This window comes from Rattus rattus, chromosome 12 (genome assembly GCF_011064425.1).
Source record: "Rattus rattus isolate New Zealand chromosome 12, Rrattus_CSIRO_v1, whole genome shotgun sequence".
Taxonomy (NCBI): domain Eukaryota; kingdom Metazoa; phylum Chordata; class Mammalia; order Rodentia; family Muridae; genus Rattus; species Rattus rattus.
The window spans coordinates 2,478,964-2,728,055 of NC_046165.1; the positions used below are offsets into that span (position 1 = coordinate 2,478,964).

Here is a 249,092-nt window from a genome sequence, read left to right on the forward strand (position 1 = left end):
TCCTGCCTGTTTTTTGAATGACATCTGTTTGAAATGAGATGGGCTCAGACAGACATCTTTACTGAATGTTGGACGGACTCTGTGACAGAGAAGGAAGCCTCCACTCTTGTGTGTATTGTTTCTGGGAGATGAGATGTTTAGCGAGAAATTTTGAGTCTGAGTTGGGAGTGTGTGATTTTTCAGGCGATTTGCAGACTTGTCCTAGGTATGGTTCTCCCCGTAGTACGGCCTTGAGCAAATCAACAAATACACAAGTGTCCCTGGTATCCTATATCTCTCTGTGAATGGTGGCCTCCTTTCAGCTAGGACTGGTACCTAAGACCCTTAGGGCTTCAGTTTCTCTCTATGGGCTTGGACAAACTGATGGGATTTTTAAGTTTATAGTCAAACATCTGACATTGAGAGAGATCTCTGTAGTCTACCAACAGATCTAGGAGATTGCCAGCAGTGCCACAAGGCTCTTTCGAAACGCACTTGGAAGTTGCCAGTTGAATGTATTTTCCTGCCAGAACGTATCTTTTCGTCAACGGATAGAGAAGCAAAGGAGAAAACCAGGTTCATTAGTAGAAATTAAAGCACCCCTGTAAACCCGTTGGGGAGGCAGAAGTAGGAAGATCACTCACTGAGCGTTTAAGACCAGCCTGTGGGGTTGGGGATTTAGCTCAGTGGTAGAGCGCTTTGCCTAGGAAGCGCAAGGCCTGGTTCGGTCCCCAGCTCCAAAAAAAAAAAAAAAAAAAAAAAAAAAAAAAAAAAAAAGACCAGCCTGTTCCACATAGTGAATTGTGAGCCAGTTGGCTACATAGTGAGACCCCTTTTCGAAGTAACAACAAAGACCTTCTGCAGAGGAAGAAGAGTGGAGGATGCTTGCCCTAACACAGCTCATACACATGCAAATGTAAGATTCCTTCCTTCCTTCTTCCTTCCTCCCTTCTTCCTTCCTCCCTTCCTTCCTTCCTTCCTTCCTTCCTTCCTTTAAGGCTCCTTCCTTATGGGTGGGATGGTGAGGCCTTGGGCCATACAGCTCGGTGCTGGTAGCTGAAGGCCATGTCTCCTCAGCTGGTTAAATGGGGGAATCTTCAAAAGGGCCACTTTCATGGTGCATATCTCCATGGCAACACTTGGTTGGGACCAGGTGCGGATTTTTGCTGTTATTTGTTTTTGCGTAGTTGAAGAAACTGAGACTTGGAGGATAAATATCCAGTGTGAGTGTAACTTAATTGACTAGAGAGAAAGCCAGGACCAGAGTGCTAACTGATGGGGGAGAGATCCGAGTCCTAGTTTTAGCAAATACACTGCCTATGGAGCTCATAACTAGGGGTGAGGAACGGAGGCAGAAAGTGTCCCAAGGGGCATGGCAATGTCCAATGGGTGAGGACATGTGCACCTAAGTAAGTCTTCTAGTAACAGTCCAGTACAACGTACTGGGAGAGGGGCAGACCTGAGGGGCTGAGGAGACCTCATAGACAGGCATGTCTGGGAGGCTTAGGAGTCTTTGAGGGTGATTGAGAAGGACTTCAAAAGAAGTCCCTGCAGTTAGAGAGGCCAGTGCTGCACACACAGTGCAGCCAACGGTGTCTCAGGCAAGCCTGGGAGAGGTACCATAGCATTCTTAACCTACAGGCACACCAGGCATTCCCGGTAACTCTGTGATGGAGTTTAAACTGTTAATGGCACCTCTCTCTCACTGTGTGTGTGTGTGTGTGTGTGTGTGTGTGTGTGTGTGCGTGCGCACGCTCATCCGTGGAGGTCTGAGGATTACTTCAGGCTCTTGCCTGTAACCTTACTGAGGCAGTCTTTCTGGTTCCTGCCCCTGTACCACTTTCACTTTCTACTCCAGCTTCCCCATTTCTCTGGTTTGCACCTCAAGCTTAGCCAAAGAAGTTCTAAGATTACAGATGCCTATCACTGTATCTGGGTTTAGTGGCGGCGCGGGGGGGGGTTGTTTGTTTATTTTCATTAGGTTCCAGGAATCTAACTCTGGTTATCTGGGTTGCTTAGCAAGCGCTTTTATAAGATGAGCCATCCATACCCCCTCCTCTACAGAAAAATCACTCACACCGGCTTGCCCCTTCCGTCCTCTGATGCTTAGGGGATACAAAGCTGGATGCCCAGAGTATTCCTCTGAAGACACCACAAGGAGCCTCCAGAAGGCAGCAGAACATTCCTTGTCTTTGTGATGCTAGTTATGTATCTAAATAACAAAGGCAAATTAGTTCATTGTTTAAGACGAAAAAAAAAAAAAAAAAAAAGCAAAAAGCAAAAACAAAACTGGGTTAAACCAGTTAGACATCCTTAAGAAAAAAGAAAAGAAAAAAAATCCAGCTAGTCTTCACTGCTTCCCACCCTCATCAGATAGATTGGCTGGCCCACAGAATTTGTCTCCTCTCGCATTTCTTTCTTTAAACATTATTTTCTTTTGCTCTTATTCCTTGTGTGTGTCAGAGGACAGCTTGCAGGAGTTGGTTCTCTCCTCCCACCAGGTAGGTCCCAGATCAGGCGGGGAGGTAAGGGTTTTTATGAGCCAAACCATCTTTTGCCTCTTTGTTGTTATTCGAATAATGAAGTTTTCCCCCCTAGAGCTCCTCCCATACCCCAAGATCCTAACCTAGGAAACATGTCCCTTTTCTGTTTTTGTTTGGTATGCCTATGAGGAACCTACAAGAATATAAGAATTGTTGGGGGAGGGGGGAAGGCGGGCACGGCAGAGCATCTAACCCCAGCGGTGGCAGGTGGATCTCAATCTTTAAGCCTGATCTACAGAGGAAGTTCCAAGCCACACGGGGCTTCAGACAGACCCTGTCTCCACACCTCCCCTTCCAAAATTGGCTGAGATTGACAGAGACTCCTCTGTGGTTACTGAGTTCCATGTGGTGTCGTAAGAGGTTGCCAGCTTTCATTTAACTTGGTGTACCATGGTTCCGGTCTAGAAGTCTGATTCTGTTTCCAACTAAGAGTTCACCTATGAGAAAGTCACCTCACCTTGGCCAATCTCTAGCTGTGGCTGGACACAGCTCTGCAGTTACCTGTGCATAGCCTGGTCTTCAGATCAGCAACTGGCAGGGCCTCTGGGCAAGTCTGTGGGACCATGTGCATACTACAGAAGGGCTGACCTCAGACCTCAGGGTTCCCACACTGCAGAGCCTGTCCTCCAAGGGAAGAGTATGGATTGCTGGATTCCCAAACATTTTAAATAATTCTGGGTTTTGTTGGTTGGTTGGTTTTGTTGTTGTGGATGGTGGTGGGTTTCGAGACAGGGTTTATCTGCGTAGCCCTGGCTATCCTAGACCTTGCTCTGTAGACCAGGTTGGCCTTGAACCCAACTGATGGGCCTGCCTCTGCCTTCTGAGTGCATGTGCCACCACCGGCTGGCAACGATTTAAATTCTTTTTTTTTCTTTCATTAATTTATTCACTTTACATCCCAAAGATCCCCCTCCTTCTCTCCTCCCAGTCCCACCCTCAAAATCCCTCCTTCATTCCCCCTTCCCCTTCTCAGAGAGGGAGGAGGCCCCCTTTGGATAACAGCCTGTCAGGGAGCAGTTTAAATTCTTATTTCTGTTCTTATAACTAATGTGAGTGTTCTAGTATATAACATTATATATACCAAAGGGTTTGTCCCTTTCTGAGCATCCAACAACCTTATTTTATTATTATTATTTTTTTAAATAAGGCCTTACTATGTAGACTTAGCTAATGCGGAACTCACTATGTAGACCAGGTTGGCCTCGAGCTAACAGGTCCACCTGCCTCTGCTTCCCAAGTCCTAGGCCTATAGGCGTACGCCACGGGTATTCCAATTTAAAGAGACGTCATCTGTGGATAGCTCTGTGACTTTTGGACAGTTATCTGCCACCCAGTGAACTCAACAGGTGTTGGCCGAGTATGAATTTAAATATTCGTGAGGAGGATATAGTTACTCAGTTCTGCTACTTTCTTACCCTGGCGATTAGAATTTGTGGTTTTCTCTCACAGATGTGCAAAGACATCCACAAAGTTGCTTGCAGCATCTGGGGGAATGTTAACCAGGAAGCTGGCTAGGCATTAGATCCGGATCTTCCTCTGGCCTACAGATCGGTCGGTCATCTTTAGGGAGTGGAACTCAGATCCAGGACATCAGGACTCGCCGGACTTGCCTGGCATTTGGAGGCTTCCCCAGAATTCGTCTTTAGGCATGGCCCAGGAGCCAACTTCGATGTTACTGACACACCCGGGCGACGGGTCCCCAGGACCGGCTATGGGCCCCCGCGCAGGTGTCCGGCCTGTGCACGGGGTGCGCGGGGGCCCAGGAGCCCCGAGAAAGACGTTATTGTTACACTGTAACGAGTCTGATTAACACGCTCCTGACACTTTCTCTTAGTTTCTTCGGCTCCTAGCAACCGGGCACAAAGGCGAAGGATTGTCCCGGGCTCCGCGGGGACACGGGCAGCCTTTGATCTCGCACCATTACAGCCTGGCTGCGCGACAGGCTCGCGGGGTCCGGGAGGCCCGCAGTCCTGGCCACTGGGCCACAGGGATTCCCCCAACTGTGGCCCAGGCCTGGCTTGGCCAGCCGCTGTGCCCCACTGCTCGACCGGTGTAAGTCGTCGCGCAGGGAAGGGCAGCAGCCTCCGAAACGTGCCCAAGGCCTGGTCTCTGCTCCAGGGGGACGCCCGCACGCTGTTACTTGAGGTGGGTGGCACGGGACAGAACATCCACATGCGTTTCCTGACTGTTTGGGCACGTCTCCTTCCTAAGAGGAACACGGGTTCCATGCTTGTCTTGCTCTTCCCGTCGGAAGGAGCGAAGGAAAACCCAGCTGGTCAGTCACAATGAAAAAAGAAAGGAAATTTGTGTGTGTGTGTGTGTGTGTGTGTGTGTGTGTGTGTGTGTGTGTGTGTGTGTGTGTGTAAAAAGGACACAGTTACATAGTCCCCGAAAAACATAAATAACCTGCTTAGACGAAACTGAGTAGATCGCCACAAACTGCGTGTCCAGAAGGACTTTGGTGCCTTCCCAGCGCTTGCTTTGTTTCTGGCTTATCTTTACGGATTCTGAAGGAGGTGGGGGTGTCAAATAATTACTAGAATCTAAACAAACCGTGGCCACCAACGACAAAAGTCACCCACCACAGAACCAGGACAAACTGCCGGGTCCCACTGCGCAAGTTTTACAGGTACTAAAAAGTAATTTCCGTCCCATTTCGGTCGCTGACTTAGCCACCCTCCCCTGGCCCCAGTTGAAAACAGAGGCTGGGAAGAAAGAAGAGTTAGGCTTTTGCATTTCAATGTTAGGGTCAGGTAATTACTTCCCCTAAATTGCAAAGTGGAGGCCTTGCAGGGGGCCCTCCCGAGAGAGGGCAGTGTTCCCAAGTCCTGCTTTTACAGACCCGTCCGGTGACCAACGCTAGTATTAATATTCGTGAGGGGGAAAAAAAAATCTTATGACTGGTTTTGTTCCTCCCATCGCTTTCCTAGCACTAGAGGGGAAAACATAAAACTAAAAACACAGAGGATTCAGATCGCAAAATAAATGCAAGCTCTAAAAGTAGACTATCCTGAAAAAGAAAGAAAAGAGAAAGAAAGAAAACAAGAGGGGCGGATGGGGGGAGCCCATATTCTCTCCTCTCCCAGTGGCAACTAAGAAAATTCCATAGTCCCTAAAGAAAGTCAGTTTCCTCAACTCCCACAAAACTATTGAGTGCAAAGGTGTTCCTGGAGATAATGACTTCTATTTTAGACAGCGGAACACCGCATGGTTGGTTCTATTTATCCAGCAAAATATGCCAGGCAATCAAAGACTTTCAAATTCAAACTACAGGCGCTGAAGTCTTCATCCCCAGGACGCTGTTTCCCGACCTGTCCCTAGAGCAGTGGGGGCCAGTGCAGCCTGGTGGATAACTGGAGACAAGGGAAGAAAGTCCCTAACTTGCAGTCCCAGCGGTGCCCCACCAGCCGGAATTCTCCTTACCCTTTCAATAAAACACGACTGTACCGATACAATCCCCTATACATTAAAATGAGTTTGTCACAGATTGTCATTAAGACCTCAGTAAAACAATGAAGACATTATTGGGCACCCCCCCTCGGGCAAGGTATTAAAAGCATAAAGCAATCCACACCACACGGGTCCTATTGAGATTAATGAAAAAATTATGCAAAAAAAATCGCAATTTCATTTTCCCGTGACTGGGCTTTGCCGTCCGTCCAGTCAGTCTTGTGTCGTACCTGATGATTTATTAAACTAATCTGCGGAGATCAACTGCTGATGTTCTCAGCTCAATCTTGTCTTGGCTCATTTTCTAAGTAATTGTTTCTCATTAGTTCTGATAATGTTTTAATAGTGTTATCCATAATTTAGCCCCCCTAGAATTAATAACAAGGGGCTGATACTGGCATAGTGGCTGCCATGAGCTACACAAAAATATAAACAGGTATGTTTTTTAATTAATCTGATGAGCATCCAAGTCCCCTTCCTGTGTCCCCTTCCCACCTCATCACCCACGTCTGTGTCCCTACAGCAGACTCGGCCTTGGTGGTATTTCTCTTTGTCTGCTCCTTACTAGGGGTGTGGGTCAGAGAGGTGAATCCCTGCCTCCTAGCTCCTCCATGTTTTAGAATTCTGTCTCCCCGGGGGAATGAGGGCCACAGGACTCTGGCAGTCACCCACCTCTCTTCTGAGGGCCCTTGTATCTGCTCAGACGATGGGCAATTTAATTAGCCAGCATCTTTGTCTCCTGTGGGCCCCAGCCTTGTGACCCTACCTAAAGTGATATTTCTTGGTGATGAGGATGATCAAGCTGAAGTCTGAGAAGGCTTAGCCAATGAAGTGGTTTTGAGCTGGGTACAGCGAGCTTTAATCTCAGTACTTGGGAGGAGGAGGAGGATTCGGGAGGGAGGGCTCTCATGAGTTTGATGCTAGCCTGTGATACATATCAAGATGTTTCAAAAGCAAAATCAGAACCAAACAGGGTGTTTTTATGTGAACAAGGAAGTTGAGGAACAATGACTTGGAGAGAGTCTAACATGATGAGGACTGAGGAGTCCCTGGCACTGCTGCTGTGGCTTGGGAGAGGCCTATCTAGGCCCTTTTCTCAATGCCACTTTTAAGGGTTACTTTACTTGAGGTCTCTATGGCTTCCACCTCGAAGGTGGGGCTTCCTCAGAGGGAGGCCCTGGTTTGAGGCCCAAACTCTACGGGCTTGGGGTCTACCTGAACAACTGGGGTGGAGGCAAGAACATGTGCCCCCCTGATCTTTTTTACATGTAGCCTGGGACCTGAATATTTCTTACCCAGAATGCCCCTGCCCGCTGTCCTGAAGCATCAATGGCCTCATGCTAGTCAGAGTGTGGTTTTTCTCCATCCTACCCCACACTGGGATGCATAGTGGCCGTGGTAACCGTGGTTTCTGACCTGGCATTGGCGCGATGAGGTGGCATCTACCTCCTAGGGCTTTCTGTAGGAACTGAACTGATCAGGGTGAGAAGTAGAGCCCAGGATGGGGCACGCGCCAGGGGCCATGAAGAGAACCCACCAAAAGGGCCTAGGAGGAGGAGAAAAAAAAATGAAACTAGAAAACAACTGTTTTCTATTTACAAACTTAAATAAACAGAACAGCCTTCCCCTGCGGTGTCTGTCTAAGAGGAGCGGCCACGCTGCTGAGTAGGTCATGAAAAGGTTGGTGTGGAGTTTTTAACTTCCCATTCTGCTAATTTCTTAAAGAACAGTGGTTCAGATTCTCCGCACAAAAGCTCATGATTTAATGAGGAAGAGAAACAAAATCTCTGCTTGTTGGTGTTTCAAACTTCATTGGCGTCCTCTGGCACGCACAAGTTGATCCTCGGAGGCTTCAATACCCTTTCGCCTTCAGTATGAGAGTAGAGGCTGAATAGGGAACAATGGCTGTTTGTTATGTTTGTTTATCCTTCCTACAAGCTGGGTTAACCTCTTCAAAACAGCTTCACTAAGCCCGTTAACCACACCACCCATATGACCCACAGCCTCATCTCTAATGGGATGCAAATCTTGCAGGGGGCCATATGCACCAGCCCCGTGGCTTTGTGTCCTCCGGACGATACAAGTTTATGGCTGAGAGTCCCATCCTAGCCCTACGTTTACAGGGGGGGAGGGGGGGGAAATGGCCTCGGTGGTGAACAGTTAAGCAAGAAGACAAAGGGGGAGAATGGACGGTCTTGTTTCGCCTGCATTGATTTTTTTTTAATTGTCAGTAACTGTTGACCCCGGGTATTCACCCAAGATGAGAGCTTTCGGGATCACCATATGGATGAAGCCTTTGGGGGACAATGGCTTCTCCAGAAATCAGTTCTGAAAGTTGATTCTTTAGAAGCTTTTACAAGCCAATATAATACCTAAAACGACCTTTTTAATGTCATTCTGTTGTTTTATCTGATAATTCATAAAACTGCTAAAACCTCCATTTTGATATTATTTAAAAAAAAAAAAAAAGCCCAGCCTTAAATTTATCTGTGGTATCCTCTGTGCAAATGAACAGTATCGGAAATATTTCCTAATAAAGGAAGAATGAGGAACATTCCAGAACACATCAGAATATGTTTCGCCAAGGACTTAACTTCTTCCCACCTATATTTCCTCCCATGTCTATCTCCCTGTGAAATAATAAACCGGTATTTATAACACATTAATAGACAATAGTAAAACCATGAGCTTAGATTCCAAGGGAAGAACGTTTATTTTTAGAATATCGGGTCAGTAAGATGCAAGGGGAGGGGGGCGTTGTGACTAACGTGAAATGAGGTCCCGATCCGGCGTGCTAGCAAGCTGCCCTGGGTACTGTGGTTTGTCTTTAAGAAGCCCACGGTATCCATTCAGCCCGCCTGAGGAGGGCTTCATTTAACAGATCATTTTTCCTTGATGGATGTGGCAAGCGTAACAATGTTCTGGGCCTGCTTCAGTAATGGCATGTCGATCATACTTCCTTGGAAAGTAAAGGCTCCCTGGAAAACAGAATACAAACTTCCTGAAAGAATGCTCGCAAATTATAGGCTTCCTTTCTTGTGCACACTCTCATGCCACGGGAACATTTTAGATCCCACCTGAGTTATGCTGACTTTCCTGCCCAACTTTTGAGAAAAATCAGAGCAAATTGCAGGGGAAAGATTTCTTTTTATCCTCCTACAGAGGTGGGGAGGGGGAAAAATCCTTCAGCGTTTTAACAGAAGAGAGAGAGGAAGGAGAGAGAGAGAGACCATAGCAAACACAAAACATGGTAAACTGTTCATTTCACCCTTGAAAAATCAAATGGAAAACAAGTGTGGAAGAAAAACTTAAATACTTCCTTACTTCATTTAAGATATTGTGTGGGATTCTGAGGCAGTAATATGCTGTGAAAAGTGCATTATCAGGTTAGTAACAAATGCTTCCTTCTTGCCAGACATAGTGAAGGTGTTACTCCAGGGTAATGAGAAAATAGGAGCAGAGAGAACATGCTGCTGGGACATCCAAGCCAAGGACAAAGAAGACATTCTTTGTTGACCAAACTGGGAGGCGTCTCTGCCTCCCCAACCCTTCTTTGCCCCATTTTACAGATTCTCTATTTCTTAAGCCTTCCTCAAACACTCGTTTAGACTGGCATGTGATGTGGATCCCATTCTGGGTTAGGACACTGGGGTCCATGGTAATGATCTTTTAAAGTAACATGACTGGGAAGGGTTAGAGTTATGGGTAACACTGAGTCTCCCAGCTTCGAGCCTTCCCTGGAATTGAGAGGGGAAATTCGACTGACAGAAGGTAACAGGCCCCCATCCCAAATTAATGCCGAGTTATTTGTGGATTTTTTGTTTTTGTTATTTTTGTTTGTTTTTTTGTTTTTTTTTTCTTTTTCTTTTTTTCGGAGCTGGGGACCGAACCCAGGGCCTTGCGCTTGCTAGGCAAGCACTCTACCACTGAGCTAAATCCCCAACCCCGTTATTTGTGTTCTTGTTTTTGTTTCTGTTCCTCTATAACGTAGGCTACTCTTCAAGGCAATCCTCCGGCTTCAGTCTTCCAAGTGCTGGAGTTACAGGTGTGAGCCACCATATCTAGTCCCATGCACCTCCAATCTCCTTATTGTTTTCGAGACAGAGTCTCATGTCAGTCCACCCTGGAACTTGCTATGTAGACCAGGCTGGCTTTGAAGTCGTAGAACTCTGCCTGCCTCTGCCTCCTGAGAGCTGGGATTAAAGGCTTGTGCCATCATCCCCCGGTTTTCCAATAGGTTTTTAAAATATATTTTATTTTTGAAGGGCTGGAGATGAAACTTGGACCTTTCTAGGCCATGGCTCTATCACTGAGCCACACCTCAGGCCACGGCTAATCACTTCTTGCTCCTTCATTTTACCTGGATGTGGCCCTGAGAGAAAGAACAGGTAGGTAGGTGCTTCTTGGAGATCTGGAGGAGGCTGAGACACCCTAGCCCTTGATGGTTCATTTATATAGAGCACAGCTCATTTCCCATCACATAGATAAAGGACAGCTTGTTGATGGTCACTACTGTACTTGCTGGCCTTACATAGGACTTGAGATGGGTGTTCTGGGAGCTACCATGAGTGCTATGGAATAGGCATAGATAGCACACTCACAGGAAGAAATCAACAAAATGCCATGGCGGAGAATCCTTGATGAATGTGCTCAGATTTTATTTCTAGATAAGGTAGATTTAAAAGCATATATAGCCAGAGTTTTTCCTAGGAACACCTGATCCTTTTCGAATGATGAATCCAACCCCTAGGCACACCTGTGTGACCTAAAGTCCTGTATTTGGGTCACTTCCTCTGGTCCCCTCTCTTTTCATATCCTTCAATTGGCCCATTCCATATAGCCTACAGCTAATTTGGGCCATCTAGGATCATGATGAATTTTAAGATCTGGGTGGGGAGGTTCCCCAAGTTAGCATTCCGTGTAGATCAGGGGGTGAATCCCATGCTGTTTTACAAGGCAATCTTCTAGTTTTCCCTCTGGAATGAGTGAGGAGTTGCAAAGGCCTCTTGGTTACCAGCCTACATCCATGGAATATAGCCCCTGTAAAACAGGGCATCTGTCCTTCCAAGGTTTAAGCAATAGGCTATCGAGAGAAAGTCAGCGTAGATGCACCATGAGGTTTTAAAAAACAAAACCAACAACAACAAAAACCCACAAAGAACAAACACCACCCCTTCCCCCCAAAAACCACCACCCACAAAGTTGATAAGCCCTGGGTGATCTGTCTGGGTTCAGGCTTTGTCTCCTGAAGCTGTGTGGACTTCCACAAGCAAATCAGAGATGAGAACTACTCCCAGCTGCTTTTTAAGACCTGGACAGAACATTTCTTTGTGTGTGTTTAGGGGCAGATAGAGCTTGATTTTCTTAAATGTGGAAAACAAGATTTATCGTTGCTGTTCTGTTTCCTCCCCCCCCAAGATTTATTTATTTATTATATACACTGTAGCTGTCTTCAGACACACCAGAAAAGGGCATTGGATCACATTACGGATGGTCGTGAGCCACCATGTGGTAGCTGGGATTTGAACTCAGGACCTCTGGAAGAGCAGCCAGTGCTCTTAACCACTGAGCCATCTCTCCAGCCTGCTGTTCTGTTTCCTTATCTCTGTAAATTGAGACCTCAGCGTTCAGAATTAGAGGATCTGGCATAAATATCCACGTCTTCATACATCAACTCATACATGCCTTCTGTTTCTCTTACTGTATAGATTTATCTGGAAATGCAAACAGTCTGGTGGTTAAGACTAGTTCTTAAGAACGTAACTTGTCGAGAAGCTGCCTGGAGTTTGGAGGATAGTTTGCAGATGCTGGAGGAGTTTTCGTTTTACTGGCTGATGCTTTTTTTTTTTTTTTTTTTTTTTTTTTTTTGGAAAACTGACATTCCATCTCAAAAAATGCAAGGAACTGCCTGAAGATTTGGGTTATACTTTTAAGATGCCTTTAAGGAGCTGGAGAGTCTGTGCAATGGTTAAGAGCTGCTCCTGCTAAGGACAGTTCGATTTCCAGTACCCACATCAGGGTTCATAACTGTTTGTCACCCTAGTTCCAGGGGATCTAGAGACTCTGTATGTGCCAGGATGCACATATATACACGGAGGCAAACGTTCAGACACATAAAAGCAATCCTTTTAGAATTCCTTTAAACAGTACCGCCCTTGTAACCAAATACTTGGAGAACCACGTTGACAGTAACAGCTACAATGTTTTGAACGGTTACTAACCTCGGAGTGCATGGCTGGAACTTTATATACATTGTTTCATGTATATTGCCCACAACCACACATAGGTATAGATGCTATCATTCACCCCATGAAAAATCTGTCTAGGAGGCTGAGAAAGAGGCTGTCAATAAAGCGTTTGTTTCATAAGCAGGAGGTAAGGTCTTGAGCACAATCTCCAAGACTCGGTTCAAAGGCTAACACATGTACTTTTGCAATCCAGTGATGGGGAAGCAGAGATGGAAGGGTCCTTGGGCAGGCTGGCCAGCGAGGCTAGCTGAATTGGTTCACTGTATTCCAGGATCAGGGAGGTACTCTGTCTCAAAAACAAAGGTGGTCAGCAAGCGAGGAAACCTGTCAGTGATCTCTGGCCTTCATGTGCAGCTGCACAAACGCACAAAAGTCTTTTTCATTTCAGTAGAAAACATGGACTCTAAAAATGGGTGTCTGGGGCTGGAGAGATGGCTCAGTGGTTAAGAGCACTGACTGCACTTCTTAGAGGTCCTAAGTTCAATTCCCAGCAACTACATGGTGGCTCACAACCATCTAAAATGAAATCTGATGCCTTCTTCTGGTGTGGCTGAAGACGCTATAGTATACTCATATATGTAGCCATTACCAACACCCACTGTACTGTGCAATAAAGCTCCAGACTGTTCTATGTTGCAAAACCTACACTGTATCAAGCAAGCAACTCCCCTTTGTTCCTGCTACCCTGCTTCTGCCACACCGCCATTTTCCCTTCTGTTCCTATGACCTTATCCATTCTCATCCTATAACTTACAAACCTGGAGCAAGTCCATTCCTCAGCTCATCAGGGTATAATGGGAAAAAAACGCTTGTGTTTCTCTGTCTCTGTCTCTGTCTCTGTCTCTGTCTCTCTCTGTCTCTCTCTCTCTCTCTCTCTGTGTGTGTGTGTGTGTGTGTGTGTGTGTGTGTGTGTGTGTGTGTATGTGTGTATTTGAAGACAGGGTTTCTCTATGTAGCCATAGCTATCCTAGAACTCGCTCTGTAGACCAGGCTGGCCTCAAACTCAGAGATCCACCTGTTTCTGCCTTGTGAGTGCTGGGTGTAAAGGCATGTGCTACCACCACCTAGCTCCATGTTTGTTTTCTAAAGATTTATCTTATTTATATTACATATATATGTGTGCATCTGTGTGTGGGTATGTGCATGGGACTACTGGTGCCTATGGAGTCCAGAAGACAGTGTTGGATCCTTTGAAGCTAGAGTTATAGCTGAACTGCATGATGTGGGTGCTGGGAACCAGAACTCAGGTTTTCTAGAACAGCAGTAGTACATACGCTTAACCGCTAAGCCACCTCTCTATTCTCAAACATGTTCATCTGATTCAAATCCTGTGTGTTCTCAAAAGCTTTTGGATTAAAAATGTGCTGAGCATGTCTTGTGGTTAGCTGAATCAGACTCCAATACAAATAACTAGTCTCATTCAGCTGTGTTATTTGTGTTGGAAGGGAGTGTGTTAAATCGCAGATTACAAGTTCAGTCCAACAGAGTTAGAGGCAAGAAAGCCTGGAGGCTGGCCAGAAATCGCCTCACGATTCCACCGCACACTTAAGTCTATGACCTTGTGCTTTCGCTGCTCTGAGTAGAAGTTGAAGGCCAAGTTACAAGTATATACTTACAACTCGTAAGACCACTGGGGCCTCTGCGATCTTTTGCAGAGTGTCCCCACAGTGCTTAGTAATGGACATTTCTTAGGCTAGTCGTCATTCACTGGTCATCATCCACTGAATAGAGCAGACTGTGCCAGGCCTTTGGGAACCACTTAAGAGAGGAGGGGAAGACTCCACCCCTGGACTTTTAAGATCTTCCAGTTGTGAGAGCAGCAAGGAAGAAGAGTGGCAGCTGCCTCAGGACAGAGGAGATCTGTGACTGTATTGGCTTTTCCCAGTCAGCATCTTCCTTACCACATGCTAACTTCCATAGATATGAGGCTGTGCACTCAGCACACACTACATACACTCCATGACAGTTGCCCCAGGGCTCAAGCCCTATAAGTTTTCATTCTACAGCGACCAATTGTGTCATTTGTCATTGAAGATCCCTGGTCAGTGCATGGGCACTGCTTGTTGTCTATAGGTCTGAGACTCAGACTCCTGGAAGTGAGGAACAACATATTGGAGCTCCTGTCATCTGTATGGGGGAAGAGGGAGACACTGACGCAGGCTTTAGATTTTGGGACACTAAACTCATTCCTGGTGATGATAGGCACATAGGGTCACGGTTTCCGGCATTTAGAACCTGAAGTCGTTTGTTTTTCCTCCTCTAGAGCACCAAAAGGCCAGTTTGCCAGGAGCTGACACTACTACAAATTCTTCTTCATCTCATTACCAGGGTGGAACTCAGGTCTCCCACATTCAAGGCGAGTCCTCTGATAGGGAGCTGCACACCCAGCTCAAGTGGATACTATCCCTTGTTTGAGGGTGTTCTCTGGAACCTGCAGATGGGGGTGGTGCCGTGTGCAGAGAGCTCTCCCTCAGTACCTGCTTCTTAAGGTCACACAGACTCCCAACATGACACTGGGCCTTTTGCTCAGACAATTGTTTCCAGTGAATTCCTAGTACTTTTCTTTAAAAATATTTTTACATTCGGGGGTTTACGTGGCACACGCATGGCAGTCAGAGGACGCCTTGGAACCAGTGTTCTCTTTGACCCGTGTGGGTCCCAAGGCTCACACTCAGGCCATCAGGCTCGGAAGGGATGCATTTACTCACTGGGTATCTTGCTGCCTATGCCTTGTCAATGTTGGTCACTGAGTGTCAGGTGTCCAGGTCAGATATTGGCTTTGAGTAGGCCTGAGGTCAACCTTGGGAGTCTCCCTAAACTGCTTTCCACCTGAGTTTTTGAGACGGCCTGGAGTGTGGTGAATCAGCCTGGCGATCCGTACCGCCTCAGCCCTAGCAATAAAGGTGTGCCACATACCCAGCTTTTGGTAACTGCCTACCCAACACTCCCTCCCCTTTCTTTCCCATCTTTCAGCCATTTCACTGGCAGAATTCTTGGACAATTTGATTGTGATGTTCACTTTAGCATAGGAGTTTGGGTGCTGTGGTTCTTTTGCTGCTAAGTAGGGAATCTCATTAAGAGGGGGTCCCCCGCCGCGGTCTGACTACTGCATTTGAAGTAGGTGAGTTCACGTGCTTAAGTCTTTGACTGCCCTGGGACTCACTGAGCCAAGCATCACCTCCCTAGTAGGGACTCTACAACCTGGCCCCCACCTCAGCACCTCTGTTCTCATTCCGAGGTGATTTCCTGTACCCGACAAACTCCTGATGCTTCAAAGTGTCTAAAGATGACGTCCCAGTGGAGTTATTTATTCAACTTCCTTGGTCATCACCTGTCCTTCCGTGTAGAACTGCTGCAGTGGGTCTTGTCTGCCCTCCTTATCTGTCATCACTGGCTTCTGGCTGTCCTTTTCACTAGGTTGGGAGCCTCTTGAGGGTTAGGTCACTTACCTAGGACCTGGGACTTCTCAAACCATGCACCTAAACGATGCCCCCTGCAGACAATGACAAGAGACACTGAAGAATGTCTGAAGGTTATGAGTCCATGTTAGAATATTGGCCTAGCTTGTAAACGCTAGAACATTGAGGCATAGAAATGAAGGAGGGGAGGGAGGGAAGAGGGCAGATGTGGGGAGCAATAAGGGTTTAATGGAATAAGGAGAAACTACAGTTTTCCTGGTTGTGACTGGGCCTTCATTTTTTTCTTTCTTTTTGGACCTCAAATGTGATTTTCTGAGTAAGTTTTGCTACTGTACATGATTGGTGGGTCCATAAGTCACTCTGACATATGCAGTAAGGGTCCATACCAATTGGTCCCAGGGACCTGGAATCTTGTCATCCACCCTATCAAATTGTGTGGGACCCTGGCTCACAACTCTTTAGATTCTTTACCATTTAATGTTGTTGAAGCCTATAACATGCTTGTATATGTGGGTGTAGTTAGGTGGGAACACAGTGATATGTCCCTGACCCCATGAAGTATTCACCTAGTGCAGGAAAATGCATTAAACAATCATCTCTAGTAATGATAAAATACAGTGCAAGGCAGGTACAACATTGGAAGAGCATTCAGCAGGGGGGCTCAGTAAAAGCCAGGTGAGGGCAGGAAAAGAGTGACCAGGGCTCAGGGCAGTTAGTTCCCAGTGGAACTCAGAGCTGGGTGATAATTAGACATTTAACTGCAAGAATCTTTTCATACCCTTGATCCTTTCCAGGTTTGGTAACATTTACTGGTGAGTTGACCAATACCCAAGTCTCCAGCAAGATACAATGGCTGACCTCAAAACTGTAATGTGAGCTGAGTTCATGGTAACTAGTGAGAGTGACTTAACCATTCAAGGGAAATCAAGTTAGTCATATTTGTGGTGTGAGAAGGCATGTTGTGCAGAGAGAAGACAGGGTCAGAAAAGGGCAGTTCAAGCAGGTGAGAGATTGGAGGAACAGGTAGTCTTAGTTTTGTCTTTTTAATTTGTTTCTGTTTTGTCAAGACAGGGTTTCTTTGTGTAGCCCTGGCTGTCCTAGAACTCACTATGTAGGTCAGACTGGCCTTAAAGTCAGAGAGATCTATCTGCCTCTGCCTCCTGAGCGCTGGGATTGAAGGTGTGTACCACCACACCAAGTTGATTGTATTTTTAAACCTTTACAAAATAGTTTCTGTATTTGAGACAAGGTCTTTCTATATAGATCAGGTTAGCCTGGAGTTTACTATATAGCCCAGGCTGGCCTCAGACTTGGGACAAACCTCTGCTTCAACCTCCTCATCCCTATTTTCAAAGATAAGTTATCATTGATAGTGTGATGGAGGCATCAGTGTATGCACACATGCATAAAAAACCTGTGTGGAGGTTAGAGACAACTCCTGCAGTTGCTTCTTTCCATAACAGGTCCTGGAGGTCGCTGGGGTCACCAGCTTCCACGGCAAGTGCATCTCTCCATTGAGGCCTCATTTTAGCTTTAGAGATCAAAACGAAACCTAAGCTTCTAGGTCAGTTCACCATCTTAAGAAACATGTGACAAGGAGAAAAGAATAGGGCTAGAATCTAAGCCTTTCCTCCAACTCTCAACTGCTCCTAGTTGGTGAACCCAATGTGTGACTAAGGAGGATAGCACCTGCCTGAGGCCTTCAGAAAAAGTTGAACATTTAATGTATATTTATTTTACACACTATATATTTACATTTTAATTTTAAAGACTAGTTTACCTGTACTGTTATTTCAGAGATAGTATTAAGAGAAAGCTGAAAATAATAAAAATAAATGCCAAGTGGAAGCTATGTCAAAACACAAATTTAACAACAAAATTGGGAAAATGTGAACTGTGCCATGTTGGGATTGAGTTTTTCACTCATAATCCTTAAGTACTGTAGCAGAAAACCAAAAGGTAACAATACTGGAGCAGAAAACCAAAATGTAACAATACTGTAGCAGAAACACCAAAATGTAACAATACTGTAGCAGAAACACCAAAATGTAACAATGCAATACCCCAGTGATATCTTAAGTTTTTAAAAGAACCACAATAGTTTGCTAAAAGGAATATAAGAGGGGGACATTTGATACTCAAGTACCCCTTTGTTTTGTGACATATGTTTTAAAAATCATCATGTAGCCAGGTGTGGTGTGTGACTTAAATTCTAGTACTGGAGAGGCAGAGGCATTCAGATTTCTGTGAGTTTGAGGTTAGCATGGTCTACAAAGAAGAGAGAGTTCCAGGATAGCCTTGGTTACACAGGGAAACCCTGTTTCAAAACAACATTAAAAAAAAAAAAAAAAGTAAAATGGTATTTACTGGAGGCATAGGAAGTAAGAGAGCATGACCTGTTTTTTGTTTTAACATTTCAATTTATAGTGATAATTTGATGGATATTTAAGAGTATTTTAAATTTTAATCCAGCAATCATTTACTTCCATCGTCAGGTAATTTTCAGATACTAATATATCTCCAAAGGACCCACATGGACCACAAAGCACATTCCACCTGGCCTTTGACAAGCAAGCCATTACATGATTATAAGCATGTAACAGATCTGAAGAGAGTGACCTGTACACCTGACTGGAAATGGAGGGGAACCTGGGTGGTGGCAACCTGTTAGGTCTTCAGCTCCTGCTCAAAGCCAAGCTCAGAGAGGATGTGAGAGTTCAGTTCCCACAATTTTTCTAAGTTAAAGTTTAGAGAAAGCCCTTCTAGCCTTCCACTCCTTCCTTATACCTTCCTAAGCTCCAGGGCTTTTAGAACCCATACACAGAGCCATTGGTGTGGAACAGAACACAAGCTTTTTTGTGGTTGCTATTCAGCTCTAGTCAGGCCTGGCCTGAGAGGTTACTGGGAACCATGTGTGCTAGAGTCCCGCTAGGGCAGTAGTTCTCAATCTGTGGGTTGAGACCCCTTTGGTGGTTCACATAGCAGGTACCCTGCGTATCAGATATTTACATTATGATTCATGATAGCAGCAAAATTACAGTTATGAAGTAGCTACGAAATAATTGTATGGTTGGGGGTCCCCACAACATGAAGAACTGTGTTAAAGGGTCACAGCATCAGGACAGGGAAGAGACACTGTCCTAGGGGTTGTCCTCCACAAGTGCAGGTACCTTTCCAGACTCCATTCCTCATCTCTAAGACGATCAAACCTGCCCACAAGGTTTTAAAGATTAAAGAAAGCATGTAATGGCCCTACAGGCTCTCTGTCAATGAGAACTGTTACTGGTATCACCACTGCCCCTGAATCACCTCTGCAGTGACAGGTCTACCACCACCAAAATACAAGTATCGATACTCCAATTGTTATTGTACCACGAGGGTCACGGTCACCAAGATTATGGCCATCCCATAGCTAGTCATGCTGCTACTGATATTGTTAGCCGAATACATCTTTACAAAAACATTTTACAATTTATTTGGGGGTGCGGGGCATGAGACTACCACAGTGCACACGGGGAGATAGGGTACAATTTTCAGAGATCAGTTCTCTCCATCTTCTGTGTGTATCGTAGGGAACTGAACTCAGCTTGTCAAGCTTGGAGGCAAGGACCTTTACACCCTGAGCTGTCTGTCTCCCTGGCATGGCCAACGAGAGTATGGCAATGGAGAACACAAATCTAACTGGGTTAGATTTCAGAGTGGCTTTAACCTTTTGAGAGGCATTAGCATTGACAATAGCAGTAAAGTTAGATACATACTGAACTCCCTTTCCTCCCTAAACCCCCACAGGTTGTAAACACAATTGTCTCTTTAAGAAACTAGATTCAAGGGCTCAGTGGTTAAGAGTACTGGCTGCTTTTCCAGAGGTCATGGGTTCAACTCACAGCACCCACAGGGCAGCTCACAACTGTCTATAACTGTCCCTTCTTCTGGTGTGCAGACATAATGCAGACAAAATAACCATACACATAAAACAAATAAGAATTTAAAAAAAGAAAAGAAACTAGATTCGGGAGTGCTATCTGACAAAGACAAATAGGTTTTCAATAATTTAGAAAGGTAGAGAAAATGCTCACTAAATGTCCAGAATCAGAACAAATGGTCAGAAGTGTCTACAAAAACTGGGTGAATTTGCAGAATGTGAAAAGGGAGAAGTCAGAGGATAAGGAAGGGATAGTGCTCACAATCAATTTTGTAAAGAGGAAGCATAAAATTGCTTAGCTCTCACTCTATCCAACAAATGAAAGACACGTACGTGTCATTCTCAGTAAGATTAACTCACAGCTTTCGAGGATACCAGGCTGGAAAGGTTGACTCAAATGAACAGGAGAGCTGAGGTGAACCTCTGAGATCCTCTTGATCTGTGACCAGTCTGTGCAGATAGAGGTCTCAGTGGACCAGAGCCATCTTTACAAAGTGTAAGGGAGACTCAATTTCTGTTTAAAAAGCTGTCCTCCGAGCCTCTGCTAGGCAGGTAACGAGAGTTACCTCAAAAATACTCAGGAGAATGACCCAACAGGAGATAGGCCTTTGTTCCAAATACTTTGGATCAGGAAAATCAGGCAACACAAAAAGCTATTTACTAAGGATTTCTCTGAGTTTCTAAATTTGCTGGGGAATTCAATCTTGTGGTTATAGTTCCTTAGTTGTTGTTTTTTTTTCCTCAAAGTGGCTTTACTAAATGATTTGCACACCACAAAATTCACCCATTGTCGGGGCATAATTTGCTAGTGTTTCAGCAACTCCATAGTGGCTATTCCATTTCTGCCTGATTCTCCTTCCCCCTTCTGTGTTTTTCTGGTGCAGGGATAGAGTACAGGGTCTCTCACACTATGTCCTCAGCATATGTGATTAAATGCATTAATATTTTTATTTAGTTTAGTACTTCATGGTGAGCTGGAGAGATAACTCATTTGGCAGAAAGCCTGTCTAGCAAACAGGAAACCTGGATTCAGTCCTTAGTACCACATAAAACTAGGGCTGCTGGTAAACTCCTGAAATCCCAGCCTGGAGCTGGAGGCGAGGACCAGAAGTCATCCTGGGTACTGACTGAGTAGCCATCTAATCAACCGAACAGTATTCCCTGTCAAACATAAGCTGCAGTTGCTGATGGAAAGCCCAACAGTAAATGCCATATTACCCCAATGTCTAGTCAATCAAGAGGCCTTCCGGGGCAGGGTGGATGGACAAGGTCAGGACAGGACTAGGAATGAAGGGGTTGAAGCACGTGGGATCCGATGGCAGGGAAGTGGGGGGTGAACACCCAGAGGCTGTCCCTTCTTTCCTTGTTACTTTTTTGTTCAAGATCAGATGTGTGCCTGTGTAATACATCTGATCTACCCCTATTTAGATTTGATTATAATGGAAATGCTTTAAAAAAAAGTTCTTATCTGGGGGCTGAGGAGATGGCTCAGTGGGTGAAGTCTTTCTGCACTCCCATAAAGAACTGAATTCCATGCATGTAAAAAGCTGGGTGCCATAGGCAGTGGTACATGTCTGCACCACAAGTGCTGGGAAAATGGAGCTGGGAGGACCCAGGGTTCTGCTGGTCAGCTAGTCTAGCTCCAGGCTCCAGTGAAAGAACATGTCTCAAAAGTGAGGTAGACGGGGAGAGAGGCAGACGTCCCATACTGATCCTTCACTTCACCTGCGTACACGACAGCATGCACACCAGCACAAGGCCCAAACACAGACGCACGTCACACTCACAAACACAAAGTTTTCCTAAACTGTCTGTTATTTGTGTTTTTACTGTTATCCAGAAGAAACCGTACTTGTACTATTTTGTTTAAGAATGGCAGTCACGGTTTTGTAACGACCCTGCATGTGAGTGATTTCTACACCCTTTCTGGGGTTTTAGGTCTGACAACGAGACTTCTGGGATTTACCCAGCAACAATAATAATATTTTTTTTTAATTTTTTTTAGATGTAGGAGAAATGTAAAGCTATTTCATTATACTATCTTTAAAAGTAGGTTTTGAAGCTTCATAGTAAAGATGAAGCCAGTAATTTAAAAAGTTACCAAACCTATGACTTATTTTTAAAAAAATGAAAATATAAACAAAAACAAACCAAACAAAAAATTCTCTTCTCCCTTAATACTAGACTCACCATTTGCCTCTAAAAACAACACAGTTAGGTATGAGCAGTAGGGAAAACTCACAAACCATGCTTTAAATGCGTTTCTCTCTCATTCCTTTTTTTAAATTGCAATTTGGTGTGTATCTCAAATCTGTCACAAAGTCTTCCTTGGAGCCCTCGGATTTCCTAACGGCTGGGCTTTTCTCGGAGCTGATATAGCATACAGCAATGAAAACTCTGAACGAACAGGGACACAAAGGGGAAAAAGCAATTACCCGGAATCTCAGAAGTAGATCTCTGCCCAATCTTTCATTTTCACCCGGATTCACCGGGTGCTACTGGGTTGCTGCTGTTCAGAAATAGATGGGAAAGGCTGTGTGGGTGGTGGGATGGGTGGCTGGGCGTGAACGGGGACACACCGTCATCGCTTAGTGGCCCAACTCTTTCCGTTGACAAAGACAACAACCAAATCTTTAGATGGTTTGTTTGATCTCTGTGAAAGCGTGGCAGTGGGCTTTCTGGCGCTTGAGCGAGTGGGAAAAATATTTTTGGCTGCGAAGATTTTTATCCAGAGTTCTCTCGGGGAGCCTTCGAGAGAGCCATCTGGATCCAGCAGTGTTTCTTTTTGTAAAGCTCCTCCGCACTTGGAAGCGTAAGGGAAATGGCACTTGGAAGCATAGGGGAAAGGTGCGGAGCTGGGAGCACACCTAAGAGAACAAGCTTGCCTCCTGTATTTGGAAGGGGCGACTTAGTACAGCTGGCAGTACGAGAGGAAAAGGAACCAACTCCTTTACGCGTTAATAAGAGATCGCTTGTAATTGATGTTCCCCGCATAGGAAGTGTTTATTAATGTCAGCTCATTAGTCCACACTATTGCCCCTTCATGAGTGAAATAGGAATGTTCCGGTTACGTGATACTTATCGCGGTAACGTCACTACTGACCTTGTCTTGACCTTTATCACTGTTAATGGGACCTAGATCTTGAACGAACACCCCCACCCCTCAGAGTTCAGTCAGCTTGCGGCTGTAATGAATGAAAACTACTAAAAATGTTCAAACAAAATCCTTCCAAATCCACATGAAGCACTCAGGGCAATGATGGGACTAAAAAGAGATTGCCTGGAAAACGAAATCAAACTCAGGTTTGTAGCCAGATACAGCAGAAACCTCATCATAAATGATATGTACATATCTGCTATTCCGTCATACCCTTCACACTGGAACAAAGTGGTAACTCTTTGGTTAAGATTTCCTGTGACTGTGCTTCCTTGAGCAGCACGTATGCTGACATTGGAAAGATACGGAGAAGATTAACTTTGCCCTTCTGCAAAGATGGCATGCAAGTTCAGGAAGAATTCCGTGTTTAGACATGTTGGGGGGAAAAAGACTTTCTTCGATTAGTGATCATTTCTAGAAAGCAACAAGCTGTTTCTCGAGCTGTTACCGTCTAACAAGGGATGAAGGGGGGGAAAACCTTAGCAGCAACGTCATAATTCAGACGTGAAAAGTACACAGGGTCAAATATGCTTTTATATAATATATTAATAAAAAAAAAAAAAAAGGAAAGGAAAGGAAAGGAAAGGAAAACAAGAAAGCTATATTCCTTCACTAAGGAAACACTAAATCCAGTTCTGATATGGAAAGTTTCTAGATATTATAAACTCTCCATGATGAACAGAAAAAGATATATAAATGATAAATGGGTTAATTTAAAAAAATAATTTATACTTTTAAAGAAGATCATGTGAAAATGATTTATCCCAGCTAACGTATTTTACCAAGTGCAGTGGAAGAATTAGTGATTTGCAGATTGTATCTCAGAATACAGTTTTGCCAGGAGGAGGAAAGGATCTGTCTGGTTAGTAATGTTGGTTAAAATTATAAATATTTTGCTTCCTGGGAATTAAAACAGGAATAGGACTCATGCTGAATAACCTTTTGGTAACAGACTTTAATAAGAGAAACCAAGCTAAATTTCCAAACCTCAGCCTGTCGCTTTCGTTCTTATTAAAAGGGGATGGTGTGCCAGGTAAAACTGGTTATCTCTGGTACTTTTGAGTACCACTACCTGTCAGATGGTCATTGACTAGGTGAGTTATATCATTGTTATTCTAGGGCAAATTGTTTTTCACATGTACTCATCCTAAGCGCATCAGACTTAATTTCCATGGAACTGCTAAGAGAAAAGACCACTGAATGATCAAAGTCTGAGCCCCTACAACTCACCTGCTCCTGATATAAGCCTTCCCGAGGCTGTCATTTAGAGAGATGGGAAGAAAAGGTAGGACCTTTCCCTATTGCCACTATCAGAAAACGTAAATGACCCGGTGTTAAATGCCAGCTCTGGCCACACTTCGGTCTCCAAGCAGAAAGGGTATAATTGAAGACGGGGGTGGGAGAAAAGCAAGACAACAACATAGTGCCTTCTTGGACTGTTTCTACTTAAAGGAATTAATTAAATGAAATTTTCATCAGAGGAGAGGGACAGGGCCTCGGGGAAACTCATGAGCACCTCACCAGGATGCTAGCCACCCATTGCCCATCCTTGGGAGTCATCTGTGCTTTGGACAAAATATCCGGGAGTTCGTATTTTTCATAAATGGTACTCAATTGAACTAAGGCAGATGAAATGTTTATTGGAAGTATGTTATACTTCCTACCACCGAGAGCTTATTTATAGGAGATCTCTGCCAAAATAACCCACACACTATTTAAGCCACACGAGCCCCTCAAGACCCAAGGCACCTACCTGCAGTCCCAATGTTTGAGGCCAGGCAGTTTATAGGCACAGTGAAAGAATCATGCTAACTGGATAAAATAACCATATGTCCCCACCGGAGGCTCCATTACTTGAGTCATTTAAGCCTCGCTGGACAAAAAGCACCAGGGCCATTTGCTGTTGGAATCAAACCTCCACAAAGTGGACAGGAAAGAAATGACCTAATAGGTAATGCCGTCTTCTGTGTCAGGAAAAGCTGGCCCGCCACACTGTTGTGAAAGCTTACGCCCCAATTATACCCCAACAACAAGAGGGGCACTTCTTATTCGGAGAATGAAAAGGAGAAAAAGCCCAGATTTAACATTTACATCACCATTATCAAAGGCCTGGGCAGTTTTCCCTAGGAATAATATTTTCAAGATACAATGGAAAAAAATGTGTGGGGGTAGAGGGTAGAGGGGCTTGTAGTCTTTATTCAGAAACTTAAGAGGAAGGAAGGGAGTGTTTCTGGTCTGATTTTTGTTTGGGAGGTGTTGAAATTGGGGGTAACCTCTTCCATCTGCTCACAAGGCCAGGTATCTACCTTCGGTATGTTTCAGTGTGAAGCCTTGTGCTTCTTTCCACACTGGATCTGTCTGCCATCTCGGGGGAGCACACATCGCCTCAGTTTACTGCCTTGATGTGTTCATTGCTTGCACAGTCAGCTGGTATAAGGCAGAATTGAGGGAAAGGATACATTTTGTGTGTGTGTATGTGTGTGTGTGTGTGTGTATGTGTGTCTGTGTGTGTATGTGTGTATATGTGTGTGTATATGTGTGTGTATGTGTGTGTATGATGTGGTGTGTGTGTGGTGTGTGTGTGTATGTGTGTATATGTATAAGTGTGTATATGTGTAAGTGTGTGTATGTGTGTGTATGTGTAAGTGTGTGTATGTGTGTGTATGCGGATGTATGTGTGTATATGTGTAACTGTGTGTGTGTGGTATGTTGTGTGTGTATGTGTGTGTGTTTCAGAATACATACAGGTGTGTGGGAAGGAGATGATGACATTCGCGTGTGTCAGTTAAAGAGGGCACAGCTTTTCTTTCTAGGTAAATGTGTTCATTTACTGGCAAAACTTCATTTGGGATTGAAGTACAGAAACAAACGTGAAATACAATTACAATTTAAAATTATGTTTCTGTGAAATGCATAGTTTTCTGATGGCCAGCATTGAAATGAAATTGGAAAAAAAACATATTTTCATAAATTTGTTATAGTCTAAATGGGATCTCTCCCGTGTAGATATTTTGCCTTCGGACATTAAATGTGTATTCGTACAAAGGTCAGTCTGTGGGGGGGGGGGGAGGGAGAGGGAAAGGGAGGTGGGTATGCCTGGTCAGGGTTGAGGACATGCATCTATAGGGAATGACCTACTTAATGTTGTTACTCATTTGTACAAGTCTTGGGATTTCCAGGTGTCCTTGCTGCCAGGGATCATGTAAAGGGCACTTCTCACATGGGTGTCACAGGTCCACCACTGAAAACCCAGCCTCGCTTCTTCTCCGCTGTGTTTTTATTTATTTATTTTCACAAGGGTGAGTAATCAACATTCAGGACCTCACTACTGATCTTTTAGCATCCTTCCTCTCCTAAGTAATTCCGAGTGGAAGGCGTGACAACTCCGGGACAGATTTATAAAAGCAACTTCCCCCCATCCCTCTGAAAAAGAGGCAAACGGTATTATTGCAAATAACCTTTAAGATAATTAACTAACAATGCTGCAACTAGCATCAAATCTTCCTTCAGGCGACACCTAATTTAAGTGTTACTGGCACGAAGTGGAGACAGATTGTGCATTACCACCGCAATATTTACATAGCAGAAACCCACAGAGCGGGAAACGCCAGGCTCAATGAAGCACTAAATTAGAACAACCGTACTCAGTGTTAATTTGCCTTCCATTCTTTTCCAAATCTCAGGTCCAGAAATCAGAACAAATCCATCTACAGCCTCCCACTCCTAAATGACTAAACCAGAGGAGATGTTAGTACTTTTTCTTTTACAACCCCCCCACACCACCCCCCAATTAAAATAACTTGAGATTTATTTCTTCTCTCCACGAGAACCATGTGGTCAAACTGTGATTATTTCGTTACAACGCGCTCCCACTTTGATCTGAAATTATTCTCGGGCAAGCGCTGCATCGAAGACGACACAGCAGAGCCTAAAAAGGCTTTTGCTTTTTCTAAGACTGCCAATACAGCTTATGAAAAAAGATAAATAAAACGAGACAGGGGAACCAATTAGTGAGATATTTAGGGAAAGGGATAGTCGTCTACCTTCAGCGATTTTCTCATTGATAAATTTTGTTTCCGTTCCACATTTCCCAACTCTCCCGCCAAACGCGATGAGTTTTCCTTAAGCCATTCTTATCCGTACTATTTTTTAAACTCCAGCACCACTCGAGGTATTAACAAAACATTTACCTTTCCCAACTGCTGGTGTTCTTTGAAGGCAGCAATCAGCTCTTCAGCCCACCGAATTTTTTCCGGGGTTGGAGTAAACTGTTCCTGTACCACTGCAATCTGGTTAGGGTGGATCACCTGTTTACCTGCAAAGAGGGAAACCACACGGGAGGCTCGGGGACAGACCAGATGCGCCCAGCTGGGGACATCCCTGGATGCTTCATAGAGTGGGTGCTGAGGAACTAAACCGTACAAAGCAAAACCTACAATCAGACACGCTTTTCCAGAAAACCACACAAGAACAAACACAAGTATGGGAGTTACTGCACTTCCGCTCAGCTCGGAAAAGCGCCCATCTTTAGTTACAGGTGGCTGGATGAGGCAGCTCGTTAAAACAACTACTTTGCTTGGATTTTAACTGGAGAATGTCTGCAAGTTATCTGTTACTTTGAGTTAAAGATAGAGTGAAATTGAATGAGAGTTCTCTCAAATTGTGTAAGCTGTCTAGTGCTTGTTTGGGGGAGAGCTGTGTGGCTTCCTATATCCCCTATACCAGTGACAGTCGAAGTTCAGCTCACAGCAGATGTTATGACCACATCAATACCAAACACTGCCTTACAGTGATATATTTCATTTTCTTTTTGAGTATGTTATTGTAAACATGTCAATTTTAATGAAAATACATACAGAGTTGTAAACTAAAAGGCAGACTTAAATACTGTGGCATCCAGATTACTCTATTTCACAGTTTTTAAATAAAAAGATTACAGGAAAATGTATCCATTCTAAAATATATCTGCATCTTCCCTTTCTTCCTATAGTATGAGAGTTATTTGTCTTCAAATGATAAGAAATTGTATCTTTGTAGAAATACCTTCAAAAATCTTTGATTTTTTTTTTTTGAAGTTAAAGGGTTTTAAATAAAGGCACCATCCATATACAAGCCTCAAAGGATTCTATGTAATTATAATACTCTAATAATAATAATGATAATAAACCAATTTAACAGTTGGGAAGTATGGTATCTAATCAGGTCATTAATAAAATGCAATATAATTTAATGTCATAACGATGAGATTAAATTGCGTTACATGATAAAGTTATGAACATAAATGGACTCTTTAAAACTGATGTACACTTAATGGCTGCTAACTATATTTGTTGTCCCTTCAATTTGCTTTGCTTTTTTAAACAGTTGCTTCAAATTTTAACACTGTATGTTATAGCCCACATGTTTTTTTTTATAAACTACAGTAGTTTTGTTTTGTTTTTTATAAACTACTGTCTGTTGAACAGATAAAGGACCAATGTAAAAATAGTAAAACAGGGATTTTCTTTTTCTAGTGTTTCAAGAAAAGAAGTTTAGGTAAATAGATAATATTTTCTTTAAACCTTAGCATAAGTAAAAATTCTGTGTTATCATTTTAGTCTTGCCTGTTAGCACGGTAGAAAAATGTTACGAATCTATATACATAAAGGCATTTCGAACTATTTGAAGACTGATTTTTAGAGTCAACTAACAGAGCTACAAACGTGAACTCCTTCCAAATAATAGGTATTGATTCCGCATTTAATTATTTTAATAGTTGTAATAATATTATTTAAGAAGCTCGTCCGTCCGTGCCCAGCAGTCATTTCCTAAATTGTTAGCCCTGGATTTCATAATTTATGTACATAATTTACGTCACTGTGCAAAAAGGCGGATTTCACGGGAACTTCTGGATACAGGCTCTGTAATGTGAGTAGCAAATGTAAGTACTTAGCTGGGTTCTTGGGAAACCTCCCGAGTGCTCGTAAGCACCCACATTTCAGTAAGAGGCCTTGAAATCTATGCGCACTTTCATGCCAAGGAGTCTTTTTGACATTCTGTGTACATTCCAGTGACTGTATAATGGGCTTTAATGCCATGTGGGACACACGCAAATATTTTATCCACAAGAGTTCTTATTGACAAGTTACCAAGAGGGTGCAAAATTGGACGGCATTAAAATTTATGACCGTGAGATCCTTTTTTTTTTTTACAGGACCACTTGATATATCTTGCTTTTAAATCAATACCTGTCAAGCTTTCTAGGCAACTGTATGAGGGCATCATTTTTGTCTTGTACAGAAGACTGCAAAGACACACGAAGACCAATATTGCTCTATATTCATAATCTCGTCTCACAGTCTGTAGTGCTGTAGAAACCGTAACGGCTAAGGTGGTGGGAAAAGCTTTCTCCCACATTTTAGTTCCAGTCTCTTTTTATTATTTACAAAAATCCTAAAGTTAACGTATACAGGCATTGGGGTTGATGTTAAATCTATCAATGTGAGTGGAGACCCCACGCAACAAAGACAGCAAAAACAAAACTACAGCCCACTGTTTGGTGTGATGGTAGATTTTTTTTTTTTTGAGGAAAAAAGGGGGAGAAATTATATGGTTTTATTATAATCTCATAAAGTAAGGCTTTATAAATATGTGTACATTTAAATTTCCATGCTGAAGTACTGACAGCCCTTGCCCTGATCCAGGCTTTAGCTATGAATAACGGGACACTTTTGCTGATTTTAAGCCCTCCGACCACCTGCTCCAGGCAGGTATCATACAGTTGGTGATGATATTCTGCCTTCTCCCCCAGCAACCCTGCCCCACCCCCCACCATGTTCTACTGCTTCTTGCCCTCTCTCGTGCAAGGCTTAAGGTGTCACAATTAAGTTCCAAACGTTAGTACCGTAGGATCATGAGAGGCATAAAATACTCAGTGAGAGCAGGCGTTAAAACACAGGATACAAAGTCTCACATCTTTTGATCACTTTTGTGTGTGTGTGTGTGTGTGGTGTGTGTGTGTGTAGAAATATAGTTGGGGAAACAAAGACTTCTCAAAATCAGTACGTATGTATGGAGTGTGACCCCCGCCAGCTTACAGCTTCTGCCACATGGAGGCACAATGGATGCTGTGCCCTCAGTGCCTCCCTGTACCCCGGCTTCCATCTTCCTGTGATTTAATACTCCCCGTTGGGCAGAAACAATACAATAGTGCCAGGTCTGTGGGTTCTTCGTGCTGGGTTGGGCACAGTCTAGACATTTAAACCGGATTTGAAATAGCTTGTCTTCTGAGACTGAATTGAGGACAAATTCAATTCAATCCTGTATCTTGAGAAAACTTTGAGCCCCAGAGGAATCTGGGGCGGGGGCAGGGGGGACACCAAACCAAGAACATGAAGGGCTGGTGACTAAGCCTGGCAGCCAGTGCCACATAGTGTAGGCCAACAACATCAGTCTTTATTAGATAGATTTCATGGGGCTTTTGCTCCCAACTTTTCCATTCGGGCCACAGCCTAACTGGCCACAGGAAGGAGGCAAAGACAGGCAATACCACCCCACCCCCCTACTGACTAGCAGGAGGCTTCCTTTCTCTCTTAGTCCCTAGTAAATATAAAGAGAAAATACGAAGATCATTAAAACACATTTCTGTGTGTGGAAATCATATGTCTCTAAGTTTAAAAATTAAGAGGTTCAGGTTCATGTCAGTGCTCTGTTGTATATGAAAGACAACATCAGGTTTATTCAATTCTAAGGTAACTGTGTTATGGCTTAAGTCTTTCCGTTTTGGTTCAGGATAAGACATTCTCGTTTTTCATTTTAAGGTAATTTGGGAGACTTTTAGTTAAAACCTGACTAGGTATAGTATCAAAATACTTTATAAAAGAGATAGCAGCTCCTTCCTTCCCTCCTTCCCTTCATCCCTCCCTCCCTCCCTCCCTCCCTCCCTCCCTCTTCCTGCTTGATACATTTATAGTTAGCAATCTTAGCACTTTTATCATATCATAAGAATCAATGTGAGTGTGTGTGTGGGGGAGGGAGAGGGAGAGAATGAGAATACAGGAATACAGGAGCATGTATACACAACCACACAGGACCATTTATGCATAAGATTCTATTAAGGTTTTCAAAAGACAGAATTCCATTGCAAAAAAACTTGATTTTCAGTTTCCTTGAACTCATGGGGACAGAGTGATGAGCAGTGGTGACTGTCAGCTGCCTGCCTCTACCTACCCCATACAAACCTGTGAGGGACCCACTGTCTCCGGTGCCAGCCGGTACCCACAGGTGCCAGCAGGTACATAGACCCCTGGGAGACACAGGAGGAAAGAGGGACTTACTGTGGCCAAATGATTTTTAAAAATATTCACGAGGAAAAAAAATCACAGGCAATAATGATTAAAAAACTGATTAATACTTTATCTATTTTAGGAACATTTTCTTATATTCCACCAATCTAAATTCTGATCATTTTTCACTCTCAAACCCTGCCATACTTGATCTCATTCTTCCCCTGGGACCAGATCGAATTATACCAATGTACTTAAAAAGACAGAAAAAGAAGTGTAAAGAAAGAAATTCAATCAAATATTTTGTTTGATGATTTGCAGAGACCACCACCACCGCCAAAAACAACAAGAAAATACCGCAAAACAAAAAAACAAACAAAAAAAGAAAAAAGGAGTAAGAAGAAAAGAAGGAGAGAGAAAACCGGCCCCCACAAAACCCAGGTAACAATCATCAGGTGCCCTCTGCTCTGTGCAGCCTTCTCATGTAACAGGGCATGGGGTGCATAGACATCTTTATTTTCTGGAACACCTGCTAATGTACACACTGCTCTTTAAGACAGCACCAGGAGTCATACCAGTGAAGCCCATGGCGGCTGCTTCTCTAGACTGTCTGAGAAGTCCATCTTCATCCCGGAAGTTGATGTATACAAGATCTATGGCTTGTAGGCCAAAGGCCTTTGCCGTGACGACAATCTTCTGTCGGGCATAGAGGATGTCTTGGGTGTCCTTGTTGTTTGTTGCACCTAATAGTGAGTTGCACATAGAAAAGTGAGGCTTTAAGGTTGGAAACCAAACCCAGACATCTACTATAGAAACCAGGTTCTAAAGATATGTATATCTCCCTGGAAACGGTTTCCCAGGAAAGCAATTATTCCAATACAGAGGAAAAAGTGTTGAATGGCATATATGTCTAGTGGTCTGGTACAGTTTTCAATGCAATCACTTGTACTTGGGTTCGGGAGACGGAAGTGGGTCACAGGGCCCCTAACAGATTTTCCTCCATTGTGTAAGCACTTGGAGAGTGTCAGCCCAAAGGCAATGCTACAAGTGTCCAGGAAGCTGCATGTAGGGGGTGAGGGGAATAGCTCACTTCTTAGGAATGGCATTGTGACATCTGTCCTCAAAGACGTCCTGATCCAGTGCTTTGAGGTTTGTTGGTTGGAGCATGGGGGAAATAAGGAAGACCCTCATTTTGGGAGAGGCAAAAAGTGCCTGAATGCCTTCTGTAATACACTTAGCTGTGGGACACACGACTGTCTCCTGGGAAGACTTAAATTGTATTAAAAGAAAATTTTCTTTTTCACCCTGAGGGGAGGGAGTGTGTCAGTGTTTAAATTTGGGCTTCGATACCCATTGCTCAGGAAAAGTGTCCCTAGCCCACTGGGATGTGGTTCTGAAAACACTTTCTGTAACCTTGGCCTTTAGTCTCCAACCCCAGAAACAACCAGATGAGGACTCAAGGAATATCAGCAGGACCAGTAGATATTTAACAATAAACACTCTGAAATATATACTAAGGTGAATTTATAATCTATCTTAAAAATGTTTCTACATTTAATGTAGAAAACACGGTATTAAGGCCAATGCAGACGCACTTTGAACGTTCTATTTAGAGGCTCAGGTCTTGTACTTAAAGTGACGATGACATATTTAAGCCAGCATCAGTAGTGGTAGTAGCCAGTTAGACCCCCGTACATTCTTGAACATGCCTGAGGTTGTAGAGGCTTTTATTAGTTATTTTATAAATGAGTAGAAGTAATAAGGCAGGATTCTGGAAGCAGGAGATGGAGCCCTAAATTATCAGGAAGTGGTGGTCAGTTAGTTGTCATAAAAAGGCACTGACAGGGCTAGCAAATACATATTATTATGTAAATGTCCCTTTGTGAAGGGGCAAAGAAGAAAAATCGTGCGTGCGTGAGTACACACGTACACACACACACACACACACACACACACACACACACACACAAAACGGAAGGCAAGAGGCAGGGAGAGTTGGGAGAGAACTTTGACACCTATGCTGGCTCGAAAATCTTCTCCTCCAAAAACGACTGCATCTAGGAAAAGACCCACTTGAGGTCCGATCTTTAGTGTTTCTTCACACACTGCCTGGAAAAGAACAGAGCAGGGTCTCAGAGGCCAGGAGCCAATGCATCAGCCGGAGAAAAGATTCAGACCCTAACCTACTCTGGCTAAAACAAACTGAGACCTTCCCTAAAGCATTTAATAGTCCTCAGATAAACGCCTCATACGTATCTGCTTTGCCTGGTGATTTGCCGTACAGCCATCACTGCTTAATAAATAGAATACTCCAATTACATGATGTCCAATTTTCTAGATAACTTTTGGCCACGCCTGTCAGCTTCTACTGCAAGCAATTCACAACTCTGGAATCTGTTTTTGAGAGGACTCTTAAATAACAAATGTGAAACCACGGGAGAGGAGGGAAAAAAAGAAATTTTTTTTTTAAATCAAACTAATTGGATTATTTGCATTAGGATCAAGTAAAGTGGTTTCAGGCTCACGGTCAGGTAATGCAAAACCTACAACTTATGAGAGAAAATAAAAAATGCTACCCGTCACCCAGGGCGTGTGAATAGAGCCACTCTGGCACGTCCAGCTGAACGTAAGGACGAATCACGTTTGCTGTAGATGTAACTGTGAATCTTGGGACATGTGGCTGTAATGTACTAACAGCTGTGTGGATGGGAAGGAGGCTGTGCAGGCACTGCTGATTAATTTCAGGCATCGTGAGAGTTCCTGAGCGCATTACTGAAGAAAATGGCAAAATAGCGCTTTAAAATTAAACCACTGCCATGTATCTGATTCCAGCTCAGGGATGTGCTTTTGATTGTATTTGAGGGTGCTAGGGTGGGCTGAGGGCCTTGTGGTTGTTTGTCTGAAGGAGTTGGTCACAAGATAACCTGAGGCAGCCCCCAAACGTTTGCACTGGGCCTTTCCTTCACACATCTCCAAAGCTTCCTCTGAACGGTGGCTTGTACACTCTCCATTCGGTCAGCTACTTCTGTTTTCAGTGATTGGTTTTGTTTTGTTTTGTTTTGTTTTGTTTTTCTTCCTACTCTCTGGAGTGGGAAAAGAATTAAAACGAAATGCAAAGCCAAAACAAACCCAAGGAGGGCTAGAAACTTCGGGAAGAGGTACAGGGAGGAGCGTTAGACAGCCATTCAACGGTCAGGTGATAGGAGAGACTTTTTTGGGGGGGAAGATGATACAAAGGCCTGGGGATGGAGAGAGATGAGCTGGCCATGAGTCTGGTAAGGCAGGTAGTGTGGTGCAGCCAGGCGGGGGCTGGGAACTGGCTCTGCTAGTTGTTTCTGAGTGTGTATTAGGAAACACTTTCTGTTTGAAACGTGGCAAATCGAAACAAGAGACTACGAGTTATATATATACCATGAACAACAGTCATATCTGCCAGGGATTACAGGTACTGGAGAGGCAGGGTATTTGCAGATGGAAAGACAGCTGGTAGGAAGGATGATTTAAACTCAGCGTATAAAGGTGAAAAATAAAATTTCCACGTACGCTTAATCTATGCATGTACTAATTCAAGGCACATATTTATTCTGTGATTTTATTTTTCTGCAAACTCCAGGAACATATAAATGTTTGGAGACTGAGAAGACCTCTTCCTTTTTTGAACTAGTTTCTTTGTCTTCCAAGATATTGGCAACCTTGTTATTGGAGTAAAACAGATTTTTGTTTTGTTTTTTTTTTTAAATGGCTTAAATATCTTACTTGGTTTATAAATTTTTCTTTAAAAAATTTTTTTAAGTAGATGTCCAAATTTAAAAAAAAGAAAAAAAAAAAAAAAAAACAAACCAAAGTTCTTTTTAGGAAATCAAAGTAAAACACTGACTCACATGACCACGCCATGGATGGCTTCCTTACCTTAAAATTGAGCAAACCCATTGCAGTCTCCACAAAGGGGATTAAATTCATTGGTTGTTCAAGCTTTCGGCCTTTTAAGTGGAGTGAAAATTTGTCTGAAAACTAAAATCAGAGATGTCATAGGTGATTAGACAGGGCAGAAGCTCAGCCCCTGAAATGCGACGGAGCAAGGCTGAAAAGCCCCTGACCTGAGGAAGTACCCGACCCCAGCCTCCAGCATCCACACAAAGGAACGGGGAGGGGGCAGGAAGGAAGCAAAACAGCAAGGAAAACTAAAGGTAACAACGTTCCCCCAAATCACAGTGAAATCTCAAACACCACAATCCCTTTCCCTCCGAAGGGAATAATTTGAGGCCTAGGAGCGAGAGGGAAGGAGAGATTCCCAGTCTGGATGCTTCCCTGGAAAACGTATTTACTCTGGACGTGTCACCCTCTCTCCTCCACTAAATGCAAATGGCAGGCGCTCAGAACAAAGCAGACCTCTCTACCTGCCCCTTCTGGTTTTTTTTTTTTTTTTTTGTTTCGGACCCAACACCAACACATGTGCAACTGTTGGCTGCCTTTTGCATCTGTGCGATCCAAGTCATCCGTTATAGCGCCACTGTCCTTTGTTCCGGAGGGTTTTCTTCATATATATATATATATATATATATATATATAATTTTTTTTAAGCTTACCTAGGAAGACCTTAAAAAGGAAGTTTAATTCTTTGAAGACCAAAGCTTGCCAATTTTTTCCATGAGACCAGTTCACAGCTAGCTCTGCACTGCCAGTGGGGTAGCCCAAATTCCAAAATCTATCATCTGGAAACATACAAAAGCTCTCGCAGATCCCCCACACCCCCGTTTCAAAAAAAGGGGGAGGGAGCCCCACAATCTAAATTGTAAATCTATTATGTCTATCTAGATCTAATAAGATGTGGGAAGATTAAGAAGAGAAAAAAAAAAAGAAAGAAAAAAACACAGGTATAATAAAGATATTTTTGTAAATAAAGTTGAAAACATATATATCCATTTAAATTTGAGGAATATTCAGCCATTAATGGATATCAAAGGAAGAGGGAATTTTAATCATCTCTCCATTCAGTCTCAGTTGGGTAAATCATATCTAAGAGATTTGCATAAATATAAACCATCAAAGACTTTTCATCTTCAAAGGGGGTTTCAAGACCCTATAAGCTTTGTACTGTAATCATGCTAGGTCATCACCCTGCAGGAATAAGGCTGCTATGGCAACATAAAAAAACTAATGCTTAAGGCTTAGCATAATATTCTCACTAATAGAAAGGAAACTCATTTTAAAAGCTGGCAGCCTATTTACCAGAAGCAGGATTAGAGGTGTTATTTCCCTTTTTTACCTGCCCCCTCCTTGCCTGCATGCCCCCCCTAAAAAAATACCTAATCACTGGGATCTTTAAAAAGCTTTTGAGCGATTTGCAGTAACTTTACAATTAGGCTAAAATAAATCACAGCTTTCAGTAATGAAGAATGATTCCCGTTGCTCTCTGCCCCTCCCTCTCAGACGGCGTCACCGTCACCTCTTAGTAACTTCCAGGGAACAGAATAACCCACCATAACAGCCAGAGTGAGGAGAGGGCTGAAAGCTCAGGGGTAACCTGTATGGTATCAGACGCGGTGAAAAAATAAAATGTAATTTATGTTACAATTAAACCTGAAAATGAGTAGTGAAATATTGGTGGCTTGGGTGTTGAATACTTAGCTACTGATTTTCTTTTCTCGTTAAAAAAAAAAAAAAAAAAAAAAAAAAAAAAAAAAAGAAGGGAAAAAAAGAAAGAAAGGAAGGAAGAAAAAAAAAGAAAAGAAAACTTGCAAGGCTACTTGAACTATTCTCTGGGATAGTCGTTACAACTGCAAAAATCGTAAAGTTTACAACTAGGTAAATCTTTTACAAGATATCCCCTGTTCTTAATGAACAAAAATCTCCAATGCCTTTTGCTTTATAGTCAATAGGGGCATTTAAAAATTAAATATGCCGGCCCCTCCCCCCTCCCCATCCCCTTCTTTCTTAAAAAATTGCATTAAGTGCTAACACAAAAGGTAACTAGTGGAGAAGTTTCAATTAATTTTTTCAAAAGGAGACGATTAAATGTTTCCGGCCTGGTAAAGTGTTCATTTCATCGAGGTGGAGGGGACTGGGGAGGGGGGCGTGTGGAAAAGAAGGGGGGAGAATTACAAAGAGACTGGGGAGGAGGGGAAGTAGCAGGGCTCAGCAATTCTTTCAATTCCAGTGCACACCCAATAGCGTGTTGGAAGAATACGCACTGTTGGGATTTGTGGGAGAATTGTCCCGCGACAAAAGAGGCAGAGTTACGCTTGTTACAGCCCAATAAGCCGCGCCAGTCAGACAAGAGCCCACACTAACGACAAAAGGCGAGCGGGCGATTCTCACACAAAAGAAAACAAGTAAGCCCATCTTTCAGTTGTGCGTCAGGCTTGAGGTTTTACGCTTCGCATAAATACAAACGGAGAGGAAAAATAAACAGCCCCCAAAGACTTCTGCTAACTAGAAGTCCTATTTCAATTTCAGCGTCTCCCTCGCACCGAGGATTCGAAACAGCGAGGATTTGAAACATATGTAGCTAGGATTGGGGAGATCACCCCGTCCTAAGTGAGTGCGATGCTGGTGTTAAAAGGCATGAAGGAGGAAGCCAAGGAAAGGGGGACTTCAGGGTCCTCCATCAGCTTAATACGTATCTGAGTGGGGCAGGAGCCTTCGGGACAGTTACGCGCTCTAAACGGTACCTCTAAGCATCTATGGCTAACCTTGGTGAGAGCTCCAGTTTAATAAGTAAACGCAAGCCCTTGATGACAGGTGTTTAAGAGGATCCCAATGCAGAGCTGTCAACGCAAACACCTCACTATTTACAGGTACGATCATTCTCAACCTTCTAGTAGCTACATTTGAAGAGTCAAGTGGAATAGACAGAGAGGCCTCTCATATCTTATGTTCAAATAACAGAGTACAAATATTATTACTGCCATGTGGAGTCAATATTAAAAATTTTGGGATACTCTCCATTTTTCTTTCTTCCCTTGGGAAGAATATCAAGTCTCTAAATGAATGTGTACATCTTTCTCATTCCAAGCACAACTCAACTTGCATGGGCCACACATTTCCAAAGGTGCTGAGTGGCCATAGATGTCGGGTGAGCCATATATTGCACAGAAAAGATCCAGCATATCCAGGTGGACTTAAAAAGTGAACAGCTGGGGGTTGGAGAGATGGCTTAGCGGTTAGGAGTAGTTGCTGCTCTTCAAGAGGACCTAGGTTCGATTCCCAGCACCCACATGGCCGCTCACAACTGTCTATAAGTTCAGGGGGTCCCACACCCTCATACGGACACACATGCAGGCAGAACACCAATGCACATGAAATAGAAGTAGATTAATCATCTTTCTTTTTTAAGTTAGCAGTTTACCAGGTATGGCAACTACTTAGCCTACTGCTTTGGCTAGATCCACAGCCTTTAAGATAATATGAAATGTTGCTTTGAACCACCTCTCCCCACCCCTCCGCCCCCTTCATAATCCATTCAGTCCAGTCACTCCCAGAGGTTCTGCCCCAAGTGTCATAATGAAATGGCATTTCATTCAAGGGACTTGCAGAATAATAATAATAGTAAGTCGCTATTCCGCCCCTCCCTATCTCACAATTAAAACAATCATAGAATAATTGGGCCCATTTCAAAGTTTTCTCAAGTAATTTGACATGCCATCCACTTTACATTTCAGGCTTTTATTGGCTGGAAAGTCTGTCATGAAATGCAAACACACCTGACAGTAATTTAAAAAAAGGGCGCACCAGAGAGCTGTGCAGGAAATAATATCTGAGCTAATTAAAACCACGAGTTAAAAGCTTCCTGTTTCTTCCTCCAGCTGCCCTGAGGAGTGACCTTTTCCTCCCTTCCCTGGACTCTCGGCTTCATATGCAGCTAGAGTCCCTCACTGCTTATGATGGCTTCAGCCAGAACCATCTATGTCATGGTTCTTACAACTAGAAGCCCTGGCATCCCAGTGGCAAGGTGGAGGCTCAGAAAGTTAGTGTCCAGGGACTGATTTGTGAGGGCTGCTAAGGAGACTGTTCTGACCAAACCACAAACCCAACCAGAAAGCAAAAGCAATGTTTCCACACGAGAGCTGTTCCGGGAAACATATTGGTGACACCTGGATTCTACGGGGGAGGAAATGGGCGATTTTCCCACTCGCGTTTCATATTCCCTTCTTCTCTCCTTTCTTTTTGAGTCAGGGTCTCAAGGAGCTCAGACCGACCTCAAACTCGCTATGTAATTGAGGATGATCTTGAACTTCTGATCTTCCCGCCTCTATCTCCTGAACGCTGGCACTATATGCTTTTGCTACCACATCCAGTTTATTTGATGCTAGGAAATCAAACCAGGGCCCTGTGCACACTAGGCAAACTACAAATCGAGCTACAACCAGCCACATTTTCTTCTCTTCGCTGTCTCTCTTTTTACTCATGGTACCGACTGAATCCAGGACCTGACAACTGCTTTGTCCATGAGCTCTCTCCGCAACCCTGTGTGTGTATTTCTAAACTGATATTGTCCACACTCTCTGGGTGGCTCCTGAGCTGGCCTGCGTTGCACAGAGCACTATTACTTACCCACTGGATTTCTTCAGGACCTTCTACCTTTGGTAGCATCAGACTAGAAGGAAGAACTCTGGCCTGTAGAAATGTCTCCAGGTCGGCTTCAGCCAGACCACTAGACACCGAGTTGATTCTCACACACTTTTCCGTTGTGCCCAGGTCAAAGTCTTCAAGAGTTTTTGCTATTCTCAATCGAGCTTCGTTCTGTGAATATTGAGAACATGAATCTCCTAAATGTATTCTTACCATCAAAGGAAACCCAACCAACAGTTTATAGAGTTCTGATGGACACTCATGGACACTGTGACTACAGTAACCCATTTTCTGCCCACAAACAGATACTGAAAATGAATGATTTCTGCACACTGTTTAAGATGGCTGGAACGCAACGGGGATGTTCCATCGTGCATATTGGCATACTTGTGAATGGCGGAGTAATTCGCTCATTAGTGTACTTTCCAACTGAAGAGGTAAAATAACTAATTAACCGATTGGGCATTAACTGTGGACTAAACATGGTTCCAGGGTCTTTTACCCACATTGCTTTATTTAATAAGAAGCCTTAGAAACTGGATGCCACTGGGACTGTGACAATGTCACCTGTCAGCATATTCACATTAGGGGAAAGTTCAGCGTTTGCTTTTTCTGCTCCCCAGGCTTCACACTTAAAAAGAAAAAAAATCATCTTTTTTATTTTATTTGTTTTGTGACCAAGTTGTGTCTTGACATTCAATTAAGAAGGTGCCCCCAGGAGCCTGACACTCAGTATCATGTGAGAGACTCCCACTAATTCGGGTGGAAACAGTAACATCACCAAGAAGTCCCCTCCACAGAGTGCTTGACAAATAGACTGTTTCCTTTGATTTGACAGTCTTTGCTGCCGTTATGCAAAGCCACATTTGAATTATCCCAAAGAAAAAAAAATGTATGAGCCCAGATATGTTATGTATTAGCTTTGAGTCTGAGGTAAAGACTGTGGATGGCTGGGTGAGGAGGAGCACACTAAGGAGTGGGGGTTGGTGTTGAGAGAAAGGAAGCTCTTGGGGCCATTATTTCCTGCCAATTCCAGTTTCAAAAAAATAAAGTCTTCCATCTTGCCAACAGCCCTCAACAAATTCTCACTGCCAGAATGAACGCTTATCAAAGGTAGTTTAATTTGGGAGGAATTTTTATTACACCAATAAAACTTTAAAGCATCTCACTACTGATGAATGTATTTAAAAAAAAAATAGTCTTGGAGATAGAAGCATGGCTCTGTGGTTAAGAGCGCTCACTACTCTTGCAGAGGACCCACATTTAGGTCCTTGAATCCACATGGTGCCTTACTACTATCTATAATTCCAGTTCTGGTGGGGGGGGGTGATACATTCTGCTGGCTTCCATACGCACTAGTCATATATGTGTGTATGTATATATGTGTGTGTGCATCTTGTGTGTATGTACATGTGTATATATAAATCTTTATAGATTTTCTAACAAAATACAGCCACTAGAATAGAAGCATGTATCTAGGAAAACCGCTCCCAAAGCACAGATAAGCACCAGTCATTTGCTGCACGTGGTGGAGCCCTAGCACTCAAGAGGCACGGACATGTAGAACACAGGCTTAGGCAAACCTGGTCAACATAGTGAATTCCATACTAGCAGAGTTACATGGTAAGAGCCTATCTAAAACAAACAAACAAAAACCCCAAATTATTTAAGCCAACACGAATCTACATCTAGTCAAAGAGACAACCCAAGACAGTTGATTTAAACCAGACATAAGTAAGTCTACCTCCAAATAGAAACCAGGAAGGCTTCTAGTTGGGGGTCTGAGCTACATACGCAGTGTGATGAAAGGATAGCTTAGAGTTATTAGGTCACATGGGAATGACACCCAGAAGGACTTTTGGATGTCTCTGTGCAGACTTGATTTGCAGTGTGTTGGCTGTGAATAATTATGCCCACATTAGGCCAAAGCAAAAGAAAGCTCACGAACTTAACAGTGGCTTGAGTCCCCACGACACCATTCTTTCTGCTTTTAAATTCTTAGAATCTGATTTCATAGTGCGTATGGATGCCAAAAGGGGTCAGAGGCATCAGACTCCCCTGAAGCTGGAGTCACAGATGGTTGTGAGCCGCGTCTGATGAGGTATGGGGAACCAAACACAAGCCCTCTGCAAACGAAGTATATAAGTCATCTCGCCAACACCTACCATTACTCAACTTGGTTATTCCACAGTGCAGAGTCCACTTAGGTACCCTGCTCTGTACTGTTGCTGCAGAAGCTAAGGGGAACACACTGATAACCAATCGCAGGAGTAAGCAGGGTTTGAAGGCCATCTACAGTAGCAGGAGGAATTCCTCTGTTTTTACTAGTACCTGTTTTCAGAGCCACAGCCTCGGAGAACCTAAAAGCCAGGTCGTGTGTTGCACAGCCTGGACAGCTACGAACTCTGGCCAGTTTGGGTTTATAAACATTTCAACTTGTGGGTTCTCATCGGACAGCCTTGCAGACTTGGAGAATTGACACACCGAATGGGAACAAGTCAAATAGTCCTAAGGTTGGGCTGAATATGACACACTCAGGAGAGTGAGGGAGGAGGATGTCCAGTTTCAGGCCAGCCTGGTCTACGTTGCAAGACCCTTGTTGAAGGAAAGACAAACAGAATGTCCGCCGAACACGTGTGCTTGATGCGTGCAGAATTCTTGGCAACTTCTTAAATTGTGTCTCGGGCGTCAAACAGCATCTGCGCCCTAAGCTGTCTGGTTATTTCTTTTGGATTTGAAGGGAACTGTGTGTACAGAGCTCGTGGTATAAACCGGCTTGTGATTTCCATCTGAGGTCAGATTGCCATGGTTCCCACACATTCCTGTTCACTGAGTAAAACTCAATCCTTTGAAACTGGCTGCAAAATGAAGCACCTAATTCCAATTTCTACACATAATCTGATTAGTCACTAACCAGTTATAATAACAAGCAGTCAGTAGTCAGCATTTTATTCTTCCTTTTCCTGGCTTTTTGTCTTTGTTTAATTTTGATTTTTGTTTTGTTTTTTTTTGTTTGTTTGTTTGGCTCAGGATAAACAGGGAGCTCTCTCCTGGCATTACCCTATACCTTTCCAAAAATGGAGGACTGTGTCTGAGGTATATTGACATCCAAAACTCATGTTAACAGACTGTTGCTTGCTACAATTTACATCAATGAAGAACGGATCCCTCTGGTACGTATCCCAAAATATCCAACAGCCTTACTAAATTTACACCAGCCAACAAGTGTGTGGATTTTTTTTTTTTTAAATGGTGAAATATGTCACTGTGCTAGTAAACACACCCATGCCATCTGTTGGGTTGAAAGAAAGGCAGCTTCTAAGAACAATTAGGGCTGTGTATTCTGTTAGTTTGGTCCACCCAGTTGTGAGGAGAAAGACGTTCTGCATTTGCTTGGCTTCTCCCTACCATCCCTCCCACATCCCTCAACCCTTTCCTCATACTTCCTCTTCTTCTCTGGCAATACTCCTACTCTGGTCTCTGTCTTTAGGTGGGTCAAGAAGAGATCTGCAGGTGCCTGGCAGACTCTCTCTGTGGGCTCTTTAGAGTAACTTGCAGAAATTAAAAGAGGATGAGCTTTGTAGAGAAAGAGAGAATGTTCTGGAGGAAGGTGGGTCTCGTTAGGCTGAGGGAAGATGGGATCGCTAACAAAACAAGCCTTGTTGAAGGGTCCTCTCAGTGAGATCAACTCAGCCCTTTCAGATCTGACAAGCTGGATAGCTGAATGCTAGTTATCAAGGCCTTTTATGAAAAGTTTTGTTATGTCTTGGAAGAGTTCACTCACTAGCACCAAGTGCTCTGTGTCGTGTCTGATTTCAGATTCCACATGGATTTCAAACAAGGTTGGAATGGATCAGAATCTTCCAAGCCTTCCCAAAGTTCCTACAACCGATCGATATGCCGTGCCACAGGCTGCTTGGTGCAGTGGACCAGAGGCTAATAAAACTGTCCTTATCCATAAGCCGCAGTATTATGTGACCGTGTCTGGGCCAGGAACCAAGGCGTGCTATGATTTCAGAGCCTGGATTCCGGTTACCTGGGGAGGAGACACGCTCCGGTGACGTAGGAAAGCAGATAAATCAACCATCCCCAAGACCTGCGGCCTCCGAAATTAAGGGAGAAAATCTGCGTGCGGTTGGTTCAATTGGCACCCATTAAAGCTAATAACTAATCATCCTCGCGAGTTTCTAGCTCAGAACGATGAGATCTGAGAAGAAAACAACATCCGTCCACTTTTACACTCCAGTGGAAGGGGTGGTCCCTCGCGGCGGGGCGGCACAGTCTCGCCATCTGGAGAATAAATCGAGTGTGAAGTACAGTATAGTTTGGGACCAAGCTCCGTGGCGGCCGCTCAGCAGTCAGTTCATTAGCCCCAAACTTCCAGGGATTAGAGGGGCATCAATTCTACTGTCGAATAGGATGAGACAGACAGGGCACAGGATTCAAGAAGCATAGAGACAACCAGGAGCCCCCCTCTGGCTTATTTATAGAACCACAAAGTATAAACACACTCAAATAAGTGCCTTGAATAACAGCATCATCACAGTTCCCCAACATCTGAATTAACACCGCCTCCCCAACCCCTGTACCCCCACCTCTCCCCTTCCCAAACAGTGATCGTTAAAGTACACACTTTACTGGGACGGGGGAAAGCACGCCTCCATCAGAGGCTGAGATCTGGTAATTAAGAAACAGGAAAGACCTCCTAGACTCGGGGGAGATGGGCAGCCTTTGTAATTAAAAACATATATAAAATCAATATTTTCATTCCATAAAGACAAATGCCATGCTTCACGTTCCAAACCACTACTGAACTCTTCCTTTCTAGACTGGCCCATCCTAACCCATCTCGTTGTTCAAGTGATGTCACAGGTAAGGTCTTTTCCAGATTTGACACATAAGGTCCTGATATCAGCATCTTTAAGCTGTAATTGTCCAAGTTAGGTTAAGTCAAAACAAGACAAAACAAAACAAACAAAATCCTTGGAGTGAACTGCTCCATTTAAAGACCTCGTTTCTCATCTGCTTTTTAGATATTTAAAGACACAAAAGAGGTCATCACAAGGAGGACCACATTGCACTTCTTCATCAGTGCACAGAATTTACCATTACAGGGCCACTAAAAGGGATGTAGTAACTGAGTTGCAAAACATGTTCCCTGATTCTTGCAAACTGGCAGTGTGTTTCATTAGGCAAGAGACGGTGTTGACTTTTAAAAGGTCATTAACTGTACAAAATAATGAGTTTTGTTCTGACCTTTCCAAATACGCACAGGGTGTACTTTGATCATATGAATCTCTAGTTCACTGTTTTTTGTTGTTGTGGGTAAAGAAGTCTTGGTTTGTTTCCTGAAAGAAAAAGGAAGGATAGAAGGACAGTTCTACGACACTGTCAGTTAATGAACTGGTTTAAAGTCCCAGGCCTTGATTCATCCTGCAAGATTCTCCATGTCATTCCTATTTACTCTGAAACCACAGATTTAGATACAGGGGAGTTTTCTTTTCTTTTCTTTCTTTTAATGTGTTTATCATGAATGATACATTAAAACAAGGGCTTATAGCAAAAAATTACAAACCATGTTTCATTTCGTTCCAAGGAGTGAGGAGGCTCGGGAAGCTTACAGTACACGCTTGGAATTTCTCGTGACAGATATTGAATCGACTCTACAGGCAGCAAACACAACGTATAAAACGCAACGATGACATCCAAACTCTATGACAGCGATCTTCTTTACAGGCTCTGAGCAATTAAAAACATTTCTAAGACACCCACCAAGAGAGGCTCTGAGGGGAAAGGTCCTTGGGGGCCAAGCTTGAGGACCTGTGTCTGATCCCAAACCTCACAGAGAACTGTCAAGTTGTCCTTTGACCTCCACACAAGCCAGCACGCACTCCATCACAAATAAGTGTAAAGGAAGTTTTAAATATTTCTGAAGGGAAAATGGCTCTGAGCCACATGAGTGCTACGTTTGTCTCCTATGAAGGAGTAAAGGCTTGGCATCTGTGCATTTCTCTGAACTATAAATAAATAAATACCTAATATCCACCTCAATAACAAGCACACAGTAGGACCGAGGGAAGAGTGGGGTTATCTGTAACTTACATTGAATTTTAGAGAATGAGTGGATGGTGAACAAGAGGACAGATGAGGGAAGGCAGAATCAACATGTCAGTGGGAAAAAACAGCAGGAAGCAATGGCATTCATTTTACAATCTTCCAAATTTCCTGATGTTCAGAATTCTGCTTATAAGATTGAGAGGAAAAAAAATCCTGAAAAGATTTCTCATATGTTCATATTTTGGAGAGCTGGTCAATGACTATGTATTTAAATAAAACAATTCTCTTTGACATATATGTAGATATATATGGTATATATAATGGGTGTTTTCACAATAAAAGAAGTTTAAAAATAACAACTTTCACTTTGTTGTTTGTAGACAACTATTTGAGTTTTGGGTGGGTGTGTTTGTCTTGGCAGTGGTGGCGTTTTGTTTTTTTTGTTTTTGTTTTTGTTTTTTCACATGTAGCACATGCAAGTCTGGTCCTCTCAGAGGGCAGAAGGCAGCATTGGAGTATGGGTGGTCATGGGCCAGATGTGGGTGCTGGGAACCAAATTCAAGTCCTTTGCAAAAGCAACAATTGTTCTTCACCACTGAGCCATGGCTTCAGCCCCTTTGTAATGGTTTAATGAGATGAAACTTACACAACATATAATCCGCCCATGTGTACTTCTGCACATTTGCTTTGTTTTGAAACTCAGAGACATAGCATAGAACCTTCCGTAAATTGTTTTCGCCGTTCGTGGTTAGGTGTCAGGGTTCATGCACGTCCTGCTACCCATCAGCCCCTTCTCCTCTACTGCCAGACAATATCCTATCGTACAGTACATTATACTTCATCCGCTAAGGGACACCTAGGCTGCTTTCTACTTTGGGGCTGTGATGGAACATGCTCTAGCATTTATGAGCCCCGCCTTTGTATACGATTCCCATACATTTCCACCTCTCTTGACTTTGTCCTGAAAAGAAAGTGGGACGCCTAGGTCCCATAGTCGCTTGTATGCTCTCAATGTGGCTACGCCAATTTAATATTCCCATCAGTATGTGATGAGTAATAAGAGACTCCTAGGACTGGGAGTGAGGTAACAATTTGGTCAGTAACACAGAACCTACTGCCCATAGGCAGGAGGGGCAAGGGAGGCCTGGGCTGGGGCAAGCGCCTCTGAAAACTAAGGATTTTTGTAGCAGCAGACAGCCCCCAGAGAAGAGCCCAAAGGGACAGATGGGACAGCTGTGCGAATGCAGGCACTGGCCATGGACAAGCCTGATGATCTAAGTTCCATCCCTGGAATCCACGGTGGAAGGAGAAAACTGTCTCCTGAAAGGTGTTCCACGTGGGGTAATGTGTGTTGTGCACAAGTGCATGCTCTCTCTCTCTCCCTTTCTTCCTCCCTCTCCCCCTCCTTCTCCCCCTCCTCCTACACACGCCTCCTCTCTCTCTCTCTCTCTCTCTCTCTCTCTCTCTCTCTCTCTCTCTCTCTCTCTCTCTCACACACACACACACACACACACACACACAAAATGTGGATGGCTAGTATATATGAAGCCAGAGGTGGGAGCCCTGTTTAATGCCATTGGGACTGACAGAAAAACAAGAGTCTCTGAGAGCAGTGTCTTAGCAGTGAGGGAATTAAGGCAGCGCTCCACTGGAGAGAAGGCTGAAGAGGTGACAGTACATGAATTCACAGGTACACCCTAAAGTCCCTCTGGACCACGTGCCCTGTGCCCACGATTGCATTTGGAGCTGACCTTGGTCCTTGTTCAGTCCCATCCACATTGAGGCATCTTCTTTTGGGAGGGCCTCTAGGCTCAGAGGGGACTCACTTCCTTTTTCTTCAGAACGTGAGTTTGTGCGCGCGGGGGGGTTCCATTTTAGGGGACTCCTGGTCCAGCCCACTGACACTGCAGAGTGGGTGGCCAGCCACCTCGCTGAGCACGCCCTCTAATTGGTCTCTCTCCACCCTGCCCCCGGAGGACTGAGAAGGTGTCTCTCTTCCCCAACTGGTACAAAGTACAGCTGGAGCCAAGCTGCCCTCTCCCTCTCTCTCCGTATTTATATTTCACGACTTCTCTGGGTTAGAGGAGGTAATTAACTGTTTTGGTTTAAAAGCCCTCCTGCTGGGTCGCAGTCTGCGTGGGAGAATCAAAGTAAACAAGCAAAAGGGAGCACTATCATCAAAGGACTCCGCACCTACCTTTCTTCATTATGAGAAGGGAAACGCACCATTTGCCGCAGGTGCCGCGGATCACCGTTTGGGGCAGGGTCCTGGTGCTTTCATTCTTTTGAATGGTAAATCAAGAGTGATCGGTTCATAATTTAATGAGGCAGGCTTACTGAGGGTCCAAACATGCTGGAGATAACAGGCGCGTCACCTGTGCCCTGCCTGAACAGTTGTAAATGATGCTGGCAACATATTCTGTCAGGTAACTTCCTCTAGCTACATTGTAGAAAAGGGATCAAAAGTTTCCTCTTCATCTGAACATCAAGAACCAGTTGTTGGGGCTGGGCACCTAGCTCATTTGGTAGAAGTGTTTGCCTAGCATGCTTGAGGACCTGGATTTGATCCTGACCCGCAAAATCTGGGTGTCTTGGGGGCTCACTGGTAATAGCAGCAGTCAGGAGGCAGAGACAAGAAGGATCAAGAAGTTCAAGGCCATTCTCAGCTACACAGAAAGTTTCTTGCCAATTCGAGTTACTTTTTATTTTAGTTTTTTGAGGTTTTATTTTGCTTTTTTTATTTTTGATTTTTTTTAAAAGATTTATTTACATGAGTACACTGTAGCTGTCTTCAGACACACTAGAAGGGGGCATTGGGTCCCCCCTCAGATGGTTGTGAGCCACCATGTGGTTGCTGGGACTTGAACTCAGGACCTCTGGAAGAGCAGCCAGTGCTCTTAGCCACTGAGCTATCTCTCAGCCTGTTGTTGTATTTTTATGTGGGGGAAAAGGAACAAAACTGAGCAGTGGTGGTACAAGACTTTAGTCTCAGCACTTGGGAGGCAGAGGCAGGTGGATCTCTGAGTTCAAGGTCAGCCTGATTTACAGAGTGTGTTCCAGCACAGCCAGAGCCATACCGAGAAACTCTGTCTCAGAAAAACAAACAAACCAATTTTTGAAAATATATTTATTGTATTGTGTGAATGCGCGTGATGGGCTGACACAGATACGACACATCATAAATATAGGAGTTTTTCTGCCCTCCTTTAGGTAGACTCTGGGGGTTGAACTGAGGTCACTGGTTTATTCAAGTATCTTTACCTACTGAGCCATCTTGCCAGGCCAAGAACAAATTTTTATATTAAACTCTGGCTCACTTCTATGTAGAAAGACATGTTTCTCTATCCATCACCAAGACTTGGAGACCCGCTGGGCGACATCTCTCCATGGTGAGTTGTGAACAGACAATGACACTGGAGTCAGAAATTCCTGTCTCTCTGCTGCTTCAGCCACATTTAAGGTATCAGCACTGTGGCGTCCACAGTGGAACTATAGCAATGTACTGGAAGACCAGGCTAAGCCTCATCTCAGAGAGTTGCCAGAGCAAGCCCTCGACTCCCTGTCTTTCCAAAGCAGAATACCAAAGGTAGATAATTAAAATCTGTTAGGGTATTCATTTGTCTTCCTCACAGCCAGGGAGGAAGAGAAGTTAGGTAAGGCAGTAATGTGTGTATTAGCAGAAACAAAATGAAAAGGAGCTATTTTAGCAATGTATAAACTGGATCATGCCTCTCCTGAACTACTTCCCATATCACCAAGGCCTGAAAGCTACAAAAAAATTAATTCAAAAGACAGAAAGACAGACAGGCAGACAGACAGGAAAAGAAAAGGAGAGGAAAGAAAAGAGAGCAACAACAAAAAGCCCCCTAAACCCTTCCAGACAAGAGCTTCTCTTAGACAGGGTCTCATGTATCCCAGGCTGGTCTCAAACCTCCTGTGTAATGGGGAGTAATTTTTTTTTAAAGATTTATTCTATGAATATGAGCATACTGTAGCTGTCTTCAGACACACCAGAAGGGGGCATCAGATCTCATTACAGATGGTTGTGAGCCACCATGTGGTTGCTGGGAATTGAACTCAAGACTCCCTAGAAGAGCAGTCAGTGCTTTTATCTGCTGAGCCATCTCTCCAGCCCCAGAGTAATTTTCAACTCTTCTCCTTCGGCTTCCACCTGCCAAGTGCAGGGATATCACAGGCTTAGTGTTTTCTGCGTGTTAGACAAGCATTCACTCAATTAATGGAGCTACATCCCTAACTCAGGGACACCCCCGCCCCCTTCAGAGACATGGTCTTGCTAGATAGCCTTGGATAGCCTGGAACTCACTACGTAGACCACACTCCAAATTATGGCGCTCCTTTGTTTCTGCCTCTGGAAATTTGGGTTTGCAAGCATATGCCACCACTCCTAGCCTATTCTGTCCCTGCCAGGTGGTGAATCCATAGGTACTTAAACACATTTTTACAAGTGTCTGCTTGTGAGCAAGAGTGGCACAAACATGGAGGTCCTTCTCATACAGAGTTTGACGGTTTGATTTCATTTTGGTTTGGTTTTGGCTTCTTGAGACAGGGTTTCTCTTGTATGTAGCCCTGGCTGTGGTGAAATTCATTCTGTAGACCAGGCCAACCTGGCCGTCATACAGATTTTGAGGAGCCAACTCAGGTCATCAGGCTTGGCGGCAAGCGAACTTATTTGCTAAGTCACCTCACGGACCCCATTATTTTAAAGGATCATGCATTTCCAGAACAAATTCATGGGTATTTTAAGGGGTTGTATTTTTCTACCTCATTCATAGTTGTTGTTTTTTTTTTCTTAAAATCAACAATGAAAAGAAAAAGATGGCCCGGTGGCCTTGCAGGGTGGTGGTGGCAGTAGTGGTGGTGGTGGAGGAGGAGGAGGTGGTGGAGGAGGAGGTGGTGGAGGAGGAGGTGGTGGTAGAGGTGGTGGTGGTGGAGGTGGAGGTGGTGGTGGTGGAGGAGGAGGTGGTGGTGGTGGTGGTGGTGGAGGTGGTGGAGGTGGTGGTGGTGGAGGAGGAGGTGGTGGTGGTGGTAGAGGTGGTGGTGGTGGTGGTGGTGGAGGCGGTGGTGGTGGTGGAGGTGGTGGTGGTGGTGGTGGTGGTGGTGGTGGTGGTGGTGGTGGAGGTGGTGGTGGTAGGGTGGTGGTGGTGGGATGGTAGTAGTGGTGGTGGTGGTGGTGATGGTGGTGGTGGTGGTGGTGGTGGTGGTGGTGGTGGTGGGGTGGTGGGGTGGTGGTGGTGGTGGTGGTGGGGGAGGTGGTGGTGGTGGTGGTGGTGGAGGGGGTGGTGGTGGTGGTGATGGTGGTGGTGGTGGAGGAGGTGGTGGTAAAGGTGGAGGAGGTGGAGGTGAAGGAGGTGGAGGTGGAGTTGGAGGTGGTGGAGGTGGAGGAGGTGGAGGCGGAGGTGGTGGTGGAGGTGGAGGTGGTGGAGGTGAGGGGAGGAGGAGGAGGTGGTGGTGGTGGTGGTGGTGGTGGGAGTGGTGATGGTGGAGGTGGAGGTGGTGGTGGTGGTGGTGGTGGTGGTGGTGGTGGTGGTGGTGGTGGTGGTGGTGATGAAGTGACAGTCCACACTTTTAATCCCAGTACTCTCAAGGCAGAGGCAGAGGAAGGTGGATCTCTGAGTTCGAGGCCAGCCTGGTCTACAGAGTGAGTTCTAGGGAAAGCCAGGGTTACACAGAGAAGCCCTGTCTCTAAAAACTTAAAAGAAGAAGGAAGAGGGGAAGGGGAAGGGAGGGAGGGAATGGGAAGGAGGGGGAGGGGGGAAGAAGATGAGGAGGATGGGGAATGGCAATGGCATGGCATCTCCCCCCCCCCTTTTTTTTTAAGATAAACATTTCAGAAGTCCAATCTAGTCTCCAACTTCCTATGAAGGGTTATGCAGTCAAGGATGGCCTTGAACTCCTGATCCTCTTAGTCCACCTCTAGAGTCCTGGAAGAACTTAACTGGTTTAGCAGTGCTGGGTATCCAGTCCACACACCCTAAGGTAAGCAGGGTACTAGTTGGGCTACACCCCAGCTCTCCGAAAAATACTTATTTTTAAAAAATTACATTTATCTATTTTGTGTATGGAAGTGGGCGAGTTCCAGTGTGCTACAAGCCACATGTGGGTCCTCTGGGACCACCCAAACAGGCGGTGACTTCTCTTCCAAGTATAGCATGCCACAGTCCCCTGCAAATGAGTGTTGTAGAATGCAGTGTCCCATCACAGGATGCACTAACTCCCATGTACAGGATCGTGTCTAATTAAATGCCCCCTCCCCCGAAATGCTAACAAAACAATGTCGGGCAGGCTGCACGCTTGGTTCCCCCCACCCCGCCCCCGCTCCCGCCCCGCGTTTTCCACCTTTCCGGTGCCAGGCCTTCTCACCCGCTCCTCGGAAGCTTTGTTCCCTCACTGGTGCCAGCCAGGCAGGCGTACTGAGCGACCACTTGGGTTTTCGTTCCTCTTTCTGAGCCCAGTAAATTTTCATAAAGCGTTTAACGTGAGAACAAGTAGGTTAATTTCCCGAGTGGCGAACTCAGAGCCCAGCACCACTGCCGCGATTTGGCTTCTGAGGCAGGGGCCTTGGCCCCTGCAGCCAGAAACCTTGCCAGATCCTTCTCTGAACAGCCCCAGGTGCGATTTAGCAGAACAGATTGTGTGGACGCTGGATGGCCTGTGCCACAACAAAATGATGTCCTTTCTTCCTGAGAGATGAAGACGGAAGCCTCCTGGGCTGGCAGTTCTGCCGGCAGAGGCCTCTGGATATGCAGGACAGGGGAAAGGCATCCCATCTGGCCACACACACCTGTCCTCAAGAACATTAAAGTTCTAACGACATCACACTCCCACCCGGAAGCGCCCACCCCCAGCCCCTGCTGCAGCATATATCTGTTTCCTCCTAACTGTAAGTAGAACGGGAAATCCAAGGATTGTTTTAATATGCAAAAAAGATAGACTTGTAAGGAAAATTGAAAACTGTGTCCGGCGTTTAATACACACCTAGCTGGGCTCTGCATGGAAGCTTGGTGGACAGTGACCTGTGAAGCAGATGGCGACCAGGTGTTGGCTCACCCAGCAATGGCCAGGATGCTTGGGGAAGATGCTATGGAGAAAAGCCAGGCTTCACAGCTACAAGTGTAAAGCTCGGAGATGAGAACAGCTTGTTTCCCTGAAGTTAGTGGGATTAGTGAGTCTTAGAAAAGACCAGGCTTGAAAACCTAGCTACAAGTCCTCGCTTCCAGCAGCAATTTTACCCTTACTGATAATAAAGCAGTGGGGTCCCCTTGCCAGTGGCTTTGGGATAAATTAAGCAGATGCTTTTTAACTAAGACGGTCCAATCCCTAAACAGACCATAAATTAAAGGGTCAGATACTTGAAAGCTAAGGCAAGAGGGATGTCATGAGTTCAAGGCCAGCCTGGGTTATAAAGTAAGACTCAACATATAAGTAAGTCGTAAGTCAAAAATGCATTTCCTAACTCTAACCTTCAGACCATTCCATCCAGGAACATGGTGTATTGTAAAGAGCTGGCTGCTTGTTCTTATAGTCACAGGGCTGACTAGAAGCTGTTCTCACAACAGTGCCAGTGTATTGAATTACCCAAAGCTATTTCAAAAACAGGGAGGTTCTGGGAATTGAAATCATATCACCAGACTTGCTCCGAGCCACTCACCGAGCCATTTTGAAAGTAGGATACATTATGTTGAGGAGAACACGGTGGTAGGAGCTCAAAGTTGCCCGTTCACAACTAGGCAGACCAGAGAGCAGAGAAAGGGGAAGGTCAGTGTTCAACTGGCCTCGTCCTTTCAAAGTTTAGCCTTGGACCCCAGCCCATGGGATGTTATCAGCCATGCTCAAGGGGAAGGGGGGGCGGGGGCGGGCACTCTTTCCTCCTCAGCTAAACTGCTTTGGAAATGTCCTTGATAACGCACCCCCAGGTGTGTCTCTTAGGTGATGGTAAATCCAGTCAAGTTGACTCCATGGAAGCCATGGAGGCTGGAGTGGGAGGCTATGGTGGCTGGTGAGGAAGGGTTTGGTGGCTGGTGGTGTTGGGGGGTGAGGGAGGGATTGGTGGCTGGAAGAACTTGTAGCAGTGGTGGCTTCTTATTGAATAGGAGATATTGACAAGACTGCAGGTATAGGGACAGTGTATAACCCAATACCCATCAGCTAAGCATCATGTACCAAAGGTGCTTCAATCTCTCCAAACAGTGCTCCCTGCTAGAGACCAGAAGCCCGTGGTGGACATTTCACATTCAAAGCGTAACAAACCCTTTGTCATTAGGACTTAACTGTTTCCTGGCTTTTGCTTTTGATTCATTCACTTGCTTTATTGAAGAGCTTTCCTGAAAACAGTCTGTAGGAGGCTCTGTTTCAGGTAGGGAGAAAACAGCTCCCTGTGAACAGAGTTTCCCTGAGCGAGGGCCCGCACACGCAAGTGCGTACACTGGTGCGCACACACACACACATACACACCCCGCACCACACACCCCCGATCTGTAGTCAGGACAACAGCTAGCCAACAAGTTAAATGGAGAACAACCTCAGAGCTAAGTGCCATGAGTAGAACAGAATTAAGTGTTGGGGCTGAAGGGACATAGGGGATGGCAGAAGAGCTTCTCAGAGGATGTGCCAATTGGTCTGACACCTGAACAGTTATACATGAAGCTGTAACACGTTTCTCAGAACATTCGGCATAGAGCACGCGTACAAACAGCTGCTGAGGGCACACAGCCTCCGGTGTACGAACACCGGGTTCAATTAAGTGCCCACTCAGCCCTAAAGGGACGTCCATGCACCTCCAACTCTCCCAATCTTCCTCTAGTCCAGCAGTGGAGCCTGCAATTCCAGAGTCCATGGTGTCTGGGGACTGGATGGTCTCATCACCTCATGGTGCCTCTGTTTCTTCATTTCAAGGAGGGGTTAGGGATGCGGATCAATTGGTCTGTCAGACATGAACAAAGTTCAGCGTTCCATCCCCTGTACCACAGAAAACCACGACATGGTGGTTGTAGCGGCTAGTGTTCTGTCAACTTGACACAACTCATCATCGATGGGGGAGCCTTCGTTGAGAACGGGCATCCACAAGTTCAGGCTGTCGTCAAGCCTGTGGGGCATTTTCTTAAATAGGGATTGATGTGGGAGGGCCCAGCCCCTTGTAGGCTGGAGGTCCTGGTTCTGTAAGAGAGCAGGCTGAGCAAGCCAAGGGGAGCAAACCAGTAAGCATCACTTCGCCATGGCCTCTGCATCAGCTCCTGCCTCCAGGTTCCTGTCTTGGTTGAGTTCCTGTCCTGACTTCCTTTCATGATAACAGTGATCTGGAAGTGTGAGCCAATCGATCCTTTCTTCCCCAAATTGCTTTGGCCATGGTGATTCACCACAGCACTAACCAGGATGATGATGATGTATGCCTGTCATCGTCCCCCCAGCACTGTGGAAGGGAAGCAGAAGGAGCAGAGAAGCTCGAGGTCATAGTAAGCTTGGAACCCAGACAAGAAAAGGTTGGGGGTAGGGACAACAACAATGTCTGATGCAGGTAGCAGTGAGGTTTGGGGTAAGGACTTAATATTTGTTAGCTTTTTAAAAATGTGTTTATATTTCCCAAATGTTGAGATTTAGGGCGGTCCACCTCATCATGCTCCTCCTCCTTTCTCAGTAACAGATCTGATATGATATAACTCAAATCTAGTGTCTCCCCAGGGACGCATACGGACCCACATTCTTCTCTCACTCAATTACTACCAGAAATGAACGGCTATGGCAACAACATCCTAATTCTGGTGTGACAAGAGGCAATGGTTAGCCTCCTTGTTCAAGAACGAATTGGGAGGGTCACTTGGAAGGGACGTTCGGAACCTTGTCTGACCATTGCATTGTTCCTCTCAAGGTCATTTCCAGGTTATAGTGAATTCTGAACACATTCGTCCAAATCTACACCCTGTATAAGTGAATATACTCTCTAGGCGTCTATTCCATCCGTCCCAACCATCTACGGACACATCCTGGGAACATGTTGGTTTCTTCTACCTGACAAGCAATTGGTAAGCATTTTTAGAATGTTTGCTTAAGCAAGTGGATACTAAGAAAAAGAAGTGTGGACTGAAATAAGTTCTTTATTGGAGATTATGCAAGGACATGGAAGGCTGCACCCGATGAGCTAACAAGTGTAATCCTAGCACTCAGGAGACAGGGCCAGGAGGATCTTCGACAGGTTCAAGGTGAGGATGGTCTATATAGTGAGTTCCAGGCCAATCAGGACAAGACCTTTATCTCAGGACAAAAATTTGGGGAAGGAGAAATAATACTGGGTGTGGTAGCACGTCCCTTTAATCTCAGAAATCAGGAGGCTGAAGAGTTCAAGGATTCTAGACTAACTGGATCTACAAAGTGAGACTCAGTCTTAATAACAAAGTAAACGTTACAGACGGCAGTGCAGCTCTAAGATGCAGGGAGATGGGAGAGAGAGAGAGAGAGAGAGAGAGAGAGAGAGAGAGAGAGAGAGAGAGAGAGAGAGCGCTCTGTTCAGAAGCATGGAGCCCATCCAGCTTGGAGCACATCACACAGCAGCAGAAACAATGACAGATCCTGCCTTAGCAAAGTGGAGGGCAAGGACCAGCTCCTTAAAGTTGCCCTTGAACTTCCACACTCAGACTGTAGAAATAGGTTGCTACACTCTAAATACACAGAGAGACAGAGAAAGACAGACAGACCTAGATAGATACACACAGACAGACAGACAATGGACAGACAGGAGAGGATAACTATGAAGCAAAGACTTCCACAGCTTTCCTGATAGAAATCAACCATTGAAGAAAGTTGTTTGTATGCTGAAATTGGATTGGGGGAGACAAGAACGTGATTTGCTGTTATTCAAAAACCACTCATTTGGAAAGAAATAGATTAGGTATTGTCATAAACACTGTAACAATAAGCTGCTTGGCCTCAACTGTGAGTTAAACTGATGTACATTGGTTCTAAAACCAAAACATAGCCTGAAGAGATGGTGTGGCGGTTAAGAGCTCTTGCAGCTCCTAGAGATGACCCGGGTTTGGTTCCTAGCATCCATGTTTGGAAGTCCACAACTGCCTGTAACTCCATTTTCAGGGGATCTGACACCTTCTGTTCTTTACAAGTACCTAGAGTCATGAGTACACACACACACAAAAATATATATATATAAACAAAATATTTAAAATTGAAATGAGGGACATGTTAAAAAGGTACTCTTCCAAACATGTACTGAGAGTGAGAGTTCTGGCAACAGACCAACCCATTCTAAATATGTCACACAATCCGGAATTTTATTAACACCATTGCTCAATGAAATAGAAATACTTGAAAGGATAAGGTTGATTAAAAATGAAGATCTTGGGGTTGGAGTGATTGCTGGGTGTCTTAGGGTTTTACTGCTGTGAACAGACAACTATGACTAAGGCAACTCTTATAAGGACAACATTTAATTGGGGATGGCTTACAGGTTCAGAGTTTCAGTCCATTATCATCAAGGTGGGAGCATGGCAGCGTCCAGGTGGACATGGTAACCACATCCCTCAAGCTTCAGACCTTGACGGTTTCTTGCATTTCTTATAAGGGTCACTAGGTGCAGGTGTCCCTTAGACAATCTCATCAGTAGATCTTTAACTACACTCTGTTCATATGCTTCTTACAGAGAAGATTTCATTTACAGGAGGTCTAGGTATTAAAAGATATATCTTTGGGGGGGGTCACATTCAATCCCCCCCAGAAATCACATTTTGTGTATACTGGAATAAACGGTTCCTTAAAAGAGCTGTTGGGAACTGGTAAGATAGGAGAGCTAAGTTCTTCCTATTAAAATCCCTTCCCTCAGGGCTGGGCATGGAGACAGCTGCCTTCAATCCCAGCACTTAGGAGATCTAGGCAGGTGAATCTATGATTTCAAGGCCAACCTTATCTACATATCTAGATCCCAGGACAACCAGAGAGACGGAACACAGAGATCACGTCTCACTTTCCTGCCCTCTCCTGAAAATACACTCCTCACTATCTCTATTTAGATAATGGCACCTAGACTATTTGAGGTCTTTGGTAGATTTCTACAGATGTCACTGTGTCTCCAGAGACAGGTCTTATGGTTGTCACCGTTTCATTGACCTTAGAGGTAGGTGCCTTGGGATAACCATAAGCTCACACATGACCTCTCTGAAGCATTCATGGCCCCACTGGCAACTGTAACTGTTCAGATGCTTCCAAACCCATGCCTTTGCTCTTGGCTGTTTCAAATACTGCCTGTCTCGGTAGACACGGCAAACAGGTTGCTCCCCACGCTTTCTGCATCTATTTTTTTTTCCCACTTTGCTGTTCATCCACACTAGCGAGGCACCTGAAAATGAAGAGGGGACTGTACAATGTACGCTCAGAGCAATTCTACTCACTAAAGAGCTCTGTCTCTTCTTCAAAGTCCCACAAGCTCCTTCATCACTAAGTCAATGTGATTCTAGGTGACTAAGATCCAGAATCGCAAAATCAAGTAACATCAGGGTTGACAACGGGGTCCACAGTTACATAGCTGTTTGTCTTATTTTATTATGTGGGTTTATGGTTTGTTTGTTTTCTGGTGTATTTTTGTGTCTTTTGATTTTGAGATAAGGTTTCATGTAGCCCAGGCTGGACTCAAACTCCCTGTGTAGAGAAAGATGACCATGAACTCACCAGTTGGCTAGATTGGCTACTCGCTAACCCTAAGAGCCTGCCTGATGGCATTATAGACCTAAGCCTCCACAGCCTGCTTTGGACCCAAACTTAGACCCTCCTGCTAATTCAGCAAGCATTTAACCAACTCTGCCATCTCCTAAGACCCCCTGGTCTCATCACCTGATCTTCCTGCCTCTGTCTGCCAAGTTCTGGGATTACAAACAAGCATCACCATGCTCAATAGATTAGGTCATTTTTGAAACAAGAAGATAAAAGTCCTACGGAGATCACTAAAGAACTTGAGGCCATGCTCAAGACACAGACAGGGCAGCCCAGGTCAACCGAAACTCAACCAAGTGATTGTTCCACACCATGCTGTATGTGGTACCAAGAGAGACACACAACTTGATCTTGCTATGCTTGCCGTGACCCCAGGGCGGCATCCAAGGAGATTGGTAACTCAATGAATAGCGTTGGTGACTGTGATGGTTTGCCTATGCTTGGCCCAGGGAGTGGCACTATTAGGAGGTGTGGCCTTGTTGGAGGAAGTGTGTCACTGTGGGGTGGGCCTGGAGACCCTCCTCCTAGCTGCCTAGGGATGATCAGGCTGTTCCTGGCTTCCTTCAGGTGAAGATATAGAACTCAGCTGCTCCTGCACCATGACTGCCTGGATGCTGCCATGCTCCTGCCTTGATGATAATGGACTGAACCTCTGAACCTGTAAGCCAACCCCAGTTAAATGTTGGCCCTTATAAAACTTATGTTGGTCATGGTGCCTGTTCACAGTGATAAGACCCTAACGAAGACAGTGACATCAGAGTGTTTATTGCTGTGACAAAGCATCGTGACCAAAAGCAACCTGGGGAGGAAAGGGCTCATTCACCTTATAGCTCACATCTTGTAAGTCCATCACTGAGGGAAGCCAGGGCGGGATTTCTGGGATGAACTTGGAGGCACTGACGCAGAAGCGTTTAGGAGTACTACTTTCATATCTATCCCAGGACTGCTGGTCTAGGGGTGGCACCGCCCACAGTGAGCTGGTCCTTCCTAAACGCTTCAGGCTTGCTCATTGGCCAGTCCGGTGGGGGCATTTTCTCAACCAAGTTTCCATCTTCCAAAATGACCTTAGCTTCTGTCAGGCTGACATGAAACTGGCCAGCACAGTGATGTTGAGAGTGTGGGTTTCCTGCTCGCGACTCTCGGAACTCACGGAGCCTGGGCACACAGATTAAATAGTATCTGTAAAACTGCATGGCTTTGAGGTCACCTTGTTCAACTCTTGATTCTTCAACACATCTTTTATAGGAAAGGATAAGGACTGAAAGATACGGGCTCAAAAAAAAAAAAAAAAAAAAAAAAAGCCTGGCTATCGCCATTTGAGGCCAGAATTCCACCTAGAATGGAAAGCAGGTCTCCTAATTTTCCAGGGCTTAACTCTAAAATTAAGCAGGTATCCAAAATCAGTAATGACAACCTTGGGAACAAACTTGCTTTTGCTCAGAACTCATCACTTCTAGAAAATGAAGTGTTATCTCTTAGGAAAAGTAAAGCCATCAGCTGCTTCCCAGTAAATGAGAAAGGCATTTTCTGGTTGATGCAGAGAGAGAAAAAGACCCAGATGGTTGGATCCTTTTGGCATAGACTTCTCTGCCCTGGCTGTCTAATACACTTCCTCACTGAGTTAATTCTGCTTGTATCAAACCACCACGGAAGTTTGCTTGGTTTTTTTTTTTTTGGGGGGGGGTGGAGAAAAACAGAAGGACTTTCATCTAAAGCACCCCCACCTTCCTCCTTTGGCACCAGGATGCCCTGTTGATTAAAAGAAGTAACCAAAATGACCTGGGTCCTTTTGGTGGAAAAAGTCTCAAAGCTAGGTCCTCTGAAGGGATCAAGAGAATCCCTTCCTTGAGAACAGGATAGGAATGTAGTAGATTCGGGTGGGCCGATTACCTGGGCCAGAAGTGATGCCTAATGAAGGTTCGGAATTTATTTTAAAGTCAGGTTTTGGCACGTAGGAGGGAGCATGTTGCATTACTGCCGGCTGCAGAGTGAGTCCCCCGGGCTCGCCGCCCTGCCTTCTTTCATGAGGAATCCCTGCCAATCTAAGATCTGTGAACTGCTTCTGCCAGCCAATCTCTAATTTAGCATATGTACAAAGCCAATTTTTGGACACCACGATGGAGCCTGGCACCTCTGCAACTCTCTGTATTCGCAACATTTCCAGTGAAATACGAACAACTAGCAGGGTAGAAACAAACCACAACATGAAAAAGGCCTAAATTCACAGATAAATGGTGGGTGCATGTGTGCGTAAGCATGTGTGTATGCATGTGTGCCTGCTTGTGTGAGAGTATATGCATGTATGTGTGCATATGTGTCTGTGTGTGTATGTATGTGTTTGCATCTGTATGTTCTGTGTGACTGTATGCATGTATGTGAGCATATATGTCTGTGTATGTGTGTATGCATGTGTGCCTGCTTGTGTGAGAGTGCATGCATGTATGTGTGCATATGTGTCTGTGTGTGTATGTGTTTGCATCTGTATGCTGTGTGTGACTGTATGCATGTATGTGAGCATATATGTCTGTGTATGTGTGTGTGCATTTGTGCCTGCTTGTGTGAGAGTGCATGCATGTATGTGTGCATATGTGTCTGTGTGTGTATGTATGTGTTTGCATCTGTATGCTGTGTGTGACTGTATGCATGTATGTGAGCATATATGTCTGTGTATGTGTGTGTGCATTTGTGTGTGCATATGTGCCCATGTGCAAGAGTGCAGGCGTGTGGGATGTGTGTGTGTGTGTGTGTGTGTGTGTGTGTGTGTGTCCCCTGCTTTCCAACATAAACATCCCCCATGCCGTCCCTTGTGGCTGTTTCATTTAGATTTTTCAATCTGGGATGTACTTAGCAAAAGCCAGCACTGACAAAGATAAACCCTGCTCCCCACTGAGAACATCTGATTTTTAAAATGTAAAAATGCTGCTCTTTACAGAATAGGACATTTCCCTTTTAATGAGTTTCAAGATACACCCAAGTAATTTGCAACTAGCAAATGACACCATTTCAGAGTACTTACCAATAATTCCCACGCACGCACATAAAACCAATTTGATGAGAGGCCCAAGCTAGCGGAACCTGCAGTTTGGGGACAAAATGGGGGCTGCTTCTGAGGGGACAGCTGTCACAGTCGTGGGAAAACTTGCCTACTCTTAGGCTTTTACTATGTCTTCCCCAGAAAACCTGCTTCTGCAGCGTGTTTGTTTGATGGACGATGAGAACATCTTGACTTTTTCTTATGTATGAAGTAGAATCTGAGTTAAGGGGAGGTAGAATCACATCACTTCCTCAAGCTGGTTTCTTCCCAGGTATGCATTTGGGACAAAGGCCAAATTCTGGCTGTTTTGCTGTGATCTCCACCCTGCTTCCCAACTGAGCCACCAGAGTGAGCAGAACCAAGCAGTACAACACCCTGACGTGTAGGGCTTCTGTCGGGACAGTGTGAATCTGAGTCCTGCATGGATCACCATAAATATTTCAGCATTGTGGCTGTTGCAGAAGCAGGACTTGATGGCCCTGCCCTGGCGTGGCCTCCCCAGGTGGCAGGGCTGAGAGGGGAGAGGGCAGTGCGGTTGGCAGGGGGTGAAAGTACCTGCTGCCAGTCACTCTGAGTAGCCCCCAGGCTGAGTAGTGACAAGAGCTGACAGGCTCCTAAGGGGAGGGCCTGTCCGGCTCCTTTCGGCAGCAGGTAGGATGAACATGCATGGAGTCCTGAGGCGGAGACATTTCGTGTTCGTGGCTACACACTTCATCTGCAAGACCACCTGCCTAGTCTCACTGGAGGATTGCCATTAAGGGATGTCTGATGGCACCAGGTTCTCCCACCCCTCAGGGGCTCCACCCAAGCCAGACAGAAAGGCTGGGCAGCGGTGCTGGGGATTAGAGAGGATCGATATGTGTATATGGAATACGGTCACGGACAATTGAAAAGGCTCACACATCACCCCGCGGGGAACTGCTATGAACTGAAGTCTGTGGTCAATGACTCTCACGGAACCCAGGTCCTGGCCAGTCTGCCTGGGTGTGGCCAGAGAGAATGTCTGTGATGTCACATCTGTGACCATTAGTGCTGCGGTGACTAGAATGTGGTGACTGGTCTCCAAAGTGAAAAATAACTGCTGAAATGGGGTGGGGGGGAGTTTGTCATACCTCAGAGAGCCTTGAACCTAAAATTGCAAGATAATCACTTTCAAAATAGCACAGACAGACAGACGGCCAAGTTCATTACAACCCAAAGCCTATCCATGTTGTATCCCATTGCCTCTGCCCTGAGCCAATCCCCAGGCTCATGAGTTTACCAAGATTCCCTACTGATGGATTTGTGTTCACGCAGGGATAATCAGAGAATTTAGGTACGAAGGACAATTATAATACAGAACCATTTTTTGTGTTTGTTTATTTTTGTTGTTTTTTTTTTCTTTTGGTTTTGGTTTTTCTCTTCCTTCTCCTATTCCTTCTCCTCTTCCTCCTCCTCCTCCTCCTCCTTTCCTTCTCTTCCTCCTACTTCTTTTTGTCGTCTTACTCCTTCAGATAATGTCTTGTTATGCAATCCAGGCCACCCTTGAACTTACAACCTCCTGCTTTGGCCTCCTGAGTATTAAGATTACAAGTGTGCACCACCACATCGCAACAAACATAACACACACACACACACACACACACACACACACACACACATACACACGCACCATGAGGTGACACAGTAATAAAAACACTTGTTTGCCTAGCATGACCTGAGTTAGATCCCTGGAGCCCACGTAGCAGGAGGCACTCGTTGTAGATGCCTGCAAGTTGTTCTTTGACCTCCTGCTTTGGTTCGTTTTCTGTCAAGTTGATACAAGCTAGAGTTATTTGGGAAGAAGGATTCTCAAGCTTGTTGAGCATTTCCTTGATTAGTGTTTGATATGGGAGGGCCCAGCTCACCATGGGTGGTACCAGCCCTGGATACGTGACCCTGAGTTGTTTAAGGAAGCAGCACTGAGGAGCAAGCCAGTCAGGTTATTTTTGTCGTGTTTTATCACAGTAATAGAAACTCTGATAAAACATCTCCACATGAGCTCCCTGGCATGTTCATACCTCCCCCAACTCAATAAATGTCATTTTTTTTTTTAAAAAAGCACTTCAGTCTTATCAAGCTAAGTAGATTTCTAAAAGACAGAAGCTAGAGTGGAAGTGGAAGTCCCTTGCAAGGTTTATCGTTCCGATAATACAGGTCAATTTTCCCAGTGAAAAGAAAAAAAAAAATTCAACCCCAGAATTACTATGTGTTGGGTTAAAACCGAGTCAAAAGAAAAGGAACTCTGGGCAGAGGACAGCATGTTGATGAATGCCACCCAAGACGGTGGCCATCAGAAGGAACATAGCAGACAAGTATATTTTAAGACAGCGGCCCAGGCCATGGCGGACACACTTGTCTGAAATGTTCAGGGGAGGCTGGAAGACTGGGTTAAGCTCTTCTCCATAATCAACTGGGCTTGACCCCACCTGCAAAATAACTTCTTGGCAACATCAAAATTCTGTGTTTGATTACTGAAGAGAAGGGCCAAGCCAAACTGGCACCTGGCATTGGCTGGTCACCCCAAGGAGCTTCCTTCCACACCACACCAAGAAAAAGAGGAAATAAGTCAGTCTGGGCTCTAGCCTTCTCCCTTTGGGGGTTGGGCTGTCCTACACATCCCTGCTCCCAACATCAGCTGTGGATCTACCATGCTTCAGGCTTCTTTACCAGAAAGCCATCGGCACAGAATCTAGATGCTGAGCCCCATGTGGATGGTGAGCAGAAAGGGGGTGAGACTGCGGGGGTGGGGTGGGGATAAGACCCCTCCCCCTCCTCAGCAGTCCTGCCAAGGTGCCCTAGACACAATTTCAACTACAAGCAACACGCACGGTGGGCAACCTGGGCTACCCCTGACTTCCTGTCATGACTGTTCATTTCCTGCCACTCCCTCCACATCGTTACTTTTTTTAAACATTCAATTAGTGTGCCTATGGGGCTGCCATGTTCTCAACAAGGGTTTGAGCCTTGTGAACCGGTGTGATGACATTCTGTGCTGACACAGCAAAGTTATTCATATTCCGGAGACACAGCCATCCCCATCACTAAACGCCTGACAGATCTTTCTTGCCATAATTTTTACATTTATAGAATTATCTCAACAACAAGTTATCCCCATGTAAAAGAAGACTAAGGGCTGAGAATGCTGTTCAGTGGTATAGAGTTTGTCTATCACACCCGAGGCCTTCGGTTCCCTCCACAGCACTAACCCCGGGTCAGGGAAGACATTTGGAATAAAATAAAATGGTATTGCTTTTTTCTTTTCTCTGTAGAGCCAGCTAATAATGGATAATGCCTATATAGTCCCTTATTGACAGACTGCCTTAATGTACCCTTACCTTCATCCCTGCAGCAGCCTTGAAGGCTGGTGCTGTGGTCCTCATCTACAGATGAGGGCTCTTGGCTGTCAGACTGCCAAGAAAGTTCTGTCTGACTTTGTCCTCAGCTCCCATTTGGGCAGCCCAAACTCCTCTGGATACATTGCTGGTAGCCAGCCCCCCCTGCCACGCCTTACTTTATGGTGTTATGCAAATGGCGTTGCATAAAGGTATCCATCCAATAAGCCACTAAAACACCTCTGTTTGTGGGAAACCTTGTCAAAAGCAGTGTTCCTGCACGTGGCCAGTGGCCCTTTCTCCTTTCTCTGCTTGTCTTTCTTGAGTGCAGAGAGCTCTGTCTGAGCCAGTTGGAGCCACCACCGCCTGGGAGGATGGGAGATTGTGAATACATCCCATAACACAAAGGCTCCCATTCCGATAAATAATTAGGAGGAAGTTCAAGGCTGCTTCCTCAGCTGATCCTCACCAGTTTAATCTGAGCCAATTCTGGATTAAACACTTCTGCTCAGTGGTTTTGACAGTCTCAGCCAGGCACATCCTGATGAAGTTGGAGATGCAGAAAATAGTTTTTGATGGGAGGGAGGGGATGAAACAGAACGCAAGTCAACCAAGTGCATCAACTTATGCAGACAGAGAGGAATAGGAACCAAGAGCGAGACAGGTGCACGCTTGAGGGCCAGAGCATGCACGTGTGGGAGAGAGTGTGTGCGCGTATAGAAGTGATGTAAGTGGAAAGGCGGGTGGGGGTGATTCTAATTAATTAGACATGAAGATCTTGGCAGCGAGAGGTGTGTTTATAAACAGTCTTCACTGAAACATACCTTTCCAACTTTGATGATCTTACTTGCCAGAAATCATCTCTGAGATAATTATTCTGTGCTTGCTTCAGTCCAAAAAGTGTATGTGTGCTGATGGTGGTGGCGGTGGTGGTGGTGGTGGTGGTGGTGGTGGTGGTGGTGGTGGTGGTGGTGGTAGTGATGGTGGTGGGGAATACTAGTGAGTGAATATAACCGTCCCCCTCTCTAACGTATAGCTCGGCACAGAGACGAGCATTCCCAGTGCTCAGCTAAAGAAGCAAGCCAACACAAGCAGTTTGCACACTGGTCGGATGGCGGGATCTGAGTCAGAGGCTTTGGTCTACTACCTCAGAAAAATTAGAAGGGAGAGAGAAGAAACAACAGAATCCTAGTCACATAGAAATCGATGAAAGTAGAACAAATACTTTCACACAGACATGACAAATCTTTTGGGAAAAGTATCTTTCATAGACCCTTTCCGAGGAAGTGACTAGAGGATGCACTCCATTAAAACGAGAGAATGAACTGAGCAAGGAAAAGCCATGAGATCCAGGAAACAAAAGCTCCCACTCAGATCAGACTTAAGGACTTCCCTAGGCGAAGAGAAGGGACAGCATTGGATAACAATCCAGTGAGCAGATAAGAACTGGGGGATTTATTGGTTACTTAATATATTTTAAGACATGTTACAATTCCCAACTCCCAAATGGAGCGGTATCACTAATAGATACAATGAAGCAAATCCAAAAGACAATATGCAATCGGGATACATATAGACAAAGAACTATTATTCATCAGGGAAAAGACATGAGCTACGAAGCCAGGAGGTGGGGGAGGCACAGAGGAACCTGAAATACATATTGTTTAAATCAAAGAAAGCGTCTGAAAATGCCTCATACCATCTGATTGGAACTTGACGACGTTTTAGAAAAGGCAAAATTATAGCCCCTCGATGGTTGCCAAGGTTGTGAGATTGTTTACACAATTGTTATGCGGTGACTATTTGATACGACTATACATTAATATGTTCATATATGGGGCAGATTGTGATAGGGGAAGGGGAGAGTTCCTTCCTCTTTCTACAGAGATGGAATCCATGGTAACCTTTAAAAGGGAAAGAAGAAACTGGGGATGAACAGCAGCGGGGACGTGCAAGTATCATCTTTACAGGCACAGAGCTCTCGTGGCTAATTCTGCGTGATGAGTAGACTGGGCTAGTGGCCCAGATAGCTGGTAAAACATTATTTCTAGGTGTGTCTCTGGGGGTGGTGTTGGAGGAGATTAGCATTTCTCTCAACAGCGTGGGTGGGCATCACCCAATCTGCTAAATGCTGAGAGCAAGGAAAACGGTGAGTTTTTCTCTCCTTCAGTTGGATGTCCATTCCTTTCTGCCTCTGGCCACTGAAGCGCTGGTTCTCTGGCCTTTAGGCTCTGATTGAACGTGCAGTGCCTTGTGTAGGCTTCTTTAGCTTACAGATGCCAGATCACAGATTTTTCTCAGCCTCTGTGATTCTCTGAAGCCATTTCCCGAAAACCCTTCCTTACATAACCTCACACCCCAATGTCTGTCTGTCATCTGTCTATCTCTCTCTCTCTCTCTCTCTCTCTCTCTCTCTCTCTCTCTCTCTCTCTCTCTTTCTCTCTCCAGCCCTGGCTCTACCATCTTTAATCTGCAATCTTCTCTTTCTCTGTCTATTAGCAATGAGCCCAATGAGGTAGCAAGGACACAGGAGTGACTAAGGTCGAACCTTAGAAGTTACATATGTAGTTTCTATCCACATTCTGCTAGACCAAACTTAACTCCAAAGCAATATATAACTGCAGGAGAATCTGAGGAATAAAACTGTATGCCAAAAGGAAGAGGGACTGGGTCATGTAAATTCTTATAGATGACCATACTGTAGGACAAGAATTAGAATCCAGGTGTTTCCATTTTAACTCAGTGATGACATTTTCAATATTTTCTGAGCCATAGCCTCTCAACCACGCCCCTTCAAAGTACATTAAAGATAAATAGACATTAGACAGACAATTTCTTCCTCCAAGGATAGCCAATACAATCTGATTCCTTTTTTTAGGAGTCATATAGTCACAATGAAAATAACCCATGGGAGGAAAGAGTTATCAAAGATAAATAAATCCAGGTTCCAAAAGAATAGATTTTGGCTAAAAACTGACTTGGCCAAGAATGAGCAGCTGCCTACCTATTACCTGACCCTTATTAGCATCCCCAGGGTTATGCATATCTTTGCTTAAGCACTATCCTTATCCAGTTATCAGTAGGTGAGGAAAAAGAAAATCCTACCATAGCATGCAGTCAGATCCCCTCCCAATTCCTGAGAAATCTCAGCCAGCAGGAATTAGGAAGGATTGGGCCTTTGATCTTCCTTGATAACTGACTAGTCAGACCACTGTAACAAAACACCAAGGGTCTAGATGGCTTAGTAATGAAAACCACTGAATCTTATAGCTCCTGTAGGCTGGGAAATCCAAGACCAAAGTGCCAGCAGGTTTAATGTCTGGTGAAGACCCACTCCCTGATTCATGATGGTGCCTCCCCACTGTGTCCTAATAGGGTAGAGGGGGCAACAAACTCTTTTTTTTTTTTTCGGAGCTGGCGACTGAACCCAGGGCCTTGAGATAAATCCCCACCCCAACAAACTCGTTAGAATCCCTTTTATCAGGACACTAAGTTCATTCACAGATATTACTTCTCAACCCAAAGATTTCTGGACGGACACAAATGTTTTAAATCGTAGCAGAGCTACAGACTCCCTGCCTAAGGACTACCAGCAAAAACAGAGGCCACTCTGTTTTGGGGCCACTCACAAGCAAAAGCAGCCTGAAGATGGGGTGCATAGCTTAATCTCAAGGAGGCAGAGGCAGGCGGATCTCTGTAACTTTATAGCTAGCTTAGTCTATACAGGAAGTTCCAGGCCAGTCAATGCTACAAAGTGAGCTCCCGGTTTGTTTTGTTTTGAAGGAGAGGGGGGGGGGAGGAAGAGGAGGAGGAGGAAGAAGAGGAGGAGGAGGAAGAAGAGGAGGAGGAAGAAGAGGAGGAGGAGGAGAAGGAAAAAGAAAAAAAGAAATCAAGCATCTTCAAAATCATATTTTCAGCCTGCCCTGCCCCCCCACTTTCATTTTTAGAAACTGGGTCTCGCATAGCCCAGAACAGACTCAACCTTATTAAGTATCTCGGGCTGGCTTCAAGCTCTCGATCTTCCTGCCTCTGCATCCCAAGTGCTGTGGGTCACTGCTAATAGAATGAAATCTTGGGGCAGACTGAGACAGACTAAAAGATGGCGGGGCACCGCCTCTACTGTAGTTCTGCTGTGGGTTGGCTGTTGCTACCCTTCTCTAATCCATGAGCTGAATCGTAATATCCAGAGTGATAGCATCTGGAGGTGCACGGCTTTGGAGAGGTCACATGGGCGGAGAGCCCTTGCGAGTGACGTTATAAGAGAGACTCCAAAGACTTCTTAGAGGAAGACAAAAAAAACAAAAAACAAAAAAAACAACAACAACAAAAAACAAACAAGCAAACAAAAAACAAAACTATTCTCTGAAAACTATTTAGAATGGACAGTTGTGGCAGTCAAGGATGGAAGGTAAGGGGAGGGGAGGTGTGAGAGAGGCCTGGAATGTGGGGTCATGGTGACAACCTAAGTGTCTATTTCTAGCAGTTCATAGTGCTACCACGGTATTTCCAAAGATTGGGTGGCAAAGGGGCAGCCCTGTGGCCCAGTGAACTTACATTGAGCTATACTATGTGCTTCCTACATGGCAGGCGCCATGTTGGAGCTGTATGGACACCTGCTGGCTGAATCCTCATACCTTCTGTATATTAGAAGTCAGCAGCAGACAAAGACAGAATCTGAGTTCCTTTGGCGGACTCCTCACCCATCCCATTAGTCCCTAGTACGTATGTGTATGACGGTGAGCACTGACTGAAGCGCCAACTACTGAGTGGCCCCAGGTGGTTTGCGGTCCCTTGATAAAGGGCAATACCAGGTGTCCCAGAAGTGCAAAGAACTCTGCAATTTGGCCTGGCCCCACTAAGGTCAGCATCTTTAGCAAATCTGGAAGAAAAGACAGCCATATTATTTATTTATTTATTTATTTATTTATTTATTTATTTATTTATCTTTCTTTTCTTTCTCTTTCTTTCTTTCTTCTTTTCTTTCTTTTGAGACAATATGACAAAAATATTTTGATGCAGAATTTTAAGGCAGGAACTATCCTGCCTCTATTGCTCCTAAGTGAAAAAGAAGAGACCACAGCATTTCCTCCTGGCAGGATAAAACTAGTATGGAGCCAGAGAAGCAAAGAGACACACAGATGGCCCCGTGCGTAGGAAATGCCCCGGTTCACAGTCTGGTCCGTCTGCTAGGTGTTCAGGAAACAGAGCTGAAGTGATTTTCAGGATTCAGTGTTACAGCCTTAGCATTCACCAGGGCCTTCCTCCTCATCTCTCTGACCCCCAGGGCTCCCATCACCCTCGGATGTACCACCCAAACCAAGTGACTTATTTACCTTTTCACCGTTCACGGCGGTTGTGCTGAGGACTGGGGGTGGGGGCTGTCTGCGCCCTGCCTAGTCCCCATCCCTCCTTGTAAGTAGTTCATGGTACGTGGCATCTGAACACCGTGTGTGCAGCACTCACTCATCTAAGACTGACACAAGACTTGCCACAAATACTAAGCAACTTTAATCCCAACGCTTGGGAGGCAGAGGCAGGTAGATCTAAGATTGAGACTAGCCTGGTCTACAGACCAAACTCCAAGGCAGCCAAAGCTACACTGAGGAACATTCTATCACTGGGCTTTATGCAAGGCCACAAGCCTGCCTTTTTTCTTTTCTTAAAACATAGCATCTCCACTGAAATCTGTACTTAAAACCACCAGAAAAGTGAATTTCATTGTCAGCTGCTAAACCTACTGTATGGGTTTCGGTTTTCACAGTGTTTCGACTGAGGGGCAGAAGCTGGAGTACCGTGGACTCACAGCACTCTCTCTATCCGAGAGGTTTAAAAGACCCATCGGCCAGTGAGACAACACCACCTTGTTACAAAGGTGACTCTCCTCTAGAGTCATCTCGTGGCACTTCCGTTCCTCTGTAGGCTTCAGTGAGGCCTGTGGCCTCTCAGATATATCCCAGATAACAAAATGTAACAGCCCCTTGGAAACCTGGGTCTGGAGCTGAGGGCCTGTCTGTTCCATGGATGTTAAAAAACAGCTTCAACTGGACCCCAGGGGGCAGCCTGCTTCAAAGGGCAGCTGGGAGGCCATGTGGGGATGGAGCATGGCACCTGTGCCCAGGGCTAGCAGGCCTATCTTGAAAACAGAGTGGAGAGCTCGTGCCCTGGGTTCCCAACAGGCAGCTAATTTCGCCTGCCATTTCTACTCTTCCTCTGGCTCCAATTGCTTCTCGGCTTCCTCTTTTGCCTCAGATGGGCAGGTTTCCAGAGCTGTCAGATTTTCTTCTGCCCAAGTTAACAGGGACATTGATTTTGGAGGAAGGCAGGCCCTTCCTCCCACCCTCGTCCTTGCCCGGCTCCTGGCTGAGTCTCGCCAACGCTGTGGCATTGTCTGGTTTTATTAGTACTGCCTGGCTGAGGCCTCCCTTCCCAGGTGGCCCCGGTGGCTCTGGCTTCCTCTACTTGGCATGTTGACATGCATTTTTGGTCTCCCAGGGAGAGACTGCTTACCTGGATAATGGGCACTTGACCCTCCGGTTCCCAAAGTGGACTAGTGTACCACAGCAGGGCTTGCATCTGTTTTCACGACGATCGCCAGGAGGGAGTCATGGCGATGTGACCTTGCTCGGATGGCTCTGAGATTGATGGAAATCGGGTCACTTTAGGGGTTCTAATGGCTCTCAAAATGGGGGATCCTAGAGGCTCTACTGTATCTATGGAGGGCACTGTGTTCCTCTCAGAGTTGAAGCGCGGCTCTTCCAGACTTTTTCATTGGGCATAGAATTGTGGGTGTCTGAAGAATTTGCCCATGAAGACAGGAAGTAGAAATTTACAGAGGAAACTATAACGCCCTTCAAAGGTGGGGGTGGGGAGCATTGTTGCTGATGGTAGAGGTAGAGAAGCAGGTTTGGAGGAAAGAAAGGAAGTACATCACCGTCTCCTCCTCTTCCCTCTCTGACCATACTGTCAGCCTACACGTGGCCCACCTGTCTACGATAACCTGCCTTTACTATGGCTTTTTTTGGGGGGTGGGGGGGACAGATTTTCTATGTAGCAAAGACTGATCTGAAACTCCCAGTCAGTCCCTCTTGTTCCCAAATGCAAGAATTACAAGTATTACACCTGGTTCAGAATGGTATTCCTATGGTATGTTTGTCTGTCTGCTGCTTGATTTTAGCTGCTCTCCACCAGCTTAGAATACATCCAAAATCCCTTATTATGTGTCTGGCTCATGGCTCTACCTCTCTCAGCTCTTAGCTTCTTCCTGAGTCTCCTATGTCCCTGAGAACTGGGTTCTCCAGCACATACCTTTATCACAGTGCCTTCAAAACATCAAGTTCTTCTCTGCCCCTGGGCTTGTGAACCTCCCTCCCATCCCTCCAGAACCCAGCCCCCCTGCCCACCCCCATGCTCCCAGACCCATGCTCAAATGTCACGTGTGCAGAATGATTCTCTAGCAGGGGTCCTGCTTTCTGTCTTTCGCATTTTGCATTGTGTGTTCTCATCACTATTACAAACTGACTACTGCCTGTGCATCTGGGTGCACACTGGCCCAGTGTCTATTGCACCAGTCATGAGATCCTCAAGAGGAGGTCCAACACTTAGGTTTCTTACACCACAGGTAACTGCGGTGACAGCCGCCTGTTGCCGCATGGCGGCTGCTCTCTCCTTATTTGATGACTCTCAGAGTGGCTGTCTGCCTTTCCTAACAGTGCTACCTCTGTGCAATGAAGCCCTGTGACTCCAGCATAGAACAGACTTCTTACTTGCCAGGAAGATCTGGAATGTTCTTGAGAATCCTGAACTCACATGTCTGGATGACTAGGACAAGGTCCCCCAACTCCCTGAAGCCGAGTTGGCTTGGTGGCTTCATCTGGCCTCGCATTTCTCCCCAAAGCTCCTGTGTGATGGCAGACTGGCAAGTCTTCCCTGACTTCTCATGTTGGCCAAGATGAATGTGCCACATTGGTGATAATGTCAGTAAACTCTGAGGCTGCCAAGGAGTGCAGCAAGTGAGGGCCAAGAGGAAACCGGGACGCAAACACTCAAGCCCTGGAAATTGTCTCATTAAGAGAGGTGCCAGCCGCCACACCCTGGATGGAAGGGGCATAATTGCTGGAAACAGCTAATCACTAACAGCCCAGGCCTACAGTCCTTTTCTTCCTCAGGAGCTGTGCCCCGCCCCTTTCCTCCAGAGGGGAAAAGGTGCCAAGAAAGGAAGCCAGGCACGATGACACGGCTTCTGCCTCCCACACAGCAAATTCCTTCCCTCAGGCTTTCCCAAGATGCGTCAGGGAGCATCTCTTTACTGATAAGCATTTGGGGAGCACCTCTTTATCGCTAAGCTTGAGACACCAATGCATCTATCCAAAGTTCTCTGAACCCCAGAGAAGTGATCTGAACCCAGCCTGGCAGACAACGGTTTTCTGAGTGACACCAGCCTTTCCCAAGAGGGTGCCTCATGAAAGTAGCCCTTGGCTTTCCAGGGAGTTATATGTGAGGAGACAAACCAAACATCTCCTGGGAAGACCCTACCAAGTAAGTGACCCACAAAATAAACATAAAGGCCCTCATAGACTTGTTGGTCTTGGGTTTTTGTTTGTTTGTTCATTTTCTTTTTTGTTTTTGTTTTTATTTTTTTTCCCCTGGGCTAGGGCTTCCTCCATGTTAGAAAAGTTGTTCTACCACTGAGACACTTTCTCAGCCATTTCATTGTTAAATTACATTTATTGCAGGCGTTATTTTGATAATTCGCTAAGATAAGTGACTAGATCCATCTAGTAAATGCCTAAATATCAAAACAGAAAATGCCACAGTTCTGCAGGAGAATACACCGGTTCAACGTTACAAGCACACAGACAGATAGGAGACAGCTCAGTGGTATGGCGATTACCACGAAACAGTGAGCCCAAACTGGAGCGCATAACCCCAGAACCCACACGAAATGCCAACTGGGCACGGTGGCCACCTTTAACTCCAGATTTTGGAAGATGAAAACAGGGATCCCTGGAACAAACCAGCGAGCTAGACTAGCTTTATTGTGGTGGTCGGAGTTCCTGACCTTCAAAGTCAAAAGTGCTAAGTCATGTGGAGACATCAATATGCCCCAGTCTCTATCTCTGCACCTTTCATGACTCCCTATTTTGTATGGGGTTTGCATACATGTGTGTGCCTCTCTTTGTATAAGTGTATATACCTATGTATGTGCAAACAGAGGCCTCTTTCATTGAACATCCACTTAGAGTAGACTAGCTGGACAGCCAGCTCCCAGAATCCATCTGTCTCTATCCCTAGTACTGACTGAGGTTATAGGCATGAGAGGTCATGCCTAGGTTTTACTTTTTTTTTTTTTAACTATATATTCAAGTCAAGTCCTCATGCTTATGGAGCGAACACTATTACCCACTGAGCCATCTCCCAAGCTCTATAAACTCCTTTTGTAAAATACTTTAGTAATACATAACAAAAGCCACTAATGGGGGTCGAAAGATGGCTCAGTGGTTAAGAGTACTTACTGCTCTTTCAGAAAACCCAAATTCACTTCTCAGCACCCATATCTGGTAGTTTCGGGGAATCCTACACCCTCTGCTGGCTTCCACAGGCACACACGCATGCACGCACGCACGCACGCACACACACACACACAGTGGCATACATTCACACATTTATATACATGAATAAAAATAAGAAAGAATTTAAAAGTCATAAAAATGTTTCTACTTATTGATATGGTAGTCCCAGTTTAACAAATATGTTCTAAGAGAAGTGGTCAGGCACACTCGTCTACACTAGGATTCTAGCACTAGGAAAGTGGAAACAGGAAGACAAGGAAGATAAGGTCATTTTAGCTACAAGGTGAGAGGCAGGCTAGCCAGGGCTCAAATTAGATATACAAAGCTCCCTATTGTGCAATGTATCAAAATTTGTTATATTATAAATTATAGTAAAAACTAGATACAATTTATATATCCTCAACAATTGGAGAATGGTAACCATGGTTAAAATGAAGACATTTGATATTTATTATTCATCTATTAAGATAATAAGGATTCTTGTAGCAATTTTAAAAGCAACCATAGCTGGCAAGATGGCTCGGTGGGTAAAGGCACTTGCCACTAAGCCCGATAAACTGAGTTCAATCCCAAGTGGGGGAAGGAGAGAGGGATTCCCACAGTTTTCTGACTGCCACATATGTGCCATGGCACATGCATACACACATATATTAATTAAATGTAACAATTTTTTTAAAAGATACACTGTAACCAAACATGTAACCTCTACGGCTACAAGAAGATTAAGATAGCACAACAGGAATATATTACAGTGAATTTCGTGAGAAATTGGTGGAATCAGAATCATTTCCTTCCTTTAAAAGATCTAAATTATGTATGTGTGTGTGTTTGTGTGTGTGTGCCCGTGGGTGCGCGTCTATGACATGATGAGGGAACACGTGACACAGCGTGTGTGTGAAGGTCAAAGATCATAAAATTGTTTACTTTCTCCTACTTGTGGATCCAGTTCAGATTGTCAAGCTTGTATAGATAGCATCTGTGTGTCAACAAGAGTGCGGAGCCATCTTGCAAGCCCTCCTTTTATATCAACAAGAGAGCAGAGCCATCTTGAACACCTTCCTTTTATTTTTTTTAATTTAAATTTTATTTTTATGTGTGAGTGTTTTGCCTGTGTGTCTGTGTACCCTGGATGCCCAAGGAGGTCAGAAGAAGGAAGGTCTCAGATCTTCTGAAACTGGAGTCATCAACTGGGGAGCCATTTCTTCTCATTCACCCCCAGTTCTCCTTTGAAAAAAATATTCTTTACGGCTGTTAAAAGCAATGAAAATTATAAACTTTAAGTATCTGACAAGACTTGTGTAGGAAAAATAAGGGCACCTGCTGTGTTGTTTTGATGATTAAATCAGTTAATGGGTGCAAATGTACCTAGGTGTGACCCTGAAGTGCTACAAGGTTTCCCTCCTGTCCCTCCCTGAGTCCCTCAGCCCAGCATCAGTATCCCGAGGGGGCAGGATCAACACTGGGTCTGTTGCTGGGCTGGGAGACCAACTTCTTGTCTGGCTCTCTCTTTCTCAGCAAGTGTGCTCACCTCCCTGTTCATTGTTTTTAACTTGTAACTCAGGAGCTCCACAGGCTCTGGCCACTTGTACTTCCCAACTGTCTTCAAAATGAACTTGTTCTTTTCTCCTGAGTTAAAACACTTTTTAAAAGCAGTATTAACAGCAGAGCAGTTCTCCGAGATAAAAAAAAACAGAATCGCCAGCAATTAAAAGGAAAAGGAGTTAAATACAGTGGCCAGGGAGACACCTGCATCGGTAAAGTGCTTCGTGCAATTACAAGGACCTCAACTTGGATCCCCAGCTCCCAGGTAAAAAGTCAGCAGTGGTGGCAGAGATCTCTGGGACTTGGTAGCCAGCGAGTCTAGCTGAATCCCTGAGGTCCCGGTTTGGTAAAAGAACTGATCTCAAAAAGTATGGTTGGGGGGTTGGGGATTTAGCTCAGTGGTAGAGTGCTTGCCTAGGAAGCACAAGGCCCTGGGTTGGTCTTCAGCTCCAAAAAAAGAACCAAAAAAAAAAAAAAAAAAAAAACTATGGTTGGCCGTGATGAGGAAGACACTAGGCATCAAGTACTGTCACACATGTGTACACATCTGCACATAAGAACACATACATGCATGATCACAGGCACCACACACCACACACACACACACACACACACACACACACACACACACACACAAATAAGGCAGTGACTCAGATACTATGTATCCACAATGATATTCTTCACAGTAACCAAAGATACAAATTACCAAAGTTACATCACCACAGCCCAACAGTTCCTAGAAGCAACTTTTCTAAGAGGAAAGACTCACGGTTGTGGAAACTGCAATCCATGACTGGCAGGCACTGGTGCTTTGGACCTGTGTTAGTGTAGTTGCTGATGATGAAGGATTGGTGAAGTAAAATCTCTGACATTATTGTCAGGAACCAAAAGAGAGGATGGGGAGTGGTCGGGAGTCCCACGCTTCCCCACAATTCCAACTGTCTAGCCTCCTCACTATGCACAGCACCAAGTATCCAAGGCCCATCTGGAATACAGAGTGAGTTCAAGGACAGCTTTCGATGGCGTAGTGAGACGCAGAATCAAAGTAAAGAGATTCCGGGAGGATATAGCTGGGCGGCAAACTGCTTGCTAAGCATGTGAGGCTCTAGGTTCAATCCCCAGAACCACATACACATGTACACAAATACAAACACCACGAAAACATGAACTGTTATGCTTTACACACCTTAACAACACTTCTTTAAAGCATACAGTGTCAACAATGGCAACTTCCCTCCAGGTTAATACCTTAACACAACTTGTCAAGTACTATGCTGACACCTTAGCAAGTCCTTTCTGGAGGAGATACCTTAAGTAAAGGATGAAGACAGTGTAGAAGACAGTTTGGTAGCTGGCCAAAGAGAAAGCCTGTGGGACTTTCAGTTCCCTACCGCTATAAAGGAGACAAAAGCAGATGAAAGGCAAGGTGAGAGGGAGGGGGTGAGGGGTTGGGGTCCCAGACACAGCAGGGGAGTACAGAAGGACTCAGAAGCCAGCCAGCAACCTGTTGAGCAGTTCAATGTCAAATCCCAGTCTGCAAAGTCCTTGGGAGCCCTTGAGAGTCACGTGGCCCAGCCTCTTGCTGCGGGTGATTCCTGCTGTGTGACTGTGGGGTGGGAAGCTGTGTTTTGTTGATAGGGTTTACACTTGCTTCCCATCATGCCTTGCTCCCTCTTGGATAGTTTTTTCCTACTGTTACGTTAACTTTTCCTGGGGAGGCGTGAACAAATGTCTGCTTACCCCAGGTAGGGCTCCAAGGACAGAACAAACAAGTCTAGCTTGTGATCCCGGAAGCTGAACTGGAGTTACCGCTAAGGGCACGGGTGAAGGGTTGCTTAGAGGAGCCTGCAGAACTTGCAGGCAGCTAAGCTCACGCCCAACACCCCCAGCAGCAAGTCATGCCCCTTAGGACAATGAGCGGGCACGGGGATGTTAGTCTCATGGCTGTCACCAGTACATAATCACAGCTGCTTTGTTCCAAGACAGCTACTGCTATGTCATGTGCAGAGGACAGAGGTCCACGACATCCACTGTGACAGTTTATATTAACTGTCCACTTAACAGGATCGAGGAGACAAATCTCCGGCATGTCTGTGAGGGGCGTTCCTAGATTGGGTTGGGATGAGAGCCCCTCTAAATATAGGTGGTGCCATTGGTGAACACCACATCCCCAACTGGATGAAAAAAACTGCCTGAGCACCAGCATTTATGACTCTGTTTCCTGACTACAGAGGCCCCCACCTCAAGCTTCTCAAGTACCATAAGGGACTGTACTCTCTAAATGAGAGCCAAAATAAAGCCCGCCTTCCCTAAATAAAGCCTTGCTTCTATCAGATTATTTTTCCCCAACAACATAAAATTGAAATTTACCTCTGCTGACAGAGCTGTTTCTCCTCTGCCTCTGAGGCATCCTGGGGTCATCTCAATCTCCCTTCTCTATGCTGCCCTCGAGGCTTTTCTTGAGATTAGAAGCTTGTTCTGTATCTCAGCTGTTTCTTGGCCTCATATCCAACCTTCAGATGTGAACTGACCAGCCCCTTGGGTTTCTTTAATCTCATATTGTTCTTTCTATGACGAATGCTACCATGAAACCCACTAAGCAGTGTCTGTGGACATCCCTGTGACATGCTAGATGGCAAACCATTTGATAATTCATACACACGTGACCTGAAAGCTAGTTCATTTTATTGCTGATCAAGTCAACCTAAACAACAAACACTTATTGGGTGAACCGTGGTGATTAATACTAACTAATTAGTACTAACAACTGCCAAGGTGACAGAATCTAAAATCACCTCAGAGCTGAGCCTCTGGGCATTCCTGTGGTGATTATCATCTAGGTTGTGTTCACTGAGGTGGGAAGACCCAAGCACTGTGATGTCACCATTCCATGGACTGAGACCCTGAACTGTGCAAAACAAAGAAGGAGGTCAACCACACACATCCCATCACTCTTTGCTCCCTGGTGGCCAATACCACGTGACCAGGCCCTGCTACCTTAACTTCCTGCTATTATAGACCAGACCTTGGTATGTCAGACAAAATAAAACTTCTTTCTTAAGTTGTGCATTTATTCATTATTTATTTTGGTGTTCAGAGACAGAATTTCTATGTGTAGCCTTGGCTGCCCTGGGACTCACTCTGTAGACCAGGTTGGCTTGAACTCTAGCTGCCTCTGCCTCCTGAGAGCTGGGATTAAAGGGGCGTGCCACCACTGCCCGGTTACAGATATATCTTCATGTTGTGCACAGATCAACACGCGCTACACAAGAACATTACTTTCTCCATTACATATTAGAAAAAATGGGCGTGATTTCGGGCTACTGAGAAGAATCAAATCCGATGTTATCTGCTTCAGACTGGATACCTCCAGGGGCAAAGATTGAAGATACAGCTCAAGCCTTTTTACTTAAGGACATTTACATGACAACACTCAGGAGAAGGGCAGCCGGGAGGCTCAGCAAAGTCACAGCAGAAACTTACTCATTCTCCACCTACTTTGCTACCCACAGTGATGCTTTTGTTCAAAGGCAGACTGCGCTTAGTGGGTCTGTGGCAACACGCTCCCTTGTCACTGTTGGCGGGGGAAGAAAAACTAATTTGCCACGGTTTTCTTTGAAGCAGGACAACCACACCAGGAATCCTCAACCAGCCATCACACTGATGATAGACAGTGACTGTTGGCAAGAAGGGATGAACTGTTTTGGACTGGCCGAGGCCGACGTAGCTTCTGACCTGGGATGAGCCCCCTTAGATGTGCTAGTTGCTTGATGGTTGCCTGCAGAGAAGGCAGACAGACTTGAAACTCTTGACATGGTGATTCCTACGCCCACTGAGAGCAGGTGGTGTGGGCTGGAAGCACTGGGTGTTGGAAACACAGACCCATTCCTGTCCCGGGGCCTCCAGCAAAAGATGCCACAGAGGAGAGAGACACACAAAGGACACACTAAACAGATAGGGAGAAATGAGGGTGTGTGTGAGGTCATGGAAGACCTTCTGGGAGGGATGCTCCCACGGAGATCCAAGGACCCTAGGCAGAGAGAAGGTCAAAGGTGAATCCTGAAGCAGAGAAGGAATGACAAGTCCGACTGGGGTCGGAGACTAATCATCCAGTCATTTCTACATACACGCACACCTGCAGCAGAAGGGGCTACTCATATGTAGCTCACCTATTTAAAGAATGATCAATTTGTGATTGATTCAGGCTCTCACTTACCACCCCCCACTCACTACCTGATTATTTTCCTGAACTTTCACTGGAATTGAGACCCTGAGAAGAAGTGAACTTCAGTTTATTTTTTTTAATATGTGTGTGTGTGTGTGTGTGTGTGAGTGAGAGAGAGAGAGAGAGAGAGAGAGAGAGAGAGAGAGAGAGAAGGAGAATGGTGTATATATGGTTCTCTGGTTAGGGTTCCCAGCTGGGGTTGCAGTAATGAAAAGCAAGGGGAGGAAAGGGTTTATTTGGCTTACATTCCACATTGTATTCTATCACTGAAGGAAATCTAGACAGGAACTCAAGCACGGCAGTACCCCAACATAGGAGCTGATGTAGAAGCCCATGGAGGAGTGCTGCTTCTCGGCTTGTTCCTCTTGACTTGTTCAGCCTGCTTTCTTATTGAACCCAGAACCACCATCCCAGGCGTGGCACCACCCACAACGGGCAGGGCCCTCCACATCATTCATGAATTAATAAAAGGCCCTACAGACTTGCCTACAGCCCGATTCTTTTTTTTTTTAATTATGTATTTACTTTAGTTATATAAGTACACTGTTACTGTCTTCAGACACTCCAGAAGAGGCATCGGATCCCATTACAGATGGTTGTGAACCACCATGTGGTTGCTGGGAATTGAACTCAGGACCTCTGGAAGAGCAGCCGGTGCTCTTAACCACTGAGCCATCTCTCCAGACCCCCATAGCCTGATCTTAAGGACTGATTTTCTTCATTGAAGTCCCTATCTCTCAAATGACTCCGGCTTTTATCAAGTTGACATAAAACTAGCCAGCAGAGCCGTGTATGTGTCATGTGTGTGTAGGTTCACATGCCTATACACATGACAGCCTAAAGACAATGGTGTCTGTCCGTCCCATTCATTTGACACAGAGTCTCTCACTGAGACAACATGCACTGTCCTGTCTCTGCCTCTACCCCACCCCAATGCTGGGATTGCAGGCAGGTGTGGAACCATATTCAGTATTTTTTCATGGGGGCCGGAATCTGACCTTAAACAGGAGGTTTCAAACCTTCTGCAATCTTTAAATTTTGAAGTAGCTCAAATAACTGTAACACCAATGAGGTTACTAAATTAAAACCAGTTTATCAGATAACTCTAAACCACATACACTTCCTCGTGATGAGCTCCGAGTCCCCAGTGTAATGGCATCAGGATGCATGGCCTTGGGAGGCTCCTGGGTCCGGACGTATGTGCCTTCTTGAATGTAATCTGCATACTTACAAGAGAGTAGAGAAGGAAGACACTTCCTGGCCACATCGGATCTGTAGAAAGATGGACACCTGTACCTCAGCCTCTGCTGTGTCTATTCCACTTTTCTCAGAATCATCCTGTTCAGGACAGCAGAAAATGCTACTTCAAGGAGAATCTCTCTCCCTCCCTTTCCCACAGAAAGGAAACCAGAAAGCACTAACCCTACATTTCAAGATTTTAATACATGAACCTCATAGTGTGAGCACAGACTCTGAAAGGCCAGCATCTACCAAGGGCGTGAGTCAGGCTATTGCCCAGCTCAAGGTTTGACTCCCAGCTTCATCTGAGAGTCGGGATGATTGTTCCTTGAAGCCTCCCTCACCCCTGGCTTGGCTCATGAAAGCTCTTCCCACAAAGCAGCTTTTCTCACTGGGTCCAATGTTTCCTTTCCAAAAACAATTATATTTTATCGTTGGCGTGTGAATGCACGTGTGTGGACATAGGCATGCACTTGCGTGGAGATCAGAGAACCCCTTGAAGGAATCGGTCTCTCCTAACACCATTTGGGTCCTAAAGTCAGGTCCGTCAGGCGTGGTGCCAGCAACCGTTACCCACTCAGCTAGCTCACTGGACCAGGGACCATATCTCTTGAACTAAATTTCTCAGGAAAAGTTCCAGTGACTTGTCCATTTGGGCTGTTTCTGAACAAGGTGGCAAGAGGTGACCTTGATGCATGGAGTCTAAAGGGGCTTTATTGGCTCCTGTGAACATTCCCAAGCCCAGCACCAACCCCTGCAGTCAGGACCAAGGAACCGATGGCTGCAGGATCATAAGGACCCATATCACAGGTGACAAGCCACAGAAATGTAAGATTCGCTCTGATTGCCCTGTATAACATCACGGGCTGAACTGTGGCTAGTGGAATGGAGTCCAATGATTGGTTGTCCTGGGTTCCATGCTTAGGGCTGAGGCTGCCCAGAAAGCACCTGCTGAGATCTGAAGTGGGGAAATGGATACTGAGGGCTAATGTAGCCCAGCTGATAAAGTGCTTGAATAGAATTTGGAGGCTTGATGCCCAGGCATCGCATAATCTCTGTGATGGATCTCTGTGAGTTCAAAGTCAGCCTGGTCTACAAAGAGAGAGTTCCAGGCCACCCTGATTTGCATATTAGTTCAATCTCAGGATTGGGAATATTGGTACATGCCTTTAATCCCAGCACCCAGGAGGCAAAGGCAGACAGATGTGCTGGAAGATTAAAAAATTTGAAACTACTTGCCTCAGAGTGAGTTTGAAAATAGATTGAAGAGAGATGGCTCAGTGGTTAAGAGCACTGACCACTCTTCCAGAGGTCCTGAGTTCAAATCCCAGCAACCACATGGTGGCTCACAACCATCTGTAACGGGATCTGATGTCCTCTTCTGGTGTGTCTGAAGACAGCTACAGTGTACTCACATACATAAAATAAATAAATCTTTAAAAAAAAAAAAAAGAAAATAGATTGAAATATCTGAAGGAAGAGGAAGAGGAGGAGAGGCAGCTACAGCAAACAGATTGTGGTGATTTGAGTGAAATGGCCACCATATCCCATAGGCATTGTTGGGGGTGTGGCCTTGTTGGAGGAAACATTTCACTTGGGGTGAGCTTTGAGTTTTCTAAATGCTCAAGCCAGGTTCCTGTCACCCCTCTTCCTGCTGCCTGCTGATCCTGATGTGGAATTCTCAGCCCCTCTCCAGCACCATGTCTGCCTGCAAGTCACCATGCTTCTCACCGTGACAGTAATGAACTAAACCCAGATTAAATGTTTCCTTTATAAGAGTTGCTGGAGTCTCTTCACAACAATAGAATCATAAGGCAGAGCTCAAACTTCTCTATCCATGCATATTCTTTCCAGGAGTATCTAAGAAGCAATGCCTTGAAAACCAAAGGCTTTCAGCTGAGTGTTTCCAGTACTCTGCCGAGGAAGGTTTTGCCATGGGTCGCCTGCCTTGGCTACACTCCCACATAAGCAAACACATATGTAGCTGCACCAGAATATCAGGGTACTGATGTGATTGCTAATTAGCCACCTCGGACTACGCAAAGGATTATCTACCTCACTACCTGTGTGATTGATCCTGTGTGATTATCTACCACTAAGACACAGCCTCCCCTGCTTCTGATGCAATTACTTTCCTCCATGGTGAGGCTGATGCCCATGTGAGGACTTGTTCCAGATACACACGTGATTGATGCCCATACAATTAACTTGCACAATGATAATGCCAATGATTGATGCCTGTGTGATTATCTGCCAAGATGATATCCGTGCAAATGAAAACTGGCAAGTTCTCTAACTTCTAATAATAACCCTCACACAGCACATGAAAGCCAATCACTTAAGGACTTAAGACAGATCCTCTATGAAGATAAAAGGCCACCATACACCATGGGTATCTGTATGTAGGTAGCGCCTGCATTTCTATTCTATGCTGAATCACATATTTATGCGCACATATTTGGGTGAGGAGTCCTACCTTTGTGCAGTAGTATTTAAATGAAAACCCTGGGGCTAGTAACATGGGAAAGGTCCTTGCTGTCAAGCCTGACAATCTGAGTTGAACCTCCCACAAGGTGGGAGGAGAGAACCAACTACTCAAGTTGTTCTTTGACCTATTTGAGCACACCACGCCATGCCCGTGCCCCGCACCATCCCCCAAATCAATCAGTGTTAAAAGAATCAGAGTTTTAACATTACACTGTGGTCCTTCTTCCCCTTTCTAAAATTCTGATTCTGGAGGCTCATCAATGAAAACACGTTACTGACTTCACTGAGAGGAGACTCTCTGTTCATCCTGCAGTGTGTGCTTCTGTTAGCAACACCAGTTCCCAGTGAATGTTTTGCTCACGTTGATCATCTCAGGAAAGCAGTGGTACAAAATACCTCACAATGATAACTCTGCCTTTGCCGGTGAGGTGCATGGCCCGGTCCCAACAGCCATCCAGTCCCAGGTAACACGGTTCATTTCTTGGGTCCCTTTCCCTCCTCCCCATAAGAGCACTGGTCTCAGTAAGGCATTCAACCATTTATCTCCCCTCCCTGTCTCCCATTCATTGTTTTTACTGTTGAGAAACGGATGTAATATCCCATAGAATTGACAATTTTCTTTGTTATTATTTAAAAGGAAAAAAAACCTGCTAATCCACGAAGAGTGTTTTCCTGGGTAATGTTAATTCGGCTGCCTGTTTTGTAATAGGATTATGTTTTCCAGGATTTAAAAATGCCGTGTGTGTTAACTACCAAATAGACTTCTACAACTGCTATAAAGTCTAATTTAATCCCCATTGGCATTAGGGGAATAGCTGAGGCACAATTTATGTCTAACTACACTTAACACCCTACAGCCGCCAATAAATATAGAACATTTCTTTTGAAGTTCTAAAAGGAAGTTCTTCAGTGGGGTAACTGGGTCTCAGGAGTCCAATCATGCAATATCTCTAAGGCAGAACAAATGTTGTTTACATGCAGTAAGGATTACGGGGAAAGTTTGTTTAAACAGATTAATGCGTGTTTACCCATATTTATGCGACCTTCTACATTATGCAAATTCAACTTAAAATGATCTTCATTTCCTTCGTTTGAAAATAATTATGGAGGGAGTCAGCTATTTGGTTTGTTACCATTTAGTTTAAGAACTTAATTAGCTTAGAATACGTGTCAGAATAAATACTGTACCAAACTCAGGCAGAAGGCTAATACCACGTTTTACTCTACACCGTGGGAGGAGGCATTTCTTTGGTGTGTGGGTGAAGATGAAGGAGGGGGAAAACCTGAGGACCAAAGTCAGGGATTAACAGGTTCTCTTCTGTCTGTTAGTCTCCCTTTTAAATGCAGCGGGCAGGAAATGGCCTCACTGAGCTGGGACAGACACACTTCCTTCCTGGTCTGCTCTTCTCTTCCCTACCCCCTCAGACAGGTGAGTAAGGGGAAGCCCGTGACAAGACAAGATGGAAACAGGAAATGCTGGCAAATAAGGAAGCAGACGTGGAAAACATCAAAGAGGACCTAGCACTGGGAAGTTGAACGTGAATCTCAGGGCTGGTCCAACCTCTTTAAAGATGCAAATTGCTGTCAAACACAGAAAACAGTAGGGCTCTGTTTACCCTTTCAGACAGGGTGCAAACTGCTAATCAGGCTCCATTGCTGGGCTGGCCACTTTGTTTATCAATAAACAGGAAGACAGTTAGACTATAATTTTCCTGCCTAGTACTGGTGGCCAAGAGGAAATGCTGGCAGCTTGATAGTACTGGGTTCCAGTTGTACAGAAACCCAATTATTATTGGACTAATGTATGGGTGTTTGCAAGTCTCACAGGCGTGCTACACATGTCCACAAAGCCATGTGAGACATATTGGCAGTGATGGAGCCTGGTGACGCATGGGCTGAGGAGAGCTGTCAAAACAGGCCGGGGCCTCCAGGAGCTCAGCTGTGCACTAGTGCCTCAAAACACACGCACACACACTTGGGAAGTGAGCTAAGATGGCAGACACCTGGGAGTCTTTCATGTGGTAAATACAACGCAATACAAACAACCAGGCAATAAATCGCTCTGAGGCAGGAGATTTTTATTGGAATATGGTCTAACTGCTACTGCAGGCTGTGTCACCACAGAATGCCTGTACACCCGGTTATTCTAATGTGGGCAGCACACATCCCCTCAAGTCTAAAATATGCGCAAGATCCTAAGCCTAACATAGAACAAAAATCCAGTCTTACACATGTTCAGGACTTTGGACTGTCTGAATCACTACTTTAGTGCTCTTTCATTTGGTCCTTACAGCTGCATTTGTAAGAGATGAAGATATATCAGACATGGTGGGGTGCGCTTTTAATCCCAGCCTTCAGAGACAGAGGCAGAAGGATCTCTGTAGATCAAGGACAGCCTGATCTACAAAGTGAGTTCCAGTGTTGTACAATGAGACTCTGTCTCAAAAATAAACAAAATTATGCATTGCGAACACTGAAACCCGGGCAGTGCTTCTGTTAATGTTGAACTAATGAATGACTCTTGGGCACCCACCCCACCCCCCTCTTTTTTGAGACAGGGTCTCATCTATCATAGCTGGTCCCCTGCACGACCTACAGGGTAATGTCTTGAAGGATGACACTGAACTCCTAAGTGATGGAATGACAAGCGTGTGCTATCCACCCTGCCCAGGTTTATGCAATGAGGAGAATCAAATATGGAGCTTCATGCATGTTAAACATGCAGTTTACCAATGGATCCATACCTTCAGCCCTAACCACCCAGTGTCTATTCTGCTCAGTCCACGGCGACCACCCTGGCTGTTTGAGATGGCAAACACCGGTTCGCTGAATTAGGACGTATCAGATAAGGGGAAATTCCAAGGCTCAGTATGGCTCTGTTGAGAACAGTTTTGATCAAATGTTTTGGGGTGGGGACTGACTGGGGACTCATAAACTCTGTTACCTTCAGCAAGTTTGTTAACCTCTATGAACTCTCTTTTGCCTCTCTATCACTGAGAGTGAGGAGAGCTGCGAGCAGGATGAGGTCTCCTAATCCACGCACTGCACTTAGAAACTGTTAGCAAACAGAAGCCCCTACCAGCTCTCTGGAATCAGCCTCAGACAACTGTCAGCACCATGGTCAGCGCCAGGACTCCAGGATGCGTCGGGAACTCTAAAGACTGATAGTATCCGGTGAAACTGCCTTTAGCTGAGCCAAGGGACTGCCATCCTCTCGCTGACCCAGGAAAGGGATGTGGTGATGTTTGGAGTCTCCCGAGTCTCAAAGACAAGTGACTGATCCCTAACTCACACAAATTGACTCCAAGTCTGGGTCCTTCACACCCACCTCAGCTTCCCTTTCCTCTAAGTGGAAAAGATTCCCTGATTTATTGGCCCTGACTCTTTCGTTTATAGTCCCTGATATACTTCACCATGGACTATTCCAGAAAAGAGGTGTTCTTGATACCACATCTATTTCCTACATGTTCCCATCACCGCAGAGGGGACTGGACCAGGATATAATGATTATCGAGAAGTCTAGTAGTATTCAAAGCTGGCTTTGTATTTCTTTCTTTCTTTTTTCTTTTCTTTTTTTCCTTCTGAGACAGGGTTTCTCTGTGTAGCCCTGGCTGTCCTAGAACTCACTCTATAGACCAGGCTGGCCTTGAACTCACAGAGATCCGCCTGTCTCTGCCTCCCAAGTACTGAGATTAAAGGTGGAGAAATTTGAGGTGTCTTTAAGAAACCCACTCCCATAGCAAGTCAGCTCTCTGGCTCATTTTTCTCCTTAAAAGTTTTTCTGTCCCCTAATGCCCAGAGAGGCCATTCTGGGGTGTTCTTTGTAGCTAACCAAAACTTCTCCAAGAATATATTGCTTTCTTTGACCAGGAATGACTGGGAGTCTAGAGACCAGTTACCAACCTCAGACCAGTAGAGCAAGCACAATTGTATGACAGGTGAAATACTGGAAAAGGAAAAAATGTATTTGAAAGAGATAGCAGGGCAGATCTTTGGTAGAAAGGCATGTTTCCTTTGGGTTAATTCATGACTGTTCTTTTTACTAAAGACACCATCTTCCTCATCCTATTTAGTATAGTGTAGAGTAAGAGTCAAACCCTGGGGCTGGAGAAATGGTTCTTCAGCCAAAAGCATGCATTGCCTTTCTGGAGGCTCCAGGTGTGTTTCCCAACATGGCAGCTTATGGCCACCTGTAACTCCAGACCTAAGGCATTCAATACCCTCTTCTGGCCTCCATGGGTACCAGGAACACAGCAACATACAGACATATGTTCAGGCATACATATTTTTATGTATAAAAGAAATTAATTAAATGAAATTTAAAATAAATTAAATGAATATCTTGGGCCTATTTTGTGAAAATCATGTCCTTATCTCAGGGTTAAAAAAAAGTATTTTTTAAGAAAAAGTTTTAATTGTGTGGGTGAGGGCTGGAGAGATGGCTCAGTGGTTAAGAGCACTAAGTGCTTGCTCTTCCAGAGGTCCTGAGTTCAAATCCCAGCAACCACAGGGTGGTTCACAACCACCTGTAATGAGATCTGATGCCCTCTTCCGGTGTGTCTGAAGGCAGCTACAGTGTACTTATATATAGTAAATAAATAAATAAAATATAGTGTGGCTGAGTATATGTGAGAGTGTGTGAGAATGTGCGTGCGAGCGACTGTGTATGTGTGTGTACTTGCATATCAAGGTCATAGGATGACACTGGGTATCTTCCTTAGTCTCTTTCCACTGTAGGTTTATAGTCTCTCTAAAGCAGGCCTCTCCAAGCAGGCCCTTGGAGAGAGGGGAGTCAAGCAACCCTTTCACAGGGGTCACCTAAGACCACTGGAAAACACAGATATTTGTGTTACAATTCATAGCAGTAGCAAAATTGCAGTTATGAAGTAGCAACAAAAATAAGTTTATGGGTAGGGGGAGTCACCACAACATGAAGAGCTGCATTAAAGCTCATGAGGAGATCCTCGCCATTGGGAGTTTGAGAACCACTAGTCTAGATCTCATTGGCTAAAGGGACTGACAGCAAGCCCCAGGTATACTCCAGTCTCTGCCTCCTCAGTACAGGGACTTTTGTGATGCTTTTGTATCTCCTCCCCCTCCTCCTCTTCCTCTTCCCCCTCCTCCTCCTCCTCCTCCTCCCCCTCCTCTCCCTCCTCCCCCTCCTCCCCCCTGCTTCTTCTCCTCCCCTTCTTCCTCCTCCTCTTCCTCCTCTTCCTCCTCCTCCTCTCCCTCCTGCTTCTCCTCTTCCTCCTCCTCTCCCCTCCTCTTCTCCTCTCTCTCCTGCTTCTCCTCTCTCTCCCTTCTCCCTCTTCCTCCCCTTCTCCCTCTTCCTCCCTGCTTCTCCTTCCTCCTGCTCCTCCTCTCCCTCCTGCTTCTCCTCTTCCTCCTTCTCCTCCTCCTCTTCCTCCTCCTCCTCTTCCTCCTCCTCCTCTCCCTCCTGCTTCTCCTCTCTCTCCTGCTTCTCCTCTTCCTCCTGCTTCTCCTCTTCCTCCTTCTCCTCCTCCTCTTCCTCCTCCTCCTCTCCCTCCTCCTCTTCCTCCTCCTCCTCTCCCTCCTGCTTCTCCTCTTCCTCCTCCTCCTCTCCCTCCTGCTTCTCCTCTCTCTCCTGCTTCTCCTCTTCCTCCTGCTTCTCCTCTTCCTCCTCTCCTCCTCTCCCTCCTGCTTCTCCTCTTCCTCCTGCTCCTCCTCTCCCTCCTGCTTCTCCTCCTCCTCCTGCTCCTCCTCTTCCTCTTGTTCCTTCCCTCCCTCCTCCTCCTGCTCCTCCTGTTCCTGCTCCTCCTGCTCTTTCTCCCCTTTCAATGTGAGAGCTGGGGTACAACTCAAGTCTGCCTGATTCCAAAATCTACCTTGCAGACTGAGTCATACCCCCAACTCCTTTTTAACCTTAATGCTAAGCTGAAACTGAAAGATATGTTTCACTGGCCAGGCCTGGGCTTTCTGAAGTCAGAAACATTGTATTGTGGGTCATCGTCAGTCTTAATTGGATGCCTAGGAACTGTAGGAGAAGAAATACCTGACAATTTAAAGGTTTCATCTCCTCGTAAAGAGACTTTGTGGAGCTCATTAAATAGAGACCTCTGAGTATGGCGGCTTTCCACGAAGATGACACCAGGTCTGAGGAACAAAACAATGAGGAGAGGGGAAGAGGGTTGTTTGGTTTTGCTTTTGCACAATTATTCCTCAGGGGAAAGGTTATTTAAGGTATGGAAGGATTATTAAATGACTGGAAACACTTTGCTGCTTGCATAAAAACCTGCATAGTTTTTTTTTTTTTTATTTTAGAACCTTTAAGGATCAAAAAGACCTTGCCGAGTTCCAAAGCACAGTTCAGCTTTCCATACTGTTCTGAAAAGACTCCCAGATGCCCCAATTGCTATTGAAGAAATATCCCAAGCTCTGAGGGCTTTTAATAAATGCAAGGCACCTGGGAGTGGACCTTCCCATCCTAATCCACACCCCTATTGAAGAGGAGTTGGCTCCCTGTGCCCCTGCGAGCATATAATCACTGACTACATCTCCTCCCGCTTTCTCCCTGTGGGGAGAGCACCTAGACGCTCACATTCATTCCAGCAAAACTGATAATGCCCAAGAATCTAAAATCTAGCCAAAGGGCTCTGTGTTTGCAGTATGTGCGTGTGTGTGAGAAACAGAGGGGTCAGAGAAACTGGGGCATGGGAAAAGAGGGGGGAGAGAGAGAGAGAGAGAGAGAGAGAGAGAGAGAGAGAGGGGGATGAGGGAGGAGAGGTGTGTGTGTGTGTGAGAGAGAGAGAGAGAGAGAGAGAGAGAGAGAGAGAGAATGGGAAAGAGAGGGGGGAGAGAGAGAGAGAGAGAGAGAGAGAGAGAGAGAGAGAGAGAGAGAGAGAGAGAGAGTGAGAGAGAGAGTGTGAGAGTGTGGGAGAGGAGAGAGAGAGAGAGAGAGAGAGAGAGAGAGAGGGAGAGAGAGAGAGAGAGAGAGAGAGAGAGAGAGAGAGAGAGAGAGAGAGAGAGAGAGAGAGAGAGAGAGAGAGAGAGAGAGAGAGAGAGAGAGAGAGAGAGAGAGAGAGAGAGAGAGAGAGAGAGAGAGAGTATTGTGTATGAGTGTGAAGGTATGAGTTGTGGTGTATGTGTGTGTGCAAGTGTGAGTGTGTATGTCAATGTGAGAGTGTGAATATGTATGTGGTAGTGTTCGTGCACAAAGGAAGAATATATGTGCACAAGAGAAGAAGGAAGTGTGAGACTGACATGAAACTTTTGTGGACGAGATCCGTAAGGAACATAGATATGTGGCACAGTCCCAACCTTCCCTCCTCTTTAATGTCCAACCTGCTTTTAGGCATCCAGGGTATCCTGGTGTCCAAGACAGAGACCCAACAAAACCCTTGAAAGGACATCCAGGGGACGTGTTTTTCCAGGACTGTTGACGTTCTAACAGTGAAGGCACAGCTATTTAATATTTTACTGTATCACCACAGCTGCTTTTCAAGGTGGAGACCAGGTGTAAAAAGCCATGAGTTCTCTGCCATTTAGAGCAGGTGGCCTGAAGAGGTACTTTATAGAGCCTTGGCTTTCCCAAGATACTCCCCTCACTCTAACATGAGGAAGCCCTCTAGAAATAGCCTCACAGGACTTGCACAAATGTCTCCTCTACACAGTTAAGCTTTCCTAAACCGTCCTTGGCCTTTTCTTCCTCTTCTAAGAATTGCAGTGTGTGATTCAAAGTTTAAGGACAAAGGCCGCCTTAGGGAAACACCAGGTGGCCGGGACTTTAACACCCAGTCCAAAGAATTTAGGATACCACCCTGTTACCAGGAAATGAGCTAACCGGGGCAGGATCCTTCACCACCCCCTCTGCATGCCAAAGATATTTCTCTACCAGGGGCCACCAATAAATTCAAAGAACAATAAGCTCCACCAATGAGAAATAACCAACTCATGCTGTAACCTAAAGCCTGTACATGAAGAAGTACAAAACGTGTGTGCTTTTGTTCTTGGAGGTCACCTCTGTCCCGAATGCGGAACAACCTCAGTGCACTGGATCAATAAACCTCTTGCTTATCGCATCGCTCTCTGCCTCCGTGTTTTCGTGAGTGGGGACCTCTTGGACGTAGGGCTGATCGGGTCCTACAACTGAAGAGCCAAGGTTCTATCCTAAGCGCTTGCCTAGCCTGAAGCAACCACAAAACCAGCCCTGGTGGTGCCCCAAGCACTGGTATTGGGGAGGAAAGTCATCCTAAGCAACATAGTCAAGTTCAGGATCAACCAAGGGTACAGAAAACTTTAACAGTGAGCTGGAGGGATGGTGCAGCAGGGAGGAGCACTTGCAACTCTCAGGAGAGCTCAGGCTCATTCTCCAGGCATTATACACTCCTGAGTGTCTCTGTGGAAATTCCTGTTGTCCATTCCACAGAGTACTAGGCAAGTGAAATACATAGCCAACCAACAGAAAGCAAACCCACATGGATGCTCACAACCATCCATCACTCTAGCTCCAGAGGATCTGACAGCCTCATCCAACATCCCAGCACAGGACACATGCAAACAAACACTCATACACATAAATAAATACATCTTTTAAAACAAAAAAACTCACTGAGAATCAAACACAAATAAAAAGACCACGTTCCTGTAGATCTGGATTTCTGCATCTTTGACTGTACCACCACCAGCCAGCAACCCCTCCATCATGAAACCACATCTTTCTCATCTGTCACGCTGCCTGGTTGAGATTTTTCTTACATTTAAATAATTAAATGTAGACACTAAATAATTTAAATAACTGTTTAAATCGCTACTTAGTGAAACAGCAGGCCTGGCACCATGACTCCAGTCCTCCGGGTCCTCTCAACAGTGTCATGATGAGTTGCCGGTCCCCAGAGTTCTGCTCAGTGGTACTTTGTATTGTGGTCCGTCAGGCAGTGGTGCAGACATTCCTGTACTTCCTTACGCATTGAAAGTTGAAGAGGAGTCGATGGAGAGAAGGTTTCTATCACCCGTGCTTGAGAAGGTGAGTGAGCCTTTGTTGGTAGAACTATTCCTGACACAAAGGGGCTACTTAGAACACAACTGGATTAGCAAAGCAGGCTTAGGGGAAGGTATTACACACTTATGAGCTTTTCTGTGGAAACCCCTGTTGTTTTCATGATAAGCACATGCCATAGAGAACCAGGCAAGTGCAATACAGTCAGTCAACCAACAGAAACATGCAAATAAAAAGGGAGATAAAATGATGTGCCTATATTTTAGTAATTCTGAGGAAGATGAGTTAAAGTTCAGCTGGGCAAAACTGCAAAAAGATAATCAGAAGTAAAACTTGAACTTAGACTTCATTTTAGAGATAAACTCACTTTAAAAAACACGGAAACTCAGTTGAACAAGGAAGCACACACCTGTGATCACTGGGGTCAAGAGTTCAAGATCATTTCCAAGTACATTGGGAATTTTGGACTAGCCTAGGCTACATAAACCCCTGTTCAGGAATAAACTATTTTATTTATTTATTTATTTATTTATTATATATTAGTACACTGTAGTTGACTTCAGACATACTGGAAGAAGGCATCAGATCTCATTACAGATGGTTGTGAGCCACCATGTGGTTGCTGGGATTTGAACTCAGGACCTCTGGAAGAGCAGTCAGTGTTCTTAACCACTGAGCAATCTCTTCAGCCCCTAAACTATTTTTTTCCACCAAGAAGAATGACATTCAAATATGAAAAATGATTAAGAAATAACTTCAAAGCCAGGTCTGGTGGTACATGTCCTTTTATCTCAGAACTCAGGAGGCAGAGGCAGGCAGGGGCAGGCAGATCTCTCTGAGTTTGAGGCCAGCTTGGTCTACAGTGAGTTCCAGGACAGCTAGGGCTACACAGAGAAACCCTGTCTCAGAAAAACAAAGAGAGATAACTGCAAGAAAGAAAAGAGAATAATTCATAGAAGATATTGAGATGAAGTGAAGTTACCAGGTGTGATAATTTGAATAGGAATTATAGACTTATGTGTGTAAATGCTTGGCCAAATGGAGTGGCACTATTAGGAGGTGTGGCCTTATTGGAGGAAGTGTGTCATTGTGGAGGCAGGGCTTTGAGGTATCAAATGCTCACGCTAAGTGTGGCACAGTCTCTCCTTCTGCTATCTGTGGGTCAAGACATAGAATCTCGGCTCCTCCAGCACCATGTCTGCCTTGCATGCCGCCGTGCTTCCCACCATGATGATAATGAACTAAACCTCAATGAAACATTTTCCTTTACAAGACTTGCCATGGTCATGGTGTCTTTTCACAGTAATGAAACCCTAAGACACCAGGACTAAAGAAGCAACAACTCTAGGACACTAAAAGAAGCCATAGTTGCGAACAAAGTTACTTGGGAGTTAACCTTCAAGAAACCATGGTGATGGTTTGGAGAGGTCTAACAGGGTTGGCCCCTAAACAAAGAACTACAGGAAACTAAGGAAGGCTCAGAGCAGGAAAAAAATTCTTCCCTCCCTATGGAATGAGCCTCCATTGGTCAATACCAAGTCACCCTGAAATCATATAGAAAGAAGTGACAACAAATGACTTAGCCAGTGCATTTATATATTCATACTATATATTGTATATGCATGTGTAACTATAACAAAAAAAGAGGCCATGAGTCTGGGAGGGAGGAGAAGTGGGAGGAACTGGTGGGAGAAAAGGGAAGGGCTGAGAAGGCTAGGCTGACTCCATGACAGGCTTCAAATTGGCAGTTCAAGAGATGAGGCCTAAATCTCAAGAACTAGGCAAGTCCAGGCCTCAGACGCTGCCCTGCCCCGTGGCCTGAGGCAAGGACAATGGGTCAGCAGCAGCTTCCAGACTTCCTCAGGAACAGCTTCCAGCCTCCATGCCCCGGAAATGGTTCTGGAATGTCCCTAGAGATGGAGTAAGATAAGGGTCACCTACCCTGGAATTCCCCTAATGTGCTTTAAATCAGGTCTTCATGCTCACTTGGTGGTCTCTCTATCTTGGTAATGGGAGACCCCAGTGTGCTGGACTTGTGTAGAATAAAACACTCTTTGCATCTACATACTGTTTGTGTCCTGGGTATCATTCGTCAACGAATCATGGATCCTTACAAGGGGAAATGAAAAAAAATATATATATATATTTATATATATTTATATATATTATATTTATTTATATATATATATTTTTTAAATGGGTAAAGTCAACTAAGATTACGAGAGGTGAAGGCGCTAGCTTTGCAGGCTGGGGAAGGAGGTACATTTTGAGATATATACACAAGTGTGAGGTTGACTCCATCAGAAGGTCTAGAAAATCTAGGGCAGAGAGTGTGGCTCTGCGGCAGAGTGCCCAACCGGCATGTGAAGCCCCATGACCGATTTCAAAAATAAATAAAAAGCATCCAGGAAATTCAGATCTTAGCTCTCCCACTGAATAGCAATGTGTCTTTGGACGGATTTGAAAACTTTAAATGAGATTCTATATGAAAATAGTATATGACAATGAAATGCAAATTCAGATATATGGGTAATGTATGCAAATTATAACACACGTGGTTATTACATGGAAAAGTCAGTAAACTGTTTCAGGCTGAAAAGATGAGTCAGCAGCTACCAGCACACACTGTTTTAGCAGAGGAACTAAGTTCAGTTCCCAGTTCACCACAGAGCAGCTCACAACCCTGTGTGAGACCATTTCTAGGGCATCCAACACCTCTGAAGTCAGTAGGCACCCTGCTCTTGTGTACACATACCTCTCACATACATATACATAATTAAAAATAACAGAAGTAAATCCTCACAATTACTGGGCATGGTGGCATGTGCCTTTGGCCCTAACACTTAGGAAGTAGAGGCAGGGGAATTGGACTGGTCTACTTCCAGGACAGCCAGGGCTAAACAGGGGAACTCTATCTCACACAAACGAAAAACAAAAACAATTTACTTTATCCGGTATTGACATGGCTCGTCAAGAACAACTCTCTGACCGGATATGGTAGTGTCCACCTTTAATACCAGCACTCGGGAAGCAGAAGCATGTGGCTCTCTGTGATTTGGAGGCTGGCCTGGTCAAACAGTGAGTTCCAGGTCATGGAGGGTACAAAGTGAGGCTCCATCTCAAAACAAAGAAACACAAAGCGAGTGTTTGGCGAGCCATTTCTGGGACCCTCTTGCCCCACAAAGGAAGTTGTTCTCTATTTTTAAAACCACACTTTGCTAACCTTGAAAGAAAGAAAGAAAGAAAGAGAGAGAGAGAAAGAAAGAAAGAATGAAAGAAAGAAAGAATGAAAGAAAGAAAGAAGGAAAGAAGGAAAGAAAGAAAGAAAGAGAAGAGAGAAAGAAAGAAAAAGAGGAGAGGAGGGAGAGAGGGAGGGAGGAAGGAAGGAAGGAAGGAAGGAAGGAAGGAAGGAAGGAAGGAAGGAAGGAAGGAAGACAGACAGACATCAAAACACAAAACTGGATTCTTGCCCTGCATACATGAAGCTGTAGATTTGATTCTAGTGCTGCTAAATAAACAGAAACAAAAGCAAAACCCAAGCCTATGTACCTGACTTCCGTTTTCGGGTGGTGGAAAAGTACTCAGTGAGGGTGGATGTTTAACTGGGTCGTTCAGGAACGCACCTTCATCCTGACGAAGGATCTGATGCAAATCTAATGACTTCATGAAGAGATAGCCGCACCCCAGGATAAATCACGAGCATGACCTCAGATGCCTCGGTTTCCCAATTTGCAAAAGGAACGTAACTGTGGCGACTCTGAGCTGTTGTGTAACTGACAGTGTCTGGTATCTTGTCAGCACCGTTTAGATATCGTTAAACTGTAACAGGAATTCTCAATGGCGTCTTGCGTGGCACTTGGCGCCAACCCCTTAACAGTTACATAGCAAACTCGTTAGGTTTTCATATGGCGTGCTTGTCAAATGTTCAGATGATGTGAGTGACAGATGATAAAACCAAAATCCAAAGAGGCTTTGAGCCGATAACTCAAACCTATGAGACATAGCCTACGAGAGGGAATTAAATCCTCTTCTATAGTTCGCTTTCCCAAGTCTGTGATAAAATAGCTTGACAGGCAATTATAGAGGGAAGCTGAAGGTGTTCTCTCCATCATAGTGGGGAACTCAAGCCATCAAGACCTTAAAATGGTGGGTCATGAGCCAACAGTCACAGAAGGGCAGTGGAGTGCTCACGGAAGGATGGTATGGTGGTGCGCAACTTGCTTTCTCCCTGTTTATAAGATCCAGTACCCCAGTTAGTGACGCCCACAGTGGGTGAGTCTTCCAAGCTCAGTCAAGATGACCCCCCTCTACAGGCATGCATGCCCAGAGGCTGATTTCCAAGCTGTCCTAGATGTGTCTCCAGCCGACCACTCTAACCATCATCACATCTAGAAAGAAATTTTAACAACAAAACTAATAATATCCAAATCCACCTTTTAGAATGATTGTGCTGGCTGACCAGAACTTTCTGTGGGTTTTTAAAGGGAACTCGAAAGGTTCCTTTAAAAGGGTGACTTTAACTCAGCATGTAGAAAAGTGTGTTTAGCAATTAATGCAGTATTCAACTAGAATGAGCAACTTGAGTATCCTAATACAGACACTGTGAAGGAATGCTAGCCAGCTAGAGCATGGCAAACATAGCTCTCCCTCATTCCCTGTGCCTTGCTAAAACAGCTAGACTCCATTCCTAAAGCTAGCCCCCAAGGCCTATTACATTATTTGGCCACTTCCTCCTCCTGAGGCTGACCACCAAGGTCCAGTCATTGATGTACTGAAGCCAAGCAATCAAAAACCCCCTTTAGCTCACCTAGTTAGCATACCCAAGTAAGGGGCTGGAGAAACGGTTCAATGGCTAAGAGCAACTATTAGGTTCTTCCTGAGTACACGGGTTCAATTCCCAGCACCCACATGGCAGCTCACAACTGTCTGCAACTCCACGTCTATAGAGGATCTGTTACCCAATGCACATAAAAATAAATCTTTAAAAAAAAAACAATTAAAATGGAACACATTCTAACTATTAAATTAAAATGAAACACATCCTAACTATACACAATTAAAATGAAACACATCCTAACAGTTTAAATGAAACACCTCATCCTGACTGGGGTTTTCTCCTTTTTCCGTTGTAAACCGCCATTTTCCTATCTCCTCTCTATCCTAAGGTAGTCTCCTTTGTCCCCCTCCCAGGACAAATACTCCTCCCATCTCTCCCTTGTTCCCTCCCCACTTCTCCCTCTTCCTCTATCTCCTGTCTTTGTCTCTTATCTCCCTCTGCAATAAATAAATCCCCTTTGTGTTGAGAACATGGTCTTGGGGTGTCTGGTGCCGACTCCAAGGTTCCCTACACGCCCGTGTGGTGTCTCAGTCACCCACAAGCATGAGGACCTGGCGTCAAGCCAAGTATGGTGGCAGGTTTGTAGTCCCAGCACTGAGGAGGCAGAGACAGGTAGATCCCTGTGATTCCTTGGGCAGCCAGTCTCACCTAATCTACTAGTCAATGAATTGTATCGAAAAATAAGGTGGAGAGTACCAAAGGAAAGACATTCAAGGCTGACCTCTGGCATCCACACTTATGTGCACACATATAGGAACATGCATGCAACTGGGCATGGTGGCACACTCACTTCATCCCAGCACTCCGGAGGCAGAGAGGCAGGTAGATCTCTGTGAGTTTGAGGCCAGCCTGGATTACATAACAAATTCCAGGACAGCCAGGGCTACTTGGTGAGATCCTGTTTCTAAGCCTCCTCCTCTTCCTTCTCCAACCAAAAAAGCACACATGCGTACTGCATGACGATATGCTGGCAGAAGGCAGTTGTAGCTTGCTTGTCCTAGCCTTCTAACAAGTAGCTAGACTGCTGATATCCGGCGAGAGACTGGCTGAGTACGCAGACCCAGGAATGAGGAAAGGAGGCAGGGAGGAGGCACATTTTCAAGAAAGGGACAGAAAAGATCCTCAGGTAGGTCTCAGAGGACAGCCCCAAGACGTAATAGAGTTAGAACTTTGTCCAGGCCTCCGGGGACTCTCCGTGGCACAGCAGGGAAATAAACACCCTTTAATCTCAGTTGCTACAGGCTTTATCTAACCCATTTCCTGTAGGAAATCAAGCGACTCGCAGGCCCTTTATCAACTTTTCTCCAGGAATAATCTCCATCCCTGACAAAAGAAGATATTGTCATCCCCACGGTAGAGATAAGAAATCGGGGCCAAGAAGTAAGGTGGATTGCCTGAGGTTACACAGGACTGGAATTACAACCTGGTATCTAATCTTAGAGCACACTACATGAGTTTGAGGACGGGTACACTGGGATCGCATTATAGTCTTTAAAAGAAAAGTCTGTTTACGTTTAATGTCCAGGAGAAAGAGATTAATTGTATTAATTATATACCAAAGTTGTTCATGCTAATCTTTTCCCAAATACTTGGGAGGTCTGGATTTTATCAGTAGGAAGATATGGGACATTAACACACACACACACACACACACACACACACACACACACACACACACACTGACACTCTCTCTCTCTCTCTCTCTCTCTCTCTCTCTCTCTTTCTCTCTCTTATTTAAGGCAAATATTTGTTTGCTAGACTCTCCAAGGAAAGTAATTAATCTGGAAAACTGTACAGCTCAGACAGACTCCTTCAGATCACCGGAGTAAGAAGCTACCCAGAGAGCAGAAATCCAGATGGCCTAGGGATCTGATGGGTAAACAAAGGTTGGGGAAAGCATGTTTTTAACCAAGGCATTTGCGTGCATACATAAATTATTATTATACATATTTACATATTTTACCTAATTATCAAACAAATGTGTGTTCATTACTTAAAAGCTTGAAAACAAACTGGGTGGTGGTGGCAAACACCTTTAATTCCAGCGCGGGGAGACAGAGGAAGGTGGATCTATGAATTTGAGGCCAGCCTGGTCTACAGAGTGAGTTCCAGGACAGCTAGAGATACACAGAGAAACCATATTGTGAAAGCAAAACAAAACAAAACAAGATAAATACATAAGGTTAAACAAATGGGAGGCTGATGAGATAGCCCAGCAGTTAAGGGCTTCTCTTCCAGGGGCCTTGGGTTTGGTTTCCAGCATTTATAAGGTGGGTAATGGCCACCTCTAACTCCAGTTCTGGGGGAAATCTGATGCCCTCTTCTGGTCCTGCGGGTACTGCATGCACAGGGTGCACAACAGAGCATGCAGACAAAACACACAAAAGATCAAAATAAGCTTTAAAAATAAAGTTAATCAAAACAGAAACCAAAGTGCCAACTGTTCATCCACCAGATAAGAATCCGCTGTGCCTGGCCTGGTGATGTGACTCTGTCATCCCTGAGGAATGGCAGAAGAGTGGACATTATTGGGAGGCAGAAGGGTTGAAAGGTTGAGACTGGCTTAGATATACAGTTAGATCCGGTCTTACAAGTTTTTAAATTTAAAACAATTTTGTTTTAACGAGCAAGGATCAGGAACATCCCATCTACCTGTTCACAAACTAGTCAGGCCACAAGGCCAGAAGTCACAAGCAGCCCTGAGTTCTGCACACATCTCTTTAAGAAGGGAAATAATGACTCATGCATGGAAAAGCACCTCATGTGTTCTTGGCATCAGTCTCAGGCAATCTTGGACCAAAATTCAATCTAACTGGTGGTATTAAGAAAAAATAAAATCCTAAACCAACCAGTGTTGACGCACATCTTTAATCCCAGCATTTGAGAAGCAGAGGCAGGTAGATAAATCTCTGGGTTCAAGGCCAGCCTGATCTACAGTTGGGCTACACAGAGAAACATTATCTCTAAAAAAAAACTGAAGAAGAAAAAGCAGGGAGGAGGAGGAAGAGGAAGAGGAAGAAGAGGGGGAGGAGGAGGAGGAGAGAAATTCCTTTGCTGTATTTCAGGTGGCTTGGAAATCTTTTACCATGATAAGGAGTAAGTCAGCAAATTCTAACTGGAGCCCCACCCACATCATGGCCCACTCACGCGCAGCAGGCTCTTCCGCATTCACTAACAGCCCCCCCCCCCAGGTTGTCTGCCTGACTCCCAGAGACAAAGACAGAGCATGTGACCAGGGCAGCCAATCGGCTGGCGCCAGGGGCGTGGGACAAACAGTTGGGGACCTAGGGGAGGCAGAGGTTATAGGCACCCACCTTCGTTTCTTTAAATAAGTCTGCTTCTGCTTCTGCTACTCACCTGGCTCCCAGGATCCGTCTCTGTGATTCCTGCGCCTTCTCACCTCCTACCCCCAAAGATCGCCAAGGGCGGGGGTGGGGGTGGGGGCGAGGGTTAGGGCAACAATTTGCTCAAGCTAACCAATACCACAGAGCAAAACTGATTACATATTTATATACACAGCAATCATAGCTATTGACTATAGTGGTTCTAAGATACATTTTTGACGGATTCATCCCTTCTTTCAGAAAAGACATGTAATAGCGAGAGCTAGAACCAATGTTTTTGGCTGAAGTTAAAAAAACGCTATCTGTAATGTCTGAGGACGACAGACAGACGGAAGGCTAAGGACAACAGACAGTTCCAAGCGGTGGATGCTAGCTCAGGTTCGCTCCGTCTGAAAACCATGCCATACCTTTTTGTTTTCTGCGACACCGTCCTCGCAGTCCAGCACGGCACAATCTACTTTCAAAGATGGGATCTTCCTTATTTTCTTTTCGTCATTCCCAGGCACATAGAGCACTGCCCTCCGAGGGACATACTTGTGATTGGACAAGGAGCTGTACCCAGGCCTGCAGACACTGGCCACTAGGGATGCCTTCCTGCAAGGGAAGTGACTAGGATTAGTCCAAAATGGAATTCTGTATTTATAAATTTGTGACCAAACTCTGCTCTTAGCCATTCAGTCCTTTTGGCTTTTTAAAAGTTTTTTAAAAATTTTAAATTATGTGTATGTGGTGAATGGAAGGGTACATGTGTAGTCTTTGGGGTTCCTTGAAGCTGAAGCTACGGGTGGTTGTACACCACCATGGTTGGTATCTTTTGCACTCAGGAGCTGAGCCATCTCTCTCACTCTGTGTTGGCCTTTTTGGTTGTAACACGGTGTTTGAAGCTGAAGCTACGGGTGGTTGTACACCACCATGGTTGGTGTCTTTTGCACTCAGGAGCTGAGCCATCTCTCTCACTCTATGTTGGCCTTTTTGGTTGTAACACGGTGTCTCACCATATAGCCCAGATTGTACTGGAACTCACAACACAGACCAGGTAGGCTTTGAACTCACAGAGATCTGCCTGCCTCTGCCTCCAAAGTACTGAGATGAAAGGCGTGGGCCACTACAGCCTCCTATCCCCCCACCCCCCTCGGAGCTGAGGACCGAACCCAGGGCCTTGCGCTTGCTAGGCAAGCGCTCTACCACTGAGCTAAATCCCCAATGCTCGTGATCACAAACTAAGGGCAAACCCTGGGGAATCCGAGCCACATACTTACTGCATATTTCTATTCAAATACTCAGTTTTCAATATCAAAAGTAAGAAGTTTTCTTTCTCCTTGACAGGGACTTGTTCCAGAGCACTACTGACCCCAGAACTCAAGCGTTTTCTGCTTCGTGCTTCCATCCCAGTGCTGGAACTACACATGCTGTTGTAGCAATAGCCATAGCCCCTTTGCTCCAGCAGTGACCAAAACACAGATCCCTAATATTTAAAGAACATGGTCTTGCTTTGGTCTACCCTGTGACCATCAGGAAACGTGCAAACCATTCCAAACATATGCACAGTGAAGACGGAACTGAGAAATGGGTACAGCAGACTCAAACTGACACAAAGTAACTACATCTGTCATCCAAGGGGTCCATGAGAAGTCTTCAGTAGATTCCAGAATTTCTGGGCTCAGCAGAGTAGCTCGTGCCTATAATCCCAGTATTCTGGAGGCTGAAGCAGCGGTTACGATGCAGCTCAGTGGCTTGAGTGCTTATATAGTATGAACAAAGCTCTAGGTTGATTCCCAACAATGGGAATAAGTGTGGTAGTTTATAACTATGACCCTACCACCTGGGACGTGAGGCAGGGGTATCAGTTCAAGATCAAATATGGCTACATAGGAGGCCAGCCTGGTCTAGAGACTGAGGAAGAGGGTTGAGGGTTGAGGGGTGTAGAAGTGAAGAGGAAGTGACAACAGTGGGTAGCCAAGACTGGTGGATCTTGAGTTTGAGTCTAGCCTGGGGCACATAATGAGACCCAGAAAAAAAAAAAAAAAAAAAAAAAAAAAAAAAACACCCCAAACAGAAACAAAAACAATAACAAATTAGATTCCAGAGTTCCAAAATGTTTGAACCTACAAGACCGCACCAACGCATCCCTGTATTTCCAGTGTTGGTGGGGCAGACACTGGGGACTTGCTGGCCTGCCAGTCTAACTAAACAGTACGCTCCAGGTTAAGTGAGAGCACCAGAGGAGACACCAGACTTTGACCTCGGCTCCACCCGGACCCCCTCACCCAAGGTCCACCTCTCAGAATTAGGGTAGCAGTGTGATTTTCAACAGGACTGTGAAGGAGGAGGTAAAGAAAGGGAAGGAAAGTGGGAAGTGGTGGCAGGGTTCGAACTTGTGGCCAAAAGATGGATAAATTCTGGAGATTATGCTGGCAATATGCCATGTCCTTCCGATTTATTACGAGAATATATTTTAATAGTTCTGATCAAATATGCATTAACAATGAGAGGTGATAGATGTGTCAGCTATTGGGTGAGTAATTTCAGAATATATATCAGAATATCAAAACACTTTCAATACAGTCTTATAAATTTTACTTTAATAAAGTTAAAATATTTACAAATATTTAATGTTAAATGAGGAAAAGTTTCCATTGACATCTTAATTATAAGTCCTTTGCATATATATATGTATGTATATATATATAGTGTATGTGTGTATGCGTGTGTGTGTTTGCATGTGGTGTGTATGTGTTTGATACGTATGTATGAGTATGGGTAGGCCTATGCATACACGGGTAGAGTCAAAAGAAAACTTGGGAGTAAGTCCTCTCCTTTTCTGTTTATGTAGTTCTGGGGATCGAACTCTGGTTGCCAAGTTTGGACAGCAAACCCCTTTACCCACTGGAGCCATCTCTCTGACCTCCTGTTTTGTGGAAGATGTAACATTACAAACACAGTAGTAGCCTAGCTTAGTGACGTATCCAATAAGAAAGACCTGGAAAGGACTGTCTTAAGATTTGATTGGGGGGGCTGGGGATTTAGCTCAGCGGTAGAGCGCTTACCTAGGAAGCGCAAGGCCCTGGGTTCGGTCCCCAGCTCAAAAAAAAAAGAACCAAAAAAAAAAAAAAAAAAAAAAGATTTGATTGGGGATGGCTCTGAAGTGTACACTTGGGAGTTAAGACTTCTCCTTCCGCACAATTCCCTTAATTTAATTTTAAATTATTATCAGAAATAATGTCACTCCCCTTTCTTATTTTTTTTCCTTTCTTTTATAATTGGCTGAAAAAAAAACTACCGAAAGCATTTCAGAACAGCAGTACCATGCAGTGGAAAATATACAGTCAAATGACTTGAAATTGCTGGAATTTGACTGCCTTTAACCTATAAAATGCACTTGGATCTACTTTGATCTAGTATTCTGTCTGACAGAAGGTGAGAAGAGAACTGATACAGGAACAAAAGCCTTAGCCGGGTCCTGGAAACACTGTAGAGGTCAGCCACACTGTGGCCCTTACCAAGTACCTTGTCTAGGTCACTGCTACATGAAAAGACCCCAGGCTGTGGGATATTAGCATGGTAAAGAGGTGTCCCCACAGCAACATGTCCTACACAGAAGGTCCAGAGAAGGATCTCCAACAGAATTGGCTGTGAGAGGCCACTGCGCTGGCTGGTTTTGTGTGTCAACTTGACACGAGCTGGAGTTATCACAGAGAAAGGAGCTTCCCTTGAGGAAATGCCTTTATGAGATCCAGCTGTAAGGCATTTCTTGAATTATTGATCAAGAAGTGAGGGCCCAGCCCATTGTGCATGGTGCCATCCCTGGGCTGCCAGACCTGGGTTCTATAAGAAAGCAAGCTGAGCAAGCCAGGGGAAGCAATCCAGTAAGCAGCACTCCTCCATGGCCTCAGCTCCTGCCTCCAAGTTCCTGTCTTGTGTGAGTTCCTATCCTGACTCCCCTCCCCCCAACTTGCTTCTTAGCCATGATGTTTTGTGCAGGAAATAGAAACCCCAACTAAGACAGCCATGAAGGCGCAAGGTAGGGATAACAGTGAGGGGTGAGGGGGAAAGGGACAGACAGAATAAAAAGAAGGACTATATCAAGAGACCTTATTCAAGTTTCATTGTGGACTCTGAGGTCTCTAAGGGACCTCCGGGCACAGTGTTCCCTGCTGCACAAAAGGATGGAGGTGTCTGCAAGTCTCTCTTCTCTTTGGCTACTGAGTCCTCTTCCTTCCCTGATCCCTGACTGTGACAAGATCAAACTTATTTTATCTCACACACTGGGAGTTATTGTCTCATCACAGTCTGTAAATATATCCAAACTATGTGCAAAGCATGAGTTGGAAAAAAACAAAAAACAAAAACAAAACAAAACAAACAAACAAACAAAAAACAAAAAACGTGGCAGTCTTCCAGGGACTACTGAGTGACCCTTTTTAGAGGACACATTTCAGAGGGAGGTACCTCCTGGCCTGATTTTCCTCTACTTTCTTTCCGCCTCTCACCTAGTTACCTACTTCCGTATCTAGGTCCCAGGAGTAGAAGTGCTCTCAACCTAAGATTCCACATACCACTACCTGGGAACTTTTAAAGGTTCATCAGATTCGACCAGGGACGGTGGCACATCTGTTAACACAGCATGAGGTTCAGCAGTTCGAGGTCATTCTCAGACAATCTGGGCTACATGAAACCAGGTTGTCTTAAGACAATAGCAACACATACAAAAATCACGATATTCAGGGGCTGAGTAAGACCCAGCATACCTTCAATCCCAGCCCTTGGGAGGGCAGGCTGAACTTGGTGAGTCCCAAAGTAGCCTGGTCTACAGATGGGAGTTCCAGAATAGCCAGAGACCCTGTCTTGAAAAGCCAAAACCAAAGCAAACAAGCAAAACCACCATCACACCTTGTCAAACGAATCTTTTGAAGAACTCCCACTCTGCTTCATACCACCTCATTCTGGAATTCTTTTGGAGGCAAAGTCAAGGGTCTGCCCTTTTTTGAGTGGAGCTCCCAGTTATTGATGAGTGACATTCTCAGTTGTCTGTCCCCTGCTCCTCTGGCACTGTTGTGACCTCTGTGGTACAGGGTGACACGAGGGCTTCAGGCCGTCCCTAAGGTCCCTTCATGGTTCTAATGTGCAGTTAAGTGTGCAGGCAAGGGTGCTAGGTCTTCCCTCTGGTTAGTAGCTCCCCTGATACAAAAGCTTCTGTTAACCAATTCCATTGAGCCACATATAAAGGCACATGCCTATAATCCCAGCTCTTGATCAGCGGAAGCCAGTTCAAGGCCAGCCTATGCTATGTAGTAGGTTACAGGTAAAACAGAGCAGTATAACAAGACACTGTCTCAAAAGAAAAAAAAAAAAAAAAAAAAAAAAAAAAAAAAAAAAAAAAAAAAAAAAAAAAAAAAAAAAAAAAAAAAAAAAAAAAAAAAAAAAAAAAAAAAAAAAAAAAAAAAAAAAAAAAAAAAAAAAAGATAAAAATTGGGGTTGGGATTTAGCTCAGTGGTAGAGCGCTTGCCTAGGAAGGCAAGGCCCTGGGTTCGGTCCCCAGCTCCAAAAAAAAGAACAACAAAAAAAAAAAGATAAAAAATTTAATACTTGGGTGTAGGGAAGCATGGGGAGATAGCGCAGCCTGTAGACTTCTTGTCTCTCGATCACAAAAAGCTGAGTTCAGCCTCCGTAACCCATGTCAAAATGTCAGGCATGGAGGCATCCCAATGCTGGGGAAGTAGGGACAGAAGGATCTGTGGGAATCACTGGCCATCCGGTGGAGAGTACTTGGTGAGCTCCAGGCTAATGACAGATGCTGTCTCGAGTGAGATGAACAGCCTTTCTAAAGAAAACGCCAAAAGCTGTCTTCTAGCCTCTATGCTTATGACACACATGCACTCACTCACATACATGCAAGTCACATACTACACGGAACACATTAAAAAAAAAAAAAAACCAAGGCTGGGCATGTAGCCCATGGGTAGAGCACTTGCTTGAAGTGTGCAAGACGCTACTACTTGGATTCCTAGCACTGGGGAAAACGAAAGTGCTGAGTTCTGACCTGGTCTGGCACCGGACACAGGTACTGAAGAATCTGTGTGTTAAGTGAAAGTAAGAGCCCATTTCTGCATGCTTCCTTCTCTCAAAATGACAGCCAAAGCCACTTATTAATTTCCACTTCGCTTAAGCTATTAATAATCAGGTGTCTACGCCAGCATCTATGATTAGGCTCCACTTATGTTCTCGCTTTGCTAAGTTCCCCAGTGCCTCGAGAGATTCCTTCCCTACTTTGAAAAACTGTTTCGGTTCCTATGGCAACGGCGCACAGAGCAGGGTGAGTTCCATGAACTATTTGTCTTCCTACAGGCAGACCAGCCAGGCCCTTCGTGAAATTTGAACAAGCTGAGGATGGGTGTATGGCTGGTTCGAAAAGGCTAAGAAGGTATTTCCAACGCAAACACCCCTTGAACCAGTGAGCATCGTCATGAGCTCCATTAGGGCCAAAAGGAGGAAGAGTCTTGTGTCCACAGCAGACACATGCAGTATGTGGCTTTAAGTTCCACATGGGTTCACTTCTAATGCATGACCTCTGGGCCTCCTTGGCAGGGAAACCCCTAGGAAAGAAGTCTTTGTAGAGTGAAGGGCAGACAAAACTACCAGGCACAGCATCCTCCTTTACCTGAGGCATGGTCTCACTATGTAGCCCAGGCTAGCCTCGGAGTCACATGGCTTCTTCGGTGTGCTGAAGTTACAGGTATGCATTCCCACACCTGGCTTTGGTAGCAGTGGGGCAGTGCCTTGAAGTGGCACGTTCTCAAGTTTCAAAGACACAAAGGGGCAAAGCTAACTCCTATGAGTGACCCCGATGCCAGGATCTCTGCTTACACAAAATGAGAAAGGCAACAAATACCAGATCCAAAGTTAAACATACTCTTTACACACAAGAAGTCAGACACAAAGGGATAATAAGGCATGGTCTGCATCCAGGAGGTCCCTAGAGAAGACAGGTCCATAGAGACAGATAGGGGCAGCTCAGGTCTTCAATCCCAGCTCTCTAGATACTTAGGCAGGAGGATCATCAGTTCAAGGCCAGGCTAGGCTACATACTGAAACCATCTCACCACATAAACACATACATACACCATACACACACACAGAGACAGAGAGACACATACAAATACCACACACACATACAGACACACACACACCACACACACAAACACATACACACAGACACAAACAGACACCACACACACACACAGACATACACAGACACCAAACATACACAGACACATACAGAGACATACCCACACAGAGAGACACACATACTACACCACACACAGACACGCCACACACACAGACACACCACACACACACACACACACACACACACACAGAGACATACACACAGACAGACACCAAACATACACAGACACATACAGAGACACACCCAGAGAGAGAGACACACACACACCACACACACACACATGTTACTGAACTTCAGGTTCAGGCATGCAGACAGTAAGCACAGTCTGCCATAAGCCAGCCCTTCTTATTAAGGACTATGGCTGCACAAACACCATTCAGAAGCACCTCACTATCACCCAGTGAATCTACCATGTGTGGCCACCGAGTTCTAGCTGTCCAGGTGACAATGTGGACTGGAAAACATGTCGAGTTGGAGGAACAGGGAAAGCCCCACACGACTGCACTGGTTGTGAGAAGATCTCACTTGGAGACGCAGGCTTGCATCCTGTCTCTATATTAGAGTGGCTCAAGCTCAGGGCACTGATATCCCTGCTGGGGGCAAAGAGGGACATTTGCCCCAAAACAAGGCAAACCAGCCCAGTGTAACAAGGCTAATGAAGTGAAGGATACTTGAGAGTAGAGGAGGAAGAGGAAAGAGAGAAAGAATGAAGAAGAGTAAAGATGAGGGTGGAGGGGATGTACGCTGGGCTGATGAGAAAGCACAAGTTAGGATGGAAAAAGGAGAACTGGGGGTAGAAAGATGAGTGTGCACACGTGTGTGTGCGTGTGTGTGCGTGTGTGCATGTGTGTGTGTGCATGCATGTCTGTGTCTATGTATGTCTGTGTGTATTTATGTGTGTGTGCATGTGTGTCCATGTGTATGTCTCTATGTCTGTGTATGTCTGTGTGTATTTATGTGTGTGTGAGTGTGCACGCGTGTGTGTGTGTGTGCATGTGTGTGCGTGTGTGTATCTGTGTGTGTCCATGTGTATATCTCTATGTCTGTGTATGTCTGTGTGTATTTATGTGTGTCCCTGTGTGTGTATGCGTGTCTATGTCTGTGTGTGTATCTCTGTGTCTGTGTGTGTATCTCTGTGTCTGTGGGTAGATCTCTGTGTCTCTGTATATGTCTGTGTGTGTGTATCTCTGTGTGTGTGTATCTCTGTGTCTGTGTGTATCTGTCTGTGTGTGAGTGTGTGTTCATGTCTGTGTACCTGTGTATGTATGTCCCTATGTGTGTGTCTATCTGTCTGTGTGTCTGTGTGTCTGTCCTTGTTTGTATGTGTGTGTGTCTATCTGTCTATGTGTCTATGTCTGAGTGTCTTTGTCTGTGTTTATATGTGTATGCATCCATGTACACATGCATATGTGTGCAAATAAGTGTGTACGAGTGAGTGCATGTGTGTGTGTATGTTGGATACTGAGAGAGCATGTGCCTATTCGAGGTTATTCTTTTTTTTTTTTTTTTTTTTTCAGAGCTGAGGACTGAATCCATGGTCAACCACTGAGCCAAATCCCCAACCCCTCGAGGTTATTCTTAATCTTACACTTTCTTGATCTTCGTGAGAGAAGCAGAAGTTCTGTGGGAAACTGAAGGGTTTGGTTATTTCCCTGGTGCAACATGAGGTTGAGAGAGAAACCTCCTAGTGTCTATCTTAAATCCCAGCACTTGGGGGTCAGTGGCAGACAGGTCTCTGTGAGTTTGAGACCAGCCTGGTCTACATGGAGAGTTCCACCCAACTAGGGTTACATAGTGAGATTCTGTCTCAATAAAAAAGGAAGGGGAGCCTCATGTCTTCACCAGCCACAGGAAGAACACAATGCAGTTAGAGCTTGTTTTTTTCCCGGGGCTCCTAGAAACACAAAGGGCTCAAAAGGAGTCCCCCAAACCCCCTGATGCTCCTCCTTCTGCCTCTCCAAGCTGAGATTGACAGCAGCTCCTCCATGAGCAGCAGCAGGATGCTACTCCTCAATGGTTCACTGTTAATGCCCTAGAGTGTGGTCCGTGGGGGTTTCCCTGGACACTGTCTGAGAGACTAAATGATAACACATTGCAGGGAACTGAGGCACAGCACATCAGTCACGTCAAAGTGTCTGGCCAATTATCATGAAAAACCTAAAGGACTTGCCAACCGGGCTTCCCTTTGTCTCAGTAGAGACTATTCACAGTTTTGGACACTGGTACTCTGTGCATCACCAAAAAAGAGGAAGATTTCCACAAGTCACCCAAGACAACCATTCAGAACAGATCTACTCAGTTCAGTGTTCGAATTCCCAAGATCTCACTCTAAAGCCGGGTACAGAAAAGACAATATTTAGTAATAAATATATCAAAAACAGCCCAGTGGAGAAATAATGTTCCCATAGCAACATCAAAGCTATCCACTAACCAGGTTTGGTAGGCACACCTGTAGCTCCACAGGCTGAGGCAGGGGAATGACTTGAGCCTGGAGTCTGAGAGCTCAAGGGCATCTGGGCAATGCAGTAAGATTCTTTCAAAAACACAGATTGTAAAGGTTTTTGCTGCCAAGCCTAAGGACTTAAGTCCCAGGCCTGGACTCCTGTGGTAGGAGAGAATAATTTCTGTCAAATCCCTCTGTCCAATACAAGCATACACACACACATACACATACACAATCATCCATATGTAACTAAATAATTAAAACAAACAAGTCGAGTAAAATGAATACACGTGCAAGTGTCACACACTTGCAATCCCAGTATTTGGGAGAGGCATCGTGAACTCCAGACCAGCCAGCAAGGCACACAATGAGACTCTGTCTGGAGCAAACTAACCAAAAGAAACCCACTAACAAATAGTAACACCTCCACTACAAAACGGAGGTGGATCAAACTGTATCACGTTAGATATATAAGCAGTGTATAAAGTCAAAAGAAAAACAATTGAAAGTGAAACATTGTGAGTAAAAAGAAACTTCCATTAAGTTCTTCCCACTTACGAGACCCCATCAGCACTGAGTGTTTCTGTGGCAAAAGGAACGATTGAAGCCAAGATAATGCTTCCTGGGCTGTTGAGAACTTCAGGAGTAATTAAGCAGATACGAACTAGGAAAGTCTGTCTTTAAACTTGTTCAAGGTCAGAAAAGGACACATGTAGACCTAACAGATACAGCCAAAGATTCCTGATTGTTTTTAATCTCAGGTAGCTCAGGCTAACCTCAATATGTAGCCAGACGATGACATTGAGCTTCCCATCGTCCTCCCTCCATCTCCCATGCACTAGGATCATGGCGCCACAATGCCCTATTTATTCAGTGCGACCGGCGGATGGAACCCAGGTCTTCATGAATACCGAACAAGCACTGCACCAACTAAGGTACGGCAGCCCAGACAGATCCTGTTACCGTCTTCCGAAGTTCAAAGGCTGCTACATACGGCAAATTAATGTGCCTCCCCCCAACTGGATTCTTTGATAGAGAGAAATAATCAAGGCAGAATCTTTTTTCACTCCAGGAAGAAAAAATGGTCCTACAACTTTGAAAAAAAAAAAATAGCTCTTCCACTCTTTTTTTTATTTTGTTTTTAAATAACTGTCATGAAACTGATCTTGGTTGATGGAATCTCTTGTTTCTTTCCAGATTGTTCAAAAATTCCTTTCAAGTGTCAATCTCAATGAAAATGAGGCCAAAGTGTTACATAGTTTTGAATTTTGATATCTTTGCTGGCCACAGTCCCTAGACTATTCTGGTCTGTAGATATTTGGGAACATATAATATTGCGATCTCTCTCTCTCTCTCTCTCTCTCTCTCTCTCTCTCTCTCTCTCTCTCTCTCTCTCTCTCTCTCTCTCTCTCTGTGAAAAATTTCTTAAGGAAGAAACACAGCAGCCCGGGTCTAATTGCCAGTCCCACACCACACACACAAAAGCTGTGAATGCAAGCTTCGATCTTGAATCCTGGGCTGCAGTTCTGACTGCATGAGGCCCACAATAAGATTAAGACTGTTTCCTTCTTCATAATTATTCAGAGCCAGTGTGAGGAAAGTTAAGATGGAGCGCACGGGTACGAGCAGAGAATCTCGTTATAACATCGCTGGACTTGCATTGCTGTTTTCAGTGTTTAATGAACTACAGAAACTAACCCTCTCCAGCTCCATCTAGTTTTCTCCTGGAGACTGCTTTAAATTTAAGGACAGCTGAGAAAGAGACACACAGCGAGGGACAGAGAATGTATGTGTGTTCATAGTACAGCAGTGCATTTTATAAAGCTATCTTGTATCTTGTCTAATAGTGATTTATCTTCCTCTGGAGTAGCTAAGAGATACTTACCTCAGAAGTGTTATTGGGTGATGAGGCTAGACCCTAGGGATTGGAAAGCCTTTGCTAGTTTTCTCTTTTCCTTTCAGACAGAGTCCTCTGTAGCTCAGGGTGGCCTGGAACTCATTATATAATCGAGGATGACCTTGAACTCCTGGTTCTCCTGTGCCTGTGCCAGCCCTGTGCTGGGATCATAGGTATGTGCTACCATTCCAGACTTCTAAGATGTTGAAAATGAATCTCAGGCCTTTCTGCATGCGAGGCAAGCACTCTACCAGCTGATCTATGTTCCCAGGCCCTGTTGCTGGTTCTTGTGGTACCACAGACCCCTCTTACAGTGCTGTAGAAACTCAAGCATAACACAGAGAGAAGACTGTGGGCTGCCAGCAAGACAGCATGGAATATCTACTGCAGGACGCACTGCTTTCTGCTTCTGCCTGCCTTCCAAAGTTCCCAAGTCTCCTTGTCCCATTTTTCCACCAATTTTTCTCTCCTCTCCATTTCTTTGATGTTTCTCTTCTCTCTCTTGTTAACTTGTAACCCAAACAGTAGAGGGGCTCCAATGACCAACTCTCTCTCCAAATGGATGGTACTTTCATCACAGACACCAGTTGATAAGCTCCTTTTAGTCTGGCACTGACGGATCCAAAGTCTAATCCCCCAGTCGTTAGGAACCCCTGCAGAATGCCAACCATCACGAGCAACCTGTCCCCAGGTAGTTTGCACCAGATCTCTGGAACCCTACTGGAAATTTCAACTCCCAAAGGACCTGGTGGATTGGCCTGTCCTATGATGGTGTTATTTGCGAACTAGGCAAGGATCTGGAAGCTGCTGTACAAGTCTGCAATCCCAGCACTAAGGAATTTCAAAGCCAGCCTGGGCTACCTGAACCCTTGTCTCCAGCAGCCAGGCGTGCAAACTAGTAAACTCTCACATGGTCTTCCCAGGGATCTGACATTGCAAACAGAGCAGAGCAAAGAAACACCACCAAACACTCAGCCTAAGAAGATTCCGAGCAAAACCAACAGACCTCCATAACAGCCCAAAGGGCCAGGAGAGTGGAAAGGATATTCAATTACAAAATATCAACATTTGCACAGTAGTTCCCACTAATTAGGAAAGAAAGATAGACATTGTTTGTTATAAACACCACCAGGTCTCGAGCAGACCCAAGAGCTCACCGCAGAGCGACACCAAGCAAGTCCCCCGGATCAGAGCGGCTTCCCAAAGGGGGTCATCACCACAGCTGAGAGCACTGCGTTTTGTCACGCGGGCTCTTAATCCTCGTCATGGCCCCTACATTTTAATCATTTGTTCTGAGCGTCTTCCTCAAACAATTAGTGCTAATGAATGGTCAGGATACCTTGGATCATATATGTCTAATTGCAGTCAAGAGCCCCTCTTGTCTGCATGTACGTTTCAATCTACCTCTGGGGATAATGTTTGTTAATTGTGTTGCTTTATTCGGCAAGGGGAGAGAAAGGCTTCTCAGGCAAAAAGGAGCTGAGAGTCCCCTCTTCCCCTTTGTTCCCACGAGAAGCTAAGCCACTTGGAGAGGCACTTAATCCCATCATCCGCGGTTACAATCGCCTCGCGGCATCAATCAGGACGAACCTGGAGGAAAATGATGCAGCTATATTGTGTAATTAAAAGCAATTCAGGTAGTTATTACTGGGTCTTTACAGGTCCAGACACTTAAAATGGCCCTGCAGGGATCTGAAACACCCAAGTGTTTTAAATTTGGTCAGAAACATTTCTCCCTGGAAAAGGAAAAATATGCAAAGGAAAAAAAAGGGAGGGGGGGTGGTTAGAGGAAGATCAGAATCAAAACAAAAAGCCCAGTAGCTTCCTCTACATCGAACTAACTGAAAAGCGAAAAGGATGGGGACAGGAGGGGGGTGGCTAAATAAAGAAAAATTACCCACGACTCCCAACGACAAAATGAAACAAACCAGACAGGAAAGGAAGGGGAGGGAAAAAAAACCTGCTGTTTCCCAAGTTAGGTAGCCCCCTCCCACCCCCACCTCCCCGTCTGCATCCAACTTTCACACTTAGGAAATGTGTAATGGTACTAGTGGGGTCTCTGCAACACGAACAAGCCTAGGGCTTATTAATAGGGGAGTGGGAACCTCCTCGAAAGCCAAGTTTATTAAAGAAAATACAAAGTAAGTTTCTGGTTTGTCCATGCCTATTAACAGAAGCAAGATGTCGACAAGCATTTCCCCCACCTAAACTTAGCACAGGTTTCCAAAATGACTCAGGTTAATTCTTAAAAATAAATGTAAGTGCCTAAGCATTTGGATTTCTTGATTTTTATTTTTATTTTTATTTGTTTTTAATGAGAGTCACCATGCAGACAGATGGCTCAGTGTAATTCCCTGGCTTTAATGCTTGACTACAATATATGTTAAAATGCCACTCAACAGGCGTAAGACAGGATATTTGAAATAACCGTGTCTGAGTTTCAACAATTTCCTTTCCTAAATTTCAAAAATGGGGAAAAAAAAAAAAAAGAATGTCAGAGAAAAATGCTAAGCCAGTGCCTTCATGGGCCATTGGAAAGGCAGAATCTTTTTAGAAAGTCGAAATGGTGATCTCGGCAGAAGGTATCCTAGACAACCGGACACTCTGCTCCATACCACTAATGTCAGAGTCCTGAGCTTCAGAGACATCAGTAAACACATTCCGAGGTACAAATCAGTAGATTTTATAATTATGGCCTGAAACCTACTGTGTGTAAACAGGTGAGGGCCCACTGTCAATCACACATCCAAATCAAAACATGACTGTCAAGGAAGATCTCCAACAGCACTCCCTTTCAACATAGAATCCTCCTCGGCTTCCATATAAATTTTCCAGCAACTTAAATCAGTATAAATGCTGCCAGTTAAAGAGGGTGAAAGTCTACCGTCAAAAGCTTCACCACAGGCTGGGCACGGTGGTGCACACCTTTGATCCCAGGGCAGAGGCAGGTGGATCTCTCTGAGCTCTGGACCAGCGTGGTCTACAAAGTGAGATCCAGGCCAGGCAAGGCCTACAGAGTAAGGACTGTGTCTTGAAAGGAAAGCCCAAGTTTAGCCATACGCAGGCTGATGTAAATGGTAGAACGGGCTGTGCTTCTACCTTATTTTCCCTCTGTTGCCATGCTTTTCTCTGAGTAGATGATGAACCACGCTCTCACCTGCCTGGCTTTCTGCTGAGAGCTAAGCAGTTCCTATTTCCTTAAGCCTAACGGTTAGTCAGCAGGTGGCCAGCCTTCAGGTATACCCTGGATCCTGGACAGAGCCTGAGATAGTGCCGTGGTTGGTTAGTTGGTTGGTTGGTTGGTTTGTTTGTTTGTTTTTATCGCCCTTATCTTCCAGCAGGCTGGTGAGTGACACACACTTGCAGGTACCAAGCAGAGACGGTAAATGAGAGGGGAGCATTGGTGGTCAATCTGTCTCTCCTTGTCCACACTTCTGTGTGAAATCACCCCAGCAATGAACGCTTCTTAGCTACAGCTGCCATAGGACCCATTCCATGGCCTACACTTCCCCCTAGTCATTAAGAGCTGTAGGTATTTTTCTCTTAGAAAAAGAATGAACTTTTAAGGAGACATTTTAGCAATATATAAAACTGAGCCGGAAACACAGACGCTTTGGCGATGGATCCTAGGAACCTGTCACAGTGACCTTGAGCACCATTTCCAGCTTTGTCTGTAGCACATCCCATTCCTTTGTCACCCCAGGGCTCTATACCACCCTTGGTCCCTGATGCTCTCCCGGACTCCCTCAGGGAAAGGGCCCACCAGTAACAGCCCCATGACTGGGCCCTTCAATTCCTGTCATCAACCTAGCTGTGTGCATGCTGCTTAAACGCTGTCAGATCAAGCTAGAGAGCAGGATACGAAAAGTCAGCCCTAGTTCCTGTCCCAATCCACTAATACTTCCAGAGACAGCCTACCCACAACCTGTCTATAGATAGATAGATAGATAGATAGATAGATAGATAGATAGATAGATAGATAGATTGATAGATAGATAGATAGATAGATAGATAGATATGGGTGGGTGGGCGGGTGGATGGACGGACAGATGAACAAATGAACCGATAGATACATAGATGGATGGAAGAACGGACGTGTGGACAGATGGATGGATGGACAGACAGACAGATCATAGCTTGAGAGTTACAGAATCTGTATACACATACTCTCTAGACATGGCTTACTAATAAACCTTCCTCCAAATTTGTGTGAATCAAGCCCAAGACAGAGCACACAGGCCAGAAGGGAAAGGACCAAACAATCCACGAAGCTACAAAGACGTCTAACAACAGACGTGGGGATTTTCTTGCTGACTAGAGACCCTTCCCTCTCTACATTCAAGCCGGTGGATCAGTGGGGCTCACACAGCTCAGCCCAGCTCAGCCTAGCACAGGGAGTCTATATCATGAGAACCATGTTTTGTCTTGCTTGTTGGTTGGTTGGTTGGTTTGGTTTGCTGTTTTTCTCTTTTGACAGGGTCTCTTTGATGAAGATTGGCTTTGACTTCCCTATGAGGATGAAGATGACCTTGAGCTTCCGATCCTCCTGCCCTTCCTTCCTTCCTTCCTGGTTCACACACTGTCGCTCCTCCTAGGCAGGGAAACGAAAACTGAAGCGAAGGGTCCTGAATCAGATGGAGTTCTACAGGGACCACCATGTTCACAGGGACAGAATGCCAGCCTTCTAGAACACTCCAAAGCTTGGAATGAGATTCCAGTTCTGCACTGTTTATAAGACCCTAATGCCAGTCAGTTCTGATACCAGTACCAGTATCCCTTGGGCTTCCTCTGCAGCTTTTAGGTAGCCTACTAGCCAGGGTGGTCCTCAGACAGCAGGCAGCTCTAACCTGTTCTAGGTCTGCCAACACAGGCAAACATGACTTCCTGCCCCTCTTCCCTTCTATTTTTTATTTCTCACTTTTTATTTTTATTATTTACTTTTTTTTTCTTGAGTTTTCAAGATAGGGTTCCTCTGTGTAACCTTGGCTGTCCTGGACCTTGTTCTGTAGACCAGGCTGGCCTTGAATTCACAGAGATCCACCTGCCTCTGCGTCTGAGTACTGGGATTAAAGGATGTGCCACCACCACTCAGCTAGAAATACCACTTTTCCAACAGCCGGGAACCCCAGTACACTCTACACTACAGGCTGACTCACGACTTAAGGCACATAAATACAAGCTACACACATGAACATCCATGGGGAATGTGTTCTGATCAATACAAAGAAGCTGCAAGAAAACTGTCCCAGAAATAACTTCAGTCAATTTACACAATTGATTTGTTCTTCCAAGGGGCCTTCCATTTACTCTGCCCCAGATTGAGTCGTTACATGAATCACGAAGGTTTTACTATTAAGATAAGGGGGGAATTTCAATCAGGGAGTACCCTTGATGGTTTAATTAAAGAATTTTTGCATCTCACTTACACAGCATCGCTCCTTAAGTACTGCATGGCATTTATTTAAAACCGTCCCAAAGGCAATTAAGCCCTTGATTAACAATAAAATTTTCTTCCTTAACTTCATTGTCAATTAACATGAAGCTCATTTATCATTGCCTGAAACTCACAGCGCCTGGTACTCAATGGATTCAACTTGCATAAAAATCCACACAAGCCATGGGGGGGGGGGACCGAAAGCATCAAAATACACAGACCCTTTCAAAAAGTAGAATTAACTGGATTGTAGCATGTGTCGTGTAGTCTACCTGGTTATATCTAAACTGCAAGGACTCTGCTCTAGGTTAGGGGAGGACAAAACTAAGCAGTTTCTAACTCTGAAGGATCAGGGCTTTTGAGCTGATGGGGGTGGGGGGATAAGTGAATAATAAATATCCTTGTACATATAGCTTCTCAAAGTCTGTCCAATGGAAGGGAGGAGGCGAGGGGAAGGAAAGAATGGGTCAAGAGAAGGTTCTGGAGTCCAGCAGTCCCGGGGTTCGCGACTTCAACCTGTAGGAAGGAAGCTCAGATTCGCGTGTGAGTTGGACATGGTCGTGGGCTTGAGGAAAACCAGTGAACTGCTAAGCTGACTTCTGGGTTAGTGCTGAAGGAGTCCCTACACTCCCCACATCCTTGGCTGTCCCCATCCCATCCCCACACTCCAGCATAGATTACACACACAGACAACAGGGCGTGGTATTGAGAAGATACTCCCCCGCTATTCTGACCCCCATGAGTGGGTCTGGGACACGCGTTCTGAACAGTGCTGAGGATTTCGCTTCATCTGGAAAATCTCTGGCTGTGGGGGATGAAGGACAGCTTCTGAGCTGCTCAGAGCCACTGTACACTCTACCCCCACCCTTAGCCAGAGCTGAACTCCTGGGGCCAGCTATACATAAATCTAGGCTTCAGCTCTAAACTGGTATCTGTGCATGTTATCTATAGCCAAAAAGAAAGGAATTTCAAAAGGATCTTGCCTTTCGTTTTAATAGTGGACATTTTTTTTTTCATTTAGTATTTGAACCAATGACAATCCAGGAAAGTACTTTGGAAATCAAATAGTTAACAAGGGGTCAAGCAATCATCCCTGGAGCCTAGGGTAGGCAGGGCTTTAAGGGATGGGGCGGGGCTTACGGAGCGGGGCGGGGCTTACGGGGCAGGGCTGGAGAGGGCTTCAGAGGTGTGACTGTGAATTCTGCCTTGGGGGGCAAAGAACCAATTTGTGAGGCAGTGTGGCTGCTGGTGAAGAACCCAGGTGGGGCCCATCACTTTCATCTCAATTAGCACCTCAAGTCCTTTCTCTGCAAATGTTGCTCACACCTCGGAGACCTATCTCTTTATTTCCTGCACGTGGGGAATTCCCAGGTATAAACACTAGTTGTTTAGCAAAACAGTGACGCCCAAAGTCCCCACATTTTCTACCAGAAAAGCCCCTTTACAAGTAACCTGTAAATAAGATCTGTTTACGCTTTTTAAACTATCTTAGAAATGTATGAAACTAGGAAATGATTCTGTTCTAGTTCTCATTTCAAAAGACCCTTAAAACCAGAATTATGTTAAAAAGATAGACAACTAAATGACCTTTTACATTAACTACCGTTTGTAGCAAACAATATTTAGGTTCCTACAGTATGCTAGGGGCATTGTGTTAAGACAGCTGGTATCTGCACTTATATTAAATGAAACATAAATTCTCAGTATTTTTTTTTTCTCTTTATTTATTGAGAGTCCCTCATGTTGGCTCAGCATATAGACACTTGCCACCAAGCCTAACAACTTGAGCTCAGTCAGAGACCTACATGATTGAGAGAACCCACGCCTGTAGTTGTCTTCAGACCTAACCCACACAAACACACACACACACACACACACACACACACACGCGCGCGCGCATGCACGCACACATACGTGAACACACGCACATGCGTGCTCTCGCTCACACTCATGCATGCATGCATGTAGCATTTAAGTTCTCTGCTTGCATTAATCTCTAGAACAATCCTATGAAGCAGGCACTATTATTGCTGCCTACTGCATTCTTGGGTGCATATAATATTGTATCCTATAATGTAAAGGTCTAACAGGCAGCTGAAACAGTATATATGTTCCATTTTGGATGGAGTTGTTTTCAAGCACTGCACATACCAAAACGTGGGCACTTTCATTTGCATTGTCCAGAAAAACTTCGAGGCCAGGAAAAACTCCAGGGCTGGGGAAATTAGGAATCCGAGTTTAAGAATCCTGAGGAACCCATTAAAAACAAAAACCAACTAGCTGTGGTAACCTGCTGCTGTAATCCCAGCGTCCCTGCATCAAGTTGAGAGGTAAGAGGGCAGAATCTATGAGGTTTTTGGCCAGCTAGACTGGAGACCCTGCACCAACAAGGCTAGATTCCCAAAAATTGTCTTTTGACCACCACACATGTATGCACTCTATTGAGTACCTGTGGTATTTATTCATTCATTCATCCATTCTCTCCCAAAAACAACAACAATAACAACAAAAAAACCCAAAAACAAAAACAAACAAACAAACAAAAAAACAAAACAAAAACAAAAGCGCAGGCAAAGAATACAGAGCAAAAAGTGACTGTATTTGTGGTGATTTAGAACAAAACCCTGAAAACTTTTACCTTGAAGGACCAGATAGGAGCTATTTCAGCCTTTTAGGGGCTGAAGAGTATGGGGTGATTACAGAAAGGTACCTTCAAATAAGAGAAGACACAAACCTCCACAGATTTTTTTTATATGATTAGAAATAAAATTGGGTGCAATTTTTTGATAATATCCTATAAGGAAAAAAATGAGAATCTAATCTACTTTAGGGTGTAGTATTTTGCTTAGTTAGGGTTCAAAGATAACGTGCCCATTAACTCATTCCCCTGGGAAAACCATTCCTAGGCCAAGGGTATGCAGGGACAGGTGGTAGCTTAGTTGGTCAAGCACTTGTCCAGCCTGTGCAAGGCCTGCACTGGGTTCAAGCACTAACGCTGCGCACACAAGAAACAAACAGGAGTAAATAGGCTGAAATATAAACATCTGTCTCCAGGTTTAGCCACAGCCAAGTGTGTATACCCTGCATCTCAACGTTTCAGAGAGAGGATGTCGGCCAGGAAGAGATCAGGATGATCCACACAGAGGAAGCCTTGTAAACCCCAGCCCAGGCCGTGAGTCTTGTGAGTAGCTGTGTCCCACACAGCTCACCCTCCCCATTGATCTGGGAGGTTGGAGGAGGACAGCCTGGAAGCCCCCACACCACTTCCTGAGTTGAGTTGAGTTGGGAGGTTGGAGGACTTTTCTACCTAGTGTTTGCATACTCCCTTGGGCTGCATTTTTTTTTTAAACTCTGAATTTCTCTCACACTTTCCTCACTCTTCCCATCCTGATGTCAATGCATTTCTTTTGGGGGCAAGTTCTAAGGGATCCGTTTTGTGTTTCTAAGTATAGCGCTTATTTCATCCTTTTAAAACACAAAACCCAGAAACTGAGTCCTTTGTGGGCTCCCAGCTCTTTGTGAGATCACAGGGGAGGGGAGAAGGAGAGGAGGAGGGGGAGGGGAGGGGAGGGGAAAGAGGCAAATGGTAGGCAAAGGTCCAGGCTGTATTTGACTACAAAAACAAGGAGCATGGGAGCAGGGCAAGAGAAATGAATCCGAAATCCCACAAACACACAAGGGCTTAATTTTCTTTTAACAGATTAAGGATCATGGGTCTCCATGCTTATGCAGATGGAACACGGAAAGACGTTAACCTCTTTGCCTTGTCCCCTTTGAGTCTGAACGAAATAAAGACCCACTGCATTGAAAACATCCATTATCCTTCTCTTCTTCCTCTTAGGAGCAGGAGACAACATCTGCTGAAGGACTCAGGGTTATGTTGTCCTCCAGAAGAGTCAGGAGGAAGCAATATCAAAAGCCCGGAACCAGAAGACAGGCAGAAGCTCAGTTTCCCCTCCTTCCTGTGCCAACAGATCTAACAGGGACAGGGCCGGCTGCCGAGGAATGAACTCTAGTTCCAGCTTTCAACAGCTCACTCTTGGGACGAAGAACTGCATGCACCACAAGCTTACTCGAGTCCAGACGAGGGAAAGGTCTGCATCTTCCAAATGAGCCTACTAGCAGCTGAGTGGACAGCCAGAATGAACCAGAGTACCTGGCGACTAATGGTGCCTTAAGGAGTTAGACACCATCCAGGACATATTTACCGTTAGCACACAAAGTAAGAAAACACAGGCTAAGGAGGACGCACACAGAGGGAAAATGGAAAGAATTTTAAGTGATAATTAGAGAGGGGGTGGTTTCCCACTCAGTCAGTCTAAGCAGCTGTCTGTCTACTAAGACAGTTTGGACAAAGTCTATTCCTTTCTGTGCTGGAGTCCAGTTCTCGGGAATGACAGTTTCTTACTGGGTTTTCTCTTCTCTAGCCATCTCTATGGTATGACATAGCACTGGGATTACAGGGTCTTAAACATTAATATAAGAGGCTGGGGTGGTGGCTTGGTAGGTTTAAGAGTAGACAAGCTTGAGGACCTGAGTTCAAATCCCCAGGAACCCACATAAAAACCAGCCTTGGTCATGTATGCTTGTGACCTCAGTGTTGAGAGGTGACAATGCCCTCTGGTCTCCAAATGTGCATGCATGGCTATGTATACCCATGTACACACATGTATGCACACTGATACACTATATATACCATAAACACATAGACATGCATATATATATTAAATAAAATAAGGTAATATTAAAAAAAAACAACAACAACAAGATGAACAAGTTAGGCACAGCTCATCCCAATCTAGTGAACCTAAGGCAGGAGGATTTTGATTTTAAGGCTAGTCTTGGCTACACTTTGAGATCCAGTATAGGGGCAGCACAAGAGAGTGCAAACAGCTAGCAGGATTCAGGATTTACCCCTAATGCACTTCTGTTGGTCATTCACATGATAAACAATGACAGAAGTTTCTGGTAAGTTATTTCTCTGCCACTGAAATAAGCCAATTCAAGCCAGAGTATATAGGCCAAGTTTACTGGGAAACACTCTTGAACTGAACCTGAGGAATAAAATCGGGGAAGTCGCCAAGGTGATGGAGACAGAGGGGAGGGGATAGAGAAAGACAGAACATGCACATGCAGCAGAGAGAGAGAGGAGGGGTGGGGACGGAGGGGAGCGATATATAGAAAAGAGCCTCTGGGGTAGGGGAAGCCCAACCCCTGGCCTGTAAAGTTCAGGGTAGAGGGGAGTGTATGCCAGGAAAGACTGAGGGATGCTGGGAGAACCAGAAGTAGAGCACTTGCTGTGCAAGTAGTAGACTTGAGTCTAGATGCCCAGAACCACAAAATGCCAGGCACAGCAGCATGTATCTGCAATCCTAACCCCTCCTCCAGTGAGATGGGAAGCCAGGAGAATCCCCAGAACCTCTTGGGCCAGCTAGCCTAAGACAAACAGCAGAGAATGATAAACTACATCTCCTAAACAGGGCAAACCCAGTACCAGACACTCTAGGCTGTCTTCTGACCCCTATTCTTAAACGTGTGCACATGCACATGCACACATGCAGTGCACACATGCACACACAGAGACAGAGAAGAGAGACAGACACAGACACAAACACAAGACATAAAAATGTGAGGGCCTGAGTGCCGAGGCTGTAGCCCACTGAGGTGGGGGCGCATGCCTTTGATCCCTACGCCCAACACTTGGGAGGCAGAGGTCAGCTGATCTCTGTGAGTTCCAGGACAGCCAGAGCTACATAGTGAGACCCTGGCTTAAGAAATAAAAGAAAAACAAGACGAAAACGTGGTGATCCCAGTGCTGGGAAGAAGAGACTGAAGGTCTTATTGTCCAGCGGGCCTAGTCTAACCAGTGAGGTCCAGGCCAAGGAAAGTTCCTGTCACAAAGACACGAGGTCGTGTCTGCTGAAGAAGACCTGTGAGGTTGTCTTCTGGCCTCTGCAAGAACATGCAGCACGTAAACCTCCGTACATACAAACCGAAGCACAAACAAAAACCCCACATCCAGGTCCTTTCCTGCAAATGCATCTCCATGTCCCGTATTTCAAAAAATTTTATCACCTCAGCCTCCAATGCAGAGGGAGTTAGGGGACAGGTCTCGCAGAGCCACTCAAGAGCCAGGTCCTGAGGTGCTCCAGCAAAATAGGAGCGATGTGGAGTGGTCCGTCCTTCTCAGCTGGTACAGGCACAGGTAGAAGAGACAGTGCAGGCTTTTGTTGGTATCTTTTGGGGTATCTTTCCACCAGTACCCAGACTCTATGGTCATCTATGCTCTGTGCTTTGGACATGTCCCACGACCCATCTGCCCCACATTTCCCAGTTGTGTCCCCGCCCCCATCCACCCACCGGACAGATACACACAACACTGCCTCCTTCCTCTGTCATAGACGGGCCACTCGCATGTGCCTCTGACCTTCCTGTGAAATTATCTGCGAGTCTGGCAGCAATGCTCTGCAGGCACCCCCTTTTTAGATAGTCACCTACCGTGACCTCTGTTTAGGTAAAAAAAAATAACTGTTTCCACTCCTTCCCATCCCCGGCGCTGAGGATCGAAACCAGAGTCTTCTAAATGCCAGACCAGTGCTCGACCGCTGAGCTCCAGCTCCAGTCCTTGCTTTATGTTTAATACAATCTGACTACACAGCCCTGGCCTTGGACTTAAGAGCAGCTGAAGATGACTTCGAACTTCTGAATCTCCGGCCTCTCCCTCATGAGTGTTAGGGTTACAGGTGAATGCCACCAAGCCTGGTTATAATAAGTCAACATTTACTTAGTGTGCCAGATGTATTTGTGATGTGGTATGTACGTGAATGAACGTGTTCACGTGCCATGGTGCCTGTGTGCAGGTTGAAGGACAATGTAGGGTATTAGTCTCTCTGTTGTTCATTGCTGTCTTTCTCCGATCTTACCATAGGATAGGATTATAGGTGCATGCTACAATATCACATTTTATGTGGGCTCTGGGGAGTCAAGCTCAAGCTATTACCATTTGTATAGCAAGGGCCTAAGACTCCGACATCTCCACAGCCCCGTCTCAACCTTTAAAAGGTCCTTGTTGGATTTCTATTTACTATCCCTGATCCATATGAGTCTTTCAAGTCCGGCTTACTTTCCAGTAATCTGGTCAATATCAATGAAAATATAACAAACTCGGGGTTGGGGATTTAGCTCAGTGGTAGAGTGCTTGCCTAGCGAGCGCAAGGCCCTGGGTTCGGTCTCCAGCTCCGGAAAAAAAAAAAAAAAAAAAAAGAAAAAAGAAAATATAACAAACTCAGGGCTGCCTCCCTCAGCCCCCAATTCTTATATGGGGACCCTGGGAAAGGGGTTTTGCCTTCTGTGTTTTTAGCCTACTAGTAGCTTCCTGGGATCTTTGGCCATGGTCTCTGTGTCCTTTAGCTTCCCTGAAGAATCATCTGGGTCTGTTCTGCTCAGGCTCCTTGAAGCCCCATCTCGCCAACGTCATGTAGCTCACCACCTGTAGCCCCAGCTTAGCCAGGCCTACCTGAGAGAGGTAAGAGAACATGCCTGTCATGGGGTCTCACCAAAGACGCCAATGAGCCTAGATGATTTGTGTCCCCTTTAGTATTCCTCAGGGCCAGGGACCCATACACTAGCCTCCTGCAGAGCCTACCAGAACCTTAGCTTGTTCCCCCTGGTTTTTACCACAGTGACAGTCACAGGCTCAGGACAGTAGAGTCCTAGAGCCCAACCAAGAAGCCACTTGTGAATGCTCCTCTGTTGTGGTTCTGGAGATAATGGCTTACGCAGACAAGCTCAGATGGCACTCGGCCCCACCCTCCTATAGGTCCAATGACAGTACTAACTGGCCAGGCCAATGCTGGCAACACTAATGGAGGTGTTCATGACAGCAGCAGGGTGACTTGGGGCAGTAACACATTGTCTGAACTGAAAGTTGGCCCTCCCTTCTTCCTGATGTTATCAGCAGAAGTAACACAGAAAGAAGAGGAATAATTTTCTTGGTCTTTTGAAATAGGGCCTCATAGCTCAGACTGACCTCAAACTGGCTACATAGACAAGGGTGCCATTTGCCTCTTGGTCTTGCCATCTGCCTCCCGAGTGCTGGGTTTGCAGGCATCTGTGGTTTTAAGTGGTGCTGGGGATCCAGTGGAGGGCCTAGTGCATGTTAGACAAGCACTCTACCAACTGAGTTAAATTGCCAGCCCCAAAGGAATCTTCTCTGGAGAGTGCCTCACCAATGATCTAATGGCTGCCATGCCCCCCCCCCAAGAGGACAGAGCACTGTGATGCATCTTCCTGCCTTCCTTTCTTTATCTTCATTTCTGAAGTCTATCAAATCCAGCTGACACACAGCCCCCAAACGGACCCATGAGGCTGAGAGCCACACAGTTCAATGACCAGGGAAAACAGATACAGAGAAACATGGCAACAGTAACCACCATCCAACAATCCTTGTGTTTTCCTTAAACACAACCAATAGTCAAACAGGTGGCTCACTAAGGGGCCTGATCCACAAGGCCATGGAAGAAAGGCCTCTAGCTGACCTTAAGCAGAGGGTCTTTGCGCTGGGATTGCATATACATTATCTCCACATAAATGACTGAGTACATCTGCTCGCCGGCAACAATGTAGCACAGCACACAAAGACACCGCTTCCAGCTTTGGAATTCACAGGTAGATTTGCAAGGCAGCCTTTCATCCTGCCTTATGGGAAGAAGGTACTTTGCTGACTCCTTGCATTCTGGTTTCCCTGGCTCCATTAGCAAGTCCGGAGAGTGCTTCCAGAATATGACTGCTCAGCAAGGTGTTTTCAATGTTCAAAGCAGGCAGAACAAGTGCTTTAAACAGTTAGAAGCTGCTCTATTTGCCTTCTGTATTGAGAAGGGCTGGATTTGAAGTGAATGAACTTTGGGAGACTATCACATAACTCATGGAAGACACCCAGTGGGACCTGTAATAGTGACACCGATACCCTCTGCAAATAGAGACAGCTGATGTCTCTTTCCCTGAGAGATGTGGTCTGGGTCAGGAAAGCAGTTTTCTAAGCTGGGCATGGTGACACATGTCTATAGTCTCAACATGTTGGAGGACAAGAAAGAAGGATTACTAGGAACTCCAGGCCAGCCTGGGCTACAGAGGAGAATGCCTCAAGAACCAAGAGAAGAAAAGAGATAGGCAGGAAGGGAGGAACGGGGAAATTTATCTCATTTACCACTTGATTTCAGAGGTAAAGTGACCAGAGGAGCATAATGCTCAATTTTGAGAAAGTCCTTCCTCCCCGTGTCCCCTCTTTTGTCTGATGAGGACCCGCCATCCTGGAAAGTCCAAATTGGGCTCAATTTGAAGGGAGTTCCTTTGTCTCAATGAGTACCATGTTTATGTCTTGATAAAGCAGCATTTGGCTGGGGGGGTGTGTGATTCTACTAGAGGGAGAGTTTAAAACACCTGGTTTGCAGCTCAGTGATAGAGCAGTATGCATGATATGTGCGAGGAGGTCCTGGTTTGGCCCCCAGACCCCCAAAACGGAAAGTCTGCGACTGCCACAAACCAGCAAAAGGAGGTAAGCTGCTTTTCAGGTCTCTGAAGCCTTCAAGGACCTTCCCAGAGGAATGAGGCACTGATGCTATCACAAGTCTTTGCTGGGCACAGAAGAAGCAGCAACTGTGTGACTTCCCTATCTCTTGGGGGTGGGGTGGGGGAGGTGATTGATGGAAATCAGAATGTTAGTAACTGATGCTCTCCGGGGAAACAGAGGGGATGTGGGGGGAGGGGAGAGGTTGCCATGGAGTGTGCAGTGTGGGCCAGGCCACGCCACATTAGGGACCAAACTCTCATTTCCAGCCTGAACTGCTTGCTGGCTCTTTTTCCCCCTGCAAGGAAAAACAAGTGACCACCGGAGTCCTTGCTACACCACCACCGTGCCTCCACGGTCTCTCCAGCATTCGCCAGGAGGCATTTACCAGTCACAGTACCCCAAGAACTAAAGGTCCCAAACTCAGGCCAAAGACATGCTGCACCCCCATAGACAGTTAAAGCTGGTTACCGAATACTAAGGGTGCCATGGTGTTTCTGCTGTTTACAGCTGTGGTCCTACATGTAAGTTAAGGAGCAATTATATTGACATCAAAACGATGTTGAACTACTGGAAACCTGACACAAAGTCAGCACTTAATAAAATCATATTTGATAAGTGCATGAGTTCATCTTTTCTTTAAATCCAAAACCACTACCAAAAAAACCCCAATCGACAAGAAGCCAAATATCACACAATAGTTTGTGTTAATTGGCTGTTAAGCTTTTAGAAGTGTAGCAATTACCATGCAAACACACTCTGAAATTAATTCTAAAAATCTCACCCTAATTTAGCATAAAAAAAATAGTCGGCGTAAAAATCCATGGAAAGCAACCAAGCGCACTACTCACAACTGAAAACATGCTTCAAGTGGCAAATAAGGGACTACGCAGACCCAAACTACCCTCTTAAATACAGACTGTTAACTTGTTGCTCCAAGCGCATGTGCAGTGCTTGGATTAACGGGGCAGAAGGCAACGGCCCTAAACACAGATCCAGGGTATCCAGGGAGTAAGCCGAAAATGAAGGGGGATTCACACATCACCACAATGCCTCCCTGGGGGCCGTTCCGGTCCCTCAGAACCCAAATCCAACTTTTCAAAGCACCTAAATGTATGGCTACCAAATAGACTTTGCATTTGCAATAAATAAACACACACATTTCCCAAACCAGCTTTTAAAATACAATAGGTGTGACTGAGTTTCTACACTAAGCACTTTATCCCCCCTGACAGAGCTCTAGATCAAAACAACCAAAGTTAACATTCCCCACTGGCTTTCTTCAGAACATCCCTTCATCTCCCTGACAGACTCTCAACAAACAAAAAAGTTGGTAAATAAAAGAAAACAACTGACAATAGACCAGGGCTCCGTACCTGACCCTGCCCGTCCCAGGCCAGTCCCAGCTTCCCCTGCAGCAGACAGCAGTGAAAGCTCGCATTGGTGGCCCAGCTCTATCTGGCCCCAGCTTCCCCCGCACCAGACAGCAGTGAAAGCTCACACCGCTGGCCTGCAATTTTCCCTTTCTTGCTTTGTTTTCCTGCGGAGTCTCCCAGAAACTTACCCGGAGTCTCTGAGCAAGAGGCTGGTCCGAGTATCTTTCCGAAAACAGGAAAAGACAGAGCGCCAACTTCTTACTACTCTTGGCGTCTTTCCTTGCTTCCCAAGACTTTGTCTCTGCCTGCAGTCCCGAGAGTGCGCTTCCTAAGCCAGGGTCCCAGATAACAGTCATGTTGAAAGGCCAGCCTCGCCTGTCAAGGATTAGACCACTGTGTGGGACACACTCCTCTTCATCACAGCCAAGTAGGCCCGGTAATGCTAGCCCTCAGCAGGGCGCAGCCCGAACTTTAAGCCCCAGCAGCAGCTGAGAGCATTACACATTTACTGAAATTATCTGTTGTACCGAAGAAGAGAGAGAATTAATCAAAGTCCCCCACTTAATGAAATGCTTGATTGAGCCAACTACCCCAATCCCTTTTTAAATAGGTCCCCAGTGGCAAGTGACCCTGACGACACACCCTAGGCAAGGTACACAGGAGCGCCGGCTCCAGTCTTCTCTTTTATGCCTCATTAAGGGCGGTTTTGAAGGTTGCTCCTGAACGTGAGTTCTGTGTGTTGAGACATTACAAGCTTAAAATTTCTTTGACCTTTTACAGGTTTGCTGGTCTTTGGGCCTTGTTTGTTAACTATGTACACTTTGTCCACGCTCCCCACCCCCACCCCATTGCCACACGCACAACCCCAAAACAAGAATAAAACAAGAATAGTCTGGATGAAATCCCCAGAGACACACCGGAGAATGCAGACAGGTGCTACTTTCTAAAACCAGGAAGTCTGGCCAAGCTCAGTCTGGGAAGCCATTCTTTTTGGCATCTTCTCCAAGTCCTGGCTGCTTGTGGTAGAAACGTAACTTCCACAGCCAGAATCAGTTTCCTTGAACTAATATAGGAGAGTATGTTTTGCCATCAGAAATAAAGAAACAGATTTAAGACTTGAAAGCAGGGGAGGTGTGGAGGGAGCCAAGGGCTGGACCTAAATGTAGTATTTTTATTGACTTCTTAGAAACCAAATAACCTGGCGTATTAGTGTGCATTCTACAGCAGACATTCAGCCCATTGTGGGACTCTGAGGGGAATAAAGGGAAACCCTACTGTTTGAAACCCAGCGGAACATCCCCACAACGGGACACCACTGTTCCCTCACGCATGAATGGGACCAAGATGAAAGGAGTGATGGGCTTCTGAGGTACAGCAAAAAACAAAGGGGACAAAGGTCCCGAGGGAGAGGGAATGACAGAACTCACCGCAGCGCAAGGAGGAGAGAAAGGGGCGAGACAATGACCACGACAGCCAAGTGACATGGAGGAGAATGGAAAAGTCTACAAGTGTCTCCACTCCCCGCCCTTGATGAGAAGACAATGTTGGTACATCTGTCATTAAAAACGAAAAACAAGACAAAAACCAGAAACCAAAAACCAAAACAAAACCCAGAACCATCCTTATGCTCAGAAAACTTTTAACTCTCCATTAGGCAAAAATTTCCCATTTCTACAACGATTTTCAGGCTCTGTGTAAGTGGTAGCACATCCTGGAGACTGAGGGATAAGGAAATGGTGTGTACACACAGCGGGAATGTGGATTCTCGGCTCATGTGAAAAATGGACCCAAGGCTATTTATACAAAGTCAGCCCTAAGATGTCGCCTCTTCATTCATGTTGTAATACGGTATTTGATATAAATTTGGGGTTGAATTTTACCTAGCAACTTCTTCAAACATCTGTGCTTTAAGTTCCTTTGTCCTCTCTCCCAGGTGCCAAGATCTTATTGGTAAAGGCTGCAGATGAAGGAAGACGTCTATGCATTCACAACTGTGAACGCAGTTGTGGGGCTGTGCCGGGAATCATTGCTTTTTAACATTTCTGTTTTTCTTAAACTGAGGCACAGCTGTCCACACTTCAGTAATGTGGAACCACGCTACGGACTACTTGGGGAGAAAATCCTGAATCCTGTCACCCCGATACATTAAAATCTACTAGCTGGGTTTTGGTCCTTTATAACACCAGCCTGAGGAAGTCACACCAGGCTTTAAATCTCACTCGTTCCTAGTTTGATGATGTGAGATCTCACACAAGATCCAAGAAGCAGTTATTGACCCTGTCAGAACACCCGATTAATGGATAAATGCTGTAATTGATTAGCAGAAGAGTGAGAATTAAAACAGGCCTTGGCATCAATAAAGCCTCAGACAAAGCATCTACCTGAAAATGTAAAGCAAGAGCCCAGGGCTCAATCTCATCAAAGGCAAGCTTTTCCTAAACCCAGAGGAAGCAAGGGAAGGAAGCAGACTCCTGTTCAGCCGCTGTGTTCTTTAATCCTTCCTCTAGGGAGGAGTGTTGTAGAAGCTACTGGTACACAGGATGGGAACTCACTCACCACCTTCAAACATCAAGCAGGGCAGAACAGGGCCGGTCAAGATCCTTACTCAGGAAGCCAATTCATAAGGATGGCCAGCCTGGACTATCCACAGAAACTCTGTCTCAAAAATAAAATCAAGTAGATTCCTGGAGAGACAGGAAGCAAGGGCTCTCCTGAATATTGCTTCCGTCTGAATCTGAAAGCGGAAATTTCATCCATTCCCTCACTCATTCATCCAATCAATCTAGACAGGTTATTGTTCTGTGCTAGAGAGTACAAACATGCTTACAATTTTTATATGTTTGTTTGTTTCTTTGTAACAGCATTTCTCTACATCTCCCTGGTTGTCCCAGAACTTGCTAATATAGACCAGGCTGGCCTCAAACTCAGAAATTTGCCCGCCTCTGCCTCCTAAGCGCTGGGATTAAAGTCGTGAGCTGTCATGCTTGGCAAATAAATCTTATGGTAGACTAAGTTGATGCAGACCCTTCTTATCTAGAGTATCCAGAAACACTGGATAACCTTAAGTAAACGATGGAAGGAGCTGGAAGGATGGCTTAGCCCATGGAGAGCTTAGGGAACAAACCTGAGGACCACTTGTCCATGCCCCACATAAAAAAGCGGGGTGTGGTAGTGGGAGCCTGTACCCCCTCTCTCATCTTCCAGAATCAGTGAGCACCAGGCTTAGTTAAGTGACCCTGTCTCAAAATAAAACAATTGAGGAAGGACAGAGAGAGAGAGAAAGAGGAGCAGAGAGAGAGAGAGAGAGAGAGAGAGAGAGAGAGAGAGAGAGAGAGAGAATGAATGAATATGAGAATGAGCGAACAATGGAATTAGGATCAGCAGAATGCCTCAGTGGATAAAGTCTGTTGTTAATATTTATCCTCAGTAGATAAACCCTGTTGCTAACATTTCTTTTCAAGGAAATGTAAGCAATGTCTAGCCCACCTCTTAAGGTCCCAATGACAAACCAAGGTACAGTTCTACCAAGTTCACTCTGGGGACTATGAGTTCACTGGGCTACTTTATAGAGCATGGGTGAGGTACTCCCACCAAAAGATCACACTGGAGAATTTCTATCAGGCAGGGACGATAACTTTCCTGTAACCACATGGATGGAGTCCTCCCTCTGTTAGGCTTCCTGGACCTTACACTTAAGCCCTCCCCAAGGCCATGTGCATTAGGGCAGATTTGCACTCAGATGTGGCAGGCAGGATTAGATACTCAGGTGAGGGTCCAATGACTCACCCCACCCCCTCCAGGAGAGGATACAAATGATCAATGAGCACCAGCTGAGATGACCTTTTGTCACCAGGCACAGCTGAACTCCTAAAGACAGTTGTGGTTTGGCTCCGAGCATAGTCTTATACAAAGAGCCTGATAACCTCGGTTCAATCCGAGGACCCTCCATCACGGAAAGAGAAACAACTTCCAAAGTTGTCCTTTAACGTCTACATGAGTGTCTTAGCACTTGTGTGTGCACCTGCTCTCAAACACACGCATACACACGTATAAATAGCAAATAACAATCATAATAAATGTAAAAGAGAAGAAAGAGTTAAAGGGTCTCCTTGTGTAGCTTCAAGGAAGAAAGGAGAGCCTCCAAGCACCAGTGCGAGAGGAAGCTCAGAACTTGGGAGTTCTAGGTTGACACTATGTTCTCAAATAGCCTTCAGCCACAGGAACAGAAGTAGGGCTCTGACCGTCAGTAACCACTTGTGGAAGGTATGCACACGGGTCGATGCCAGGTAAAGAGGGAACTGAACCAAGCTGCACCCACCCTTTAATAGGATGAACTGTCCACAAAAAAGCAACCAGAAGAAGCAAGACCACTAAATAGATGTCGAGGTAGCTGTGGTGGTTTGAATAGGAATGGCTCCCATAGACTCATTCGTTCAAACGCACAGCCCATAGGGAGTGGCACTATTAGGAGGTGTGGCCTTGTTGGAGGAAGTGTGTCACTGTGGAGGTGGCCTTGGAATCTTACATTATGCTCCAGCTATACTCAGTGCAACACACAGTCTCCTGCTGCCTTTAGATCAAGATAGAGAAAGCTCAGCTCCTTCTCCAGTATAATGTCTGACTGGATGCTGCCATGCTTCCCGCCATGATGATAATGGACTGAACCTCTGAACCCTCTGGAAGCCAGCCCCAGTTAAATGTTTTCCTACGTAAGAGTTGCCTTGATCATGGTGTCTCTTCACAACAATGAAATCCCTAAGACAGTAGCTTAATGTCTGGCTTGAGTTTGTTGAAAAAGCTCATTAAAGCCACGAACCTGTGTCAAGAGTAAGCAAAGAGATTAAGTTTGTATTTGTAAAAAGTCACAAATAGAGGAACAGTCCTGTGAATAACTGTTCAGGAGCCAGCAAGACTGTCCTGTGGGTAGAAACACTCGTCACCAAACCTGACAAGCTGGGTTCATGATAGAGAGAATAAACTTCCACCAGTGTCCTCTGTCCTAGACACACTCATACACACACACTCACACACACACTCACACACACATGCACACATACTCACACACACTCACACACACTCACACACTCACACACACACACACTCACACACACACACACACACACACACACACACACACACACACACACACACACACACACACTCACACACACACACACACACACTCACACACACACACACACACACTCACACACACACTCACACACACACACACACACACACACACACACACACACACACACACTCACACACTCACACACACTCACACACACACACACCAAACAAATAAAATGTAATAAAAAATAAAAACAGCCAACCATGATTTTAAAGTTTTAAAAAACAATGCTGGGTGGACATGATGGCCCACACCTTAAATCCCAGCACTGGGGAGGCAGAGGCTGGAGGATCTCTGGTAGTCTTAGTTGCCAAAGAAAAATAAACAAAGGTGGCCCAAGAATGTATTCACAATTCAGATCCCAGAGAGCCCAGAGGCAAAGACAAACCCTACTAAAGATGAACAGAGGATAAATAGAACGTTATAACGACCAGGAAGGCTTGAAAAGAACGGAGAGGGGTTGGAGAGGTGGCTCAGCAGTTAAGAGCACTGGCTGTTCTTCAAAGGTTCTGGGTTCAATTCCCAGCAACCACATGGACACTCACAACTGTCTAACTCAAGTTCCAGTGGATTTGACTCCCTCAGACACAGATATACATGTAGGCGAAAAAATTTAAAAAGTAAACAAAACAAAACACAAAACAAACAAACAAACAAACCCACCACCAACAAAAACCCAGAGACATATGTTTGCTTAAAGTTATAGCAGGCTGCAATGGTACTCACCTATAATCTTAGCACTTAGGAAGTAGGGCAGGAGGATAGCCACAAGTATGAGATGAGCGAGATGCTGTGCGTTGACTAATACTGATTGCTGTCCCGGGTTGCTTTCTGCTGCTGTGCTAAAACACCATATCTAAAGCAATGTGGGAACAAAGGGGTTTGTTTCAGCTTACACTTCCAGCTCACAGGCCGCACTGAGGAAGCGCACTGCTGGCTTACGCTCAGGGCCACCTGCCCAGAGATGACACGCTCACAGTATGCTGTACCCTCCCCACATTGTTGGAACAAAATCCAAGAAGAGTCGTGTGAGGGGAAGTTCTGAGTGCTCGTGGAGAAAACTCCAAGAAAACTCTTCAAAACACAGAATCATTCTTGGGCTATGGCTTCATGCTCCTCTCAGGTGTAATGGATAGGAGTGGAGGGGTTGGGGATTTAGCTCAGTGGTAGAGCGCTTGCCTAGGAAGCGCAAGGCCCTGGGTTCGGTCCCCAGCTCCGGAAAAAAAAAAAAAAAAAAAAAAAAAGAAGAACCAATGGATAGGAGTGGATAGCGATCACTTCAGACTACTCATTACACCTGGTTATCGTTATTTGTTTATATGCCACATGCAGCTTGTCCTGGTGATTGTACACCTTACCCAGGTGACTCGTCTTAACCCTTGGAGTATAAACTATCTGATGCTCTGAATGAAGTTGCTGCTCTTGCAGAGGACACCAGGGTGTGTGTGTGTGTGTGTGTATGGTCACACGTGTATTATATACATACATACACACACACACATATATGTATATGAGAGAGAGAACACCAGAGTTGTGTGTGTATGTGTGTGTGTGTGCACATATAGAAATATAGAAGAATAGGTACCAGGGTGTGTGTGTGTGTGTGTGTGTGTGTGTGTGTGTGTATAACACCAGAGTTATGTGTGTGTGTGTTTGTGCACATACAAAAAGAATGGACATCAGGGTGTCTGTGTGTATGTGTGTGTGTATACATTTATATACATAATGAACACCAGGGTTCTGTGTGTGTGTGTGTTTGTGTGTGTGTGTGTGTGTGTACATTTATATACATAATGAACACCAGGGTTCTGTGTGTGTGTGTGTGTGTGTGTGTGTATACATTTATATACATAATGAACACCGGGGTTCTGTGTGTGTGTGTGTGTGTGTGTGTGTGTGTGTTTACATTTATATACATAATGAACACCAGGGTTCTGTGTGTGTGTGTGTGTGTGTGTGTGTGTGTGTGTGTGTGTGTGTGTGTGTCTTGGTACAGAGTCAGGAGATGGAAGCCATGAAGCTAAGAAACAAATGTGACAGCGTGAGCCATCACAGCCAGTGTCAGAGCAGCAAGCACTGAGGATTAATATTGAACAGGAAAGTATTTAAGCTCACTCATGAGCTGCATAAACAATTGCAAATCAATACCCAAATGAGGAGCTGTGAAGCTATACGGAACATGGAGCTTAGGCAGTAATTCTTTTCTTATGCAGTTAAGTACTCTGTTCCTAAGCAGCACAACAAACCCTAACAACAGAGCATTTTACAAATTACCAAGAAAGCAGCCTGTCAACTTGAATTCAGAATCAGGTGCAACCGTGTTAGAGATGGAACTCAGGGGGAGACTGTGCATAGCATGTGAGAGGTTCTGGATTCAAGTCCCAGAAGACACAGACCAAGGAAGCCAAAAGAATTCCACACTATTAAATCATGCTGAATCAATAATCAATACACACAGAAACTCGGATGGAGCCACAAGGTGGTGTGCATAAAACAGAAGTCAGCCCCACACCACCAAACACAAATTCCCAGACACAGGAGAAAAACAGGAAATCCCTGTTTAAATTCACAGCCCAAGTCAGCGGAGCTATGGACACCTGCAAGCCCCTAAGCTTACTTACGTTCTCTGGGAAATACGGTTGATTCTCCCCCTCAGGTCTCAGGGGTGGGGCAGCCACTAGCTAGCTCTTCCACTTGGTTCCCATTCTCTTTGCCCAGAGTTTGCTGACAGTCAATCTTTTAGGGTAAAAGCCCTGATGCACAGATTTGTAGCTAGTCCTGAAAGTAACAAGTTCAGAGCAGAAATCATCATCAGGAAAGGGAACTTAAAAAAATAAAGCTGATGGGGTTGGGGATTTAGCTCAGTGGTAGAGCACTTTCCTAGCAAGCTCAAGGCCCTGGGTTCAGTCCCCAGCTCCAAAAAAAAGAATAAATAAATAAAAAATAAATAAATAAATAAATAAATAAATAAAGCTGATGGATCTGGGGAACAGTGTTCGTTGTGCACACATGGGCACCCCCTACCATGTAAAATCCATGCATGAACTCTCCCATCTGAAATGGTAGTAGGGAGAAGTAGGAAGATAGGATACCAGTGTGACCATCCAACTTATCAAAACAGTAAGCTTCACGTTCAGTGAGAGACCCTGTCTCAAAAACACCCGATATGGGCTGTGATATGGCTCCATGGGTTAAGGTGCCGGCTGCCAAACCCCAAGAACCCCAATTCCATTTCCAGGACCCACAGGGTGGAAAGAGAGACCCAACTCCTGCAAATTCTCCACATGTGCCCTGTGACACATGCATATCTACACACTGCAGTGAAACTTCTGAAATCTTGGTCTCCTTTTTAAATAAACAACACAGAAATGGAACAGGAGAGATGGCTCAGTGGTTAAGAGCACCGGATGCTCTTCTAGAGTGTCTGGTTCAGTTCCCAGCACCCACACGACAGCTCACAACCGTAACTCAGTTCAGGGGATCTGGCACCCTCACATAGACACACATGCAGGCAAAAAATCAATGCAAATAAAAATAAAATAAATTGTAAAAAAAAAAAAAAAAAAAAAAAACCACACAGAAATAAGAATGTGCCTCATTTTAATCCCAGGATAGGCCGACTTTGATTTGCCTCATGCTCTAGCAGAAGCCAGCTGCAGGTAATTCCTGTGATTGTGTGACATTCGGAAATCTGGGAACTTTTCAGAGGGTGTGTAAATGCTAGAGCCCCAGTAGACGGTGTGGGTAGTTGTTGGATGTGGTTTGTTAGTAGCCAATGTCAAAGAAGAAACAAAAGGAAAGAAATCAGATTTGGGGATATTTTCCTAATTCCTTTCTCTCCTCTATCCTTGTTTCTCTCCTACCTAGTGTTAGGGGGTGAAACCAGGGGGAGAAAGTGTGGGAAAAAGAAGCATCCACAAAGTAGCAAACACCAGCCATAGCATATGCGTGCACATGTCACAATCACACACGCAAAAAAGAGGAATTTAAAACATTTTCTTAGGCCAGCAATGGCTCATGCCTGAATGAAAAGAAAGGAAGGAAGGAAGGAATGGAAAGGACATTAGTGCATCTAGTGTGGTGGAGGAGAAAGTTTATTGTGTGTATATATATATGTATGTATATATATATATGTGTGTGTGTATATATGTGTATATATATGTATGTATGTGTATATATATGTATATATACATATGTATACACACACACATATATATATAATATATATATATATATATATATGGCAAACATAGCCAGAGGCAGGCACATCTGGGAGAGTCCAGAGTGCTGATGACCCTGGACCATGTTGGGAGAAAGAGAGGGGAAGGAACAGAGGAGAACTAAGTACAGCAGCCAGGGGGGTAGGAAACCAAAATGTCTGGATTAGGTCAGCCTCTGGGGAGTGGGCAGCCCAACCCCTGGGCTGGAGAGTTCAGGGTAGAGGGCTAGGTATGCCAGCCATACCCTGTAACAGGTATGTAAAATAGATACTTCTGCCACCTACCCTGGGTTTGAAACTTAACAGTGCCTTTGGGCCAGCCTGGTCTACAGAATGAGTTCCAAGACAGTCGGGGATACACAGAGAAACCCTGTGTTGGAAAACCAGAAAAACCACCAGACAGAACAAAGTAGTTTTGTGCACATGGTCATGAAGAATGTAGCTCTTAAGCCCCTTGATGATTCATGCCTGTAATCTCAGCACTTGGAGCTGAGGCCAGCCTGAGCTATGTAGCCAAGACCCTGCTTGGTGTCAAGCTTGACAGTCTAAATTTCTTAGAACCCTCATGGCAAGAGGAGCCCAACCTCAAGTTCTCTGACCTCCACACGTGCACAGCAGCACGCGTGCTCACCAGCATGCACAAAATGATAAATGTAACTTTTAGAAAAATGGGCTGGGGCCAGGTGTGCTAGTTTATGTCTGTGATCAAAGCAATTGGGAGGTGAAGGCCGAAGGATGGACAGCTCAGGATTATACTCAGCTACACGGTGTGAGGCTAGATTGGACGACACAAGACCCTGTGTCAAAACAAAGAGAAACACCGATCGATGGGACAGATTTGATCGTCAGCACTGACAATAAACTAACAAAATTTTAAGTGAGTGATTTCATATATTCACTGCTGTGAGTGAAACTTACTGAGGAGCCTTGTTCAGCCGTGAGGGGCACCTTGAGAGGCCGGTGCAATGGGAGCAGAAGGGTTAGGGGTCAGGAGGTCAGAGGTTACATAAAGCATCTGAAAGGGCATTGTAGCAAAAGAGAAAGAAAGGGACTTGGGGGAAGGGGGAGGGCTGGATGAGCAACATCCCTTGAGACCCCCACCCCCACTGTACTTCTCCCTCCTCATCCCCTTACTTTGTCTTCCAAAGTCTCAATGACAAAGACCACTGACAAAACTACGTTACAGTATAAATAACAGCTTTATTATTCCCCAGCTCCACTGGGGCAGAGAAAGGTAGCAGAAGGTCTGGGAAAGAGCAAATGTTCTATGCCGCCTGTGACTGCCCAGGCCAGAACGGACCCTGCTGGACCCTGCTGCGTGGTTCTGAGCCTCCGGAGCGGGGTAAAGGAGGCCGGCCAATCTCAAGTCTCCTTAAAAGCAAACTGACAAATCGGTAGGGTGAACTCAGCTACCGAGAAGGCAGCGGAGTCTCGGGCAAGGCCCCGGCAAGGCCCCGGCAAGGCCCCGGCAAGGCCCCGGCAAGGCCCCGGCAAGGCCCCGGCAAGGCCCCGGCAAGGCCCCGGCAAGGCCCCGGCAAGGCCCCGGCAAGGCCCCGGCTGCGGCATGCGAACGGCAGTCCTTCATGCTGCCCGCACACGGTTCCTTCTATGCTGAGAGGACTGACACAGAATAAACTCTGATTTAGGTCAGGTGTGGAGAGTGATCGCTAAGAGCTGACAGTTTATAAGGGGCTACGAGCCTTTCTTGTTTGCAGCGCCGGGATGACACCCAGGGCCTCCGTGTCTGCTTGGCAAGTGCAATGCCTCAAAGCCCCAGACCTAGCCCTGTAGCATTTCAAAGACAGACAAATCTCCTTGAGGATAAGAAAGGAAATACAGGAGAGAAGATAAACTCTTTTTAGCCACAAAGGCCCACAAAAGCCAGGAAGGGACATGCAAGGACAGAACATTCCCAGAAAGTGTTTTTACAGGCAGGTGGAAGGCAAAAAAACTGACTTTATAAAAAGTTAGTCCTGGATTTTGTTTTTATTTTTATTCATTTAATGTGTGTGTGTGTGTGTGTGTGTGTGTGTGATTTTTTTGGTTCAATGCCAATTGTGGTTCAATATACATACAACTGTCAGAACTACTTAGGTCTATGTTTTATATCTGTTCTTTCAAAATGCTGTGTAACAACCACCACTCTCTCTGTCACCTGCTGCTATGATAAACAAAAGGACTAAAGCAACTTGGGGAGGAAACAGTTTACCTCAGATTACAGGTTACATCCCATCATGAAGGGAAGCAGAGGCAGGAGCCTGAAGAAAAAACTGAGGCAGAAACCAAAGGGCAGCTGATCACTGACTGGCTCGCTCCAGCCTCACTAGTTGGCTGCCATATGGCAAACCTGCCTAGGGATTGCACCGCCCACAGTGGGCTGGGCTTCCTCCATTAATTAGAAAATGCCCATGAACCAATGCAGTGGGAGGAATACCTTAACTGAGGATCCCTCTCTCTGGTATATCAGGCTGAACATTGAAGTGAGCTATGGCACACACGCACACTCGCACACACATGAGCACACACATGCATGCGTGCGAGCACACCCGTGCTCTCCTTAACCATTCTGAGTTCCACTGCTATGAATTTGATTCCTTAGATATGTCTTGCAGCATCACCGCGTGTCATAATTCATTCAACCACATAGCAGCAGGTACCAGAACTCTATTCCTTTTAAAGGGAGAACACTATTCCGCTGTCTGTCTCTGCCATGTTATGACTATCCACATAACGGGCAGTTAGGCTACTCCCGCTTTGGGCTATCGCATCCCTGTGGGGTATTTGAGTCCCTGCTTTTACTTCCTTTCAGTGAGTGCTGGGAAGCAGAACCAGTAAGCCTGGGTTTCGTGTCTTCGTGGTTTGCTCACAAATACTGTTGTCAAAGTTATAATGCTCTAAACAAGTGTATGCTTTCAGTTCTGTGGTTCTGAAAGAATTTAGTTATGAGTCACCTCAGCTTTTTTACCAAGGAGAACTGAAACTCTACTAAGGTCCCTACAAGGGAGGACATGTGCCTGTAGGACAGTGGGTCGTAGCCTCTGGGTCATGACCCTTTTGAGCTCACATATTATGGTTCATAACAGTAGCAAAATTTCAGTTATGAAATGGGAATTAAGTGATTCTGTAGTTGGGGGTCACCACAACATGAGGAACTGTATCAAAGGGTCACACCATTAGAGAGGTTGAGAGCCACTGCTATAGAAAGAAATGTACCTGGAACCGAAGAGAGAACTCAGGTGTTAAAAAACAATTGCTTCTCTTCTAGAGGACCCAAGTTTGACCCCAGCACATAGACCAGGTAGCTCATTAACACCTGTAACTCCAGCTCCAGGATCCAATAGCCTCTTCTGGCCATCTTTTTTTCTTTTTTTTTTTCCTTTTCTTTTTTTTCGGAGCTGGGGACCGAACCCAGGGCCTTGTGCTTGCTAGGCAAGCGCTCTACCACTGAGCTAAATCCCCAACCCCCTGGCCATCTTTAATACACACACACACACACACACACACACACACACACACACACACAAAGACGGAGAGACAGAGACAGAGAGAGACAGAGAAAGACAGAGACAGAGACAGAGCAATAATAACAACAATAATATTTTTGTTGTTTTTGAAGACAATATTTTTCTGAGTAGCCTGGTTGTCCTGGAACTAAGAGAGCTTCCTGCCTTTGCCTCCCAACTACTGGGATTAAGGACATGGCCCATAACACACTGCTAGTAATCTTTTTTTCTTTCTTTTGTTTTTTTTCTAGAAACAGTTTCTTCATATAGTCTTGGCTGTTTTGGAACCAGCTCTGTAGACCAGACTAGCCTCGAACTCACAGAGTGCTAGAATTAAAGGTGTACAGCACCATGATGTCTAACTTAATATAATAAATATTTTTTAGAACAAAAAAAAAGCATGTCAACAACAAATGCTTAATATCATGGGACAAGAAAATATCACACACCCTACTTCATTTTTAAGTTTATTTCATCAATTTAAACAAAAGATGTTTGCTGTGAGCTAAGTTTCTGTCTGGGGTATGTATGACACTGGCTTTTCCAGGTTAGGACCTCCTCGAGCTCCTGTCACCTTGAAAGTGCTTGTTCAACACATCCACATCCACGGTTCTCTCTGTTCACAGGTTGCACCAGGCTGCTTGACCAATCAACAAAGGGAATGCAAACGTTAATGAACGGATGTGATTGCTGCAATTAATATTCAGATCCGTGGACATCACGATCAGGTTTCTAGGAAACCAACGAGCTATTTCACAAGTCAGGGCGGGATGTTAAATGCTCGGCGACAGTCCTTGCAACTGTGTCACCAGACTTCCAGCAAGACAAGGAAACCATCAAAGCAACGTTAAAAACCAGCAAGCAGCCTCCCCTCCCCATCCCCCACTCCTGTGGGTCAGATAAGTGGAAAAACACATCTCCAGGCTTGAGAAGAGACTGACGACCCATATTCAGAGGAAGGATGGGAAAGTCATCAACAATACAAAGAAGCCTCTACTCTCTCTGAGGGCAGGAGAATTTACACAAGCAGTCGGAACACAAACAACCGCCACAGGTGCTTGCCACCTGCTCCCGGTAGCCGCCTTCTCCAGAAGCCCTGGACGACTGCAGGTGCAATGCGGGCATATTTCTGTCAGCCTGGGCTCTGCTTTACAAACCCAGAACTGAGGTTATCATAGGTGTAAATTGTTGTCATTGTTGTTGTTGCTGCTGCTGCATTTTGCTTTGTGCAATAAAAGCAGAGAGTTTTCCAGATAGGAAAAAATTAAGTCAAATTTTCCTTCTACACTGAGCCTAACAGAAAAGCTTTTGAAAGAAAAAGAAAAAAGCTTTGCATAAAAAGCAGAAAAACAGAGGTCCAAGGAGATGGCTCAGTGTGTAAGGTGCTTACTGTGCAGGCATGAAGACCAAAGCATCCACATAAAAGCTAGGGCATAGTTGCACATCTCTTTGCTCCAGTGCTGCGAATGGGCAGGATGAGCAAACACGGTCAGGGGGACATAAGGTGGAGAAGAGACTAATCCTCATGTCAGCCTCTGAACCTCTGACCTCCACACATAACCACTCAGGGAAGTGACACATGGGTATACACATAGCCATACAGCAGACACACATGCACACAGAGACACTTGTACGGACACACACACACACACACACACACACACACACACACACTTCTTTCTGATTTCATCTCCTAGATAATAAGATCCTGTATAATAAGCAACCACTTTCCTGATAGCTACACGTGAAAACATTAAGTCATAGGTGAGAAGAACAGGTAACATCATGCTACGAGGTGCCAAGCAACGCAATGAAGATCGCACAGAGGCAGCAAAGGAAGGGAAGAAATGTACGTGGCAGCCTCCCAAATAAAAGCAGCGTCGTAATCTTGGACAGGAACTAGTGCCCACTGCTGCTGTCCCGCTGCTGAAATGAACGAGATACTATCTGCGCAAAGCTCTGCAGCGAGTGTCCCTTAAATGGCCGCCTCAGGATTGTTGTTGACAGCTACTGGCAACCTCCTGAACAGGGATCACCATCTGTCCCTACACCTCAAGCTGGACCACAATGAGGTGACAGTGGCTGTGTATGTATCAGCTTCCCGCATCCCTAAGCCAGTGTCCAAGCCTCTAACCAAGGTATCCGGAAAATCAAAGAGAAAGCGCCGCTTTCCCATAATGCACCACTTTCCCACAATGCACCACTTTCCCACAATCGTTTCCTTTATGCTGCTTTCCAGCCTGCCCCCAGAGGGAGAATACACCAATAGCGCCATATATACCTTAACTCCAAAAAGAAAAGCTATCCAATGTCGGTACATCAGGACTTATATTTAGGTATCATTTTGGCAACTAGATGCGTGGACAGTGAAGCTCTTGGGTTAAGACCTATGCCTGGTCCATTTCATCCTCAAAATTGTCTATCTCCATATTTATTTATGTAGTATTAGGGATTGAGTCTAAAGCCTTATACATACATACAAGGTAAGAGCTCTACCACTGAACTCTGTCCCAAGGCCTCCCCCCATTTGTTTGTTTATATTTCGAGACAAGGTCTTGCTATGTAACCCTGGTTAGTCTGAAACTCATTATGCATATCAAGTTGGCCTTGAATTTCTACAGAACCCTCTCCCTCTCTCTGTGTGTGCTGGCTTGCACCACTGTTGGCTTTTGTGTTGAGACTGGCTTTACTCTGTAGCCCTGGCTAGCCTACAGCTTGCTGTGTAGAACACTCTAGCCTGTTTCTGAGTCCAAGTACTGGTGTCAATCATTCTGGCCAACTTTTATCTTTAGAGGGGTCTAAGTTGTCCAGGTTGTAGCACAGGCAAGCTTTGATCCTCCTGCCTCAACCTTCCAAAAGCTACAGGCTTGTGGACTGGGCCCCCACTTCATCTACAAAATTTTGAAAGCCATAATAACCATCAATGTCTTTAAGCATTCCAGTGTGAACAGCCCACAGAAACTTCTAGACTTGAGGCACAGAGCTGTGTCAGTTTTGAAACATGAAGGACTCAGGTACACCCCCAGGCCAGTCATCACCTCCCTGTGTTTTGGGTCCCATGCCTGACCAAGGTGTTTACAAGTCAGTATTTATCACCTTCCTTCTCAGAGATATTGTTACACCATCTTTTTTTTTTTTTTTTTTTTTTTTGTGAAAGAGAGAGAAACAAAGGAGAATGCCTGGGCCTGTTTCCTTTTGCATGGCTACAATTTGAAACAGGAAAAAAAACATGGTAACATAAAGCTTGTTTTATAAGAGGCAATATTTAAAATTTCTTCCATGTCAACGATGAAGAAGGGGGAAAAAAATTTTACTTCTAAAAATGACTCTTTCATAGAACATCGGGGTTAGTTTCTGAGTGGCACGTTTTAAAAACATTTAATCAGTAATCTGAATGTATGTCAACACCTTCTGGCGGCGTACGATGAAATGTGAACCTTGTCAACAGCAACAGAAAAAGGTGACACACTTGGGACCCAAAGCTTTTATGCCGACACACAGTAATAATATAATTTTAAAATTTATCATCTGTTTAGCTGCAAGCAACAATTAATCTTTTTGACAATTTGTACAATGCTTTAAATAACACCTGGGAAGGGAAACGCCACGCTCTAATCTTTACGTCTGTCCTCTTCCAGGGCTTTGGAACTCACACGCCTCCAAAGCTACACATAATAAATTTTGTGATTAGGATTAAAATGTTGGGGAAAAAAAAAAAGATTTCCCTTGTCACCGAATGCCTCTTCTTGCCACAGTTAATAAAATTACTTAACATGGGAACTGTAAGCGAGAGCGCGTCCCCAAGGACCTCAGAGGGTTCATTTCTGTCATGTCAAATGACATTCTATTCCAAGAGCATTTAACCTACGACTTCGCGTAACTATTCTTCACTTGAATGTGACTCTGATGAGCTCCTAGGAATGTCACTGATCCTTCAACTGGCAGTTCCATAAAGGCAATCAACATGGAGGCCTTCTAATTTTGTGATTTTTTTAAAAAGTCCTGAAAGACAAACACGCCTTGAAATGTTCAGAACCAGGTGAAAGCATAGACGTCGTGAGGGTTTGTGTCTCACGTGCCACACGAGAGTTCCTGAGATCTACCTTCAGGGGGTGTGTGTGTGTGTGTGTGTGTGTGTGTGTGTGTGTGTGTGTGTGTGTGTGTAGTATGTGCCTCTGGATGCAGGTACCCTCAAGAGGCCAGAAGAAAGTATTGGGGTCCCCTGGAACTGAAGTAACAGACTACTGTGAGCTGCATGATGTGGATGCTGGGAATTGAACTCAGGTCCTCTAGAAGGGCAATAGCTGCTCTTAACCACTGTGCTGTCTGTCTCTCCAGTCCTGGGGTGATTTGCTGTTACTGATTCAGCGTCTCGTGTCGCACAGAGTACCAGGACCTCAAACAGGACACCAAGTCTGATTCTCCTTTCTGCACCTCCCAAGGGCTGAGACCTCAGAGGTGTACCACCAAGCAGCCCAGGCTGGTTTCAAACTTCAGTGATCCTCCTGCCTCAGCCTCCTAAGTGCTGAGACTGCAAGTTTGAGCCACGCATGTGGGGTTTGCTATTAGTTCTGTCAACTAAGTTCTGAGTCAGATTCTGAGCAAACCTAAGCTCTGAAGCAGAACTTCTCAGCTAGTGGGGAAGTGTCCATCGTACTCTGGCAAGAGAGCCCTTCCTAAGACACTTGTTGATTGCCGTGGCCCCTCCCAGCATGCAGTCAGGCATCAAGATCTCAGAAAGCACCTTTCACCAGGAAGGCATATCTGAGTGAGGCTGGCTGGATGATCTGAGCTTGCCTTTTCACTCTATGGCCCGACACACACAGATACACTGTGTCCCCCTGATGTGTCTAGGGCACTTCCCAAAGCATGCTAGCAGAAATGATTCAGCTGCAACTGCACCACAGCTAACACGCCTGTGCTTTTAGGCCCAGCCCTCCATGGTTCCCTGCAGCTGGTCTCTCGGGAATGCTGCATTGGTCTGCGGAGAGGGCGAGGGTATATATGCTGGAGGGGGAAGGCAGAGCGGCCACTGATGTCGATCGAATGAGCTCAATTCTAGCACAGCCATTGTAATGCCTCCCGAGGAAGGAGGGCAGCGGCTGCCCTGATGGAGCTTACACCAGCCATAAACCGGCTTAGCTTCCTCCCGTTTACAGTTTATTGCATTAACATTTCTTTTGTGCTGGCTGCTGAAGGGAACCTATTGTAAATTTGGGCAATTACGACTTTTGTCCCACCAGCTCCTCCCCTCCTCAGTACTGTAACATCAAAGGTGGCCACTTCAGTAGAGGCTGGCTTTAACTGTTAAATCCAACCTGAGATACAGGTTAAAATGACAGGCTCCTACAGAAAAGGACTAAAATAAATCAGAAAGACACTGTTCCTGCCTTCGGAGAGACTTAAAAAAAAAAAAAATCTTCCTTAAACCTCCTGTACCTTGTCAGCATGTCAGCCCGGCTGGGTATCTCAGTGCCTCCATGTCCAAATCCCTGTAAACGCTGGACTTCCCTCCATCCTGTCTCTGCTTAAAATAATCCGGATCTGCGTGAATTAGAGGTGGGGGGGGACCGCAGAGGTGACGGACAGGCTGAGGAAAGGCAGGAGCCTAGAGAAGGCCCAGCAGGGTCCAGCCGGGAGGGCTTGGTGGACCAGATGGAACCAGAGCTTCTCTCTCAGTGCCCAGAAGCTGTTACAGAGGAAGGACAAAGTGTAAATGAAGGTTTGTGCATGTGCTGTGATCCCAAGGACAGGGCAGAAGTAAGTCTGTACTGTTCTTGCAAAGGACCCAAGTTGGGTTCCCAGCACCCACACCAGGCAGCACACAAATGCCCGTAAGTCTAACTTGAAGGGATCGGATACTCTCTCCTGCCCTCCCCACCCCCCACACTGCCCCTGACACGCATGCAATTTAAAATAGAATAAAACTGAAAAGAAAAAAGAAAGAGAAAACAAGGAGCAAAAGAGAAGAGATTGGTGATTGTTGGGGGAGGGGTGGCAGAATAAGGACAGAATGCCAATGGCAAAAGAGAATTTGGGAGGAAGAGAAATGTTCTAGAATGAATGATGACCATTTTGTAACTCTGTGAATGCACTAAAAAAAACACCGGACTGTATGCGTGAATAACCTTCCGTTTGCGGATTTTAAACTGTACCTCAGTAAAGCTGTGACAATGAGGGCTACAGCAGCTTAGGGATTGGCGCTAACCATAACTAAAGAATGGACGATGCTGACATCAGAACACAGCACAAAGCTGGATGCAGTGGGGATCTCTGTGACGCCAGAGGTACAGACAAGAGGAGCTGTAAATAAGCCTGGGTTACCAAGAGAGATCCTCCAAAACTGAGAAAGAACATATTAGGACAGTGGTTCTCAGCTTTCCTAACTGCGACCCTTTAAATACTGCCCCTCGTGTTGTGGGGAACCCCAAACCATAAAATTACTTTGTTGCTATTACGTAACTGTAATGTTGCTACTGCTATAAATTATGTAGCCCAGGCTAGGCAAAAACTCCCTGTGTAGCTGGGGTTGGCTCTGAACTCCTCATCCTCCTGCCTCTACCTCTCAAGTGCTGGTGTTACAGGTATATGCCACTTTGGCATGCCAGCATGTTGAAAATAAGTGAGTTAACAGAACACACCACTGGATGGGCCACTCACTCTCCTGTCCCCTGGTTCTGAGTCTTCGCTTTCTGCCACTATCAGAATACCATCCAAAAAGGCAACCTTCTAAACAGTTGGGGCTTGGAGCTTTGTGAAGCAGGAGTTTCTAGGTCCTCGGGGTCTGTACTCTACAGCTCTTGGGTTCCCTTTTTCTCAGGGCTGTTTAAGCACATGGGTCACCCTGCATGTGTTTGTCTGTCACACTGTGATGTGGAAGGGGTGTATATAGAGATTTTTGCCTTTTTTTCCTAGAGCATAGAGAGCACCCCATGAGGTTGGAAGTGGGGGAAGGAAGTCTCCATTTGCTTTAAGGGACCTACAGTCTAATTAGCCCTTCCACTTCTCCATAGTAGATGGGTATGGCAAGGTCACTTCAAAACAAACACAGGCGTGAAAACTCGATTTATTTTTTAGGTTAAAATTGGCCAAAGGATGGCAATTCCGTGTAGTGCACAGTCCTGTGGCTCTTTGAGAGTGACAGATTCTTCCTTGGCTCTTGGTGATCTTAACCCGGGGAGCTGGAGCTCCAGACGGTCGATGGCCACCAGCACCCCCAAGCCTGTGACTTTGAATTCGTTGTTTCATAACCAAGAATAGGAAACTTCGGCCAAGGAGTGAGCACAGGTTGAGGACATGGGAAAAAGAACTTCCTGGAGCCACAGGGGCTCCAAGGGAGGGATGCTTTGAATCACCTGGCCCAACAGTCCTCCAAGGGCTTTGTAGAAATTGGCCTGTAGGTTCCTTAAAAGCAATCTGGGACTTCCTTCCTGAGACACCTGGTGGGTCCTTTTCTTTGTTGGTTCTAGAGAGAGAGACAAAAATCTCCACCATCCAACGTCACAGTGTAACAGAGTGGTCATGGCCCGTCCACCATGAGCCATCGTGTCCCTACTGACTAGGGCAGCTGATCTCTTGCTTCACTATTTCCCTAGATTATTTTTAATTAAATTTGATTATCTCTGTGTGTGTGGGTATTCTGCCTGCTGCATTATCTGTGTGCCGCATGAATGCAGGGTCATGGGAGTCAGACAAGAGACCTACAGTTGCAGAGTCGTGAGCTGCCCGAGTGCCTCTGCAGGAGCTCCAGTGCTCTCCACCACTGAACCATCTCTCCAGCCCCACACAAAATTATTTTTGAATGGAGCTCTAAGTCTCCTTTGAATAAGCACTTCATAGGGGCTGGAAAGATGGCTCAGTGGTTCAAAGAACTGGTTACTCTTGCAGAGGACCCGGGTTCAATTCCCAGGACTCAAAATGGTGCTCACAACCACGTGTAACTCCAATTCTTCTGACTTCCATGGGCATGTGACACACATGCATACATGCATGCAAAACATTGATAAATATTTTATAGAAACTACCTACAGACACGGGGAATGGGAGAACCATTCTGATTGGACCTTCCACAAAACAGTTACAATTTCTATAGAAGAGTCCATTTGAACCAAAAGTCTGTGCCTGAAAATTGGTCTATACAGCTTACTTACAACTCTAGAGTAATTAAAATATTCATCAAGTAGCAGCCAGGGCATACCTTTAGTCCTAGCAGCTGAGAGGCAGAAGCAGGTAGATATGCAAGTTAGGGCCATGTTGGTCTGCAGTAACTTCCAGGCCAGCCAAGGTTACATAGTCAAATCCTGTCTCAAAAAAGTAAATAAACAAACCGTCCCTTAGATCACAAGAACAAGATACAATGTTCTTAAACTCAAGTGCTCATAAACCTCCCTGGCTGTCTCTCAGCATCGCATGAGAGAGGGAGTCTAGGGGAGGCTACCATGTTGAAATTCTGGAGGGGCCAGCGGAGAGCAGGTCAACCACTCAAAGCAAGTGATCAGAGAGTTAATCAGGAGAGATAGTAGTTCTGAAAGTGCTTATTAACCCACGCCTTTCAGCCGTGCCTCCACCACCCTGCTGCCTCTAACCAAACAAAAACGCTATAGAGTCAGCTTTTGTTCAAGGAGGAGCTTGACAGCTACTTGCCCGGGATGGGTTTTTATTTGTTTGTTTGTCATTCAAATAACTTTTCCCCCTGCCGAAACTGAAAGGGAAAATGTCAGAAGTATGTGATTAATGATTTTTTAAAATGGGAGCGGATCCTGTGTTGAATTGCAAAGCCGGGATTGAAAAGGCACCAATCCCAATAAACAGCGGATTTCCCTATGCAAGTTTGATAGGAATTCTTTCAAAAAGAGTTAAAACTAGGGAACCCAAATCAAATGATGACAGGCCTTCCGCCTAAATATCCAGGAAGGCTAGTAAGGCAGTTCTGGAACACGCTCGAATCGTGGGCATCTAGAACTGGACACCGAGTCCACTGAGTGGTGGTGGGTTACTCACTGTGTGAATTAATTAGGATGAGTCCTAAACTGCTTTCCCAAGTCCCATGCTCACTGAGGAAAAGGTAAATCCACAGAAACAAAGGGATTTTTTTGAAAGAGAGAAAGAACTCAAACCTTTAAAAAATGTTCCTTTTAGTCGGCTCTTAAGCAAAGCCAGAAGCGGAAGACAACCCCCTGTAAATAAACAGCAAAGAGAACTCTTGATATACAAGGAGCTTAGGACCAGCCACGGATTTAATAATAATAATAAAAAGATGGCATCAAAGGATCAAGATGCAGGCAAGCCGCCACTGCATAGGAGACGTAGGTAAAACTTTTCACTAGGGTTGGAGGAGGAGGCAGGGGACAAGCCGGGAGATAAAATGCTACTTTACACAACAATGTAGACAGTATTTAGGCCACATGCAAATTCCCTCCACAGAGCTTTCAAACGGAATGCAATTTACTACTCCGGATAGCTAATTAATAAAACAGTCTAAAAAGAATGCAGAGTTAATCACCCTCCTCCTCCTGGGCCATTTCAACTTTGTTCTTCACATTTCGCTGTTAAAACCTCAGATGTTGCTGCAACAGTCAGTTCACCACCTTTACCAGAGGCAAGCTGGTGGCTATTCAAACTCACCTTTTAAAAAAGCCAGCTGAGAAGGCTAAGGTTGCTTTTGGGAGCTTGCGCTGTAACGCAGAGAAACCTCAACCGTGGACAGGCCTATCCTCAATTACTCAAAAGTTGCAGTCGTTGAAGCAATCTTTAAAAATCTTACTCTGGTTTGCTGATCCTGTTGGGCGATGGGGATTTAAACCACGCCTTGCTGTGAGTCATGGAATTAAAGAGTAGATGAGGTTTTTTTATCTTCCACTTGGTTTTTTACTTTGTCTCCCCCTGAGCATGTCTGAGTTAGATAATTCTTGTTTTTCTGCTGATAACGTGAGAAATCTGAGCTGGATTAATTCCTTTGGGACAACCTGTTAATCTCTGGGAAATAATCCAAACCATCCTGCAAGCAGAATACCCAGGGTCACCTGACTTGTCTCCCACCCACCCACCCCTTGAAACTAACAGGAGGAGGGCAGGACTCAGCTCGGTTCAGCTTTTAGCATGTTTGATTCTAAGTCCGAACTCAGAATTATCAAGATCCAAGTTTCAGGAACAAGACTTTAGGATTCAGCCCCCAGCATCCTTCCTGGAACCCCACATTCCAGCCACTGCGTGTTGCCTGAAGGTGGGAGCAGCAATGGTCAGCAGAGGTTGACTTTATGTGGAGTCCCCTGCAAAGCTGGGCCTCCAGACCTAGAAATGACAGGTCTCACCTGGGCCTGAGGCCTTGTGCCAGGGTAAAAGACGGTGGTGAGCAATTGTGGAAAAGCAGTTCATCTTCCAAAGTGTGAGTGCCAAGAGTTCGAGAAGAGTGTTAAGGTGGCACGCCAATGCCGTTTTCCTCTCTGACTCTACCAACCGTAAACTTTTGATCCGGAAGGAAGAGCGGAACAGTGCCTTGTACCACCTCACAGCCCTGGCTGAGGCAGGGGTGGGTGTCTTCCCACCCTCACTCTTCAGCCAACACTGTATCTTTCCCGGTTCACTTGCTTTCCTTAAAGCAACGCCAAGTTTGTATACTGGTGGGGGGAAGAAGGATCTAAAGAAAAGCCAAGGAAGTGGTGTCATTAGCAAATGCAAATATGCTAATTCAGATAAAAATATAGTCCACCGAGTCCAACTTGTCATATGCAAAATTATTTTAATGACATATTTGAAGAGTGTCGGCGTGTTCCGATGCCAAGAAGGCAATACATTTAAGGCAAGCTTACAGAGTATATGAAATCACAGACTGTAATACCCTGTGACTATCTTAATTTTAAAAATTCAGTTTACAAATATATACCAATATTTTTCTCACGTTTAATCAGTCCCCCACTGTTTCAGCATAAGAGTTAAAATAACCTAAACAGCTTCTTGAAGCACACACAGCAAGTCTGTTACACGGATCTGGGAAACGACAACAAAAAAATATGAGGAAAAATAATTAGTCAAAACCATACGATTTAGTATAAGGCACAGTTTCTAGGTTCTAGGGACTGATCATTTTCCCTGGGAATTTTTTTTTTTTTTTTACTTTAAAGCAACTCTAAATGAAAACGCATATAATTAAGGGAACGACCATCGCTTCAAACAGATTGACTGTCTTTAACAAGCTTCTCTCCTTCTAACTACTCAGATATGCTATTCTTCCTAATTATCACCTTTTAAGGGCCATCTGGGCCCATTCCTCCCCATCAGGGGGCAATTCCATTTGCATTGTTCCTGGGCTTAGTCATGATCAAGCAGTCTGGTGGTAAAGTTTATTAGAAATGAGAACAGGCGAATCCCACCCTACACAGTAAACCAGGTATGGGCTCCTCGGTGCCCGCAGGAGAGATGGGAAGCACACATTCGAGTTCCCAGAGACCTAACAAGTCTTCGCCGCGCATTTCTATCCAAGCGATTCAAGAACACATTCGGCCCGGTCCCTGACCAGGTACGGAATGAAAACTTGATTGAGCCTCCTCGCACGGCAAAAAATATTTCTCAATTAAGGCAGCAGAACGAGGGTCCCTTATGTCTTTCGGTTGAAAAGTCTATTAAAACCCCTTTAATGGTTCCCTCATTCAGACCACCATTCACAAGCAGTATACTACTTCCTGGAGGGAACACACAAGAATTATCCTAATTGTTATTCTCGGCCAAGTGAATGCACATTACAGGAAGAAGCATGTCCGACCCACAGACTGATGCGGACTAACTACGGGTTTCAAAGAGTCATTCATCCCCCCCTTTGTCTTTGTCGGGGCCCATCCCATACATTCTTAAGCTCTCGGGTTTGTGTCCTGACCCACGGATATGCTGACCAGTTCTGGCAGCTGCTCCACCATACAGCCGATTGTAAAAAAAAAAGAACGGCTAATTCAGGGCAGACCCGTGGAAGGGTCCCGCTTCCCTCCGAAGGTCTGACACATAAAACTCAGGAAATCGTTACCTGCCTCATCTTGCAATTTCTGCGCCTGGCTTGCAAAGGCCCTCTTAATCCTAGATGCCAGTCTCGGGAACTGGAGGAGGCTGGCGCCCCACTGAGTACCACAGTCTCTTCAGCTACACCTTAGTCTTGCAAATGACTGCAGCTGCTGCACAGCCCTAATCTATGCGAGGCAGGTGTAGCCTGGGGCTCTCTTACCAGTGACCCTTTGGAGCCATTAGGGCTGGAGAGTTAAGGGGTTACTGTTCAAAAGGAACTATTCCGAGCCCCTCGTTACTGAGGCCACTAAGCTTTTGCGGAACAAGGGCTCAGCTCCTGTTTGTAGCTTCACTGGGTCACCTCTGTCCTCTGGGATGGGGAGACAATTGGTAGGAGTTCATTCTCAGATGCTAGGTAGATGGAAAACAATTGGTTCTATGGAATGTTCATCTGTGTTTTTAAAACTTTTTCTAAGGGCCGGAAAGATGGTTCAGCAGTTAACAACCCCTGCTGCTTTCGCAGAGGACCCAGGCTCTGTTCCAAGCACACATGTGGCAACCCATGGCCATCTTCAACTTCAGTTTTAGGGGACCTGATGCCCACTTCTGTCCTCCTTGGCACAAGGTATACAAGGTATATATAGACCCATATATAGCCCCAGGCAAATCACCCATACGTAAATAAAAGTTATATTTGACTTTTTATTTTTGAAATTATAGTACAAAAAACAAATTTAAATGACTTTTTTGGTTTGGTTTGGTTTTCTGAGACAGGGTCTCTCTGTGCAGCCCTGGCTGTTCTGGAACTCACTCTGTAGACCAAGCTGGCCTCAGACTCACAGAGATCCTCCTGCCTCTGCCTCCCAACGGTAGAATTAAAAGGGTGTGCCAACATCACCGGGCTTTGAAATAATTTTTAAAAGTTTAATTTTTAAAGTTTTAGATTTATTTACTTATGTATATGAGTGCTCTGCCTGCATGTACACTTGCATGCCAGACAGAAGAGGGCATTAGATCCCATTATAGATGGTTGTGAGCCACCCTGTGGTTGCTGGGAATTGAACTCAGAAGAGGAGCTCTTAACCACTAAGCCATCGCTCTAGCCCCAGTCACGTGTCTTTTTAATTTGAATATATGAGGAGAGGAAAGGCGGACGGCCATGGGCACGTGGGAAGAGAGAAGGGGGCCAAAACAGAGAAGAACAAAGAGTGAGAGGGGGTAAGAGGGGAGGGAGTAAGAGAGGATAAGAGAGAAAAGGAGGGTGCAAGCAGCCCCTTATATAGTCAGGGACATCTGGCTGTTGCTAGGCGACTGTGGGGCGGAGCATACCTGCTGCCAGGTAGCTGTGGGGGTGGAGCTTAGACAGAAGTCCACCAATACTCGACCTGTGAGTAGAGACAGACCCCTTTCAGGGTTCCCGTACCAGATATTCTATACATCAGGTATTTACATTATGATTCACAACAATAACAAAATTAGCGACAACATAATTTTATGGTTGTGGGTCACCACAACATGAGGAACTGTGTTAAAAGGTCGCAGCGTTATGGAGTTGAGAACCAGTTAGAACTGTTATTGAAGAAATTGGAGAAGTCAGCGGGGCTCAGTGGATAAGACTATAGCAAACACCGCGCGCCAGCAATAATCATCTCAAGCCTCAGTCCCCGTATCTCAGTCTCTTAGATTTTCTCTCTTTCTCTGAATGTGATTTAAAAAAAAAAAAAAAAATGTATCTGAGGCCAAGTTACTCTACCCCCAAAGCACTACGGGGAAAGCAGCCTCCGAATATGACTCTGCCCTAGATAGAGGCTGTGCTGAGCCCCCAAGGTTGTGAGCTGGGTCTGGTTACCAGACCTGAGAAACTTAGTTGTGCAAGCTCTGCTTGTGTAGATTTTAAGGCGGTTGAAGTTTTAGTAGTGTTTTTTTTTTCCTTTTGGAGCTGAGGACCGAACCCAGGGCCTTGCGCTTTCCAGGCAAGCACTCTACCACTGAGCTAAATCCCCAACCCCTTAGTAGTGGTTTAGAGGTATCGGCGGAAGGAAGTTCTCCTAGAATGCACCAGCCCCTTCCGGGATGAATGCACCTTACCTAACAGTCCCACTCAAGATCCTGTTAACCCGTGCTCTTTCTCCTTGCATGTGGCATAGGGTGGACGCATGAGGAAATCTGGCATCTGAGGTTAAATGTGAAGCTGACTCTCCTCATGGACTCTTAGATAGCCCTGACCACGCCACCCTGACCACAGAGATGTAGGAAAGCACTGTGTGGAAGGGCTTGCCTTCTTACGGAACTGACATAGGAGGCCTCCTCTTGTCTATGGGGAAGGCTGATTGCCTTCCCCCATCTAAAGGAATGGAAACTTGCCCATGGAGAGGTTGCTTTGATCCATCTAGTGTCCCTACTGAGGCCACCGAAAACCTGGAATCTTCCTGCATACAGTGAGAGACTGTCTTTAAAGCTCAATTTTAAGATACACTTTAAAAAAAAATCTGGGGGCTGGGATTTAGCTCAGTGGTAGAGCGCTTACCTAGGAGCGCAAGGCCCTGGGTTGGGTCCCCACCTCCAAAAAAAAGAAAAAAAAAAAAAAAAAAAAAAAAAAATCTGGAAGCCACTATGCGAATTTTGAAATAATAAATATTTTTAAACATTTGGGTTTTTCTAAAGGATTATTTTAATTTTCCCCTTAGTTTTTAAGATCCATTTAATATTTTCCCACCCTTTACTTTTAGAAAACACATAAGCTTTTCTGCTTTTTTTTCAGTTCTCACAGAACTGTTGAGTTTTTTATGAAAAGTATAACATTTGAAACATGCATAAAAAGGCTGTAAATGTACCAGCAACACTGGGCTGTGCTTCTGTAACTATTACTTCTGGCAATTTCATAAGAAGAAGTACATTTTCTTGAGTCGTGTGATGTCTTTAGCAACAAGACTCCCATGGGCTTTAATGGAAGTCACGCAGCTAAAACTCCATGCCCCACTTTGAAAATTTAAGAGTAATTGCTAAGTCCCCCTTAGAGGGTCATAGAAATATTAAAAACCAAAGTATTTTGCTAAGAACTCCAATTATGCCTGAAGGCTTACATCGGGGTTTATAAAATGATTGGTCACATATATAATGTACTCTAATGCCATTTTATTGGCTGGCTGTTTTCTTCATAAAAGAAGGTCTTTGTGAAGTCTTCTGAACAGGAACACACAATACTGTGAACTCCAATCCCAGTGTTCATTTAAACCTGAAGCTCCGTCTTAAAGGGGTGGGAGACATGGAGAACTAAATGGACTCCAGGACGTTTTATCTTGTTATTCCTCATCTCCAAGGGGATCATTTAGTTCGCTGCCTTCCCAGGCTGGTAGACTTCAGAAATACATTGAATTGTGGAACATAACCAATCAGTCCCTACAGAATGGTTGTCCTGAGAGTCCCCCAGCCAGGAAGATGACATCGTCCTCTACAGCTGAGACAGTGGTAAGACCTCACCTCCTCTCCAGGAGCAGGAAGTTTAATTCAAAGGGAATCTAGCTTATCTATCTTAAATTTTCAAACTAACAGAAGCTTCAAGGATAGAAGAAAAATAAGTAAATAAAACTCCCAAATACCCCAGATCCCATTCATGATGAGTCTTGCTGTCCTTGCCTCTCTTTCCTGTTGTTATTTGTTTTGAGACATGTAGCCCAGGCTGGCCTCCGATTCCCAAGATGACCTTGAACTTACCCGCTTCCATCAGCCCCATCCCCAGAGCTCAGATCACAGAGGCATATTCTTATTTGGTTATTCTGGATGAACCCAGAAATTCAAGCATGCCAGCCAATCGTGCTAGTAACTTACATCCTCAGTCACTCTGACCTTTTTCTGGAGAATTTTGCATATAGGTCGATACCTAAGGTTCTTCAGATGTTATATCTCTGGTCAAAAACAATCACGTAAGGGGCCGGAAAGATGGCTCAGTAGTTAAGAGCACCGATGGCTCTTCCAGAAGACCGAGGGTTCAATTTCTAGCACCCTACACGACAGCTCACAACTGTCTGTTAATCCAGGGTCTGATACCCTTACACAAACATACATGTAGGCAAAGCACCAATGCACATAAAAATTAAAAAAGAAAAGATGACAAGAAAATAATCACCCAAAATTCATGAAACAACTCAAATGATCTTTCTTCCCTTCATGGGCTAGGAAAGAACACATAGGGTAGGACACCGAGAGACATTGTGAGAGGGGTAGCACACATCAAAGAGCCAAAATGTATGCCAGGCTAGATGCCAACAGGACTAGAGTTTCTATCTAGTAAGAGAAAGCCCTTTTTAAGACCACCAACTGGCTCCTGAGTCTGCAGCAGCCACCCAGTGTCTGAACCATTTGTCAGGTGGAAGCCTACATGGTATCTAGGTCTTCCTTATAAGCCAATGGCAATGGTCTCAGAGAACACCCTACCCTGGTGAACCATCCTGTGACGGAAGAACACCGGATAACCTAGGTCTTACCTAGACATAAAATCAACATGCTTTTCTAGAAGTGGTAACAAACTCAGAGAACAGCCCCTCTCAACTATTGCCAGAAGTCTTGTGTAAAATTACCACCAATGATTGGTTGGATGGATGGACAGATAAATGGATGGACAGAAGGAAGGATAGATGGACAAAAGGAAGGACAAATGAATAGAAGTAAGGATAGATGGACAGATAAGTGAACAGATGAAAGGAAGGAAGGACAGATGATGGATGGATGAAGGAAGGAAACATGGATGGACAGATAAACAGATGGACAGATAAATAAATAGATGGAAGGAAGGGTAGATGAATGGGTGGAAAGATGGATGAAAAGGACAGATGAATGGGTAGAAGGATGGATGGATGGACAGATAGATGAATGGATGGAAGGAAGGATGAATGGATAGATGGATAGATGAAATGAAGGAAGGACAGATGATGGATGGATAGAAGGAAGGAAACATGGATGGACAGATGGACAGATAAACAGATGGACAGATAAATAAATGGATGGAAGGAAGGGTAGATGAATGGGTGGAAAGATGGGTGAAAAGAAAGACGGATGAATGGGTAGAAGAATGGATGGATGGACAGATGTATGGCTGGATGGAGGGAGGAAAGGAAGGAAGGACAGATGACTGGATGGATGGATGGATGGATGGATGGATGGATGGATGGACTAAGTAAAGATCTGAGGCTCAAACTGCAGACAATGCCTATACTGATAAGCACTCTACTAGTGAACCTCAGCTTACCCTTTATGAAGGTGGTTCACTTACATATAGTTCTTTTTTTCAATCCTACAAGACAGCTCTGCTATCCTTACCCTACTATTGCTACCTCACACACAGACTTGGAAGTGGAATGTAGGAAACAGGAATATGTCTCACGGAAGGCACGCATAAGGGACCTCCCGCCAGACCACAAAGTCAGTAGAAAACAGAAGTTCCCACCCTGTAGCTGGAACAGACATCACCTAGAGGCCTTGCTGGACTGTGGCTGACTACCATACTTCAGCCCTCCTGGTGCTTTAACTCCTAGGAGGGGCCAAAGAATCTGCATTTCCAACAGATAACTGCTCAGGACCATATTCTGAGAACCACTGCCCTGGAGGGCAAGGGTGAGATCAGGTATCATCTTGTGACTGTGTAGAAGAAGACAATGTTTATAAAGAACACCTTCTCTTTGGTGTCCTAAACACAGTGATGTTGAAATTCTCCCTGCAGTATGGATCAGGAGAAAGTTTCCAACCTCTTGGAGAACGGGGATGTCCCAGAGAAGGACCAGGAGGAAGCAGAGGGGCAGGAACGAAGGAGAAAAGACAGCTGCCTGAAACCTGTTCACTGGGTTTGTTGCAAAATCCTTTCAAGATAGTCCCCTGGTAGAGAGAATGAGAGTTAGGGGCCAACTTTAAATCTGTGAAAATGTCAGCTGTCTTGTTTGTGCCGAGTCACGAATGCCAAAGTGTTCCTCACAAAAAGCAAAAACATAGACTGAACATCCTAAATTCCCGTGTTAATGTCAGCCCCGGAAAGATGGAAAGGCCACTTAGCGTCATTTAACGGATGCGGGGCAGATGACAACGCTCCGCTTCGGGGTGCTGTTTCTCACGCCAGGACCGAGTGGGAAAACATTTTCTTCGAGTGGAGTTTAATAATAAGAACCTGGAAATCGGAGGCAGCTGTGGGGATTTTCTGTACAGTGGCTGGAGGAATCCACGGAAATGCTTGATTCCGCTGCTGCTGCCTACCACATTCTCCCCTCCCCTAGCCCCCGCCCCCCCTTCCCCATTTTGGAAAGAGGAGAAATATGGTTTGTATAAAGAGGGCTGCGGCCGCTCATTACCCGACACTTGGACAGATGTGTCATTTGCAGATATAATAGGCCTGCGCTTCCCCGCCCCCTGCACAATTACTCAGATCGCCATCTGAGGAGCCGTAAGATCCAGTCACCAGGAAAAAGGAGAGGGAAAGAAAGAAAGAGAACAAGGCTCAGCACAGTGGCACACGAGTAACCCTGGTAAACAGACCCTGAGCTGCCAAGTGAGGAGAATTCAGCTGCGACCGTGAGGGCTCACACCACTGAGACAAAGCCTTTCAGAGGCCTCCTGGATCAATTCTTCATCTAGAACATGTATCCAAGAGAGTTTAATTAGCTGTACCATTTCAGCCAAAAGGCTCTCACAATGTTTTATTTTACTTTATGTATATGGCTGTATTGCCTGCTTGTATGCATGTGCACCAGGTGCATGCAGTGCCCGTAGAGGCCAGAAGAGGGCACCAGGCTTCCTGGAGCTGCAGTTAAAGCCCGACACAGGTGGCTGAACCCAGGTCCTCTAGAAAAGTGGTCAAGTGCTCTTAACTACTAAGCCCCTTCTTTCTTTCTGGTCTTTTAAAGATTTTGGGGTTGCTTAAAAACATTTTTAAATTATTTATTTATTTATTTATTTATTTAAGGTTTATATATTTATTTTATGGGTGTGAGTACACTGTCGCTCTCTTCAGACACACCAGAAGAGGGCATCAGATCTCATTACAGATGGTTGTGAGCCACCGTGTGGTTGCTGGGAATTGAACTCGGGACCTCTGTGGAAGAGCAGTCAGTGCTCTTAACTGCTGAGCCATCTCTCTAGTCCCAAGATTTGTTTTTATTATTAATTAAATGTGTGTGTGGTGGTGGGGGGTGTGTATGGCAGAAGGTGCACTTGGAAGGCCAGATCCCCTGGAGTTGGAATTGTGGGCCCGGGACATGGGCGCTAGGGAGAGTTCTCTGAAATAGCAGCCAGTTCTCTCTCCAGCCCCACCCTCCCCCAAAAGGATCTTTTCTAAGGACCAGGATACGAAAAATACAAACACATTAAAATGTTTTGAATAAGGAGAAATTTGCATAAATGTCAGCTCCTCATTGCCCAGTGAGTGAGCGGATACCAGCAGCAATCTCCTTGCCTTCTGGCTCGGAAAGAGTTAACCTAAATTAAAATATCAGGAGAAGTATTTCACACCTGCTCCTGCCGCCCACTTTTTCTTTAATTATGCAAAAGATGATTGTAACAAACCCACTATGTAAATCTCTTCAAACAAACCAAAAAAAAAAAAAAAAAAAAAGATAATAATACTTTCCTGATGTGAGTTTGGTTGCAGAAAAGGCAAATTGGTGCATAATTAACAATTTGTTGGTGCAAATTCATCTGCATCTTTTAATTGGTGTTAATTAGATTAGGACTAAAATTTCTTTAATCCTTTATCTTGCCTTTTTTGATGCAAACTAATTTCCTCAGCTGGATGTCAAAGTTTCCTATTAATTACACCTTTTTAACAGGCAGGCATCCTCAGCCGCAGCTACGGAAGGCTCCGTTACACAGGCTGGGAGCAATTTTCAGGGGATCTCGGGGACCAAGGTCCTAGGAAAAATAAGACACAGTGAGAATTGACACTTGGAAGCGGGCAAGTGTGCTGGCCCCAGCAATCTCCTACCCTGACAGTCAGACGGGAGAGCCGGGGCATTTGGTGGCTCCATGTAAACAATTCCGTGGAACTTAACTCTACCACAGTGCAGATGTTAGGACAGACCGGAATAACAGTGGCAAATGTGTGGCCTTTTGGTGAGGAAGATAGCCTGCCTGTAAATCCCAAGAACAGCCAATATGCTGGTGTCTTTTACTCTGAATTATCCAGGGGCTTCTGTGTAAAAGACTCATCTACCCATTCCAGTGGAAAACACACACCCATGTTTGGCAATCTTAGGGTGAATTAAATTCCACATTTCATATGGTTTGCTTGAACACCGTAACCCTCCTACCGCAGCGAGCACATCGGGAGAAAAAGCCACAAAATACGTTCAATATCTTTTATGGCAATGTGACCTGAAATAAAATTTTATGTAGTCAAGGATTTTGATAGCTCTTTATCCATTGCCTTCCTCTCCCCATGCAAGGGTGATGATTGAAACCCTATGTGTGCTAGCGGGGGAAAAAAAGGCCGTAAAACATTTTATGAACAAATAAAACAGTAGCCATTAAGTTTTGCCATGATGTCTGAGTAGATATTCAGCACAAAAAAACACGATAAAACAACTGTAAACCGAGTGCGATCAAATGTAATTACAATGACTTGTCTCCAGTGAATGACAGAAACTAAATACAGTCGCAGACTTCTCCAAAATTACTTTGGGCAAAGGACCAAGAGAACACTATATCCTTTCTTCACGAAAGGCATTTTGCCAAATAAATCGCAAACACAGAAGCTTTAATAACCACGGCCACAAAAGCACTTGGGAACTCATTATGGAAATGTTTAAAACACAGGCGCACATGCGCGTGTGCGTGCTCACACTCGCTCACTCGTACACACGCACACTCACTCTCACACTCACACTTGATAATCAAAAAGAGATATAATTCGATCCCACTGAAGAAGCCGCGTTTGAGAATTTTTAATTGGTGTTCTACACAAGTAAACCCAGAGGGTGACAGGCAAGTGCAAGCCGCTCCCACCCACCCCAGACTTATTTGGCTGCCATTCCTGGCATCTTTGGAGAGGACGTAAGAAAACCTACTTGAAGATTATTATGCAGCTAAAAGTAAACAATGGATTCTGAAATAATCTGATTTTTTGCAGCAGTCCGGTGCAGGTGGGATCTCTCCCCCACTTTCTACCCTTTTAAATGTAACCCACTAAAGCATTCTCTCTGTGAAGAGAATAAGTGGTCCTTCTAGCATTTGGGTCTAGGCTGCACACACAGAGACCATCGCTGTGGTCCTAAAGATCCCATAGCCCCCGCAGAGCTCTGAGATGTCACCTCTGCTCCTAAAACTACGACACACGCCATTTTGGAGTGTCTTCAAGAAAGTAGAGTTGGAGGCTGGAGAGATGGCTCAGTGGTTAAGAGCACTGACTGCTCTTCCAGAGGTCCTGAGTTCAATTCCCAGCAACCACATGGTGGCTCACACCGTCTGTAATGGGATCTGATGCCCTCTTCTGGTGTGTCTAAAAACAGCTAGTGTACTCACATAAATATAATAATAAATCTTAAAATAAGAAAAAAGTAGAGTTGGGTATGGTGGCACACATCTATAACCTCAGCACTCTGGTGACAGAGGCAGGAGGATGACTACAGATGTGAGGCTATAAGGCAAAAACAAGGGCCTGCAGAGATGGCTCAGCAGTTGAGGGCATGTGCTGCTATTCTGCTATTCCAGAAGACCCAAACTTGGCTCTCAGCACGCAGGATGAGTGGTTCACAATCACCAGTAACTCTAGGACCAGGAAGATGGATGGCGATCAAATGCCACTGGCCGTGTGGGCTCCAGCCCTCACATGCACACCCCAGCCCCACCACACATCATTAAAAAAATCAATCATTTAAACAAACCAAAAGAAAGGAAGAAAGGAAGGAAGGAAGGAAGGAAGGAAGGAAGAAAGGAAGAAAGGAAGAAAGGAAGAAAGGAAGAGAGAAATCTAATTTCATTTCACATTTATACCCCGGAACACACATTCTAATTTTTGTACCCGAATGCTCATTGAAGTACTCCTTGTATTTCTATCAACTGCATGATTAAAATCTGGCATATTTTGGGCTGATGAGACGGTTCAGTGACTAAAGGTGCCTGCCACCAAATATGGTAACCTGAGTTCAGTCTTCAGGATTCACAAGGTAGAAGAAGAGAACTTCCGGGGCAGGATGTCCTCTGATGGGCACACTTCACAACCACCTCCCTACGTACGTATGAACACACACCAAAGAAGCAAACGTAGTAAAAAGAAATTAAAAGATATATTTGATGAATAGTTTGCCATAAAAGTTCTAAAACATGGATGACCATGAAAACATATGGAGAAAAGAAGTCACTGACTGGGGGGCTGGAGAGAGGCTCAGCAGTTAAGAGCACTGACTGCTCTTCCAGAGGTCCTGAGTTCAATTCCCAGCAACCACACGGTGACTCACAACCATCTGTAATGGGATCTGATGCCCTCTTCTGGTGTGTCTGAAGACAGTGACAGTGTATTCACATACATAAAATAAATCTTAAAAAAAAAAAAAGGAGTCACTGACAAGACGTTCACATATTGCAAGCTTCTGTTTATGTAAAAGGCAAAACCACAGGTAAGTGCCTGCCTACGGCTGAGAGCTTGTGGGGGAAATGAGGCAGGGCTGCTAATAGGAGCAGGGTTTCTCCTTCTGGATTACAGAAACATGGATATATAAATAAAATTGATCATGACGATGGTTGTTCAACACATGAAAGTCACTGAAATTATGATGTTTCCCAGTAAAGCTAGTATACACACAAAGGATATAATAACATAGTATTATATGTATGTAGATATGTATGTGTGTGTATGTGATAGAAATCATATAATGTGATAGCTCTCATTTCCTTAATGGGACAATGGAGGTCAATTCAAGGTCAACCAAAAAGACTGAAGAGAACTCCAATCTCTTGATTTAAGATGCACTGGTCCTAGCCTGGTATGATATCGCATTGCCTTTAATCCTAGCACTCAGGAGGCCGAGGCAGGTGGATCTCAGAGTTTGAGGCCAACCTGGTATACAAGTTGCAGGAACTGCCACAGGACTACACAAAAAAACATTGCCTCAAAAAACAATACAGCGCGCGCGCGCGCGCACACACACACACACACACACACACACACACACACACACAGTTAGTTCTTGAAGACAATTAAGAAAAATCCACTCCACACTATCAGGATTAGCAGGGAGACCAGAGATTGGGAAAAAGAAGAGAATTTTGAGTTTGGGCCTTTTGTTGAAATTATGGAAATTCCTGGACAGTTTAGGGCTGACCATGCTAATGCAAAAGCTAAACAAAACTCAACCGCAGTGACGTCCATTTGACAGTTGCTGCCTGTCACGTCCTGGTTCTTGGGCTACCCGAGGAGTGACTTCCTACAAGTGCTGCTGTACCGGTTTGGGTCAAGAGCCAGGCCCTCTGTGCCACAACAAGCCTCCACGCTCCAGAGCAGTCTTCCCTTCTGGCTACGAGTCCCACACTAAGTGTACATGAGCACCAGCCATGTCTGCCATCCCGAATCAACCTTCGCCTTCCCCTGTGAGGCTACTTCAGGTAAACCCACCTCCCCTGGCTTCTTCTTTTTGTCTTTTCTTTATTCCTTCTGTTTCTTTCTTTTCTAGACAGGACCTCATGTAACTCAAGCTCACCTTGAATTCCCAATTCTTTTGCCACCTATGCTACTGCACATAGCTCCATGGTGTCTGTTCTTCTGTCCTCCCTTCCTTCTAAAACATCTGTAGTGGGGATTTGAACTCAGGTCATCATGCCCACCCAGTAAGCACTCTTACCTGCTGAGCCTTTTCCCTGAAAGATGAGCTTTTGACTGGGCTTTGACCTCATTAAAAGCGTGCTTAACCTGTTCTCGGGTCTCAGATTGTCCTTTGCTGGGGAGGTGTCCTGGCCTCAGCTGCCTGACCCAAAGACAAAAGCACTTCTCTAGCTCTCTGGGGATGATGCCCCTACCAAATCTGCTCTTGTTTAGGAGACCAGTGACCTCCAAGCTGCTGAACGCAGTGACAGATTTTCTGGCTCCTATTGGCATCAGTAACGTGTGGCGGGCGTAGTTAGTCCCTGCCACCTCACTGTTCTTGGTTCTCTAACACACTCTTCCTCCTTAACATCCCATACCGACACCTCTCTCTCTCTCTACCCTTTCCTGCTGGAGCGACACGTTCAGCCTCTCTGCTCCGATATTGTCTCTGGGGACAATGCCACAGGCAGATCTGCAGCCCAGACCTTCCTTGGAAGCCAGGCCTTATATGCGGTCACTAGTGGACTTCAAGGCAGAATTCCAGTAGCATCCGAACCAGAACAGGTCTGGTGATGGATGTCTGACCTTGCTCCTCCCAGCATGCTCATCACCTCAGTAGGCCAAGACCCTAAATGCTTCCCTGATTCATCTTTTCTTTCCAACCAAGAAACATTTGATCCACCAAAAAAATCTACTTGGTTCTGCCTCAAAGTATACCCCAAATCTGTCTAGCCACACCCAAATCTGTCTAGCCACACCCCAAGTCTAGTCATGCCCCACATGTATCTAGTCACACCCAAAATCTGTCTAGCCACCCCCCCAAATCTGTCTGGCCACACCCAAAGATGTCTGGCCACACCCAAAGCTGTCTGGCCACACCCCAAATCTGTCTGGCCACACCCCAAAGCTGTCTCCCCATTTGAGCCACCATCAATCAGTGCTCAGCAGCTCAGGGCAGTCACCTCCTGCCTGGTCTGCCTGGTCTGCCTGCTCAACACATATCTGCCAGACGAATGAATGACAGCTGCCAATTCCCCAGAGCCATCACTTGCCAACATCTGGTCCACAGCAGCTTTATGGAGTAAGAGCATAAAATCTTGCTATGCAGATTTTGAACTAAATAAAATAAAAGAAAACTGAGGTAAACTTCTTGCTGCTGCTTGCTGATTATAGTCGGGGTTGGGGATTTAGTCAGTGGTAGCGCTTGCCTAGGAAGGCAAGGAGTTGGTCCCCACAAAAAAAAAAAGAACAAAAAAAAAAAAAAAAAAAAAAAATACTGATTATAGTCTGGAGACACGAGCGGTAGGATGGAAAGACGCCTGGAGAGAAGCCTTCAACTCCAGAATCTCACACAGTGGATCATCACCCACCCCATCCACCGTATCCCAGGCTGACTTGGAACTCCCACATGGGAGGTGCACCCTGGCCAGAGGGGAGTCAGTCACACTTTCCTGCCCATATGAGTTCACGTCTCTGCCATCTCCTAGTGGGACCGCAAAAATAATTTTCTACTTTTAGCTTTTCTCCTACAGTCTCTTTTTCATCAGTTCTTCAATCCACCTTCCCCATGCACAGTCAGGGGTTAATCCTCCTGAAATGCAGCCACACACAGCCTTCTCCTACCTAGAAACTCCTCGTGGTTCCTCCAAGCTGGTTCCTAACACTGTGGTATTACTTTTTCTTTTTTTTTTAAGACTTATATGAGCACACCATAGCTGTCTTAGACACATCAGAAGAGGGCATCAGATCCCATTACAGATGGTGCTCTTAACCACTGAGCCATCTCTCCAGCCCCGCCGTGGGACAACCTTCACAGCCTATGTTCCCACCTCATTTCCTGCCAGTCGAGAAAATGTGGTTTTTGATTATTTGACCTGGTGGCTGCATATCTTCCCACTGCCCGTGCGACCACTGACAGCTCTTCCCTCAAACTGTCTCACTTGGAAAACGTTTTTAAAATGTTGCTATTTGGGCAATTGAATCTTAGAACTTGTGCACGATAGCCCCAACCTATGTTCTGTGCTACGTATATACCTACAGAGGTCAGAAAAATATATTGGGTTCCCCTGGTTGGGTTAAAGGTGGTCGTAAACTGCCATGTGGGTGCTGGGAATTTAACCTGGGTCATGGTAATCTAACCTGGGTTCTCCATAAGAGCACCCAATGCATTAACCTCTACCCTGTCTCTCTAGCTACTTTCTTCTCTTAGTGTTAGAATAACAGGCATGATCGTTTCTATGCTGTGATAGCAACTGAGCCCATGGCTTTGTGCATGCTAGGCAGATACTCTACCAATTCAACTTTATCCACAGTGATACTCCCTGACTTTAAACATATATGTATGTATGTATGTATGTATGTATGTGTATATATATGTGTGTGTGTATATATATATACACACACACATGTACATGTGTGTGTGTGTGTGTGTACGTGTGTGTGTGTGTGTACGTGTGTGTGTGCGTGCCAGGTATGGTGGCACACGTCTTTATGCCAGTACTTATGAGGCAGAGGCAAGCAGATCTCTGTGAGTTCGAGGCCAGCTCAGTCTATAGAGTGAGTTCCAAGACAGCCAGAGAGAGCCCCATAGTGAATCCCTGTCTAAACAAAACAGCAGCAGCAAGTTACTGTTACTGTTTTTATGTTCACAGATGTTTCGCCTGAGTGTCTGTCCGTGCACCACACATGTGCCTAGTGCCCCCGAAAGCCAGAAGAGGATGTTGAATCCTCTGGGACTGGAGTTCTGAGTCGGCAAGTGGGTGCTGGGAATCAAACCCAGGTCCTCTTGAATAGCAGCCAGCTCTCTTAACTGCTGAGCCATTTCTCCACACATTAGTTTCGTCCTGTCAGTATCACCCGTGCAACTCCTAGTTTGAAGTAGCAATGTGTACTAAGGTGAGCGCTTACTTCAAAAAGGAAAAACCCACTTTATTCTTTTCCTCTTGGTTTTTCCAGATAAGATTTCTCTGTGTAACCCTGGATGACCTGGAACCGGCTCTGTAGACCAGGCTGGCCCCAAACTCTGAGATCTGCTTGCCTCTGCCTCCAGTGTGTTGGTATTAAAGGTGTGTGCCACCATGCCCCAGCTGGAAAATCTATTTTCAATTTAAAAAGAAAAAGTATAAATGGTCTTTTTGTGGGGTGGTGGTGGAGGGAACCTAGCAATTTTAGGTCTCACTCTGTGTTGCCCAGTGCCTAGGACCAAGTGAGCACCTTAGAGCCAGCTATGCCACAAAGAGTCTCCTGAGACCACGTGGCAAGCTCAGTCACTCCATCCACTCAGTAGCCCGAGAAATATTTATGAACGCCTACTGTGTACTAGGTATTTGGGCCCTTGCTGACTCTGGAGGTGCTCTGTCTGATAAAGTAAGATAGCTGCAGTCCTTGGCTTCTCAGAGTTTACATTGCAACACGGAGATACCCACATGAGAAAACAGACCATCAACAAGAAAAGTCAATAGGTCCTTAGGAACATGCTAAATGAAACAAACAGGATGTTATCGCAGAAGTCACGGCAGTGAGCGGAGGGGAGCCCTGCAGGTAGGATGGCAGGGAAGGTGTAGGCCCCGAGATGAAGGGGAGCCAGCTGTAGGAAGAAACGGGCTTCCAGGCAGCTGCTGCCTGACAAGTACTGCTAGGAGATCAGGACAAAAGAACCCAGAGTGGACAGAGAGGGAAGTGGAAACACTCCTTATGGTACTGGGAAGGTTGTTAGGAGCCAGAGGGCAGGACATCACGGCGGGGACCATGGCTCTCTTTTTCTTGCTTCTCACTGTTGGTGCCCTGAATTGAACTCATGGCTTCCCACTTGCTAAGCAAGTACTCTACCACTGAGCTACATCCACAGGCCCCCTCGGGAAGCGTTAGGACTGAGGAGATGGCTCGGTGGGTCAAGCGCCTGCTCTGCAAACACAAGGGCCTTGGTTCAGGTCCTCTGCACCAGTGCAGTTTCAGATATGGCAGCCCAAGCACTGGGGAAGGATTGGCAGATCTGGGGTGTAGCTGGGGTTGGCTGTTCTGTGGTTTCTCCTTTCTTCCACTCCTCACTCTTTCTCTTCCACCCTTTCAACCACCTGACACTAGATAAGGAAAGGGTCTAAGGAAAGGAGGCAGTGTTATCATTTGACTACTTCCTGCTGACTAGGGGCAAGGTTCACCTCCCCCCACAGGATCCACTTTCCTCTTGTTTATTCTTTGCCAACGACTACTTAGTCAGGGTCCTCTAGAGGACCAAAACTTACAGAATGAATACCTGTAAAAATGGGGTTTCTCGGATTGGCTGACAGGCTGTGGTCCAGCTAGTCCAACAATGGACGTCTACCAACAGAAGGACCAAGAATCCAGTAGTGATTCAGTTGATGCTGGATGTCTCAGTAGACATAGGAATCCTCAATGAACAGACTCCAATGCCAATGAAGGAATGGCATTGCCAGCAAAAGCAGTGAGGGCAAGCAGTCAAACAAACGGGGATGGCTTCCTTCTCCCGTGTCCTTTATATAGGCTGCCAGCCGAAGGAGTGACCCAGGTTAAAGGTGGATCTTCCTGCCTCAAAAGATCCAGATTAAAAGTGGGTCTTCCCATTAAAATGATCTAATTAAGAGAAACCCTCCACAGGTGCACCCAGACACTTGGGTTTTGGTTAATCCCGGATGTAGTCAAGCTGACAACCCCTCATCAGCACACAAATCTCCTTACGTCATTAATTTCCAAACAGAAACAACAGCCAGGTCATAATTACACCTAACGTGATATAAACGTTTCGTGTACAATAGGAAATTCGTCGTGCATTTATCCAGGTCATAATTAGGCCTGACATGACACAACTATCCCTTGTACAACAGCAGACACACAATAAATTTTAGAATAGGTAGCAATGTCCTTTAAAGACGTTCTCTTTAGTACCTCAGACGTACAGATGATAACCACTGATGTTCTCTTAATTGATGTTAACGAACTGATGAAAAAGGAATCAAGAGGGGAAAAAACACAAATTCTGCATAAACACATTCTTAAGATTTGGACAGAAACCCTCATGTTAATTACAACCCTTGGTTCTACAACTGGTCACGTGGCCTTAGCTAACGTTTATAACTACCTTCCTGTACTACCCATTCTGTACCATTCCCTACCATTTCTAGGGATGTGATACTGTTTTCGATTCTATATTTGCCCTAGCGGAGGCAATTCTAAAGGCTTCCATTTAGCCTTTCCAACCCTAACAGGTCACTCCACCAGTCAAGGAACCAGTGTGAGAATCCTACCAACTGCTAATGTACACCAATTATATATTCTGGGACTGGAGGAAAAAAAATCACCGGATGAGTTTGAACCTACTGTGTCAGACTCAAACCAAACTCCACTAATCTCTAAGCACCGTAAGCCCCTACTTTAACTGAGGGCCACAATATTTCTTAAGGTCTCCCAGAATCAACCTCTATTCAGAACCAGTGTCCAACAGACCCTGGAAAGTCTGATTATTTCCTTTACCCCAGTGTGCAGTTATTCTTGTAAAAGCCATAGGTCCCTCTGGGGAAGGACTGGAGAAAAGCTAACAGCGAAAACTTCATGTGTTTTATCAAGGTCCTTCCTCAGGGGAACCTGGCTGTCCCGTCATTCAAGGGGTTCTGGGTCTGCAAACTGCTCAAGTCTGGAAATAGGTTGATCAGCAGAGATTCCCTTTGTAGCCTTTCCTTTGTTCATTTGGGAATTTTTGTGCTTATACAGAACAAACAAAATGCAGTAGGCTTCTGATCTGTTTCATGCCTGGAAACACCATGATTGATTAGCCAGTACCGAAGGTCCAAACAAGTCATGCCATTATAAAAACACTGCCTGTGCTGCCCTTTATGGAGCAGGCCATTGTGGGCATTGCTGTCCATGTTGCCCATTACCGTAACACGCTCACCTTGCTTTTGCTGATTCACACCACACAGGCACACGAGCAACCACACCACACAGACACCTGCATGCACATGCCCCACCCGCCACGTTCACGTGCACACGAGAGGAACAAGAATGAGCCAGTAGCCCATGACATAGTGTCCTCACAAGTAAGGGTAGGGACTGAAGGGCAGAAAGTGCTTTAGTTACATCCGAGGGTTAATTTTGCAATTAACCAGTGTTTATGTTTCTTGTTGCTGTTGCTTTGGCTAAAAACAACCCAAAACATTCTGCAAAGGAGAGGGAAGGAGGGAGGGAGGGAGGGAGGGAGGCAGGCATGCAGGATATCTATCACAGTATCTATCACAGTATCTCAAACCTAAGCTCTTTATCTCTGTGACAGAATACCTGAGAAAGTAATTTAAAATAACATTTGTTTTGACTCATGGTTCCAGGTGTCAGTCCAGAGGTGCCTGGCTCCATTGCTTCTGAGCTCATGCATGGTGTGCAGAATACAACTGGAATGGGCATGTGGTAAAGCAAAGAGGCTCACCTCACAGCAGACAGAGCAAAAAGTATGCAAGAGGCTAGTGACAAGGTATATATAGCCTTCACTTCTTTCATATGTGTGTGTGTGTGTATGTATGTATGTGTGTATATATATATGTGTGTATATATATGTGTGTGTGTACATATATATGTATGTATGTGTGTGTATATATATGTGTGTGTACATATATATGTATGTGTATATATATATAGTGTGTGTGTGTGAGAGATGCACTGTGTGTGCACATATATATGTATGTATGTGTGTGTATATATATGTGTGTGTACATATATATGTATGTGTGTATATATATATATAGTGTGTGTGAGAGAGATGCACTGTGTGTGTACATATATATGTATGTATGTGTGTGTGTATATATATAGTGTGTGTGTGAGAGAGAGAGAGAGGCACTGTGTGTGTGCACGCTGTGTATACTGTGCGTGTATATGTGTGAGTGCACGCTGTGTGTATGTGGGTGTCGTAGTGCATGTGTAGAAGACATGTGTAGGGGTTAGTTTTCCTCTACCTTGTGGGCTCCGGGGATTGGCTTCAAGACAGTAAATTAGGTGTAAAGGCAAGTACCTTTACCTGCTAAATCATCTTCCTGGTCCCCTCCTCACTACCATTAATCAACAGCTTATCAGCCTACAAATGAGTTCATCCTTTGAGGAAGTCAAGAGCCCTCATGCTCCAATCACTCCCTATGCCCTACCGGTGACCACCAAGCCTTTGAGAGACAAGGGTTCAAACCACAACAAAGGTCACTCCCCATTCATAGCTCAGGCTTCTGCCCGGATGTGTCTCAGTGGCAGAGCTCACTCCTTCTCTAACCCTAAAGGCCTGGGGACTCTGATGCTAACCTCTTCCCTCTTCAGCTCCATTAATGTCTCATCCAACCATACTATGGTATCTGTGTTTGTTTTCTCAATCCTGTCTCCTGTCTCCTGTCTCCTGTCTCCTGTCTCCTGTCTCCTGTCTCCTGTCTCCTGTCTCCTGTCTCCTGTCTCCTGTCTCCTGCCCCTTGGACCCAGCCAGGAACCACCAAATACACCATGGATCCAGGCTGGGGTCCCTGCCCCGTATTCACCCACTCAGAGGAAGTTTAGACAGAGGCAACACACAGTGTGGTTCTAGCTCTGCTTTCTCTTGCCAGACCCAATTTGTAAGCACAAGAAGTAAAGAAAAAGATATCAATGGTGAAGGTTTATTTTTTGCTCGTATTTTTATTAATGAGCAGTGGGTACAAGCTTATTTACTATAGAACTCTTATGTCTACATCTCTAAACAAATGCCAATGATTTCAAACTTATATCAGCTCCTTTTGTTTCAAATCAGACTACTTGCCAATAAAAATGTTACAAAGATTTTAGTTTTTAGAGGGAATTAAATAAGTAGAATGAATAAACCAGTAAAAAAAAATATTAATCAAAGAAAACATTTATTATAACTATAGGAATACTTAATGTAGTAAAAAAAGAAAGTAGTGGGCTGGAGAGATGGCTCAGCAGTTAAGAGCACCAACTGCTCTTCCAGAGGTCCTGAGTTCAATTCCCAGCACTCACATGGTGGCTCACAACCATCTGTAAAGGGATCCGATGCCCTCTTCTGGTGTGTCTGAAGATAGCTACAGTGTACTCGTATACAAAATAAATAAATAAATCTTTAAAAAAAAGTAGTAACATTCAAAATATCAATTTTGATATGATTTATCAAAATTGTGTGTGCTGTGTGTGTGCGTGTTGTGTGTTTATATATGTGTACTGTGCTGTGTGTATATGTGTCTATGTGTGTGTGTTGTGTGTATGTGCTGTGTGTGTGCATGCATATGCAATGTATGTGTATGTGTGTTTACACTGTACATATGTATGTCTGTGTGTGCTGTGTTGTGCTGTGTGTGTGTATATGCTGTATGTATACACTGAATATGTCTCCACCTCCTCGGTGCCGGGTTATGGTACACGGGCTGTACCTTCCTTGTACATGAGTGTTGCTGATCAAAAGCAGAGCCTTGTGCTTACACAGCAAGGGCTTTAACTGACTGAGCCATCCCCTCAGCCATCCGTCCCCTAAACCCAATCAAGACAATGTTTAATGTGGAAACAATTACTTGCTTCCCATAAATTGTCCTATTTTATAATTTGTAGACTGAAGTCAGTACACATAGAATCCCCTCTTTCTAATTATCATCAAACCCTAGTCCTGCTGCAGAAGACAGCAGGTAGCCTTCCCATTCTCCCTGAGGTGGTTCCCTCTGGGCAGGCTTCACATTCCGAGGCAGGACCACGATGCAGTCCTTCCACAAGGGGCATGCTGCTGCAACCCAGGCTGTCACGCGTTTAATATCTACATATTAAGGTTCGGTGCTCTGCTCAGAACAGGTCGAAGCCTGTCAAAAAACAGGGTATCGGGGTTGGGAATTTAGCTCAGTGGTAGAGCGCTTGCCTAGCAAGCGCAAGGCCCTGGGTTCGGTCTCCAGCTCCGAAAAAAAGAAAAAAGAAAAACAAAAAACAAAACAACAACAACAAAAAAAAACAGGGTATCACTATGTATGTGCTCTTGGCTAGCCTGGAACTCACGAAGTGGAGCACTAAGTGACCTGGAACTTGTGTCAATCCTTCTGTCCTGCCTCTTGAACACCATCGTATCTGCTGGTATGATTTTTGGACCTTGAGTCCCCAGGAGCCCTAAAGCTTTCCAAAGCACAGTTCCCAACACAGCTTGCCTCTCTGTTCCCCTCCAATGGTCTTCATGAAGGCCCTTCACTTAGAAAGAAACTGTATCCTAAAGCAGAGCTCCAACAAGAGTTTAGTGGGCAGAAACTCAGGTGGGCATAGGACACTTGGACCCGTGCACATCAGCATCCCTGGTTAGAAGAGGCAGTCACATGACCCACAGAAATGCTGCCTCGCCACACCCAAACATAGCCATCTTTCGGCAGCAGGGCCTCCTTACTTCCGTGACTATATGACCATCGCTGGCAGCCCTTTGGTGGTAATAGAAAATTTCACATTAATGCTGTAAATTCTGTAACCATATTTTGACACCTGCTACATCAGATGCAGATGCAGGGGGTAAAAACCACAACGGCATAATGAAAAACCATTCATTTTCCCCCTTTCTAGTCCCAGCAGGGACAGCGATGGCAAGCCACTCTGCAAACATATGTGAGGCTAGGGACGTGGAAGGAGAGGCCGGCCAGCATCTCACAGCACAAAGCACTGTCCCAAAATCACAATTTAAGGAAAAAGGAGGGTGGGAACCCTTGGGAGGAAGACCTGGAAGGTTGGTGAGAGTCCTAGTGTAAAGCCGATTGTTTCTGGAACCATCTTGGAGAGGCTCATCCACCTGGGGGTCTGCTCCAGGTGGTACAATCACCGGGTCAACCCTCTGTAGTGGGGGCCATCCCGGCATGGCCCAGCCAGTACCAGACCCCTTGCAGAACATGGAGGTTGGCGACAGCAAAGGCTTTTCTGGATGAGTCAGTATTTAACTCCGCCCCCCAGGCCTTTCCCAAATGTCCGGCTCCCTCTCCCCCACCCCCGCTGCTACTACTCCCCGGGTGGGCTTCTCAACCCTGCTGTCTGTGAACATCCCAGAGCCCACAGGGGCCTCCAGCCCAGAACTCTTCTAGCAGGCAGGCCCAGCCACCGTGTGCCATCCTTCCTGCTTCAGTTCTGGCAAGAGAAAGCCCTCAGTCAGGCCCTCCCCGGACAGATCTTGGAAATGATTAATCTCTCAGATTAAACTGAATGAGCTCAATATAAAAATATTTTTAAAAAACAGTAGGGTCGTTAAAGAGTGACAGATTTAAGCGCCATCTGGGCTCGCTGGTCAGGGTGGCGCGAATTCCATCAAACGGCTGAACGGTGCACGATCTGAGAATCCCATCTGTTTTATCTAACATGCCTCCGTCCGACAGTTTGGCCATTTTGATGTTAGAGTTGTTTAAAGAAAACATTACTCTGTGGATATAGAATAATGCTTCCTCTAAACTCCCTGGATGAAAATGTACACTTGATTATCACAATGACTGGAAGCTCCCCTGGATTCTAACAGTGGACCCAGAGCAATTTCTCATACGGTTATTTCCACCAGTTTATTTTTGTAAATCTTCCGGACCATATGTGGAGATGTTTCTTAGGGTTATCCTTTTAAAAGTTCAATTCAGTTTTTTTTTTGTCTCCACTGAAAACTATATATGTTATAAAATGGGATTTTTTTTCTTTCTGCTATTAATCCTTCTTCCTCTGCATCCCTCACCTAAAATTTTTTATGAAAATATTATCGTGAAAAATACTCATGAAACACCGGGGGACCCATTCTTGGCTTTTCCGTCTCTGACCTTGGCCACTTCGGAGAGCTTCCCTGCCTGCTTAGGCTGTAAAACAAGTTCTAGAAACAGCATTCGGATTTCCCTGTGCCCAATAGCATGGTTCTGTTTCTGAAATAGTGGCAAGAGAGAAAGAGAGAGAGAGAGAGAGAGAGAGAGAGAGAGAGAGAGAGAGAGAGAGAGAGAGAAAGAAAGAAACTGTTGCCACCTCATCTTTAACAAATGGAGAAAAATTATTTTCAAAAGAAATCTGGGAGGGTGAGAAGGGATAGTATAACAGGCTGAATGGGGCCAATATAAAATTTATGTACGCTTATTAAAATATCATTAATAGATGCTTTTAAAAAGAATAAATGTATCTTACGTATTTAAGGCATTTTGAAGAATCCTATTTTAATGAGACTGTCCTTTAACTGGAAAACACTGTTCTTCTACGATATGATCAATATGATCAATATGATCGATATGGTTATTCGAACTTTTGCCCATAAAATACAGGAGGGATGATTTCTCTCTCTTCCTACCAGGCCACTGCTATGTGGCACATTACAGCATTTTACAAACACACGGATACGAAGTTGTCATGAAACCAAGACTCCTGCAGCCAGAACAGAAGAGAGATTGCTCACCATCACCGGATTCATTATTAATTTTGGTCATCTTTTATAGGTACTGTGTACCTCGGTCTCACAGTCAAAGCCTTTAGAGACTTACATATCAGAGATAATTGCTATACACAAGTCACTGGCAATTTTTTAAAAGCTGGCATAATATGCATGAGGAACATAGGCGTTTATCATATCTTTACTATTAAAACCAAGCTCCCCCCCCGAAACTGTACAGAGTATTCTTGCAATACTGTGTGCGCTGTGTGTGAAAGGGCACACTAAGGTCAGCTACCACAAGTACTACTTAGCATTCCCATAGAATAAGTACTGGAAAACAAAGTGACAGCCAGGCATGGTGGCACACACCTCTAGTCCCATCAGAGGCACAGGGAGGTGGATTTCTGTGAGTTCAAGGCCAGCCTGAACTACGTAGTAAATTTCAGGACAGTCACAGCTACATAGAGAGACCCCCGTGGCAATGGTCCCCAACCTGAAAAAAAAAATGTTCTCTCTCCAAATTTCCTTCATTTGACTAAATAAAGAACTGTAATTTTATGCATTATTTTTAAATGCCATTTCACAGACTTCGGGGGCATCACAGTGATCTCAGAGAAAAATGTCTCTGCAGCCCACAGATTTTCAAACTCAAAAGCAAAGAGTAAAATGACTCAGAAACTTTATATCCCAAAAAGTTACTTTGGCCAGTCAAGAGTTCTAGAAAGACGTCAGGACTCTTGTCTAGGGCAACTGGTTCCAGAGCCACGGTGCCATCTAGCTCATATCTAGGACACTGATTTATCTTAAGTGCCAGTAGCCAAGAGTTACAATCCATTTAGGTCACTTAACCAAAGCAAATGCTGGGACCATTGACTGTTTCCTTCCCCTCTAAGTTTGAAAACTAAATTAGAAAGGGCTTTGGAAGACCCAGTGCTATTCACGGCATCCCCGGAGACTGGACTTGCTCTGCTTATTAGAGTTTCTTTACATTTGTGGGTCTCACCCTGTGTCACCTGCAATAAAAGAAACAGGCTCCACCGTCATGCTCCTGGCTCGGTCCCTCCTTTTCCTACCCTATTCAGGCCTGCAGTGCTGTGCGGCTTGGCTCCCGTGAAAATGGAGCCGGTTAGGTTGTCACCGAGAGGTGCCAGCTGGCTTCTGCACAAAGGTGACAAGCTTTCTTTGTTGCTAATCCTTTTGGCTTTCTTAGTGTCCCTAAGTCACACAGACGCGTACCAGGCATTTCCATCAGGTGGACACCGTATTGATGCTGGCAGCCCACGTCCCCAGACGAGTCCGCCACACAGCGTAGCGTACTCTCTTTCGGTGGGCGTGTGAGAAAATATAGGTCGGTTACGCTTGAACATGAGCAGCTTCTGTGGCCCAGCAGTGGAATGTGGACGAGGACACACTCGGCCGTGGGATGCAGGGTGGCCAGCCACGTAGGCTGCAAGGAAAGAATGAGGAGCAGTGGCGATTCAGGGAGAGCTACTGCAGTCATTCTTCCTCGCTCAGGTAGAACGCAGCTAACCGCGCTGCACTCGCTCAAGGGTGCCAACCGGGAAATGGTATTATTTAGACCCAGGCGTGCAGTTGGCACCGAATGGCATCCGTTCGCTCCGGTTTCATTCTTAGATCAATCAGTGCTATGTATTTTTAGGGCTTACAAAGTAGAAGAAAATATTCCCCCTTGGGGTTCTGCCTAAGTAACACTATGTGAAGGAGGAGAAGGGGAGAGCTAGCGTGTTCTTGACGAATAATTCGTATTTCAGTATACTTGAGTAATTTTATGGGGCCTGGCTCTAAAGAAAACACTCAGTGTCCTGTGTGACGCCCAGCATTTTTTTCTTTGTACCTACAGGGTACCCCCCCCCCCAGGTCTCAGGGCTGTATTTGAAGGCACCGAACAGCAGCCTATTGAGAAATAAAAATAAGCAACGAGGCCAACAAATGGACAAAGAAACACTCCCTGCACCTGAGGGAAAAAAAATCTTAACAGTGTCCCCGTCGCTCAGGGTATGTGGGGCCAAGAGTTTATAAGGGCACTTTACAAATTATGAAATCAGATGGCAGCATTGATGCTTGATATTTCAAAATCCAACAAAACGTAGGCCTTCTCCTCAAAAATCTTTGTCTTAATGATGACTGTTGTCTGGAAAAGACAATGTTTTAGTGAACTGGACACACTCATCTATTTCTGTAAAGTGCAAATGAAATAAAATAGAACAGGCACAGCCCATCCAGTTCTGTGACCCCAGTAATTCTCAAGAATTACTGGAGAAAGTTGGAAGTTATTTTGGCTCAAGAGAATTGATTTTTTTGTTAAAATAAACTAGTAAGCACCCACATCGGACTTCTAAAAAAACTGAAGGCTCACATCTAGGCGAGCTCCCGAAAATCACGCAACACAAATACATCTATCAGTCTTGGAATGGGTCATCCACACCCAGAACTTCTGAAACTTGTGGGCCTTTAGGAAACACAACCAGAACAAAATGCTTTCAGAGGAACAAAACCACAAGGAGAGGTCAGGGAGCCACACAGACCAGCAAAGCCCTTCTTCCCAATTTGGGGTCATTCTCTCCCAGCACTGATTGGTCTCCCAATAAATTCCACACTAGCTCCTCCCTTCAGCTGCCTGGAGACACTTGAACGGCCTCCTTGCTCCACAAAAGTTTAGCTTGCTGATTGGGCCTGAAACAAAGGGAAGACAGCGGGGGCGCCGTTTATAAGGGGGCAGGGGAGGCTGCCGGGCTATTGTGCTCCAGCGGCATCCACAGGCTGTCAATTCTATTTTAACATCGTTAATAAGACTGTTAACACGTCAGACGTTGTTTTAGAGACCCTGAAAACACCAACAAACTATTAAACAGCCCACCTGAAATAAAATAGTATCCACTTTGGAAGACTCGAAATCATATTGAGAAAAAAGTCCTTAAAACGGAAAGACCAAAGGAAGCTAAAAGAAACGTGACTAAAAATGCGTACAAAAAGGCCCCAGATAGCAGGGCCTTTATTTGTTATTTTGATCTTGTTGTCTTTGGGCTGCAGGTGTTCAGAATCAAGAAGTTATATCAAAATGAAAAGACTCTGAGGCGCATACGCAGAACAGATGACAGGTTTGATAGACAATTTAAAATGAATATTTGGCCTGACAGATTAAGAACAGTTACTTCTGCTGGAAAACAAGAAAAAAAAAATCTTTTGATCTGAGACTTAAAGAATTAGGAAGCAATCCACTAGAGAAGAGAAGTCCCGAGTCCAAGATCACACATCACTAAAACAAAACGAAGAACAACAGCAAAAACAAAAAACAACAACAACAAAAAAACAAAAACAAAAAACAAAAAAAACTAAACCCTCTTTTCTTTGCTCAACTTTAAGAATTAATACTATCAAACAAAATAAAGCATTTATGCCTATAATTAAGAAGTCCAGCTTGATAATCAACATTTAAATAATTACCATTAAAGGAGAAATTGCTTCATTTGAATTTTGTTGTGGAAACAGATATTTTATTAATTTTTTTCTATTCAAACAGTTAGCTTCTTACAGAACGGTCTAGTAGACTTATAATTGCTAGAAAACTATCACCTCATTTAATGTAAAACAAAACAAAACAAAAGCCAAAAAGCTACCTCAGAAACCCGCAATACATTGCAAGAAATTTGTAACATTGTAAATATCTGAAGCCCAAAGTCTGAAGAGAGGCTTTCCCAGTTGCCCTTAAGGTATTGATTTTCCAACCAGCTTTAACACGGCATAATACACAGTTATACATATGTGTTAATTTTATATAGTCTTGCCAGTGATTTAAAGCAACAATTGTTTAATACTCTTGCCAGCACTGGAGAGGAAAATTAAAAACATCATTAAAGAAAAAAAAAAAAACCCGAGAAATTCCAAGTCAAGTCGCATAGAAGAGTTATGTAGGTTTTAGAAAGAGGGTTTAAAAATAAAATTTTTAGGAATATTTAAATATTTGGACTTAGTCGAGCACAGCTGTTGGTAGGTGGCCAGTGGTGGGTTACGCCTGGTGGAGACTGAATGAAAGGCAGAGAGAGATTGTTCACAAAGACGTTAATGAGAGAACACAGGAGTATAAACGCAAGGGTGAATTCAGAGGCCACTCCAAAAGCAGTCCGGAATCACACACAATTCTGTGATTGTATTACCCACAGGTCAGAGGACCAATGAGCAGACCCGGGTACACGGCCTGGGGATTCAGGTGACACTGGGAAGCATCATCGCCACGTGTTTTTAGAAGTGGAAACTGAGGCAGTTGCCCCGAAGGAGGAACCCGGGGGGGAAAATAATATTTAGCTACCACTATTCCACTGCCCTTCCCAAACACAATGCTGGCCTTGTTTCTCCGGCCTCCTACGGTCTTTCACGGTTTAGATACACACATTTCAATCGGAGTATTTCAGTTGCTATAACAACTTCATAAAATTGTCCCTTTTAACCACATCCTTTTAAAAGCTGGACGTTTCGGTGGAGCGCCTCAATTTATCCCCCTCCGGCTACCTGCCTCGAGAGGAGCCTGGGATTTGCTTCTTTCTCTCAAACACCTGTAAATAACGTCAGTCTCTCCTCCCTCTCCGCAGGCCAGAGAGATTCTTTTAACAATGTGTTTGTATGGGGGCCTTATTATCAAGTTTTTAAACCCAGGTGACACGGTGGCCAGAACTGGTTCCCGGGGCTCACAGGGAGAGGCGCAGTTGCTGTGCGGGCCTATGCAGTAGGCCCTGCCCGGACAGCTGTATTTCCGAGTATCAATTATTTATACCACCAAACAGGTTTTGGATAGAATGCTGGCAGTTTTAATTGGCTTCTGGTGACTACACGGGCACAGTACCTTTAAAATATTACCTACCTTTAGATAGGAAAATAAAACCACCGTAACATGTAACTGATTCAGCCTGGCGCATGAATTTTTAAACTGTGTTTGGGGCAAGGCCAATCAAGAAGAAAGCACAGTAGCCCTGGCATAGAAAAGAAATGGCTTTCGCTAACATCAGCAAAGAAAACAATGGAAAACAGGATACCAACAACAAGCAAAACAGGGGCTGTTATAAAAAAAAAAAATCCAAGCCAGGCGCTTTGCATATGTAGTGAAACCTAAGGCCTCCCCAGCTAGCACCGGAGAGGCACACAGATAGGACAAAAGGCCTTGCAGGGGCTGCTCAGGTCACAATCTGAGGTTAAACACAGCAGATGGGAGAACCTGAGGGTCCACTTCACGGAACTTTAGGAAGCTCCAGTGTAGAATCAGTTAGGGTGTCCAAGGTTACTTCGAATCTCTAAGTTGCACATACGTGTGTGTGTGTGTGTGTGTGTGTGTGTGTGTGTGTGTGTGTGTGTGTGTGTCGCAATAAGAAGCGGGGAGAGATCCAATATAACCCCATCTGCCGAAATTAAAACGAAAGGTAGAAAGCATGCAACTACAAAAGGGCGGTTGTATTTAGGACCCCCAACAACAGCCTTGATATAAAAAGTTAGAACTTTTACTTCAAAAAAAATTGGTGACTTTTTTTTTTTTTTTTTGTGGCCACTGAGGGGGGGGATCTCTTTTAATTATGTCAAAAGCAAAGAGAAGAGGGTAGGTTCTTTACCTTTGAATACCAAATGAGGGAACAGCCGCATCAAAGACTTCCCTTGATCTGTTTTGCCTGAAAAATTAATAGGCTTCGCCAAGTTCTTTGCATCATGAGCAAAAAAAGAAGCTGGGGTGACACCCACAGTCTCAGGGACAAAATGCAGCCAGGAAGAGGGGCTTATGTTGGCGGGCGCGGGAGCGGGGTGGGGGGTGGGGTGGGGGTGTTATTGATTTGGGGAAGGTTTTTTTTTTTTTTTTCTTTTGTCAACAAGGTGGATAAGACCTCCAGCTGAAACTCTTCCAGGACTAACCCTCACCCACGCTTTCCTCCTACCTTCCCTCGGCCTCTTCCCTCTGCTGCCCGTAGCAGACGCTGGTGGCAGGGCCAGCGCGGAGAGGCCTGGCCACCTAACTCTGCAGTTTCAAAAGGAACAGTTGAAAGGCCGGAGAGTGAGTCCGCAGAAGGAGGCCTAGGGAAAAGGCAAAGTCAGCATTTCAGAGGTCCTGGCGTCCACCCTGCTTTTCTTTCCTCTCTTTGCAAGGGGAAGACAAGGCTAGGACTTCAAAAGGGAAAGTTTTGAGGTGTCTGGGAGGGCTTCTTTAATTCACACTCCTTCTGGCAGCAGGATGGCCCCCAAAGGTGGTTATTTGTGTCTGTCTCTTAAACCCCACGGTAATATCATCTCTGGAACACATAGTTGCTGCTGACGTGGTGGGTGTTGGAAAGTGAGATTGGGTTGGGGGATGGGACAGCCACCGTCCGGGCTTCTGCTAATACTTCAAACCCTCATCCCAGGATATCTTGATGGCCACACTGGTACAGGAGGAATGAGAGGGTCCAGAGATATCCCATTACCAAGGAACAGGGAAGAGCTAGCAGGTCGCACATTCGATAGTAGGAAAAGGGGAAAGGTCAAGAGGACGGCAGAGGGAATTGTGGGAAAGAAGGAGACCTCGCTAAACAGCCTCTCTTGGTGAGGGGCTGGGGAGAGGGATGGAGAGGTGTGCTAAGGCGGCCGTTTACAGACGAACCTTAATTGCTCAAAACAAAGCAAGTTTCCAAGGCCTAGCGCCTCGAAGGCCCCAATCCTTGCCTGAAACTCCGGGATCGAAGCTCTACATACAATATTTCCACTAAAAAAACAAACGTGAGCAAATCATGACATTTGCCGTAATCGATTTCGAAGGGTTTGATTTCTTCCCACCTCCAAGCCACCGGCTAGGTTATCTCAACGTCTTTATAGATTTTTACCATCTTTATAGAGAGGAGAGAAGAGAAAAACCTGTGTCTCGCTTCTTAAAATGCGGCTCAAAATCTGAAATTCAAAGAATAACACTACTAAGCAATTACCTGGGAAAATCTAGAAGGCCTTCTGAGAGAGCTATCAAAAGGCAATATTTGTCTAGAATTCGAGCATTAACGGCCCTGACACAGCGAAACCATTGTGTTTTCCGCAACTTTTCTTTGCTCCATACAGCTGTGTTTTCACAGATGTCAAGCCATGTGTCTCCACCAAAAGGTTTAGCCCTCCCTTCAGAAGCGAATGCGGATCAAAGGTTCAAACGCAGAAATACAAGCTCCCTTCCCCTCTGGAACATGTTTTTATTTTTCCGCAGTGGCTGCAAACCAGAATTCCCATCTGCTGTCCTGTGGCACCCAGGTTAACCTTACCAGTGGGGCTCAGAGCACTGTTATCTCAGCTAAGAAGGGCATAGATGAAACGTGCCTGAGTCTGAGAGAGCCACGAGAGCCCCTCCCCAAGATGCCCACTGAGCTCAGAGAGAACTGAACCAGGCAGGAGCAGAGTCCACCTTAGGTGATGTTAGGAATCCGTTTTTCCCTTCCTGTTCCATCAGGTCAGGTTTATGAAGTTAATATTGGGTTTCCCTAGGATGCACACACAGCTTGTAGAAAGAAGAATGTGAGGTTTCCTTTCTCCTCCCATTCCAGCAGTACACAACAAGAACATGCAGATGGTGCTTGGCTCATTTGAAACTGTCTAACAATAGACCCGCTAAAATAAGGAAGTGTTTTCAGATAGACCTCCTTCTGACACGCTAATCATTTTAATACCTTCCTTGCCCTCACTTCCTATTCTTTTCCCCCAAGAATATCTTTGGAATGACTAGAGGAGAAACAAAAGTTTCTCTACTGCAAAAATGGGCTCACTGCTGTGGAAAGCATTTGCTCAGGAGAAGAGAGAGCAGGCATTAAGCAGCTGACAGGGGTTTAAGCCTTTGAAGGTATTTCTGCCAGGTTCTTAAGATCGCTTAGTTTCAAGTGAAATGAGCTAGAAAGAGGCATGTATCTGTCTGTCTAGATCTCTGTAGACCATCAAGCGTGGAGGGATACAAAGCTTCGGCCAGTCTCTCTTGAGAGTTTACAGGCACCGAAGTAGCAAAGTGTCCTGGATTGCTCTGAACATCAGTGTATGAGTGCCATCTAGTGGCCACTCCACAACTACAGCCTGGCCACCGCACTTTACCAAATCTTGAAGTTCCCAACCCATCTCCCCAAGCAGTTTTGATTCCTCACTCCAGCATTCCCAACCCTCCTGTCCACTCATGGCAGCATTTGTTGCCCTGGTTACAAAATGAACTTGAGAAAGAAAAAAAAAAAACCCTGAAGGGCTTCAGAAATCAAAGCAGGAAGTGGGATGGGGCCCAACATGTCTCTGATTAGGAAAAGCAACACAGTATCAGATTCTCAATATTGAAGCTACCTGGGGCTGGGGATTTAGCTCAGCGGTAGAGCGCTTGCCTAGCGAGCACAAGGCCCTGGGTTTGGTCCCCAGCTCCGGAAAAAAAAAGAAAAAAAATATTGAAGCTACCTACAAGCCATACACAGAAGGGTAAAGAGGACACCTCTACTAAGGAATGACTTTGACCATATCTGAAGGGCAGAATCTATGAAAATGGAGTCCCACCATTCACACCTGCCCTTCTGCTGTCAGCTGGTCAACCTTCCTGAGCTGGGCACTCATACCTCTTAAGAGTCCTCTACATGTTATCCCACACTCTAGGGATATATATGAAGCTGTTCTTGCAGCTAGACCATGGGCATCTAGGAAGAAAAGTTAGCTGTTTCTCCTGCTCCAGCTGCCTGGACTGTAAGCCCCACATGCCAACATGCCTTGTCTAGGGATGATAGGACCCTGTCACCCAGCTTTGAATGTGGCCCTCCAAAGGCCTGAATAGCAGCAGGTGGTCCCAGAGGCCCCTTGCCCCGCCACTAGAGGCCACTGTTCTGTCTCCATGTTATGAGTTCCAGGTAAAGACACCTGGCCCAGCAATGAGAGGACAGAACCGCACCACTGTTGCTCCAAGCCACTCCCACCTGATTGTTTTTAACAAACTAGCCTTTGTTTCTGGAGCAGACGTGGGCCTGAATCAGGTTCTATGGCCCCACAAATCCTAGAAAGACACTCATTCATCTGCCCATTCCCTAAGCTGGGCTCAGTGGGAAAGGAACCGTGTTATCACTAAACGCTGGCTCCCAGGCAACCCAGAAGAACCAGGGCTTAGCACAGATTCATTGGCTGACAGAAAGGAAGGTGATGCCAAGTTATTCATAGCCTGGGGTAACATATGGGTCAGTGAGCCTCAGCTCTATAAACCCCCTAGTTTTCTGCTTTCAAGGAACAGGGCATGTGGCAGAGATCAGATAAAGGCTCATTTCTAAAAGGAGGAGGACCAGGGGTCAGGAGTAGCTTCTCATCAATGTGATCTTGGCTGAATTTAATTTCTTTTCCTTCGAGGGGGGATTCAGCTATGTGACCCAGGCTATGTGCAACTTGAGTACTTCTGCCTCAGCTCCCAAGTGTGTGGACCACCATGCTGGATCCTAAAATGCTACTTAATTTTAAAATGGTGGCATGTCCTCCCTTCTGGTATATCCCTTGTTGAGAGGGAGTGGCTTGCTCTGCCCATTCAGGTCTACTCGACGTCCCATACATACCAATCAATAACATACATTTGACACAATGACTTTAGAGCCTTTCAAAATGAACAATTAAACCCCACTAAGAGCCAGACCCTGGAAGAGACCCTTCCAAGGCCAATGGCTTGGGCTGGACAGGCCCTGGGAAGGTAGGATGGTAAAGGTTCCAAGACCCAGGGTCTCTTCTTTCTAGCTCACACCCATTTGGGTGCAACGTCCCAGCACAGCCAAGCTTCCCTCAGCTACTTCTTAGGTCTGGAGAGCAAACACTTTGAGGGCACTAGCCGTTCCCAAGACTAGAATCAGGGAAGCCCCAGAGGTAGTCTGCTAAGTAAAGCATCTCTTAACTTTGCAACCAGACAGTGCCTGGCTGAGGAGATGGGGTCAGTGTGACTGGAAGGACTCTGTGGCTCTGAAGGATTGAGCAGGCTCTTACCCCACATAACGGGGAAGCCCAAACACCTAACTTCTGTCAGAGCTATACCGCGAGCAAAGGGGACAGACCCCGAATTGGACTGTACCTCCACCCATGTCTTAATGATGATAATAAACCATCTTTAAGTCATCATATTTGGGAGCCTTTTGACCCCAGTCTCCAGACACATCCTGGTTTATCAGTGTGAATAAACTGGGTACTTCTAGCCTGTATGTTTAATGCATTGTGCTTGAACTTGCCTTAGGAGAAAACTATCCTGTGACAGAGCTGTACCGTATGATCCCTAGGGAGAGAAGGTTGATTAAAAACACACACACACACACACACACACACACACACACACACACACACACTAAAACTAGCCAGAGCTGATACTGTGATATATGCCTGTAACCTCACGACCTGAGAGGCAGAGGGTCATGAGTTCAAGGCCAACAAGAGCAAGTTGGGAGCCAGTAACTCGGAGAGATCCTATCTCAAAAAGTAAAAATAGGCCTGGAGAGACGGCTCAGCGGTTAAGAGCACTGACTGCTCTTCCAGAGGTCCTGAGTTCAATTCCCAGCAACCACATGGTGGCTCACAACCATCCGTAATGGGATTTGGTTCCCTCTTCTGGTATGTGTGAAGACAGCGACAGTGTACTCATATGCATAAAATAAATAATCAAATCTTTTTAAAAATACATATATGTCCACGTGATCATGTTCAGTTGTTCAGCTACACTGTATGAGAAGCTGTCTGATCATTTTCTCCTTTCTCTGGGCTGGTGTTTATTTCTGCTTTTCCTTGGAGGGGTGTGTGTGTGTGTGTGTGTGTGTGTGTGTGTGTGTGTGTGTGTGTGTGTGCATGCATATGAATGCCAGAGAACAATCAGAGCCATCATCCCTTGGGCGTCATTCACCTTTTAGAGGTGCAGGAGACAGGGTCTCTCATTGGCCTGGAGCTTCCAAGGAGACCAGGGTGGCTGGTGAGCAAACTCCAGGAATCTGCCAGTCTTTCCTCCCCAGGCTGGGATGACATGGGTTTACCCCTACAGCTGGCTTTTTTCTAAACATGAGTTCTGGGGATGAAACCTGAGTAGAACATAAGCCTTTACCAACCCCAAAATCTTATTGGTTGCTTTGTTTTGTTTTAAATTTTTTCCTTTATTTTTCTTTCTTTTCTTTTCTTTCTTTCTTTCTTTTTTTTTTTTTTTCGGAGCTGGGGACCCAACCCAGGGCCTTGTGCTTGCTAGGCAAGCGCTCTACCACTGAGCTAAACACCCAACCCCTTCCTTTATTTTTATTTCTCTGTGTATGGGTGTCCTGCCTGTGTGAATGTCAATGTACCACATGCATGCAGTGCTCATGGAAACCAGAAGGGGGCATCAGATCCCCTGGGACTGGAGTCACAGTTGTGAGCCACCATGTGAGTGATGGGAACTGAACCGGAGTCCTCTGAAAGAGTAGCAAGTGTTCTTAATAGCTGAGCCATCTCTCCATCCCCAAGGGGATATGTTTAAGGTGGAACATCACTATTTAGTTCACAGGACCAGCAAAGTGCCAGTACCCTCAGGGGCATTCACATAACAAGATGTTTGCCTAGGAACTAACAGCAAGTAGGTGACTGGGACCCAGGCCCCGGCGTTCTGATGCTCCCCTGCTCCATTGCATTGGCTTTCTCAGACACTGTTCTTTATTCCAGGTGTTAGCCTCAGAACAGAGGCTGCTTAGCCTGTGGCTGCTTGTTCCTGCTCTTCAGAGAAAGGTGTGTGTGCAGGCTGACTGTTAACTCAAAGGTACAGTCCTTCTGGCATCAAAGGTCTCAGGTTCTATCTCCGGTTCCATAGGAAATAAGGGTATGGGAGTGCAACAGCCATTATGACACTCTCATCCCAGAACACCTGCACCCCTTCCAGAACACCTGCACCCCTTCCAGAACACCTGCATCCCTTCCAGAACATCTGTATCCCTTCCAGAACACCTGCACCCCTTCCAGAACACCTGCATCCTTTTCAGGACACCTGCATCCCTTCCAGAACACCTGCATCCTTTCCAGAACACCTGCGTCCCATAACACCTGCATCCCTTTTTGAAAATCTACACCCTCTTCTGGAACACCAGCACCCTCTTCTGGAACACCAGCACCCTCTTCTGGAACACCAGCACCCTCTTCTGGAATGCCTACACCCTCTTCTGGAACACCAGCACCCTCTTCTGGAACACCAGCACCCTCTTCTGGAATACCTACAGATACTTCCAGTTGCCTCTAAAACCCTGATCTTCACAGCCTGAACCCATGAACGTCCCCCTCACCACTCCCTTACACAACTCTTTTTCTCTCAATAGCCCAGGTCCTGTCCAATCCCTCAGGGCTACCTCTGCTGCAAGCATGTGAAAATTTACTTGTCTGGGGCTACTCTCTAAGACATGGGCCCTTAGCTTCTTTGTCGTTACGCAAAAACTCACACTAATACAACTACAATTATTACAATGTCCCTCGGAGATGCGATTTAGGGGCTACCATTGTATGTGCCGCCCACAGTTAACAGACCCTCGTCCTGTAAACCACTCGTATACTGAACCCACATTCATGACTGCAACTCTTTTCATGTTCCAGTCTCATGGGTGGCCAGCACCATGCTTCTACTTACAGAGAGGAAGTCATCATTAGGATGTGACTGACTTATAAAGAGAAGTATGTTTTAAGGGCAGCCCAGTCTCCTGGATCCCAGAGCCTTCTGTTCCTGTAAGTGATCTCATTCAAATGTGTGAAGGGACATGAAAGCAGATGTGTGGTACAGGCGACATTACTAAGACGCTCATAACCCTCTCCCCCTCATACACCCCTGCCTGCCCTGCACCCCTCCCATTATACACCCCTGCCTGCCCTGCACCCTCCCATTATACACCCCTGCCTGCCCTGCACCCCTCCCACCTCATCCACCCCTGCCTACACCCCTCTCCCCCTCATCCACCCCTGTCCTGCACCCCTTTCCCCCTCATCCACCCCTGCCTGCCCTGCAGCCCTCCCCTCATCCACCCCTGCCTGCACTGCAGCCCTCCCCTCATCCACTCCTGCCTGCCCTGTACCCCTCCCCTCATACACCCCTGCCTGCCCTGCACCCCCTCCCACCTCATACACCCCCCTGCCTGCACCCCTCTCCCACTTCATCCACCCCTGCCTACACCCCTCTCCCACCTCATCCACCCCTGTCCTGCACCCCTTCCCCCTCATCCACCCCTGTCTGCCCTGCACCCCTCCCCTCATCCACCCCTGCCTCCCCTCCACCCCTCCCCCCTTCTCCACCCCTGCCTTGCACCCTTCTCCCCATTCATCCACCCCTGCCTGCCCTGTACTCCCTCTTTACCTCATTCTCTTTCTACCTCATCTGCCCATGCTTATGTCACACCCTTTCCCACTCATCTACTGTGTCTACTCTGTAGCCTCCTCATCTAAGGGCGGTGGCTGTTGGCAGGGCTGGGATCCCAGGTCTTGCCAGACAGGTCTACACTGTAGTAGAGTATTTCCTCTCCTGTTCTGAATGTTCAGAAAGTCACACAAGCCAGGCCAACAGGAGCCAGACATGGAGGTCTAGTCTCTCACAGACATAGGTAGCTACTGACACCCTAAGTCCAGTCTGCCTCTTGAGGGATGGCTGCATCTATACACAGTTCCAAGTCTGCTGGGATTATCTACAATGTGCCCATCTCTGTGGTTTATTTGGGACACAGAGGCAGGCTCTGTGAGTTCGAGGCCAGCCTGGTCTACAGAGCACATTCCAGGATAGCCAGAGCTACATAGAGAGACCAAACCAAACAACAAACAAACGTTTTTCCGTCTTTGTCACATGCTCTGCACCAGGGCAAGTGCTGGGCTATCAAACAGGTATGAAAGCAACCCCACTCTCTAAGAGGTTTAATAACATTTTAATCACCTGTTCGGATGTATATACTGCAGTGGGGGGTTGTTGTTGGTTGTTTGGTTGGTTGGTGTGAGACAGTGTCTCACGATGTTGCCCAGGCTAGCCTGGGCCTTATGGTAATCTTTGTCTTTGCCTCCAAGAACTGGAATTACCAATAGGTGTCACCATGGCTAGCTTGACAGATGGGAGAGGGTTCAAACAGTCACCCATGAGCAAAGCAGAATATGGGTGATGCATTGGCAGCTGTCAGCTAATGAGTGTGGGCGAGGTTCTTTGATCTCGCCACACCAAAAGTGGGAGGGGCTCTAGAGACAGAAGAAACAGCAAACCATGGCAAAGAGAGAGAAGAACCTACAGGTGGCTGGCTCTTCGTGCAACGGCAGAGTCAGGAAGACATGATGGAATAGAGAAATATCTGTTGAAAAACAAGCTGGGGTCCAAATGTAAAGGACACAACAAGGTCATGGAGGGTTTTCTCCTGTGAGTGAGTGTGTGTGTGTGTGTGTGTGTGTGTGTGTGTGTGTGTTCCACATGATATGTGGAGGCCAAAGTACAACTTGTGGGAGCTGGTTTTCCCCTTCTAGGAATCGAACTCAAGTTGTCAGGCTTGGCAGCAGGCACCTTTACCCACAAAGGCATTTCACTGCCCCAGGATATGCCAATGTGATGACAGTTTCTATGTTGCTAGATAAGGAGAGTCTCCCTAGACTAACACCTGAGGCTGCTAATGTTGCCCTCTGTTGCTTCTCTGTTGCATAAAGAATCCTGTAATGTTCAGAAACAATGTTTCAAATTGTCTCTGCCCTTCCCACCTTCTGTGGCAAATTCGTAAAATCTCCCAAAGAAACTGCCTCCTTACTGTTGCACCAGCTAGCTTTTCTACCCTCTTGACATGGGTTTTCAGGATGCTCCTGTTCTTTACAGGCTACACTTGGCCCATCACACTGGTGTAATAGTACTTTAGTTAAAACTGATCTCTGTGCATGATTGTCTTAGCTTGAAGTGAGCTGGCAACAGCCACAAAGGCTGCTATAAATGGAGCTTCACCGAATGCAACTGAAAGCGTGAGTGAAATTACGGTTTGGAAAAAAAACCCTACTGTTTAGTGCCCAGAAACAGGACAGACTGTGCAGCGTCTGTGCGGGGACAGGGAGCTGATCATCACTGCACTACACTTGAGTAGGATCCATGTCCATTCAAACTAGACACCATGCTGCTGTCCTAGAAAAGCCACCCCATCCCATTCAACTTGAAAATATGTGTGCTTGGGCACTCCAGACGAGTTTTACTAATGTAACTCTCCTCTAATTGTTAGTAGTTTTAATTGGGGAGGTTGGGTAGATTTATGAATGAAATATGAATATAAACATATATGTGTCCTTATGTTCAAGCACAGGACATTCTGAAGTCCAATCTGCAGATGTAAAACCACATGACATAAAAGACTGAGCTGGGAAGAAAAAAAATCATTTCCATGCATATGTAAAAACTGCTCATTAAAAAAAAAGCTACCAGTGAAGCTACATGACTCATTTTCTATTATTAATAGAAGAAGGCAGTGATAGTAAATTTCACTACAATGCCCACTGTGATTCTAAGCTTCAGAAATGGTGCAATTGCCTTTACTAGCCACACATGTGTTTGCAGAGGCCAGGAAGACTCAGGAGCCAGCAAGACAGCGTCTCTCACTGACCTCCAGTGGACTAGGCTGGACCTGCCTGTGTCTAGCTCCCCAGCGCTGACATTCTAATCATTCACTACCACACATGAGGTTCTGGAACCAAACTCGGCTTCTCATGTTTACACACGGCACATGAACAAATAAGCCATATCCCCAGCCACCCTTGTTTAAAGATTTATTTTTATTTTTAATTGCACAAGTGAGAATGTGCCTAAGGGTTTTGAGTTGACTTATGCCAGTGCTGGGAACTGAACGTGGGTCTTCTGTAAGAGCAGTACACACTCTTAACCACTGAGCCATCTTTCCAGCAGACTTGCCTCCCTTTTAAGACAAGGTCATGCTATACAGCCCTGGCTGGTTCAGTACTCACACAGAACCCAGGCTGGCCTCCAGGTCACCACGGCCTCACCGTACCCAACTCTTATGATATTCTCGGTTATCCATATGAAATATGCCATGCTATCTGCACTGAGTCATATATGTAATAAATAGGAGCATTCAACAAAGCACACAGACAATCCCACAAGTCAGATTATCATCATAATGATACCCTGCCTGGACAAGAATCCTGCTTTAGAATCCAAAGACCAGCAAACCATCAGCCCGGCAGAGATGTCACCTACCTACCTCCCTCCCTCCCTCCTACCCACCCATCTTAGAAAACAGGTAGGAGCCAGGGAGGCTGAGCCATGCAGAACTACTGTGCACTGAAGCCTTGGGAACAGTCAGTAGGGCTGGGATTTTTGTCTCAGGACTACAGAGTTAAAGGCATAGTCCTGCCAATCTTGAGGTACCCTCTTTCACACAGACCACCCACAACTACGGGTTTTCCATCTGGTGAGCAAAACAGACAGCTCCCTAATTATTTTTAAAAAGGATTTTTCCCCCATAACATACTTTTCTTTATTTGTCTGTGACCTGGAACTTAACAGAAAGCCCGATGCATGCCAACTTCATTTCTTGTAACGAAATATCCTGTTTTATTGTTTTAACTGGTGGTGGGCTTTTTTTTTTTTCCTTTTTTTCTTTTTTGGCTCTAAAATAGAAATTACCCCAAGATCCAGCACACCAAATTCCCAACACAGTTCCAACTGACAACTGGTTTTTTGGTTCTTTTTTTTTTTTAATACAGAATGCCTGGTTTAAATACAAACCACTGAAGTTTTTGCTCACGACCACCAGGATGGGAACTAGAGGGAAATTATTTGCAACGTTCTCAACTGGGTATCCCATACTGCTAGTGTCAAAATCTATGGCTTTTCCAACAGGATGGCCACCTCTGCCAAAAGCATGCTCAGAAATGCCAACTGTAATTAAAATCTGGCACCTGTCTTGAGCGCCAAATTTGCTTCTAACGTCTCCATGATGAAATGTGTCTCGCTTTGGAGGATGCACGACGCTTCTTGCCCTCTGCCCTTTGAAAAAACACTCGAGCCGGAAAATAATTGACGGCTGTTATCCCCAAAATTACTTTTCCCCCCTCGCCTTAACTCTGCTGAACCTTTTCTGCTTTCGTCCTTAGAGTCTGTTTAATTGGTCCCTAGAGAATCAGCAGATCTCCCCTTCCCACGTTTCCTTTCACAATCCTTGGGGAAATCAGGCACTGGGCGCCTTCCTCCTCCATGAGGTTGCATGAGCAGACCTCACAAGACTTATACACTACTCAACTGAGACATAGACTGCCTTCCCCAAGTTGTCTTTTCAGAATAGTAAATCCACTTCATTCCTGTGGGGTGTGTGTGTGTGTGTGTGTGTGTGTGTGTGTGTGTGTGTGTCTATGTGTGTGTGTGTCTATGTGTGTATATGTGTCTGTATATATGTGTGTCTGTGTGCATATGTGTCTGTGCATGTCTCTATGTGTGTGTCTGTGTGTATGTATGTGTGTGTATGTCTATGTGTGTGTGTGTCTATGTGTGTGTTTGTGTGTGTGTGTGTGTGTGTGCATGTGTGTGTGTGCATGTCTGTGTGTGTGTGTGTGTGTGTGTGTATGTGTGTGTATGTGTATATGTGTCTGTGTATGTGTATGGGTATCTGTGTGTCTTTGTGTGTGTGTGTGTATGTGTGTGTATGCATCTGCATGTGTGTGTGTTGTGTGTGTGTGTGTGTGTGTTTGTGTGTGTGTGTGTGTGTGTGTGTGTGTGTGTGTGTGTGTATGTGTGTGTATGCATCTGCATGTGTCTATGTGTGTGTGTGTCTGTGTGCATGTGTGTCTGTGTGCGTGCCTCTGTGTGTATCTTTATGTGTGTGTCTGTGTGTATGTATGTGTATATATGTGTCTGGGTGTGTATCTGTGTGTCTATGTGTGTGTCTGTGTGTGTGTGTGTGTGTGTGTGTGTGCATGTGTCTATGTGTGTGTGTGTCATGTGTGTCATGTGTCTGTGTGTGTCTGTGTGTATGTATGTGTATATATGTGTCTGGGTGTGTATCTGTGTGTCTATGTGTGTGTCTGTGTGTGTGTGTGTATATGTGTGTGTATGCGTCTGCATGTGTCTATGTGCGTGTGTATCTGTGTGCATGTGTGTCTGTGTGTGTGCCTCTGTGTGTATCTTTATGTGTGTGTCTGTGTGTACGTATGTGTATATATGTGTCTATGTGTGTGTCTGTGTGTGTGAGTGTATGTGTGTGTATGCGTCTGCATGTGTCTATGTGTGTGTGTGTCTGTGTGCATGTGTGTCTGTGTGTGTGTGTTTGTGTATCTTGTGTGTGTGTGTGTGTCTGTGTGTGTCTGTGTGTATGTGTGTGTCTGTGTGTGTATCTGTGTGTGTGTGTGTGTGTGTGTGTGTGTGTGTATGAACTCAAAGCCCCACACACTTCCCACTCAGTTACCCCTAGACCTCCAGGAACAATAAATCTATTTTGTTTGTTTGGTTTTAAAATAGAATTTCACTCTTTAGCCAAAGATGGCCTCAAACTCATGACAATCCTCCTAATACTAAAATAACATGCGTGTGCCAACATGCTCAGATTATAAAGAATAAATCCTGGTTGAAACACACTGTGATTGTCTGTGAGCCTGTGTCCCATCTACTATTTTGCTGAACTAAGACTCATGCTAAGGTTTTGTGTTTGGTTTTTTCATTCAGGATATACAGCATTTCTCAAGAAGGGAGCTTAGAGCTGGAGGGATGGCTCAGTGGTTAGGAGCACTTGCTGCTCTAAAGAGGACTCAGGTTCAGTTCCCATCACCCATGTGATGATTTATAACTCCCATAGTGAGAGATTCAACGCTATTCTGGCCTGTGTGAGCATACCTATGCACGTAAAATAAAAACAAGTCTTTAAAAAGAAAAATAAATAAATTGCTTCATTGGCCAGGCATGGGGTTGTATAGCTTTAATCACACATCTTTAATTTCAAATAGAGGAGGCAGACCTGGTGTACATAGTGATTTCTAGGCTAGCCAGAGTGAGACTGACCGTCTTAAAAACATCAAACAAATACCCCCTCCAATTACAATAGGCAGGTGGGCCCTCAGGATCTCAGGATTGTCCACGAAAGCCCCCAGGAGCCCCACAAGCCCCTGATGCCACTGAGCATGCATGTTCATGAAAGAGGAGCCTTCCGGTTCACACCAGGGGATTACTGGACTGCAGGTAAAAAGGCGCCTCACACTTCTATTTGCTTATTACTGCCCCTACGTCCTCAGAGACCCTCAGTGTGAAATATACATGCCTCATACGTCCTGCCCTGAAGGGCGCAGGTAAGCATGTGGTGGGTACAGAATGTAGGCCTTGCAATGTCATAGACTTAAGGTCGAAATCATAATCACAAACGAAAATGCAAAAGTGACAGCATTTTGTACAAAGTGTTGGAAACATACATTCTCTTTTGTTCGGGCTTCTAAGTAATTTCTCCTTTTCCACCTTGTTAAAAAATGGAGGCGTTGACAGAAAACACAAAGGTGCAGGTAATTGTACAGTGTGCGGACCAAAGACAGGGAATTCAAGTTACACTCAGGGGAAGACTCTGTTATTCAGAATGTGTGGAAATCACTCCAGTCAAAGGGTACATACACTTCAGCACTGAGCAATGACGTAAACCACTGGTCACGGGAAGCAGTCATTACTTGTGGCGACTTCCAGAGATATGCGAGAACAGAGAAGCCAAAACTTTTCAGCCTCTGGAGCAGACCTGTGCTTTCTCTGTAGAGGAAAGCCAACAGCTCTGGAAGAAAGGTCAACTGCAGTGGCTGCAGGGACAGTGGGGAACCCCAAAAGGAGTCCCCTAAGGTTAAGCACTAAGCCCCTAACAAGACTGCTCAGGAAGCCCCGAAGCACAAAATGCTAACAAGGAGCCCAGGCTCTGGCTCTGGTTTCCCACTCTAACCTGGCGCTCAATCCACAGACATAAGAGTGATGAGAGTCCAGCAATCCCCCTCCCACCACCCCCCACCTCCCAACCCCACTCTCGATTTGCTCTCTGACCCTATTCTCCGTTTCTCATTTTCTCTTTTCCTTTCTTTCCCTTCTCTTAGGCAGGGTCAGCCTATGTCACCCAGCACAACCTCTGATTTGCAACCCTCCCACGTCCGCCTGTCAAGAACTGGGACTGCTACCACGTTTAGTCTGTCCTTTACTTTCTGGAATTTCTTTCCTTCTTTTGTCTGATCAAAAAAAATTTTTTTTTAAAAAGATTCATTTATTTTAGGACACTGTAACTGTCTTCAGACACACCAGAAGAGGACATCAGATCCCATTACAGATGGTTGTGAGCCACCATGTAGTTGCTGGGAATTGAATTCAGGACCTCTGGAAGACCAGTCTATGCTCTTAATCACTGAGCCATCTCTCCAGCCCCTGTCTGACAAAACGTTTAAGGTATCTTTCAGTGAATAAAGGAAAGATATATCTCTGTCTATCTGTCTGTCTGTCTGTCTGTCTATCTATCTATCTATCTATCTATCTATCTATCATCAATGCCAAAACATAAATAGCTTTTATGTATTTGGGTTTCAGCCTTGATTCATTTAAAATTCACACTAACCTATAGGACTACTCACTTTTTTTTTTAAAGATTTATTCATTTATTATATATAAGTACACTGTAGCTGTCTTCAGACACACCAGAAGAGGACATCAGATCTCATTACAGATGGTTGTGAGCCACCATGTGGTTGCTGGGAATTGAACTCAGGACCTCTGGAAGAGTAGTCGGGTGCTCTTAACCGCTGAGCCATCTCTCCAGCCCAGGACTACTCACTTTTAAAATCTGGCAAACAGCCTCCTGTGTTGCTCTGGGATTATACTGTGAACAGCGTGAGACCACAAGCTTACATAGGTGAGCTGAGGAGATCCAGTGTGACTGAGAGAATGACTATGTAATTCTCACGCTGGCCATTAGACTCCTGTGAGGTGGCACATGCCTGGAATCATAGCTCTTGGGAGGCAGAGGCAAGAGGAGCTGTACAAGTCCCAGTTCTGCCTGAGCTCCACTGAGACATGTTGTCAAAGACAAAAACAAGATGGACTAGGGGGGAAATGTTAGAAATACAATAGGTTTAAAGCAGCCACTGACCCTGTTAAGTTTTCCTATAAAAAAGAACCCTCTAGAAACATAGGAATAGTTTAGACTGTCCCCTCTTACCACTCGCTCACACACAGGGACTAGTACATCTGGGTATTGCGGTGGTTAGTACTGTCAACCTGACACAATCTAGGATCGCCACGGAAATAAACCTTTGGGTGTGTTTGTGAGGGAGTTTCTAGACTCCGCCAACTGATCTGGGAAGACCCACCCAGCTGTGGGTGACACCTTCCATGCCATGGGGTCCTGTGCTAAATAAAAAGAAGAAAGCAAACTGAGCAAGGCAGCCACCCCTCTCTCTGCCTCCTGACTATAGCTGTCACATGACCATCCACTTCACGTTCCTGTTGCCCAGCCTTCCCACCTCTTGCCTCTTACATACATACAAGCCCTTCTATACTTAAGTGCCGATCAGGGAACTCCTCTAGGAAGGAGTACACTCTCCAATGCTATAGAACTGTATTTACCCAGGTATGTATAGCCATGGTTACTGAGATTTGTAAAGGATAGACACTGAAATCAGGGCAGAGTTACTCCACAAGTCACGTTGTGCACACAATATACTAAAAATGGCACTGTATACACAAGTGACTGCCCTGCTCTCCTTGTCAGGTGCAGTGGGCACCGGCACTTTCAGATCAATGTTAATCTCACCTTCTTCATTCTCCAAAGGGTCTGGACCCCATGTAGATCCAGAGACCGAGTTGTTGTTGCTGTTCAATTTTTTTTCTTTTAAAGAAGAGATGCCTGTCTTTTTTTTTTTTTCTAATGTTTTTAATTTATTTTTATTTCATACACATTGCTGTTTTGACTGAATGTATGTCTGGGTGAGGGTGTCTGATCCTCTGGAACTGGAGTTACAGACGGGTGTGAGCTGCCATGTGGGTGCCGGGAATTGAACCTGGGTCCTCTGGAAGAGCATCCGGTGCTCCTAACTACTGAGCTATCTCTCCAGTATGCCGTTTAATTTTTTCGCATTTGTTTATCTGTTATGTGTTTGTATGCATGTGCAAACAGTACAGGCATATGCGGCATAGCACACATGTGGTAGTCAGAAGCTAACATTCAGGGGTCTCTTCTCTCCTTCTACCCCATGGAGTCTAGGGATGGGACTCAGGTCTGCTGGCCTAATGCAATCACCTTTACCTGCTGAGCCATCCCACCAGCCTGAGACTACTGGCTCTTGAACGTTTAGCTGAAGCAAACACAGGAGAGAGGATGTTCTGCTAAAGCAAGCACATAAAAGAACACATGATGAAGAATTCTTTGCTAACTATATGCATGTATTGATCTGATTTACATTGTGTAGTTGAGCTACATTTTTCGGGACTCTATAGAGAGAAACACACCAAAAAAAACCTTCTGGTGATATGCTGCAGTTTCTTGCTGCTTCCTCAGACTGGGGTTAATCAACAGAGTGGTGTCAGCTAAGACACACAAACTAAGGCAAGACCCGTGCTTGGAGGGAGAATAAATAAAACTCGATAGACAGTGATGGAGGCTGAGCTTGGCTTTGCTTGTAGACCTAGCTGTGCAGTGCTTGTTGGTCTCGTGTCTTCGCTGATCTTTGCTGAGAGACATAGCTGAGAACTTTTCCTGACTTTCCTAACCCGAGTCCCTCCTGCTGTCTTGTGCCGAGGCTAAGGCCTGGCTGTCTCTGCTAGGTAGTGCCACCACTGCTGATTCATGTTTGCTAACCTGACTCTACTGAACTAGACTGCTCATATTTCCATGATGTGTTTGCAAGTGGATCAAGCTGCCGCTGCTGACCTATGAATGAAACTGCCGATTCCCAGACAACACAGACGTGAGATGCTCCAAAGAACCTTTCTAAACAGGTCCATTTCCCCCATATCCTTTCTCTTCCACTATCTCTGATGGGTGGTGGGCTACAAGGGAGGTTAAAGCGTTTTTTAAAATAATCATTAAAAGTAGACTTTAAAAAAAGTAAAGTTACAGATTTTCTGACTTCACCACCATTGTCTGGATGTGAAGGACTTTTTAAATGCCATGACCTGTGTCACAAGATTAAGGAGAGTAGAAAAGTGAACGGAGGCCTAGGATGTAGCTCTGTTGGAAAAGCCTCACCTAGCACGCACAAGCCTTGGGTTCAATCTCTAGCATGTATAAACTGTCATGGTGTGCATCTGTAATGCCAGCACTCAGGAAATGGGGTCAGAAGGATCAGAAATTCAAGGTCATTCTTAGCTATACAGCAAGTCCGAGGATAGCCAGGGATACATGAGATCCTATCTCATTATGAGGGGGTGGGGGTCCATGGCCAGACATAGTGGTACACGCCTTTTATCCAACACCTAAGAGGCAGAAGCAGGTAGATCTCTGAGTTCAAGGGCAGCCTGATTTACAGAGCAAGTTCCAGGACAGCCAGCAATATACAGAGAAACACTGTTTTAAAACAAAAACAAAACCGTAAAGAGAAAGAAAGAAAAATCTATGAAGCAACCATCTGTAAGACCCTTGTGATAATTCTTAAATCATTAAGGGTGATTACAGGTAAACAAACGACAGGAAATTATATGAATAACTTTACAAGGCTAAAATGTCTTTGGCTCAGAAAACATAATGGGAAGGAATGTGAGTGGTATCCACACAAACGAGTTTCATCAGGACAGCTAGGGCTACGCCAGAGTCCTTCAGATTTATAAACATCAGGTGTACCAACATCCAGCCTTCACATGCTTTGTGAATATGTGGGAAAACTCTGCTAAATCAGGTCAAAGCCTATCATTGACTGGACAGCCTTCTGAGCTCAGAGCATAGTGGAGGATACCCTTTATTAGCTGGGCTTCCCCTTCTCTGACCCTGTCTGGGGAGTTGAGAAAATCCCTACACATCTCTACCTGCAGGATGTCACATACCCTTAGATTACAGGTTCCACTTCCTTTCTTCCGATAAGAACCTGTTCAGGTAGCACCAGTGATTCCTAAGATACCTCCCAATGCTATACAAGCATTGAATCACCTCAAGTAAAGCTGATCTGCCTCAGCCAGTCCCCTCACCCTCCCTACTCACAGGGCTTCTACCCCAGTGTCCATTGGTCATCTCCCTTTGCCCTCATGGACCAATCTTCCCTTGGGTGCAGGGACCATCACAGTGAATACAGTGTTGCTGGTGGAAACTCACCCTCCTCAGAGCTGCTCCTGGTTTCCTCTAATTTGCCTGTAGCCCCAGCTTCTTTGGAAACTATGGTTCACTTGAACCCAGGAATTCAAGGTCAGCCTGGGCAAAATATCTAGACTCCATCTTAAAATTAAATTTGTCAATCTGTTGTGTGGGATTAACCCAAGTTCAAACCCATTTTTCCTCACTAAAGGGGAACTTTATACTCGTTAATCAGTCATTTCCCATCCCCTCCTCTGCAATGCTGGGCAGCCTTTAGGAGTTCTGCTCTTTTTCAAGTTTCTGTTTCTAAACTGACATCCCTTCCTGATCTGCTCATTCATGGTATGCATTTTCTCTATTAACCCCTTGAACAAGTTATGATAGATGCTTCAAAAGCATTGCCTGTTAGCTGCAATATCTAGATTGTCTTGTGTTTGGATTCTAGGAACTACCCATGCGGTTGCTGGGATTTGAACTCCAGACCTTTGGAAGAGCAGTCAGTGCTCTTAAACTCTGAGCCATCTCTCCAGCCCTAACACATGAATATGGACACCAAACTCCCTGCCTTGTGTTAGGCAGCTCCTAAGACTATTGCTTAGTTCTTTCTGCTTTCAGAAACTTGTTTTAGCTTGTTTTACACCAAGTTCTCTAGATGCTGCATAGTTCAGTGGCCAGCAATGGATCCACTTGACCTCCAGCACTTTATAACACCTGGAATCAAAAAATATTTTAGGGCCAGTAAGACCAGCCAGCAGGTAAAGGTGTTTGCTGTCAGGTCTGCCAACTTGAGTCCCATCCCCTAGAATAATTGAAAGAGAAGCAACTCCCACAAGTTGTCCTAGTTGTCCTCTGACCTACACACATGCTCCATGGACCTGCAGACAAACAAATGTAATAAAAATGTTTTAAGGCAGATTTTACTAAAGTTATCTATACAAGGAGTGTAATCAACTTACCACTCACGGGAACTACATCATTTTTCTTTCTTTAAAGATTTATTTATTTTATGTATGTGAGTTTATTGTCTCTGTCTTCAGACACACCAGAAGAGGGCGTCAGATCCCATTACAGATGGTTATGAGCCACCATGTGGCTGCTGGGAATTGAACTGACCTCTTGGGAGAGCAGTCAGTGCTCTTAATGGCTGAGCCATCTCTCCAGCCCCCAACGTCATTTTCTTAATACCTGGATCCTTACTGTGGTATGATGATATCACAGTTTAATGGGTTTCCTTTAAAATCCTGTCTTATACAACAGAATCAACTAACCTGGACCCTTGGGGATTCCCAGAGACTAAACCACCAATCAACGAGCAAACAGGGGCTGGACCAACGCCACCCCCAAAACTCCCTACCCCTAATCCCCGCACACATATTTAACAGGTGAGCAGCTTGGTCTTTATGTGGATCCTCCAACAACTGGAGTCCAGGTGGTCCCTGAATCTGTTGCCTGTGGATACTGTTACCCTAACTGGGTCACCTTGTCTGGCCTCAGTGGGAGAGGAGGGGGAAATGGGGGTTCGGTGATACCCAGAGGGGGTGCTCTCCTTTCTCAGGAAAGGGAGAAGTGGGGGGGATCTGCGTGAAGGGGTACTGGGAGAGGGGCTGATATTAGGATGTAAAGTGAATAAATAATTTTAAAAAATCTTTTAGGGCTGGAGAGATGGCTCAGAGGTTAAGAGCGCTGACTGCTCTTGCAGAGCCCCTGAGTTCAATTCTCAGCAACCACATGGTGGCTCACAGCCATCTGTAATGGAACCCGATCTTCCAGTGTGTCTGAAGACAATGACAGTGTAACGTGTACTTACATAAAACAACAAACAAATCTTTAAAATCTTTTTTAAAAAATCTTCTAAATCCTGTATTTTATACAAGTATTCTCTTAGGGCTGTAGAGATGGCTCAGCAGTTGAGAGCACTTAGCTTTTGCTTTTGCGGAGCACCCAGATTTCAGTTCCCAGCACCCACACTGCAGCGGGCAATCATCTGTAACTCCAGCTGCAGGGAACCCAACGTTCTCTTCTAGTCTCTGCGAATCTCTCACGCACGTGGTGCGCTTACATACCTTCAAGGAAAACACTTACCCATAAAGTAAAAGTGAATTAATTTTTAGAGAAAAGAGCATCCTTTCTGAAAGCTATAAAAGAATTCTCCTCTCCAAAGGTGCCCAAACTAAAGGACTAGGATGCTCGTGGCTTTTCGAACAGGACCCAGACACAGGAGTTGGGTCAGCTCCTGCCCTTCCCTTAGATTGTAAGCTTAGACTAGACTCTCACTTCATTTATCTGTGAGGCAGGCTAAGGAACTCTCTTCTCGCGAGGCCATCGATGCCGTGCTTGGCAAATCGCGAGAACTGAGTGGAGTCTTCCCAAGGCAGAGACCCGGTCAAGGAGAACAGTGTGGGGCAACTGGGGACAGGAGGGCTCAGCTGGAACGGGAGGTCACAGGGGAAAGGGGAGAGGAAAAAAAGGAGAGAAGAGAAAGGAGAGGCCAAAAATAATGTCTTTGAACTAGGTAAGATTCCATCAAACGCTGCTCTCTTCAGAACTACCTTAGTGAAAACCGGGCTAAGTTCACCCTGGCCGGCACTCCCCCTGCCGCAGCCCTTCCACTTTTAGCGCTTCTCTGAGCCCTCAGCCTGGTGCCAGTGTGATAACCAGTCCTGGTCTTAGAGAGCATAGTAGGCAGTGGCCCCAAGACCTCCCTCAGTGGGAACTCTCACAAATGTCTTGTTGCCCACACAACACGACGAGGAAATAAAGAGGAGGAGAAGGGGAAAGCTGTAATGGGTCTGAGTAGATTTTAAGTTCTGTTCGTTTTATTATTAGAGGAGTCATTATTTGGCTTTCTTCGCATTTACTATTTTCTGTGTGCTAGTACATGTGAGGGCACGAATGGGTTAGAGTTGATTCTCTCCTTGGCCTTTATGTAGGTTAAGGGGATCGAACCCAGCTCACCAGATTTGGGCGGCAAGCACCTTATCTCACTGGTCCTTACTTTTTTTTATTATTTCAAGACAGGGGTGCAGCTCAGGCCAGTGGCTGCGGTTGGCTTTGCCTTAGTGATCTCCCCTCAGCCTTCTGCGTGCTAGCAGCCTTCCTCTCTTTACCAGGACAAACCCCTCTGAAAAGAACACTGCTTCATGGACGTGAAGTAACATCCCAAGCTGCTCCTGAGGCAGAGAGGATTTGCTCCCGGCATTCTTGAGAGGGTGTGCATCTGCTTGACAGAAGCACATTCTCAGTGCACAAGGCGCCATCCTGCCCGAGGACCCCTGAGCTGAACTTGCACATGACCTTTCTGACAGAACAGCTGGAGAAAAAAATGTGAATCTGGTGTCTGTAAACAAGAACCGGAGAGAGCCACCCTCAGACAGCAAATGCCACCTCTAAGCCAGAAGGTGCTCGAACACCCTGAGACCTAAGGGAGGATCATAAAATCTCCAGGGAAAGCAAGTTCCCCACAAGGAACTGGGCTTAAAACTGCACCAGACCTGCACCAGAGGAGCCAGGAGCCCATGGGCATGTGGTTTCAACCACATAGTACTCACCTCAGGGCGAGGGAGTAGCCCCTTTGGTAGAGTGCTTGCCTAGCATGCATAAAACCACAGGTTTGATTCCCAGACCACGTAAGTCCAGTCTACTCCTGTAATGATACTTGGGAAGGGAAGGCAGAAGATTAATGTTATCCTTGGCTCATCTCATAGTATGTTTAAGGCTGGCCTGGACTACATGAAACCCCGTGCTATGTGTGCATGTGCGCATGTATGTGCACGTGCACACACACACACACACACACACACACACACACTATAGATAAATGTAACTTAAATCCTTTTTAATTAGAAAAAAGTAAGACCCACCCTCAGATTTAAAAACCTGGAATTGGGTTAGCCACTGTCAGGACGGTTTCCCAGCCCCACAGGTAGGCAATAACCTGTATCCTGACCCCATTTCAGGGAGTGTTCCACCCCACCAATGGAAATGCTTCTCCACTCCACTAGTGTGAAGGGCTCTGCCTGCCACCGCCCCGGGGCTCAGAACTCCGCCTCCTGTTCCCACACAGCTCACTCAGGAGCACTAGCTTGCTGTTTCCCCATTAAAAAAACCTCATTAGCGGTGACACTTAAAACCAAGTGATAGCTGACTTTCTCTTCAACTAACAAAAACAGTCACACCTTTACTTAGTTTCAAGGCCAGGGGACACCCGGTCCCCAACCCTGGTCGGAAACAGGCATCGCATTGTCACAGTTAAGTAGTAATAATGGCACCATGCCTACCACACTTTTAAAGGTTTGTGAATCTGATAAGCTAAGTCTTGGAGACACCGTTGCAATGTGACTGCTGACCCAGGGCCGAAGCTCAGGCTCACAAGGAAAGCTCAGCTTTCCCGTGGGCCCTCTAGGCCTATAAAGGTGGACGTCCGTGTCTTAAAGCATGAGAGGCAGCTAGCCCTCACTTTCCGGGCTGCTAATGGTTTCACATAAAACGAGCTCCCACGACTTTATTACCATTATCCAGCAACTTCACAAGTGACAGGCCACCAGGGACAGGATGAGGACGCATGCGTCTCCTCAGGCCTGGGCTCGCTTCCCCAAGGAGGAGGAACTCTTCCACTTGGTATTTCAAATACACCGTCTCCCTGGGCTGCCGGCTCACAAGAACAGGGATCCAGTTGTGACTTAAGGAGACCAGGAATAAGTCACCAAGTTCTCTGTGGGGGAGGGGGGGTTGAGTTTGCTTCCTAATCTTCCGCTGTAAAAGCCACCAGGCCTCTGCACTCCCACTTGCACAATACAGGCGGGTGGACATCAGCTGCTCCCGCGTTTCGAGAAGTAATTAGAAGAAAAATGTTAAATCGCACGTTCTGACCACATAAAGCAGCTCTGTCCCCATGCTCACAGCCCAAAGGATTTCTGTGACTCACGGGGGTGATCATGGGAGCCGTGCAAGGGGAAAGGCCCCAGTGGATCTGTAAACTTTGTGTTTTAATATGTGTACATTTATATGAAGCTTTAACAACACACAGCGCACCGAACACAGAGCCAAGGAGCCGCTTTCAAAAGAAAACACCTCCTAGAAGCCTTTAAAACAGAGCTGGCTACCCAAAAAAAAGCATGAAAAACCCAGTTTGGGTATGTTTGGCTATTTACTGAGAGCTGTTTCTGCCCAGAGACCATTTACCAACATACTCTGGAGAAAGGAAACTTAAAATAAGTTTTCAACTTTCAAAAGCAGCTGACAGGCCATCGAGCGGCTCTGTCAGTAAAGGTGCCGACAGGGCTGACCACCTGGGTTGGCTCCCAGGAATCCATAGTAGAAGAAATGGGTGCTGAACGCTGTCCTCTGACCTCCACACTTGTATGGTACTAGACACACACACACTGCACTGCTCTCTCTCTCTCTCTCTCTCTCTCTCTCTCTCTCTCTCTCTCTCACACACACACACACACACACACACACACACACACACACACACACACACACACACCCCTAGGGGCCAGACATGAAAACTAGGGGCCAGACATGTTGGTGCACACCTGTAATCCCAGCACTTGTGAGGAAGAGGCAGGCAGATCTCTGATTCTGAGGCCACCTTGGTCTACATAGTAAGTTCCAGGACAGCCAAGGCTACATCAAGAAACCCTGACTCAAAAGTAAAACAACAACAACAACAAAATCCAACCAGTGAAACAAACAAAACCTCACAGTTCAGTCTGAACTAGTTTTAAAACTTGGAAACATTTCAAGTTCAAACAGAACAAGTCCATATAAGTGAGTTACATATGCATCCATCTTAATCTGTATGTTCTTAAGCTTTCAAAACACGACAAACTCAAAACTCTCATGCAGTTTTCTTTTTTATGATCACAGATCTTCTGGCATCATTAGTCATAAACGTAGAAGTGGTGAAAAGTACCCCAGCTGCCAAAAATTATTTACTTTGTAGCACAAACGACTAAGGATGTAACACCCACTAACTGACCTGCAGAGAGAGGCGGGGGTTAATTTATTCTGCCTGCTTTGGTTGGGTTTTACTTTCCGTTAAAATGAGACTTGTTGCCGCATTTAACCCTTTCATCACACATTTCTTAAAGAGAGACCAAAAGAATAGGGAAAGGAAAAGAGTAGCAAGAAGCCAACATTTGTGAGTTCTTAATTTGTTACATGCCTTTGAGCCTATGATTTAAAAAGAAACATAAATTGGTCGGGTTTTGGTGGTGGTGGCCCAGGGACTCAGCCACACTCCCAGCCCACGATTCTTCCCCCTATGAAAAGCACGGTGTTAAATAGGAATCTTATTGCTCTTACTGTGTACTCCATGCATTTTATGCACAGCGTAGCTCTGGGGGTCCTTTGCCGTTCAGAAGCACTGGCCCGACCATGGAATCAGTATGAACAGAAAGTCACAAGTCCTAACTGGATGATCCTTCTGGCTGAGTGACGACAGGGGCCGGCTTCTTAGTTCCCACATATAGAAGCCCTTTGTAACTGCAACCCAGGAATGTCATCTGTCTTGAATTATGTCCACCTGGGATTATGTCCCGATGACCAACACCGGCAGAACGCTGGGACCTGAGAACTTCACTGCTTTGGTGACTGACATTTAAACTGTTTGAAGTTTCTAATTAAGGTCTCTTAACAAATTAACTGCAGATGTAGGAAGCTAAGGGTGCAGTATGCAGAGATCCTAAGTCACCTGAGAACTGCAAACGGCTAGAACCAAATCAACACAGTGAGCTCATTAAAGCTGAGGGCCTGCACTCCTGGTGCCATCACGGTTATGCCAGCTCATTTAGCTTTCCCAGAGCACTGAGCACTGAGCCACTGGAACCCAGGGCCTCCTGCATCTCAGAGATGCTCTACCAGCGAACATCGAACATCGTCCCCAGATCCCCAGTGTTGTGACTGTACGGCAAGAGAGGGGCAGGAGATGGAAATGCCCTGGGAACACCACTCAGACCAGCCATTACTACAGTCTGTTGATTTGACAGGTTCCAAAGTCACCTTGAAACAACCTCTGGGCACGCCCATCACAGAGTTTCCTGATAGGTTAATAGAAGTGGAATGGCACCCATTCCACGGGCTGGGATCAGGGACTGAATTAAAGGAGAAAGCAGGTAAGCATTCACCTCTCTCTGCTTCACCTCGACATGTTTTCCCACCATGATGGATGGTCCCCGCAGCCAATGAGCCCAAAAAAACCCTTTCTTCCTCACGTGGCTTCTTGTGAGCATAGCAGTGGCCAAGCAGCACACCAACCAGGCTACAGGATGAAGAGCCAGCTTGATGGATCCACCATTTTCACTGCCCATCGCCCGGCAGGTTGAAAGTTACAAGTTCTGTGCTAACTAGTGCCTCCATACTCAGCCATGTCCTGTCCTAACTCCTGTGGGACATGCAAGTTCCCTCTCCCAGGAACCCACCCTCTCCTCCTCTGTCATCATTTGAAGGCAGCTCCCCAAGAGGATGCCCTAGACACCCCCAGAAAGCCACCCCCACCTCTGTGTCTCAACAGCCCTCTGAGCTTACCCCTGTGTGATGATTAATCCCAACTGTCAACTTGACAACATCTAGAGATACCCAGGTGCTATAGGGAATATCTTAACTAGGTGACCAGGTGGGAAGTTTGGCCCACTGTGGGCAGCACTATTCTCTGTGCTCAGAATCTGGACTCTAGAGAGTGAGCTGACCACAGCACTCACATTTCTCTCTCTCCGAAAAAATGTTTTTAAGTTATATTTCTATATATTTTCATGTGTGTGAGTGGTCTGTCTACATGTATGTCTGTGCACACACGTGTGTATAGGGCCCACTATACGAGGCCAGAAGACGGCGTCAGATTCCCTGATTGTGAAATGCCACGTAGGTGCTGAGAATTGAACCTGGGTCCTCCGGGAAAACAGCCAGGGTTCTTAACCACTGTGCCACCTCTGCAGCCCATTGCTAGACTGTGCGATGCAACTACGGCTTCGAGCTGCTGCTGCTGCTGAATCATGACGGACTGAAATCCCAAAACGTGAGTCAGAATAAACCCTTTCTCCCATAAGTTACCGTTGTCACTGCATCTTACCACAGCCAAGAAAAGGAACAAGGACATTGTTCCTGCCCCAACACAGTTAGTTTGGCCAACGCTGCTAAGACCACAGGCCAAGGAGCTATGCAGGCTGCTGAGAGACCAAGAAACAATCACGGCAGAAATACTCCTTGAAAGTCTCTTCCACCCAGCCAGCCGCCACCCCACACCACGCTTGAAGGGACAGAAGCCAACCAGGAATGGTGACACATGCCTACGTATCAATGCTCAGGTGGCTGAGGCTGGCAGATCTCCGTGGGCAGCCTGGGATACAGTTTGAGGCCATGTCTCAGGAGCTGGGGAGATGGATCACTAAGTGAAGTGCTTGCCCTTGCAAACCTACCAATTCCCAGAATCCATGTTAAAAGCGCCTGTCTGTAAACCCAGCACTCCGACTGTGAGACAGAATTCAAAGACGGGAGAGTGACCTGGAAGCCTGTGGGCCAGCCAGAAGTGTGCAGCAGAGAGGCAGGAACAAGAGAGACCCTGTCTCACACAGCCAGAATACAGCAAATACAGAGGCGAATGTCAGCAGCAAACCACTGAACTGAGAATAGGACCCCGTTGAAGGAATCAGAGAAAGAACTGGAAGAGCTTGAAGGGGCTCGAGACCCCATATGTACAACAATGCCAAGCAACCAGAGCTTCCAGGGACTAAGCCACTACCCTAAAAGACTATACATGGACTGACCCTGGACTCTGACCTCATAGGTAGCAATGAATATCCTAGTAAGAGCACCAGTGGAAGGGAAGCCCTGGGTCCTGCTAAGACTGAACCCCTAGTGAACTAGACTGTTGGGGAGAGGGGCAGCAATGGGGGAGGGTTGGGAGGAACACCCATAAAGGAAGGGAGGGGGGGGGATGTTTGCCCGGAAACCAGGAAAGGGAATAACACTCGAAATGTATATAAGAAATATTCAAGTTAATAAAAAAAAAAATTTAATAAAAAAAAAAAAAAAAGGAGAGACCCTGTCTCAAAACAAGAAGGCAAGAACTGACTAACAAGACCGTGTACCAAATGCGGACCCTCTGGTCCTGCAGAGGGGCTTCCGCACATCGCTCTCCCTTCTCCACCCGAGCGGCTGCCTCCAGGGTGATCAGAACCGGGGACCATTCTTTCTTTGCAGAAGAATGTATGAATGAATGCCTGGATAATAAAAAGAGACACTCTGAAAACAGCTCTTCCTGTTGATCTCGGTGACAAGCTGTTCTAGGAAGTAAATACTGTTCTAATTCCCCTGCACAGCACAACTAATAATTCGTTCTGAAGGAAAAACAGCGCTGTCCTTAGGAAAAAAAAAAATAACAAGTTTAAAAATTGTTTTTTTGAGAGAAAACCACATCAAGCAGGAAGCCATATGGTTGCAAAGATGAAAAGATACATTTTTTTTATCCCTCATTAACAATAATCCTGGAAATATTAACATTTTCACTAATTCCTCCCCAAGCAGGATACTCATTAATAGCACGCACCTGTGTCAACAGCCAGCCTCCATCTTCCAAAGCCTTGCTGGTGCCTGGGATCCTCATTTTAACACCTTAGGTGTTTGTGCAGCCTAAAAGCTGCTAATCCCTGCTGGTCCCTGGTTGGTTGCAAATGCTCAGGCAGCAGCCACCAGACCAGGCGCAGAGGTAGGCGGGTAAGTAGCAGCCCCACCCGAGGCCTGCGAGGGGGCAGCTGTGTCAATACGGGTGTCCTGTCCTCAATGAGCTTCCAGCACTAGCCCACATGGGGGACTCCGGAAGAAGTCACCACGTGAGCACTGGCCTCTTCCACAGCCACAGCTAGAATCCAAACTAGGAATGGGCAGCCAGCGAAGCAAGCGGTCCACACTCCCCAGTGTGCCCCGTTCCAGAACGTCTCAGAGAAGGCTAAACAAAGCTAGCTCAGTCTGTGAAGTGCTTGCCTTGCAAGCGTGAGGAGGACCTGAGTTCAATCCCCAGGACCCGTGAGAAATGGCACAGGAGGTGCTCACTTGTAATATCAGTACTTGGAGATGCAGACAGGTGAATCTTTGGGGCTTGCTGGCCAACAGGTTTGAGCCTAATCGGTGAGCTCCAGTCCAAGGAGAGACTCTGTCTCAAAGAAAGTGAGTTTTCCCGAGGATGAAACCTGAGTGTGTGACACACACATACATGTGCCCTTGTGCCCTGCACATGTGTGAACACACATGTTTAAAAATTGGCAATCTCAAGGTGAAAGCAAACACAGCTCCCATCTTGCTAAGACACTGCCTCCACTGAAAGACGTTTGTTGTCTCTTCCTGGACTCTGGGCAAGTGCTCTGCCGTGGAGACATGCTCTACCATACCAGAGCCACTGGTAATGCACCTCCAGACACTGGGTGGGTCCTGCCTTGAAGAACAGAAGTACTCCCTAGAAATTTGAAAATTTGAAACAAACAGAAGGCTGGTCACAGTGACAAGGAGGTCACTTGGGTTGCACCGAGTCAGACTGGCCACAGTTCCCTCTGGGAACCTTGGGACTGAGGTGTATGATAGGTGGCATTTCTAAAGGCCCCCATCACTCAACCACATAAATCAACAGTGTCGTTTGTATAGACCTCTGGTTTATTCTCCAGAAAACCCTTTGTCAAAAGGAGGAACACTGTGGGATCTGAAAACAGCCCTGACCTGTGTGATCAAGAACTCAAAGCCAAGACGGAAACTTTAGGTCTGACATGGTAAATTACCAGGAACGTTTAGACAAATCTATAATCTAGGAAAACATACAGGCACCCACACTCCTACCCAGAAAGTTTGCCTGTCACATCGAACCGATAATTAGTAATGAATTCTGATTACTGCGTCCGGCCGTGTGATGAGGTGTTCATTCAAGACTCTTCCCTCAGAGCCTGTTGCATGCCACATTTGTGCTAGGCACTAAGCTCCCAGTGTTTGGGGAAGGGCTGATAGGAAGTGTGGGGACTCACACCTTAGGATGATCCTTTGAGTGAAGTAGAATGGGATGCTGGTGGAAGAGAGAGGGTGGGAGGGGAGGTACTTACCGCAAGGATGGAGATTTTATGTAGGTGTCTGCTGTCCTTTTGTGTACCAACATTTTGATGATAGTCTTTTTAATTCCCCCTAAAGAAACAGGTGTTGGTTTGCTTACTTATTTTATGTGTATGTCTATTTTGTCTGCATGTATGACCTTGTGCCACAGGTATGCCAGGGGCCTAGTACTCACAGAGGCTAGAGAGCATCAGATTCTCTGGAACTGGAATTACAGATGGTGGTAATCCACCCTGTAGGTGCTGAGAATCAAACCCAGGTCCTCTGGAAGAACAGCCAGAGCTCTTAACTGCTGAGCCATCTCTCCAGCCTCTTCTTAGGAGCAGACCCCATGACCAGCATTTAGTGCTTCTTCCCATGTAAGTAAACAATGGCTGTGAACCCTGCCATCCTCAAGCCTCAAAGGCCATGGTCTAGCTTCAGGAAGGAGGAGGCCACCTGTTAGTGCAGGATGAAAGGAGTAGAGAGGCAAGATCACACCTGCTCAGGAGTGACAGGAAGTTTTCTCAGGTGCAGTGGGGGGAGGGAGGAGGGGGGAGGGAGGGAGGGAGGGAGGAGGGAGGGGGAGGAGAGGAGGAAGAGGGGGAGGGGAGGAGGAGGAGGAGGGGGAGGAAGGGATGTGGGGAAGGAGGGGAGGGGGAGGGAGGGAGGGAGGCAGAAGGAAGAGGATTGGGGAAGGAAAAGGGGAGGAGGGAAAGGGGAGGGGAGGGGAGGGAGGAAGGGAAGGAGGGGAGGGGGAGGAGGGGAGGGAGGCAGAAGAGGATGGGGAAGGAAAGGGGGAAGGGGGAGATGGGGGGAAAGGGGGAGGAGGAGGAGGGGAGGAGGGGGACGGGGGAGGAGGAGGAGGGCTCTTGGGTGCAATGTGGGGAGGAGGAAAAGGAAGGGTCTCGGGTACAGTGGGGAGAAGGCAAGAGGGGCAGTAGGATGGACCAGTGTGCCTTTACAAATGGTTCGGAGAAAGAGCACGGAGCTAGCTAGCAACCTCGTACCTGCCAGAACAGCTATAGTGAGGTGGTAGGAAGTAGCAAGAGCTGCTGAGAATATAGACATCCAAGCCCCAGTGCATTGTGGGTGTGATAGAAAATGGAGCATAAGTGAACAGCAGTCGGACGTTTCCTCAGACGTTCTTTGCAAAGGTAACTCTGCATGATCCCGGAATCCCACTCCCACATACACACCCCGAAAGATCTGAAATAAAGGTGGGGCATAGCTCAGCCAAGAGATGGCTCACCTACGATGCAAGAGGGTTTAATCCCCAGCACAGCATGGACTGGCATAGCATCACATACCTGCAACCCTAGCACTTGGGAGTTGAACGCAGGATGTCAGAAGCTCAAGGCTGTTCACATGTAGATTCTGAGTTTGAGGCCAGCCTGGACTAAATAAGACTCTGTAGAGGGATTTTAATCCAGCAACATGGCTCCTCTGGGAAGGGATTACATCCAAAGACCTTCTAGGTCTGTGTGATCGGCTGGAATGCAGACACAACACACACCTTTAATCCCTCTGGCTGGGAATACAGACAGGAAGGAGGCAACTTAATACAAGATGGGGGGAGGGGTTGAGGCAGGGGAGGAAACAGTTTTACCAGGAAAGTTTTACAGAGACAGGTTGCAGGTGAGATACAACAGAATGGGTCCACATCTTTAATCCCAAACAATGAAAGTAAAATTAGTTTGTAGAAGGAAGCAGCCACAGTTGAAAGTGATGTTTAATTGAGGGGCAAAATGACAAACAGAGAAAGATTTTGCAGAATGAGTCAGAGATGAGAGGTCAAACCTACTCCATCTTAGGACTGGACTCCATCTTAAAAGGCAAAAAGCCTGAGAACTTGGCCCACAGCTGAACCCAAGTTGCACCCAAGTACCAAGGCTTATCCTTGTCCCATACCCCAGAGTCACACCCTAACTACTTCCTAGCAACAGCCAATCAAGGTAAGTCTGATTGTTTCAGATGTACTTTCGGACCGTTTATGATTGTTCCCTGTTTTGCTTCAGATCACCCACCTGTTGGCTTACAGTAGTCATCCAATTAGATGCTTGCAAGGTTGGACACCCCCTCACTTGCTCACCATTTCCTATAAAAACCTTGTCCTGATGAGGGTTCTGGGCTGCTTCACCCAAACAGTCCTGCTGTGTCAGGGTCAGTGGTGAGCAAGCCCAACCTTCAGCTTGTAATAAAGAGACCCTAGTGCGATTGCATCAGAGTCGGCTCCTGGGTGGTCTTTTGGGGCTCAAGAATGAGGCACAAGACAGGATAGTCCAAACTCTCCTGAGAACAGACAGGAAGGAGGCAACTTAATAGAAGGGGGGGAGGTAGAGGTGGGAGGAAACAGTTTTACCAGGAGAATTTTACAGAGTCAGGTTGCAGGTGAGATACGACAGAATGGACCAGAGAATGAGGAGCCAGGAGTTTAGAACAGATTGCCAGACGTTAGTTTGAGGCCAAGCAGATCAATTCAGTCAGAATCCAAGAGAAGACAGATTGAACCAGTCAGCTTGGAGAGGCATTTAAGCCAGAACAGCTGAGTATAATCAGCCAGCCAGAGTTCAGAGTGAACTAGAAAGGGTGAGTTATTCAGCAGTAAGCCTTTAGAGATGACAGTTACATCTGGTGAATAAAAATTTTAAAGGGGGTGGTGGGAGGGAAGATATATAAGAAGTTACTCAAATATTGGTGGGCAAATGAATGCCCAAAACAACCCTATTTACCAACGCTGAACAGCAGAAACTATTCAAGTGTCCTTCAGCTGACGGAAAGATAACATCCATATACCCCACACAACATGCTATTCAGCCACAAAAAAGAACCAAATACTGGTACATACTATAGCAAAAATGAACCCCAAAACAAAACAACAGCGCTCTCAGCCTGCTGTGGTGGCAGGACCAAGTCCAGATGACAAGTGTGTCACTTTAAAAAAAAAAAAAAAAAAAAAGGCATTGGTGTTTTGCCTGCATGTGTGTCGGGTTTCCTGGAACTGGAAGCTGTGAGCCGCCATGTGGGTGCTGAGAAGTGAACCTGGATCAACTGGAAGAGCAGCTAATGCTCTTAACCACTGAGCCATCTCTCTAGACCCTGATGTGTCACATTCTTAAATACTTTTTTAATAAAAAAAATTTTCTCTGTGAGTAGCCCTGCCTGTCCTGGAGTATACTATGTAGACCAGGCTGGTGTCAAACTCAGAGATCTGCTACCTCTGTCTCCTGAGAACCATCCTGGATTATTTCCTGAACCACCACTCCTGGCCTTATTGTGTGTGTTTGTTGGTTTTTAACTGAGTGATCAGAGGTGTGTGTTGTGTGTTGTGTGTGTGTGTGTTTGTTGGTATATACACAGGAGTATCCACTGAGGTCAGAGGTGTGTGTATGTGTGTATATATGCACACATGAAGTGTTGTGCTTATGTGTGTGTGTGTGTGTGTGTTGGTATGCACACAGGAGTGTCCACTAAGGTGAGAGGTGTGTGTGTGTGTGTGTACATCTGTATGTTGAAATGGACATAGGAGTGTCCACTGAGGTCAGAGGTATGTGTGTGTGCGCATGTGTTTGTGCATGTGTCTGTGTTAGTATGCATACATGAAGTGTCCACTGAGGTCAGAGATGTTAGAGCCCTGGAGCTGGAGTTACAGGCGGTTGTGAGTTATTTAAACATGGGTGCTGGGAACTGAACTCCAGTCCTCTGCAAGAACTGAGTGAACCCTAACCTTTGAGCCGTCTCTCCAGCCTCGGAAGTATCGTTTTAATATCTATACAGCTGCTGTGTAGCATAGGAGGCCATGAGGAAGGAGAAGGAGCCAGCCAAGTGGACGCCACACCAGAGAGCTTGAACCTGAATTCAGGATTGTAGTGGGTAGGCAGGGCAATGGCTCCTCTGTGACACCCAGAACCTGTGCCGCCTTAGGTTATATGAAGTGGGATGGAGAGAGAAAGTCAAATGAGCTCCTGCTGGGGACACCAGGGCCTAACATAGTCACAAGCAGAGAGGGAGGCAGGAGTGAAACGAGACAGACATTATGTGGTAACTCAACTACACTGCCAGCTTCGAGACAGAGGGAGCCACACGACAAAGGACGCTGTGCTCCCAAGAGCTGGAAGAGTCAAAGAAACAGGTTCCTCTCGGCACACAGAGTCCTGTGGATACATTGGGTTCAGCCCTCTGAGTCTCTGTCAGGCTTCTGACCTACAGAGTACAATGTTTGTGTTGTTCAGAGCCACAAAACTGGTTATGATCTGCAATATCAATAACAAACTAACGACGGGGGGGGGTTGGAAGCAGGTGAGGTGTGAGCAGAAAAGGGAGTTGAGGGTCACATCTAACCTTAGCACATCAAAGAGGGGCGATGACAGCCAGTGGAGGAGGTGAGGCTGGGAGAGCCAGCAGAGGAGGGCCAGGGCTGGCAGTGAGAACCAGTGGAAGAGGGTGGGTGGGGCTTTGAAGGCTAGTGATGCTGCCACCCAAGAAGTCCAAGGAGACAGGCTGCCAGGACAAGGCAGCCGTGGAAGATGAGCACAACTTGAAGTCAGGGAGAGCGTGAGCGAAGCAGAGGTAACGGCTGTGGACTACGTGAGGAATGCGTGGGTGGATCGCTGCGTGGGTGGATCGCTGAGTGTGGGTGGATAACAGGGAGCAAGTTGAGGCCTGGGGAGATGCTGGGTTGAAGAGCGGTGAACGAGGAGACCCAGGTACACCACAGGTTCAGACAGGGTGGCCAATCAGAAATAGTCCCAGAATTTACCTGGCTTTAGGGAGCTTAAGGTCAGTAAGACTAAAGTCCCTATGTCTGCCTGGTTAAGTATTTAATTGACATGTGAGGCCCTGGGATTATTCATACCACCATCCCTATCTCATCACTACACATAGGAGGTGGGGGAGCTAATATTTAAAGTATGTATATGTTAAAAAAAAAAAAAAGGATGTTGTAGAAAATTTTAATCCCAAACTGGGGTTTCTACCCCACCTTTGAACAATTAATGTAGTTCTCGGATAAAAGGCACACAATTTTTATTATTTACAATAAGCTTTAATTAGCACAAGAGCTGGGCAGATATCTACCCTCTGTGCTTTCCTATCGATAACCCTGAGTTATTACTTACTATGTTTCAACTGGGCTGCTCTTAGCTCCAATCGGGGAGCCCTCAGGGCCATGTTTTCTTGATTCCTAACCCATGACAACTTTCTCTTCCTCCTCACCTTCTTCTCTTCTTCTTCCAGATTCTATGCCTGAAGCTCCAAGCCTACGCCTATAGAACTTAGCATTACAATGCATAGCAATAAACCAAACCTCAACAAAGTATGTACCAAAGTTGCAGGGAAAGGCTTCTACAGGGTCCACCGTAACAGGCTTGTCACCAGACTACTCAGGAAAGCTCTGATGTTCCACACATGGGTAGACTCTGGTGATTCAACTCGCATGGTAAACTTGAAACCAGAGGAGGAGGGCCAGAGGTTCCCAAGGGATTGATTATGTCCACAGAGAGACTTTCAGGTCTTTCCCTGTAAAGATCCTCTTTTTGACTGGCTACAGTGTTGCTGCTGAGACCCTTGCAGAACACCTTCATTAATGCTCGTTTGACTGGCTACAATGTTGCTGTTGACACCCTTGCAGAACCGGTTCAGTAAAGCACGTTTGGAGAAGGCTTGGGGTCTCCACCACCAGCTCTCTTCTGCCAGTCTCAGTGAATTGTTGACTGCAGGACCCAGGACAGGTGTGGGCTAGGAAGAGCACTGTGGGCTAGCTTAGGAGTCCCAGGAAGACAAGGAAGGTAGACAGGACAGGGGATGAGGGAGCAGGACACAGACAAAAATCAGGTATCCAAGGACTGGGAGATGACTTCAGTAGTTAGGAATATTTGCAGAGGACTCAAGAGTCCATGCCTAACCCTCATGTTGGGCAGCTTACAACTGTCTGTGACTCCAGTTCCCGGGGATCTAGCGCCCTCTTCTTGCCTCCGTGAACACTGCATGCACACGTACCCAGACATACAGGCAAACACTCACACAAATGAATTACGTTCATATATTAAGGAATTTTTTTGTTGTTTGGGTATTTTGGTATTTTTTTTTGAGACAATTTCTCTGTGTAGCCCTTGCTGTCCTGGCACTCACTCTGTAGACCAGGTTGGCCTCAAATTCACAGAGATCTGCCTGCCTCTGCCAAACCTGGGATTGAACGTGTATGCTGCAACACCCAGCAAATAAATGAGTCTTTAAAATTAAACTAAAACTGAAATCTTGCCAGGTATGATAGTATGCACCTTTAATCCCAGTCCTTGGGAAGCAGAGGCAGGTGACTCTCTGTGATTTTAAGACCAGCATGGTCTGTCTATGAATTAAGTTCCAGGATGGCCAGGGTTACATAATGAAACCCTATTTCGAAAAAATAAAATCTTAAAAAAACAAACAAACAAATATCTGTTTTTCTAAGTCCAAAACTTGAGGACTAGCATGAAATTTAGGACGACCAGTTCCTTGGTGTGTGTATGTTGTGTAGACATTCATGGATGTGCACATGTGTTTGGAGACCAAGGTCTCTGTCATGCTCTACACCCTCCTTCATTTCTTTTTGCATATATATTTTAATTCATATAAAGTTCATTGTGTATCTTGATCATATTAATCCCTTAGTCCTCTCCTAACTCCTCCTAGATCCAACCCCCACCTTCTCAAATACAACATTTTAAAAAAATATTTATTTTACGTATATGAGCACACTGTAGCTGTCTTAGACACACCAGGAGAGGGCATCCCTTTGAAGTGTTACTTATTTATTTTTATTTATACAAGTACACTGTGGCTGTCTTCAGACACACCAGAAGAGGACATCGGATCCCATTACAGATGGTTGTGAGCCACCATGTGGTTGCTGGGAATTGAACTCAGGTCCTCTGGAAGAGCAGCCAGTGCTCTTAACTGCTGAGTCATTTCTCCAGCCCCTTCATACTACATTTTTTAAAGAACTTATTTTCTCTGTGGTGTGGGTGTAAGTACAAGTGGCCTGTTCATGGAGAGTGGGGTCAATCTCTTCTTCGTCTCCTCTGCCAAGAGAGGCAGAGTCTCTCTTGTTCTAATTGCCATTCTGCATTCACCCCTTTCTCTTGTCTTCACCCCCATCTTTCTAGAGGAAGCTGAGATTACAGATTGGAGTTGCAGACAGCATTTTTATTATCTTATTATTATTGTTTTCTTTTTGTTTGCTCTGTTTTGGGTTTTGTTTTGGTTTTGGAGACAGGGTTTCTCTGTGTAGCCTTGGTTGTCATGGAACTCACTCTGTAGACCAGTCTAGTCTCAAACTCAGAAATCCACTTGCCTCTGCCTCCTAAGTGTTAGGATTAAAGCCATGTACCACCACACCCAGGTATCATCATCATCATCATCATCATCATCATCATCACCTCCAAACTCTGGTCAATATGAGCTCAATATGTTCAATAACAAATTTGGTCTCCAGTCTAGATCAAAATAACTTAAGGCTCAAAAAGCCACTATGTGTTTCCACATTTCTTAGTTCTCCAAGGTTCTCCTACTTTGACTCTCTCTCACTCTCTCCAGGGTCAAACAGGTATTCCAAGCTAACCTATTATTTAGCTGAGCATGAGGACTTCTGATCCTCCTGCCTCCGCTTATCAGTACCTGAAATTTCAGGACTGCAACACCCTGCTGAGTCTCTACAGTGCTGGAAATCAAACCCTGGCTCCGTTCACACTAGGCACCACTCCACCAACTCAATTCCAGCCCAGTAAGGCTTTTCCTGACAAAGCAACATTGGCCTTTGTGGTTACTTTAAAAGAACAGAATAAGCAGGCCACAGCGCCGGTGTTGGAAATATCTGTGGCCTGGGGGGAGGTCAAATAGACAATCAAGAAATAAACACCTGATACTTCTGGGAGAGGAAAGCGATCAGGAAAGCTAGGCTGCATGAGAGGATGCAGAGGCAGCTGCTGGGGGTGCTGGGTTGGGTCGCTTTGTCACAGGGACTTCAGGGAAGACCTCCCTGATTGGTGACATCTGGCCCGAGATCTAACGAGCAAAATGCCCCAGGCTGGCACAGGCAGCCCAGGATAGGGAGAGGGAAGGTCATGGGGTACCGGAGTACAGTGCAACTTAAGTCTATTATCAACTTTTAAACGGACCATTTATAGGGCGGTGTAGACAAGTGTCTTTCATTTGTCCTAAAGAAGGAACAGGAAAACACGCCCACCTATCTTAAGGAAAACAGCCCATTTGTGAGGGCGCGGTCCACGACTGCCGAGATCAGCTACATCTCTGTTGCTAGAGCGCCCTCCAGTGTCTAGTATGGGCCAGTCAGCCTTCTCCCAAAGGCCAGTGTGAGATTAGATAATAAGGCAAGAGAAGTTTACGTGCCTCTACATAAGCCTCCGTTCCTTCTAACCAATGTCTGAGCGACAACATTTTAACTATTTTAACGACCCATATTTACCCCAGCATTGCCCAAGAAAGAAAACTCAGGAATAGACTAAAGGAGCAACTGTGGTTATGGTCATACACAAAAACACGCACAAGCATGCAAAATGTGATAGTCTGTCTTCTAAAATAATCAGGAGGAAAACTCTAAAAAGTGGACTGGGGTACTAGCTCAGGAGCGAAGCCCTTTTTTGGCAGGTTTGTGTGTGTGTGCCACGTGTGTGTGTGTGTGTGCGCGCGCGTGGACATATGTATCATGCAGGGAAACAGTGGACATCACTAAAGCATCTTTATTACTAGCTTAATGTCCTAAAATAGGAACAAAATAAAATAAAAAGAAACACTAAACACTTCTCTAAACCTGGTGGGAGGGGGACATGAGAAAAGAAGAAAGCTCAACTCTGAGGCCTGTTCATTAAATCAAACCATTTGAGAATGTTGTTTAATTGGCTTAGTGCATTTGGAGTTGCTATAACCCTTGCCAAAGAGTGAGTAATTCATAGAAAAGCTCATTACTGTTAGGTGCTATGGCATATGCATGTAATCCAGCCCTGAGGAGTCTGAGGCTGGAGGATCACACGCTGCAGGCCAATCTTACACAGACAATGAGACCTTGACCCAAAAGCAGAAAAGAAAGAAAGAAAAGGAAATAGAACTTTCTTCACATTTCTGGAAGCCAGGAAGACCAACCATTGTGCCTTCTCGTCAAGTCAACCCATGACAGAAGGAGTGGCGGCAAGCAGGCACTGGGCTATCTCAGGAGATAGGGCACTTGCTCCATGCACAACGCCTGGTATCCTAAATTTGATCCCCAGTGCTACAAAGACGGGGGGGGCAGAACTCACATTTACTTATATATGTATTATGTAACCATCTGTCTTGGTATTTAGAAACAAGGCCTCACATAGACTACAATGGCCATGAACTCACTGATACTAAAGATGGCCTTGAACTTCTGATCCTCCCACCTCCATCTCCAGAGGACTAGTATTACAGTGTATACCACAATGGTCAGCTTATGTAGTATTTGGGATTGAACTGAAGGCTTCATACATGCCAGGCAAGCATTCTACCGACCTGGCTACATTCCCCAACCCCCACCCCCTGCCACACTTACTTTTATGACAAAGCTGCTCCGAATCATGAACACAGTCCCATAATATCAGCATCAGCCCATTCGTGGGACAGAGCCATCATGACCTAATTGCCTCTTAAAGGTCCCACCTCTCAGCACTGTTGCTTTGGGGATTTCATTCCCAATACGTGACTTTGAGGGACGCATTCAAACCACAGCAACAAGCTATAAAAGCGACTTGAAATAAACTGAACCTGCTCGAATGGCAGTGGATTTATATTCATACCCAAGTGACCTATATGAAAACAAATACCATTTCCTCCATAATATCTTTATTACCTAATAAAATCCTAAACCTGTTGAGCACACCAGCAAAGTGCAGAAAAGCAAGTGGGCTACGCCAAACCCGCCACAGCTGCTTAGCGCGAGGAGAAGTGTATTGTTTTACAATTAGCAACGCTTTCCCATTAACAAAATTCATCAAACATGCCAGCAGCCCCTCCCCCAAGGAGTCCAGGCTCTCACCGAGAAAGCTGGGGATGAGAGAACGCTGGGGAAGCATCTTCTGACCTGGTGTGCTAGTGCACACCTCTTGGGAGATAGAGGCTGGCCAGTCCCTGTGACTTCAGGGTCAGCCTGGGCTACATAGTGAGTCCCAGACCAACCAGAGTTACATAGTAAGACCCTGTGTCAGAAACTAAATAATGAAAATGAAATACATAAACTTAATATAAATTAAAACAATGACTCGCGGAGTTTGTGACACACACACACAAAACAACGATGCTTACAAATAAATAAACTGTCAGAACACAATCCAAAAAGACATGTGAGAATCCCAAGTGCTTGTGAGAAATCTCTTAAGAATACAAGACCAGAGTCTTATCACCTCAGTGTCTTCAAAACACAGAATAGTTTGTGGACTATTTCCATGCTCCTCCCAGGTGCAGCCGGTAGGAGTGAGTTCGCTTCAGATTATCCATTACAACTAGCTACTGTCAGTTGTTTATGCACCTCTATGGAAAAACATATTTTTGCCACATGCAGCTTATCCTAGTGACTTTACTCATGGGACTCTTCCAAACCCTCAGAATGTAAAATTATCTGATGCTCTAAATAAAGTTGCTATCACACGAGATTTTGGTTCACCTCATTTATCAGCTCCACTCTGTTAGGTCTCACTGGCTCTAGAGTGGGGAACAGCAAGCACCATTTCTACATCTCCTTGAATGAAGCAGTCTAAGTAGATTGGATCCATGAAGATGTAAATACTAATATACATTTGGCAGCACATGACCACCTATAAAAATAAAGTTCTGATACACACTACAGCCTGAGAAGGCTTCAAAGTGTTAAGCCAAGTGAAGGAAGCCAGGAACCAAGGGGTGAACACTACCAATGCAGCATCTAGATTGGATACATTCTGAGAAACAAGGCAGTTTCCTCTATACCAATACAACATCCAAATTGGTTACATTCTGACAAACAAGGATCATTAGGAATGGGACAACGAAAAATATCGTGAATGAACTGCTGATGGATATATTACAATGTAACTATAAACTCTACATTCAGCTGATGGAAGTATATTACAATGTAGCTGTTACTCTATAGTCAAAATAACTTTAGCAGAAAACTATATACATACATGTGCATCTCTCTATTTATTTTGGGTTTTTTTTGAGACAAGATTTCTCTGTCTTACCCCTGACTGTCCTATAACTCATTCTGTAGACCAGGTTGGCTTTGAACTCACAGAGATCCACCTGCCTCTGCCTCTGCCTCCCAACTGCTGGGATTAAAAATGTGTGGCACCACTGCCGGGCATGTCTCCAGTTTTTTAAAGTAACTTATTTCTATGGGTATAAATGATTTGCCAGCATGAATATTTGTGTATCATGTGTGCAGTGCACAAGGAGGCCAGAGAGGACATCTGATCCCTTAGAATTGGAGTGACTGGTTATAAGCTGACATGTGGGTAATGGAAATTGAACCCAAGTCTTCTGCAATAGCAGCCAATACTCTCTCTTAACTGCTGAGCCGTGTCTCCCATCTCAAGACACAAGATTCTTAAGATACTAATTCCTCCGACTTACTGTATGGACTTCAAAACAATACTGATCAAATCCCAGCAAATCAGTCTGTGGCATTAACAAACTAATTCTGAAGTTTATGTAAAGAAGCAAAAGGCCCAGGAGAGCCATCACAACACAGCAGACAAGGTCAGTCATAGAGTACAGTGTCTGCAAAGCAATGGAAACATTGTCAAACAGTAGGACAGACAGCCCATAAAGACCTACGATGCTACCAACTGATGCTGATTTAGGGCTCTGTTCCAGGAAACGGGGACAGAAACCAAATATACACCCTTACTGTATCACAGTGACACAGTATTACAAACAACACAATTCAGAAATCAGCAAAGTAGTTGGGACGAATTTACAAAGAACATACACAGATGGCAGATCGCATTGGAAGGTTGCACAAAAGCCAGACCCCAGAGACATACCAAGGAGGACACACCTCCTCATCTTCCCCAAACAGTTCCACCACCAGGGGACCAAACATTCAAGTATATCAGCCTCTGAGGGCCATTCTCACTCAAACCATCACAGCATCATCTAAGGGGATTTCAGGTTCAAACAAACCGAAAACAAGAGACGATAGCCACATACATACCAGTTAGAATTGTTGACTGTTCTTTAACCAACAGTGACAGAACACACTCTCATTCACAGATAAGACGGTGCGGCGACCGTGGCATCTTCTCATAAAACTAAACACAATCTTCTGAAAGAATTCAACAGTCACATTCCTCGGTAATTATGTCTACACACAAGCACATAGTGAAGGCTTCTGCACAACCAACAAAAACTGGGCACAACCAAAATATCCTTCAATAGCAAACTGTATATAAGCCAACTGTGGTACAGTTACACAATGGGATATTACTTGGCAGTACAAAGAACTGAGTTATTAAGTCATGAGAGACATGAAGGAATTTGATACACCTACTGTTAAATAAAAATCCCCAATATAAAAAGACTAATTCTTTGATGCTCTAAATGAAGTGGATCAATGATAAAATTCTATGTTACACAGGCCTGACAACCTGGCTTTCATCCCTGGAGTCCATAGTGGAAGAAAGTCAACTCCTGAGAACGGTCTTCTGACGGCCACATACAGACTGTAGTATGTTTGTGCTGACGTTCACACACACACACACACACACACACACAAAATAAAGAAAATGCAAAAACTAAACCGTCTGTGGTGTAGCGGGTACCTGGGAAGAATGCAGATAGAGAAAAGCACCAATTGTACACAAGGGCTTTGAAGAAAGAAAAGAAAGAAAAAGGAAATTATTTTGCTGACCTAAGTAATTCTAGGCATAAATGGAGCCCATGAGACTGGAGTGGACTTCTTCCCAATGGGCTTGAGCTAATTATTCATATGCTTGCTAGGACTGAACAATTAAGTGCCTGCATGGTAGACAGCCGGTGCCAGCTCTCTTACTGTTGGGGTGGTGCTTTACGAACAAGCCTGGGGAAGAAGTTAGATGGGTCCCTGAGTGATGTGTTAGAACTAGAAGCATCATAAGGACTCATGCGTAGCTTGAGAAATAGCTACAGATGGTTCTATACATCTAATAATATGCACATGTATATGTATATCTACATGCACAGACATCTGCACGAATAACAAGACAGTCTAGAACTCAGGGCAAATGCTGGTGGGTCAGAAACAGGGATCAACACTGGAGGTCTAGAATGGCTCCTGTGTGCCCAGTAGTGGTTCGGACACTCTAAAAGTAAGCAAGGAGCCACCAGAAGTAGCCCGGTGGCCCAAGACAGTATTTCACTTCCTCTAGTGGGTTTACTAAGTCCCTGCCCTTGGTAGAGATGATATGTGGTATGAGTAGAGGTAAAAAGTAATTCACACTAAGCTCCAAGCCTATGAGAAGTGGTGACTGTGCGTGGTCAGGACTGGCCCTTTCCTACTTCAGAAATGGAACCTCTGGGCTGGCCCAGGATCACTCTTTAACCACTCAGGTTCCAGGAGTGATTGCTCGAGTCAGGGCACATGGCCACAGACGAAGGAGAAAGTGAGGTGGGTCCCGCCATGGGTCTGGGGTAAATCATGACGCACAAGATAAAGGATGTAAAAGACTGAACTCTGGCTCAGACTGAACTCTGGCTGATCCTCATTCCCCTATGATCTTTTACCAACTAGTATTGCTATGCAGGCCAGGCAGGCCTCAAACTTGCTAGTGTAGATAAGTGTAGCCTTGAACTCCGTCGCCCTCTGTGACAGTCTCAAATATTTCTGATCCTGTTTCAAAATATATAAAAGCATTATGCACTTTTCACCTAAAAGAAATGCAGTGTTTTTCTTGAGCAGATTTTGGCAAAAGCTCTTTGGAACCTTCAATCATCCTTAGCTGGGTAACTGGGTGGTCGAGAGACCAAACATTTGGGAACCTCTGTGCTTCGCATTGGTACTGGGTGTGTTGTTGCCCAAGAGGCCAGAGCGCCCCTACGTTAGCGCGTTAGTGACAGCCCTGCAAATCCAGCAACGTTTGTACCCATTGCCCTGCAAAGCCCTCCCACTGGGAGGCAGCAGCCGCAGCGACCTTGGAAGAGGTCAAGGACAGGGGGCACAGAGGCTTCAGGCCACAGTGCCCATGAAGGCTCTGGGGACCACTCTGGCCACCGCCTTCGCCGCACGGCAGGGACTGGGAACCTGAACTCACAGCCTGGACAGCGCCGCCGCTCCGCGAACCGTGTTCTGCAGCACACACAGCGCCATCTTCCCGACGTGGCCCGCCTACGCCCCGCCCAGCCGAGCTCGGTCACGCCCATCCCACCAGGCTTAGCCCGGCCCCCACTCGCCACGGCCCAGTCCCGCCCAGCCGGACTCAGCCCCACCTTGCTTCTGCAGGCAAGGCCGGTTGCACCGCCTCTCTTCCCAACACCATGCCTGCCCCCGCTGGCCACACTCGGTGATCCTATTGCTCTGGTCCCTTTCCTAGTCACCCAAGGTTCCTCCTCTCTCCTTGCTCTCCCTACACGGAGGCTTTTGTGACCCAACGCTCCGCCGCTTCTGAAGCGAGTTAGGGAAACTTGGATTTTCTATGGCAGAGCAGATTCACATTTCCGAGGGGCTTTTTCGCTGTTTTTATTGTCAACGTGCTCCTAACACAGTCAGTGAGCCTGGGGTGGTGAACGAGCTAAAGGTGGTCAAAGCAAATGGGTTAGACCTGAAAAGGCGCACAGAGTAGTGCAGGCTCGCGACCCACAGAGGTCCCTTCACAATGCCTGCGGGTCTCCTAGAAGCCGAGAGAAGCTGCAATCAGCCGTCTTCCCTAGTCCAGTGGTGCCCTACCTCTGTCTCGTCCACCCTCCACCACTCTTCTGTCTTCTAGCTCTGCAGTTTTGTTTTTAGTGGTCACTACGTTCCATTTGTTCTGAATCGACACTTAAAGGCGTTGTCAGAAGCTGGATTAAAAAAAAATAGACCGCAGAAACCCTATGCAGCCAGAGTGGGAACACAAATGCCGAATATCTGCAAGACTGAGTTATTGCTTTGTATGTGATACCAACAGGGCAGACTGTTCAAACCCTCTGTAAGGCCTCCCACACCCACCCGGACCTCTCCTGCCTGCACCCAGTGAGGGCTATTCCACTTTCCTGTCTCCACTGCGGCCCCAGTCCGTGTTCAGCCAAAATGGAGCCTGAGACCAAGAAGTATCAGGAACACTCATCCCATCTCTGATTTACAGATTAATATTTTGTACTAAGAGACTGAGCAGGCAGGCCTCGTCTCGGGATACTAGATCATACCTTTTGTCTGTTTACACTTCTCTGTGGCCATCCATCCAATAATAAAAACATGGCTCTGGGGGTTTGAGTTTTTATTTATCAATAAAAGTCACGTAAAGCTTCAGTTACATGCACAAAAGAGAGCCTTGCACCTGAGAGGGTCAGAGGATGGGGTGTGGCTTTAAAAGAGAATGGTGTGGGGGAGGGGGGAAAGTCTTCAGGGCAACGAAGAGCAGGCATAAAGCTGCAGAGATCTGAGAATCGCCTGGGCCCAGATGTAAGAGGTCTAAACGCCTTTTTTAGTACTATGCTCCGGTGTAGAATTTAGGGCCTCATGCAGCCAGATGGGAGCTCCACCACTGAGCTACACCCTGGCCCCAGATTGCTGAAATCTTAGCATTGCCGTTCACAAATCCATTTGTCCTAGATAGAAGTGAGTTATACTTTCACCACACGGCCTTGTTATTATCGTGAAAAATCAGTTAACCCACACTGTTTGTCTTAGGATATCTAGCTTTGCATTGGCTCCAAACGGACGCCTCCTAGGACTCTTCCGCCGAAAATATCTGATCAACCTCACTGTTTGCTGTAACATTTAAATAACTTTCCAGTGGGAAAGGGCAGATCCATTAGGAAAATGAAGCCCTTTGTTCTTTGGTTAGGAACCCCAAAGGCTCTTTAGCACAATCCATTCTTTCCTTCCTTTTGCTGTCTGGCCGGATGTAGGGTTTTTCCTCACCAAAGTTGAGTCTCAAAGGCTGAGCGGGCCGGTGTCACTGGTTTCAAACTTCAGAATGGCGCACTTAGAAAGAGGCCTATTAGAAGTTCTGTGGAATGGTTTTTAAGCAGTGGCACAGATAGAACTTGGCTCTGAGATCATTGCTGCCTCCTGCTGCTAAGATACAAAACCCTCCCAGCCGCGCTCCCGGCCCGCACTGCCTTTGATAAGGGTGACGGCTGCGTCTGGCTCCTTGGGGAGAGAGGAAGAGACGTCTCTCAGATTTAGGCCAAATGCAGAATAACTAATGGCCGCCTCGTGAGCCTGCCAGGCCTTAGCTCCCTCTCTTTAAGCTGTGGAAGTTAGACTGCATAACCTTTAAAATACCCTTCGGCTCCGGAAGGCCTGAAGTCTGATTTTCTGACTGCAAGATTTTCCAACCCACGCTGCAGCATCCCCTAAGATTAGAAGGCTGGCGCTGGCCCTTCTCGACCTTCTAGCCCTTGGTCTCCACTTTGTCTCTGCAGCTCTTCTAGTACTTATGTATCTATATAAATTATTTATTTGGGTTTTTTTTGAGATATGGTCTCATATTGTCCAGGATGGCCTTTTACTCACTACGTAGTTGAAGCTGGACCTGAATTCCTGAACTTTTCCAAGTGTTAGGATTTTAGCCAAGCTGGTTTCATGAAGTGCTAGGAATCGAACCCAGGGCTTTGTGCGTATTAGATAAGCACTCTACCAACTGAGCTACTCCCCCAGCCTAAGTTTCTGGATTTCCAAGTGTGGCTGGATGAATCCTGGCCTCCAAACATGTTTACATCCTAACTGCTACAACCTATGATTGTATCACTCAGCATGTGTCTTAAAGGAGGGAAGATTATCCTGGATCATATGGGAGGGGCCAACATCATCATAAGCATCCCTATAAGAAGGAAGCAAGAGAGTCACATCACAGTGCAGATATGAGACTTGGAAGCACAATGGAGCCTGGGGCACAGTCAAGGCAATGCGACCCCTAGAAGCTGGGAAGGCAGCCAAATGCTTTTACCGTACCGCATCCTGAAGAACCGCGGGTACACCTGAATGTATCCCCCCATGAGAGCTGTTTTGAGCTTCTGACCTCTAGAACTGTAAGATAATAATTGTTACATTGTTTTGAGCCACATTGTAATAATTGTTACATTGTTTTGAGTTTGCAGTAATGGATTGGAGAATCAAAGGGAGCCTGAGGTGCCTAGTAAAAATGAAACCTTCTCAGAGTTCCTCGGCCAAGGAATGGCTCTTATAGACTGACTAGAAGGCATGTGGAGAGGCTTGGGATGTAGCATAGTGGGTGAAATATTTGCCTGGCACGCATGAGGCCCTGGGTTCCATGCCTAGAGCATGCCTAGTGCATAAAGTGGATATAGGCACATGCCTGTAATCCTAGCACTTAAGAGGTGAGAGCAGAAAGATCAAGAGTTCAAGATGTGGGGAGTGGAGAGATGGCTCAGTGGTTAAGAGCACTGACTGCTCTTCCAGAGGTCCTTCTTCTTCTCAGAAGGTTCAATTCCCAGCAACCACATGGTGGCTCACAACCATCTGCAATGGGATCCGATGCCCTCTTCTGGTGTGTGTAAAGGGAGTAACAGTGTACTCATATAAAATAAATAAAGCTTGAGAGCTTGAGAGAGAGAGAGAGAGAGAGAGAGAGAGAGAGAGAGAGAAAGAGAGAGAGATATCAAAATGGGGTTGGAGAAATTGCTCAACAGTTAAGAGCACTGGGTGCTCTTGCACAGGACAAGATTTCTGTTCTTAGCACCCACATGGTGGCTCACAACCATCTGTAACTCAGTTTCAATGAATCTAATGCCCTCTTCAGAATTCTGTGGACGCTAGGAATGCATGGGAGTGCGCTTAAATAAAAACAGGTAAAACACGCACCTGAACACAGAATGAAAACAAGCAAAAAGGATTTAAGAGAATTCAAGACTATACTCAACTACATGAAGCCACCCTAGTTCCATGAAACTCTATCTCATTAAAAAAATAATAAGTGAATTTCCAAGGGGCTGGGCATTTTGGTGCACGTCTTTAATCTCAGCTCTCTGAAGATGAGGTAGGCTATCTCTGTGATAGCCTCTGTTTGAGGCTAGCCTGGGCTACACAGTGAGACCCTATTTTGAGGTGGGGTGTGGGCAGTGAGATGGCACTTCCCTTAATTCCTGAGTTCAATTTCTGGGATCCAGAGTATAAGGAGAGAATTACTCTCAAACGTTGTTCTCTGACCTCCACATGGCTACTGTAGTATGTGGTCCCTCCCAACACTCATATACATTAAATAAATCATAAAGTCCATTACATGAACTGATAGAAGAACTTATAAGAATACTTCTTCTGAGAAGAAGAACTCATAGAACTCTGCAGCCTGCCTCTGCTTCCTGGGCCAGGGCTCAAAGGAATGCCTGACCGCTTCTGGCCTAGTGAGGGTATTTTACTGCAGCCACAGAAATGGTGGTGCGTTCCCACCACCCAGCAACAAGTCTAAGAAATGCTTTGTTCTTTAGCCTGCGGGGGGGAAAATAAAGCCAAGGGCCCCAGAAAACCTCAGGTTTGCAAGCAGCACCAAAGCTGCCTCGGTTATCTGGGCAGGTGTGCTCCAGAGGCAGGATCATTTGTACCACGTGCACAGGGGCGCAGAGAGTCAGCAAATGGAGATTAAGGAGCAGCTTAGACCAATTAGATCACATGAGGTCCCAAATCTCTCATTTATCGGGATAAATCCAAATTTGACTCCTATTGCTAAGAGAGAGAAAAAATGAAAAGCAAGGTACACATTTCCTACAAGCCAACCTGGGGCGTTACCATGCCGTCTATTATCAGCAATGAACAGATCTGACTCCCTTCCAAACGAGATTGGCAGGGCCTGCAGGGTCTGTCGGAGTCAGGCTGATCCTCCAGTCATCTGACTGGCCCACCGCGGTAATAGAAAAGTGTTGGTAATAAGCAGGTTAACAATCTTCTTGTCTGGCGCATTAAAGATAATTCCACACGACCCCGAGGGTCTTACCCAACAGCCTCCATGATGTAGTTCAACATCACACGTCGCCGGGTGCCATTTCCACCGAGGCAACCAGCTCTCAGTGGTGCAACTACGCCATGTGCCCCTGCTCCGATCAAAACACAGGCTGCACTTCAGGAGTTAGAGAACTAACACAACACTCGGCAGCCACAAAAATGGAAAATGATATTTCACACTGCCCATGCCAAGGCACGCCTAGAGCCCTGGGTCAGTCAGAGCTCAGCCCCTTGAGGTCAACCTGAAGGGTCTCCTTCATTTCATCTTACTATCCAGATGGTTTAAATGTATTGTTTTGAGTAATTAATGTATACATAGAGCTAAAATTTTTAAATAGCAAAAAAGGACACAGAGAAAGCCTTGGCATCCTTATCACCATTTATTCTGCTTCTCCTTCCCTGACAGGTGACTTTCCTCAGAATTATTTTATTCTTTCGACAAAACAAAACAAAGCAACAAGCCTCATAGGGAGTTTGACTGAGCCTGGTGACTTCTTGCTAAGCCAATTGCGGTTGTTACAGAGAAGAAACATTGTGTTTACAGGGAATCCTAGGGTAGTCAGAGTGAGAAACAGTGGAAGAAGGGTTGGTACAGAGAAACAGTGATCCTCACTTCTCAGAGGAGCAGTGAAGACACTTATTCTACAACCCTGAAAAGCTGGGTGTCAGCCTAGAGAGAAAGCAAGAAGCTGGCACACCCGATTTGGTGTAAAACAGTAGTTTTTAAATTCCTAATCCCATTTCCCTGCTCCCTGAATCCCTCACTGGCTGAGTTCTTCAGGGAGGTACAATCTTTCCAGATAGCTAATAGAGGTGACTACTCAAATTCTCCTTGTCCTCAGGGGTTCAAGGACCGTACCCTTTTCTAACATGTGGGCCCAGCCCAGCAGGTACTAGCAGTGAGCTAGGGGAGATAGGAGCCAAGGGCCTACTGCTTTTCTATGATTCATTAATGACCTCAACATGCACTTCATACTGAGGACGGACATCACGATTTATTTCTTACAGCGGGGTCATGGGAAGGAGGTGGGGAGGCCAAGCTTCGTGGAAAATACTTTGTAAGTTTGGAAAGATAGTTGACGATGTTTACCCAACAGTATGAATGTATAGTGTGAGTGTGTGTGTGTGTGTGTGTGTGTGTTTGTGTGTGTGTAACCCAGAGTTTTCTGCACACTAAATAAGCACTCCATTACTGATTACTGACCCTAACCCTTGCCCAGTGTGAATGAGAACAATGTCCCAGAACTGTTCACTTGAGAACTCAGTTGGGGCTTGGGCTCATTTGTAGAAGTGCTTGCATAGCACGCACAAAGGCCTGGGTTCAATTTCCAGCATGGCACAAACTGAACATAGCAGTATAAGCCTGCCATCCCAGCCCTCAGAAGATTGAAGTGGAAGAATAAATTCAGGGTCATCCTCAGGTACACACAGCGTTCAGTGCTTAGCCTATATAAGGGGGAAAAATTAAAGTGGTATGGTCATGAAACCCTAACCCTGATTTTTATCTCACTCTCCTTTTTAGTATAAAACATGAAATATAACTCTGGGTGTGGTGATGTACACCTTTAGCCCAGCACTTGGGAGGTAGAGGCAGGCGATCTCTGGATTCAAGGCCAGCCTGGTCTACATAGTTCCAGGAAGCCAGGGCTACACAGAGAAACTCTATCATCTATCTATCTATCTATCTATCTATCTATCTATCTATCTATCTATCTATCTATCTATCTCTATATCTCTATATCTATCTATCTATCTATCTATCATCTATCTATCTATCTATCTGTATATCTGTCTGTCTGTCTGTCTACCTACCTACCTAAAGTATGGTCTTTCTTATTGACAGTGTGTTTTGGAGAGATGTTTACAAACCAGAACAAAAACACCTTGACAAAAGGCAACTTAGAGGAGAAAGTTTCATTTTAACTCATGATTCCAGACTGCGGTCCACCATTGCAGGGAAGGTAAAGAAGGAACTCAAAGTAGCTAGTCAGTCACCCAGAGTCCCAAGCAGAGAGAGCATGTATGCACCCTTACTGCCTGGTACTTGTACAATTCAGGACCTAAACCCAGGCCAAGGTGCTGCCATCACATCAGCTAACACAATCAAGGCCAACCTTCCACATGTGACCACAGGCCCATGGGTCGAGCTGATCTGGACAGTCCCTCGCTGAGACTCTTCCCAGATGATTCCAGATGATATCAAGCTGACAACTAATACCAAACACCAGCGGTGCTGGAGGAGGGCTGGGCAGTAAAGACTCACCACTCTTTCGGAGACCAGTTCCCAGCACCCACGTCAGCTGGCTCCCAACTGCCTGCAACTCCAGCTCCAGGGGTTCAATGATCTTTCTTTAGCTTCTACAGGCATGTGCGCATATGTGGCCTACATTCGCACAAACACATAAATAAAAGTAAAAAACCTTAAGGCTGGAGAGGTGACTCCACTGACTGCTCTTCTAGAGGTCCTGAGTTCAATAACCAGCACCCATATGGTGGCTCACAAGCATCTGTAATGGGATCCGATGCCCTCTTCTGGTGTGTCTGAAGACAGCCACAGTGTACTTGTATAAATAAAAATAAATAAGTAGTACTTCAAAGGATTAAAACCTTTGTAAAAAATAGAGAATGCCAACCACCACGCATGTGTTCTGAACACTTTGCAAACATATGTGTGCAAAATCCTAGCACACATAGGGATGTTCAGAGTTTTGTGCAAAAGAAACAAAGTATGCACATGAAAACACCAAAGGCAAATCCAGAGACGGTGCCTGCATGAACTGAGAAAATGACTTCAGGCTTGAGAGAAGCTGCCGTCCCTATCTGGTTCATCCCCTCCCCAACCCCCTCCAGGCTAGGTTTCATGATGTAGCTGGGGGTAGCCTGGAACTCTATGTAAACTAGGCTGGCCTCGAACTCACAGAGATTGAGCTGCCTGCTTTTTTTTTTTTTTTCTTTTTTCAGAGCTGGGGACCAACCCAGGGCCTTGGCGCCTAGGCAAGCGCCTACCACTGAGCTAAATCCCCAACCCCTGCCTCTGCCTCTTGAATGCTGGGTTCAAAGGTGACCATACCTGGCTCTAATTCAAACATTTATACACCAGTAAACTTGGAAAAGTATTTTCACACCATCCATTTTTAAAAACAAGATTATAGCCGGGAAGCTCACTTATTCACTCAGTCCTCAGCTTAAAGTTTGCAAAATCTAGTTTTTGCTCCTTTCTCCTCTTCTTCTTCATCTTCTTTTTCTTTTTTTTTTTTTTTTTAAAAGCTTTTAACTTATTGACCTCAGTATTTTTGCTACATCCATTGCTAGGATCAAATCCTTACACTTTTCAAACGCATTCCTTTAACCTGAGGTCAAAACCAATGTGAAATATGAAGAAGTTATAAAAAGACTGAAATCTAGAACAGCCATAACCCTGATGTACTTTATCCAAATTTTTTACAACTTTGAAGTGCTCTGGCTGCAGAAAGAAGACAGGGTTTTATGTTCCAGCCAGAGGAACCAAGCACAAGAAAGAATGAAGCAGTATCGTTTCTCAATTTCACAGCCAACATCTCAATCCAAAAACATGAAATAAAATAAAAAGAAAGAAAGGGAAAGGGAAAGAGACAAGCAGGGAAGAGCAGACAAGCAGTGTCAACAAAACAAACTGTTCTCATTGTTTGCTTAGAAAACAATTCCTTGAGCTCTCTTTTCCCCAAGAGGGGGAAAATCATTTTCTCAACTTACTTTCTAGAAGAGAAATTTATACAACATATCACCAAGTGAACCCAGACAGTCCCTGCACTCGGGGCTGTGGGATCACACTAAACAGCTTGCTTCTGGCATAGTTTACTGACTGGCACTGTCTGATTATGTCCAACTTCTGTAAGATTCCCAGGGGCCTGGGACTTGAGAGATGGCTCAGTGGTTAAGAGCACTGGCTGCTCTTCCAGAGGTCATGAGTTCAATTCCCAGCAACCACATGGTGGCTCACAACCATCTGTAATGAGATCTGGTGCCCTCTTCTGGCCTGCAGCCACATATGCAGGCAGAATGCTGTACATAAAATAAATAAATAAATCTTTAAAAAAAAAAAAAAAAAAGAGCACTGGCTGCTCTTCCAGAAGACCCAGGTTCAGTTCTTAGCACCAACATGGCAGCTCATAACTGTCTACTTCCAGGGGATCTGACACCCTCGTACAGACATACACACAGGCAAAACACCAATGCATCAGAAATAGAGAGAAAAAAGAGATTCCCAACTGTGTCCCACCTGAATGACCAGAGGGAGCATTCCAGTTGAGTGAATGGAGTCGATCTGCTCCTGGAAGACGATATCCAAGCATAGAGACTTGACTCGGGGGTGAGAGAGTGAGTGGATGACCACATCCACAGTTTGTCAGAAGGTCAGTGTGGTGGCAAAGGAACCACTGGCTTTGAGCTGGGACTGTGTGTTATTTCCAACCGTGCACCTGGAGGACCCTTGCATACTTCAGTTTGTAAAGCATATCTCATGAAAACTCACAACGCCCAGGAGGAAGAGAGAGGCCCGTGGAAAAGTTGCCACACAGAACTGCAGTAAAGCAAAACTGGGCCAGCCGCTTCCGCTGCACCAGCATGGAGCCCTGCCTAGCAGACACAAGATCACAGTAGCAAAAGTAAAACTGGAGAGCCGCTATAGCGCTCCGAATTTCTGTGTTTATCCCACAAGGGCTACAAGGATCCCCGTTCTGCGTCGGGTGGAAAGGGACATCTGCAGTGTCTGGTCCGAAACAGTTTGTTTCTCTTTGGAAATGCCTCTCTGCTCGTTTCTGGAACCCTTCCCATGACCTGCCCTGCTGCCATGACAACCCAGGCATGGACTTGTGATCCAACTGTGGAGTCGACATTGCTAGGTGGAGCTAAGCGCCGGGTGAGCATGGGGTCTTTTCTCCCACATCAAGAACATTAAAGACAACTCTAAGTCTGACAGTATTTCCATCTAGACTGCTCTGGAGAGAAAGCCAGTTGAGCACCAGCTCTCTCTCTGCTTCTGACTGTGGGTGCCATGTGATAACGCCTCCTGCCCTGCCAACACAACGGACTGTACCATAAAACTGTGGGACACATCGCGCCCCACCCCCAGCCACATCGCCTCACCCTTGTGAACCACGTTGCCCCCTATTCCTGCGAGCCACGCCCCCCCAACTCATCGCCTCACCCCCGTGAGCCACATCCCCCATCCCATCTAAGTAGCTTTTGTCATATATTTTGTCTACAGTAATGAGAAAAATAATGAATGCCTTGGTCCTTCTTCCACATGTAGCTGTGACCAGGGGGAAGGGAGGAGCAGCCAGCCCTAAAAGCATCCACTGCACAGTGTTCCACCATGCAGAAAATGAGCGAGAGAGACACTACTGTGTCTGAGTTACAGAGCATCACAGGATTGAGCCTGTCGTACGTGACCACTAACGATCAGGTGCTGTGTCCTCCACTTGACTTAGCTTTCCACAGGGCTAGGGGACATCTTTTGACCTTCTGCTCTATTCAAAAGCAGAAAGACTCCATGGTCCCTCTCTGTGGGCTCGTTGGTCATGAGCTGGGATGGAACGTAGTAACTGGCAGCCCAAAACTAGCAGAAAACACCAAAATCTGGCGCTCAGATCCCTTGTAGCAACGAAGCAGTTTAAGAGGCCATCTTCAGCACTGGGTGGGAGCAGAAACAGTCAAGGCAGAAATAGCAAAACTCTGTCACACGTACTGACATTCCCAGAGCCAGCAACAGAGGACACCTGGCAGTGGAGCTCCCTGATCATCACGAGGACCACTGTCCTGCCCATTGTGAATATGGGACACAAGGTGCGAATTAGAGGCTACAGCTTGAGCTCCCCTTCAATCCAGAGCCACCTGGCTGTTCAGACAGCTGGTGGTGCAGAGAACTGGCTCAGTAGAGACTGTTCATTGTGACCCTTGACCTCTGCATGCTCCGCCTTTCCCTCGCACATCCTCCACCTAGTTGGAGGTCCCAACCCGAATACTGCTTGGTCAGCCTTGTCTGGCTATCATCACCATCTCCCTTGACTAAAAGGGACTCAAACGTGTTCCCCTCCCTCAATCAGCATCTCAGATAGAATCCTCAAAATAAACTATAGGTTAGTTCCTTCTGGGATGTGGGAGCAAGATGGGGTATACAGGAAGCTCCCATCTGCCAGTACATCTTGCTTCTAAAAGCTTCTTTTTCCCACAGTACTTACCTTATAATTTTAGGGGGAAAAAAAACCCCAGTAAGCCACTCTTTATAATGTCTAGGAAATCCAAACCTAGGAAATGTGGTAGAATTTGAATAACCATTACAATATCTTGAGGGTCGATATTAATCGTGATTATAAGACAACATCTCCCAATTCTCATTCAGCCTTTTGTCACTTGGGAACAGAATTTCACATGTATTTATTCATAGATAACTATAGCAACCAAAGGTCAAACGTTTGAATGTAAATGCTAGTCAGGAAGGATTAAAGGATTGCCAGTGTCTCAGGGCTTTGAAAACAGGCTGCGTCTTCCAGGGTAAGGGAGCCACTCTTAGACACAGCATGAGAGTCTGCTCTTCCCTTAGGGGAGCCTTTACCCAGCGCCATCTTTGAGTCAGGTGCTGGGAGGTGCCAAGCCTCCCGAGACTTGCCAGGGAGGCATGGGGCATATATCTGGGGATTGCTGGAGCTTGGAGCCCGCAGGGGTACAGTGAGGCACTTGGGCACATTGTTGCAAGCCAGCCCAGGATGAATCACTCCAAAAGCAACATAGTAGCCACAACCTTGAGTCCAGATGAAGGGAAGAGGTGGATCTCAGTAAGGCAAGCACCTTGCACCCTCCGAGGGGAACTGGCTGTCCTGCCAGTACCCAGATTGGCTGCGGTTATAAAGCTAGCACATGATATCACTCTGACAAATATGGAGAGGGTGAGGATTCTCCTACTGAGGTAGAAGTAAATCGTGTCACGATTCCTCTAATGAAGCTGTGAGGAGCTTGTGGGGTCGGGAAGCCAGCCTGCAGATCCAGCAGGGAGGCTCTGCCAGGGCACATCATGGCCAGGCAGCAGGTTGTTTCAACATGGTTTCTCAGAAGTTATTAGGAAGGGCTACACCGCGGGGTAAGAGATGATACGTCTATTAGCTGGGCTCCAGCAAGGCTTTGATTGGGGCCTTTGTCATCTGAATTGATCCCGGGGAGATGAGACATGGAACAATCATTTCTTAGACAAATTTCCGAACACACTCATTTCTTTCTCCCATCAGGTTCCAAGAGGTGGCCTCTATCACTTTTCTTGTTTATTAAATCCCAGAGGCGTCACTTAATGACGGTAATGCCTTGTCTGCACAATAAAAACTTCATTTCCGTGGTTGCACTTAAAATATAACCACAAGGGACTGGAGAGATGGCTCAGTGATTAAGAGCACTGGCTGCTCTTCCAGAGAACCCAGGTTCAATTCCCAGCACCCTCACGGCAGCTCACAACTATCTGTAACTCCAGTTCCAGGGCATCCCACAACCTCACACAGACATGCATGCAGGCAAAATATCAATGCACATAAAATAAAAATAAATAATAATATTTTCTCCTTAAAAGAAAACATGTACGCCAAGTATGAAATAATGAATATTATTAATATTGTCAGTTGAGAAACTCTCCAGGTAAGAGGTATCAAGAACCGTGTGGCTAATAGAACACAACTCAGGGTCTGGACAACACGGGAGAGCACGTTAAGAGCAGTGTCTGCAGAAGACAGCAGGAGTCTTATTGTACAATTTGAATTATGTGCCGTGGGCAGCAACAATCTCCTCCAAGGGGAAAACTAATTTAAATAACCGGAAATTAAATGTTCAGAATCTAAGCGATTAAGATGCTTTTTCTTAAACTTTTGCAAGACAGAGAAATGAGCAGGGCCTTTGAAGAGCCCTGCCCCAACCCCCCCCCCCACATTCCTTCAAGGAGGACGTCAGCATGTGTGGGAGTTAAAAAAACGTTTTTAATCACTCCCTCCCCACACGTTTGACAGAAGTGTGTCAAGAAGGGCCATCTGTTTTGTCTGAATAAGAAGTGACCCAGCATTCTGATTTCAATTAGCCTCTTTGTAGCTTTCTGTCCGGCTGGCTCCATGCTTAGCAGTTCAAACTAAGCAGAGAGAGGAGCTGGCCAGGCTCTGCCACTGCTGGCTTGTTTGTAACAACCGTCGATGAACATAGAGCACCATGTGTACAGGACGTGCTGCTGGCTGCACATTAAAATTTTATAGAGGGGCTGGGGACTTAGCTCAGTGGTAGAGCGCTTACCTAGGAAGCGCAAGGCCCTGGGTTCGGTCCCCAGCTCCGAAAAAAGAACCAAAAAAAAAAAAAAAAAATTTTATAGAATCAAAACGGCATGTTCTAGAATCCGAGAACTTTAAAAGCCATAGTGACGATGTTCCTTTCGGTCAGTTGAGCTATTTAAAACCAATATACTTACCACTTAAATCCCAATTTCAGTCAAGGAATGCATGCCTATGACGGAAAACAAATGCTAAGTTTCGAGGTAGGGCACAGTGTTGACCTGCTCTGGTGGCCACTTTGAGTCATATGGCATGACCGATGGAGGAGGCATGGTGTCCTTGGTTGTCTCTCAGCACACAGACAGACAGACAGACAGAGAAGCAGAGTGCAGTAGGATATGGAGTTTATCATCAGATTCTGTCATCCCCAGGATCAGAGTGTGCTGATGTTGCTGACCTTAGTGTCATCCAAACCAGACTCATTTCTGCTTGTACGAAGACCATCTCTGTCCCGGTCACTATATCACCCCTCTCTGACCCAAGTCACAGACCCACTGGCCGTACTGTCACCTTAACCGTGCATCTGTAAGTCCACAGTCAATGAAAGCCATAATCTATGGCCTTTTATAAGGTCACTTATCATGATCAATTCACACAGCCAACACTAGTTTTTGCTAAAAGTAGCCAAAGGAATAAGACATTTTTTTTTAAGTCATGCTCTTCTCTTTATAATAATAAAGTAGTTCATTATTGAGAAAAATCAAATAATCCAAGAACAAAAAGGAGAACTAAGACTCAGCTGGGAGGCTCTGAACTCCGGAAGGATGCCGGCAGACTCCAGCAAGCTAAAGAAACAATGATTCTTTTGTTGTTTTTGTTTTGTTTTTCAAATGTTTAGATGTAAAAATATACGGTGAAGGTTGCAAACAAAATGAAAGAAGGAAAAAGGCTCCGTCCGGGCCAGTGGGAAGGCTCAGGTCTGATTCCCAGCATCCAGAAGGCAACTCAGTAACTTTAGCTCCAGAGGCTCCTACGTCCTCTTCTGACCTCTGTGAGTGCCAGACCCACCCACACACATAAAGGTAAAAGGAAGACTAAAGAACTGTCTTGGAGGGGCAGAAAGACGGCTCAGTGGATACAAAGACTTGCTGGTCAGCCCAGCAACCTGAGTCTGATCCCTGGGACTCACGGGGTTCTGAAAGCAGGTCCCAAAAGCTGTCCTCTGACCTCCACACTTGGGTTTGATGTGCACACACCCAACATACATATGTGCACAATAAGGTAAAGAAATAAGATGTAATTTAACACCTTTTAAAGATTTATTTATCTATTTTATATTTATTATGCAGGTGTTTTGTTTGCCTGTACGCTTGCACAGCAGAAGGGACATCAGATCCCAAGGGGTTACAGTTAACAGATGGTTGTGAGAAACCGTATGGGTGCTGAGAATTGAACTCAGGACCTCTGATATAGAAGCCTGTGCCATCAGTGAGCCCCTGTAATTGAAAACTTTTTACTAAAAAAAGACCTGTTTTGTTTTGTTTTGTTTTTATAGTAGTGCTGGGGTCGAACCCAGAGCGTAATACATGCACGCTGGGTAGGTGCTCAACTGCTAAGCTGCACCCCTGGGGGTGGGGAGGGGAACTCCATGAACAGAAACACTGAGCCCTGTTGACACAATGAATTCTCTGCTTTGTGCATGTACTTGGTAGAACACTTTGTGCTTAATTACCATGTAACTTTACATTATTCAGGAAATGTTATTTTAATTGGATACTTTATTTACATTTCAAATGTTATTCCCTTTCCTGGTTTTCCCTCTGCAAACCCCCTATCCTATCCCCCCTTACTCTGCTTCTATGAGGGTGCTCCCCTACCCACCCACTCACTCCTACCTTACTGCCCTAGCATTTCTCTACACTGAAACATCAAGCCTTCACAGGACCAAGGAACTCCATTCCCATTGATGCCAGATAAGGCCCCTTCAGCTCCTTCAGTTCTTCCCCTAATCCCTCCATTGGGGTCCCTGTGATCAATCTGATGGTTGGCTTCAAGCATCCACATCTGTATTGGACATGCTCTGGCAGAGCCTCTCAGGAGACAGCTGTATCAGGCTCCTATCAACAAGCACTTCTTGGCATCAGCAATAGTGTCTGGGTTTGGTGTCTGCGTGTGGGATGGATCCCCAGGTGGGGCAGTCTCTGGTGGTCTTTCCTTCAGTCTCTGCTCCACTCTTTGTCCCTGTATTTCCTTTTTACAGGAGCGACTCTGAGTTAAAATTTTGGAGATGGGTGGGTGGCCCCATCCCTCAGCTGGGAGAGCCGTGCCTAAACTCTGGATATGGTCTCGACAGATTCTCCCTCCCCTTTGTGGGGTATTTCAGCTAATGTCATCCCTGTAGGGTCCTGGGAGGCTCTTGCTTTCCTGGCATCTGGGACTTTCTGGTTGCCACTACTTCCCCATCTTTCATTGCTGCACACCTCTACCATCCCCATCTCCTGTCCTCCCATACCTGATTCTGCCCCTCTTTTTCCCCTTCTCCTCCTTTCTTCCTCCCAAGTCCCTCCCATCCTCTACTTCCCTTGATTATTTTGTGCCCCCTTCTAAGCAGGACTGAAGCATCCAGTTTTTGGTCTTCCTTCCTCTTGAGTTTCATGTGGTCTGTGAGTTGTGGGTATTCCAAACTCTTTGCCTAATATCTACATATCAGTGAGTGCATACTATGTGTGTTCTTTTGTGTCTGTGTTACCTCACTCAGGATGATATTTTCTAGTTCTATCCATTTTCCTGCAAATTTCATGAAGCCATTGTTTTTGATAGCTGAGTAGTACTCCATTGTGTAAGTGTACCACATTTTCTGTATCCATTCCTCTGTTGAGGGACATCTGGGTTGTTTCCAGCTTCCGGCTATTATAAATAAGGCTGCTATCAACATAGTGGAGCATGTGTCTTTGTTATATGTTGTGGCATCTTTTGGGTATATGCCCAGGAGTGGTATAGCTGGGTCCTCAGGTAGTACTACGTCCAGTTTTCTGAGGAACTGCCAGACTCATTTCCAGAAAATGTTTTTCTGGAAAATGTATACTTTTTTCTCCTGTAATCCAAACAGGTGGTAACCATAATCTGAACTTCGCTTTAAAAAATAGATTTATTTATTTTTATCTTATGTGTATCAGAGTTTTGCCTGTGTGTGTGTGTGTGTGTGTGTGTGTGTGTGTGTGCTGTGAGCATGCCTGGTGCCCTCAGAGGCCAGAATGGGGCATTGGATCCCTTGGAACTTCAATCAAGATGGTCATGAACACAAAGCAGGTCCTTATAAGACCTTGTAAAAGCTAGCTGATCTTCCTTTAGATCTGTAATGCCTTAAGGTTGTGATTGTTGGTTTTGTCATTTTAGACACCATCTGTCAGGATGCCTGTACACTGTAAGGCACTGACATCATATCACAGAGGGGCAACCTTCAAGCCACACAACTGCTCCGGGTGTCGCCCACTGCACACCTTCCAGGTATGACCGTCTGTGCTTATCTCCCTTGAAACTGTCCCATGGCACATTCTGGGTTCTCTCCTTCAGTTGGAATATGTGTGTGGCAGGCGACCTAAAATGTCAAGAGTTGAACCAGGGTGTTAAATCCATTCTACTTACTGGTATTGTTTAAATTACTAGCCTGAAGCTAGAAGTTAAAAATGACATAGCTAGTCAAGTTTTGAAGTGACATGAAAAGATTTGGAGGTTTATTTGTTTTTGGAGGTTTTTGTTTGTTGGTTTGTTTTGGAAGCATTATCGGAATGCTTGCAGTTGCGCCCGACATTCCTCCACCCACGTGTTCATGTTGCCATGGCAACCAACAAGGGCAAATCAGAGAACCTTGTGCGGAAGAGCTAACTCCTAACTTCCTGGGTGTTACTGGTAGGAGGGATCTCCAACAATTTCATTGGAAAAGATCTTCACAACGAGGGTTCATAAGATCTTTGCCAAACCTATAGCCGAGGTTCATTATTTAAAAAAAAAAAAAAATGCTGTAGCGGGGTGTGGTGCATTCTTTTAGTCCTAGCACTCAGGAAGAAGGGGCAAGCAGATCTCTGAGTCTGAGGTCAGCCTGGTCTACGTAGTGAGTTCTAGCACAGCCAGGCCTGCAACAACAATGCACGAAACAAAAAGGCCGTTGAGCTGATGCAGCAGGCTAAGAGTGCCTAGTACCCAGCCTGACCCGTAGCGGTGAATTTTGGCTACACTGCAGGCTACCACACCGCACCCGCCCAGAGCTATCTTTGTTTTTTTGTTTGTTTGTTTTTGTTTTTTTCAGAGCTATCTTTGGATCTGCAAATGAAACACACACATATACACACGCACACACGCACACACACACGCATGCGCTTTTTTTTTTTTTTTTTTTTTTTTTTTTTTTCGGAGCTGGGGATGAACCCAGGGCCTTGTGCTTGCTAGGCAAGCGCTCTACCACTGAGCTAAATCCCCAGCCCCACGCAGCTTTTTTTAAAGTACCTTGGCTACCTCAAAGGCTGGCCACTCCTAAACCTTCCCCTGCTACCCCAGGCCTAATACGGTAAGTGGCCAGTGGTCACTTACCTGAAATCTCACGTGCCTGGTTGGCTTTATCCCCTGCTGCTACTGCGTCCCATCCTTTTACCCAGAATCATGGCAGTTCCTCCCCATTCCTCTCCGTGCCAGTGCAACGCTAAGGGTCCCACCCTGTGCCCAGCCATTGGCTATTGGCATCTTTATTGATCCATCAAAAACCAATTGGGAACTAGGACCTTTAGCGTCTGGTCAGGAAGATTCCCGACTGAATGAAAGCATTAGAACCAGTCTCCAACACTGACCACCTGAGTTCAATCAGTGCAACAGTGTCCTTTCACCTGGACACACATGCAACCCTCCTTGTGAATCAATGCAAGAATGGAGTCCCTCCGAGCCATTTTTGGTGTGGTGTGTGTTTGTGGGTAGCATGCCTGTGTGTGCCAAGGGCCAGACACCAGGTGCCCTCTGTTCCCCACCTTACTCTTCTTTAATATTTTGTATGGGTATGATGTTTTGACAGCGTATATGTGTGAATACTGCAGGCATGGCTGGTACCTGCAGGGTTCAGAAGGGGGCATCCGATCGGAACTAAAGTTAGAGATGGTTGTGAGCCACCATGTAGGTGCTGGGAACTGAACCCAGGTCCTCTGCCAAGGCATCTTCCTTCCGAGCAGAGCACCTCTGCTTTGGTTTTTGAGACAATGTCACTTCCTGAATCTGGAAGTCACCATTGGCCATCGTCTCCCCAGTCTCGTGTTGGTCATTTCCAGTTCCTGGTTAGTTTTGGTTATGTCAGGACAACAGCAGGAAAAACAACAATGACACTCTCCCCAAGTGTCCCAAAACAACAACATTACAAAACAAAATACCTGTTATGGTTTGTATGTGCCTGGCCCAGGGAGTGGCACTATTAGGTGTGGCCCTGTTGGTGTAGGTGTGTCATTGGCTGTGGAATTTAAAACCCTCATCCTAGCTGCCTGTAAGTCAGTATTCTGCTAGCAGCCTTCAGATGAAGATGTAGAATTCTCAACTCCTCCTGCACCATGACTTCCTGGATGCTGCCATGTTCCTGCCTTGATGATAATGGACTGAATCTTTGAACCTGTAAGCCAGCCCCCATTAAATGCTGTTGTTATAAGAGTTGCCTTGGTCATGGTGTCTGTTCACAGCAGTAAAACCCTAAGACGCACCTGATAACAGAACAATCTGGCCATGGAATCCAATCCAGTGCAGAAGCCCTTGACTGGCTCTCCAGAGGTTCACCCAATACACGATCACTGCCCTGTTCTCTCATTCACTACAAAGCTGCTTCTCTCAGGGTGACAGCTTGGCAAGAGGAAGCCCTGCCCTCTATCCAAAACCAAGCTTCTTCAGGCCCTGGTCACTGTAGTACCATTGTGGAGAGATCCAAGAGGGAGTCTGCTGTGACGTCTACCTCAAGGAACAGTTTTGACTTGAGTGTTGAAAGGATGCTGGGGTTAAAAAAAAAAAAAAAACAGCACAGAGGTCCACCAGGTAAAGATGCTCGCTGCCAAGCCTAATGATCTGAGTGGTCTGGTGGCTGACAACCACCCCCAACTCCAGTTCAATCCTCAGGTCCACGGTTGGAAGGAGAACCAACTCCCAAAGGTTGTCCTCTGATCTCACTAGTGCTGTGGCAGTTACCCTAGAATAAATACAAGTAAAAAAGTGGGGCAAGTGTGTGCATTATAAAAGGAAGCGTATTGGGATGGACGGAACAGAGGCATTCCCACCTGTCTACACTGAAGCCTTAAATTCCAGTACGTCCCACTTTGAGGATATTCTGAGACAGGGCCAGTAAGGAGATAACTAATCACTTCACACTGGTCCTAACCCAGTTGGAATGGATTCTAACAAGGAATCTGGACGGGCATAACCAGAGATGCGCAGTAAGAAAAAAGGCAATGTGGCCACCAGGAGCTGGAGTGAAGCTCAGCGGAAGGGTAACTGCCTGACACAATAGAGGCCCTAGGTTTGGTTCCTCGGCACTGGAAATAAACAGAAGTATTGATCGCCACCAAGAGGAGCCTAGAGAAAGTCTCCAGACACGAATGTACTTGACCTCACCTGACCTTGATTGTGGACTGATAGCCCAGTGCCAAGGAAGAAATCTCTGTTGTTTAAGGCCACTTTCTGTGGCTTAACACCAAGTGTGTGCTGTTCTACTCTAGCAGCTCTCTCCAATAATAAATGTGAACAAAACAGATTGGTAGTAAAAACCATTGCTAGCTCGTTTTCAGATCCGAGAACAAGACGTTTGGGGAGAGGCATTGGAAACGAAACCTGGAGTGTCACGCACACAAAGCTCTCTGCTGAGTTCTACCCCAGCCTTCATCTTTAACCTTTAATTTTGGGGCAGAGTCTCACTAAGTTGCTCAGGCTGCCTTGAACTTAGGAAGTCCAGGAAGATCTTTCCATCCTCTTGTCTCGGACTCCGAAGTAGCTGGGATCAGGCCTTCAGCACTGGGTGTTCTGGGCAATGTAAGATTGATGGCACACAGAATTCTGAAGCACATGTGTGTGAAATACTTCAGGTTCCCTTCTGCTCACAAACCTTAATGTATTATAATAAGCCGTGTAGCAGGAAAAAACCTTCAGGACGGAAGCTGAACAGTAGTCCAGGTCCGTAAATGTTTCCCTGTGTCTTATGTTAACACTCAGTCTATTTGTTACACTGTGGTGAAGGTTTTTCCTAAATTAAAAAAAAAAAAAAAAAAAAAAACTCATGAGTACACACAGTGTGGTGCGGTTGGGGTGCCACAGAGGTCAGCTGCAGCACAGGGTGCTTGAGTCCCGTTCTGTGGCAGACATCACTGGCTGCAGACGTCCTAGGAGGTGCTACACAGGCCCTTGTGGCAGAGGTCGCTAAGAATAGACCCAAGTTTAGGTTCGAGGCCCAGACCGTGTTGACTAGCTGGAGAGGAGTCCCGGCGCCCTGAAGTTCCAGCTGAGGGGAAGTAGCTGAGGGGATCCCTCTGCAGATGGAGAAGATGGGATGAGGCAGGTCTGAGGGATGAAGTCCGCTCGTGTACAAACTGAGCTTAAGGGCTATGAGGACATTGAGGCTGTCTAACAAGCTGGTGGCTGCAGCTGGAGATGGATGAAATGGCTACAAAGGGTGACCAGATCAAGTACAGCGGTGAGTAGCACAGACACGAAACAGGGAGAACACTCACGAGGCAACTACGGTCTCTGGGACACGGCAGCCATCAGAACATGAGTGGGGGCTAGGCCATGTCTGCAGCATCTCTTTGAGATTCCGTGGGGTGTATGTAAGACTTAACAAAGCACAGGCTGAGAAGGGCCCCTGCTGGGGGTTCAGGGGCACTGGAGACCTCGGCAGCACTCCCAGTAGAGGGAAGCAGGAAAAAAGAAAGAGAGTGGGTCAGAGTGCTTTTGTGTTGTTTTTCAACCCAAGCGGAAAAGTAGGCGTAACAGCTATTCCTGGTTGTCAACTTGGCTGTATCTGGAATGAACTACAATCCAGAATTGGAGAGCTCACCTGTGATCTAGATCTTGAGGCCAGAAGACACAAGTTTCTGACCGGATCTTGGCATGGAGATCTTGAGGCTATGAAAAAAGCTTAGGTCCAGGCAAGGTAGTACACACCTTTAATCCCAGGAGACAAGGCAAGGAGATCCCTGAGTTCAAGGTCAGCCTGGGACAAAACAAGTCCCAGATCCAGGCATGGTGGCTCAGGACAGCCATGCAGAATGGCTACCTTAGAGAAGACCTAGGGAGGAAAAAGGAATGTATCGAGCATACCAACAGGAACATACCTCACAGCTGTTCCCAGGTCTTTAACCATGCCTGGTCCCCTTCACAAAGGGATAGCTCTCAGGGGCTCCCATCACCCAGAAAGGGTCTATGGGTACTGTGGGTTCACCAACATGGTCCTCAGCATTGGGTCCTCAGCAGATGATCTTCAGCTCATGACAGCTCACCCCTGCAGTTGGCTTTCCCCACTGCCCTTCATTAGTTCCTTACCATCGTCTCCTCACAATGATCCCTCTGTTTGAGGGAGGGAGAGAGGTAAGGACTATGATACAACCTCACATTCTGGCCTTGAACTCACAGGAATCCTTTTGTCTCAACTCCCCAAGAGCTGGGACAAGCATGAGCCACCATGCCCACTCCCCAATTATTTTACGTACATTGGTGTTTTGACTGCATGCATGTCTGTGTGAAGGTGTTAGACCCCCTGGAACTGGAGTTGCTGATGGTGGTTGCAGGGAATTGAACCTGGGTCCTCTTACCAGCACCACCAACCCTTCAGCTTTTTAAAAGGTTTATATTTATTGGTATATGCACATGAGTGCGGGAGTCTGCAGAGACCAGAGAAGGGGTCCTCTGAGATGTAATTACAGGTGGTTGTGGACCTCTCGATGTGTGTGCTGGGAAGCAAACTTGAGTCCTCTACAAGAGCAGTATATGCTTTTAACTAGAGCCATCTTTTGTCCTACGCACTTTCTTGTAATGCTTTTACGAGGTAAACAGTCCTAATCTGAAAACCTGAAACCCTTGTGTGTGTGTTTGTGTATGTATGCTAGGAACCAAAACCAGGCCTCAGTGCATGGTGGGCAAGCGCTCCACCATTAAGCTCCCCCTACTCAATTTTTAGACAGAGGACACCAGACCTATGCATTTCGCTTCTCCCTGCCAGTGTGTGCGTGAAGTATGGCTGGTTCATAAGAACAAAGGCAGACCAACACAGTCAACTGTGTTGAATCCTGATTGTTCACTGTAGCAAAACCGAAGAGACGGCAGCAGTAAGTCCGGCCGGGCTTGCAGATTAGAGCCTGCAGACTGGACAGACAGACCCTGTTTGGTCAGTGAGCTTACTCAGAGGTACCAGTTACAGTGCAAAGGAGACAGCAGGACGGAAACTTTTGAATGCACTGGAGCTTCAGTGAGCCTCGAAACCAACAGGCTGCTTGGCTGTGAGACAGGGTCTCAATATACACATTGTGCATTGGTGACCCAGACAGACCGGCCTGTTGGGGGTCAAGTGTGCACCTGGCCCAACCGCTGTGTGCAATCTCTTCATTAGCCTGG

At 45.6% G+C, this 249,092-nt stretch overlaps 1 protein-coding gene, 1 long non-coding RNA gene and 1 other non-coding gene across 3 annotated transcripts; 2 read left to right on the top strand and 1 right to left on the bottom strand.

Moving 5' to 3' along the window:
• Positions 1-8,661: 8,661 nt before the first annotated feature.
• Clybl (citramalyl-CoA lyase) lies at positions 8,662-139,745 on the bottom strand. The gene is made up of 9 exons (XM_032918160.1): positions 139,568-139,745; positions 134,857-134,914; positions 101,333-101,519; positions 39,536-39,724; positions 34,892-34,993; positions 32,998-33,091; positions 31,558-31,725; positions 26,909-27,033; positions 8,662-8,950 (listed from the first exon to the last, which is right to left on the bottom strand). Exons 1-9 carry the CDS (start codon positions 139,743-139,745, stop codon positions 8,855-8,857), a joined length of 1,197 nt encoding a protein of 398 aa, XP_032774051.1. The 3' UTR covers positions 8,662-8,854.
• LOC116914190 lies at positions 22,983-23,089 on the top strand. Its single transcript, XR_004389729.1, has one exon. It is a non-coding gene; the product is annotated as a U6 spliceosomal RNA (small nuclear RNA).
• On the top strand, positions 42,684-44,533 carry LOC116913554. The gene is made up of 2 exons (XR_004389630.1): positions 42,684-42,726; positions 43,373-44,533. It is a non-coding gene; the product is annotated as an uncharacterized LOC116913554 (long non-coding RNA).
• Positions 139,746-249,092: the final 109,347 nt, after the last annotated feature.

Excerpts from the sequence above, each read along its gene's own strand:
- Clybl (XM_032918160.1), bottom strand. The coding sequence starts at position 139,745 with ATGCCGCAGCCGGGGCCTTGCCGGGGCCTTGCCGGGGCCTTGCCGGGG. Across the intron at positions 39,725-101,332 it reads GTGTCGCAGAAAACAAAAAG|AACGAAGCTCGATTGAGAAT; the intron begins GTATGGCATGGT and ends CAATATTCACAG. Across the intron at positions 27,034-31,557 it reads AGCCGCCATGGGCTTCACTG|GTAAACAGGTGATCCACCCT; the intron begins GTATGACTCCTG and ends CCCTCTTTGCAG.